This window comes from Solea senegalensis, linkage group LG12 (genome assembly GCF_019176455.1).
Source record: "Solea senegalensis isolate Sse05_10M linkage group LG12, IFAPA_SoseM_1, whole genome shotgun sequence".
Classification (NCBI taxonomy): domain Eukaryota; kingdom Metazoa; phylum Chordata; class Actinopteri; order Pleuronectiformes; family Soleidae; genus Solea; species Solea senegalensis.
The window spans coordinates 20,780,315-21,021,193 of NC_058032.1; the positions used below are offsets into that span (position 1 = coordinate 20,780,315).

The 240,879-nt window shown below is 40.0% G+C and overlaps 14 protein-coding genes and 2 non-coding genes across 26 annotated transcripts; 8 read left to right on the forward strand and 8 right to left on the reverse strand.

Annotated features, from left to right (window-relative positions):
- Window positions 1-28,820: 28,820 nt before the first annotated feature.
- On the reverse strand, window positions 28,821-45,661 carry LOC122778856 (centrosome and spindle pole associated protein 1-like). 3 transcript variants are annotated; one of them, XM_044040964.1, is made up of 28 exons: window positions 45,565-45,661; window positions 44,421-44,547; window positions 42,863-42,935; window positions 42,523-42,626; window positions 40,990-41,261; window positions 40,804-40,904; window positions 40,558-40,654; window positions 39,977-40,034; window positions 38,843-39,111; window positions 38,344-38,462; window positions 38,099-38,240; window positions 37,611-37,722; window positions 36,041-36,079; window positions 35,003-35,150; window positions 34,215-34,343; window positions 33,689-33,801; window positions 33,319-33,468; window positions 33,075-33,218; window positions 32,364-32,477; window positions 32,166-32,232; window positions 31,825-31,951; window positions 31,396-31,535; window positions 31,177-31,305; window positions 30,962-31,002; window positions 30,809-30,869; window positions 29,988-30,097; window positions 29,825-29,873; window positions 28,821-29,189 (listed from the first exon to the last, which is right to left on the reverse strand). In XM_044040964.1, exons 2-28 carry the CDS (start codon window positions 44,523-44,525, stop codon window positions 29,017-29,019), a joined length of 3,186 nt encoding a protein of 1,061 aa, XP_043896899.1. In that variant the 5' UTR covers window positions 44,526-44,547; window positions 45,565-45,661; the 3' UTR covers window positions 28,821-29,016. The 3 variants fall into 3 exon arrangements, with proteins under 3 accessions (XP_043896899.1, XP_043896895.1, XP_043896896.1); XM_044040960.1 differs by having other exon boundaries at window positions 40,990-41,303; XM_044040961.1 differs by lacking the exon at window positions 36,041-36,079 and having other exon boundaries at window positions 40,990-41,303.
- A 2,306-nt stretch (window positions 45,662-47,967) lies between these two features.
- On the reverse strand, window positions 47,968-69,854 carry snx25 (sorting nexin 25). The gene is made up of 22 exons (XM_044040965.1): window positions 69,646-69,854; window positions 68,656-69,379; window positions 67,144-67,228; window positions 63,667-63,883; window positions 61,748-61,920; window positions 60,477-60,663; window positions 59,612-59,682; window positions 58,961-59,151; window positions 58,089-58,220; window positions 57,778-57,927; window positions 57,553-57,678; window positions 57,292-57,456; window positions 56,797-56,928; window positions 54,725-54,865; window positions 54,249-54,362; window positions 53,253-53,330; window positions 52,247-52,330; window positions 52,034-52,151; window positions 51,801-51,867; window positions 50,203-50,384; window positions 49,976-50,076; window positions 47,968-48,844 (listed from the first exon to the last, which is right to left on the reverse strand). The coding sequence occupies exons 2-22, from the start codon at window positions 69,007-69,009 to the stop codon at window positions 48,779-48,781; spliced, it is 2,934 nt and encodes a 977-aa protein (XP_043896900.1). The 5' UTR covers window positions 69,010-69,379; window positions 69,646-69,854; the 3' UTR covers window positions 47,968-48,778.
- A 1,525-nt stretch (window positions 69,855-71,379) lies between these two features.
- On the reverse strand, window positions 71,380-76,119 carry fgl1 (fibrinogen-like 1). The gene is made up of 7 exons (XM_044040981.1): window positions 75,950-76,119; window positions 75,468-75,636; window positions 75,032-75,173; window positions 74,693-74,790; window positions 74,093-74,181; window positions 73,582-73,769; window positions 71,380-72,406 (listed from the first exon to the last, which is right to left on the reverse strand). The coding sequence occupies exons 1-7, from the start codon at window positions 76,013-76,015 to the stop codon at window positions 72,208-72,210; spliced, it is 951 nt and encodes a 316-aa protein (XP_043896916.1). The 5' UTR covers window positions 76,016-76,119; the 3' UTR covers window positions 71,380-72,207.
- Window positions 76,120-79,103: 2,984 nt separating this feature from the next.
- On the reverse strand, window positions 79,104-81,322 carry LOC122778868 (calnexin-like). Of its 2 annotated transcripts, none has more exons than XM_044040984.1 (5): window positions 81,240-81,322; window positions 80,905-80,990; window positions 79,690-79,809; window positions 79,330-79,432; window positions 79,104-79,217 (listed from the first exon to the last, which is right to left on the reverse strand). In XM_044040984.1, exons 2-5 carry the CDS (start codon window positions 80,974-80,976, stop codon window positions 79,138-79,140), a joined length of 375 nt encoding a protein of 124 aa, XP_043896919.1. In that variant the 5' UTR covers window positions 80,977-80,990; window positions 81,240-81,322; the 3' UTR covers window positions 79,104-79,137. The 2 variants fall into 2 exon arrangements, with proteins under 2 accessions (XP_043896919.1, XP_043896920.1); XM_044040985.1 differs by having other exon boundaries at window positions 80,905-80,978; window positions 81,240-81,313.
- Window positions 81,323-82,012: 690 nt separating this feature from the next.
- LOC122778859 (cyclic nucleotide-gated cation channel-like) lies at window positions 82,013-89,919 on the reverse strand. The gene is made up of 11 exons (XM_044040969.1): window positions 89,884-89,919; window positions 89,620-89,709; window positions 88,497-88,607; window positions 88,207-88,398; window positions 87,987-88,097; window positions 86,681-86,787; window positions 86,090-86,577; window positions 85,682-85,960; window positions 84,803-84,901; window positions 82,948-83,325; window positions 82,013-82,817 (listed from the first exon to the last, which is right to left on the reverse strand). Exons 1-11 carry the CDS (start codon window positions 89,892-89,894, stop codon window positions 82,632-82,634), a joined length of 2,052 nt encoding a protein of 683 aa, XP_043896904.1. The 5' UTR covers window positions 89,895-89,919; the 3' UTR covers window positions 82,013-82,631.
- A 2,116-nt stretch (window positions 89,920-92,035) lies between these two features.
- Window positions 92,036-106,148, reverse strand: LOC122778861 (plastin-2-like). The gene is made up of 16 exons (XM_044040971.1): window positions 106,072-106,148; window positions 102,464-102,532; window positions 100,395-100,546; window positions 100,100-100,229; window positions 99,873-100,005; window positions 99,223-99,304; window positions 98,949-99,114; window positions 97,017-97,156; window positions 96,754-96,849; window positions 95,422-95,608; window positions 95,232-95,310; window positions 94,756-94,870; window positions 94,508-94,641; window positions 93,434-93,557; window positions 93,214-93,338; window positions 92,036-92,988 (listed from the first exon to the last, which is right to left on the reverse strand). The coding sequence occupies exons 2-16, from the start codon at window positions 102,522-102,524 to the stop codon at window positions 92,856-92,858; spliced, it is 1,857 nt and encodes a 618-aa protein (XP_043896906.1). The 5' UTR covers window positions 102,525-102,532; window positions 106,072-106,148; the 3' UTR covers window positions 92,036-92,855.
- An 11,605-nt stretch (window positions 106,149-117,753) lies between these two features.
- Window positions 117,754-135,733, reverse strand: ptcd3 (pentatricopeptide repeat domain 3). The gene is made up of 23 exons (XM_044040970.1): window positions 135,624-135,733; window positions 131,798-131,850; window positions 131,427-131,466; window positions 131,230-131,275; window positions 131,068-131,136; window positions 130,615-130,719; window positions 128,985-129,108; window positions 128,025-128,128; window positions 126,812-126,973; window positions 126,639-126,699; window positions 125,124-125,206; window positions 123,494-123,638; window positions 123,110-123,160; window positions 122,929-123,018; window positions 122,066-122,094; window positions 121,828-121,934; window positions 120,199-120,277; window positions 119,972-120,062; window positions 119,748-119,833; window positions 119,487-119,632; window positions 119,335-119,376; window positions 118,124-118,282; window positions 117,754-117,931 (listed from the first exon to the last, which is right to left on the reverse strand). The coding sequence occupies exons 1-23, from the start codon at window positions 135,710-135,712 to the stop codon at window positions 117,886-117,888; spliced, it is 2,007 nt and encodes a 668-aa protein (XP_043896905.1). The 5' UTR covers window positions 135,713-135,733; the 3' UTR covers window positions 117,754-117,885.
- Window positions 135,734-135,851: 118 nt separating this feature from the next.
- polr1a (RNA polymerase I subunit A) lies at window positions 135,852-160,829 on the forward strand. The gene is made up of 37 exons (XM_044040959.1): window positions 135,852-136,140; window positions 136,516-136,624; window positions 137,093-137,188; window positions 137,501-137,650; window positions 137,960-138,070; window positions 138,410-138,495; window positions 138,819-138,907; window positions 139,803-139,880; window positions 140,012-140,147; window positions 140,257-140,398; window positions 140,741-140,902; window positions 141,120-141,242; window positions 141,869-142,096; window positions 142,216-142,323; window positions 142,455-142,601; window positions 143,583-143,774; window positions 143,927-144,076; window positions 144,905-145,088; window positions 145,639-145,721; window positions 146,217-146,375; window positions 146,498-146,596; window positions 146,703-146,855; window positions 146,971-147,053; window positions 147,156-147,321; window positions 150,548-150,671; window positions 152,165-152,265; window positions 152,353-152,552; window positions 153,048-153,215; window positions 154,768-154,903; window positions 155,055-155,209; window positions 155,551-155,674; window positions 155,809-155,916; window positions 156,664-156,936; window positions 157,877-158,077; window positions 158,622-158,739; window positions 158,843-159,007; window positions 160,237-160,829. Exons 1-37 carry the CDS (start codon window positions 136,064-136,066, stop codon window positions 160,344-160,346), a joined length of 5,094 nt encoding a protein of 1,697 aa, XP_043896894.1. The 5' UTR covers window positions 135,852-136,063; the 3' UTR covers window positions 160,347-160,829.
- On the forward strand, window positions 145,846-145,982 carry LOC122779014. The gene has a single exon (XR_006361507.1). It is a non-coding gene; the product is annotated as a small nucleolar RNA SNORA5 (small nucleolar RNA).
- Window positions 149,941-150,077, forward strand: LOC122779013. The gene has a single exon (XR_006361506.1). It is a non-coding gene; the product is annotated as a small nucleolar RNA SNORA5 (small nucleolar RNA).
- Window positions 160,830-161,219: 390 nt separating the features above from the next.
- Window positions 161,220-179,248, forward strand: st3gal5 (ST3 beta-galactoside alpha-2,3-sialyltransferase 5). 3 transcript variants are annotated; one of them, XM_044040974.1, is made up of 8 exons: window positions 161,220-161,330; window positions 161,813-161,932; window positions 168,735-168,852; window positions 171,356-171,565; window positions 172,610-172,740; window positions 172,984-173,170; window positions 177,273-177,431; window positions 178,112-179,248. In XM_044040974.1, the coding sequence occupies exons 2-8, from the start codon at window positions 161,898-161,900 to the stop codon at window positions 178,367-178,369; spliced, it is 1,098 nt and encodes a 365-aa protein (XP_043896909.1). In that variant the 5' UTR covers window positions 161,220-161,330; window positions 161,813-161,897; the 3' UTR covers window positions 178,370-179,248. The 3 variants fall into 3 exon arrangements, with proteins under 3 accessions (XP_043896909.1, XP_043896910.1, XP_043896908.1); XM_044040975.1 differs by lacking the exon at window positions 161,813-161,932; XM_044040973.1 differs by lacking the exons at window positions 161,220-161,330; window positions 161,813-161,932 and adding an exon at window positions 166,213-167,106.
- Window positions 179,249-179,739: 491 nt separating this feature from the next.
- Window positions 179,740-196,617, forward strand: LOC122778858 (long-chain-fatty-acid--CoA ligase 1-like). Of its 3 annotated transcripts, none has more exons than XM_044040968.1 (21): window positions 179,740-180,171; window positions 184,977-185,394; window positions 185,716-185,830; window positions 186,345-186,409; window positions 187,055-187,156; window positions 187,361-187,460; window positions 188,124-188,320; window positions 188,618-188,650; window positions 188,746-188,797; window positions 188,912-188,985; window positions 189,245-189,322; window positions 189,424-189,558; window positions 189,721-189,855; window positions 190,442-190,537; window positions 191,952-192,024; window positions 192,123-192,211; window positions 192,358-192,474; window positions 192,648-192,791; window positions 193,272-193,376; window positions 194,761-194,832; window positions 194,957-196,617. In XM_044040968.1, exons 2-21 carry the CDS (start codon window positions 185,200-185,202, stop codon window positions 195,095-195,097), a joined length of 2,118 nt encoding a protein of 705 aa, XP_043896903.1. In that variant the 5' UTR covers window positions 179,740-180,171; window positions 184,977-185,199; the 3' UTR covers window positions 195,098-196,617. The 3 variants fall into 3 exon arrangements, with proteins under 3 accessions (XP_043896903.1, XP_043896901.1, XP_043896902.1); XM_044040966.1 differs by having other exon boundaries at window positions 179,740-180,167; XM_044040967.1 differs by lacking the exon at window positions 179,740-180,171 and adding an exon at window positions 182,833-182,945.
- Window positions 196,618-197,105: 488 nt separating this feature from the next.
- Window positions 197,106-202,573, forward strand: cenpu (centromere protein U). Its single transcript, XM_044040972.1, has 14 exons — window positions 197,106-197,201; window positions 197,520-197,574; window positions 198,730-198,814; window positions 199,051-199,255; window positions 199,364-199,534; window positions 199,645-199,726; window positions 199,816-199,896; window positions 199,977-200,067; window positions 200,178-200,283; window positions 200,391-200,469; window positions 200,838-200,885; window positions 201,348-201,409; window positions 202,083-202,239; window positions 202,415-202,573. The coding sequence occupies exons 1-14, from the start codon at window positions 197,197-197,199 to the stop codon at window positions 202,541-202,543; spliced, it is 1,356 nt and encodes a 451-aa protein (XP_043896907.1). The 5' UTR covers window positions 197,106-197,196; the 3' UTR covers window positions 202,544-202,573.
- A 2,119-nt stretch (window positions 202,574-204,692) lies between these two features.
- Window positions 204,693-210,048, forward strand: casp3b (caspase 3, apoptosis-related cysteine peptidase b). The gene is made up of 7 exons (XM_044040982.1): window positions 204,693-204,776; window positions 206,576-206,650; window positions 206,935-207,080; window positions 207,412-207,540; window positions 207,661-207,836; window positions 208,022-208,142; window positions 209,345-210,048. The coding sequence occupies exons 2-7, from the start codon at window positions 206,592-206,594 to the stop codon at window positions 209,572-209,574; spliced, it is 861 nt and encodes a 286-aa protein (XP_043896917.1). The 5' UTR covers window positions 204,693-204,776; window positions 206,576-206,591; the 3' UTR covers window positions 209,575-210,048.
- Window positions 210,049-212,402: 2,354 nt separating this feature from the next.
- irf2 (interferon regulatory factor 2) lies at window positions 212,403-224,229 on the forward strand. Of its 4 annotated transcripts, none has more exons than XM_044040977.1 (9): window positions 212,403-212,511; window positions 215,406-215,498; window positions 215,574-215,673; window positions 216,569-216,745; window positions 216,849-216,895; window positions 217,522-217,642; window positions 219,322-219,474; window positions 220,374-220,411; window positions 221,107-224,229. In XM_044040977.1, exons 1-9 carry the CDS (start codon window positions 212,455-212,457, stop codon window positions 221,368-221,370), a joined length of 1,050 nt encoding a protein of 349 aa, XP_043896912.1. In that variant the 5' UTR covers window positions 212,403-212,454; the 3' UTR covers window positions 221,371-224,229. The 4 variants fall into 4 exon arrangements, with proteins under 4 accessions (XP_043896912.1, XP_043896915.1, XP_043896914.1 ...); XM_044040980.1 differs by having other exon boundaries at window positions 221,120-224,229; XM_044040979.1 differs by having other exon boundaries at window positions 217,591-217,642.
- A 5,113-nt stretch (window positions 224,230-229,342) lies between these two features.
- enpp6 (ectonucleotide pyrophosphatase/phosphodiesterase 6) lies at window positions 229,343-239,913 on the reverse strand. The gene is made up of 8 exons (XM_044039486.1): window positions 239,587-239,913; window positions 235,208-235,387; window positions 233,982-234,093; window positions 233,010-233,151; window positions 232,747-232,923; window positions 232,013-232,150; window positions 231,459-231,582; window positions 229,343-229,960 (listed from the first exon to the last, which is right to left on the reverse strand). The coding sequence occupies exons 1-8, from the start codon at window positions 239,834-239,836 to the stop codon at window positions 229,752-229,754; spliced, it is 1,332 nt and encodes a 443-aa protein (XP_043895421.1). The 5' UTR covers window positions 239,837-239,913; the 3' UTR covers window positions 229,343-229,751.
- Window positions 239,914-240,879: the final 966 nt, after the last annotated feature.

Here is a 240,879-nt window from a genome sequence, read left to right on the forward strand (position 1 = left end):
TAGATTACTGTAACTCCTTATTATCAGGATGTTCTAACAAGTCTGTTAGAACCCTTCAGTTCATTCAAAATGCTGCAGCACGAGTTCTGACAGGAACTAGAAAGAGAGACCATATAACTCCAGTGTTAGCTTCTCTACACTGGCTCCCCGTACAGTTTAGAATTAAATTTAAAATCCTCCTCCTCACGTACAAAGCACTTAATGGTCAGGCCCCTTCATACCTGAAAGACCTAGTCTTACCCGATCACCCTAATAGACCACTTAGGTCACAAAATACAGGTTTACTTGTGGTTCCCAGAGTCTGTAAGAGTAGAATGGTAGGCAGAGCCTTTAGTTACCAGGCTCCTCTCCTGTGGAACCAGCTCCCAATGATAGTTCAGAAGGCGGAGCCTCTCTCTGTATTTAAAGTTAGACTTAAAACTTTCCTTTTTGATAAAGCTTATAGTTAGAGCTGGTTCAGGGAAACCTGGACCATCTCTTAGTTATGCTGCTATAGAACTAAACTGCTGGGGGATTTTCCGGTGGTACACGCACATTCACTCTCTCACACTCAGCATTTGATTATGACTTTTTATATGTCATTAACCTTGTCTCTTTCTCTCCCTAGTTTGTGTCTTTCCTTCCTTCCCTCTCTTTCTCTCTGTATTCTCATCATGCAGGTTGCAGGATCAAGATCCAGTTTTCGAGGCTACGCTTATCATCACCATTATTATTATGTTATAATTAAAAAGTTGATATCATTAACTGTATAAACTTGTAACCTGATACAGTTGTTGTGTATTTGCTGCTGGTCTCTCTCTCTCTTCTGTCTCTACCTCATCTCCCTCTTGTCCTTCCTCTCCCCCCTTTCTGTCCCCCACCTCTCCGCTGTCCCCCATTTTCCTTTCACCCCAACCGGTAGAGGCAGATGACCGCACATCTCTGAGCCTGGTTCTGTCAGAGATTTCTTCCTGTTAAGAGGGAGTTTTTTCTCTCCACTGATGCCTAGTGTTTGCTCATTGTGTGAACTGTTGGGGTTCTCTGCTCTCTTTGATGTTATCTATGTACAGTGCCTTGAGATAATGTATGTTATGATTTGGCGCTATACAAATAAAATTGAATTGAAGTGAATTGAATTGAATTGTATGACTCGGGAGTAATGAGTCGTCTCAGTGAGTGATTTGTTCATTTTCATGCAGTACCTTCCTTCGCCACATGGCAGGCAGTTGCATAAGTTCAGTAAGCAGGACAGGAAACAGAAATGATTAGTTCAGGATTCACTCAACTGAGCGTCCGTCCTCAGGTCACGTGACAGCTACCTAGTCACCGTCGTGCTGTTAAACAACAATGGCAGGGAGGATACAGGACACAAGTCACTTTATTGAGGTGTGTATTTGCTTTCTTAGGTTTTCATATGGTTTGAATAGCTTGTGGCATTTTGTTTATTATACTTTGTCAGCTGGGGCCACACGGTGGTGTAGTGGTTAGCTCTCTCGCCTTGATCGTATTTTGTATTGTTCAGCAAGAAGGTCACAGGTTTGTATTCCAGTTCAACCTTTTTGTGCGTAGTTTGTATGTTTCTCCCTGTGGGTTCTCTCCAGGTACTCTGGCTTCCTCCCACAGTCCAAAAACATGCACAAATTGGATTAGGTTAATTGGACACATTAAACTGACTGTGTTTCTTCATGTTTGCCCTGCGCTTTCATGCTGAAGCGCAATTTTGTCCATGCCATTTATTCTCAAAACAAAATATGAATAACACCTCTGAAAGATTTTTTCAGTGGGTTACTCTTATATTTGATGTTATAATGGTGGAGGTTTCATATTTTACATGCATCCATGCACACACCCACAAACATTGTCACACACAGAGCACAGTGGGACAGGGAGACAAATCACCTCTCTGGCTCTTCACAGCAGGAGACAGTTCTTTGACAGAAGAACAGAAATTGTCACACACCAACTCTATGACACACACCCCAGCAAGACTCCTGGGTAGGAAGACAACCGACAAGCTGTCAGTGTGAGTGGAGCTGTTCTTAATTAGCAAGCTATCCTGATGACAACAGACGAGGGTCAAACTGTGCAGGGCGGCACAGCTGAGTGTGTGTGGGCGATGAGGAGCATCGTTTGACTTCTTTCCTTCATGACACGGGTGAGAGCTGAAAACACACCCTAATCACTTCTGAGGCACACAGACTCCACCATCACCAGGAAACCTACACACACTCACACACACATACACACAGTTCACAGTGCGTGCTGATAGATTGCACCCAGGCCAGACAGAGTGTCGCCACTATTCCCTTTGTTTCTTGTTTGTTGAACAGATGCTTCATAACGACACACGTAGACAAAACCTGGAGCTGCTCCATTTAATATCAACAGGAACCAGACTTTCATTAGATGTTTTCTTCAGTGATGACTTGTGTTTTAATTGCAGGGAAGTTAAGGTTTCTCGGAAACCAACCACAAGAATGATGAAAGAGTTTTTTGCATCAGAAAAAAACGTGTTAACCTTGAACACACCAGCTCTGTCTGCTCAGCTGTCCGGCTACCTTCTCTCTTTCAGATGATGGACCATAAAAACCTGGAGCCAGCCCCACAGCAGATCTGTTAATTAATAACAATAAGGTTGTGGGTTGCAATTTCCCAGCTGTGAATTGTGTTCAAATGTGGTTTAAGTGCACATGAGTGACTGATACTGATACTACAGTCACATCACCTTCAGTGCTGAAGGTCAGTTCTGTGGTTCATCTTAATAAAGAGCCACTGTAGCTGGGCTTCACTCCAAAGACTTTAAGATAGGCTTGATGTAATGGTAATTTTAACGAGATTTCTTTCAAGAGTAACCAGAATAGGAAAAAAAATGTGTCCAAAGAGAACTTTTTCTTGGGCAAAAGTGAGATGACAGCTGCAGAGCTATACAAAGTGAGACAGACAAACGGTTTGACTTTTTATATTCCAATATATTGGGATTGACTGGGTCGATGAACAATAACGATACCAATTTATGTATGATTTTCCCATTCGCACAGCTACATTAAGTCTCTTCTGTTGTCAAATTAATTATTTTGCATACTCATATCACAGTATCCCTACACACACACACACACACAACCTTTCTGCTCTGCCTCCCTCACTCTGTGACCACAAGCCCTCCCCCTCCACTCTCACCTACAGTCAGTGATAGGGTGGCCAACTTTGTCACTATGAAATAAGGGACAAATGGTGAGTATGGTTTTGTGTGAATATACAGTGTGTAACGTATTTTTTTTATTATGGCAGCTCTTACTAGAGTTTGTCAGGTATTGTTTTTTATACCTGATGTGTAGTTTTATTGTGAAGGGTAGAATGGAAGTGGTGGGGTTGTTGTTGCCGGGAAGAAGGGTTGTTTTACATGTAAAAAAAAAGGAAGTGGAATTAAAGGTAGACGCTATTGGCGTCAACACCGGCCATTCGAGTCCTTCGATTGTTTATTTACGTACCCAGTATAGATGCCCTTATCTCGGTTACACAGTGTATTGTTTTAAGGCATTTGTCATAATGATAGCAGTTCTGCAGAGGAATAAAATAGCAGTGACTGAAAATTCCCTCAGACATAAAGTGCAGAAGGCTTTCGTTGAATCACCACTGACGGGACTCATAGCCCCACCTCGTCTCCCGGCACGAGGTGGGACGACACCTGTCATCATCACACTGTGATTGGATGATGACAGGTGTCGTCGATGATTCTCAAGTGTCGTGATCTGCTGCTTCGTTGTTGTATCATTCAGTGGTTAGATCAGTGTAGCAGTCAATAAACGGGACGAGAGGGTACGTACGGGACAAATAAACTAGGCCCAATATACGGGACGTCCCGGCTGATACAGGACAGTTGGCAACCCTAGTCAGCGACAACATGGAGCTGGAGTGCGCCACAGAAGAGGAGTTGGTCAGTAAACGAAAGAACAATGGCTCAATAATTTGGAGATGGTTTGGTTTTAAAGTGTCAGATGACCAGCAGCAAAATGTTTTCTGTAAAGAATGTCAAAAACCTGTTGCAACTAAAAGCTCGAGCATGACAAATCTCTTTCACCACTTACAACAGCACCGTAAGGGTGTGTGAAACAAACCCTACTGCAAGTTGCATGACCCATGGTGTGCCTTACGAAAGAACAAGTGACAAGTGGCGTGGTATTATCAAAGACATGGCTTTCCATATCAACATTGGAGTAGACTGGCTTTGTGCAGCTGATAAAAACACTGAATCCCAGATACCAATTGTCCAGTCGCAATTACTTTGCAAGAGAGGCACTACCCAAAATGTAAAATTCCATATCACCCAGCCCTACTGCGGGGTTCCACAAGGTTCCATTCTTGGCCCTATTCTCATTTCTTTCTATTTATTGCAACTTGCTTCAATTATGTCACTCCGGCAGCTTGCCCCGCCCCCTCCTCTGCCGGCCTGCCGGCCTGATTACACACACCTGCAGACAATCAAGCCATGTGCACCTTAAAAACTCTCTGCTTCTTTGTTTCAGTGCCAGTGTGTCATCGCCAATGCCTGATCACCCGAGCTCCTCGTCACAGCCACAGAATTCTCAAAGTTTCTGATCCTCTTTGTGAGCGACGTTTTATTTGTAAGTTTTCTTATCATAGCCTGTTAGCTGACTCCTTAGTTCAGGTTTATAGCCCTTTTATTTTTCCTCCTTGGGAGAGATTTTTTGTTGGTTAATTTTCACAGCCTCTTTAGGAATTCCAATCATTAGGATTGTGACTTACCTTTAACTTTTTAGATCCAATCATTTAGATTGCGTTTTGATTTCATTCTTAGTTAGTTAAGGATCGCCAATCATTAGGATTGTGCTTAGAGATTGTTTTCTTTTTGAAGTGCTTAGAGCCTTGTTTTTCCTCCGTTTGGAGAGTTTTCTGTTTAAGTTATTTAGGATAACCATAGTCTAAGTTTGTTTCCTCTTCGGACTGATTTTTGGTTCCACGTTTATAGTTCCGCAACGTCTCTCTTGTAGAGCGTTGCGCTCGCAAATTGCTTTAGGTTTTCATAGCCACGCTGTTGTTTTTTCCTCAGCAAAGAGGACCTGCCTTGAGAATTGTTAAGAGTGTCAATAAAGACTATTAAAAGACCTCTGCGTCTGAGTCCTCGCTGTTCCGTCCTGTCAAATTATATCCAGACATAACTTGTTGTTTCATTGTTATGCTGATGATGTTCGCATTTATTTACATTTGCAGTCCGACCATAGTGTCTCACAAAGCATTTTTACTGAACTGCATTTCTTTCTTTCTTTTTCTCAAATATGTTTATTGAGTTTTTTACAAATTAACATAACCACAAAACATAAAACCGTAAAACAACAACAGTGCTCAGTACAACATTGGTTTAGACAATCTACACACATTCACATCTCACATGCACTTAACCAGTATGATGAATAGGACATAAATAAGTAAATAAATAATAATAATAATACACCCCAGTCTACAATCCTGAAAGGTTCAGATGGACAGGTCATAAGTACAGTGTTATGAGCAAGGCACAGGGAAAAAAAAAAAAAAAAGCCAAAGGCTAGCCAAGAACAACACTCGAAAGCACTGAAGCCAATGTAGAGTTGGAAAAGTGAAGATATTGAGTCCAAATGTTCATAAACTGTTCCTCTGAAGAGTGAAGCAGACAGGTCAGGTACTCAAGGGGAAAACCTTCCATAATTATCTTATACTTATCTGATATAGCTGTAGTGGGGGGTTTGTTATTCTTCAGGGGGCGGTTGTATGAGAGGAGATGAAGTGGAGATGAAGTGGTTTTAACAGAAATCAAATCCGATCTCGCAAACCATCTGGATGACCAAATGTGGCTTGTGTCTCTGTTGTATTTGGTCAACATATTTGACCGCTTGAACTGCAATGAACCAGCTTTGAGGGGGGGGCCAGCTTGCCAAAGGTTGAGAACCCCTGAACTAGACCACCCTTCAAACTAGGGAGTTCTAGTTTTGCTAATTTTAGTCTGGGCTTCCTCTTGTTCCAATGAAGTCACTCAGCCAGCCATTAAGCAGCTTCAGTACCTTGCCTGATAAAAGTAGAGGGATCAAAATATTAATTTTAATGATAGAAACTCTACCAAGCAATGACAAGGGGAGTGGAGCACATCTTTCCTGGTCCTTCCTTATGGAGTCTAAGAGGGGGGTAAAATTAACCTTAAAGGGGACATATTATACCCTATTTCCCCCATTAAAATAGTTCCCTGGTGTCCTAATGAACATGTCAGTGATATGCTTTGGTCAAAATACCATAAGGATGAAGCGGCGATCTGAATAAACAGCATGTTGCTGTATCAGACCGGAGACTGTGCTCCGGAGACCTCACCACCGCTGATCGCCACTGTGCTCTTTTCTTAACAATTTGTGTGTTTGTACGTCGGTGAAATACGTCCCCTGACTAAATACGGCGACTGCTGGCTGCAGTCTGATGCGAACACACAAGCACACGTTTGCTAACTTAATCTGGCACATTAGCTTCATTTATAAAATCCTCTGTAAAACACTGTGCTCCACTGTGCAGCCACCAACACCACACTTGTCCCTCCGCGTTGACATAATACCGCTCTTCCTCCCTCGCCTGCACTCTCGCAGGGACAAGGTGGAGCTAAGGTGGAGCTCTCCAAGTAATGGTGGGGCCGTAACATTTGCGGTGAAATGCGCATGCTGACGTCATAAGCGCAGGGAATTCAACATCGAGTGTTTTATCGCCTATACTTACACTAAGGGGGACCACGAAAACATGACTGAGTATTCTTTTTCCACATTTTGGCGACTGGTAGGGCCTCCAGAGTCCCAAATATAAGTATTAAAATGGTTAAAAAGTTGATTTTGCATAATATGTTCCCTTTAAACATTTCATGAAACAAAGGAGTGATGTGAATGCCTAGGTAGACAAAACCTGTAATGGACCACTTGAATGGGATTGAGGGTAGTGTGTTAGTTCTATCTTTAAGTCTTCCCATTGGCATAGCCAAAGATTTTGAGAAATGTATTTTGTAACCCTAAAAACATCCAAACAGAGTGATTATATGAACTGAAGAAATGCAAAAATAGAGCTCTAGAATTTACATGAAATTGTCCCTTCTTTAAAGTTGAAAGAGTTCAGTTTATCTGTCTACCTGGGTAGATGTTGTGTGTTTTGTTCTCTTTGTAATCTAAATTTTAACAAGCAAATAGACAATGTTGTGAAGACAGGTTTTTATTATTTGCGTGTACTGGCGAAGGCAAAGCCATTTTTAACTCACCACAACTTTGAGGTTGCCATACACACATTTGTTCGTTCTAGACTGGACTACTGTTATGCCCTTTATGTTTTTATGTTGATGTCACTTAGTCTTCTCTGAGCAGCCTCCAGTTATTGCAAAATGCGGCTGCTCACCTTTTTAACAGAGTCAACGAGAGGGGACCACATCATCCCAATACTTTATTCTCTCCACTTTCTACCTGTATGTTTTAGAATTGATTTTAAACTTTTAATGTTTCTTTTTAAAGCCCTTAATGGTCTCGTCCTGGCCTACTTAAAAGAAATGTTAACTCTTTGCAAGCATGGCAGAGATTTACGTTCATCCAACCAGCTTATGCTTGACGTGCCCAGGTCAAGATATAAACAGTGGGGTGACTGAGCCTTTTCAGTTGATGCCCCCAGACCCTGGAAAAAGCTCCCCCCTGAGATTTGTGTTATCACTGACCTGGGCCTTTTTTATATCCAAACTTGAAACATCTTTATTCAGAATTGCTTTAATACCCAGTAGTGTGGTGAAAGTTTTTATCCTTTTTATTCTTTAGTTCACTTTTTATTCTCATGTGCTTTTATTTGGTATTTTCATGCTTTGATTTATGTTTAATTAATTTGTTGTTACCATCTGTTTGTAATGCTGTGTGTCTGTAATGCTTTTTTTTACTTTGGTCAACTGTGGGTTGTTGTAAAGAGCTATAGAAATCAAGTACATTACATTACACTTTAACAAAAAACTAAAAACACAAAACACTGTAAAACAAAACAAACAAAAACAGTAAATTGACGGTTATTGAAAGGTAATAAGCGACTGGAAATATGTAAATAATACACACTCAGGTCCAGTTTGAGAGTAAAATGTGAACGGTTTGTTCATGTTTGGTCATGTTGTACAACAGCTGTAGTGATTTTTTTCAACAAAAATAAACACACTATTCTATATTGCACTACTACCTTGCTGCAATGTCCATGGATTCACGCACTGTTTACACTGACTGTTGAATAAACACAAAATGACATAATGCTGCAATAGGTCACAGAATATCAGTAAAAAAAACTAGTGTTCAATTCAATTCAGTTTTATTTGTATAGCGCCAAATCATAACATGCATTATCTCATGGCACTGTACATAGACAACATCAAGGAGAGCAGAGAACCCCAACAATACACAAAATGAGCAAACACTAGGCATCAGTGGAGAGAAAAAACTCCCTTTTAACAGGAAGAAATCTCTGACAGAACCAGACTCAGAGATGTGCGGTCATCTGCCTCGACCGGTTGGGGTGAAAGGAAAAATGGGGGACAGAGGAGAGGTGGGGGACAGAAAGGGGGGAGAGAAAGGACAAGAGGGAGATGAGGTAGAGACAGAAGAGAGAGAGAGACCAGGAGCAGATACACAACAACTGTATCAGGTTACAAGTTTATACAGTTGATGATATTGACTTTTTAATTATGGCACAATAATAAAGTTGTTGTGTTGTTGTCAGTTAATCGCATTGTTATGACTGTTGTCATTATTTTTTTCAGTCAAACTGCTGTGTGTGCTTTGTGTACCCTGTTTTTTTCCTCCTTCAATCTCCTCGGCAAATAGGTGTGTGCCATAGCCGCGCCGGGATTGGTGGAGTGGTTCTGGGCCCTGGCTTTCGATTGGCTGTACACCACCACCACCTGATACATAAGGAGCCAATATGGTGGACTGCAGATGGCAGGATGGCAGCAGACACTTTTCCTCATCCTCTCCCAACCGGCCACACTTCAGCTTTGTAGACCTTTTGTGTAGTTTAATTCTTGTTAAAATAGTAGGGGTGGATTGTAGTGATGGGAAGTTTGACTCTTTTTACTGACTCGGATCTTTTACTCTTGGACAGTAAATTGAACTAATCTTTTTTGAGTAATTTCGTTTTTTACAGCGGTGGCATTGTGGCCCTCTTGTAGGCGTTGTAAAAAAGACTGCGGTTCCCAAACACTTAAAGGGGACATATTGTGCAAAATCAACTTTTTAACCATTTTACTACTGATATTTGGGACTCTACCAGTCGCCAAAGTGTGGAAAAAGAATACTCAGTCATGTTTTCGTGGTCCCCCTTAGTGTAAGTATAGGCGATAAAACACTCCATGTTGAATTTCCTGCGCTTATGACGGCAGCATGCGCATTTCACCGCGAATGTTACCGCCCCACCATTAAGTTTACTTCGTGAGCTCCACCTTAGCTCCACCTTGTCCCTGTGAGAGTGCAGGCGAGGGAGGAAGAGCGGTATTATGTCAACGCGGAGGGACAAGTGTGCTGTTGGTGGCTGCACAGTGGAGCACAGTGTTTTACAGAGGATTTTATATATGAAGCTAATGTGCCGGATAAAGTCAGCAAACGTGTGTTCGTGTGTTCGCACCACTTCACATCAGACTGCGCCCAGCGGTCACCGTATTTAGTCAGCGAACGTATTTCACCAATGAACAAACACACACATTGTTAAGAAAAGGTCACATAGAGCTCATAATTGACCATTCTGACACGTCCTAATATAAATATAAAATAAAAAATATTTGTTCAGTACATCCTCCATGACCGGAGCACAGAATCAGTCTGATACAGTCACATACAGCAGCTGTTTGATCAGTGGTGCTGTCCCTAAGTGTTTTTAACTGATTTACAGTTCGGCTTGCAAGAACAGTGCCACTCTCGCTGTTTTCTGAGCATGCTGCCATGTTGATATTGTCAGAGAACTAGTGGAGGGAGGGGGAGAGGAATGGAGCTGAGGGAACAGGAGCTGAGCGAGTGAGCGCAGTAAAAAAGGACAAATCAGAAACCCCCTGGAAGAAGTGGGTGTGTGTTTTTTGAACTGCTATGGTGCTTCATCCTTATGGTATTTTGACCAAAGCGTGTCACTGACATGTTCATTAGGACACCAGGGAAATATTTTAATTGGGGAAATAGGGTATAACGTGTCCCCTTTAACACTGAAGGCAACATGGTTTGCAACATGGTTTTGCTTTGCAAATACACACCACAATAAAGTGACTTGTGTCCTGTATCCTCCCTGCCATTTTTGTTTAACAGCACGACAGTGACTAGGTAGCTGTCACGTGACCTGAGGATGGGCCCTCAGCATTACCCTCTTTACAGACATTCAATTGCTTGCTCACACAAATATCATATCAGCCAATCACATGGTAGCAAGTCCATGCATTTAGTCATGTTGATATGACCAAGATAACCTGCTAAAGTTTAAACTGAGCACCAGAATGGGTAAGAGAGGTGGTTGAAGTGGATTCTCACACGCAACCACAACCGTATTAAAAGAGAATGGTCCAAAAATAATGAAATATCCAGTTGTCTGGGTGAAAATACCTTGCTGTTGACCATATTGGTTCCAAAAGATAGAAAAGCAACAGCTACAATCAAGGTATGCAGAAGACAATCCCTGAGTGAACAATACATTGAATGTTAAAGCAGATGTGGAACAGCAGCAGACAGCAGCTGCGTCTGTGTTCCTGTTCTTTCTCAGCAGAGTTTCCTCCCACATTTCTTCCTACACCTGTTGCTAATTGTTTTAACCTGTGTCTTGTTATCTCATCTTACCTGATTATCTGTGTTTCCCTTTATTCCCTTTATACGAGCTATGTTTACATGAGCAAAATGTCTTCATTCTGAAAAGATTCTTTCTGACTCAAATTTACAATTCCATCGTTTGCATTGACATGAAATTAACTGATCCGATGTGGTGTGTGTACACATGCATGAAGCATTCAGTAAGAATATACTATTTTCGCATGAACAGTGTTTAATTCTGTGGGCTTCTGTAGAAAACAAATGCTGCACTCGTCTGCTCGTCTCATTTTCCTCCTCTTCCATGTCTGTGACTTTCACGTCTGTTCATAATTGTTCTTTGGAATGGAAATACAGCAGAAACAAAACGGAAATATGTCACATTTCCATGGATCAGACATGTGTTTATATGAACTGTTTATATGAACACCGATCGGCACGTTTACATGACATATTTTCCTTCTGATCAGACTTTTATTCAGATTATTTTAGTGTCATTTGTTTGATTTTTCATATTTTGACAACACAAAGTATGTCTGACTCCACTACTGATGTCACTAAAGTTTAAAGAATTTACCTAGTTATATTTGGAAGGGTTCAGTTTATCTGACTACCCGGGTAGATGTTGTGTGTTTTGTTCTTATCTATGTCAGAGAGTGAAGTGAGATGGTGGTCTGTTGTTCTCCGGAGTTCCCACGGCTGGCCACTGTGTTTCTTCTCAGTCCACAGTCGATGGATCTTCCTAGCTCGCCGCTGAACCTCCCAGGGTTCAGAATCAGAATAATCTATTCCTTAATCCGGCAAAAAAAAACAATCTACACACATAGTGCAGATAACATATCATTACTACCATATCTCTGTTCATCACATGACCTCATACTACTTACTACACAGAAATATTTTACCATTACACAATTATCCATCATGAAATTACATTTTAATTAAGACTTATTTACCTTTGTAGAGCAAAATTTATATTTTTAAACGGCTCTCGTTTATCTTTTAAATTTTTTTAAGTGTATTTGAACTGTATTCAATTATTGTTTTACCAACATAATGTTTAAATAACCACAGTAAAACAAATTACAATATAACAATCATCAGTGAGAAATTATTCCCATAACTTGGCATCATGTCAACAGAATTTTGCATCATGTGCTATTTCTATCGCCCTCATTGACTAAAGTGGAGGCATGTTAGCTTAGCCACCTATCTTTCAGCATCCACGTTGAATACTACAGATAATACCTAGCATAACTGCTGGCACTACACATGACTAGCGTTAGCATCTCGCTAACTGAGGTAACGATTTTCTTAATTTTATTTTACACAATCATAAACACAATACCTGTCATGATTCCCCCTCTCAGTTCTTCTCTCCCTCCTTCTCATCACCTACCAGCCACTCCCTCCTCATCAGCCACTCCCTCCTCATCAGCCACTGCACCTGATCACTAATCAGCCCACTATATATACTCCTCTCCACCATGCAGTCACTTCCAGATTGTTCTATGTCATTTGTACTAGTCTCTCCAGTGTTTTCTGGACTGATTCCCCGGTATCGACCCTACCTGTCGCGACCTGTCTGCTCTGTTCCTGTCCCGGTGATCGACCCAGCCTTCCGTCCCTGACTATGGATTCTGCATGCTCCCCGCCTGTCTTCTGTCTGCTTGTTGTGACGGGACAGCTCAGCCTCAGTCCCATTTCCTGCTATGTCCGCAGTGTATGTTCGCTGCTTCAGCCACAGGGATCACCAGCTGCACCCCACGAAGCAACTTTACACGATTGTGCTGTCTTTGATCTATCCTTTGAAAAGGTGAAAAATAAAAGTCCTTACCGACTGTCTGTCTGCCTACGTGCGCTGCATTTGGGTCCTCTCCCAACCCGTTACAGTACAAACTGGCCAGACATGGACCCAGCACACACCGTCGAGCTGCTGGCACGCTTGGGCCTAGTTGAGGTTCAGCTCCAAGCCATGAGGCAATCTTATCCTCCGCAGCTGATGTTCGACAAGCAGCGGCAAACCAAGAGCAAGGCTTCGTCACCCTACCCACCCAGGTCCAGCAGCTCACCACCACCCTAGCTCAGACCATCGCCCTGTCAGTCTCCCTGGATCCACCCCCACCAGCTCCAACTCAGCATGGTCATGTCTCTGAGCCTCGGGTCGGGGTCTCTGAGCCTCGGGTCGGGGTCTCAGAGCGCTACGCCAGCGATGCGGAGGGCTGTAATCTGTTCCTCACAAACTGTTCCATTCTATTCACTCTCCAGCCCAACACCTTCACCTCCGAAGAAGCCGGGGTGGCGTTCACCATAAACACCACCATATTGACGGTGGTAGACCGCTTCAGCAAGATGGCCCACTTCGTGCCATTACCCAAGCTCTCATCAGCCAAAGAGACTGCCCAGTTGCTGCTAAACCACGACGGCATCCCGGTTGACACGGTCTCTGACCAGGGCCCCCAGTTCGCCTCAGTCTTCTGGCAGGAGTTCTGCTCACTCCTGGGGGCCACCGTCAGCCTGTCCTCAGGATACCACCCTCAGTGCAACGGCCAAACGGAGCGAAATAACCAGGAGATGGAGACGGCTCTTCACTGCACTAGTTCTGCCACAGGCCTGTGGCAGAACTTCCAGTGCTCCTACGGCTTCCAGCCACCTCTGTTCCCTGCTCTGGGAACAGCTCAACTGCATTTATCAGGTCATTACATCCTTTCATCAGGGGTGCTCTCCTATCAGTGTCTTGTATCACCCCAATTCTTTGGATCAATTCACTACGGCTCGAGTGGTGAGACTTACGCTATGAAGAACAGTTGAACAAGAAGCTTTATTCTATCTATCACAGGTAATGGTATTCAGCGCTGGTCTGCTCTGACACACTCTGCGACCATGGGTATGGAGATCATGCGCCACCTTGTGTAAATTACATAGATGGGTGTAATATTTTTTAGTCACATATAGCATAGCAACTGTTCATGTGAAAGGTCCTTTAGTGCACTGCGTCGGCTGCACTCCGGGCTGCGTCAAACAATAGGTCAGAAAAGACTTCACAGTCATGTTAATCGAAAAAGACACGCTTCAGCATCTGAGTCACAACAGAATGATAGACCGATTTGCCACCCTTAAAAATAGACGGCATTCTTTGATGCTTCCACCCACCAAGTAACTCGCAATTGTAGCCATGCTATTCCAAAATGGTGTTATTGGCTAACTTTTGTTGTTAATGCTGTAACATACTGTCACTGTGCAAACCTGTGTTTGTTCTTGTCCTGTGTTTAAAAAAAAAAAACAGACTGAAATAATATTAATAAGTAATTTCTCAGTCTTCTTGTGCTCGTGCGCCACACATCCTGTGCATCTCTTGGGGGCTAAGCTTCCCCTGTCCTTAAAACCTAGTGACGCCCTTGCTAGAAATCATGTGAGTTACACTTCCTTCTGGATGTAATTATGCATTACAGTCGTCTGAGTGACCTCCAATATTCAAAACATTTGAGATTCATCAGCACCAAGCAAGTGGGTGGTAATAAACCTAATTTAGACTCTCCAGGGCTGGAAACAGCTGGGTGGTAAGTCAAATCAAGTGGTGTTTACTAACCTCCTGCAAAACCTGAGTGTGCAGCAGTGGCCTTGTTAGTACTGATGCCCCTTCTGTTATCATTATTAAGCTACTTAAAGTCATAAAGAGATGGGGAATAAAAAGAACAGAATGGGACCATGAGGCTGCAGTAATGGGCTTGTAATGGACAATAAAACAGCAGTAAAATCCACACTCTTACCCTCTGAGGCCAAATGACACAAATACACACACGTACACGAACACACACACACTCTCCCCATATCTCTTATGGGCCACCTGCAATAGACTGTCATAGATCAACTGATGATGATAAACTGTTACTAACATGCAGCTGGACAATGAATTGCAAAATCATGAACATTTATGTTACTATAAAATATCCATAATAACTGAAAGTAGAATGGAAGAATACAAACTGGTACATGGGCGCGCACACACACACACACACACACAGCTCTGATAAAAGAGTCTTTGAGACTACAGCCTAGGGATTGGTTCTGAAGATTACCCTGGGTCATTTCTCCCTCCTTCCTCTGCACTACCCTGAATTACTCTCTCCACCACACTTGTACAGCAGAGTACAAGTGTTGTTGCTGTTTGTCATTGTATTACATTTTCAAACTGTGCTAAGGTACCAGGCCATTTAACATCACACTTTGTATAGATCCAAGTGTTAACATGCTTTAAAGAAATGACTGTAACAAGATCAAATGGGATCTTTGCTTTGGTTTGGATGAAAAAATAGATTGTCTATTGTCTATATTAGAGTGACTGAGTAAAATGATATTGGTGCATACTCAATAGTAACACGTTTTATGATATTAAATCAGTTCTGATTTAAAATCAAGTCACCACATGTAGAATATGAATGAACAGGCTCAAACCTTATTGCGGAGTTACCACCTCTTACAGTCAAAAATCAAAGTAGATTGTGCCTTTTTTCATGTAATAAGATGTGGTTGGTCCCCTATTTAAACAAGTAATCAGCCATTAACTCGCTGGGCTTAAATATGCAGTGTGTCAAAGCGACAACAAGCAGTGTCATAGCGGCAATAATGACTTTACTCAGTCAGATAGTGAATTTGACTTCTGCATGTAACCCTTCTTTTTCTCACACACAGACCAAGCGCAGGAGCAGTGGACAGCACTTATCTGGGCTAAGGGGCAAATGGTTGGTTGGATATCTCATAATGTCCTGGGATTTGAACAGGCAACCCTCCTATTACAGGCCCAATTCTCTTCCTCTTGGCCATTTTATGTCATAACACATTTTACAAAGAAAAGAAATGATGAATGGTGGTAAAACAGCATAGTGAACATCTTAAAAAACAAAAATAATTGACACAAGTTTGGTCTCACAGACAGAAAAGTGTTGGGGGCTTTTCTCAGGAGTCATATGATTCCATCGTCTAGGAACATTAAGGTTTAACCCAGTGTGCCAATCAGCAAAGTAGATATTGTCATATATCAATAAAAAAAAATATTTGTGATTGACAAGTTACTTGCACTGCTTTCATGGGAAGAACCATGTTTTTCTCTCACCAATCAAATCTGAATCACTTAGAGGTCCGGTGTGTAAGAAATAATGACATCTAATGAGACTGCAGACTGTAACACATGGAGGACTCCTGTCCAAGTGTGTCAGGGAACTACGGTGGCCTTCAAATACCAGAAAGGATGTCTTTCATTTGCGTATTGAGTTTAATCATCACAACACGAAACGTGCACTCTGGCTGGTTGGTCAGTTTGGTCTGATGTAGAATCATGGTGGAGCAAAATGGTGGCTGCGCAAAGAAAGATCCTGAAATAAAAGTGCATATAAAAGGCTTATTATTCTAAGACTATGGAAACAAAACTAGTTTTATTTTAAAGCGATTACACAATCATACAAACATACCTATGCTTTGCTCAATTTCATCCAATAAACCCTGCTAAATATTACACAGTGGAACTTTTTCTTATTAAAAAACAATAATTATCATCCTAAACTGAGCTACTTCAGATAGAAGTGACATAAAAGTGGACTTAAAGTAAAAAGAAAATTGAATATCAACACTGACCAGTCTTCTCTTCCCCCGCAGGACAAAAGAAGCAAATTATCCTGAACAAAAGAGAAAAAGCAACCACCAAACAGGAGAGGCAATGGAACGTGACCTAGCAAAAACACTGACATCCAAATTCCTGTCACCTTGCCACCTGTCTCTGGGCTACAGGCTTAGCAGACTTAAATGCGTCGCATATCATCCTGTCTCATAACTGTCTCTTCCATCTCTTTGTTTTTCTCCACCTGAACAATTTTCAAACAACCCCAGAAGTGGAGAAGAGAGGGAAACAATTCTCTGAGGTGATTCAGGCCTCAGGTAAAACATTAGAAATGAGACAGTGGAATTTAGTTTCCCAGTAATCTCTGTGTGCTCCTACCTGTAACCTGTACATTGAGACTTCAAAACTAAATCTCCCCGTTGTTCCGGAGGGCAAACGTCAATGTGTGTTTTGTTTTTTTAAACAACAGACGGATGGGCTCTGTGTGTGTGTGAGTGGCTGATGGCACCTTGAGCTACAGGTTTGATTAAAGTTGTCTTGTGTGTCTTAGCTCCCTCATTTTCATTCTGCATTCCCGCTCTCATTTCCTCTGTCTCTATCTTACAAACACTCAGGAGGAAAGGATCACAGAGGAGAGAAGGGGCAGGGGCAGGGTGGCACGGAGAAGAAGGGGGGTGGTTATTAACCTTTATAGAGATGCCACTTTGTTGATTTTCTTCTGCGTTTCATCTAACAACTAATTAAAGCCATCAAACACACACACACACACACACAGTCTTTACTCAGTCTGCTAATTAAAGAATCTGATTTCACCTGATTTTATTGGCCTCTCCTCTTAAACGTCACCTCTCCATCACCACAGCTTTCATTTTACATAAATCTCAGTCTTTGCCATTTTCCATAAGGCTGCAAACTGGTTGTGTTAAGATAAGGAGTTTATATTAGAAGCAGAATCAGACTTACACTAAAGCGGTAACTAGCGTTATAGTCATGTTTGTAACATGTAGATTTAAGCATTTGTTGGTTATTGTTTCATAAATTATTTATATTTAACAATAAAGTCTTAGTGTCTTAATGACTCAAGACTCACAAGTCTAAAAATGGCAGTCCCAAAAGAGCGAAAAATAAAAGATTGAGAATTAAGCCCAATTATGACCTTAAAATCAAATCAAGGATTAAAAGCATTGTGACAAGTATAATCTTTTAAGGACTCTTTATGTTTTAAGATCTGACTAGGTTAGCATTAGGTTGAGATTAGGGAGAGGATTAGGCATTGATGTGATGGTTAATGTCTGTATCTTTAGGACATCTTCTAGCAGAAACACTGAACTTGTCAGGACCTTTAGTCCTCAAAACCTTGAGGGAGAACCTCATTTCTGAGGAACTGGTTAAGTGTAGGGCTAACATTTGAATAGTGGTTAGGTTCCAAACAAAGTGAAGTCCGTACAGTGTCATAAAAAACTACAAATGTCTTCTTCTGAGCTCAATGAGAGCAAAACAAGAGTAAGGTGGATCCTTGTGTAGCATTCAGTCCTTTCAGAAAGTCTTCTTTTAATTATTATTTTTTCTTTGAAGCAGCAGCTGAGAGTGTATAACATCAGCTGCTCATGGTGTGAGGCAGAGTTCAGAAAGTATGTTAAAATCCCTGTCATCTGAAAACTGAGGCTGGAATTAGGCTCCTGGGAAAATGCATGCAAACGTCTGCAAGGACCAAGAAGGAAGAGGTGTTATGAGTAGTGATAGAGGACTACACACACACACACACACACACACACCTCCCAAACCTCTGCCATAGTATCTCTTTAACAAAAGCATGTGTTTTTGGCGACACATTTAGGGCATGGTCTGTAAAAGGGTCAAACATGTTGCCAGTCAGATTTCAGACAAATGCAGAGGCACTGGCCAAGCTGGTGTCAGAGCGTGGACATGTGGGAAGTCATCTCTGTCACGGTATTTCTCACTGGTGAGGGTGAGACAGAACAGCAACGTCGCCAGTCAGATACGTGCAGCATCAGTAATATGGAAGTTGCACCAGGCTGTCAATGTGACGAGATGAACCTGAAGGCGAAGCTTGTTATTTTTCTTGTGCCTCTAAATTCAAACATTCACTTATTGGTCATAAATAACAAGATCAAGACCATTTTCACAAGGTGCTTAGGCTCAACTTGTATCACCTGACATAGGTGGCTTTAAGAAATGAACTTCCAAGCAAAAGTAGCTTTTTAGCAATAGTAGTAGTGAAAGTAAGACAAAAATGCTGTGAAAAAAACAGCCTTGAGTTTAAACACTTAAATGTGAGTTCATTGGCTCCCACTTGTGCTGGAGTATTTTCCTAACATGATTTTAACTGACTGAAAACATTTTAATTTCTCAACTTCTGCCACATGCAGCTCAAGCAGAGCTAAGCAGTGGATCTGTACTGCTGTGCCATTTAGGCCCTATCCACACGGAAACACAAGGAAACCAACTATTTTATAGGAACCTTTCTGTCTTCATCCACATGAAATGTCCACAAAGACTCTAATCGCTGTAGTACATATGCCAGGACTCTATGTGGTGCTGTAACAATAAAACCAATAAGAAAAGGACATTGAACATGTTTTGTTTTGTTTTTTAAATTTTCTTTATTTGAACGAGTTGGTTGTTTCAACGAAAACGCAAAGGTTGTGTTTTGAGATCTTCACATTCTGGGACGCGTTGCCAAATAACACCATCTCAGTGCTCCCGTGTGTGGATGAATCACCGATACCATAAAAAACAGTTGGAAAAAGACGGATTCACCTCGACTCATGTTCGTGGGGACAGAGTAGAATGATTTTCAGTTGAAGTCTCCACGGCATGTGAGTAAGTACAGCGCAAGAATCTCATCTCAGAAAATAAACAAGTAGCTTGGTGTTAAACTGCAACTCCGTCTCCCAAAGGATCCACTCTGATTGGTCTGGACATGTTATCAGGATGGAGGAGATGGGTTTATGTAAACCCATATAGGGGCTTTGGATTCTTTAGGAAGGTCATGGAAGGTCATGGAAGCTCCTCAGATGACCTCGCTCAACCTGTTACTACAACCAGACCTGGGTTAGTGTTGAGAAATCTTTCATCAATGAATGCAACATCTCACATTCCATGCCCACTCAAGGCCAGAGATTCTCCTCTTCACACATTGTATGTGTTAGAAAATAGTGACTGAGAACATGTGAAAAGAATTACAAGTAAACGATGATGGAGTTTCTCTCAGTCTATTGTTCAGGATCTTTTAGACGTGTTTTCATTATGATTCAATGACACACTGGAGCCATAGTTAGAATAACTCCTCCTCAAACACTGCCACTCAAGTATCTGTAGACCAGCTCCATGTTTGTGTACAGTATGTTGTTACACTGACACCACAATGGTGAAAAGTGTCACTTCTCTACATGTTTGTGGATCAAACACAAAGTTTGATCCAGGTGTGTTTACGTTAATACTACTAACAGAGCTCCTCCAGTGGGCCACACAGTGGCATACACGGCTAGAACTGTTGCCCCACAGCAAGAAGGTTGCTGGTTTGAATCCTTGTCCTTTCTGTGTGGAGTTTGCATGTTCTCCCTGTGTGTGAAACAACATGCAGAGGTTAATTGGACACGAGCGTGTGAGTGAATGGATGTTGTCCCCGTGATGAACTGGTGACCTGTCGGCCGAGATTGGCACCAGCAGCGCAGGCAAAACGGATAAAGCGGCCAACGATGAATGAAGTGCTCCAGTGAACATCGAATCCTTCGTGCAAAGAAGGTTAACATATAGTTTCTGTACATGTTGGTTTAAAATCAGTGTGTTTACATTTATATTCTGTACAAAAACTGATGAACGGTGACATTCACAGATTCACAGACTTAGTCAGAAGTCAGAAGATATATTTCACTTATATCACTTTGCTGGAACTTTTATCATTTTAAAAAGTCGTATACACTTGGCTTATCAGTGCAAATGTTTGTGTGTCTGACACAAGCCTTTTAGTCTGAAAAGACTGACATTTAATGTTTAGCCTTTTGCAGTTTATTCTTGTTTTGCCTCCTCCTCCTCCTCCTCCTCTCTTATGTGCTGTTGTTTTCATCTTTGATTGTACCCCACCAAGAAAAATCCATACATGGCCAAATAGAGTTTAACAGCACAAATATTTGGTTTGAACTCGTACGGAAAGAAAATAACCTGCTTTCATAGTCTGCTGAGCAACATGGGAGAAGCAAACTGTCTTTTCCGTCAAAAATCCATAACTCTGCAGGATGTTTGCGTCAACCAATCAGAAATCATGGATCTTGCCAATGCTCCCCTCCATGTCCCTGCGTCCCTCAATGATTTCTTTTTTCTCTAAGCTGCATATATACACACACACACACACACGCACGCACACACACACACACACACACACACACACACGCACACACACACACACACACACACACACACACATACACGTACACACACACCCTGCTGAGCCAGAGACACAGGGTTGGCAGACAAATAGCGCTGTCATTTGTCAGCTACATCCCAGAGGTAAGATAAGGGATAGGCCTCACAAGTGTGCAACGCATCAGTGTGTGTTTGAGTGTGTCAGCTAAATTAAGCGTGGCAGTGATGTTGTATGGAAAGACCGTACAATTGATCCAACATTCAGCTTGACGCTTCCTGGCATGAATTTGAGGCGAGAGTGAGGAATATGAGACAGACAGGGAGAGGAAGCGAGAGTGATGGGGAGACGAAGAAGAAAAGAGTTCAAATTCTGATGGAGACTCCAAGTGTGATACACTGTGAGCAGAATTTACAATCTAAGTTAGAGACATTTAAACACACACTTTCTCTCCTTTTTAATCATCCTCACGATGACTATTGAAACAAGCTCAGTCTGGCTCATGTGCTTGAATATGTTATCTCACAGTTTGGTGTATGGTTACTGAGAGACTCTGGAAATGAGAAATAATCTCCAATCCTGTGTAATACACTACTGCCACCCTGTGGGGAACCAATGCTGTTACACATTACCAATGACCTTATGTACATATACATATATTCAAAGATACACTCAACAGCCACTTTAATACGTGCAGCTGTTCAACTGCTTGTTAATGTAATATCTAAATCAGCCAATCACATGACAGCAACTCAGTGCATTTTGACCTGTAGACATGGTCAAGATGAGCTGTTGGAAGTTCAGACTGAGCACCAGAATGTGGAAGAAAGATTATTTAAGTGATTTTGATCATGGCAACGTTGTTGGTGCCAGACAGGCCGATCTGAGTATTTCAGAAACTGATGATCTACTGGGTTTTTCACACAAAACCATCTCTACTGGAATGATCTTTGGGCAGCAGTTTCTGGGTGAATAAGAAGTCAAAGGAGAAAGGCCAGACTAGTCGAGATTATACCAAAGGCAAAAAAAATAAATAAATAAATAAATAATAAAATCCACTTGTTTCAACCAATGTATGCAGAAGATAATCTCTGAAAGCACAGAATGATCACACCTGGTGCCATCCATCCATCAGTTATTGTCCATCCATCCATTGTCTACCACTTTATCAGCTGGTATCAAACCCAGCTGATATAGGGCAAAAGGTCGTCACCGGGCCAACATAGTGACAGCCATTCAGATACATACACAATTAATACATACATGTTAGGATGAAACCACAGAACCTGGAGAAACAACCATGTACACACAGGGAGAACATGCAAACTCCATCAAGAAACCAGGCTCAGACCAGGACGCGAACCAGCAAAGGTTCTAGCCATGTGCGCCACCATGTGTGGCCCTGGATTTGTTGTCATCTGTACCCAATTCATCACTTCCAGAATCAACCACTGCAACTACAGTTCACCAGCAAAGTTACTCAGCATATAAACTTCAGCATATCCAGAACTCGGCTGCACGCTGACTCACCCACTCCTGTTCCAAAGATCACATCACCCCTGTCCTCCAAAACCTGCACTGACTTCCCGTCTCACAACACGAATCCAGTTCAAAGTCCTCCTCCTCACCTTCAAAGCCCTCCAAAACCAGGCCCCCTCCTACCTCACAGAACTGCAGCTTCCCATCCTCAGACTCTAACCTGCTACAGTCACCACCCAGGACCAGAGGGAGACAGAGCTTTCCTCCAGAACTCACTTCCCCAAACATTCCGTGACTGTTCTGACCTCTCCGTATTCAAATCACTCGTCATAAACTCACCTTTTCAAAAGTGCTTTTTAATGTTTAATGATTTGAACTTATTTGTATGACCTCTGTCTTTTCTCATTCATGATTCCAGTTACTGTAAAGTTTGTGAAAAGCACCACATAAATAAAATGTATGTTGCACTCAGAAACCCAAACTCTATCATATAAAATATACACATACATATCGAGAGAGAGAGAGATCATAGTGGGTAGTGCAGACCTGATATCATCCATTACACTGTGATCTCCATTAATAGGCCACTCCGGCTAATTCAAGGGACTGATTAGCATAAGTGAGCTATGGCATTCATTAGCCCGTATCATGGATTCATAACACTGATGAAAATGAATGGGATCCTCATGCTGTCCAAGACTAGTTCTCCTGAAGTCCTTCTCATAGGCTGCCTTTACTCTCCACTCATGCTGATGCACACTCACACAGACACGGCACAGTGGTTAGATAGATTCTGTGCTAATTTGAGGCAATGGAGGGCATTGTTGCCTTCAGTAGGTAAATGGAGATCAAATGTGGGGAGTGTTAATGTAACGGACCTAAAAACAATCCTCTGTGGAGACTTAAAGTTTAAACACAGGAGAAAGGTGAGCTGTAAAGTAAGTGTCTTTGTGTCACCGTGATGGTTTAATGGGAGGAGAAAGACACAAATCAGCCATAACAGGCTAAAAGAAGCTATATTAGAAGTTTTACACATGCAGTAGTGTTAAGCGTGTTAAAAACTGAGATTCAGACCACCTACAGGACTATGCATGATTTTTGTTACGACAGTGAGGATAAAGCAGCAGACAGTGGATGGATGGATCTTTACAGTGGTGTCGTAAAAATATGTAAACTGTGGGGTGGGCGACCAAACTTGGCTTTAAGCAGCTGTTACAGTGTCCCTTCTTTTGACTCCGAGGTCTAAAACCTGTTGTGATTACTATGTCATCCATCCATACACACATCTTCTATTCCCTGTGACATCGCGTGAGAGGCAGTGTTCAGCCTGGTCAGGTTATCAGCGGATCACAGGCCAATAAACAGAGACAAACAACAATTTACACAGTTCAATTGGAGCCTTTAATTAAATTTACCCCAATTTAAGGCCTTATCCACACAGAAAACAGAACTTTACCTTCCTTTTCCTTCTTTAAAGGTTCTCCATAAACATGGCATCGTATCAAGTCATTTCTTCATCCAACCCCCTACAAACAGAATTAAGGGACTATGACATTATATAGCGCCATTATATTTGCTCCATAAGACAAAGAAATCATTCAAACTGAATCATTTTGGTTTGTGGACGAAACAAGACGTTTGCGAACATCATCATTTCCAGCTTTAAGACACAATGATCAATATTTTTCAACATTTACGGCTGATAAGGTTTGCAATATTTTATTGGAAAACTAAGGTTCAGAACCTAGTGTTTAGGAATCAGTGACATCTACAGGTGAGTCACAGATTGCAACAAAGGACTGGACTCTCCATTTTTTAATGTGCATGGAGAAAACCCCCCAGACAAACTCCACATGTTGATTTAAACTGGGAAACTTCTTGCTGTGAGACAACAATGCTAACCACTGCACCACCATGCCACTCATCAACACAAAGCTGCGACATCTTTACCTGCCCTCCAGCTGATTCAGTGTCTGGAGTGTGTGAGAGTGGGACTTTTTAAATATAAACAAATGTCTGTTCAATTAAAACCATTTTCAATGATTAAGCCTAACCCCACATGACACCACATTTCTCAGAATAGCAGTCTTAAGATGTTGTGACATTCCCGTGTTGCACACAGGAAGTGATTTGTCAAGACAGAAAAGAGGCAACAGCAACATTGTACCAGTAAAGAATAACGGCTAGAAACAGGTTACAGTAAGATTCCGAAATTAACTCTACTGCTCAAAAAACCCAATCTTTAAGCAGATGGACACAATAGTGCTTGTTGCCCCCGCCCACCTTTGCACTCCCAGTAAATACACACAAGCACTCCTACATTCAGGTCTGATAGTTTTGCTTGACAGAGAAATTTTACAGATGAAAAATCCAACAGGCAAATAATATGACTTTTTTTCACTCTCAAAGACCACACAGACGCAGAATAAAGACAAACACTTCAACAATAAACATCACTAAAGGTTACACACTGCAGCTTTAAATGTGCTGATTCTGTTCACTTGCTGCTCAGCACCAAACACCAAACAGCAGACAGCAGCTAGTGAGGGAACACAGTGAAGCATCGGTGCTGGAAAGAACAGATATTTTGACAGAAGTCAAGGAAGACTGAACAGTGGATTTACCAGTGTGGGCCAAAAACCCACAAATAAATGAATATTTACCTCAGTTTGTGCTGGAATTGTTGTTCTGCTCCACATTGTTCTGCTGACCAAAAGTTAAAGGTAAAGTTAAACGGGTCACGATATGTAAAAATATATAGTGCTAAATGGTTAAAAATGAAGTGAGATATGCAATATGTGATTATGTTGTTTGTTGGAGCACGTCTTGGTTGAGCTTTCTGTTGGATCTGACACGCTCCTCTGGCATGACATAAGACATCATACATCTGCTTTCACACACTGATTATTACTCATCGTGATTACTTCACTGATCTAATTGTGGAAAAGGGCCTCCATTTTCAACACTGGCCGGAATCTGACATTTTTCATCATTTCTCCACATCACAAAAACTACAAGCAGGAAAAGTTGGCGCTGGACGTGGCCAGGATTCAGGCTGGACTGGAAAGTACAACCTGGCCTTCTCTTGTGTTTTGGGCTTGTGCTGCTAGAAAGTTAAAGACCATAAAATTAGTTTGAAGCAATAAATTGTTTCAACCAGCTGAGGGGGGGTTTTTGCCTGGACAATCAATTTTTGGATGAAGTTGCTAGGCACGCTGTGCTGCTGTGGCCTTCCTGAGTCAGTGTAATGCTGAGTGGGGTGCTCTGTGTGTGTGCATGTGTGTGTGTGTGTGTGTGTGTGTGTGTATTGACACTGGGATGTCTGGTTGAGTAATGGGGGCGTAGCGGAGTTTAGATGGCTTCTATCCTCCTTCCTATCCAGTGTCGAAGAAGGTCATCACTCATACAGACAGAGAGGGAGAGAGGGAAGTGAAGGAGTGACGGTGCACGTCCGGGCAGGAGAGACAGAGTGTGAGCATGAATGAGACAGAGAACAGAGCTGTCGTACCAAGAAGGACAAAGACTGATAATGACATAGAAAGAGGTAGACGATGAATAATGTTTTGTGTGTGTGTGTGTGTGTGTGTGTGTGTGCAATGTTGTCGGCCCATATCTAACCAAACCCAGAGCTGTAAAACTTTACCTCCTCACAGCAAACACACCAGTGTGAGCCATCACTGCGTCAAATCCAGACCTGGACGGTGCAGTCACTATAGAGCTGGACAATATAATAGAGATTTTTGTATCATTCAACATTGAAACATATCACAATATAAATCAAATCAATATTCTGTCGAGCTGAAAGCTGAGGCTGGGCGATATGAATTATAAATAATATCTCAATACATCGGCATATAAAGCTGCACACAGGAACAGGACAATAATCTGTGAATACAATGATGATCTTTGTGTGTTTGTCATGTATGTATAATTACTCAAAATATTTATTTTTATATTAATTTTATCTTCTTCTTTATCTTCATACCTGATTTAATGTGTGTGTATTGCATGTTGCCCCTCCCATTTATTTCTTCTTCATGGGTTTTTGTTATAAATATTGTCTTGACCTCTCCCCTTTCATTTTATGATGTGTCATCCTGTTGTTGTCTTTATTTTAGTTGAATCCTGTTTTATAATCATCACCATTATTGTTTTAGCCGTGTATTGTTTAATTATTCAGTTTTACTCACCTTTATTGTCGTCGTCAAGTTTAGTTAACGTCCATCGTGTTCTTTCTATTTTATTCTTTAAGGTGCCGGAGTGGGCCGCGTTACTGATTTGTGTCTTTTGACTATATTTTTTGGAAATCAGTGATTAAAGACATCGCTGCAAACTGGTTCTTGGCCGAAAACACAAACAACGCAGAGCCACACCGGTCACGTGTTCACACCCAGAACTCTACGACACTAGAAGTTTTATCAACAGAGACAAAAACGATCTTGTGGCTCAAATGGTGTGCGATGCAAATTTGAAGACTGACCCAGAGACTGATGGTGACCCTGTGTGGAGACGACCTAGAACAGTCTGTAAATGTACTTCATTGGCTTAGACAGAACTCTGAGATAAAACCAATATAAGAGCTCTAATAGACCTGAAAATGTAAAATATGTTAATATAAATCAGAGGATGTGCAGACAAGATAGAAAATCCCCAAATCCAGTTATGCAGAGCTTATCCCCTCATGCTCAAAAAGAGGCTGTTATCATTGCCAATGGTGTATCAGCTAAGTACTGAGTGATGCATTTGAATATAGGTTTTGGTTGAATTTGGATGGAAGATTCTCTTTTAGGTAGTAATGGTAGTTGAACTAGAAAAAGAGTTTCTCAATCTCAGTTTGGTTAAATCAAATAAAAATGAAAATGTACATCTTGGCTTTGTTTACCTGTTGTGTACTTTGCTGTATAACTGTGTTGTGGTGAAAAATGTCCGTGTTAAACAACTGGAATCTTTTTAACAGAATCTCAAACCGGGAAGACAAGTGATAAACAAAGAGCTACAGGCCTGGCAGCTTTTCATTTCCTTGTTTTCCATTGTTCGGCTTTGGTGGATGATGCATCGGTTCCTAGGGGCCTTTTTAAACTGAGGATCCTGGAGCTGCTCCACACACAGAGTGTAGTGTAATGACTGCTTAGAGACCAACTACACACATTGTCAGTGTGCTGTGTCAGAACATATGCTGCTTAAACAGAACACTGTTTGGCTGGAAGTAAAACTCAATTGAATGTAATATCTTACGCAACAAAACCAAGAGACTACAGCTCTGCTGGCAGGGAAGACAAACAATTACCATATTCACCATATGTAATAGAGATCATTTTCATTTGTACACTCCAATTAAAATCTAGGGATGCACCAAAATGAAAATTGTTGGCCGAAACTGAAAATCAGGAAACACTTGGCTTAAAAACCTAAACCGAAAGAATCTATTATGTATCATTGTTTTTTAAAACAAATGTTGTTGTTATGGCTGGGACTGTGTGTACTTACCTAACTAAAGCAAAGGCATTGCAATTATATAGATATAGATATATAGATTAACATACATTCAAAAAATAAATCAATTAAGAATCTATGAAAATATTTAGGAGGATCTTATCGAACTTATCAGACAACATCTGAGGGGCCTTTGCTTCTTCATCTCCAAGCGGGCTCTCCTTTTTTTCCTCTACTTGCTGCTTTATCCCCACATCTAAGTAATGATCTTTATGATTTATGATAAATGATGAAGTGTAGGAGATCTGAGTAGATCTTAGTAAAATGTGTTGACATGTTGTTATAACGTAATACTGAGCCCCCCACTTTTTGTCCGTAAGAAGACGCTTTAGTGCTGCCACAGAAGCATCAGGTGAGCTGATCTCTGCTCAAAGGGGGCAGAGAGAGAGAGAATGTCACTGGTGTGAAGTGAATGTCGCGGGGAGTTCATAATCTGTGCTGTATGCAGCCAAGTTTCGTTTTTGGGCAAAGAGGCTTTCCAGCATTTAATAGATACTGGAACCATTTTATTGGTGTTCCTAACTGATCTTGGACAGATTCTAAGCAGGAATAGACAGATGCGTGCTGGCCACAGTTTTTGCAAATGTCATTACAACATCCTGTTTCAAAAATGAAAATGTCTCAGTGCATCTCCAATAAAAATCCTAACATTTCAGTTTCACATAATTCTCGTGTTTCTTTGTTGTAGTTGTTCGCTTACAGAACTTAATATAACTGGGCCAGAAATGAGCTGCCACTGACTGACTTGTGCAACTTCCACTGTATTTGTATTGTTGTGCTGTGTTTTTACTTTACTGTAAAGCACTTTGCAAAAGTTCAGTTGGCTTTGACCTTTCACCTTTAAAACTGCATTATGTCATGTTTCCTTATCAGAGTAAAAAGACTTTGAGGACCAACTCTTTAGAGATTTCACTGTATAAATTGTGACAAATTTAAATTTATTGATACTGTAATGTTTGACTATTTTTGTCAACTTCATTTCACTGTATGTGTGTCATTTAAAACAAACTTGAATCTTAAACAAGCTAAAATTTTGTGAAAATAAAATAAAAATACAATAAATATTTAAAATAATTTATTTAAAAATAATGAGGTCATTAGTCAAGTGATTGCAAGTTCTTACTGATGTAAACAAAGACTTTTCTTGAAAAGAACATACAAATGTTTATCAGTTTTCAGAAATTCATAACCACACATCCATCACAGTCGGTCTGTTTTACATCAGAATCATTTTGTTCATTTTGGCATATTCGTTCCTACGTCGCTGACCGTTCCCTCCTCGATGGACGGTCCAAACACTTCTGCGTGTCCGACGTTCCCGGCCGCGTCCAGGAATCCGTGACCGCGCTTTCCCTGGAGCTTCGATGGTTCATGTTGTGAAGAGAAAAGCGAGGAGGGGAGTCGTCGTCGTCAGACTGATCCACTGGTCCTGAAGAACAGAGCAGAGATTCACAGTCAAACTGCTGATGTTCATCCTGAGAATTTTTACTTTTCAGAGGAGAAATACAATGAACTTTTGAATACCAACTTCTACATGAAGTCAAAACTCAAAACAATGTTACAGAAATTGAAATTAACCCTGTAACGCCTGACACGTGAAAAAAACAACCAGAAAATTATTTTTTTTTGTATAGAGAGGTTTATTAACCCTTATAACAAATTCTAAAAAATATGCCATATAATTCTGTTTATGAGATTAGATTTTAAATTACAAAATATATATTTTCAATTTTATTTCATTTTTTTATAAATCATTTTTAAAACCTCTGTAGACCTCAGAGCTCACTGAATTTGACACAAACATAATTTTGTTCTGGCATTAAATGGTGAGGTTTTTCTTTATTCAACTAGAATATAATCTGAATACTGGCTGAATTACAGCCAAGTATACACTTCTTTACTCGAGCCGGTGCTTTTCTGACAACAATGTTAAAAATAAATGCACAACATGAAACAGAAAATTCATCTTTCACACGGCACTGGCCACGTTACCATGACGACTGAGAGCCGTCAGATGACGTGTACTGTTCCAGCTCCATCCCTCACTGCTTCGCAGCCTCTTACCTGTGTTCGAGTCGTGTTGACCTCTGCACTGACGGGAAGCAGCTCCTTCCTGGACCAAAATAATCCATCACAATTTCAAAACAACATTCATTTAAATTTAAATATAGCTTTAAAGGCTAACAGACTACACTATAACATCATGCAAAGAGTGAGAGTAGTGAACCTGAGGATGCTGCGACTGTTTGGCCAGCCTCCTCCTCTCTCTGGCTGACAGCTGCGGGGTCTTCTCACACTCTGGCGTGCGAGGCACAGGGAAGGCATTGCCTAGAGGATCTAACACACACACACACACGACAAATTAGTACTAGACATTATTATTCATAAATTAATTGGAAACGCTTCATTATAATTTGTGGTTGGAACATGTTTTTACTTGGTTCATTTCCTTTATTCTATTATGCAGGTCATATTAGACACTAAAGTGAACAGATCCAGTGTTTCACATGAATCATATAGACTGCGGAAAAACCATCATAGTCTCATTTGTTCTGTCACTGTTTCGTAATGAACCACTAACTCATAATGACATAAGGACTTAGTGTTTGGTGGTGTTACTTCATTGTCTCACTCTCTCAAAGAACGGCTCAATAATAACTGTTCATAAACAAGACGTCAGCCTGACATCGTTCACTCAGTCACAATCATGTGTGAAGACGATCACAAATCATCATAATCTTGTGTCAGTAACTTTCAGTGCGTCAGAGTGTCTGTTTTGTATGTGTACACAGGGTCAAAGTTTAATTTACAACATTAACTTTGGAACCATTTATGAAAATCACTTAACATGAACCTACGTCTACATTTTATAACTGTAGTATCATGTGTATTTGTACATGCTGAAGATAAACTAGTAAAAAGATCAATCTATAGATGTTAAGAGTCAAAACAGGGTCATTAAAAGGATCATTATTTTTAAATCCAGTCCTAATCTGAACCTCTGTGATGCTAATGTGTTGCTTATCTCGATTTCATGTTTGGTCTTACCAATGAACGCACTCTCTGACTCCAGCAGGGAACCTCTGGCAGATCGTCCCATCACACTCCTCTGCAACAAACACACAATTCTAATTCATCTCTAATATTGGTTATTACAGTTATTATATATAATATGTATCATGTCAATCATTTAGAACTCACCAGATAATCATTTTGATGTGTTGGGGACAAGTCAAAATAATCTGCAACACAAGGAAGACCGCATTTACTTTGATTTTGTTTCCTTAAAGGCCACATAAATATTCAATATCAACATTAGAAAATCAATCATTCAATCAAAATATGACTTTAAAAGGAAATTCCTGATATAAAAGAATAAAAAGTAAACATAAATAAATAATACAAAGAGTTCTAACCGTCCTGAGCTGTCGATCTGTGGCTGCTGAGCTGGTGATATGTTTCCCTGTAGTTGTGTCTTTTCATGCTGGTCACGCCCACTTCCTCCAGTTTAGGAACCTCAGTGGAGTCCAGCCTGGACTTAGCATCTGATTCACCGATACACATTCACAGCTGATTGAATTGCCGTGCAGTGGAGTGCAGCGAAGAAGCAGAAAACTGGTGTAATACTACACTACCTGTGTATTTGAGCTGAAGGGAGTCGTGGATTTGCAGCAGGTTTCTGGGCTCCATGTTTCTGGAGTTGGGTCTTCGGACCGGAGCTTGGAGCCGCAGCCTGGCCATATCAAACACATCCACCGGGGGGCGCTCCCCAAGTCTGAAGAATTTGACATGAACACAAAACAGAGTCAGTTCTTGGCAAGAGACTTCATAAGTATATGAATAATAATGATAATATTAAAAGGAGAACACATGACCATTAACAGCATCTGACTAAACACCATTACATATGTCAGAGATCTCATGTGGAACCTCTATCACCAGTGTGGATTTCTAAATATAATCAAAACAGTGAAATCTCTATCACCTGGTTTTAGGTTTATTAGTAAAATACAGAACCTGTTAAATATTATAATATTTGAGACGGAGTGATGAACAACTCTGACCTGTCACTCAGAGGAGAGTCTAATTCCTCCCAGTCGTCCTGCTGCAGATGATTCTCCAGCCGTTTCTGTTCACTGCGAAGCTGCCGACGCAAAGCTGACAGTTCACTAAACACGTCCCTCTGATCGCCTGAAAACACAAACAGTCTACATCAGTCGAATACTCCACTCTCAGTACTAAGCTCCAACAACTAGATACAACTGCAGTTGTGAACCACAGAGTCAACAGTCAAATAGTTAAGACACTACAGAATCAGGTTGTTTGCTAAAAACTAAAATATGACTCAGTATAAATTGTAGGCGTGTCGTGTGTGTGTGTGTGTGTGTGTGTGTGTGTGTAGTACATGCAGCTCGGAGCTGGGTTCTACGAGCAGGAACAGGAGGAGACTGGAGACCAGACAAAGAACGTTCCTGAAACACAAAGAAAGAAGAGTGAGAATATCTATAAAACACAGACATCTGGAGGAAAAAAAGCTTTAATAAACTTTATTCATCCTTCAAACAAATGTCTGAGAAAACATCTTGTATACAGAGACACTCACAGACAGAGGGACAGTCGAGTGCTGGCTGTCAACTGTAGGAGGTCTGGGGGTGAACTGGTGTGGTACATGTTTCTTCTGCAGAGTGGGAATAGGAGGTGAAGGCTCCCTGCAGACCTGAACAAACCATAGCCACCAATACATTACATCAGAAGTAACACCATGCACACCTTTAAGAATCTGGATCACTATCAAACACTAATCAACTCTTTCTTGAGAACCTACATTCCATCTAAAAAATCATCTTTAGTTTTTCCACTTATGCTTCCCACACTTACAACAGCCAGAGACAAAAAGCCTTAGGCACAGCATGAAATGCGGGATGATATGACTTACATCAGCTCTGTAAACAACAACAATAATTGACCACTAACACAATCATAACAGTTAGGCCTTCATCACGGTAAACGCACTAATTGGCCAACCTTGGGCAGTCATGTGATCATTGCAGACAGTCAAAATCACAGGACAGATATTTTACTCATCGTTTTACTTCAGTGCCAGAGTCACATACATCGCTTGATTGTTTTCTGATTCCCAACAGGTGCATAACATAATTAAAATGACATTACCATTTAAAATTCACTAGCAAGATTACTGCAGGACAGCAACATATTTTGGTTTTTATACATTTATAATAATTACATTAAAATTCACAATCTTTTTCTCTACTACTGCTTGTTTTAATGTGGCAGTGAAGATGTCAGAACTCACCTCCTCCACACGAGCCTGTCTCTCCCTCTCATACTGCCTCCTCAGCACTCCATTCTCCTTCTCCTCCACGTCCTTCTTCTTCCTCTCAGCTTCCTTCTTCCTCTCCTCAGCCTGCTGAATTAGCTCTTCATTCTTCATCTTTTGCTGAAGTACAGATAAAAAGACAGTGAAGATTTAGACCATTTTTTGTATATTCTAAAGTTTTTCATGTAAAATTAAACATGAATACGTTTCATTATTTCACCTCCTTTTCTTTTTGTTTTTTCCTCTCTTGTTCTTCCTCAAACTCTCTCTGGATGCGAGCTCTCTGTTCCGCCAGCCTCTTCTCTTCTTTCTCCTCCTCCAGTCTGGCCAGCTCCCTCTCCTCTGCCTTCTTACGCATTTTCTCCTCAATCTATTAAAAACAGATTAACAAAACCTCCAATATCAGTCTATAGAAAATTTCTCTCGACACAGGAAACAAAACTCCTAGTTTGTCCTGGTGAACTCTAAATTTACTTGCACTATTGCACAAGCAGCAAGCTCAGTGTGCAGAGAAGAGAGAAGGCGGTGAGCTGGCAGCGCACCATAAAACCACAGCCAACAGAAGCACCATGGGCTGTTTAAAGCAGTACCTGCTGTTTGAGGAAAGCTTTGTACTTGTCCTGGTCCTGGAGCTGCTGCTGGGTGGGCTGGTTGGAAAACACTTTGCCTCTGGCAAACTGTGGAGTTTGGACGTGTGTGAAACCTGCACAAAGAAGAGAATAAAATTCAACGTTCGCTTGGACCAAAGAACCTTCTTTCCTAAAAAATACTCTAAGTTTATTTAAGTCCAGGATAAATCTCAATGAGAAGGATATGTAGCGCAGACCTATTTTAATCTGAATGAGCAATAGGTATTCAGGGAGACAGTGTCAGTCTGTCTCTATGTCCTTTACAGTGCTTGGTAGCTGAGGAAAACATAATTGAATTATATGTACATATTGGTGTCCTGGCAGCCCATTTCTCAATAAAACATTCATCAGCCCTTCCATCCACATGAGCTTTAATTTCCCCTGATGCTACAAATGATCTTATTGCCAACAGTGCTACATAAATGTGGAATAAATATGTTCGTGGAAGCAGAGACAGTCACTGGTGTCATGGAGACTGACACAGTACCAGAGACCCTCTCGTTGGGGTCAGGTTGCTCTGGCTGACGTGCTGTCATGGCAGCCGTGGTTTTCCTCTGCCACTGCTCCGGGTTGATGTAGGCCTCTTCATTTAGCTTGTGCATCTGGTTGAGATCAGCTGAGAAACAGAAATGGTAAGAATTACATTGTGTATTACAACAAATAGACACTACATTGTAGGGCTGCTGTTAAGTTATATTTGGTAAAATTCCACAAAACAAAACACCCAAACTATTTAATCAATTTGTCAAAATAGTTGTTAATTCCAAGGATAGTTGAGGTTGTGATTGTACGAGTAATGGACAAGTAATCAATTCCGAGGTTGCAGAGTGCACGTCCTTTCGGTTTCCATGTGCCACCTTGATGGAGTAACACTTAGTGAAAACATGGCTTCCAGCGAAGACAGATATCAGCCACTTTAAACAAAAGTCTCAGCTAATAAAATAACTTGATGTACAAACCTCTTCAGATACACATGCTTAAGTCTACAAATTCCACTGAGAAAACCAGTGATTTTAGCTCACAGTAAACAGGAGCTGCTGGTCAACTGCGGCCTTGCTCTACCAAGTTTTCCACTTTAGTAATTCCAAAGTCTCAAGATGTCTCATCTAAACTTACTGATGGAGGCAGCAGTGGAACTCCTGTGTGGGCAGCAGTCAGTGTTGATCATATGTCATTACCTCATGCAACCACAACCAAAAAACTATTCCTTTAAGTATTCTATTAATAATGGACAGGTTGTTTAATTGTGGCAGCCCTAATACGTTGAGGACATACCTATGAGATTTCCAGTGCTGTCTTTGAGAGGCGCTCCTCCTCCACCTCGGCCCCAGGGCTGGTGATTCTTCATGTCGGCCTCAAGCCGAGCCTCGTAACGTTCCCTCTCCTCCTTCTCCAGGCGCCTCCTTTCCTGCTGCTCCTGGATCTGCAGCAGCACATTCTCAAAGTTACTTCAAATGCATGTACTGACCGAAAAGAAAAATCTTCAAACATTCTTTGGGACTTATCAGTAAATAATTTATATCTGCATTTCTAGCTTCTTTTTAATATCGCTTTAGACTTATCGCATTGCTGAACCACAATTAACACATACTGTGAACATATATTAATCAGCGGCAGTTGCTGGACTTTGAAACAGGGGAAGCTCCTTTCAGGCCCAATTATTTATACAGAAATTCTTATATAAATACAGCAAACGAACAACTAGTTACAGGAATACGAGAATCACGTAAGACGTTCTGTCATCTGTGATAAAACAGCCGATTGTGAAGAAACTAGTGACACGTTCTAATCGTGTACTAGCGCACTTTTAGTATTGAGATGTAAATACAACACAGTACATATTTGATGACATTTTAGAAGAAGCTGAGCTTCCCTTGCCGTCTTAGAGCAATCACTTATATTTATACTACATGGTTGAAACAAAAAAATACCACAATTACCGTCTATAGAAGAATTTCAAATGCAGTAAAAATGGAAAAGTCAGACATTACATTTGTGTTGCTACACCAAACGACAAGCCACCAAAGAACAGTAAGGAGCTGGAAAAGGTCGGTGTGAGCCTGCAGTGGTTGTGTGTGCTGCAGAAATCCCTGGCAAAAGCCAGCAATCAAAGGAGAAAAGCTAGAGAGGATTTATGTTGCTTTATTTAGAGGAAACACTGGAGGGGCTGGGGTGGGACTGAGGAGGCACTGCAACTGGAACACTTGTATACGGGAAGAGCTCACAAACGCTTCCATTGCCAATAGAATACTAAGGATCTAACAGCATAACTTCACTTACAACTACTACATTATACAACTACTTCCATTTTACCTTGTTGTAAAGCTCGATGCGCCCTCTTCTGGAAGCTTCCTGCCAACATACCACAGACTACAATACAGTAAAAATAAAAATAAACCCTTCTGTTTTCTGACATTTTCTTGCTTTGAGTTCTCTGCTACACCTGATTCCATTATAGGACCAGTGCCAATACTACACAGGTCATGCACAACCTCCATTACAATAATGGCTGACAACTCGAGAAATAAGTCCATCCTCATTATGATCCATCAGGGATTACACCAAAAGGCCAATCTTTTAGTGTCTGTATTACCAACTTACCAACCTTGCTCACTCTTGCACCTTTTCATATTACACTATGGCTGTAACACACAGACTTTTTTTTTTTCATATCCCATTTAAACCTCACATGGAGGTCAGTGGTTTTAAATCAGATTTGTACCAGTGTGTCTCAGTCTGAACATGACAAGCACACAACCCTCAAGACCCTCGATTAAAATCATCTCCAGCTTCTTCCATGTTTTTAAGCCAGTTTCACACTGGGTGCGTGTTTCCTGCTCACCTGCAAGAGAGCTGCTGTGCAGCTTCTGCCATGTTTTACAAAGAGATTGCCTTTGAAAATCCTAAAAAAGCACTTTAAAATACTTTTAAAAAAATGCCTCTGTACTCAACTAGATACGAGAAATGGTAGCATAAAGCCACACATCATTAAGTGCTGCACATATTTTAAAATAAAACTTGTGTATGCAATCAGGGAACTGAAATGCTACAGTGCTTTTACGTGTCGTTCTTGTCACGTGTGACAAAGATGCTGAAACTGGATGCTGTGAGACACTTGCAAAAAAGAAAGGTCAGTATCATAATGCATTCATTAGATGTTCATATTTGGAAGAACAAAAACATATACTATAATTCTGACAGCTGAAGACAGTGGCAGATATTAAAGGTGACACAGAATGCTTGTATCACACATATATATTAGTTATGGAGGTCTACTTACATATATGAACTTGTTTTCATGATTAAAAACCTCCTAATTGCTGCAAACGAGCCGATCAAAATATCTCCTCACTGACGCTGTTTCAGACCAAAACCACACCCCCATAACATGGACTGTGTTGTGATTGGTCAGCCAACGAGAGCTTTCCTACTGTCCTGTGATTGGCCAGGTACCTGGAAGTGACGTAATAGATAGGCCAGCTCTCAGATACACAGCTCCCCCTCTGGCACGGTGGATGCTCTGCATCTCAGCAGCTACAACGAGAGTAGTTCTTCTTCTTCTGCGGTTGAATGTACGCAACCGGATGTGCCCGGACTAGTGCCTGCACCAGGAGGTGCTACAGTGGTGAGAGGAGTGGTGAGGATTTCTGATGACGACATCAAATTAAGGAAGTGCCGATCCGCTTCGCAGAGCCCAGGAAAACAATACAACACTATCTACTCAGCAGTGGCTGAACTGTTCTGAAACTTTAGGGTTTCATAAACGAGGTAATGACGCAGATACACACACACAAACGCAGCGTTAATTGGAGCTTCCGGTCTATGTGGGCTTTAATCCAATCTAAGGCATTACATGTATTTTACCAAAAGGGAGTGGACCTACCTGTTCTTTGAGAGCATCTCTGTAGCTCAGGATTCTTTCTCGGGTTGAACTTGATCTCTCTGCAGGGAAAACCCTGACGGGTGAGTTGATAGCAGGAGCTTCATTTCGGGAACTGCCAGGAGAGTTAAATCACATTGCTCACATCTGAACATGTTTCACTTCTTTTTAATAACATCTCGAGTTTCAGTTTCAGTGCTTTTACATCACTCGCTCTCACAAAAGGAACATTTAGCAGGTTAGTTACAGCCACTCGTCAATTCTCAAACTACAACATAGCTAATGCCATGTTCACACTGCTGGGTGGGAAAATACAAGACATATTTTGCTCACAGGCATATGCTGCACTTCTTCTCCATCACTATCATTTACTTATCACGAGTGGACAGGAGCACTACATCATTTGTGGTGCTGCTGATGTGGCAGATGAATAGACTTCGACAAGCAGGGACAGTTTCTGACTATACTAAAATTGAAGGAGAAATATTTACCGAGTTGGGGGATCAGGGAAGCTGCTTCCACTGTACTGGCTGTGAGGGCTGTGGTTACCAAACCGGCTGGGCACAGTTCCACCTTGTGGTACGTTCCAGCAGGACACGGGAAGACCAGCACCAGGGACAGACAAATGACCACCTGGACAGAAAAACTTCAATTAAAACTGTGATGATGGAACTGAATGATGATTTAGTAGTATAAGTAATAATTAATGCATTCTTAAAGCAAAATCAGTTCTTACAGTAGGCCATATTTGGGTCGAGCAGGTTTCTGGAGCCATAGCAGAAATGGGGCTCAGTGTACAGGTTCCTGTAGGCGTCACTGAGACCCGAGGGAGGATGTGGAGGGAACATCGGAATTCTGGAGAGACAAAGTAAATAAGATATTAAAATAAGATTTAAATTAAAACATGTGTAGAGCTACCACATCACTATTAAATCGCTTTAAATTAATAATTTTCAGCTACTTAAATGTGAAAATGTTCTGCTTTCTTTGCTCCATATAACAAAGAAATAATTAAAGCTTTTGGTTCGGCAACAAAAGACAATTTGAGGTTTCGAAACAATCAATATTTTTCAACATTTCTGACATGTTGTGGACCAAACAAGTACTTTATTTACCCAGACACATCAACAGATTGATCAATGATGAAAATATTCATTAGTTTCTGCCCTAAACATGGATAATGATGCCTCATGGTTTCCACACAGCTAAAGACAGGCAAGATGAAAATATACTACCTGGGAGTGTCTCTATGGAAGGACGGTGCAGTAGGTTGACCGTTGGGAGACAGACCACCTCCCAGACCCAGAGCAGAGCTGTAGTCCAGTAGAGGGGACTGGAAGGCCACATGAGGCTGCTCAGGAGGAGGCAATTCTCTTTCTCGAAGAGCAATCCTCTCCCTGTTGGACAGACCTCTGGGTGATGATTCACCATCTCCTGTTGCCGATGGCTGTAAAACCTGAAGATTTCTTCTCCTGCTTAGTCCAAACTGTCTGATTCGGTCCGGCTGGATGGTGAATCGGCCAAATTGAGAGATAATAAATGTTCTTAATGATACTCACAGACTGTAAAAAGCAGCATAAGCAACATAAGTGTATCATAAAATTGAACTCCAATTATATCTCGATTACCCACTGAATTTGTTTGCTTGATTTTACCCTGTCATAGTGACCAGGTGCCTTCTTTTGCCGACAAAGTAATTGTATTTTTCTACACTACTCAGTGACTTTAACTTATGTAAAAGTCATCATGGACACCAGCTAAGATACAACTGTAGCATACTTTGTGAGATTATTATGACAATTAATGCTGAACTCACAACCTTCTATTAACTTGTAAGTACATAGATGGGTAACACTTTACATTACAGTATTGTAACATGGTAATCATTTTTCATACAAAAGGTATTGTTCTTCATACTATCTCAATTCTAATGCAATTTACAGCATGGTAATAACAATGGTTATAGAGTGGTAATATTTACAGCAATACCATGTCATTTCCAAAGTAATATCCAGGTTATAGCTTGGATGAGAATGACTGGAGGCTTCCATCAGTATAATACCCTCACATTAATATGTTTGGGGAACTGGTTTTTACCATTGAATGTAAATTCAATGGTTTTTACCATTGAATGTTTGAATTCATCCATTTTATGTCCAACACACTACTTCCATTGTTATTACTAAGTTATTTCTTGGTGGTTACTGTAGAAAAACTGTTTTACCATTATTTTACTTACCTAATATAACATTTCCACACTGTTACCATATTTTTATTGTACTATGTTCAATGTTACCAACATCTGTTTAGTGATAGGAAAATCTTGAAGACAGACTGAGAATTTTGGAGTTGTTTGGTTGTCACCTGACCTGTTTCTCAGGATCATTGGCTCCTGTGGCAGCAACTTTCAGCTCCAAATCCTTCTCCCTGTAACAAAGACACACAAACCTATTACAGACTTCCAGCTAGGGGTGCGAGATACAGTATATATTGTCTACAATAGTATCTTAATTGTTGTTTTAACGATGTGTGAAACCACAATATCGAGTATGCAAGAACCAATCAAAACACGCCTTTTTGAGAGGCCACACATTGACTGCATGATCAAGCCTAGTAGGACAGACTGGCGCATGCTTGACAACAACAAACCAAGCTAACGTAGCTGCATGTATGGCTGAAGGTAAACATGAGTGAACAAACAGCGCCAGGAGACAAAACACAAACTCTACCAGCCTCGGAATCGACGTTGTTAGATTTAATAGCTAAACCTTTACAAACACCAATATCCCTAAAAATATCGGGATATTGGTTTTCATCAATATCCCACATTTCCTGGATGACAGGTTCCCACCATATCCTATGTATAGGACATTCAGCTGGTAAGAGGTTTGTCCATCAAGTTAATATTCAGGTGTTTGACAGCATTGACAGAATATCATTGACAAAGCACCTCTTTTTGTTCCTGTGTTGTTCAGCGATCTGTTCCTGCAGCTCCTGTCTGTAGCGCTCCTTTCTTCTCCGTAGAGTCTCATCTGTGTCATCTGCTCCTGAAAAGATGATTGAAAGGGACTTTAATGGCAACACTTTGAGTTAAATCTTGGCAAAGTCACAAATAAATGTTCATCAGATGCTGATTTTTTTCTTTTTTTTGAACCCTTTTACAAAGAAGAGTTAATTTGCAAAATATAAAAACAACCTATTATAAGGCCAGTAGCAAACTCAGTGTCATCGCTTTTGGTCAGTGCTTTAAATCTCCTGCCGTCTCTGGCAAGGCCAGCTGGATTCTCCCTCTTCTCCCTGGGCACACATAAGACAAATGGATTTTGAAACATGCACACACAGACAAACAAACAACAAACAGCAGATCATTTCCTTCACGTACCTGCCATCAGTTTTATTGTTTCGTCTCCTCTCATACCCAGGATCAGTGCCCATCCTTCTGTCCTCCATCAGCTCCAGCTCCTCTGAGTATTCATCTTCCTCCGACTCCTGGTCCACGGGTCTCCGTGGCCTGTTACGATACCTTCGAGCCAGTGGTGGCTGCTCGTCTTCCTCCTCAGGACAGAGGGCCTTCCCCTTGACGAGGCGCAGCGCCCTCTGCAGGCCTTTGTTCTCCTCTGTTAGAGTGGCTGCATTCCTGCGTGAGGAGACTCTCTGTTTGGGGAGAAAGCCAGTCTGGTCTTCAAGTAAGTGTTGCTAAAAGAAAGAAAAAAAGGTTTGTCATCATGTTCACATTAAATATAGACACATTAACTTTGTTTGATCTAAATGTATCCACCATCTATCAGTACTCCACATCCATGTATCTCCAAGCAACTGCAAAAGAACTGTATTGCCTGGAGTGAAAGTGTCCTCAGTTGTCCTTAATAAATTGTCATTACAGCGGGGTATTTACCTTGACAGACCTCCTGTTATACAGGTTAATAAATGGTCCAGAGTCAAAGTGTTTTTTCACACAACTGTAAAACATTTTGAATTTTACTCTTCCAACATCAGATTCAACCACAAAATTGGGGTAGACCCACAATCAACATACAAAAGGGTACCCACACCTTGGTTGAGATCGAACTCAAGACTTTCCAGGACCAACTTCCTCAAGTTCAAGGACCGAACATGCAGACACAGCTTAAGGTGTGCTTTTTTATTGATTCGCAACACACTCTGTCGTTGGGATCTTGAGCCAGAGATCCTAAAATGTGCATTTCCCAGGAATCACATAATTGCTCTCTTTTGCTTAATGTTACCCGCTCACTGTTCTGCATTGAATCTCGCATCAATGGCAGAGAGAGACAGTGGCCAGTGTCCACAACACCGGTAATAATTAAGACTCAACATTTGTTCTGCGTAGGCCTAGTCTACATACATCAAGCAATGCAGGGCACATGAATCATTAGTATTAATTTAGGTGGCTTTGTAATAAACAAGAGCACATCAGCAGTGGGAGACATTTACCTAAAAGTCCAGTCAACTTAATTCTTGCACAATATTCAAGCACTTTCAATGACCCATGTCTATTGAAAGACTTACAAGGACCAATGGGAACAGTGCATACAAGGATCATGTTGTACAGTATATGCTGCAGAACAGGGAGGAGTTTGTACCGTGTTTCCATATTAATTACATCCTGTTGGACACACACTTGAATCAGTAAACACAACTTCGTGATGTGATACTTAGACAGCATGAGGATACCTGAACCCTACATGGATTATCATGAGATACCGAGAGCTGCCAACGAAGCTACATTTCATGACTTCATTTGGAGAAATCTTAAAAATAATGTTTTGCAACATATTCCCATTATATGTTTTACATTTAAATATCAATAAGGAATCTCAGCTCAAAGTAAGATGGCAACAGATGTCTAACAACAAATGGAAACACCTGAGTAAATAGGGAAGTGTATGACAGTCACCTGAGCCATGTAGCGTCTGTAGTCCATCCGGAGCTCATGCTGCAGCCTCTGTTTCTTCCTCTCGTACTCCACACCGAGAGGCAGACCCATACTGCAACTCTCCTCTGACAAAACACACCCATTAATATTTAACAGAGGAACAAGGTGAAGAGTTTCACGTCAAAACAAGGCGACTGCTGTCTGCTACCTTCAAAGGCACATCTACTCTGACAAACATTGTTCACAAGAAACTTCACGGGTTATTGGTGAGACTTACAAAAGGTATTAGCTCAGAGTTTTAGGGAAAGCATCCTATAAAGACAACTAAGAAAAAGGAGGAAAACATGGTCAGGCTCCATACCTTTTCCCTGAGCAAAAGAATTGGGAGGAATGTTCTCCTTGACTGTCGATTCATAACTTCTGTGGGGTTTGGCCTATCAGTCCAAAAGAGAAAAGGACAATGCAATTAAACACATGCAATAGAGCTCCATCACTTCGTCGACTCAATTTCAGCCGTTTTCATAATAAGGGAAGATGGGGATATTGTTGTGCCATAGGACATTAAAACAGTCTGTTTTTACCACAGAGGTGGACATCTTACATAAAGCATGCTCAAGGTGAGTACGTAAGACAGATCAGTAGGAAACCAAAGGCTACAGAGTAGTGATCACTTCATTATCAGGTACAGGATCCAACTCTTACTAGCTTTGATATACAGTTTATTTTACATGCTTTTAATGCAGTGTGTTAGCAATCTACGTGGCAGAATGAAAGGAGAGTGTCTCGTAAATTTGAAGATGTCAGAATACTGTTAAGTTCTGAGATATATTGCTCGATCTCTATGGATTTAAAGTCAACTCTTAAAGCTTGAAACCAGCACAGAAGTTTTTATTACATTACATTACATGTCATTTAGCAGACGCTTTTATCCAAAGCGACTTACAATGGAATCAAGTACAATTAGCCAAGGGTGGAATCGAACTGGCGACCATGATGTCTTTGGTACACAAGGTAGGGTCTTAACCACTGAGCCACTCCACCCCAAAAATCAGTTTTATAAACAACCGGCACGTGGTTTCTCTGTAGGGTCACTGCTAGAGCTGAAATAATTACTCAATTACTAAATTGATCATCAAGTATTTTGATAATTGATTGATCAGTTTGAAACTTTTTTCATGATTAAAACAATTGTTGTTACAATCTTCTTAAATGTGAATATTTACTTAATTTCTTTGCTCCATATAACAAAAATCATGAGATGAGAATCATTTTGGTTTGTGGACAAATCAAGACATCAAGGACATCATCATTTCCAGGTTTGACAAACACAGATTCACATTTTTAACGTTTTCTGACATTTTATGGACCAAACGATTAATCAAGAAAATAAATCGATTATGAAAATAACCGTTAGTTGCAGCTCAAGTCACTGCAGAATAGCCACTCACATTCTTCCGACATCACATTTCCAAGCAATTAATCAATTCATGAGTTAGAAATCATAAAGTCCGCAGGAAATGACCAGAAGGCTCAATTTGAGTGCACAGTTGTCATGGATACAAGGTGAATTATGACAGTAATTGCTACTTTCTTCTATTAAGTTTGGTTCTATGTTGCGTTACTTCAATCTTCTGGAAATAGAAACTGTCTGTCATATCTCTCTCACCTCTCCTACATTGCTAGATTCTGTATTTAATGGTGACACATTTGTACATTAACACATCGTAATATCACAATACCCCACTACCACTCTCTCACCCCGAAGACCAGGCTAGTGATGCTGCTACCAGCTACTCCTGACACACCTGGAACACCAGGTTGCTATGGTTAGTAAAAGTGGCTACAAATAATAGAGTAAATATTGATAAGAAGTGAAGCATTTAATAAGCAATAACTTAAAAATGATCACGGGAACACACCTTCATTTCCATGTAAGGAGGGTCTTGTTCCAGCCTGGCTTTATCCTCAGCCACTCTTGCTTTCCGCTCCCTGATGAAGTTCTCCAGCTCGTCATCCATCTCCATCAGACTTTGTTACACAACCCAGCTGTGGACACAGAATGCCATGCTTGCTTACATTCATCAAGCAGAGCACCATTCAAAACTGTGCAAATGTCTATAGAGATTCCAGGTAGCAAACCTCTTGCTTCCATTATCTAATAAACAGGGTCAGGAAGCCTCGTTTTCAGCTGTGTGATGCAGGAGCAAATGTGTTACAGGGATCATTTCAACCACAGTAGCTCAGCTCAATAGTTAGTGACTCCTCTGTGGCTGTGGGAAAGCCAATCAAGTCAATCAACTTCAGGTGAAAAAAAAAGCACATCAACAGTGTTATACTAGTGTAAAGTGGTGAATTATCAGGTGTAAAATAAGATGTATTAATCCCCATAGGGAAATTCAGTGTAAGTCATTAATGGCTTTGATTTTATGTTTTTAAAGCATTGGGCAGATGTGGTGATGGGACACTATAGGTATCACATTAAGTTGATCCTGGTGAAATTTCAGGATAACACTGGGAGTAGGCTTATATTGCATTCGTTTATTAGTTGTACCTGTAAGCTTGAAGTTGTAGTACACTTTCCTTGCATTTACTGAACGCTTACACATCTTATATTTTCCATTAGTTCCACCAGCTCCAACCACATTTATATCTTAAAGCTTATGATATGAACTACATGAAGGGCAGAGGGCTACGTTCATTTCCATTTACAATCAGGGAAGCTTATTTTTACATCTGAAATATGACGGACAACAACGTATTCGCTTCAATATTCCGTAGTCAGGCAACCACAATGACCCTGATAGCGTCACCTACGATACTGGTGCGCTCAATTAAAGCTTGATGATGAACATTACACATGTTTTTTTAGTCACTAAAGACTCACCTACAGGTAATGTGAGCGCGCCTGTTAGCTTTAATAGAGGAAGGGTAACCCCAAACTATAGCCAAATAACAAAAACTATTAACGCTTAAGTGAGCTAATAACTAGACCTTTGCCCAACTAGCGTTAGCTACAGGACATAACTGCGTGTTTTAGAGTCGCTGACATTAGATAAAACCTACCATTGACCGGCGTCCTGTCCAGATTGACGCAGCCGAAGGTAATGTTTGCTAGCTTCGACGTGTTGGCGGTGGTTTAGTCTCTTTTGGAGCCGAAAATAACACAGCAAGCGCTATATAGCAGTAATGCACTACTTCCGGTTCGGAATGTCAAAGTAAAACACACTATAGGCTACGATATGAATGTCATTTTAATAGTTTTGTTCAGTCTTTCTTTACAATTCAAAAAATTTATTCCATTTCGCGGTAGGTAGGCTTAAACACTTGCATTTACATTAGTTTTTCAACAGTGATGTTGTAAAGCAACTATCACTGTATTTATGGTCATTTATCTAATCCTATATTATTATTATCCTATATTATTCTTATTATATGTATATACATCAGTCCATTCACTCACCATGTGTGGAAGCTACAATACAATAATAAAGGTCAGTGATGTAGACCGGTCTCGAGACCGATTTCTGCTTTCTCTGACTCGTTCCTTCAAAGACTCGGTCTTGACTCGGACTCGGACCACAGTGGGAGAAGGACTTATGTTCATGTTATGTCCTAACTATGATTAAAAAAGTCAGGGTGGGCTTAACATGTTGATGACAGAGCAGCACTGTTGAAGCAGTTTATAAAAATAGGCAGAGGACGATGCATGTGGTAGGGATTTTTTAATGATAGTAAAAGCATAGTCCATATTAAGGCGTTAAGACTGCTCCTCTAAACAATTCCCAATCTAGCTTCGTCTATCGGCCTAACTTTTGATTATTAACTGGGGTGATACTAAATCATGAATATGAAAACTGACTCGACTCGGTCTCAACTCCTAAAGGACTCGGTCTCGACTCAGACTTGCTTCCTCAAAGACTTGGTCTTGACTCGGATTCGATTGTATTTGAATACCAACGGACTCGGTCTCAACTCGGTCTCGACTCTTCAAAGACTCAGTCTTGACTCGGACTCGGCATAGGCGGTCTCGTCCCCATCACTGATAAAGGTGTTAACGTTACAAATTCAACACAATCTCAAAAACACACACAGCGTCATCAGGCTCAAGCTATACTGCCTAACCCACATGTAAATGTACATTTCTCCACTGCGGGACTAATAAAGGGCTATCTTATCTTTAATTTACTAAATAAAATACATTTTATTAAACATATCAAACAATGTTTAGAAGAAAGAAAATTGCTCTTTACAGATTAGTTTCACCTGCAAATGATAATGTTGTGCTCTTATTTTGACGACTTCCCTTTTATTACAGTGTATTCTCTGTGACTTGACAGTTTGCGACTTTGCTGATATGAAGTATTGCTCTCGCCCCGCCCCCTGCTCACACTTAACCCGGCCTTTGGGTCCCAGCAGCATCACACACATATACAGACTCATCAACGCGTTAACGATGTGCATAACCTTACCTGAAGAACCAAGCAACACTTTTAAATGCTATTTAAATTATTGTTCATGATTTAGTTTTTTGTAATGCTGGTAAAAATAAATAAATACATTTAGTATTAAATTAAATTAAATTAAATTAAATTAAATTAAATTAAATTAAATTAAATTAAATTAAATTAAAAGCCCAAGAAAGTGTGTAAGGACTGGAGGTCAATCAGCAGAAATTAAACATTTTATTCATGTTCTAGCTTTTCAATTATCTTTACTACACTATAATATTGTCTTCATTAATGGAGGACATTGTGTCCGCCAGATCCATCGTTCTCAAACTGTGGAGTTTCCTCTGGTGGTACTTTGAGAAAAATCAGAAAGACTGTTCTACTGTATGTCGGAGTGGAGCTGAGGAATTTTGACCGGAGTGTGTAGAAAATGAAACAAGTAACAAAATAATAATACATTAAATAATAACAATTTGAGTCACCTTATCTCTCACTTCATCTTAATCTAGTTTCACTATACCAGTGTGCGAAGTATATGTGAGAAAGAGGAGGATGATGAGAGAGCAAATTATCTTTTTGGGAATAAATCTGCCTTGTGTGAAAAGTCTGTAGTTGACTTTCCTCTGCCTGTTTACACCACTGTATTTTCTCCAGCGGTTCTTGAAATGGAACAGTTTATGCTCCCATAAACCAGATGTGAGAGGAAGGAGGAGAAAAAAGCAGAGTGGAAAATAGGGGAGAGCTGTGAAAGAGTGTTAACACCCTTTCTGGTATGGAAAAAAAAGACACCACAGACACACACCAGAAACCTTAGTTGCAATCTGCAGTCTCACCATTAGATACTGTATATTATATCATATTTACCCAGTGTCTTTACATTTAAATGCACCCTGATGAACAGACGGTTAGTGTTATTGTTCGACAGAATTACACTTATAATATAATATATATATAATTATAATATTTATAATGTTATACTTCAACAATTTTAAGAAAATAAACCCACCAAAAAACAATCAACTTTTTGTTTGCGATTTATTGCTTATATAAACGCTCTCTAAACAATTTTTGGTAAAAATAAAATCTATCCATAATAATCATAAATAAAATCATCACAAGTACTTTTACATGACATTGTATTGCACAATTATAAGCCTTAACAAGAATCACAAAACACAAGTGTTGTTGCTCAGGTTGTGTGTAAGAGGAATGTTCAGAGGTCTGTGGTCAACGACGCACACTGGTCGCCTTCAGAAGGCCAAAGAAAATCTGAACCATCTTTGTTTTTCTGCAATTCATCAAGGTCTGTAGGTTATCAGCTGGATAGACTAACAACCAAACAATCAAAAAGTTGTTTACTTTCACAAATTGTAAATTTCAGACCATCACAATTTATACAAGAAAAAAAAATTGTTGTGGTACAGATCTGGTGACTCAGTGCTATTATATTAAAGAAAACTGCAGACGTGTGTCACTTCATGTAAAAAAAACACTTGTTCTCGTGTGACTATGGGTTTAAGTTAGACTGCTATCTAAATAGGAAGAAGTCAAACTAAATGTGGTTCCTCGGCTTTCAGACGGACAAATTGAGATCTGCACCACAACAAAGTCAAACAGCAGCCAGTTTCAGGCTGCTGTCAGCCTGCACAGAATCAGCATGTGTCTCAGCTCTGACCGACACTGCTGCTATCTGTCTGAGGTTTAACTCAAAGGCCGTCTCCCTGTAGAGCTTGGCAGTTTATGATTGGTTAGCTACAGAAAGGTGAGATGAACCAGCAGAGCCCCAGTCTCATCTTAACCCTGTTAAATGTGTGTGTGTGTGTGTATGTTCAGATGTTTTCCACCTCCGTGCTGAGTTCAGGACACAGTTCCTTGAGTGCCATTTCCATCAGCACCTAACAGAGAGAGAGTATATAAAAACATTTTCAGATGCAGTTGGATGCTGTGTTGTTTCCATCAGCTGCAACAGTATGGTTTGGTACAGTACAGTAAGTATTATTTGGGGGTATCCATTAGGAATAAAACCAAAATACCCTTCCCTTGGGGTACCAGAGTAAAATGGTGGAGCTAGACTGGCTCCACCCACAACAGTCAGCTGACTTAATCCCTCCCAAAGGGATTAATAAAGTCGTCCGTCTGTCTGGGTGACAGAAATCACTCCTGTCTATTCCCATACAAAGCTTGACGGGAAAAAAATTGGATGCTGGATGTCCTCCATTGTTGTAGCCATCAGGCACAGCCCATTCCAAGTAAAGGTACTGTTCTCAATCGAAAAGCAAGTCTGACCCAGGACTTTCCAAACTGTACCTTACTGTACCAAACCAAAACATACCATGATGGAAAGTAGGGATGTCCCGATCCGATATTGATATTGGTCCAATATCAGCCAAAAAATGAGTATCGGATTATATCGGACTGCCTCTAAAATCTCCGATATAAGCAGTCCATTCTGCTCCAGCACTTCTATCCAGCAGCGCCCGTTGTGATCACGTGGGCTCTGCGTGTTGGATGCACGTAGAGCCCACGTGATCACAGCAACAGCGTGTGTGTGTGTGTGTGCTACTGCCATTTCAGAGGTTAAACATTTTTCTTTAACCTCTGAAATCAGAGGCTACGAAGCCGCACAGCGAGCACGAGCTAGCCGTTAACACCACACTAGGGTTAATCCAAAATAGTGAAAACAAAGGGGGGTTTTTCTGAAGACACGCTGTTACCTTTGAAACACGGGTGCTCTGAAAACAGCACTTGAAGAAATTAACCATTGACTGTATGAAATTAACATGGCAAAAAATGGAATATAATTATATTGAAGGTTAAAATGTATGTAACCAATTGGTTAATAATAAATGGGTCAGTTTTTCTCATTTGTTCTCTGTTTAAGTAAGCAAAATAAGTAATTAAAGTATGTATGATTCGCGCTGATATCGTATAGGCGGCAATACCGGTATCGTATGGGAAGTGAAAAAGTTGTATCGGGACATCCCTAATGGAAAGACAGAAATTGAGCTGTTCTCTCTTGTTCTTACATAGAGAAGGTGTTTGTTGGCACTGGCCTCCTGCAGAGCATTGAAGATCTTGATGATTCCATAGCGGGCATTCTGCTGGCCAACTAAGTTTGCTAGTGCATCTGATTGAAAGAACCATACAAAATAAAGATGTCACAACGGCAGACAGCAGTCGTGTATTAAATGGATTGTGTTAATCATACAACTGTGTTCTGCAATTTCAAAACCACATTTGCACATGTTCATACCTGGGATATTGTCAAGTAGTTTCTGCTGAGCCCGCTCCTTGGTTTCACGGCGTTCAGAGTCGGTTCGGACCCTGACGTGTGGTGCCAACATCCCGTCGGGCCAGAAGGTGTCCCTGAATACACTGATGTAACACACCAACATCTGTTCACAGAAGATCCAGTTTACCGTGTCCCGGATCTGTCTGCATCAAAGCAGAGATGATGTTAGCCTTGTGCTGATCTCAGGAAACAGAGGTGAATTACAATATACATAAATATTTACATAATTGTAACCTGTAGCATGACAGAACAGGGTCATTAAAGTCATTAAAAAACAAGGAGGTCTGTCTTGTCCTATGGCTGATAGGCCATGTGTTACCTTTTAAAATCGCAAAAGGCATCTTTGAGTGAGTTTACCTCACTTAAAGCAAAACTATGCAGGATTTTACCCTAATTTAACAATTTAGAAGTTGCAGGAGATTAGAGAAAGCGAGGAGGAGGAAACGACTGTCTGTCTGATACACACACCAGGCACGTGTTTATGTACGTTGCTCGAAAATGTTGACCCTGACATGGATTTCAACACACGACCTTCTGATGTGGAGTCAGTTATACATATACAGTAGGTCGACCAAGGCTTGTTGTGTGAGTGGGGTGAGGTCTGCCATCTCTGATTGCCTTGTTACGCATTGTTAAGCGTTGTAAGTTATACTCTCAGGCGGGCTGACCTGCTCTGGCCACCCGAAGGATCAGTCAAAGGTATACTAAAAGGCAATACTCAATCTATTGCCAACCTACTTAATTTCACTGTGGTGCTGATCTGTACCCTTTCACAAGATCATTTGTTGCTTTCTGTTCCATATGCCCGTACTGAAATAGGTAAAAGGGCTTTTGTTCATTCTGCAATGTTTGCATGGAATATGTTGCAGAAAGACCAGAAACTAACGGAGTAAATTTCATTGAACACTTTCAAATCCGAACTGTGAGTTCTTGAGGCTGACTCCACAGGTGCACTTGTTTTTCATAATGTGCTTCTAAATTTAATCTGGATTATTTGTTATTTGTTTTCCGCTTGTGTTTTAACTGTGTAAAGTTTAACTGTTTTTGCTGCTGCCTATCTTGACCAGGACTCACTTGAAAAAGAGGTTCTTAATCTCAATGGGATTTTCCTGGTTAAATAAAGGTTAAATAAAAAAGTAAAATAAAAAAACATCAAACCAGCTTCTTTTGAATGGTGAGAATTGAAATACACAGAAGCATGCCAAACAGATGCTGACCGTCATGGACATGTTTCATTGAAAACAAATGCACATGGTCAGGAGAGGGGAAGAGAAGGGGGGAGCATCAGCTGTGTGTTTTACAACAGTGAGGATAAAGCGGTAGACAATGGACAGATTATTTTCACAGTTGTGTCGTAAAAATATGTACTGCAAAACTGTAGGGGGAGCTCTGTAGAGAAAAAGGTAAAAATGTAACAAGACTTGCAAAGTTCCACTTTTAGTGGAGTTTTCCTGCTGTTCATCCTTACATACAGTTTAATACATATCATCTCATGTCAATACAATTGACATGATGATAGTTTCACCTTAATAGTTAAAGTTGGAACTGATACTACTTACTTGTTGATGGTTCGTCCAAATGTCACCTGGACTAGTGCAATTAGAGTCTTCCTCACCCACTTAAACACTGAGCAGACAGACAGACAGAAGGAAATTCATTCAGTAAGAATGCACAATATGGCATCAGGGGCAGGGTGAAGCTAAATGCACGATAAGGCATCGCTCTCTGTCATGTTCCGTTTTGTGTAAAACTGTAAAATGCAAATGATGAAATGACAACAGTACACACTCACTTCCTCTGAGTTCAAATATCTCTCCTATTAACATGAAGCAGGGTTCAGCCAAAGCGTCCTTTCTCCCATCTGTCTCGTCGCCATAGTCTGAGAGATCACTGTCATCATCAGCCTCCTCCTGATCACAACAATTACACACAACACAAATGAGGACACAGGATGACGTGTGTCATGTCCACACTGTGGTGTTGCTTCAGCAGTGTGAGAGTGTACCTCAGTGTGGGAGAAGAAGTCTCCAGGTAGCCTCTCCAGGAAGGAGGCCAGAGAGAAAGACGATTTCTTCTGGATTGACATCACCTATGATCATTCAACGACATTATCATAATTATCATGATGCTATAAACAGTATGGAATCACTCTAATGACCAACTATGGACAAATACATCCTGCAGAAAGGTCTGAAACATGTATTATTACCATTAATCTACAATACAACAATATATCAACTCAATAAAATGCAACGTAGTGTTGTGATCTGAGGTTGCTACCAGAGGGCAACTCCGCTGGTCGCAAAAAGAAGTCATGTGCAGTCACTGGTTTCAATCTCTAGTTTCAGGTCTTCTTTAATGGCACATGATGTTGATTTTGTTAAATGTCTTCAAATCAGGAGTTCAGTTTGAACCAGAAATCTACGTCCATTTCTGTATACAGTCTATGGTCTAGGTTCAGGAATGTTATTTGCCCAGACAATTAGATCACCTGAATATACCATTAACCAGGTTTTTCATCCAAGATGATAATGCCAGCACTCATCAGACTCAAACTGTAAAAGAATAGTTGTACACAGTAGTCCAACTAAAGCAACTGTGGACTGAAACAAATGTTATGACATTAGCTTATAAAATAGCTGCCATGGCAAATGCATGTTGCAACCAAAGTGTGTGAATGTATATTTTTTGGCAGGGCAGTGTATATGAAGCTGCTGTCAATCTCTGTTAAATAGCTGTGTATTTTGAGTGTTTGCTGAGTGAAACATGGGTTTCTCACTCCTAAATCTAGGAGAAACTTATCAGTATCACATAACACATATGAAATACAGAAAGAAAAGCCAGAAACACACCAAAAGCGTTCCCTGCTACACTCTCTGCTTGACCGATAACTGATATAACCACTATAACTGTGAGAGATTAGAAAACTATTATATATGTGTATTCAAAATTTGACATAATGCTGTAATATTCTTAGGAGCTTTATCTTATCTGATACACATAGAAATTACCTTGAGATGCTCCGGAGACGGGCTGAGGAACGCATAGAGAGCCTCTGACTGGCACAGTCGCTCATCCGTCAGCAGACGCTATGAACACACACACACACACAAATGAAGTGATCATGGGGATTGTTCATCTGTGTTTATGAACCAGAAGGAGGCAGTGTGGGACAGATAAATCTCAAATATACAGGTCAAGTAACAATCACTGAAATTTAAAGAAAAGAAAACATTGTGTCACCTCTCACAACTTGAGGTAGTACAATGAATTTTATATATAAGCATGTAAGTTAATTTAATAGGAAAGGGTTATGATAATTAATACTACCTTGTACCTCCCTCCTACTTCCTACATCTTCACCCACCCAATTTGCCCAACATATCGATATTGAGAGGTAATGTTTACAGTTGGTGTTATGCTTCATAAATATAGTGTTTATGTGTCATCTAAATATCATTTATATACTTAATTCATGATCAAGAGCTCATGTTATGGCATTTCAGATGCTCTCACATTAGCATATGGTGAAATAATACATCTCTGTTGGTTTAATAGATTTAAAGAAAAAACATTATTTAGCAATACAATATTTGGGAGACTCAAAAAAAGTTTTACTGAAGTTCATTCAAAAAACATGAACATAGGTCCAGACAGTGTTGTGGACTTTTATCCTAAAATTGTAGTTGTTTGTTAGAGAGGTAGTGAGCTAGTTCATCTTGTTATTTATATAGAAAAAAAACTATATTATTTTAGAATGGGGTAATGTAAGGCAGTTGCAACATCTGAACACAAAAAAACAAGAAGCCAAAAAGCGCAGTCTCATGGCTCGTAATCTGGCTGACAGGTCAAAAGCTTGGACAGTCTGTGTTCTGTGTATTTAAATGAAGTATGTGTTTTATGTCCAATCTGTAAATTTTAGAGAGAAGCATTTAAAACAACAGAATCAAAAAGGCAGTCAGAACAATGCCACAGCCAAACAGTGTTCACTTGTTTGTGATGCTTACCTGGAGAAAGGCATTGAGCTGAGTTTTGCTTTTGTCTAGAAACTTCTGGTCAATGGATTTGAAGGGTAGTTTACTTAGTGATGGTAACTGAAGTTTCTTCAGTGAAGGGAAACACTGACAAAGAAAGAGATAGTTGGAAAATATGAATTAACCATCAGGAGAGGCAACGGCATCACTACCATTTAATGTAGGTCTTTGCAGGAAAAAATATTGAAATACTTCACACAGACCCGTGTATGTTATATGTGTGATAAATATCAAGGTGCTTGGACTAATAAATTATACCAAATATAAAACATTCTCCTGATTGTGTAACAAAACATAAAAAAGTAATAGTTGGCGCCAACATAGAAGATGAGCGTACTGTTTTAGTCAAATGTTAAATTTTGGCATATCCAATAATATATTTCAAAGCCAAAATCTGCTGATACTGAAATCGTGTTCAAAAAGAAAACATTTATTTTGGTTTGTGTTACCTCAGTGAGTTTGCGGTGTAGCATCTGGAATTCAGTGAGTTTCCTCTGGACACTCCAGCGACTGTTTGCTGTCTCCTCTCCTTCTTCCAGGCTAACGCACACACTGTAACAGGCTACAGTCTCACTACCTTCCTCTGCAGCCTGACACACACACACACACACACACACACACACACACACACACACACACACACACACACACACACACACACACACGGTTTTAGTGAATGTACATTAGAGTTACTTTAGAGCCTCACATTACAAACAGAGAGGACCACATCTTAGAAGAGTTATGGTCTCTGGTAGGATACACAATAGGTTAGATTTGTTGTCAGACTGAGGCAAAGGCCTCAGAAACTTACTATGAAAATGGAGAAAAGACCAACAAAGAAGAATGAGGAAATGGAGGAGAGAGTGAAAGAATGAGACCATGAGAGAGTGAAGGAGTGGAAAGAGCGTACATTCTTTCTGGTATGCAGAGGATACTTCATGCACTCAGGAAGCGGAGGGAGCATAGCAGAGAAGTCTGTTGCACTCTGCAGTCTCAACATTACATTATCACTAATTCTTACACATCGTAACACATGTAACAGTTGCTCCAAGTTAAGCTGTATTATATTAGAATTGTGTCCATTCCTATTTATGAGATTTACTGTGATATGTGGTATTACAAGCTGACTAGAATTCACAGTGCAGGGCTATTCACATGTACATTTTTCTGCCACAAGAGGGTGGTCATGTACTTTAACTGATTTTCTCTTTTTGTTACATTGATTTTAACATCTTGTTTAATATTAAATAATATTACATTTTAATATCTTCATTTTGGATATTATTATGTGAAGCACTAAGCATTCTGAGCTGAGGTGTACAAATAAAGTTTATCAGCTTATTGTCACATAACGGAAATATGATACAGTATCAGAATATTTACATTTATTAACAAATAAACAATTATAAAGTACAAATAACGTGACTGATCTAAGCATTTGTGGATTTTTCACAACAGCCACTTGACATGACGTAACTAACACATGAAGTAACTAACACAGGTGTTAATAATCACAAGGACGACCACTCTGTTCTGTTTACAGTAGGTACAGCGGTACACCTGTGTATATCCATTGCTTCTTATCAAAACAGTTCCTGTGATACAGGTTGATTCCAGTTTCTGAGGAGAAGCTGCCATGTGACACCTGTGATCGCCTCTTCAGTCTGTGTTGACAGGCTATTTGTGTGACGATTAACATCTTCAGATAAATAACCTGTCATCACTTCCATAACATCTTTAATCACACTGACAGTGGTGCTGTCACATTTTTACATGACCATAATGACATGGATGCCATTGCTACTTTAAAACCACAGGATGATGTATTAACTTATTAGAGCACAACCCTTAAGGCCCTTACACAGCAGCCATTTTGACATGTTTAAGCAGAAAAGGCACACATTAATGAAAGCTCTGTTCAAATATGTCAGGACAGTGTGACTTGTGAATCAGCACACACCCTGAAACTGAAGATGCTAAATAGAACTTAAACCTGTGATTTTCCTACTGTGATCTGTGAAAACGGCTGCTGTGCATTCAGAACTCATACTTCTTTGCTGCAGCCATCATATCATCTTCTGTCAACAAGAGATAATACGATTGGAAACTGAATTACCTTACCAATAAATGACCAACGTGTGTCAAACTAATTTTACAGTCTACGATGCAGCATGGCTGCCTAGTATGATAGAACAACCTGATGTTAGCATTTTCAAAAAATACATGTTGACGGTAAATTACTTTGTGGACAGCAGGTGGCAACCTCAAATCTTGAATCTCGTTTCTGTGATGAAGGTCAAATGCATCACCATATAGTGTTGCATCTTCAACGTTTTGATGTATTCTGTGCTCTGTCTGATAGCAGCATCAAAAAGCATGTCGAGGTAGGAAGAACTCAGACAGACTCCTGTACTTTAGGCTCTGCACAAGAAATCGGTTCTTTAATGTGTTATGGCCATTTTCTTTAGCATTACGTTTAGGCAACCCTCTGTTTTCAAATGATGAATGAAGTTCTATTTACCTCAGCAGCAGTAATAGTGGCCCTCCAGTGCCCCAGATTTTCACACCACCAGTCTGTCCTTGTGATATGTTGCTGGAGTTCACTGTGTTCTTTCTCCATGGCTCCAATCTCCTCCTTTAGTTTGCTTACTATCTACACATACAGATATACACAGAAATTATCCTTTAACAAGTATCCAAATTATATTTATGTGAAGACACAACATGAAGATGATTTTTAAGTGTTTTTTGTTTCAAATGACACCAAAAAACCTATTTTTTCTGTGGTCTGATTTTGTCCTGTTACACAGGCTTTCAAAATATATTAAAAATGAACAAGTGCAGGTAAGAAGTTGTGAAGCAAATCAGAGTTTGTAATATTTTGCAATACAAGAGTTTGCCAGATTTAATTCCATCCCTTGAGTTTCACCTCAAACAAGTTGAGGGCATCATGCAAAGACGTGAAGATGTGAGAATTCATAAACTCTGATATTGTATTTGTGTATTTCAGGTCTACCTTTTTGTCTGGCTTTGGTGCATTCTGGATAGAGCCCAGCGCCTGCCGCTTGTACTCGAGTTTGTCGTACAGTTGGCGGAGTTTAGTAGCAGCATAGCTAGCCTGCTCATTTATTCCTTTACTGCCTTCATCGCACACGTCCTCTCCTCCATCAAGACCCTGGCCCTACACACATAGGGATGCAATTAAGGAAATACAAAATGCAATAAAGACATAATTGCAGACATGTACAGTACAGCTGTACAGTTATGCATTTCTGACCACTTCATCCTTTTCTTCTGTGCTACACTGTGATGGGCTGTGCTGCTCCTCTCGTCTGATCAGCCTTTCGTAGAGGTCAGAAACCAGGAAGGAGGGGTAATAACGCTCTCTCATCGTCTCAGTAACCTAGAGATAATATGAAAGTTATTGTTGGATGAAGAAATTAGCTGTCCTCCACTATAACTAGAGAAGGTTACAGTAAATTAGTAGCAACAGCAGCCTTACCTGTTCCTGTAGTCGAACAAACACTTGTGTTCCTCTGTTCCCCACTAAGCTCTGTTGAATCTCCTTGAGAAGAAGCTTTTCCACTGGAATCTCTTTGCTCTCCACAAAGAACTTCTGATAGATTTCCCCAACAATTTGGGGCACCTCGTTCTGTGGATGACAAAGAAAAACTGCCACTTACTCTCATTTACTTCTCATTAACAGACAAAAACTGCACTGCTATAACACACCACCACCTCTGAAGCAGGAAAACACATCTCGTATTACTATTTCTGTTAAACTCAACTCTCTGAGATGTGTGTATGTATTACCTTGTTTGCAGTTTTCAGTGTTTCCACCAATTCCCAGAAGCTAATTAGAGCTCTTTTGTCAACTCTCTCCATGTAAACTCTGAAATGTTCCCTGTAACCTGGATTAGACAAGATGTCATCAAACTGAAGGATCTGGATACGGAAGGAGAGAGAAAATATAAAACATGAAAGGTCACAAAGGTCACATTTGCTGTGGTTCCATCACAGTATGGTTTGATTTGGTACAGTATGGTACAAATCAGAAAGGTAAAACCCTGGGTCAGACTTGTGCTTTGACTGAGAACAACACCTTTAATTGATAAGCCGGGTCTGGGCTGTGCCCAATGGTCGCATGAAAAGACACTTTAATAGCATTCAATAAATTCTACAAACTTTTCGATGCGGTGTGCCCAGAAAAACTGGTGTGTTGCAAGATAAGTAGAGTGACCTTGTGTCAGTGCATCGACATCGAATGCAACACAAAAGAAAACAATGGAGGAATCCAGCAGCTCTGTTTTTTCATGCTCAGTTTGTGTCCGTTTATCTCAACAAGACAAGTTATTTTGGTCAGTCAGTCATCATCTAACCGCTTTTATCCTCCACCAGAGGGTCGCGGGGGGTGCTATGCCAATCTCAGCTACATCGGGCGATAGGCGGGGTACACCCTGGACAGTTCGCCAGTCCATCAAGTTATTTTGGTATTATTGCAAATAATACCAAATACCAAATGCAAATAAAATACTATACTGTACCAAACCAAACCATTCCACTCAATGGAAACACAGCTATAATTGGTTCGCTACTCAAATGAGAATGTTATTCACAACAAAAAATAAAAAGCATGGTTTGCCAAATGTTTAATAGTGTGGCAATCCAGATTATGAGAGACTCACCTTCTGACTTTGAGGCCCATCGCTGTCATCACCCCCTCCCTCCTCACTGTTTTCATAGTTTGGTCCACCGAGGAGGCGGATTCGCTTCTCACATTGTTTCTTGGCTACAGTTAGCTGGTTGATATATCTTTTCATATCTCTGGCCCTCAGCAGGTCTGCCTTCATGGCTGCCAGCTCTTTACCTTTTCGATCTGTGAGAGACAGAATTGGTGGGTTGTCAATCCTCTGATCATTCCTGTAGTGTCAACATAAATCTGTAAAATGACCGTGTTTTTCCGCAAACACCATCATGAGGTCAGGTTTTCATTTACTTTTACATGACTATATGAACGAAATACCTACAACTGTCTTTTTCATAAGCTTCAGCTATACAGTTAACATGCTGAAACTTAAATGTTAGATTGTGAATATGTTCAGTGATGCCCGCATGCTCACGTGATCATCAAGGCTGCTAGTAGTTACAGCCTGAATCTTGACCCTTTAACTTAATTTGATGTAAAGGCTGCAAGTGACTGACACAGCAAACAACAAGGGTTTCTGCAGTGGACAATCATAGTCTGATTTTTAATTTACACATTTTCTCAAATTGAAATAATATTTGATAAATGTAGACTCATACAGGTCATACAGTGAAATGCAGTGTTTCTATACCTTTCTGCTTTTTGAGTTGAGGCAAGCTGCTGATGGTGGTGGCATGAATAATCTCTACCACTATCTGATACCTACAAAAGAGACAAGAGAAAAACATCAGTGACTGCGATTGAGCAATTGATGACTTTTTTTGGATTAAAAACTGAGCACTGCAATGTAGAAGTACTGTGATAGAAATCACATGGGTAAAACAGTTCTATGTTTTTAGCCTATGTTTTCAGAAATGTATCAGTGAATGAGCAGATGTTTCTTGACAAATATAGCTGTATCATGTCTAACTTGCATTTAGATCTAGTATTGTGGTGCAGAGACACTGTCTGTTCCCATGGTAACCCCACAGCAGCAAATAGATTAGTGTTAGAACTGTCTAGTTATCAACTTTTTATATATACTATATATTTGTGTGGATGTTTTCACAGATATACATTTTAATTGACTTTATCAATTTACAAAAATGCAAAGGGAGCTAACAGAGGATACGTCTGAATAAAACCAATATTTGTTGTGACCACTCTTTACCTATCTGGGATGGGATTACATGAAGAAAAATAAACATTTAAGCAGATCTGTGGTGAGTTTTCCAAGACGTTTGGAATGCACTTCGCTACACTGTCGAATGTATGCTGTTTTGAAAGTAAAGGGTGGTAACATCAAATATTGATTTGAATTTTCTTCTGATTAATACAAACAAGTACAATTTATATTGTGAAATCGTTCTTACGTTACAGCATTTCTTCACACCTGCCATAAACATTTGCACAGTACTGCACACACACATTCACACACCAGAAGTGTACATTTAAGTCTGTATGCACAGGCCAGTCTCAGTGTATTGGGGCAGTGCAATGATTGTGTAGTGTCATACCTGAGTTGTTTGAGAAAATTGACATCAGCAGAAGTTGATATCAGTTTGATGAAATCTTCATAGGAGGCAGCGTAGGTGTAAGCTTTCTTCTGCTGCTCAGCCTGCTGCTCCCTCTGCTCCAGCTGAGACAACAGCATCCTGTTTATGGAGTCTGGATCACTGAGGATGTCTACCAAAGGCTTCAACACTGGAGAACAGACACAAGACACAAGGATCTACTGTAGATGTGTGACTACTTTATGTGCATCTCACTGAGCACTTCTCTGAAAAGCATTTAAGTAAAAAAGAAATATTCTTAGAAATACAGAATAGACAGATATTAAAGGAGGCATCACAGGGTCTGGGTTACACACAAATATTTGTTTATCAGATTGTAATAATCACTCAACCTCTACATTATTCACTATTGTCTTTCAAGATAAACAGTTCAGTTTATCTTGAAAGTCAGTTATCAACAAAAAATAACAAACATTTTATAATCTAATATTAAGTTTAAAAAAATATCTACAGGCTTCTGGAGCAAAATATGCAAACAGAATGAATAACAATAAAATAATACAAACAAACAATCATAAATAAATACATTCACAAAATAAGCTAACTATACGGTTGGTTGTTAAAAAGGCCTGGAGACTGGAGGCCCTGTTGTGGGGTTTTTCACTTTTTTAACTCATTTCAGCGAATACATGGTGATAAATGAGAAAAGCAAACAAAAAGCCTTTCCTGTAAAAAAAATCTGTTATTCCTTTTCATTACTGACTTTTGTCAGAAAAACAAAAGCGCTGTGTGGTTTAAAGCACATTTCCACCGTCACTTGCAGCTGTGAGGGCCAGAGAGAGAACAAATAGATCACATGATAATGTCTATGCTGTAGAATTGTTTTGAATAATTCATAGGATTGAGCAGAGCTAAAATAAGACTCGAGGACACTCAGGGACATCCAGACTTGCAATGCACACAATTCACTGGACACTACATGAGAAAGGTAGTGTCCAGGTACTGGTAACTTTGATGAACAATGACACTACAGGTCTATAATCTGACCTCAGTACTAGGTAACCAATTAGCAATCATTTACTAAATTCATAGTCAAGTATTTTAGTTTAGTTTGATTTGAGTCTTTTTTTAATAAAAATATAATATGAAAAAGTTCCCTGATTTCAGCCTCTTAACTGTGATTTACTTTGGCTTCTTTGCTCGTCCATTTTCTGACATTTTATGGACCAAACAACAATTACTAAATAATGAAATTAACTTGTAGTTGTAAGTACCTTTTGTAGTGATGACTTCTGTGAGGCAGCAGCGTAGTGTATGTGACTTGGCATCCTTTTGTGGCAGGAGACAGAGCAGCATTATTCTGGCTACACAGCGGAGGAAGGCCAGCTCCGAGTCAGGACTGACCAAACATGGATGGAGAGGAAATGGCCGAGCACATTCCTCTGGTCTGAACACACACAAAAGTGGGAGGCGGTGGTTAAAACAGATACATGAGCCATTCACATGCAGCTAAAAGGGGATGAAAAGTATGAAAAGTGTGTTGAAGAAGCCAGAGGTGTTTTTAACTGAGGGTTGTGCTCTTGACGCGTACATTGTTGCTAAGCAACCAAACCCTGAGAGCTGCTGGGATGTCTGCAGTTGCTGCAGTTGCTGCAGCCTAACTAAACTAGCATTTTAAAGTAAGAAAAATATTTTAAACAGTGGATTCCCTAAAAATTGCTTTTCTGCTCAATGTGTGTGTCTTGCCATGTCTGTGTGCATCCTCCCCTTAACCAACTAAATCATGGGCTTTCTAGATGATAGATGTTAAATCTTATGTCCATGTGGGCCCAGTAAGGGTTATATTCAGGCTGATAAGAATAAGAAAGTAGGTCTTTCCACAGTGGCCCAACCTGTATTGCCCCCAGTGGACAAATTGTGCAGGTCCCATATGGTTTCAGTAACTTGTTCCCATGTGGGCAAACACAGGTGAGACTCCCATGGACCACCAAGTACATGCTGGTTGGAGAGTCGACAAAGACCAGTTTCACCTACTTATGAAGACACTTTGAAAGCAATCAATGAATTCTACAAACTTTTCATTTTGATGCGACGCTAATGTGCCCAGACAAGAGCATCACTCTCGTTTGTGTGCGTGTCTGACGTTGAAAATAATGTACCTGTGCAAGCAGAAGACTCTGCATATGAAGAGCCTTAATAGACTGGGAAAGTGCATTCTAGAAATATTGGTACAAAGTCAGAGCACATTATGAGATGAAACTGAGTGTGTCAAACACTGGCTTTGTGTACAATAGTTCAGTTACATTAAATCTTAGGGTTTGGCTCTGAAACTTGATGGAACAAGACACATTGCTGCTGTTGCTGCAAATCCTACACTACTTAAGACAAGGGAGGCCAGACATCTCTGTAGTTTGATAAAAGCAACAATGTCACCCGAGTTGCCAAGATAATGAAACCAGATAATGTGTGAATCATCACTCTGTCTGCATGCTTTGGATCTGGCAGATGCTGCCAGGAGACAAAGGAAGTCAGTCTGGAGGATTCTCATGTTGTTACACTTTACTGAACTGCTACAATTACACCCCCCATCACTTTACATTAAATTGATAGTTATGGACACTGGTGGGAGGGAAAATCTTGTCAGTGACAAATGAGGGCTAATAGTTTCTGTTAAATTACAGCCAGTCATATTCTATATGACAAATTAAGAGGGACTAAAAAAGGGACAGGAAATTTATGAGCATCATTACAACAACAAGAACACATAACGTCTCTTGAGTGATGAGCACCACAGACAACAAAGGTATTGTAGCTTTAACTGTTTAAAATGAAATGAAAATAATAATAACAATAATAACAATAATCCTTTATTGTCAACTAATGTGTGTTTCACATTGTAGTTTAAGAAAACATCAGGAGATAAAACAACAGACACAGAACAGATAATGGGACAATTTTGGCACAAATAGTGCTCTATTACATTTGGTAAAAAAAACTCTTCTTCGTTTGTTGTTGCTGTATAAACTCTACAGTGCTTTCCTCAGGGCAGTTTGAAAAATTCTTTATGAAGAGGGAGTGGCTATATTTATATATTTCGTATTTCCTATTTATTTATATTAATTCTAGACCTTCTGTTTTTGTTCTTAGCACCCAGATTACCATACCATATGTGTTGATATTTGTTGTTTATTACCTTGCAGATGCAGCCTTAAGGTCAGTGAAGTGTGTATGCAGGATGCGGATGCTGTCATAACACACCACATTGACAAGGTCTATGTCAGCAAGCCTTGATCTCAACTGGCTGATCATCTGCCACCAGTCCTCTGACAGCATGGAGTACAACTGGCCCTCATCATGACTCAAAGGGCTGTACCATGACAGGATGTAGTCTCTGTAGGCGTAGTCAAACACTGAAGAGAAGGGAAGGTAAAAAGGAGAGGGGGAGACAAAGACAATTGGAATATGCATTTTGTGAAAGGCTGCATATATAAACATTATATCTACACAGACAACAGAAAACATGTGCTCCAATTACATCAATCCTGCTGTCTACACAAGTTTTTTTACACACAAATAAATAAGACTCATATTTTTACACACAAATATTTTCCAGAGTTTTCCATCTATGTGTAACCATGGCGATATCATCCAAGTGCTTCCAAAACATGAAACACCTAGGCTGCTCATCTCCTGTGTAGGTGCACACAAAGCAACAAAGCAACTGCAACAGGGACACAACTGATTAGATTTTAGAAACCAAATTAAGTTTCAAAGTGTTTATAAGATACAATCAGGAATATTTTGCAACCTCAATTTTGTGCAACCATGAGGGATGCTGATCAATATCAGTCATCCTTTGACCAACTTTCCTCACAGAAGCAGCAGGCCAAACTCTGCTTTATTATGAATGGTCATTTCTCACAGGCTCACGGAGCTACCAACAAAGGTCTAATTTCTACTGAAACCCAGGTGATCACTGGTGCAACAAGAGAAATGTGGAGGAAGCATCATCCATCCACTGAGTGGGAAAGAGATGAGGTTTATCTTGACCCATCCATCACAGGACCGACACAAACAACCAAATTTAGACCTATAGGCAATTTACCACCAGTATTACCAGTTCAGCTGACCTTAATTTTATCACAGACAGTGTGGGAGGAAATGAGAACAGAAATGAAAACACTACTCATGCTAATGCAACACAGAGAGGCCACAGCTGGATAGTAGATTCATACTAACCACTCTCTGGTGGTGATTTACTACTGCCATTTCTTTGTTTATACACAACTGGACACATGTGTGTGTGTGCGCCAAGTATTCCTTACGTTGTGGGGACCTAAATCTGTTTACACAGTCACATTATGGGGACACAAATCAAGAATCATGAGGACATGTTTTAAAGTTAGGCTGAGGTCAGGGTTAGGTCAGTAGTAATTATGGTTAAGGTTAGAGTGAAGTCCTGGAAACCAGTGTGTGTGTGTTTCATTTATATTTGTTACAACCCGAGGGTCATTCTGACTTGTGTCTATCCCCTTCTCTCTGTTTCTGTGAATGTGTGTATTTTGAACCAACTATCAAATATGCAGAAGTGCACAGTTGATTGAATGGTGTTTTTTGTTTTTTTTCTTAGCATCTTTACAAAGATATCCAAGGAGGAAAAACTATTTTAGTAAACCTGATGTCAAACATGAACATTTTATGTGATTACTGTATTGGTACCATTAGAGGAGATATCGTCTTTTGGGTATCGCGATATAGTATCTGTGAGCACTGATTGATTTAACTTGTGAAATACACTAAATATAATAAATGAAGTATATGTTGATTAAAGAATACTTCTTTAACTAGAATTTGGCCATATTTATGGGCAATTTAATTGATCTCACCAATGCTCCAGTTAATGTACCTTCTTCTTTGTATACAATTTTAACAAGCTTTAGCTTTGGCAGGAATGTGCCCTTCTCATTTTTACCACATATCAGTATTCTCTTTAGCTCAGTCCTTTCAGATTTATCTTCTTGAGGTTTATCCCTCCTTCCACTGTCCAAAGACATGCAGGCTAATGGAAATGGTGACTCAGCCATCTGTAGGTGTGAATTATGAGTGAGTTCTGTGATAAAGTGGTGACCAAAGTCTCCCCTGCAGTCAGTATGACCCTGAAAAGGATCAATGGTTTGAAAATATGATGCTATGATGCTCTTCGCCAGTAGTCAATGTAGATCATTTTCCAAATTGGTTTTAGTAGATATTATATATATATATATATATAATATATATAAATATTCATTAAATATGTATTACCACACAATACTCATTATCACACCTTATGTCAAACATATCTGTCGCATTTCAGTGTTTTACTTTGGAAAAAGTTTTTAATTCGAGTGATTTTATGCATTTTTGTGGTAGTGAAAAATATAAATTAAAAACAAAACCCAACTCTCAACTTCAATATTTTTTATCTGAAATTCTTTATATAAGCCCAAACTCAAACACTCCTCATCTAAATTAACAGCAGAGCTCAAATGTGAACTGAGCAATGTCAACAAAAATGTTATTATAAATGTCACAGTATGACCAAAGGACCTTTTCAGAGCACACACAAGAGCATGTGCAAATACACACCCTTGGTGTAAATCTGGAGCCATCTGTTACTTGGCAGCCCAGCATTCTACTGACTATCTGTGTGTGTGTGTGCGCGCGTTTGTGACACCAGGGTGTTCCAACTGCTGTCATCCACTATGAGTGACGGATGAATGACGGGTCATAGTGAAAGACAACACTCCATTAGTCAGCAGTTTTCTGAAAAACAGAAGTTAAACATTTTTCCAGTAGTGTCAGAGACATTTGTGGAAGTTTGAAAATGAAGGAACAGCTAAGACATTCACTGACAGTGAAATGGACACTGGAATAAAAACTGTATTTTAAGTTTTTAAAGATGAAAAAATTATTCTCTAGATTGGATACCAAGAGCGCAGCACTTAGGGCAGAGAGGACAGAGAAATGAGGCAGCAGAAAATGCGGCATTGAATCAAAAAATGACCAATTATATCAAACACAGGTAATATGAAATACATGCCACTGGTATAAAGATCAGGGTGATGAGATCAGTGTGGCTGCCGATCTTCATTCAGTCAAAAAAAAGATGCCCATATCTGCTCTGCAAGGGATCAGCATACCCAAAATATGCATTTAAGACATGGCAGAGTGTTCCACAAGTGTAAGCGGCAAGCGGAACCACTCACTACTCAACTGATTATTATTATTATTTGTATTATTATCATTATTATTTTATTATCATTCATTATTATGAATAATAACGATAATAATAATAACAATAACAAAAATGATAATAATAAACAAGGCCAACACCAAAATATTAAATAATGCCAATACTAAAACAAGTACACAACACTATGCTAACCTTGTAGTTGTGTTACAAGCCAGGCAGCACACTACAGAGGGTTACAAAGAAAGCCAAGCACACATACTACTGGTTAAGCCACACCAATGTAAGTTGAATATTTAAAACAAATAATAGTAGTAATGCCACCATCTTATTCTGACCCCCCTAGCAGGAGTGCTTTAATGGTTCTGTCTATTTTAGAAACATCTCTGCCTACTTCATATTTTAGGGAACACACTGATAAGGACAAAAGGTTGTCATTACCTTCCTTCAGAGTTTTGTCCACATTGTGTGACACCACCACCCTCCTGCTCTGGCCTGACTCCTGAACTCGAACAGAGAAACGAGCCTGAAAAATAAAACAGCATCAGATTACTTTGCTGCACTTCATAACAAAATTTGAACACCGTGACAATCAGGATATATTGAGCAACAAAAGGAGACTCAGGGCTGTGTCTCAAGCCCTGACAGACAAAGACAGGCCAAATGTTCTGATGACTTAAGCATGTTGACCAGATGAATGCTTGAGAAAATACTTGTTCGCTGTCAACATCAATAGGTCATCAGACAGTAGTCACTGAAAAATAGATGCTGCGATGTTTAGGTGAGGCATTGGCTGATTGTGAGTGAGTGAGTGTGTGCACACGTGTGTGTCTAAATCCAGCAGCACGACTCTACCTCATCTATTACAGCACAATAACACAATGAGGATCGGAGGACACAGAGAGAAAATGACAGAGAGGAGAAAGAAGGACAGAGGAGGGGAAATTACTGAAGGTGAATGGATGAAGCAACTGAGGGGATTAGATGACAACAGCCAAGGAAACTTGAATGTGTACTGTGAGATCAACACTGTTCAACCTTCCCATGCTAACTGATGACATGATTAATTCCCATTGTGTTTAAGTGGCGAGCTAGTGAATGATAGCATCCAGACATTTTAAACCATTCTCTAACACGCTAGGGTCATGTGGACAACAAATGTATCTTCAACAGAATGTATGCATTTTTAAACAAAAATGGAATAGTGTGGATGTTATGGCAGTGTATCACTGCCACTCCAGCAAAAGTAAAAACAGATCAGTATCACTTGTCAATGCGATATAATATAGTGTTATAATGTGATTATGCGCTATAACGTAATACATTTCATGTAAAAGTTTATTAAACCACGGGGTCAAGGACCTCACTGTTCTTTGAGCTCCAACATACACGCTTCAGATGCAGTTGTGAGGGTGAAACTTTTCTTTATTCATGGTGCCTAACATAGTGCTCCAACTGATCAATAACAAAGAATGCTACCTCCAGCAGGTCAGTATGATTTTTCTTTCTGTGCAGCCCCATGCACATCATAGTGGCTGCATACTTCTCACCGTTTCATCCTGCCCTACACAGAATGGCTGATCGAAGCACTTTTAGCTGCTTTCCCTTATGCTTAAGTATGCTATGCATAACATCCGGGCATAAATGTTGTTACTCAGTCATTCAAAAGGATTAGAAAAAAAGGATAAAAAATACTATTGTTGTCATTCTTTTTCCACCAACGCAATAACAAAAGAATCTCAATGTTTAAGCACAAGCATGAAGTAAAACTGAATCAAATTCTGTAAATTTGTCACATACCTGATGTCTAGCCATCCTTCCAGACATCCAGGTTTGTATCATGAAACCTAAGTAAGCTATGCGAGTGTCCTGATTCTGGTTATTCAATATGAGAGCTATTAATCAAGATGCACCGTAATAATATTAAATATTGTTCCATTCCTAGTAACTTACCATTAGCTTGTCGAAGAACTCCAGCCATGCAGATGACTGCTTGGTGTTTCTGTCGAAGCGGCAAACTTTGAGAGGACTCTTCCTGACAAGCAGAACAAAGCTTCCAGCCAGGAAACACAACAGGGCGAATGACACATAGATGAAGAGCTTCAAGAAGAAAGAGGTGAGTGTCAGGCCTCCCCAGGCCAGCTGGAACACCACTGCCGCCACCACGCCCAGGAAGATTGCCGGGATGAACCGGAAAGTGGAGCCGCCAGGAGAGGTAGAGGTGACGGGCATGAGCTCCGCTTCTCCTCCGGTGTTACCGCTACTCCCTCCAGCCAGTGATGTGGTGGTAGTTGAGGGGGTTGGCATACTGCGACCCCACCATCCATATATGTGTCAATACGAGTCTATATGCAGAGTCACAGCGGTAGGTATACTGTGCACACGCGTGTATACCCTCCACTACAACACTCTCTCCAAGAAGAGGCATCCCCGCTTTGACATCTCCTCACCGACCCACACCGCTACGTTCTCACCGCTCCTAGCATCGGCCCACCCTGCGGACACAGGCACGCAGCCCCGTCAGCTCAGACATCCACGACACGGCGCTCCCTCCACGCAGCAGTGCTGAGCAATAGGCTGCTCTCTCGGAATTGGCGATGGGAAGAAACAGGAAGCAGCCAGAGAAAGCGAGGGAGAGCCGGGCTGATGGGAAGGATGGAGCAACAACCACCGTCACCTTGGAGACAAATAGGTGGAAGAGTAGCTTAGCGACTGTTGCTAACCTACTGGACTAGCAGGAGCCTAAACCAGGACGCTAAGTTAATAATAAACTGTCTGCTTTAACACAACAAAAACATACGATAAATATACGAGCGACAAAATAAAATTGAACTGTTTATGCTTTAATTAAGAGTTTAGTTACGTGCATTAGCGACATTTAGCTAAGTAGCTTTCTTGCTCGCTAAGTAACCAGTTCAACACGGCTAATGTTAGCTTCCTTACCTATCGTTTATAAAAAGGTGCGCGGTGGCAACATTGCATTGTCGCTTTCCCTTTTTGTACAATAAAAAGTACCGGAAGCTTTACTGTGACGACGTGAAAGTGTCACAAACGCAGCAACAGAATAATTACGTCCGCTCCAAACTCCTCGACAGATAAAAACAAGCGAGTGAATCCTCGAGCTCCAGCTGACTGCCGATCTCTATGAACGTGGAGCAGTTCCAACCAATCCAACGCCGTGTTCACCGCCGTTGGAGCGCTTGTTTAAACCACTGGCACGGTCCGAGTGAGCACGGGTGGGGTGGGGATTGTTTAACGTTACTGTGAACGCCAGCAAAAAAGCGCCGCACAAGAGGGCTGCCATAGTGTGTAATCGAGCACACAAGCAGATAAAGGATCATACTTTGATTTTCCTCCAGTTTTTGGCTTTAATTACTGTCTAAGACGGTGGTTCTCAAACCTTTTATACCAAGAAGCACCTGGGAACATATTGAGCTCTTGAAGTAACACCATTATCACCAACGGTAAGATGCAGTGGTGTAAATAGGCTGAACAAAGTCAGCTAGGTAGATTTATTCCCAATAAGATCATTTGCTCTCTCATGGTCCTCCTCTTCCTCACATATACATCACTCACTGGTATAGAATGAAATTAGATTCAAATGTAGCTACAGATAAGGTGACTCTAATTATTATTATTTAATCTATTATAATTAATTTTGTTATTTGTTTAATTTTCTACCACCAGAGGAATCACATGTATCACTGGTGGTACATGTACCACAGTTTGAGAACCATGGGTTTAATGTGAATACAGGAGCTTTAATGTTTTTGAATGATAATGATTAAACCATATCCACATCCTCAGGGAAGTTCAAAAACATCTGGATACCAACTTGGTAATATTATTTTTATTTTTTTAATGGCTATTTTGCAGAGATAATGTAACTTAAGAATATAACCAGACAGGGCATATCTTCCTCAAATATGTTTAAGATTCAATAATCTGTAAAGCACCAAGAGCATAAACCTCAACCACGATAGACCTGTAAAAAATCCTGAATCCTTATCTGAAATCAGATATTTCCTTCCTTTACCTACCATACCATCCTCCCACCATTACCCACATCCCTATAAATGTTCATCTGACTGTCTCAAACGCAGACATGGTTAAAAACACCTTTGCAATCACTTAAACGTGACTAATAAATCCTGCAGATTGTCACAAAACTACTGTCTGTGTGTGTGTATTTGTCACCATGACATGCCAATGTTTTGGGCTACATCAATGAACTGATAATTGATGAATCGGTTTGAGTGTTTTTTAATCATTAAATCAAGCTTTCAGATTTCGTTTAGGCTTAGTAAATATTTTCTGGATTCTGTGCTACATTTAACAAATAAATCACTACAGCTGAATAACTTTTTGGTTGGGGACAAAACAAGTCAATTGGGAACATCATCATTTTGAGGTTTGGGAAACACAGATTGTCTGACATTTTAAGGACCAAACAACTCATCGATCACTTGGGAAAACAATTGACAGATTAATCGATTAGCTATAGATAAACTATGATAAGACCCCCTCACATAAATCCCAGTATACTTCTTCTGATTTCAGTTGAGACGCTTATTTGTATACACATTATACACGACTGGTCAGTGTTCTGTGTCACATTGTGCATTGTGACAGTGCTTTGGCATCTGGGCTGGTAATTAACAATGAATGACAGTGACAGATTATTTAAATATTTATTTAGAATGTCTCTGACATCAATGTGAGAGGGAGAATGATTCATCATAGTGCAAAATGCAGAGGAACAATGTTGACAGGATGACAGTTCAGCCTGCATGCACACAGTATATTAGTATTGTTTGTTTTTAAATGTGACAATAACTGTTACAGTTTATGTGACAGCTGGGCAAATAGTCAGTGCTGACCTTAGCCCAGTCCATGCTGTTAGCCCAACAATAGAATGTTAAGCTGCTTTTATTGATTTAGAATTGTTTTTAAGTCCTTCCCGCTCTTAGTACATGGAGCCAGTGATAGTGTGTCTCTCCCTCTTCAGTCTGATGTTCCTGTCTGTCTCATAAGATTTCCCTTTTCTACTCGAAACACAGACAGCTGTGTGAGCAGGCGACTTCCCCCTTGCAACATTCTCATCTGTGAAACAAACAATTTCACAAGTCCTGACAATGGAAACTCATTCTTACACCTACATTTTCACTATATTGTGTAAAATGCCTAGTTGCTTTTACCACTTTATGAGATTAAATGGTTAATATTTACACTGTTTAGTTACGTCCATGTACAGTATGATGGTTTTATGTTGTAAGAGAAAGAAAGTTACATTTCCAAACAAACTGTGCATGAACAACAACCTTTTGTAATTCCAATACGACATGAGACTGTGGAATAGTCTAAACAGGGAAATAACTGCAAGAATTAGGCTAAACGATAAATTGAATTGAGATATACAGTATGTTTTTACTTGTGTTTTTTCTATGTTGTTATTGTAATGTAATATTATTTTACCCCCAAAACAAAGATCTGATCATATCTGAACTAGGAAGGTGAACCTTGGTTAACAGAATTGGGGTCATCAGCGGGGTCCATTTTGAAATTGGAGGGTCGCAACTTCATGACGCTGGTCTTCAGGGAATACCACCACCCTCTCCAAGGGTACCAAACTACACCATCATCTGTCCGTGCACTGTAGTGACCACTGTGGTAATAGGCACCATTAAGATGAGCTGAGTGACACCTGAGGACAGAGAAAGAAGTTTACTTTATTTCTGCACTTTTCATACATATTATAGAAATAGAATAGAAATGTAATAGAAATACACAAACACACCCTCATATAGATGAGACAAAACTGTCAGGAAACACTGTAATCAATGAGGACACACTGAGGTTGCATAACAATAACTAAAACAAGGCACTCAGAGATGACAGACTTCACCCCATTCACGTAGCAAGCCTCTGTCGGCTTATATGTGTAACGCAGCGGTACAGCCTCTGACTCGAGATCAGAAGGTTGCATGTTCAAATCCACAGCAGTGGCAAAATTCTTAGGCCTCTGTTGCTCATAGTGCAAGCAAGTGTGCAAACACACAGCCACCAAAAACAATACTTTGCTCCCACTCTGTGGGGTGAAGTAATTAAGGAAAAATAAAAGCTTAAAAGGCAGGAGCCACTAAAAGACAGCATCTAGAAAATCATACATAATTATTAAAATTAAATTAAACATTGTGATTGATGTAAGAAAATGCCAGACTAAAAAAATAAAGGTAGAGTTTGCTTTTTAAAATATGAAAATTCTGTGCTATTCTAGAAGGTAAAAGCAAATCAGACAAATATGAAGGACAAAGGCCATTAAGAGCTTTAAAAAACAGTAAAAGCACCTTAAAATCCAGAGCTGTCTCAAGCCTTTATGATGCCCTTAGTGGGCAGTAAAATCACAAAAGTAGCCTAGAATTCATTTTCATTTTCATATTCAAAGTGAAGCACTAATTGTGGTGATACTGAACTTGAAATGAAGTAAACCAGTTTCATGACTTCACATGACAAATGTGCACTAAATGTGCAAATCTCCAAAATAGAACAAAATAACCTAAGCTCAATACTATTTAGATATATTTCGATTTCTTCAATATGTAAAAATCTCTCCACACTATTGGGCTGGCTCTGTTCAAATGCAGATCGGTGTGATGTGTGTTTGCTTCCTGGTCTTAGTCAACAGACGAGCTGCTGAGTTCAGCAGTAACTGTAAATAAGAAGACCAGAGAGTGGAACATTATGCCATGGGCGAGAAACAGCCAGACTAGAGATATTATCTTTGATAGGTTTATTAAATAAAAGTTAAGTGCATCTTGCTGTGTGTGTGTGTGTGTGCATTTGTATGAAAGGGCTTTCTGTTCAATTGTGAAACCATACTTGTTGAACCACCAGCCTCCTTTGTCTTCCCGGGCACAGTTTCCTCTATAGTTGTCATTATCTTGATCGTAGGTGCTGAAATTCATGTCCTGGTGACTGGCCCACTCTGACATGCCAACCTGAAAACCTCCTGACAGAGCGTCTCCAGCTGTTCCCACATAGGCTCCAAAGTTAAGACGGTAAAGATCCTGCGTACAGAGAGACACAAGAACAGCTGGTCAACAGAATATTTTCTTTGAAGATTTAACATGATTAACCTCTGGTGTCTGTATTGTAAATATGACGAGGAACGTTCAGGAAGCAAATCACTGTAAAAGCAGGACTTTGCATATTTCCACTATTAAGATGAACTTTATGGGTGTTGGCAAGCAGATTATTTCTATCTTTATATTAATGTTAAATGCCAATTTCCCAACCTTCAAGTTATTAGCAATTTTTTTAAGCTAAAAGATATAAAATGTACAGTAAATTTGAACACATTTGTATTTTCCTGGTCAGTCAGCATAAGCACCTTTTCATCTGCCACTCTGAAGTTCCGGTACTCAGCGTAGCGCTGGTTACCATCAAAGTCTTCCAGGTTAATCCTCAGAGAATAATTCCCTGGAATAGACAGATTTATTCAATACAATTCACCCACTACTGTAGACTGTATTTAAAGATTAGTGACAGGGCAGCTTTCAAGCCAAACCATTTGTATGTTCACACAATAAAAACCTTTCTCCTCTGGGACACAGACTAAACTACAGGTCCAATTAAAGATGACTTCTGTCAATTTTGTTGGTTCTTATCACACAGATGTATGTATGTTCATTTTCTCAACAGTAGAATAGAAAATCCCTGAACATTTACTACAAAAAGAGGAGAAAGATTGTGACTTACAGCTGAAAATGTATGTATGTGTTTGTATACTGAGCAGGTGGCATACAGCATGTTTATCAGAGATTAGTAAGTAATCTGCAAAGCACCTGGAAACCAAAACAAGGAACAAAGGTGCTAAAAAAAGGGGGGGCCTGGTGATTGTCCTCTGAGGATTCACCTCTATGAGATCCACCTTTCATATCACACACAATCTTTTGATTCAATGTTAGTATAAAGGAAAAGTGTTGATGACCTTGTGTAGTGATGTCATGCAGGTTGTCATTTCCGAGCCAAAACTCCCCCAGTTCTGTCTCCAGGTCTCCAAAACCGTCTCTATAGTCTGCCCAGGACCTGAGAGAGTAGACAGGCAGACAGACAGACACATAGATAATCTATACCATGTTTGTGTAAATCACCCCAAATACATTTCTAAAACCTTTGGAAACAAATACAATAAAAACAAATTTAGAAACTGTTGTCTGCAACACACTCACAACAAGAGACGTGCTAATTGTGGACCTGTGTCCCAATTTCACGTTCAATACTAGCAAATTACATTAGTTTGTATTGTACAGCAGTAGTTCAGACACACCTGTTAAACGTCTCTCTTCCATTGATCCGTCTCTGGATCACAGTCCAACCACCTCCTTCACTCATATCACAGTACACTCTGCTGGTTTTGATTCTGTAGACACCGCTGGATTTGAAGCCAGATGTGAAGAGCTGGGAACAGTCTGACACACACACACACACACACACACACAATCTCTTGTTTTTACATCTTAGTGAGGACACATCGTAGACATAATACATTCCCTAGCCCCTTACCCTAACCTTAACCATCCCTTTACCTAAGCCTAACCTAAACCCAATTCTAACCCTAACCCTAAAACAAGGTTTTAACCATGAAAAGGTTTGGAACCTCAACATGAATACAAACAGACCTGTGTACTGACCTGTGTACTGACCTGTGTACTGACCTGTGTACTGACCTGTGTACTGACCTGTGTACAGACCTGTGTACTGACCTGTGTACTGGCCGTCTTGGGTCTGGTTCACTCCAGATTTGTTCTGGTCATCACGTTGGTTCAGTGTCTGTAGTCTGTGTAGGAGGAGTTCTTGTGTCTGAAGCTGACCTTTCAGGAGCTTCTCCTGCTCCCGCAGTCGAGCCACTTCCTCATGACAAATGTCTAAAACCTACACACACACACACACACACACACAAAGTGGAAATGTCAATATACAGCAGGTGGTATGCTTTGATCTGTTGTTAAACTTACTTATGAGCAGGCTGCTAAAAAAACAAAAAACAAGCTCAGACATTTGGTTGTTTAAAAAGTTTTCTGATGTTCCCTGATCCTCAACCTACAGTAAATACAGCATACTATATACTTAAGTTCATTCATGTACACATAACTGATACATGTTCAAAAATGACATCAGTACTGATTTGTGGATTAGGATTTACGTAATTCTGAATTAAATAGAGAATAGTAAAGAGTGAACTCACACAGAGAGATGGAGAGAACGCAGTAATGACGATCAGTCCTGCGAGCAGCTGCAGTGGACTTCTCATTGTCCACTTGTTTCAACAGCACAAGATTAAAAGACTACGAGTCAAAAAAGAAAGTGTTCACTCCTCAAAGTTCAGCTCCATATATGTGACATTAGATATTCCCCACACCTGCAGCAAACAAAGCCAAAAAGGCTTAAAGAGAAACAGAAACAGCAAAATACCTGATTCTCTGCAGTCATAAATCATACAAAATATGCAGGGTGGGTCTAGAACAGAGACACGCTTGGCAAAACTGACTTCACTTGTGGTCTATTGTGTAATAGAATTGAGTAGAGAGTAAAAGTACTACAGTCTATTCTTCTTTTTTTGATGTAACTTGATGTAACTTGACAACATCAGGAAGGTCATGAAGTGGCCATTTAACTTTGAGCAGCTATACAGGATAAGACTCTATTTTCTCTCTGTTAACAGCAAACACCTGTTTGCCTCACCACCATGTAACAGATACCACACATCACTCCCTCTGCCTGGTTCTGCCCTTCACTCCTCAGATTCTGGTCCAAAACATTTTATTGGTACACAAAAGCCTCGGGACAGACTGTTCTCACTGAACCTGAACTTGTTATTTTTCTCTAAACTCCACAACTCTCAAGCCATATCAAGGGAGTGGCAGTCACCACACCCCACTGTCTTGTTTTCCTAAAAAAGGACTAAAAATGTAGCATGTGTATCTCAACATCACCTCCTCTTATCTTCTCCACTTCAGCGTTCTTTCCTCTGCAGTTCATTTTCTCAGTGAGTGTCATTAAACGACAAGTTATTCTGTTGATGAGCAGCTCTGTGTCATTTATAGTAAATGCCACTGAAGGTCGACTCGTAGCAGCTTGAGAAAAGGCAGAGCACAGGGAGGGAGACATTTCATATCTCAGTGAGTGATAATGAGGCTGATACTGATTATATGACTGAGTGAAGTGTTGTTTTTAGTTGTTTTCCACTCTTGACCAACAGAGGCCGACAGAGGCTTGTTGCGTGAATGAGTTGAAGTCTGCGATCTCTGATTGCCTTGTTTGAATTGAGATGACTGACGTTGCATCGATAGGAGAGAAACACACATTTCAGTTGCAGCATAAAAACGGTTTTAAAGATCCAGTGTGTAAGAATTAGTGTTTAGTCACCACGTGAACACAGCAACTCAAAACTGATCACACTTGTGGCTAATGATGTGAGGAAACACATAAGCCAGTTCAGAGAGCACTACGATGGATAGAAATCTGAGAGGAAGAGTTTGTGTGAGAGGAGGTCGAGGTGGTCAGTGAAGATATCTGATGAAATCAGAGCTACTGTGATTGACCATGTTCTTGTCCATGGTGTGAGCATGAGGGAGGCCGGACAAAGGGTACAACCAAACATCAGTAGATTCACTGTGTCCACCATAATCTGAAGATTTAGAGAAGAGAACAGATAATTACCTTTTTTGACATTATAGTACAGTATGTAAATGTTGACAGCAATTACTGTATGACGTACTATATACTTTAAGTAAATATATGTTTCAGTACAACACTGTACCAGTGTACTGTAGTATTGTAATGGAGGGTTGGTGTAACTGTTTGCAGGCCTAGTATTCCATGTATATTCTTTGTAACTGCATGTTCTCTTTTTGTTGAATTGAAAGACATACCTGTCCTCCCACATGGGGGTGGGAGGACAGGTATGTTCTCCCCACACCAAGAGACCCTAATTGTTAATATGGTCCGTGAGAGCAACGCCATTAAACTGAGTGAAATTCAGCAAAAGATCATTGAGGACCATGTCAATTTTGAGGGTATCAACAGCGAGTGCCCTTTGATCGCAACTCAGACAGAGTCAAAGAGCAAAGGTTGGTATATATCCAGACACATTTAATGTTGTTTACTCTAAGTAGTGATTTCACTGTGGTGGCCTAAATCACATTTTCTCTATCACTTACAAAACTATATCTATTTCTACAGAGGGTTTTTCAACTGGATGCAATGGAAAGACCCCATGAATACATCTACATGGATGAAGCTGGCTGTAATCTCACCAAAAGGAGAAGGAGAGGCCGTAATGTGATTGACCATCGGGCCATTGTTGGTGTCCCTGGGCAACGTGGTGGCAATGTCACATTATGTGCTGCCATCAGCAATCGTGCCAACCTGGGGCCCTACAACACTCACCAGCTCCTCATTTTCCTCAATCACATGTGAGATGCTCTGTTAGGGCTGCAGGATGAGCATCACATCTATGTTGTTGTTGTTTGGGAGCCCTCCAGGTTAGAGAGTGGTTCAATATGAACCAAGGTTTTATCAATCTTTGCCTTCCACCATACTCCCCTTTCCTAATCCCCATTGAGGAATTCTCCTCCTCATGGCGGTGGAAGGTATATGAACGCCAACCTTACACCAGGGTAAATCTCCTGCAAGCCATGAAACCTGCCTGTGGTGACATAGGTGTGGAGGCATGCCAAGCCTGGATACGACATGTCAGAGGTTTTTTCCCCCGGTACCTGACTAGACAAAATGTGGCCTGTGATGTGGATGAAGTCCTGTGGCCTGACCCAGTACGGAGACATGATGATGTGGCTGAGTAATGCACTTATTTGTATATTTTTGTACTTTATTTAGTGGCAAATGCACAAGATTTCTGTTTTTTGTCTTTTTGTACAAGTGCTAAATGCACAGGTTTTTTTGTTTTGCAACATGCATTTAGCCTACTGTGAACAATAAACATTTATTTCTCCAGCTTCATGTCCTGAGCATTGTGTTTTCTATTTTTCTACGTAGTGTTTAGTGACTGTTCAGTAGTGTTTTTAATTTTGATTGACTCGGGCACGATTTGACAACATAGGTCAGTTTTGAGCACAGATTGAACAGTTTTGAGGTGAAAGTTTGGTTTTGCAACAAGAGTCTGAGGTTTTGTGAATGTAGCTTGAAAATTGGGTTTTGTGTTCACAGTTTAGAGAAAAGGAGCGCAGCTTTCATGAAATGTGTCTTAGCAATCGAGAAAAACTGTAAAATATTCAGGTATTTTACAAGATTTGCTCTTCCTGTTTACCAGGCATTTCACTTGGACCAGTGCTGCACCTGCATCTGGACATGTTTTTGTTTAAAAGCACAGACCCAGGATATTTCTTACAATGTGGTTATTTATTAAAATGAGACTCATGTTCGAGAGTCTAAGTCTGACTTCCTCTGGTCACTATGAGCATCCCTCCTCCTTGTCACTCTTTGTTTGGCTTTTCCTGAGAGAAGAAGAGAAGAGAAGAGAATATAGCATTAATCTTTAAACTTGTCTTTATCTTCTCATATAATAGTATCTCTTTATCCAAAAGGAGGATAAATATGAATCTTTACCTTTGGTTAACAACGCTTCTGTCCACTGTGACGTCTCAGGATCGTCTGGTTGAGCATCATCCGACTTCTTATAAAAATACTGTTGATCAGGAGGTCCAAACCGCTGTACACAACACAAACAAACACACTGTCACCACACACACACTTCTACTACTATTAAGACATTTTGTTCACATACTGCATTGGCTTTCGTTCTTTTGGACAACCTAACCAAGTCCTTGTCCTTAACCATGAGTCACATGTTTATTGAAGTGTGTAATGTTTGTTACCAAACTGCCCCGCCCTGAGCTTCTGGTCTTTAAGAGTCAACAAAAAACAAGTACCAAAACAAACACACACACACACATAAGGCAACTGTACCTTGTCAGGCCACATGAAGCTGATAAAGAGAATGATGGGAAGTCCAACAGTGAAGACATAGACACCCCAGAGCCAGGGACGCTGGATGGTGGCTATCAGGAGGCTTTCTATAATACCTGGCTGTGGTCGACACATACAACAAGTTATGACATCACACAAAGTCTGTTAAAATATGTATGCTTTATCATAACCTATAACAGCCAACAATAATTATTACACCAATGAGTAGCAACAGATGGCATAAGTGATATCAAAGAAGAACTCTCAGGGGAAAGAACGGAAGCAACAAAGAAAACACTGATTGTCGTTTATTTCTATACATCCAGACACTAAGTGGTGTGTGAGCACTTTGGAAAACATGTGTAGGTTTTGATGTGGCTCTTGTTCTCTGTGTAATATCTGGCTACATAATCATAATATTTTCAATTAAAGCTTACGGCCGTGATTTGTTTCTGAAACTCTTTTGTGTGTTATTGGTTCAAATCTTCCTCTCATTAGGTTACATCTTCACCTGCAGAGGAGAGAGTGGAGGAGAGAGCACCCTGAACAGTATTGTGTGGGCTACAAATACTGCATTCTATTCTATTAGTGTTTTTTTGTTATTTATTGGTGGTAAACGTGAAAATTGAAAAGGTGTTTTAAAAGCTATTATAAACTGTTGTTGTTTATGTTGTACGATGGTAGGTCTTGTGCTGCTAAAGAAATGTGTTTTGTTTCATCAAATTTTGGATCCTGAATATGGATTACAGTGGAATATTTGCGGTTTTACCTGTAATGAAAATGACTTTCTTAAATTCATCCTGTTCATTAATTTTATGTAAATTCAATCATTAATTTGTTCAATGAACTGGAACTATTTTTATTCTGGTTTCTCTCTCTCACAGCGAATGATTTTTACACCATATGTGACCCACCCATTTATCCAGGCTTGGGTTTGGCACGAGGAATACACAGGATGTAGTAATGTTGTGATTTAGAGTGTCCAATTAACAAAGAACAATGGGGACTGGGTACCTTGCTTAGGAGTACGCCAGCCCTTGACCTGGCGGGGACTCAAATCCTTCCTACTTGGCTTGAACATGTCTGGGATTATTATGGACTTCCTTTTTGTGGTTTTCAAATGTATACTTTACATGTTAAAAGTGTTATTATAACGTTATTAAAGATTTTACAATGGAAAAAAGGAGCATTGCCATGAAAGCTGCAAGCTCTCACCTGTGCTGCAGCAGACACTGGTGTTATACTTGCTGCCAGAGTCACACACAGCAACACAAAGCTGGTCCTCATCTCTGAAACAGACACTAACATGCACATGCATAGATTACACAACTGTGCACACAGACATACACAAAAACTGTCCTCAAACTCAGGAAACACAGGCGATAATAGAGTGGACATAAGTAACCAGATAGGGACAAAGACATAAAAAACAAAAGGACAAAGAGAGAGAGAGAGGAGTACATGGAGACAAAGAGGGAAAAGAAACATATAGAGAACACAGAGAAGAAGAAGAGTGGAACACAAGCTTCAGAGAAAAAGAATGTTTGTACCTTTTTATGCTCACTCTCCACGAGATCCTTCAAATTCACTTCCTGAAATCAAAGGCATGCACTGCTGGACTTTGCTCTCAAGCCTCTTGCTGCAGAGAAAGCAGTGAGCACAGCACATTATAGCTGTGTAGCTGCATCATTGCCAGTTCATTGTCACTTCAAACACTTGTTACACTCAAGTGTTTGTCTTAGAACAGTAGCTATTTAATAGAACTGTTCATATACACTAAAGTTATGTAGGAGAGACAAAGCTGGACAGAAAACCTGCTACAGTGAAGGCTGTAATCATCCGTCCTCTTGCTCACACCAGAAATGAACAAATATCCTTTCCTACTCTATTTTTCTCGTTAAAAAAATAGAGAGAAACAACATGAAAACAGTGCAAACAACATTCTTATTACTCAACGTGTGGCAGAAATATAGTCTGATACAGTATGTCCCCCTGAAACTTCAGACTGTTCATTTAAGTTCAATTTAAAAAAGATCTCTTAAGATGAGAGGGACAAATTTAAATGTTCTCAAATATGTACAGTGTCTGCCCTCTAGTGGAAAAGGGAATAACTGTTGACACTTTTCTCAACATAACAGTGTGCCATACTAGGACGTGTGTCAGTATATACAGTATATGCATTACAGAATTAATCTTAATCTCTAAAAAGCATTTTATTTGTAGCCATAGTTTTGATTTGGCAGTTTATAAGACATCCTGAAAATAATAGAGCATAAAATAATTCAAACAAAATTAAAGGAATAAATAAACGAGATGAAAGAGCTAATCAGTGCCTAAAATACATAATAAATAATGGAGGGAGATCCATTTTCTTTTAGTAGCATAGTCACAAGAAAGTCAACATAAAAACATAAACACACACTGGCCACTTTATTAGGTACACCTGTTCAACGCATGAGTAAGAAATATGATGTAGTTGACAGTGAGTTTACAGAGAATGATGTGAACATGCATTGTTGATGCCAGAGCTCAGAAGAGAGTGATTAGACTGGTTAAAGAATGTTAGAAAGGCATCAGTAAGTTAAATAACCACTGATTACAACCATGGTATCCAGAAAACCGACTCTGAATACACAGCAGGTCAAAGCTTGAAGCAGGTGAGCAACAGCAGCACAAAGTGGGCACAACTGCAACTTTGATAGATAGAGGTCATGTGTACCTAATAAAGTGGTAGCACCAGTACTTCAGTCATGAAAATTCAGTGTGTCAGACTTAAAATAAAATGCATTTCTTCTCCGTCAGTCAGTCAGGACACAGGTATGTGGTGTTTTCTTTTGTTTTTAAAATTCTAAGGATAAGACACATTAGCTCTGACAGGGTTTTTTACATGATTTGATGTTTCCATATCACACAGTGTATAATCATGGCTGGGACTGCTTCCCTCAGAGCCGGATGTTGATTTCACTGCGTACACCGTCACCGCCAGAGATGCTGTCGTTGCCATCAGCGTCTGACAGGAAGCCGCTGCCTGTGGCGACTGTGCTGATGTTGTGTTCGAGGGCAGTCACTCGCTGTTTCATTCGCAGCTGGGAAGAGTTGAATTCACTCTGGAGACGGGCCAGGCACGTCTGAAAAGAAGATGATTGTTGATGATGATGATTGACGACTATCATCAGTATAGCAACAAGTGTGTGCAGCACGGTAACAGCAGCAACTCACAGCCCACAGAAGCATGGGCCGTGAACTGCTTGGACTGACCTGTAAACGATCCAGACTGGTTTCCATTCTCTCCACTTTCTCCTCCAGGTCCTCCCCAGCAGACACATTCACTTCCTCCAGAAGCCCCTCCTTCTGCAGGATGTCCCGCCCCCTCTGTTCCAGCTGGGCCCTGGCATGAGGGAACTCTTGCAGCGCCTCCATTAGATCTTGTTTGGAAAGGCAGAACAAGTCGGAGTATCCCAGACTCCGAATATTAGCTGTTCGCCTGTTGCCCATCTTGCTGCCGCTGATGTTCAGGATGCTGATTTCACCGAAGCAGCTCCCTGAGGTCAGGACGGCAAACTGTGTGACTCCATCCTCTCCCACCACTGCTAGGCGGCCATCTTTAATAATATACATCTCTTTACCCACATCTCCCTGAAGAAAAAAGAGAGAAGTGATTTTAACTTTAAAGTGATAGTTCAGGGTTTTTCAAATGTGGTGCCTGAGACACTCGACTCGCTCTGAAAATATGGCTACCAGCAGAGATACAATAGCATAGAATATATATATATATATATATATATATATATATATATATATATATATATATATATATATATATATATATATATATATATATATATATATATATATATATATATATACATATGCTTAAGTCCACAGTAGCTTAAAAAGATCTACTTTTTCTCACCGTTAAAATCCTTTCCTGGCTGAAAACGGAACAATAAAAACAAAAGCCCATCGAGAAAATCAGCAATTTTACAATTTTGGTACCCAGAAGTTGTTAATCCACTGCTGCCAGCATCAGTCATTTCAAATGTGTTATTTTGTGACTCTGTAGTGTTTGAAATTCTCAGTATGGATTTACTTAGTGACAAAAACTGATCAAACAGGGCAGCAGCAGAATAGCGGCTCCTGTGTCCCCGTAAGCTAAAAATGCTGATTTTCTATATGGGCTTTGGTGCGGGAGAGTGAGTACTTCATGAAAAGTGTCCAGCGGGAAAAGGCTGAGCAAGGATGAGATAAAGCTTGGCAAAGATATTCTTAACATACTGTATGGTAGACTGAAATGGGTGTAGATTTTATAGGGTGGGCATTTTGTTAAGTGGCTAAAATTCGTTTATTTTCCTGTGTCCCTGCAGGTGAGAACGAGTCCCGAGCTGGTTCACGGAAAGCATGCCATATGTGTCCAACTGATCCTGGAGAAACATTGCTATGTCTAACTGAATGAGTGTTCCTCCTTTCCTGAACAGCCTCAGGTGCCTGCGCAGTCGATGTGACTTAAGGACAGGACTATCTCCCAGTCCTGAAACCTAGATCAAAGTAAAACTTGATTAAACTAAACAAGCCGTCCATGTTGTTATAAATCGAACTCTCAATAAAGGAATGAATGTGTTTATTGTTTCAAATGCTCTATAAGTCTTCTCTGAGTCTTTTGCACATTAGATTATATTCATACATCATTACATGTACAGTAATGTGCAATATACAAATACTTTATAAACTATAAGAATGACAGCAAGCATTTCATCAGTGGATGAAACACTTTAAGAGATAAATTATACAGTAGATTGTGTCACACATGAATATAAAAATGTGTCTTAATGGCCTCGGACAAGCTAACCATACACTTCCTGCCATTGCCTTTCTGTCTACTAACAATAAAAGTCACAAAAAATAAAATAAGATGTAATTGTAGCATTGCTGGTTCAAGCAGTTTTCCTGTAAAAGAATAAAAGAAATAAAAAGAATAAAGCACATTATGTAACCTTGGAAGCAGGGGAGCATTTTTTCAGTGTACTATATGCTGTTTAATTACTTGTCTGCATGTCCCAAGACAAATGTATCACACGTGTGACAGTTAGTTTACTACACCAGAAGTAATACTGACCTTTCTACAAATGTAGTCGCCAGGACTAAACACCTGAGGTCGCAGTTTCAACACCAACTCTACCAGGAGGCTGGCCTCACAGTCCTGGAAAATACGCACCTACACACACACACACACACACACACACATAAGACATATGATTATGAGCAAAGTTTCTGGTAAGTTTCTGGTTTGAGCTTGGCTCCATTTATTTTGTCTCCTTGTGTTGAACCTTAATGATGGACAAAATAGAATCTCAAGAATCCGATGCTGACCTTTAATCACTCCAACTCACAATTTTGATGAATAATTCCACAACCTTTCAGCGTAATGTAAATTTTAAAAACACTTCATCTCCTATAAAGGCAGTTCAGAGAGAATGTGTTCCTACGTGCTGTAGGAGTGACGGTCTACTGTACCTCCACCCTGATCGTACTGTGCCATTTTACACTTACTCCAAGGGAAGGGTACCGAAGAATAGAATGATAGAGGCAAGATATTTTTGTACAATTCCTAAAAAAATACGTACTGTATCAAACCGCACTGTTCAACTCAGTGGAAACACAGCTCTACTGTACTCCTGCACCTACTCTGCACACAGGTTCCTTACAGTGCAATGATTGCATCTCTAAAACTGGCAACTTCCTACTCTGCAAAGAAACCTAAAACCAGGACTGAGTGTAATGGCACTTTTCCATTTAACAGTTGTAACAGTTAACAGTTTATTAACCGTAAAGTTATTTAAAAATGTAATGTCATAATAAGCCTTGTCATATGTTGGTGATCAGTTCAGGGTGACCCTGCCTCTCGCCTAATGTTGGCTGGGATTGGCTCCAACTCCCTCTGGATGGATGGATAGATGGAGACCAGGGTTTCATCCCACTGAACAAGTGTCTTTACCTTCTTCAGTGTGTCCAGATGAACATTAATGGCAATCTCTGCCCGCAGCTTAGTTGGCAGGCTCCTCAGCACTTCCTGTTCATCTATTGTCTTCTGATTGGTCCAGAGGTAGTCAAACCAGTGAATGACACGTTGCTCTAGCACCTTGCTGACGTGCCTGAAGTGCATGTAGTGTTTCAGTGCATCAACACGACTCTGAAAGGCTGTTCTCGTGGCGTTCATGTTGGAGATCATGGATCCAACGTTACCCACAATGGAGGCAAAAATCAGCACACCAACCTGGAACAGGAATGAGTGGAAACAGTATCAGCTGCTGTGATGCAGCCTGAAACAACCACAATCTAAGTTTCATGAACATTCTAGACAGGAAACTACCAACAAATTGTTACACAATTGTTATGGACGTACCAAAAAATCAAATATCAAGAACATATATTCCTCATCTCGAACAGGAGGTGGTGTCTCTCCAATAGTGGTCAGTGTGAGGGTCGACCAGTACAAACAGTATACATAACTCCTGGTCAGGGAGCCAAACTCTGGGTCAGAGGCATTAGGGTAAACCCAGGAATCAGAGCCCAGACCCAGGACTTTAGAGAAGCTGTAGTATCCACAGGCATTCCAGTGGATTATCACCAGGATGTACAGCACCAGTTTACAGATACGGAAAGCATTAGGGTAGCCTGTTCGCGTTTCTGTACGCTCAAATAACTCAAAGAGCCGCGGCAGACGCAGGAGACGGTTGAACCGAAGAAGAGGAGTGTAGCTGATTCCAAGAGTCAGGTACAGCAGGTCGGTGGGAAGGATGGAGCACAGATCGAATTTACACTGTGTGGTTCGAACGTAGTTTTCTCTCAGGCGCCGCACATCTTTCACCATCAAGCCTTGGTCCAAGAAACCTGCACATGCAACGAAATAGATAAAGACATCTGTCACAAACGTCCTAAATGTCCTGGAACGACATTTAGGACATTTAAAGTGCAGTCTTGTTATTTTCTGTACCTGTGTGGAGGCGAACAGCAATGTCCAGGATATAGACTCCATCACAGACATAGTCCAGCACCAGCCACACTAACACGGTCCTCATCTGAAGCTCATCAAAACAGGCTCTACAAACACAGATGAAGAGTGTAGCTCTAATGTGACATTCTAGATCAGAGGAGAAATGATATTGTTATAAGCAAATATTAGATAAAGGCAGATGTTCTGTCTCCTGTCCTGTGTTTTCCCCTCTCTTTTCCTTTTTTTGCCTGGGTTCCCTCGTTCTCCAGGTTCCTCCCTCAGTACAAAGACGTGCAGATTGAGAATTAGGTTGATTTTATCGGAGTGAATGATGATATGTTAACAGTCCTGTGACAGACTGGTGACCTGTCCAGGGTGTTCCTTTCATCCTCTGTCAGCTGGGATTGACTCAAGATGAATGAATGGATGAATGGATGAATGAAGTAAAACCTTTTATGAACTACGAGTGAGTCATGTCTTGGCTTCTAACAGTTCCTTCAGTAAATGGCTTACTTCGATGTGCATATATTGTACTTACACGACAAACGGTAAATCCACATCTTTGAACATTAGTTGAGAGTAATATTGAATATGTGACAGTTTTTCTCTCCACAGTGATGGTAGTAATATGGCGTGTTTCTCGCCTCACCTCGCCTTGGCACGGAACAGTTAAGTTGTGTTTCCACTAGCACAGTATCTGGTACTAGGTACTTTTAGTGTTTTTTAAGAAGACGTCCGACACAAGAATCAAGCGGAACAATGCTGAACTGTAGATCAGTTAAACATATTTAACAATCCTTAAAACGTGGGTTAATCTCCAACAAAGACCAGAGAAATGTCTAAAATGTCAACATTTTGTGAGCAACAAGCTGCACCACAAACCCTGACGCTGTCACTAGTCATTTTTGTTTTGTTTGTGTGTCCTGTGTAAAGGGTTAGGGTTAGTCCCAGCAGTTTCATGCAGCCGTGCAGTGATGACTCCGCCCACATTGAGGTACTATTTTTATAGTGGAAAACCAACCTAAACTGTGCCATGCCGTGGCGAGGCGAGGCGAGCTGGGACCATAGTGGAAAAGGGCCATTAAGTGTAGAAACCATACCTTTGCAAGACATAGTGCAAGAACTGCCTATAGTATTAATAGTTACAGAGAGGCCAAATTCATACTTTCCACATTTACAAGATAATATGTCACCATCCACTGTTTTCCAAAAACACATTTTTATAAAATGCCACTTCTGTTCTGGGTAAAAAGAGAATACGATCCAAAACCTTGACATGGAACACAGAAAGTATGGAGTTACTGACCTGACAACTAACAAGGTCCAGTTATAAAAAACTGCAGCACCAATCACCATCAGCCAGTAGTAGTATGCATCATCAGACGGAGATAAGACCACAGTACTGCACTTGTTTCTCCTGACGGACAGGGACAGACAGTCAGACAGACAGACAGACAGACAGAAGGGCAGTTAGAGGACATTTCAACGTGTTTCAAAGCATTTTGTCTGCATGTTTGGTCTCTTACGGGCGTGTGGTACGTCTGACTTCATTATCTGTATCAGAGCCGGGGCGACTGTGGCTAAATCTGCTGGGTGGAGCCTGTAATTCCATGTGGGCGGGGCCTCTGAAACGCTCCAAGAAAGAATCAGGTCGCTCCGTCTCTTCAGCCAAACTCTTCTGTGCCCATTCTCTCAGAGTCATCACCATACTAACTATCCTGAGGGTGTGTGGATGGAGAAACATGAGTGGGCACATATTACACTCATACGTCTGGATATAATTAGGTTTGAATACTTTAATGGGCAGCAGTCATACCTGGAGAGAGCACCTCGCCCACGAAAAGAATTCTGGGAATTGATGTCTCTCCTGTCGATGGCTGCCATTCTCTGTAGTTCTGAGGAAGTGTCATCGCACATCGACTGTACTCTACAGACAAATACAGAGAATAATTCACTCATTACCATCTACAAGGAAAACCATAATCATTTACAGATTCTTAATCAGAAGCAGACAATGACAAAAAATAAATACTTACAGTCATTATTAAATAATATAGAGGCTTAATAGGCTTCATATAGAATAAATAGTCAATTATTTTACTTGCTCTGCTTGTTCTGAAATATTTGACTCTTTGGGTTTGTTATCAGCTCGATGCTAACTTTGTGTATCTGGTGCTAGATCAGTAGTATATGTTGATTTCTTCATGCATTTTCCCTAAAAGAAAAGCTGCATGTGGCTACTAGATTAGATGGATTAGATTTCTGCATAGAGTTTGCATGTTCTCCCCGTGTGTGCATGGATTTTCTCTGGGTTCTCTGGTTTCCTTCCACAGTCCAAAGACATGCAGATTTGGGGATTAGGTAAATTGGACACTCTAAAGTCTGCGTGAGAGTGAATGTTTGTTTGTCTCTATGTGGCCCTGGGATGGACTGGTGACCTGTCCTGGGTCATAGGCCTATCACCCTCATGTCAGAGACTGGCATAGTGACCCCTGTGACCCTCACATGGAGGATGAAGCGGTAGAAGATGGATGGACTTTGAGATACTTATTTTTAATTTATGTGTTTTATCATAAAAGCAATGAATGTATCAATAAAACCCAGGTATTACTAATGTTGTGGGGACCTAAACCTGTTTACAGTCACATTATGGGGACTTGTGGGGACAAAAAGCAAGTCCCCATAACGTAAATTACTACATTTTAATGTGAAGGTATGTTTTAAGGTTAGGCTGAGATCGAGATTAGGGTTAGGGTTAGGGTTAGGATTAGGATTAGGCCAGTAGTAATTGTGGTTATGGTTAGGGGAAGTCTCCAGGAAATGAATGTAAGTCAATGCAATGTCCCCTCATGTCATGAATGTCGAACGGTGTGTGTGTGCATGCGGGTGCGTGGGTGGTGTGTGTGTGAGTGGGTGCGGGCATGCGTGTGTGTGTGTACCTGCTGAGTGTGCTGTCAGCTCGCTCACTCTCCTCCTCTGTCCATGTTTTCACAGAGAGCCTGTGTGAATCCTGCACTGGTCCTGTCATACTACACACATACACATAAACACACACAGTCACTGACTGCAGAGAGAACCAAACACATTATCACCACAAAGACAAAGACAAAGACACAAACCAAAGCCTCCAATTCAACACAAACACACACACACTCGTTCATACACGCCAAAAAGCCTCAACCACATTCTACTAACTCACTGACCAGACACACATGTGATGACAGACCCACAGTGACAGAAGGAAGCTCATCCATTACGAGGTCATCCTGTATCGAGTATCACCACGGAAACCAGATGTCATGGCAACGTGATGTGTAGTGGTTAATGACAACAGATCATATGAGGGAGACACAGAATGATAGACATGAGAGACAACAGACCTGATCAGTGTCCTGATGCTGCACCTCACATCATTCATCCATCAGCTCACTTCATACTGTATCTTTGGTTCAGTTGCATCCCAACGATTTTCTCTCCGTTTCTACCTCGTGTCCATCACCATATTGAAATCCACAAGACTTTAATGGCTCATATGAAGGGGACTGAGAGATGAAAGGAATGATCACATGGTTCTGGACAAAACATGGTTTAAATTGCAAATGATGTGTGCGTGTTCCTTTTCACCAACGAGCTCATCTGAATTCAAGAACCTTGTTTGAAGTGGGCTGTGAACTCCAAGTGTGTCTTTGTGTGCGTATGGTCTCCTGATTACACACCTGCACATTTACGCAGCCTTTTGTCAGACTTTTACTTTAATATATAGTATATAAGTATATGTATACATGTATATAAGTATATCAGAGATGGGATAAGCCTGTAGTACACACCTGTAGTGCACAGACTGGAGAAATTCATCTTGGGCATGCAAGAGTTTGGAAGCATGTGTGCACTTAAAACCTAACTCATATTTTCACAACACAAACAAACACACACCTACACATAAACATGCATACACACTACTACTAAGTAATTCACGATGAGGACAGGTGAATTGAGGCTATTTGACCCTTAGAACACAGAGCATTCTGGCTGCTTTGTTTCATTACTATGTTTAAATGTACAGTATATACAGAGGCTATAAGAATGTGTAATATAGAGTGTCTTATATCCTTTTTTTCAGTACAACCCATGGGCAGTCTGATGAATTTTTTCTTTGTTTTCACCAACTATATAAACACACTGGATTTGTGAAATTTGGAAATACGTCACAGTTTTTATGAACAAAAAGAAAAGAAAAACGGTCTATTTTGTGACTTGTGGCACAATTATTGCTACTTTACATCACTACTAAAAATGCGATATAAAATGAATCATAACTTTGGCTCTCTGCACTTCCTCCTCACCTCTTTTCAATCTAATCATGTGCCTGTTTTGTTGAAATGATATTGAACGTAGTATTAGTCTGAGTGAGTTATAGGTAAGTTCCATTTGTAAAGGTAAGATAATGTAAGTAAGTAAGTTGCTTTTTGTGAATGGTGTTTAAGTTAAGTGAAATCTATGGGGTTTTTTTTGTTTATTTAAGATTAATAATACTTGACAAAATTGAGTCCCTTAAATCAAGCAAGTTACAAGTCAAGCCGAATAATAATAGAAGATGAAGATGATTTCCAACATATTCCATGTTTAAAAGATATTTTGAACTTCTAGATTAACAGAAACACTGTATTGCTCATACAATTTAAGGATTGTTTAATGGTCCCATACAACTGAATTGTTTATCAAAAATGATATAATTAACATCAATATAATGAAAAGAAATAAAAATACAGAGCCTATAATGTAAATAATATTGACATTAGGCCAACATTAAACCATGGAAATGCATTTCAAATACTAGGTTAAGCTTTTGACCCAACAAGCATGTCAAAAAGAATTTATAGCCTCTGGCTTCTCTGCCTCTAGGGGGAGCCAAAGCGGATAATCTGCATATTTGCAACCCTCCCATTTAACCAGGCTTGAGACCAGTAAAAAGAGACCCTGTTGCCCTTTGGACCCCAGCCCTTGACCATGCGGGGACTTGAACTGGCAACCCTTTGGTCACAAGCCAAAGGTCTCTTTCCACTTGGTAAGAGAATTTCCAAGCTGTCCCTTATCTGCACTTGTAATATTTCTCTTAGTTTTACTTTGTAAGGCATAACTAAAGTGAAATAATTGCTAATATTTAAATGCTTTGTCTTATAAGTGACTATGACAACATAGCTCTATGAACTAATGACTCATAATGTCTTTTTGTAAACTCCTGATGAAGATACATTGTTTTTGCTCAATATTCAATTGCTTAGAAAAAATTGACCTCAGGTCAAACTAACTTGCTGACCTCTTCCATAGAGGATAGAACAAAAGAACAAAGAAAAATGTATGGAAAATGCTTTTATTAAACATCAGTAGATTGATTGTACACATGTTGTATTGCTTGCATGTTAAGGAATTGTATTTATTTATTTTGCCGTCAGCAGTAAAAAGGTATCTTTAAGAAACTGTAACATTTAAACAAATAGTGATATTTTGTCGTTTGTTTAAATCATGAATGTTGCATTACTAACAGCTGTGACACTGTGTGATTCATCTCTTATTTTGATGAAAAGAGAGGAAGGAAGTGCAGTGAGGTAACATCGCTGTCTGTGTTGCTGATCTTATTACACATACACACACACACATACACATGTATATATACATATATATATATATATATATGTATACACACATGCATATAAATGTATATGTATATATGCACACACACACACATTTGTAGAAAATAACCTCTTGCATAGTCCAACAAAACAAAATGTATTTTAGGTCATACATACCAATAAATGCTCACACTATGAACAAGCTGGCATATTATGAGATTAGGACGTTTGATGAGATGCAGCAGCTCCAGCACATGTTTAATGTGTTGGATGGTAAAAAAAACCATGAATGTAAGAGGTAAAACTTAACTACAGTAAATCTTTCACTTAATCATTTGTTTTAAACAAAGCAGAGATGTTACGTGATCATAGCCTTTAAATGTGCTGTATTATCCAGTTTGATTCTCTTATATTCAACTATTGTGTGAGGACACACAATATCCATGTTGTGACAGTTGAAGGCAGGATAGATTAATACAGTGGCACTTTAAAAGACAACATGATGACGTTCCCTTCCCCCGTGTCTCGTCCATTCAAACTGCCCTTTAAACCTTCTTCATGCCTCTTCCCATCAGGCAGGCGAAGATGGTCATCACCATTTTAGGGTTGACCTCCACCAAGTCGTCCGGCAGGGCGTAGACCTTCGCGCCGATCTTCCTCGCATTGGAAATGGCATACCTGTGGCAGGAAAGGCTCAGTTAGCATGACTGTGATAACATTAGGTCGTTATTGTCTGTGATGACTGAAATATTTAAGCACACTTCAAATCTACTGCTGTTTTGGCTCTAACTTGTAAATATTTCATTACTGATTGGAGCAGTAGTCTTAAGTTTGGCTGCTTAAAGTCAACATAGTAACACGGCAACAACCAGCACTATCATAACCTCAGAGGTAGGTCATTACTTGGCATTGTCTAGTTTGTCTTCATCTGTCAGGACTCCAGTTTTGACCAGGTCATAGTTCACACTGCCTGGCTGGATGGCATCAATCAGGTCCAGAACTGGCAGACTGGTACCAACTGCTGGGTCCTAAACCGAGGGATACACACACAGACAACTTCAGTGATTTTGTCTTAACCTGTGGTGATACAAAAATAAATAAAATAAGCAGAACTGAAACTGACCTTAAAACTTTTAATAGCTGATTTCTTGTCCCCCTCCTGCAACGTCTTATTGACCCAGGAAACTATCAATTCATCTCCTGCGACTTCTCCATGTCCAAGGTCTTCAAGGACATTTAAAGTGTACCTGCAAATAAATATAGAGTAAGAAGACACAGTATAATAATGTTGTATATAGGCATTTACACTCAACAGACACTTCAACAGGTCAGCTGTGTGTTTACAGAAATACCACAATGCATTTAAGCATGTACACATGGTTATTATGACATCTTAATAAGGAAAAAATAAAGTGATTTTACTGACACACACACACAGCCATAACTAAAGTTTAAAGAGAACAACCTAATAAAGAGAAACTATCTAGTGAGCAGCAGTGCTGTGTGAACATGCCTAGCTGATGTCAACGGTCAGTGGGGAATGACCAGACTGGTTCAAAATGACGCATCCATTGCAACGTGTCACAACAAGATGGTACATCTCTCTTATTAACTATAATTTACCTTTATCTTTTTTTTAAATCATCTTGCTTTGTATTGTATTATTTCATCACCTCATTGTTTGGGTGTGTGTATGTGGATGATTGTGGAAGGGGGGTGTGGTCTATTTTTGTCATTGCTTTTATTCTTTTAAACACTGTGATAAATTGTTTGTATGAAAAGTGCTACACAAATAAATGAGTCTGACTTTAGTTAATTGATAGTTTATGTTGAATATTCATCCACACGAGGGTCGCGGAGCTGCTGGAGCCAATCCCAAATACCACAGGGTGAAAGGCGGGGTACACCCTGGACAGGGTGCCAGTCGATCACAGGTCTACTCTTCAGACAAACAACTATTCACTCACACCGATGTCCAATTAACCTCTGATGTTTATTGGATTGTGGGAGGAAACCAGAGAACCCAAGCACAAACATGGGAGAACATGCAAACTCCACACAGAAAAGCCCTCATTCGGACCAAGTGGTGAACTTGGGTCTTTTTGCCGCAAGGCAACAGTGCTGGCCACTACTCCGCTGTGTGGCCTATGTTAATTATCCTTGAAATAAATCCAAGTTTGACAACAGAGTAAATTACCTCCTCATCAGCTGCCAGACCAGAGCCAGAACCAGAGTGGAAACTCCGTTGAAGAGGTCGACTCCTCCAATTCCCACCAGGGAAAAACCTGCCTTCTCCTTCCCCAGCTCCACAGCATAGTTACAGTTTTCTATCTGTTGAACATACACACAAATCTTTGAGAGTAGAACATTTTTAATTACACTGAATTTCTTATTTGTTGAAAACCTGTTGTTGAAAGGAGTTTGGACGGTAATGTTTGTTTTTACCTTCTTCATACTCCCTCCACCAAATTTGAACGGGGGTCGGTTGACTCTGTCCCAGTTCACTGGCACCTTACTCTTCTCATATAGCTGGAGGATCACTAGAGCATCCTGCAGATCACTGTGTGAACATGCACACCAACAGAGGTGTCAACATACCATACCAACATAACATAAGTAGGCGGAGTCATCACTGCACGGCTGCATGAAACTGCCGTGACTCACAAACTAGTGACTAGTGACTTGTAAAGCAGTTGTTTTCAGTGTAACTAAATCATTAGGATCAGTTCATTAAAAGTATTTGTTCAGGACTTCCTCCATGACCGGAGCACAGACTCTGTCTGACATCGCAGTGGAAACACAAAATAACCGTGCTGTGCCGTGCTAGTGGAAAAGGGGCTATACTCATGTCTGTGAAATCTATGCTTTAATTGCAATAGACTGTAAAAAGAAAAAGTCACTATAGACATAATGATACTGACCTGTAGAACCGGTGAACATGTGGACTGACTCCAAGAGAGTTCATCCAGTTCTTAAATGTTTTCTCCTCCCTGGTCTCACCTTTAGGGAGACAAAATCAAACACAGGCCAAGGAGGTTTTCACAGAGCTACAGTAAGTTCTCTGGACATGGATGAAGGTCTATGGGACAAAGATTATTCATCCATACTTACTCTCCACAATCAACTCCTGGTCGTCTGGTTTGGTGAGAGCTGGATGTTTGTTGAAGAGTGTGGCGACAAAGGCCAGGTTGAGCTTTGAATTACCGGACACGACATCTCTAGCCGTGACAAACTGTCGGCACCCGAGGTTATCGGCCTGCTTGAGCATACACTCTGCTCTCGCCACGAGATCCTGCTCCTGGAAACACAGGTTTGGATTTTGTCAAGGTAAACACATGATCATAATCACACAATGTGTTAACTGTGCCTCAAATAAATGTGTGGAAATAACAGGAATTTGCTTTAGCGTGTTCTTTTCAACAGGCCCACATCTCATATAACAGGACTGAGTTTTATCATGGCTGTAGTCCACACACACACTATACAAGTACTAATGAGGCCATGTTTTGGCACCACACCCTTGAACTATTACATTTCTTCACCCAAAACTAAGCAGTCAATTTATTTTTTGTTTGAAGTCCAAGTCATTGTTCCATATTTGAAAGGATTGAAACATGTGATTTCTGAGATCTTTTGACCAAACAAATAGAATCAGTTTTTGAATGTTGTGTATTTCACAGTGTACAGCTCATGTAAATGAACTATTATAGAAAATACTACTGGGAGAAAGAGGAATGTGACAAAACCTTGTCTACAATCAGTACAATACAATCTACAGGATGATATCACCATCCTAATATAGTCCAACAGGAAGAATAGGAAGCAGGAAGAAGGTCAACAGGAAGTCAGCCTATTCAATCAGCCTCTGATAGCCATATGCATTGTATAGTATGTATATGCATGATGTGTAGATTAAAAACAGTGACAACATCATCTGCACCTTTGGACATGCGCTTTTTTGGGTTTAGAATTGTGGGATTAGTTAATATTGTTTAATTCACTGACTAACCCACACAGCAAACAGGAAACTAACTAGAGTTTCCTGTTTTAAGCTGAGGGTTATTTTATCCGATCTAGATTTACTTCCCGTCGTTTCTGGTTTCCCTCCTCATGATTGTCAGACTGCAGGCAGCACTTGCTGCCAGACTTTTAAAACTGTCCAGACCTTTAAAACCAATCTGGATAGACAAAAATTATCAGATTGGTTTTCTTGCAGTCTGTATAAGGCCTTAAACGCCATACTTGCAGTGTTCCTAGTCAGATTATGTGTTTTTATGGCATGGTCTTCATCAAGGTATTTCTTTTGTGTTGTCTTTTCATTAAAATACCTCTATATTTGGGTCCTTTTTCAGTTTGTACATGCCAGTTAATCAGGTTATGCTATTATGCATATGTAATGCATAGTCTAGCCTTTTTTTTTTATAAATTGCTCCTTGAACTTACATATAGACCGGACATATCGATATCAACCCGAGGAACATCCTCTTTAGAACCGTCTGGAGCAATCTGCTGCAGCAGGTGGAAATATGCAGTAGAGTCCTGCACAGAAAGACACACAAACAAACACCAGTGAATTTACAGCAAACAGCACATTGTTTGACTTTTTATGGGAGTCAAACACCTTTACATGATACATCAAATATTAATAATACAACAGTGCACACAGCAGTAAGAGGTCTGAATGTTACGGGGACATAGTTTCTTACTTTAATATCTCCAGAAAAGTTTGATATGCTCATGTTAACTTTGGCTAGATGAAAATTGGCCCAGCGCAGCAACAGCTCCTCAGGACTGAGCTTCATCAGGTCCTCCAGAGTCTCCCCTTCCTGTAGCAATGCTGCAATAGCTGTGCACACAAAGACAAGCATGACTTACTGGCAAAAATCAATAAATAACCTGGAGGAAATGTTACAATAAACTAAATTTGTTTTTTTCCCGATCAATCATCTTGGCTGTGGCCTCCCATTATATTCCAGTTTATATTCCAGTTTGTCCAACCACACATTTCTCATTGTAACATCACTTTCTTTTAAAGCTGTGTTCTGCATTATGGCCTCACAGTCACCGTCTATAGCCGTGTTTCCATTAAGTTTTCATGTCTCCTGCTCCCTCTCCCTCTGCCTGTCTGTCTGTCTGTCTGTCTGTGTGCTTGATTACAGTAGAATCAGGCATGAAGGTGTCAGTTGCAAAGCTGCTAGCCATCGCCAATCAACTCTGCTATTTAAACCAGGCCACAACTCCACCAAGCTGCCATATTGTGGGCTCAGCTACCTAATTAGCGTGCATTCACACCAGCCCATCTAACCCAGACGTGCTTGGAAAGTCCGGTTGGTTTGGTTAGGTGTTTGATGCGCACCAAAGAAGCAAACTCTGGTCTGCCTAAAATCATAGGTCTCCATTAGCTTCAAGTGAACCAAATGCAGGGAGCGGACTACAACACAAGGCATTGCGGTTACAATGCAGGGCATTATGGGTAAACGCAACCGAAACGTGTGCATGTGAAGAATGATAGCTGGGAGAAATGTCTGAGGCCATTGATGCAGCATATGTGTCGTAAGTTCACATAAAACAAAATTAAAAAAACCCAAGACCAATAGGATTTGATGCAGCTCCAGAAGTTGCCCTGCATTCACTAACAGATGAGTGAGTTTTCTCATGTTATGTAATGTTATTCAAAAAGGTTCAGTTCATTTCACTACAGTGCAGTGTAAAAGCAAACTCAGACCGACTGAATGTCGCAACTGCCAATTGAACCGAGACTCACCTTCCCCCTGCTTAATGGTCTGGCTCATGGCTCTGTCCCTGCACTTTCCACTTGCAAATTTGAGTATAATTTAACTAATTAATTTTTTTACATATTTCTCAATATGAGTGGAACAGTTCAGTTTGGCATAGCACGGTCAGTATTTTTTTGCGTTTCCATTAATAATAGTACCATTATAAGTGGCCCCTACCGTTCCATTTTATTGCCACCCTTTCCTTGGTGTACCAAGAGTAAAATGGTAAGCTCAGGGTGGAGCTAGACCAGATCCACCCATGACAACAGATACACAGACACATTAATCCTTCTCTTCCACGCTCACAGTCGATTCTGACACAAAGTTTGACGTCTTGTTGAGACAAACAGCTGGAGAAGAAGCTGCTGAATGTCCTCCATTGTCATCACACTGGTACAGCGCCATGCTAAATGTCTCTCTGTCACGGCCGTTGGGCACAGCCCACACACCGCCTACCAAGTAAATGTACTGTTCTCAATAGAAAGGCCAGCCTGACCCAGGGCTTGACCATTCCAAACCGTACTGTACTGTACTGTACTGTACCAAACCGACCCGTACCATGGTGGAAACACAGCATATGTGGAGTGTCAGTTTCAGCTGCTGAACTGCATATACCCATTATATAAATATATATATACATATACATATATACAGTATATACATATACATATATATATATATATATATATATATATATATATATATATATATATATATATATATATATATATATATACATATATACATATATACATGTTAGGTTCTGACTCCATTATCTGATATCATACAGTATATTAGGGAGAAGTTGGCCAGGCCACTATCCACTTACACAACTGGATATCCGTATGTATTTGTACATACCTTCATTGCGGCTCAGCTCTATATCAGCAAACAATCCGATCTTGATAATTTGCCACAGCAGACCAAGGACCAGGTGAGGTTTTCCCTCCTTGAGATCTTGAGCTCCGATGTTGACAACCTGGCAGCCAATGGCCGAGGCTGAATTCAAAGCCAAGTTCAGATTCTCCTGTGAAGGAGAAGAGTTTCAGGAGGAATCAGACCACTTACTATATTTCATAATATATCTTTTAAGTTCCTGATATTTATTATTTATGCACAGAAACAGTTAACTGACCTGTGTGGTGAATTGATTTAATCTCTTTTTAGTGATGGTTCTCTCATCAATGGTGTCAGGAACAGAGAGGTTGATGAGTTTACTGCAACAACAGATGGAGAAAATAAGATGAGAGAACTGGGAACATTTAAGATGTAAAGGTCCAGTGTGTAATAATTAGTGACATTTAATGGTGAGACAACAGATTTTAACAAGCAGACTCCTACTCTCATATCTCCCTTTCCATAGAGTGTTAGGGAGTGATGGTGGCTTTCACACACTAGAAAAGATCTAAATATTCTCCACACTCCCACGCACTCGGCTGTTTCCTCTTTAGTTGGTGCATGCATCAGATTTATGTAGGCAAAACTGTTCTTCCTTGTTTGCACAGTAAGCCTTTGTTTTAACATGCAAAATGCACATGCATTCAGGCTGTTGTAGAGACACACAAAGCAGCCTCCATAAATGAAGCACCTTTAATATCAAAGGCTTATAAATGTACTTCATTTTAAACTAATTTATACTAACTATTTCTCTCAGTAAACCTTCCTAAATGTTATCACACTGGATGTAGTTTTCTATGGATATACTAGTTCATAATAATCACATGGTTAATGATCAGTATACTACTAGTCGTGTGTTATACGATACATAATATGTTCAGGGTTTACCAGAGCACGATGCCGTCTGCCACTGCTTTGAACAGAGCTGCAGTGTTTGGGTCGATGGGCAAAACATGTGCACAGTCTGGGTCCGTCTCCAAAGAAGAGTTGATATAGTTGGCAAAGGCAAAGCGCTCCTGCTCTGAAATACAGTCAAGTGTCACTTCCCTTGAGACAGTGAACCCTGATACAGCACTATGTCTCACTGATGAGACAAATTATTCAGCTTGACTCACCAGAGATTGAGTGTTGTGTTCCTTCACTGGAGATTGTGCTGGTGCCTCCAATGGCGACAATTCCCTCTTTCTTGTTGAGAATGTTCTTGAAAGTCTGGGCCAAACTATCCTCTGACACTTTCATAAAAATCTGTATGTGTGCACACAAAACACACACAAACACAAACTGAGTCGACCCAAGACTTTCCTGTCCTTTTTCATTCACTCATTCATTTCACCTTACAAAGCTAAAGCTATCAGTGACATTAGTAATTCAATGATTTTTCAGTCAGTTGGACAGTTGATGTTTTCCTACCTCTAAAAACTCAGAAAATGTGATGTCTCCACTGTGGTCCCGGTCCATGGTCTGAATCATGTCTCTGATCTTGTATCCAGGCACTGAACAGCCCAGCGCGCTGAAGACGGCACTGATTTCAGAGCTGGTGATGTGTCCATTTCCATCCAAATCTACACGGGTGAGACAGGGACAAGAGAGGAACAAGAGCACAGTTACTGTATGTATGTAAAGGTCTGCTTCTCATGTTTACATTTGTCCAGAACTGTTCACAAGGGAAGAATCACTTGATCTGCTTACTCGCTCATCATCAGGAGCACCTTTAAGTATATTGTATATTGTATTGTATATATTAAGTATAAATATTGTCGTACACTGGCTACACAATGACAAAAAAAGTCCTTTTCTATTCTATTTTCATCATGTTTTTTTCCTCTATCACTCCTCTATTCCACTATCTGCCACATAAGTGTTGTGGGGAGCTGGAGCCAATCCCAGGTGACATAGGGAGATCGGTGGGATACACGAGACGAACAATCATTCACTCTCACATTCAGACCTGTGGGCAATTTACAGTATCCAATTAACCGCTTCATGTTTTTGGTCCAGAGTGTACCCTGCCTTTCACTCCATATCAGCTGGGATTGGTACCAGCAGCCCTGCAACTCTCACGTGGAGGATAAAGCGACAGACGAACAAATGAAATGAATTAAGGTTTTGGACTGTGGGAGGAAACCCACGCACACACGGATAGAACTCAATGAAGAAAGGCTCTCATTCGGACCACGTCGCAAACCCGGGTCTTTTTAGTGCAAGGTAACAGTAACACATCTCTGAGCCACTACAGCACTACACCACTCACATGGCATTTTCAAATTTGACTGATTTTTCTTTGACAAATGTAAATTTCAAATGACAAAGGCATCATCCTGACTTCGATAAAGTCAAACATATGGCTGATATAAGACAAAATCATGTATGTTTCCATATGATTATGTGTTTCATGTGTGAGATGAGGAGTCAGTCAGTGACATATGAAGCTACACTGGGGGTGATGGTTAGCTCAGCTTAGCACAGTGATCAGGAAGTGGCGGCCTGTGGGCCAAAACCGGCCTGCCAGCATTAATATCAAGCTCGGCAGATAAATTCAACACTCAGATTATTTTAATTTTCTTCCAGAATTCAGAGCTTTTGTTCTGAAAAAAGATGAAATGAGTCAAAGGGTTTTAAGACACTCTGTTTTCTTTCCTTCCTGTTTTGTGTGTGTGCATGTCTCGTTTCACTTCATTGCATTCAACCAGTTGTTTTTGGTCTGTTTATTACCAACACCTGTGTTCAGAAAGCGTCATTTCTACTTTCACCACAGTGATTAACTGTCACTCCATAATTAGTCCCACCTGGTCCTGAGCGTCCCCTCAGCTCACGGTAATTAGTCTCCACTCTGCCTTCACTCTCTGCCAGATCATGTTGTCACTAACCTGCAAGCCTTACAACCATTTCCTGTATGTTCTCCAGTGTTCATGACCTTTGATTGAAGTTTTTTGACTGTGTTTTTAGATACTTTTACTTCGTGTGAGTGCCTTTTTCTGTACTGAAACCTACATGAAGACAGGGTACACTCCGAACAGGTCGCCAGTCCATCACAGGGCCAATAAACAGAGAAAAATAACCACTCACATGCAAACTCCACACAGAAAGGCCCAGACTGGGATGTGAACCAGCAACCTTCTTGCTGTGAGGCAACAGCGCTAGTCACATGTGCCCCTAAACATGACACATGAAGAGGGACAGACCAGGTTTATCTTTATCCAGCAACAGCAACTTGAATAGTCACTTCTGAACATATACAGTATATACTTGCATGCAGGTACATAGTTATATTTACACTGTACAGAAAAGACATAATAGATGTGTAGACGATATAAGTTGTCCATTTGTCTTCATTATAAGCACAAGTTTTCATCTCTTACACAATCTGTGTCAGACACACACACACACACGTGCACAGTATAGAAGAACATGTGTTGATCAGCTGCTGTCTCAACCGCTCTTCAAATGTGATCAATAAAGCAACACACATTGTAACTCACCATAAGAGTTGAACTTTTCTTTGACCTCCTCCATCTCCTCATCGCTGAGCGTTTTTGACATGATGACACCTGTTCAATAGCACATCAGCAGAGAGAAAGATGCTGCATTAGTAACTGAAATAACTGTTGTACATACAGTACAGGATTTCATCTGAGCTGGGACATAGAAATCATGTGTTTGCATAAAGCATATATCAGTATATAATTAACCTTTTTAATATTGACTTAGATATTACACTACTTATTGTTATTGATTTATTGACCAGCCCTAAACAGGAGTTGATGTGATTACAAAATGGATTAACATCAGATTAGCTGCCATACTTAAATTTAATTTAGACTGATATGACTGTTAGTCAGTGTTACTCATGTAAAAAAGCCACTTTTAATACATTTGTTAAAAGGTGTATTTGTGTAGATTCACCCTGGTCATCGGGACAAAGTAATTGGAGACAAGTCTTAAAGAAGATGTTTTTGTTTTTATTTAAACAATAGGGCTGATGTGACTGTTCTAATGTTTACACATGGCACACAGGATTCTATTAGCTTGGTCCTGTGAGTTATGTTTGAGGGATTCTCTGTTTCCCTCTGTTTGCCTGAGTCTGTCTACTGCAGCGCTCAAACAGTTAACTCATCCAACAAATGAGACAGCAGCTTGATCTATTGTACAAGGAGCCACTTAACTTTACACTGCATCGACCTACAAATGCCTTTGCATGCATGTAATCGAGCAGTGGAGAACTGTATATTTCCCTTTTTACACAGAATGCATCTGTATGTAAAACAGACACATGATCTACTTAAGCTTGTTTTAATATATATAATTGTGCACCTGTAGGTTAATATCTGCAGTAACTAAAACATGTATATTATTTCTTAATCTAAGTGCTTTTATCCATTACCAATATATGTAACTAACTATACTGGCATGTTTACTGAGGAGACAGTAAGTCTACCCGTTTGTCCCATAGACTGTTCAAAGGGGACGTAGTCTTCTTTTCTGCCCTGTGAGGTCAACCTGGAACTAACAATATCCTGAATAGCCACCAGAGGGCAGTTTCAATACATGTCAATGGTAAAGTTAAAATAAAAACAGACAATAAATGAGTTGACCCCAGTGTGACTGACCGTTGGTATCATGCAATAGGAGCCTGCAGGTGACACGAGTGAAAGTCCAGGTGCAAAATGCCAACATACAGGTAATAGTGATCAAATCACAAATCTAGGAGGAGTGACATGGCTACATGTTGCCACTTAGTTTGTCCAACAGCTGGTGAGAAAACATAGCTCAAATAGTAAAGGACAGATTTTGATTAGTGAGGATGTACTGGAGGTCATGGCCCAATGAACAATTACATGAACAAATACATGTTGATGGTTATTAAGAAACCAGATTCAAAAAAAGAATAAAAAAGTGATAACAGTGTGAGACAGAGGTGTGTATTGACACTGACCAAGGTTTAGGTTCTCTGATGACATTTCATGTCATCCATCCATCGTCACCCACTTAATCCTCCACATGAGGGTCGTGTGGTCAACTGGGATTAGCTGCTGGTGCTAACCCCAACTAACATGGAGTGAAAGGTGGGACACAGCTTTGACAGGTCACCAGTCCATCACAGGGCCAACACAGAGATTCAAAAACTAGTCAATCTCACGTTCACAACATGTCGGCATTGTGAATGTGAGATTCACAATGCCACACACACACACACACACACTGTGCTCACCACATGCACTACTGTGTCCTTTCCTGACAAATCATAAACACCAGCTTTCCATTTCTGTCTGTTTAAGTATTTTGCACTGAGCTGGTGGAAGAAGCTGCACATTCCAAAATATCTAATATCAACCCAAAGGTGGTATCCAGATTAGTGGAGCCTTTACCATGGTCAAACTGTCTAGTCAAATAAGGAAGGTGAATATACCAGCAATGAATCTGATTCGATCTTAGGCTGCGACAGCATTTTCAGCAGCAAGACACAGGGCAACACTTCCTCTGTCAATGTTAGAGCAAACATTAGACCAGACATACAGGTCCACTAATGATAATGATGGATATGATGAGACACAAAGCTTTCTGCTGCAGCTCGTACTAGACCATCTTAATGAACTACAGTCACACACAATCAGTGCAGGCCTCAGATGTCGGTGGCAACTAATATATAGAAATGTATAGAAAAATAAATCATGTCAGAACTGAGAAAAAATATACATTTTTGTATTTAACCATGAATTTGAGATATGATTTGATAGCATCTGTCTTCTATTCTTCAGTCTTCCAGACATAAAGTTTTATCAGGGAAAAAAACAATTTAAAAACTGCTGCTCTCATGCTGCTGATCATGTGATCATGTTACAGTGCTGCCAAATAAACAAATAAGCTTTCAGCCCAAACATGCACACGAAGTGGCTGCAGTCAAACGGACACACTTACTAACAAACAACACTCTGAGTCAACAATGTCTCCAGAAGGTTAGTCTCAGGACCTGCTAAGAACACAACACATGATGTTGATTATGTGTTTGTTAAAAGTCTTATTGTTTTTATACCAACACTAATTACAGCACCAAACTGCAGAGAAAAGAACAAACTCATAAAATATCAATCAAAGGAATACACTGATTTAATGGAACAGTATCACTGCCCAGGTGGCAGTGTGTGTGTGTGTGTACATATATGTATATTTGTGAGGTCCAAAAACACACACAAACCTATCTTTATGAGGACATTAACCTGGCTTTTTCCAGGGTTAAGGTCTGGTTTTAGGGTTGGGGTTAGAATTAGGTTTATATTGGGGTTAGGTTAATGGTTTGGTACTTAAGGTTAAGGTAAGGGGCTAGGGAATGCATTATGTCTATGATGTGTGCACACTAAGATAAAAGAAACAAGTCTGAGTGTGATTCTGAAGCTCACATGAGGAGTGTGTTAATAACCTACAAGTATCTACAGTGTGAGTTACTCGCTCAGAATGACAATGCGTTTTACATCAGCATTCATCCTGAGACAAAGCAGCTGAGGCTTTCAAAATCTGAGAAGGTGGATCTTACCTAAAGATAGAGTGTAAACATTTTTTTATGCGAAAATAATAATGAAATGTGCCGTTTAAGAGAAATGACAGTGTACAAATGTATGTAAACATTATAGTTTTGCCAAGTCCACGCCTCTGTTGGTAAATAGATCTTATGAACTAGAAAATCCCCCTTTATCATGATATCAACGTGCTCAGTATATGGATAAAGAAGCAGAGATGCAATCAATTCAGTTTGTTTAGAGAAGCAGAATTTTACTTTTTTTAAACTACCTTCCACTTTTTCCCCACTAAAGCAGTTTCGTTGGACTATAAATGAATGTATTTTGCATCTCAAGTCTCTATATCCTTCATTTTTCGTATCGTCATCAACAATGTTACCGTATATCGCACGTTTTTAAATACAGAACATTTTTAAATGCCAGCATGATAGGCTACATATAAACATGTTTAACTTCTACATTTGACTAATACTAAAAATGAATCACTACACTATTGTGTCTATGAAGAAAACTAGGCCACAAGCAACACAAATAAAGAGGAAAACGCCCTGTAATCCCACACAGCTCCCGCTTACCTGAACACCGCCGGTAAAGTTCACAACAGTCACCCGGAGACAAGTAACCTCACTCCGCCTCTCTTTGCTCCTCCGTCCCGTTTTCTTCAGATGACACCGCCCGACAGACAAGAACTGCTCCGCCCCTCCGCGCCACCTCTTCCGTGACCAAGCCTCTCCCGACTTGCCTCCATCTGCAGTCAGGAAAATAAATAAATAAATAAATAAATAAATAAAAATAAAACATGAAAATAATAATCTACAGGTTCATTGTTATTGTTTGAAATGTGCACTTCTGGAAAACTTCGGACAATTTTACATGTGGCGTCCAACTTTTTCAAAGTCAATATTATTTATCCAAAGTTTCTGTACTTTCTGCAAAAATGAAGGGGAAAATTGTATTTGTTTTGTAAAAGAGGAGTTGAAACCAGATACAGAAAATTACTATTATTTTTTTCATTTTTTTGTCACAGACACCATTACTGAACATAAGTGTGTTTGTTTTGTTTTGCAATAAAGAACAAAATATCACATGACGTTGACTTTTTCTCACATTTTCTCATGTGGAGCCACTCCCAGCTGACAACAGGTGAATGTTGGACAGGTCACCAGTCACAGACATACAAACATTAGCATGTCTTTAGCTGTAACATGAACATTCATTCTGCAAACAAGTTCTGCCACATGAACTGGTCTCTACATGCAGAATTCCTCTTCTCCTCCCTGTTCCTCCTCTAATACCTCTTCATCTCATACCTTTCTCTACCACCCCCTCCTGAACCTCCCTCTCTCTTTCTCTCACTGGAGGTAGGAGCTCAGTCTTGTGAGGGCATGGCATTGATTTTACGTGTCACCTCTCATCCAAGAGGCTTCTTCAGGTATACACCTGAGTCAAGGTGTGAAAGAGGGTTGTTAGGGTCACCTGGGAGTCTGCTGCTGTGAGTGTTGGACTTGACTTGTTCTGGGTGTGATCCAGCCCTGGCCACACTGCAAACAAAAGAGCTCCCTTGTCCTTCAGATGTAGGTGGACAGCAGAGTCCTGTCCAGATGAGCTGTCCCTTCTGTGCTGTGCTTGTGGTTGTTTGTTTTCCCCGACGTAGAGGTCGGGACACTCCGCATTACATTGCACAGCATAAACCACATTGCTTTTTTTTTTGTGTAGAGATTTTGTTCTTAGGATGAACCAGTTTCTGCCTCGACCACATGTTTTGAGTGCTCCCCTGATGTGTTTCCGTTCCTTCTTCTTTCCCTCTTTTATTGTGGGTATGTTAGATACGCGGTGGTACAAGGTTGTGATGATTGTGTGCTCCAGCAGAGGTTAAATACCTGTTTTCTTTACAGTTTGTCAGAACTGAAGACACCTCTTGGATGAGGGCTTCAGCTTAGGTAAAGCCAGTCCAGTCACGTACAGCTAACTATAGCGGAACACTATAGTTATTAGCACTACAGTTACTGATTAATATCATTTTTTTAACTTCCTCCTTGATCATCATCCTCTGCTTGTTTTAATTTTTCACACCTTTTTCCTCTTTTATCAGACAATAACAGGCTGATTTTCCCTTAAACCTGCAAAGATGTTAAACATCATGACGTGTTTATAATGGCACCTACAGACTTTACTATTGTCATTCATTGTGATTAGAACATTTGCATTATGACATGTACACATGCATCAAGTGCTTAATCAGAATAAGTGAAGCATCGTGAGATTGAAATGACGTCTGTACTGTGAACAAACACTGTTCTCACAGCTCGTCCTCAGACGTCTCTCCTCTGCTTGTCTCCCTTGCACCGTTAATGTCTTGTCCCTCCTCCATCACGTCAGTGACTTTCATTTCTGGTGGTTCGTCTTTCTGTGTTGTTCAAAGCAGGGTTTCTAACTCCTGGTTCTGTGTACCCACTGTTCTATGTGTTTGAGATGTTTCCATACTTCAACACCTGATTCAAATGTTCAGCTCAAGCCATTTATTTGAATCAGGTGTGTTGGAGCAAGGAAACTAAAACAGCCCTCCCAATCGATTTAATTTACAGATTAATTTTACATTGGAAATGTTTTTATCCTGTTTTATCGGTCCATTTCAAAACAGAGAATCTTATCTTGAAAGTGTTATTGTGATATCATGATGGACATTGTGCCATAATGAGCAGGCTTTTTTTCACTTGATTGGACCCAATTGAGCAGACTAGAAACTCAGGGTTGAGTTTGGACCCCTGTTCTACAACATTCTGCAACTGAGAAAGTCTGCTTCAAACAATACATTTGTTTCCTCTCTTCTTGAATGAAATTGAATTAAATTTCTTTCCGAATGGGCCGAATCGGATTAGAATATTTGATTTGGCACATTAACATTTAGCATTTTAGGCTTTTATTCAGATATGAAACACTTAAAATCAGTTTTATTCATTATAGTGCAAATCTAGAAACCGGTTTGAGCTAAGCTTCACAAACTTGGCGACATCCTCTGTCCTTAAATGTTGCAGAACATTTTCCAGAAGCCAAATCAGTGGATGTCACTCAAGTTAGCAAACGAAAAAAACACACATTTATCAATATGTCTCGACAACAAAAATGGCCACAACATACAAACACAAAAAGACACTATTCAAATGTCAACGTTGCTGTTGTGGTCCTCAACCAAAAACACACACGTTACTGAAATGTAATACAGTGATAGAGATGTACTGTATATTCTGTCTCTACCTCACCTCCCTCTTGTCTTTTCTGTCCCCCACCGCTCCTCTGTCCCCCATTTTGTCCTTTAATCCCAATCGGTTTAGGCAGATGGCGGCACAACTTTGAGTCTGGTTCTGTCAGAGATTTCTTCTGTTAAAAGGGAGTTTTTGACTCTCCACTGATGCCTATAGTGCTTGTTCATTCATTCGCTCTATAATAATGTCAAGTTTGTTGACTTACTATGTACACTGCCTTGAGATAATGTATGTATGACAATGTGCTATACAAATAAAAGTGAATTTAATTTAATTGAAGCATTTGTGTTCAGGTAATAAAGAGCATAGGGTTCACTACGCACACACACACACACACACACACACACAGAGAGGTGCTTATTATACCATAAAACAAAGGGACCTTATTACTCCTTACTCCTTACTCCTGCATCTTCAGGTCAGTCATCAAACCTCAAAAGGACACAAAAGTGGAGGAGTGAGTTCCTGGGTGCCACAGGAAATTAAAATAAACAAACATGACATGACACAACTGACCCTACAGTTAAAAACAACCTGTCCGACAAGCCACAGTAGGACAATAAAAACAATAAACTTGTGTCTGTGACAGAGAGACTGCCTCGGGTCATCAGCTCAGGACAGAGAGCCGAAATGTTGGTGTTTCATTAAACTGTAGATGAAACTCAGCTGCCACAACTACTTTGCTATTGATCCTGCATCCTGCCTACAGCAGCTTTAATAGCCTGTGGAGTGTTGGGGTAATAAAAGCCCATTCACCATGGGCAGCCCGTGGCCAAGTGGAAAGGGAACTTGGCTCAGGGGTACCCCTGAGCAAGGTACCCAACCTCCATTGCTCCCCGGGTAGGGTAGGATGGGTCAAATGCAGAGAAATCATTTCCTTAAGGGGGATTAATAAAGTACATTAGTTCAGAGACACTTGTTCCTGTTGTATGTATGTGGGTGGGTGATAAAAAACGACATCAGTGGTTGCATGCCTGGTGTATTTCATTATATCTATCTATACAATTATGATAATATCTAATTGTCTAATTGTAAAATATAATACTAATGTCATTATTATTGTTATAAGATCATTAAATGACTAGTGGAATGTGAGAATGTGAGACACACAGCTGATCATTTGTGTTGACACGTGTTGACACAGTGACACAGGGACCTTGGATTTCCTCCGTTGTCCAAATGGAGCTGCAGGCTGACAACTGGATCCTGTGTTAACACTGAAAGCATGAATGTCCACAAGTCAAACTATTTAAATTGGTAAATACACTACTGTTGTTTGCCCCTCTGTGTTGCACTAAAGTTTGTGTGAGAGCAACGTTGATAGGAAGAGGTGGACACACAAAGATAAAGTTCCACAGACAGCTTTTAAATGAGTGGAAGGGACAGAGACAGACAGAAGTGGACGGACTGGAGGACAGAGCATTGTGCTGCTCTGGCAGGATGCACACAGAATGTTTTCAACACATGATGTTTCTGTGACTCACACAACAGCAGCTGCATCACTTTGAATGTTTAATAGAAGAGTATGTTTCCGCATGTTTGTTAGCGGTATGTGTGTTTGTCCAAGTTAATGTTTGTTAAGGTTAAAGCATCAAACTGCTTTAACCTCCACATGAAGGTCGCAGGGCTGCACGGTGCCAATCCCAGCTGACATAGGGCTGGACAGGTCATCTGGACAGGTCATCTGGACTGGTCGCCTGGACAGGTCACCTGGACAGGTCACCTGGACAGGTCACCAGGCCATCGCAGCGCTTACACATAGAAACAAACAGCAATTCACACCGATGGTCAATTTAGACTATCCCATTAATTAACCTCTGCATGTTTTTGGACATGTGGGGAGGAAACTGGAGAACATGGAGAAATGATGACAAGTACGACGCGGCCCAAATAGTGAGGATGCAGACGGCAACAAAGTGAGGACTCCTCCACTCATCCCTCCCTCTGTAAACACTCTTTCACAACTACAACACAATGTAAGCTTCAACCTTACATCATGTCAGAAACATGGATTCCTCCATAAAACAACCTTGCTTAAAATACATATATAGGCTTTATTTTACATTTACGAAAACAAAGGAATTTTCACTTCAAAGCAATAATGCCAAATGCAGGTCCCATATGGTTTCAGCAACATGGGCCCCACATGGAAAGCCCATGTGGGCAAACATGGGGGTGGGCACCATGGAAACAATGGACAAACCCACTTGGGACCCTTATTGTCAGTCTGAATATAAACCTCATGGGACCCAAATGGACATGCTGGCTGGGTAGGAGTTTGTAATTTTTCTGGATTTCATAATGAAGCACTGTTCTTGAAACTGAGGATGAGGATGAGTTAGGGACCATTAACTCATCCGGGGAGTTTATGTGAGATGTTATAAAGGTAAAAAACAATCAGGCATATGTAAAGCATCCATATCTATGGTGCAGATCCAGTTATTGATACAAATTGTAGTTTAGTTTTTTTCTGTTATCACACATCACATAACAGTAATGACTCTGTTCCAGTTATGTTCCAAGACAGAGCAGTATATGTCTTGTACTAGAGGTGTCAAACATGCGGTCCCCAAGTCAATTACATGCCGTTCACCATTTTACACTTAGAACAGCATTTCAGCTGCTTTTTTCCATTACTATGTTTAAACAGAGTATGTGCAATATAGAGTTTCCTATGTCCTTTCTTTTCTCAGCACAGCCTTAACAATCTGATGGGAAAAAAAATGTACATAAATGCACCTAAGCAAAAAGAGAACAAAAACATTTTATGAACAAAAAAGTTTTTATAAAGTGAATCCTGACTTTGACTCAAAAAAACACATTTACTAAAGCCTGAATATATGTGACCTATAAACACACCCCCTGGATGTCCATATAAGGAGACAATTTACCGAGCAGAGGTGTGCCGCGTGAGCACTGAGGGTTAATATCATGTTGTGTGTGTGACCTCAGTGAGGTCATAGAATATAATACAAAATATAATTACTAGCAATGTTTTTATAATGCTAATAATAAGACATCACATCATTAAATTACATATAAGCTTGTTTGGTGTTTCAATTACAGTTATTATACTGTATTATTATATTATTAATTTATTATTGACTTAAAGCGGACATAGACCGTAAGCTCCAATTAACGCTGCGTTTGTGTGTGTATCTCCGTCATTACCTCGTTTATGAAACCCTAAAGTTTCAGAACAAACAGTTCAGCCACTGCTGAGAAAATAGTGTTGTATGGTTTTCCTGGGCTCTGCAAAGCGGATCGGCACTTCCTTAACTTGATGTCGTCATCAAAAATCCTCACCACTCCTCTCACCACCGTAGCGCCTCCTGGTGCGGGCACTAGTCCGGGCACATCCGGTTGCGTACATTCAAACGCAGAAGAAGAAGAACTACTCTCGTTGTAGCTTCTGAGATGCAGAGCATCCACCGTGCCAGAGGGGGAGCTGTGTATCTGAGAGCTGGCCTATCTATTACGTCACTTCCAGGTATCTGGCCAATCACAGGACAGTGGGAAAGCTCTCGTTGGCTGGCCAATCACAACACAGTCCACGTTCTGGGGGTGTGGTTTTGGTCTGACAAGAGCGTCAGTGAGGAGATATTTTGATCAGCGATTAGGAGGTTTTTAACCATGAAAACAAGTTAATATATGCAAGTAGACCTCCATAACTAACATATTTGTGCGAAATGAGCATTCCATGCCACATTTTATATTTATTATGTTTACATCTTCCCATATCAAGAACAAGCACTTTTACTCTTAAAGTATGTGAAATATCCAATGAATATCTTAATTAGGATTATTGTGTTATTTTAAGATCAAATTTCACACCCGGTATTTCCCGTGACCAGACTAGTTGCTCATTGGCCCCCAGGTCATTTGAGTTTTACACCCCTGCTCTATTGCCCACTATTTCAGCCTATATTTCTCATTTGTGTAACATTAGATGTGTTTTACTGCCTCAGCCACAGAGTGAGATTCAAGAAGCTGATGTGAGTGAATTCCTAAACCAAACCTCAACCCAGGTTTACTGACTGAGCAAACGGGAATCATTCTTCATTGACTAAACTCCTTAATAAACAGCATGATGAGCTGGTGGTTAGTGAGGCCACAGATGTTTCTGCTTCCTGGGGTTCAGTCCTCATCCTCTGTGTTTCCTCCTGAGTTGTACATGTCAGCTGTGTGTAACAATAGAATGTTTGCAGGGACTGTGGTTTTTAAGGCTAATTACAGACAGAAAGTTTCAGTTTGGAATGAAATAATTGTGTATTTCCAGACCCAGGGCCACTGTGACTGCAGGTCTTTGTTCTAACATAAGTGCTGGATATGATTGTGTGTAATGTAACAGGATTAATCGTGTGTCCTCTCTACAGTAGTTTCATTAAAGCCTCTCTGCTCCTTCCTCCCACACAATAATCTTCTTCCCTCACCCTCCACATCTTCCTCTCCTCACAGGAAGCAAGAAAAAAGCACTGTTTTTGAGTTTAAAACCACAGCAAAATCCAGTTCATTTAAAACATGCAACGGTTTTATATGTTCCATGACATTGTGTGTTAGTGTTAATCCGTGACCTCCTCTCCTCTACAGTGGATGTTGCAGAAAGGAGTGGAAGAAAGGAATGCTGGTGACCAGCCTCATCCACCGCTGTTTTCACTGCTATCTTGCTGAACCCAAACTATTTTGTGATTTTTGTGTGTTGGCCTTTCATGCACAAGCAGAAGAAACTCCCCCATTGTGGTCCGTAACTTTACACTTGTGGCCTAATTCCACGGTCACTCGGGCTGACATTTTTGCTACTTAACTCTTTTTAACTCATTACACATTAAGGACAAAACACACGTTTGAATATTAGGACCAAATAAAGCTGAATGGATGCATGTGTGTGCATGTTGTGGTAGAAAGGTGACACTGGTGTGTGTTATTCAGTGTGTTTGAGTGGACATAGAGTACAGCTGTGTATGAAAGTGAGTCAACTGAAGAACAACACACTCTCTTCCTCAAACCACACCCATCTAAATCTCCCCTCCGCCCCTCCACACTCACTTTGGCACACTTGTCCTTATTTGGTTGTGCTGCCAGCTCACAAGATGATTGGTTGAGAAGGAGAAAAAAAAGTGCGTTTAGCAATAGATACTACACACCTGTGCAGGCTTGCACACACACTCACACCCACGATTGTTCCAAGCATCTCAGATGTCTGCACAGAGGCGCGCGGACAGGCATACCAGGCAAGTGCTTGGGGCCCTGAACAAAAGCCCCCCATCGAGGATTGATAAGAAAAGGTCTCACCTCTCAGAACACACTGACCAACATGAGCCACATCCTACACTGACCTGCAAGTGGCAGTAATGAGCTCCTCACTAGCAGCACTTCTAGTTCCACTGTTTCTGGTCAGACCCACCAAACAACCGTTTTTTATTTCTGTGTGTGTGTGTGGTACTGGAACAACCTTTTGTGTTGGCCTTGATGGTTTTGTGTCCTCCTCGGCACCTCTCTCTGCCGCAGGGCTCAATTCTCGGGCCCCTACTGTTTTCTTTGTACATGCTTCCACTTGGTTCTGTATTTTGGCCATTGCTATACTGATGATAGCTAAATGTACGTCCCTCTGAAGTGAATAAATGTTTCTGTTCCTGAGCTTTAATGAGGAAAACACAGAGGTTATGTTGTTTGGAGGCAACAATGATGCCCTTATAGCCCTGTAAATGTCAGTCAGTCAGTCATCATCTACCGCTTTATCCTCCACCAGAGGGTCGCGGGGGGTGCTGTGCCAATCTCAGCTACATCGGGCGATAGGCGGGGTACACCCTGGACAGTTCGCCAGTCCATCGCAGGGCCACACACAACTAGAGACAAACAACCATTCACTCTCACCTACGGTCAATTTAGAGTGTCCAATTCACCTAATCCCCACATTGCATGTTTTTGGACTGTGGGAGGAAGCTGGAGAACCCGGAGAGAACCCATGCACACACGGAGAGAACATGCAAACTCCATGCAGAAAGGCCCTTGTTCCAACCGGGGCTCGAACCCGGGTCTTCTCGCTGCAAGGCGACCCCTGTAAATGTGACATGTTTTATTTTTAAAAATATATTTTTTACTTACTTATTTATTTATTTTTACCTGTGTTTTATGTCATTTGCATATTATTTTACAGCGCTTTGGGCAACTGTGTTGTTTTTTAAATGTGCTCTGCTGTATACATAAAGTGGATTGCAATGGTACAGGGAATATATGATTATTTGATGTTTGTGAGTGTTTTAGATGATTCATGTTTAAACAATTAATCTTCATGACATTTGATAAGCACTGGTAGCTTTTTTATGAGGGCTTAGGGTGTACAGGAGTTGAGCGTGGGGAGGGATATGAAGGGCCCCAATTAGCTTGTTTGCCTGGGGCCCCCAAGTGTCTAGGATCACCTATGTTGTCTGCACACATTCATAAAACATACAGTAACTGTTGGACTGAAAAGTTTGGTTTAGCTTAGTTAAATATTAAGTATTTTAAATATTTTCAACATTCATTTTAACACACATTTAAAACCTTGGAGGTTTTTGTTTGTTTCCTTTTGAATTAAAACATTTTAAACTTAAAATAAAGTTTCAATTCAATTTAATTTTCAAGATCAAAGCACTAATTGCAGAACAAGAATGCTGTGTTAATATGTTACCTTTTCAACATGACATTTTAAAACTTTAATATTGTTTCCAACAGCAAGTCCAACTTTTGGCACTTGCTTGTAGATTTCAGCACATAGAGAACAGATTTCTGCAGTCATTAATGGTTTCAGTTTAAATAACAAAGGTAGTTTCAAAATTGATGCTAATTTGTGTCAGGGATAATAAAAGTGAAGAGTGTTCATCAATACTGATGGTCACATGTCATTTCCACCACGCCATCATGTCATCTCCATCACAACACATATTTCTGCATAAAATTCATAAAAAAAATTACAGTTACACTAATAATATTTTATATTTTTAAAGGTTGTACAGTTACGGTTATGATTCATTACTGGGATTGGAAAACTCATGATTGTGTGTCAGATGTTAGAAATTGGACTTTGGTTAAACAGTTAAAAGGTATTTGCCATCAAAACAATGAAATATATTGTCATTCAAATCCTTAATGTTTTTAAAATGTTTTGAAATGTTTTAAAAACAAAGGTTTTGTTTTTTGTGGTGTGATGGAAATGCTGCTTTTCTTTGAATGTTAGAATGAAATTAAATAAAAATCATATATTATTTAAATAATTTCATCACTAACAGAACACATGAACTACACATGAAGGAGAAGTAAAACATATCAAAATATGGGTTAGATTTTCTGAAGAATTTCAGACCAAACTCAGAATCAGAATACTTAAAATAATCAACGGAGGGAAATTGTTTTTGTTCCAAATGCTCCGTGTAAAGTGGACTAGAAATACAGCATGAGTGGAAACTGGTTTAGTATATTCTTTATTTTGGTGAGGAAACGCACGCAATCAGACACCTGAGGCACTGTCTTGTCTGAACATGTGGCCTATAAAACTGTGCAAAAACACACTCTCAGTGCATACCTGCATCTGCTCACACAACACTATCTTTATATCTGAAGATGGTGAAACGTCCACAGCAGCATTCCAGAGCCTCAACTGTGTCTCCCATGCTGTCATCTTGATTTTGATGGAGAAGCTTCAGAGACATTTGAGGAAGTTGGTCAGTTATCACAGAGAGAAATGTCACATCTGCATGTTTTCCTCTTGGCCACTCATAGTTCATGGTCATAGATTCAGCAGAGAACGCTAATTACTCTCCCACTTCATGTTTTCACAACTAATAGCCTCCAGAAGATGCTCTGCTTACAAATGTTCTTTATTTTGCTGTGATATAGTCAGGTTTCTGATTAACCTGATGTGAAAAAAGTCATCTGATGCATGTATTTCTTCACCCTACATGGTGCAAGTGAACCAATTCTGATCTTTTCCTCCCATGTGGCACAAATCACATATATAATCCATGACAGTTCAAGCAGCAAAAACTGGAGTCAAATATGTCAGATCAGATTATGTGCGTTTGCATTTACAGTCAAGCTGACAGACCCGATATTCCACTATCAATGTGACTTGTGCGTCCTTGACCTTGAGAACACAGAGCATTTTGGCTGAGTATCTTATATGTGCCCTTTTCTCAGCACAGTCTAGACAATCTGAAAAAAAAAACTTTTCACACACTATATAAACACACCTGAGTGAAAAAGTAAAAGTACTCAAAATGTTTAAAATCAGATTGAATTTGTGGTTTATTTTAAGAACAAAAAGAAGAGAAAAGGATGTCTATTTTGTGACTTCTGCACAAATATTGTTACTTTATATCACTACTAAAATATGATATAAAATGAATCATAACTTTGACTCAAAAAATACATAATTTATAGCCTAAATATATGACCTATAAACACACACCCCCAGGATGTCCATATAAGGAACAAGGGTGAACCTGTGCCGCGTGAGCTCTCAGGGCTCAAAGTAAGACGGTGGTGAATGACCTGCATAACACTATCTATGATCACATGACTCTCCCTCATCTGTTGCCATGTCCACTCTGTGGATTATGTCCCCAAGTGTTAACCAGTGGATATGGATCACTTTTGAAAGACTTTTTTGAAATCTCTAGATCTCAAAATTCTTGAAGTTTTTGTTTTAACGTCATAATAACTTATTATTGTGGCTACAATTCTTAAACTAGATGATAAAAGAAGATTTGTGGCTTTATTTCTGGGCCAGCTTATATAATTATTACTTCAATAAAGTATTTGTAGCATAAAGCTATTGAAAAGCATTTCATATACAAATTTATTTTTAATTGCTCTGGTATGTGATCAGTACTTGTACTTGCAGATAGCACAGTACATTTATTAAGTTTCATGAATGATATCAGAATATATGTCATAATGACCGAAAGGAGAGGAGCAGTGACCCCTAGCTGACTCACACAAAAAAGACATACGGTATAAATGTCACATTCTGTTTATTACACAGATATAGAAAGAAGTACAGTTTATGGATTCATCAGATTATCAGTGAATTATAGGTTTGGTTACGAGTGATACTGTGTCACAGTTGGTCACCCAGTGTTGTCTCCTTCACTCCAAAGATTCTCCTGTCGACTCCAGTTCAGATACAACGGCTCTGGATGAGAAACAAGACACAACACGGGACACAATTCAGAAGAAGAAGAAATACCTTCCTGGAGCGCTTAAGTAAAGATGGTGATTTTGAGTTGGTAAAACAGTGTGAAAACCTGGCTCACATGTCTCAGTGACTCTCCTAAACACACAGGCTTCCTGTTGCAATAATGAAATAAAATAACGTGCATCTCACCTTTGCTCCTCGGTCAGTTTGAAGTCTGCCAGTGTTTGTTTTGCCAGCTCTGCAGTTGCAGGCAGACAGAAGGCTGCAGACAGCTGAACCAGGTCCACTGCTGTCTGAACAGAACCACTGCTGTGACACACTGACAGGAAGTTCTTCAACAGCTCGTCACTGCAGAATAACACAGCAGGAAACACACGCTTACTTACTCCTCACTTACCAACAAGTGAGAAACATGTTTGTGTTAAGAGCTGCAGTATGTATGTTTTGTTTTTGTGATAGTGACACCTCTGTGTGATCGTTGTGAACAACGATGGTTATAACATTGTTTGTATGCTGTGTCCTTCATCTGTCAGGCAACACTGTCAGACCCGCCTGAGGGAGTGTTTGTTTGTATACAGCAGCAGCACAGGGACGAGTGAAGAAGCATTTACTGCATCAAACTGCTGAACAACTGAGCCTTTAGAGCAGCAGGTTCAGGAAATGTCTTCATCCACAATGACTGTAAATGCTGTAGCCAGGCCTGTACACTCTAACACTGCTACACCAAACACAGAAAAGATGTTGAGCATGCACGCCGTGTGCTAACTTTAAAAACCAAGCTAGATGAAAAACACAGTTTCCGTGGAGATAAAACGCCGACACAATAAAAAACTTTGGCTGATTCACCAAGACTGGTTTTGGTGTGGACAGCCCCTGATAATAAACAAATCACTTCCTGCGTGCAGCACGGGAATGCTGCCAGGCGACAATAGACAAATCACCACTATTCTGAGAATCATTCGTGCGGAGGTGATAGATTTAATCAGCAGAGCGTGAACTCGTATGACAATTATTTGAATTTGACACGGATATTTGGTCATATTTAAAAGATACACACGGCAGCTTTATCTTATTACATTGTGCTGCTGCAGGTGTTAGAGATATTGTAGTCATGACAACCAGTGAGAAGAACTTTTTTAACTCATGTATCTGCTCTGTTATATCATTTTACACTCTGCAGTCACAACAACTTGTCTATCTAAAACCTTGATAATGAATAGCGTTCATAATGTACATTTATTTAATGCCTGACATCATCAGTCTGACTCTAAAGGCAGTGAGTCACTGTGACATACCACTGCAGAAATGGCGGCTTTGCTCGAGTCACTGGATTCATCTGTTTGACTAAATGTAGAGTTTCTCTTGCTTTGTGTGTGGTTGGAATTTGAGTGGAGACTCACGGTGGAACTCTGTTGTTGGACGTAAAGAGCTGCAGCATCTCCCTGCAAAGAGAACGACAGAGGGAAGATGTTTGACTCTACAAATAATAGTTTTTACAGAGAAAAACACGGTTATACAGTTTAACAGACATCTCTCTCTCTCTCGCACTCACCAGGCCTGTTGGGTCTTGTTGGCTCTCAGCAGCAGGGAGGTGATGTGTGTGAGGGACGTAGCGTTCCACTGCAGACTGGCCCTCCCTCTTTCATCGTCATACACACCCTTTATATCGAGAGCACACTCTGCAAACCTCTCCTGAACCTGCAGGAACAGAAGATCAAAATAAAAATCACACTGACAGTTGTCTGCTTCACAGCAGGGGACCATGTTCACACCAAGTGCTCCCCCCCTCCTCTCCCCTCCTCTCCTCACTGACCTCAGGGCTGTGCTTCTCTCTGGCCATGAGTGTGAGCAACTCCTCCACCAGCTGTGGCCTCTTATCATGACCAAGAGATCTGAAGTCTGTAAACAAATGGAATAATATCATGATGATCAGACTTCATGAGTCGTCATGATTCACACAGTTTAAACCAGATCAGGGGATGTCTTTAATGTTTACTTCACATTCATATATGACATTACATTCAACTTTAAACTCACCTTTCCATATTTGGGGCAGCAAATCAAGGCGGTTGTCTGCATCCAGAGCCTGTAGCAATCCTTTACACGCTTGAAAGCTTGGGTAGTATAACTACAAGATGGTAATTAGAGGCAATATTAATTTCAAACAACATGGTGGAGATCAAAAATTGGCCTCAAAAGGTTTTTAACAACACCGTGGTGTACACTCATACACCTGAAGATGAGAGACACTGTTATTTACTGACCGAGGGAACAAGCTGTTTGTACCACTTCAAGATGACATCAATGTGCTCCATCAAACACAACAGACTGAAGAAGCGACCGCTGAGGAGGAGAGAGGAGGAAAGATCAGTTAGTGAGGAGTGTGGTTTCATTCATAATGTATTTGTGACCAAGATCATGCCTTAGAACAGTGCTTCTCAAACTTCTTATACCACCTGAGGAAATAGTGAGCTTTCAAATTAACTTTAACTTTATCACCAACGTTAAAATACAGTGGTGCAAATAGGCCGAGTAAAGCTACGCAGGCAGATTTATTCCAAATAAGATAATTTGCTCTCTCATCATCCTACTTTTCCAAATGTACTTCAGACATACTTCAGTATAGTGAAATAAAATTGACTCTAATTTTCATCATTTAATTAATTAATTTATTTGTTATTGGTTTCATTTTTTATGCACTCTGGTCAAAATTCCTCAGCTCCACTCTGATCATATACCCGTGTATACAGTAGCACAGTAGCTCTGATCTTACCACCAGTACCACCGGAGGCCACTGAAAAGACTTTTAACACGGAATCAACTCGACTGAAACAGGATCTCGTACTGACGCATGCAAAACTGCGGCCAGCACGCGCCTGCCTGTCTATTCCCTCTAAGTTCGGCTTGGAACACCAATAACAGGGCAACGGTAGCTCAGTGGTAGAGCGAGTCATCTTTCAACTCGAAGGTTGTGGGTTCAATTCCCGGCTCTGCTAGTCTAAATGCTGATGCATCCTTGGGCAAGACACTTAACCCCCACCTTGATCCATGCTGTGCTGGCAGCATGTGAGTGGGTATGACGAGTATGCATGAAATGTGAATCACCCATGTGCAAAACTGTAGTGTACAGCAGCTTTGAGTGGTCATCAAGACTAGAACAGACTAGATCAGCTCATCTGATGCAGCTGTGGCAGACGTTATTCCTTTAAGCACTAAAGCGTCTTCTATACAAAGAGGTTCATACGGAGTGAAAACAAGAAGTGCGCTCTTAAGAATCTGTCAACAGGATTTACTAAGATCTACTCGGATCCCCTGCACTTCATCAGGACTGTATTCGATCCTCGTCATATAGATCTTTACTTGGATGTGGGGATAAAGCAGCGCGTAGAGAAATGATCCAGGTTGCTTTGGATACGGAGAGGCCGCTAGGAGACGGAGAAGCGCACAGCGCAGGAGCAGTGTGCTGGGAAAAAAGGCCCGTCTGTCTGCACCAGATGAAAATATTAATATTTTCATAGATTATTAATTGATTTATTCTATGCAGCAAGATATAATTGCATACATACAATTGCAATGCATTGACTTTAGTGAGGTAAATACACCCAGTCCCAGCCATAACAACAAAATGAGATTAAAAAAACAATGCTACAAGTGTTTCCTGTTTCCTGTTCCGGCCAAAAATGTTCATTGCGGTGCATCCCTAACCACAGGGACACATACAGAGACAAACAATCATCCACTCTCACACCAAGGTCAATTCAGAGTGTTCATACAGTACATGTGACTGATTAACAGACTAAAATCTGCCAGAATCTCTCAGCTCTTTGCTGCCACCAAGAGGTATGTAGACGTACAGCGTACATCTTTGATGTTGGTGGACGGTTTTCACTCACTAATAAATACCCCGTAGGTAGGGATCTCCCAGCAACCTCCAGTTATTACCCACGTCTGCGAGACTCTGTACTTTATAACCCAGCTCCATGTCTTTAGCGTCCAGACACTGTTGTGACAAAGATGGGAAATAGAGAAGAACAGGACAAGATTATTATTGAGCGCTCTTCATTGTCAGAACTTAACTCTGCAGAAACATACAGGACATAATTACAACACAAATATCATAAACATACTTACTATTTTCATTGCAAAAGAGAAGAATCGATCTAGGAAAAAATGAAAAGAGATCAAATCAGTCATGAAAACCACCATAGTAATGGGCACTGATGTGAGAAGACTTTATTGATCCCACACTGGGGAAATTCACATGTTGCAGCAGATAAAGGACAGAGAATAAAACAGAACAAAATAGAATAGAAATAGATCACAATAGAATAAATTAGAACAAAATTGGAGTGGAGGAAAATTTAAGGAAAAGGTTTTTATAAAATAATCTTTTATTAGTTCCACCATGGGTGAATACCATATCTAATACCCTGCACTGCTGGTATATATATATATACACACATAGGCTCCCTCAAACAGAAAGTAAGAACATCCACAAGAACAAATAGAAAGTTTGTGTTAAGTTATGCACTGCAGTCACACATTAAAATCACAGAATCACGGAAGCAGGAAAATGAAACATCCGCTATACTTTTCAGAATATAAAACATCCCTTGTTGGCACCACGTCGTATTTCACACATCACAGAAAGAATCCTGTGATTCTAGCCTTGTGTGCTTCTGTTTATTCGTTGGGTAGAAATACTGCTCAGTTTGCTGTGTTTACATTTACAGTTTTTTTCCGTGCGAGAAGTACCCAACAAAAAACCTAGTCTCACAACTCCAACTGTTCAGCCGCACGGAAGTGTGTGGACATGAGACACAAGCAGTGTAAATTGGCGGAGCTGTGCGATCATCTCGCTCCCTGCGGTGCTCAGTCACCCCTCCTTCCCCTCCCCACTCACTTATAACTCCATGCCCACATGAGTTAGCTTCAGATCAGGGAATTTAGTTACTCTTTAAAAAAAAAAAAAGGAAGAAAAAAAAAAACTTTACCATCTTCAGGGTCCTGACATGTGAAACTTGTTCCTTTAATTTCTGACAAGATATCCTGTAAGAGGTCAGTAGGAGGCTGACCAGAGGAGCCTGGAAGACAGAAAACGTCAATTTCAACATGCAAACAACAGCACCAGAGACTGTATTGTAATGTCTGTGTGCACTGTCACATCAATCTCACCTGATCTGTGAAAGAGTACCAGGATGTGCTCAAAGGAGGCCAGACTGGGAGCTGAAGGAAAAAACATTAACATTTGTGTTTTTTTACATTTCAGTACTGTCTTAAATTTTAAGAAAATATCAAAATAGAGTGTGAGTTACTGACACATCATTAGCTCTGACTTCACCATAAAAAGTCAAAGTAACCAGCCTGTCTGTCTGTCTGCCTGATAGACAGCTGTTTCCTGTGTAGTGTAGTGTGATATAAAAGTGCACATTTTCTCTATGGACTTTGGTGAGAGGAGAGAGCAATTTACAATGCAAAGGAATCTTCAGTTTGTGATTAGAGCAGGCTGTTTAATGACAAGATAAAGCAGGAAACACAAGCCCTCTGTTTGATTGTTACCTATTCCCACAGCCATCATCTCATTCAGGGTATGCAGAGCTTTTGCTTTGCCCAAAGAGCCACACAGTCTCAGAGACTTCAGGACACAGTTGAAGGTCAGCAGGTTGGGCTGAACTTTCTGTTGATTCATCTGCTTCAGTAAATCCTGCACGCACACGCACACACACACACACACACACACACACATTAATAAAGCCATTAGTTACTTCGCCTCACAGAGAGCTTTTTAACCATTTCAATACTTATATTTGGGACTCTGGAGGCCCTACCAGTCGCCAAAGTGTGGAAAAAGAATACTCAGTCATGTTTTCGTGGTCCCCCTTAGTGTAAGTATAGGCGATAAAACACTCAATGTTGAATTCCCTGCGCTTATGACGGCAGCATGCGCATTTCACCGCGAATGTTACCGCCCCACCAGTAAGTTTACTTGGAGAGCTCCACCTTAGCTCCACCTTGTCCCTGCGAGAGTGCAGGCGAGGGAGGAAGAGCGGTATTATGTCAACGCGGAGGGACAAGTGTGCTGTTGGTGGCTGCACAGTGGAGCACAGTGTTTTACAGAGGATTTTATATATGAAGCTAATGTGCCGGATAAAGTCAGCAAACGTGTGTTCGTGTGTTCGTGTGTTTGTGTGTTCGCACCACTTCACATCAGACTGCGGCCAGCGGTCGCCGTATTTAGTCAGCAAACGTATTTCACCGACATACAAACACACACATTGTTAAGAAAAGGTCAGATAGAGTTCATAACTGACCATTCTGACACATCCTAATTAAAAATATTTGTTCAGTACGTCCTCCATGACCGGAGCACAGAATCAGTCTGATACAATCACATACAGCAGCAGTTTATGCAGTGGTGCTGTCCCTATGTCTTTTTAACTGATTTTCAGAGAGAGTGCAGCACCACTGATTGCCAGCGGCGCGTGGCGAGCTGCCTAAACTGCCGCTGGACCCACAAAAAAATCGGGCTTCCTTTTTTCCGCTCATAAAACACATTTCTTGTAGGTTGTAAATTATATGTTGTTTGTTGTGAATCATTGCTGTTCACGTGTGGTGGAGAGTAAATCTGGCTGCCTGCGTGATGCAGAGGGGCAGACCTGACGCCACTGAGTGCGTAACCCCCAACACTTTGGGCATGTTAGTGCAATTTCTGGATCCCTTTTATGATGCTCAGCGTGAACTGGAGGGGAACAAATATCCCACTCTGCACCTTGTGCTGCTATGGACAGAACGACTCAGACATCACTCAGCAAAATGCCAACAATACTGCACAGCTGGCAGCCGTGCACCGCTATGGGGAAAAATGGTCTTCTCTTGACTTTGACCTACATCCACAAAGCTGCAACATTCCTGTGGCCGAAATGCAACCAGCTGCGGATGCTGCTGCTGACCAAAGGGCAAAGTCCCGCCTGTTAGCTGGGCCGGGTCAGGTTCCTGCGGACAATTCATGCTGGCTGTTTCGGGTTTGTGCTTAAAGACCCGCGGGTTGGGTCGGGTTGTAATTTTCAGGCCTGTCGAGAACTCTACTGATTGCCTTGTTAGGTTTTATTTTATGAAAATAATTGTTGGTTGCATAAATTATGAAAGAAATGATAATGCAACCTCTACAGAATACGTTGAAGGGTGTTACCTCAATCAGGTTCCATCGCTCGCTGTATTTGTCTCGGACATGAGGAGCTGCTAAAATCAGTGCGTTGAAGACGTGGACATCAGCTGGAGACAGAGTGTTGGGATTAATTTTCAGAAGCTTTCAATGAACACATTTTTAGCAACAACAATCCTGAAAATAAAATAAAAAGTTTTTCTTTTGTGATGGCAATAAGTCATAACTTAATAAATATAAAGCCCCTTTTCCACCAATTTATTTACCCGGTGATAAGAATTCCCGCTAATCTGTGCAGATTGGGTTTCCACCGCAACTCAATAAATTCTTGTCACAATTAGAGTGTTCTTGATGATTGTTTCCCAAAACCCGTTTGATTTTAATAAACAAGAAAAAAACTATAAAACAATTACAAGACGTTTGGAATCTCAGTGAAAGGGTGTGTGTGCAAATCAAGCTTCAAAAAAGTTTTCACTGACATTGCTCTGCTGCTCATGATTTATTACTTTACATCACCCTTGATGTGGAGGGTGCTTCAAAATTTGCATCTCAATTATTCGCACTTTCGTCCCGTCCAATTTAAGTATACCTTTAGAACGATACATGCTTTCAAGTCATTGTCTCCAAAAGTCTCTAATACAACCAGAAAGGTTAGAGCTAGATTTGTCTCTAGTTGCTCAAAAAAGAACTCACTAGAGGAGTCTGCATACTCGAGACAAACAGCTGTAAAATGTGTTCCACAAATCAGCATTCTTCAACATGTAGCCCCGCCCCTCTATAGTTCTAGGTAATCTAAAAAAGTCTGACTTTATCCAGGTAATATTGGTGTAAAACGTGCCAAGGTTTTTGAAAATCGGAGGTAAATGAGAAAAGTTCCTGTGGTGGAAAAGGGCCTATAGTCAATTTTCTATAGTTTTCCAGAAACAAGAAACAGTGAAGACACAGTGGACACATGAAGCTGAGACACTTCCCTGTCTGAAACATTGTTTAAAACATATCAGCTAATCACAAATGTTTACATTTGCTGTTAAAGCTGCAATGTGTAACTTAAAGTGAAATTATAAAATAATCAGGTGTTAATATTCTGTCTCTGTTTGTTCTTTGTGAACAGAAATAGAACATTGTATGTTATAATGTATGTGTACAGATAATGTATTATTACATGCTGTGCCTAAAAAAGACTCATACAATATCAGACCTGACTGAGGGAGTGTTGATGTGCATATAGCACAACTTTTCTTTTCTTTTTAATTCACCTTTTTGCTGTCTTGCTTTACACGCACAATGTTGCCTTTGTCTACTGACACAAAATCAATCACTTCCTGTGTGCAGTGTGGAAATATTGCCAGGCGACACAACATTTAAACACAGCTGGTCATGGTTGAGAAACACAGAGCTACACACTACATTTCTTAATTGAAATGCTGAAGAATTAAAACAAATCAGTCTTTTTTTGGTTCATGACATTTCATATTTATCACTTTTAAAGTGTTAGATTCAGATGACCTGCGTGTGAAATGTGGTCACATATTTAAAACTCACCAGTCAACCTTTCGTTAAGTAAGTCAGTGTACATGCTGAAGGCCTTGGCGTGGGCTCCATGCTGGAGAAACACACATGCAAATATGTAATTCATTTAAGAAAGACCAAATTATTATCATTTGCTTACTTATAACTACAGTAATTGAAATCGAGTGTACAGAATGTGCCCATACCTTCACCATGCCTCTGATTAGAGCAGCGTAACAGTGTGCGTCTCTCTCTGGCAGCACATTAAAGATTCTCTCTGCACTGTTGTTTTCTTCCCAGGTGCACTCCTGAGAGTCTAAATACTCACGGAGCTTAACTTTCCTCTTGTTTCTGCCTTCTACTGCCTCCTGAAAAACACACCGAGATACAGATAAACACGCATTATGAACCAATAACAGCCTGATGGCGTGTGTGAGATTGTAGCCGTCTTAGTGAAGACCGGAAAAATGATATGCCTACAGAAAGCAAGGACATTTTTGGAAAAGTGAGGACACTGCTGTTTCTCACGATTAAAGAAAGTACTTTTTCAGGGTCGCAGGGGGACAGTGGGGGGACAGTTCGCCAGTCCATCGCAGGGCTACACACAGATAGAGACAACAACCATTCACTCTCACACTCACTCCTATGGTCAATTTAAAGTGTCCAATTTCCGCGACCCTCTGGTGGAGGATAAAGCAGTAGATGATGACTGACTGACTTTTTCAGGGTTAATATGTGGTTTTAGGATTAGAGTTGTAATTGGGTTTAGGTTATTGTTAGGGAAAGGGTTAGGATTAGGAATTTAGTTGTGGAGGCGAAAAGTATGGTAAGGGACAAGGGACAAGGGAAAATGTGATGTCAATGAGTGTCCTCACTAAGACTGCTTTAAATAATTTAAGTGTATGTTACCTCTTCAGGGAGATTTTCTGACCTTGTCAGGACCAGGTTTCAGGACTACTGAGGCAGAACTTCAATGTGGTTAGGTTATGGTTGTGTTAGGGTTAGGCATTAGCTGGCTATGGGTGAAGTTGAAAATGACACTTTGGTTTGGCTGAATAACTGCACAAACCTGTGTGAGTGTTGCACACTAAGGCCTGAGTGTATTAGGGCATTACTGAAAGTGTTACCGCTGGCTGTGATGGAAGCTGACAGAACACTGCAAATATGTGATATTTAGGGTTTAAGGATTGTATCAGATTTTTTATTTTTCCCAATCCAGTTATTTTGACCAGCATTTGAGTGTCGGCTCATCCCTAACTCTGACATGCACTATCAAGGCTACCTAAGCATGTTTTGCAGGGACCAGGGTGTGTTACATATATCCTTTAACTTGCTGCAGCAAAAACCTACATTGAAGCATACTGCATGTTGACACACTCTTCATCAAGGAACATTACCCTGAGATCAGAAATGACTCACCACATCCTCTGCCTCTGTGTCCCCCTCCTGGACAGGGTTTTTGTCACAGTAAAGACAGATTAGATCTAACAGGTCATGGGTTGTTCTCATGGAAACTGTTGTGCCTGGAAGAAATGCAATAAGGACACTTAGCTGATCCAGTAGAATATTATAGTAACATTAAAGAGAGACAACATACAGTGTGTGTGTGTAAAGCCTGCCACACACTCGAGGATAATAGGACAGATTTAGGTCCTAACCTTGCCCTTCCAATAATTCTCCTACCTTCTGCTTTAAGTCTGATTTGAACAGATTATCCTGTAGTGTGATTGATTTTAATGTCATCGGACACATCAGAGTCTTCCTGATTTCAAATTGTAAGTATTAAACATTTTCGATATTTACGACTGAGAAGTGATTGGAGCATGAGCAGAACGCTGCAATAACCAAAGCAATAAGTTGATTCTTCTCAGCCATGACTTCATCCACAGTTTTTGTTTCTCAGCACAAGACAGCACACACGCAACAGCTATTAACTGACGATGCTGACAGTCCACCTCCATGTCTGTTCATATTTCTGTGAGATCCCAAATCCAGAGGGTCTCACCCACAGACTGTATATAAAAGTGGACGAAGTCTTACGGTTTGAAAAGTGAAATGCAGGACAGAAGCGGCAGTTCATTGTGTCTGTGGTCTCCAATCTTTTAGAGAGTGTGTGTCTGAGAGAGAGAGAGAGGGAGAGAGAAGGAGAGAGAGAGGGAGAGAGAAGGAGAGAGAGGGGAAAGAATGACTCCCAAGCCCCCTTCCCCCTCTCTGATTCCCCTGTCTTTAAGTGTCCAAAACCAGTGAAAAACGGAGAAAAATATTTTAAATGTGTCATATTTCAAGAACCGTTGATGATAGAGATTAAATCAGGAGGCTTTCAGGACCCACATTTAAATTTGTGAAAAATGGGTGCAGATAGAGTTTGTGTGTTCTCACCAGCTTGCAGTAGCTGGTCATACATATCAACAGCAGCTTTGACTCTCCTCAGGTTGATTCGTTCCTTCAGAGCCTCCTCGCTCACCTCCTCAATAAGCGGTGACACCGTCTCTGGCATCAGACACTACACACATGTACACAAGCATGAGAGAAAGAGTTAATGATGTCATTATAAAAACTTTTATTATGAAGCATTCTCCTAGGCCATCACTGCAACCCAGAGGGTCTCATCAACACACTCTATATAAAAGTGGACAAAGACCTCTGGTTTGAAAAGTGAAGCGATGGTAGGAGCACAAAAGTAGCAGTTAGCCATCGGGGGCGACTCAACTGGTTGCAAAAACAAGTCCATTTGAAAATTAGCTTCTCAATTGATTTATAACATCAGTTAATATTTTAAAAGTTTTCCCTTGTAGGAAAATAGGTCAGAAAATATGGCATATATGAGTGGACATCAGTGTGATTGATGGCTGGTATCATCCAATAGGTGCCTGGTTGCAGACGCCTGTGAACGTCTGGTTACAAAAACTGTTAAGGCACTGGTCAATTTGCAAATCTCAAAGTCTATTTCTATATTAAGTCTGTGGTCTCACCTAATAAAGTCTGCTTAGATGGGCTTGGTTTAAATAGAAAAATAAAAATGCACCGTTTCTATGTTTGTACAACTGCAATATAGCTAATGTTAGCACAAAGAGTCATTTACCTATTGAAACACAAATCCATCATCAAACATCATTTCTGTGCAGCGTGCACCGCAGATGTGTCTCTAATGAAGACTTTGCTTGCTTCAATCGCAATCACTTAATTCTTCCACTAAGGTCAGAGTGCTTATAAGTGACATCACTTTTTGAAAGCTAGGCATTGAAGCATCGAGTCTACATTGGAAAACTGGTGCCAATCCGAAATGTAGAATATATTCTATAATACAAGTGCTTGGCAAGTAACGATCACCAACACCTCCCATGGCTTCTTCTTCTGGCTTCTCCGTTTAGGGGTCGCCACAGTGCCTCCATCTTGTCCTCTCGCTTGTGTCCTCTGTCCTCATGCACAACATCCATGAACCTTTTCTGCAGTCTTCCCCTGATCCTTCAGCCTGGCAGCTCCAACTTCAACATCCTTTGTCCAATATAATCACTGTCCCTGCTCTGCACGTGACCAAACTACATCAACCTTGACTCTCTTTATCTCCAAACCTGAGTTGTCCCTTAAATAAGTTCATTTTTTAATCCTATCCACCCTGGTCACTCCAAGTGAAAATCTAAGCATCTTCAGCTCTGCCAGCTCCGCCTCCTGTCCTTTAGACAGCACTACTGTCTCACTTCTGTCTTGTAGACCTTCTTTTTCGCTATCCTTCTGTCACACATCACCACCCACTCCACCCTGCCTGCATTCTCCTCTTCACCTCCCTTGTCCACTGTCCATTGCTTTGGATGGTTGACCACATCCAAAGCACAAGTGCACAAACACCTCCTCCTAGCAAATATTCAGTGGCCATACTCGGTGGCAGAGAAAACTTGCAAAAACCACCTTATCATGGCTAAATGTATGTGTACCAATGTTGGCGTCTAATATTTAATCTTGTCACTATAGACACCTGTATTCACTAACGGTAGAGCACAGGCTTTCTTACTGGTATATGCGGCTCAGCAAAGTCTTCAGTGAAGAACTTGGGATTGCTGTTGATAAAGAACTTGGCTGCTGTTCTGCCAGACTCCTGTGAGAGACTGTACAATTTCTGCAGAGAGAAGAGAGAGAGAGACAATGATATGTCAGTCAGAAAATAGTCACACTGACTGATAGTAACTCACTTTTATTACAGGAGCTACAGTATATGCCCCAAAAAACAGTACATCATTTAGTTGTGATGACAAACATGATCTGAACTCCACAGATTTATTGTCACACATGAGGCCAGACTTGAGACTGTTTTTCCTTACTACCACCAGATTTTCCAAAAATTACTAAAAAACTAACTAAATACAAATTAGAATGATCAAATAACCCATTGTTAACTAATTAAGTCAATAATTAGTTAACAAACACAGAGTAAAGTCAGTGTAAAGTGTAGTGCGTGCTGACATACAAACTCAGTCAAGGTCCCAGGAGAGAGGTAAGAATCATCCTGGAACTTATAGTTGTATGCTGTAGGATCCTGGTGATGAAAAGCAAAGACAGTGAGCAAACAAAAAAATGGAAATGCAGCTTCATAGTCACAGTGATCTGTAGGAGGCATGAGTGCCCTCACCCTGCCAACAGTCGAAGCCAGAGCCTCCAGCACAGCCACTTTGCTCCTGTTTATCAAAAATTATTAAACATCAATTCACTGAAACAATTTAAGCAAATATACTGTAAATGATACATAACTTGGTTTGAGCTCATTGCTAACTGGCTATTATGCAACACATAAAACCTCAAAAAGAAAAATACTGATATAGCACATACCATGTTTTCTTTCTGGGGATAACAATATTCTCTGTAGATTCTGGAAAAAAACAGAGGAAGAGGTATGACTTTGATGCAAATGACATTTTAATCATTATTAACTACACTCTGACTGTCCACAGTCATATCTGGATCACCACACACCAATGATTTCTTCCTGTGTTCAAGTGTAAGGCAAACCGCTCAGTGTTGTTTTTGTTTCTGGAGAACAGAATTATTCCATCACTGTAACACCTTTGGCTATTTATGATGACTATATGTGAGGATGAAATTCTCAGGTTTTGGTCATCCATGTGCTGTCCAACAAAAAGCATGATTTTCTCACATTGGTAAACATTTTAATCATGATCACAACCCCATCTTTAATTTACCTTTATTAGCCTCCACGGCTGTTTGTCGCAGAGATGGAGTCCAACCAAAACTCCTGGAAGAAAAAAGAAACATGAATGAGCTGAAGAGGACTGTGAATGTAAGGCTGGATGATAGGCTGTAAACACAGAGTTTTGCTCCTACGTGAAAGTTAAAGAACATTAATACCACAGTTGAGTTTGTTTAAGTTTGACAGAAGACAATAAACACTTATGAAACAGAGAAACACACCTGAGGTAAACATTCATAGCAATTGTGTTCTGTCAAAAAGCATGTTTGCACGGTCTATACCATTATATCAATATATTTATATGTATATAAATATATTAAAATATTAAATATATTAAAAGTAAAGTCTGATTGAGATTTTACTTTAAGCTGCATCATAAAACCAGACAATACAGAAAACAACAACCACAAACTAACAGGTCACTAATTGAAACTCAATTAGAGCAGCTACATCCATCAAGAGAACACCTTTCTCTGTCCCTTAAAACTCATTTAAATTCACCTAAGGTGATCAATTCAGACATGTTCAAGTCCCTTTGAAGTCATGCCAGGATGAGAAGGCAGTGAAATGAAAAGCTTTTTTCCCAAGCTCTGTCCTCCTCACTCTCGGGCTCAGAATCAGAAGAGTAGTTTGAGAAAGAAGAGCATAGTGACTTTGATTATGAACCAAGAGTTTACAGAGATACGAGGGGAGCAGTCCATGAATACATTTGGACATGAAAGTTAATCAGTGTGACAACCTTCTGATGTACAAAGACGGGCAATTAGCTTTGGCATACAGAATCCAGTCAGTGATGAATGTGATTTAACTGGTGATAAAACAGAGGGCACTGTGAGGTACAGTTTCCAACTTTTTGAGGTATAGATCAGTTGAGTTTATGAAAAGTAAATCATGACAGTCCATTAGAGGCAGCAAAGTTGCAGTGATCAAAAATTTCTGCACCTGACAGGAAAAGCAGGATTCATTTATTTAATTATTTATTATATAAAAAGAAGCCTAGCTTTAGTTTTGATATAAGGTTAGTAACATGTAGTTCTCTGTATTTCAGTTACTTGAGCAGTAGTTATCTTTACATCCGATGTTACTTCTTTGATATTTAAGAACATCATGAATTTTGGTTTGTCTGTTTAATAAAATAGTTGGGATAAATATATATATACATATATACACATATATACAGATATATATATATATATATACATACATATATACAGATATATATATATATCTATATGTATATGTATATATATATATATATATATATATATATATATATATATATATATATATATATATATATATATATATATATATATATGTATATATATACATATACATGATACATAAAATGTGTATCTTCTTCTTTTCTTTTTGGCTGCTCCCTTCAGGGGTCGCCACAGTGAATCAACCTCCTCCATCTCACCCTGTTCTCTGTATCCCCCTCTCTCACACCAACTAACTTCATGTCCTCTTTCACTACATCCATAAACCTTCTCTTTGGTCTTCCTCCAGACTTCCTGCCTGGCAGTTCCAACCCCAGCATCTTTCTACCAATATACTCACTATCCCTCCTCTGTACATGACCAAACCATCTCATTCTGGCCTCTCTGACCTTATCTCCAAAACATCTAACATGTGCTGTTCCTCTGATTGTGACTCATTCCTGATCCTATCCATCTTCGTCACTCCCAAAGAGAACCTCAACATCTTCATCTCTGCTACCTCCAGCTCTGCTTCCTGTCTTTTCCTCAGTGCCACTGTCTCTACCATACATCATCACTGGTCTCACCACTGTCTTGTATATCTTTCCTTTCATTCTGGCTGATACTCTTTTATCACACATTACCCCTGACACTTTTCTCCACCCATTCCAACCAGCTTGAACACGTTTCTTCACCTCTTTTCCACAATCTCCACTGCTCTGGACTGTTGACCCTAAATACTTAAAATCCTGTAGCCTCATGGTTCCACTTGGGTTCCTCTCATTCACACACATACTATATTCTGTCTTGCTGCGACTAACCTTCATTCCTCTCCTTTCTAGAACATATCTCCACCTCTCGAGCTTTTCCTCCACCTGGTCTCTGCTCTCACCACAGATCACAATGTCATCTGCAAACATCATGGTCCATGGAGATTCCTGTCTAAACTGAACCGAACCCTGATGTAGTCCCACCTCCACTTCTCTGTCAGACCTACAGCACACCTCACCACTGTCTCACAGTTGGCATACATGTCCTGCACCAGTCTAACATACTTCTCTGCCACTCCAGACTTCCTCATACAGTACCAGTTGTAGTAGTTCCTCTTTTGGCACCCTGTCATAGGCTTTTCCCAGATCTACAAATACACAATGCAGCTCCCTCTGACATTCTCTGTATTTCTCTACCAGCATTCTTAAAGCAAATACTGCATCTGTAGTACTCTTTCTAGGCATTAAACCATACTGTTGCTCACAAATGCTGACTTCTGCTCTCAGTCTAGTTTCCACTACTCTTGCCCATAACTTCATTGTATGGCTCATCAACTTTATTCCTCCATAGTTATTGCAATCCTGAACATCTCCCTTATTCTTAAAAATGGGCACCATCACACTTCTTCTCCATTCCTCAGGCATCCCCTCATTCTCTAAGATCCTGTTGAATAGTCTAACCAGAAACTCTACTGCCTCCTCTCCTAGACACTTCCATACCTCCACAGGTATATCATCGGGACCAACTGCCTTTCCATTCTTCATCCTCTTCAGTGCCCCCCTCACTTCATCTTTACTAATCTCTGCTACTTCATGGTTCACAGTAGTCACCTCTTCTACCATTTGCTCTCTTTCATTTTCCTCATTCATTAGCTCTTCAAAGTACACTTTCCATCTTCCCATTACTTCTGTGGCACCTGTCAACACATGTCCCTCTCTATCCTTAATCACCCAAACCTGCTGGACATCTTTCCCATCTCTATCTCTCTGTTTTGCCAACCTGTATAAATCATTCTTTCCGTCCTTACTTTCCAACCTAGCATACAAGTCATCATATGCCCTTTGTTGCCACCTCTACCTTTACCTTGTGCTGCATCTCCCTGTACTCCTGTCTGCTCTCTTCAGTCTCCTCAGTGTCCCACTTTTTCTTTGCTAACCTCTTTCTCTTTATATACTCCTGCACTTTCCACCACCAAATGTCCTTATCTACTTTCCTTCCAGACGACACACCAAGTACTCTCCTACCTGTCTCCCTGATTACATTAGCTGTAGTTGTAGTTGTAGTTGAGCTCTCCCTGACAACCCATATTCTTTCTCAACTCCTCCCTGAAAGCCACAGAACAGTCCTCTCTTTTCGGCTTCCACCACTTTGTCCTTTGTTCTGCCTTTGTCCTCTTCGTCTTCCTTGTCACCAGATTCATCCTACAAACCACCATCCTATGCTGACTTGCTACGCTCTCACCCACCACTACTTTGCAGTCACTGACCTCCTTCAGATTACATCGTCTATACTAGATGTAGTCTACCTGTGTGCTCCAACCTCCACTCTTATAAGTTACCATATGCTCATGCCTCTTCTGGAAAAAAGTATTCACTACAGCCATTTCCATCCTTTTTGCAAAGTCTACCACCATATATACATATATATACATATATATATATATATATATATACTGAGGAAAATGATATTGCTATATTGTGTGGACATCCTTCATGGAGACATGACCTCCTGCCTGATGATGCTAGCTGTAGCTGTCAGTCAGATTCGTGCAGTGAACGAATAAACTGGCGTAAAGCGGACTGAGTAACACTATGATTGAGAACATAGGTGCCGACGTTTTCTCACCTGTGACTCCACAACTGCTCCAAGTTATTTGTCAAAAACCGTCCATTTCTCTGCATATAGTGCCCTACGTGCCTCCCGGACGCCGCCATGTTGACACAAACTGGGGGCTTCTGGGAAGGGAGAAACCATGTGGCCAAAGGGCAGTGGTGGTAAAATTATGACGCGTTATCGTTTGAAGAAAAACTACTGAGGTTTTTTGGACATCATTTTAGATACAACGATTAATCTCATCATTTATGCAATTCAAAAACTGAATATCCAATAGGTTTGGTGAGAAGCTTAGTCGGCTGTGTTTTACACCCCCCATGTAATTCCATGTTTGGTCTGTCCTCAGACTGCCACACGTGTGTGGAAGTGGAGCAGCTCCTCGTCGCATATTTTTCAACTATACGCAATGAATTTACACCAGTAAACTACAGAAGTCTCCATAATTGTCCAAAATGTTGTTTGAAAAAGATGTGCCATGGCGGCGCCTGGAGGGCATGTCGTTCGGCATGTACTCCGCCGAAGAGATAAGGTGAGAGTTAACTTATTAGCTTTTGGCTCAATGCTAAACACGAGTTCAAAACAATCATGGTAGCATGTTATCGTGTTATAGTGTCACTGCTTATAATACCTATTTAATATGTCGTAATATGTGTTAATATTGCTCTAAATCCATCCACTTCAGGGTGTTTGGAAGTAGGGAATGTTATTAAGGTTATGTATTCTATTCATATCAGCTCTGACACTGGGGTTCACTTGTCTTCAGATCTTCAGGATCGTAAACACTATAAAAGCGGTATTGAATCACACCATGCAGTGGTATACAGATGAGGGCCCTGCAGAGAATTCAGTATCAACTGGGAAAGCAGCTTCTAAGAGTCATGTTTCTGTCCCACCTGTTGTCCAGAAAGCTGAGTGTGAAAACGATCACCAACTTCAGGTTCCTCGATGGAGTTGGGAATGTGGCCCCAAACAGTCTGTACGATCTGGCTCTAGGACCAGCAGACAACAAAGAGGTCTGTCTCCATCTGTACCAAAATCACAACATAGATTCTGGTTGTTGTTTTTTTTACAATACAGATGTGGCACATCTGTGACGTCTTGTACATCAGCCTCTGACCTGTGGTTTTACCTTTTGTTGTTTACTTTAATGAGTTGGTGTTTTGTAGGAACACAAAGCCAAAGATTTTTATTTTTTTGAGGTTTCTTTGGTATAGTGGAGCAAAGTAAAACAGAAAATAACATTTAAGAAGCTGAAAAATTGAAGACCAAATTTTTAAGCCCTCAAATGTTTAAATGAGTTACTTAATTAATTAAATAAAGAGTTGGCCATTAATTGAGTAGTTGATCAATTATAGATTAATAATCGATTCATTGTTGCAACTTTAGTGTTGGAGCAGAATGTTTTGAGTCAGAAAGTTTCAGCATTTTGCCTAAATCGATTTTTATGTGTGTTTTGTGTGTCATTTAATTGTTTTCTCCAGGTGTGTTCAACCTGCTGTCAGGGTTTCAACGCATGTCCAGGTCATCTGGGGCATGTGGAGCTACCTTTACCTGTGTACAACCCACTGTTCTTTGATGTAAGCATGTCCACAAAGACACTATACATGTGTTTATGCTTGTCTATTACTTGACCAAACTCTGGGGTCAATATAGATTTTTTTTTTACAGCGCTATAACAATGATGAGTTTATCATAATAATTTGGATCATTAATGAGATCATAATCATTTATTGGTAACTGGGCCAAACATTTTGTTTACCTCATATTGTGCTACGTCCTAGCTAATGTTCAAATGTTCAAACCTCTGAATTTTTGGAAACCATTATTTGTTAATCTTGTTCTGATGAACTTAAGAACATTTCCCCTTTTCTGGAACACTCCTTTATCAGAAACTCTACCTGTTGATTCGGGGTTCCTGTCTGTCGTGTCACACATTAACATGCCCCAGAGCTGCCATCCACCTGCTGCTGAACCAGCTGAAGTTGTTGGATCATGGAGCCATGCAGGAGGTCTATCAGATAGAACAAGTTCTCAACCAGGTGTGTTTCACTTTCTCTTCTCTTTCTATGGAAACTCACTTTAGCAGCACTATATAGTAACACATTCAGTAAAAAGTAACACATTCAGTAAAAAAACAAAACAAAAAAGTAACTAATATGTATTAAAATTTAAAGAATCCATCTACAAGAGCAAACTGGGTGTTGTGAGGAATTGTAAAATAGGTTCACACATTCATTTGTGGTGAATATGTAAGTAATTGTCATTTGTCTGTTTGGTTTAAACAATGCTTCTCTGTTGACTAATGTTATTCAATTTGGTTTATGCATTTGTGTAAATTGTTGTTTCAGTACCTGGAGGTGACTCCCAAAGCCTCTGGAGATGAGATTGAGCAGGTTCTAAAGGAGTTTACAGACTCAGTACTTGGAGTGAATGCTGAAAGTTCAAACGTCACAAATCCAGTGAGTAGCCACTCACTCTCTAACACATGTTGGCACACTCGCATTCAAATCGGAACACATACAAAATAACTTTTTCACATACATTTGTTTCCTTTTAATATGTGAAATTATCATTTAAAAACTGCATTATGTATTTATCTGTGTATCTTTTTCTAATATTACATTTTGTTTGAGGATTTGAAACCTTTAAGTGTGAGTATTATGCAAAAAAGGAGGAAATCTGAAAGGGGGCAAATACTTTTTGACGGCACTATATATACACCTAAAACACGTTTTAATAATATTCAAAATATGCAAACAATTGTATAACACCATACCATGTGTAAATTTGTGTTTCAGATTAAACACCTTGTTGAAAAGAAGAGCAGTCTGATAAATGACTTTTGGAGGATCCAAATGACATCTAGGAAATGTCCATTATGCAGGTAACTTGATATTGCTTGATTACTGGAGAAATCATTCAAAGCACAGTTTCCAACAGTGTCACTACATTACCCTTCCTCGCAAGGTCATCAGTCACTATTCATCTTCACCTCATTGGCTGCCAGCCATTTTCAGAGCAGTGGCCGAATTGACATCTATAGCAGTCAATGGCAGCCATTGAGTTAAAGTCATACCATGAGGCTAAATCTTTAGGGAGGACAGTAGTAATGTAGTAATGTGTACTTTCTGTCTGCTAAAACAAATTCTTAAGTATTTACTTCCCGCTGTAATTGTGTTTTCTCTGTGTGTTTGTTTGTGTGTGCAGGAGTGGCAGAATTACAGTGCGTCGTGAGCACAACAGTAAGCTGATAGTCACAATGCCATCAGGCGCACAGACCACTGAGGACACAGAGGGTGAGTAATAGCTTTTGTATTATTTACTTCTTTGGTCATATGATTAACTGCTGAGTGATGGACACATCTATGGGAACGGGCCTGTGCGTGGTGCCCATTTTACATCCGGTGCACCATCTGCCCATACCTGTGTGTGTGTGTGTGTGTGTGTGTGTGTGTGTGTGTGTGTGTGTGTGTGTGTGTGTGTGTGTGTGTGTGTGTGTGTGTGTGTGTGTGTGTGTGTGTGTACACAACAAATAGGTCTTAATAGTTTTTCCAATTTACTTTATTAATTAATTTTTTCCACTCATGTTCATTTACAAATTTCACAAAAACTACATACCATTAATTAACAAAAGAATGGAGCAGGAAGAAGACAGCTTTTCTACCTGCTCCTTTCTTAATAATAAGATAAATGCATAAATGTAAATCATATAAACATTTGTCACATCAAAGTCAACATTCCATATTTAACTCAATAAATCATAAACATAAACATCATAAACAATATTTATTATGTTATTATTGTATATCCAGGACATTCATACAATTTTTTCTGTTCACTATTTTTAAAGTAATATTTGAGCAGCAATTGAAGTCAGGGCTGCAACTATTTTCATAATCAATTAATTAGTCAATTATTTTCTTGATTATTAATAATAGTAATATGATCATTGATTAATAATCGTTACAGACCTATATTAAACTGATTATCAAACAGTTGATGGTTCATTTAGAAATGGAAATTTGCTTTAAATGGTACACGCAAATGGACGTTTGAAATGAAGGTTTCTCCTGTGAGCTTCTTCGTTTGGCCTGTTGTCTGCAGACTGACAGGTAAAAGTTTATTTTTAGCTTAAAACATGATTTTATTTTTGGCCTAATCTTTATCATGGTTCATGTCTTTGTGCATCAGATCTTCTGGCTGGAAAGAGAGTGTATCTGACTGCTAGTACTGCTCGAGAACACATCAATAAACTGTGGGAAACAGAAGGTAGGTCATCAGAATGACTGTTCTCGATACATCCCACTACTTTGTAACAGTGCCGGATTACATCACATCATCAGAGCGTCCTCATCTAATGAGAAGCAAACTCAACTCTCTTCCTCCTCTTTTATTTCCAGGTTTCTTCTTGAAGTGTCTGTTCTCAGGGGTGGAAGAGGCCACTCCATCAGAGGCGGCAACGGCATCAAAGGAGGTAGAGAAGGGTTTCTGCCCTGACCTTTTCTTCCTGGAGTTGCTTGTGGTCCCACCATGCAGGTACAGTGTTAGATTTAAAATCAAATTCAGGTCAGATCGAGTCAGAGCTGGTCTTACTAAGGTTGTGTGATTACACTGCCTTATTTTATCCTTGTCCGCTACCTGTCAGATATCGTCCAATCAATCGAATTGGTGACCAGATGTTTACCAACGGTCAGACCGTCAACATGCAGGCGGTCATGAAGGACTGTGGGATCATCAGGAAACTTCTGGCTCTTATAGCTGGGGAGAAAAATCCTCAAGAAGAAGTGGTAAGACAGTCAATATCATCTTACTCTTTACTCATAGACGCCATGTTGAATCTCTGGCAAAAACATGTTCCGTCTGCCTGTGTGATGATGAGTCACGTTCTTGAAGTTGCTTCCCATTTCATAGGGATGGATTTTAATCACTACCTCTTGTAACGCAGTTGCAAGGGTAAAGGGCGTAAGGCTAGAGGAAGGTTTAGGGGTAAAATGAGACTGGAGCAAAGTGTTCACACGATGACCTGGAATTTACATTAGGGTTTTATAAAGATCCTTGTTAAGTGTTGGTTTTTTCTGTGGTGCAGTGCAGGAGATGGTGATCTGATCTTGTGTCCTCATGGTTTTCAGGCTCCTGAACAGAATGATCAGTCATTTCTGTTGGTGATCCCCGGGCAGACACTGACAGATAAACTCTACAACATCTGGATCCGACTACAGACCCATGTCAACATTGTTTTCGACAGTGACATGGACAAAATGATGACTGAGAAATACCCTGGAATCAGACAGGTATCACACCAGACACAGAAGTTAGACTTTGGTGCTGTACACATTTAACCAGTGCAGCACCCAAGTCAGCACCATTACAGTATACTTCCCATATAGCCTGCATCATGGATTAACAACTACACAGCATAGATTTTGTTTTTCAGCATTTAATCTAAATAAAGTCCAATTGTTGATGGATTAACAAATCAAAGCTGCATCATTGTTTGCTCTTTCTCAGATCTTGGAAAAGAAGGAGGGATTGTTTAGGAAACACATGATGGGCAAACGAGTGGACTACGCTGCACGATCTGTCATCTGTCCGGACATGTACATAGGAACCAACGAGATCGGAATACCCATGGTACATCTCACTCCCATCTCTAAGTTGTCTTGTTGAAGGGGAAACAAGGAATATGTTCATTTTTCCAGTCCCATACTGGTCAAAATGTCTGAACAGAATATCAGAAGAAGAGGAACGTAATATCCTGTATGATCCATAAACCATTAAGCTGAACTTTTCTTGTCCGGTCACTTTTTTGCCTATTCCTCTACAGTTTCAGAGTACATATTTTTTATGACAAGTAAACATCCATCCATCTACATTCTACCTGCTTTCTCCTCGCTGTTGTAAAAAAAAAAAAAACGCATTTGTTTTCAACAGAGATGGCAAACACGAGCCGTAGAGCCATGCCCATGCCGGTCAGCATCTGTTTTGCATGCTTCTTAGTTTTTCAATTCTCACCATTTGAATAAAGTCGGTTTGATGTTGTGACCCCTCGTTCGGTCAGTCGCTTCCTCCAACAACAGTTTTTTCGCCGACTCAGCCATGAGACGCTATAGAGTTTTTGAAAGCACTGGTTATGGCTATGTTGGCAGCAGGTTTGTTGTTTAACAAAAAGATGAGAAGACTGAGTGGTATTCAGCCATGCCTGGGGGGGGGCAGCGTTGTTCTGGAGTCAAACTGAACATGTTTATGTGTTTGTGCAGGTGTTTGCCACCAAGCTAACGTACCCTCAGCCCGTCACTCCATGGAACGTGAAGGAGCTTCGTCAGGCTGTCCTCAATGGGCCCAACGTCCACCCCGGTGCTTCCTTGGTGATCAATGAGGATGGCAAGAAAACCATCTTATCAGCCTCTAATCTTGCTCAGAGAGAAGCAGTTGCCAAGCAACTGTTGACGCCCTGTCCTGGTCCACACAAGATACCAGTGAAGATAGTGAGTTTGCTCTCAAACATAAACCCTGGTGCACTGTTACATGTCATTTTTTTAGTTTACCCTTTTAGGCTTACACTGTGTAGCATGCGACTCACTCACACTTTTTTGTGTGTTTCCAGGTGAATCGTCATATAAAGAATGGAGATGTTTTGTTACTAAACAGACAACCAACTCTGCACAGACCTTCCATACAAGCCCACAGTGCCCGCATCCTGCCAGGAGAGAAGGTAACATCCAAACATCCAATCGGTCCATGCTCATTTGTTTTTACTGCAATTTATTACAAAGGCAGAGTGAAATAAAATCTTTTTAATTTTTTCTTTAACAAATTTGATTTTATCTCCACTTGACGTTGCAGGTTTTAAGGCTTCACTATGCCAACTGCAAGGCTTACAATGCTGACTTTGATGGAGACGAGATGAACGCTCACTTCCCTCAGAATGAGCTGGGCAGAGCAGAAGCTTACACTCTAGTCAGCACTGATCAACAGTACCTCGTCCCCAAGGTGGGTGTTTACACAATGCAGACGCCCGGCTGTCACATGACTCCCGCCATTCGAGAAGTCTGTCTTTGGTCACCTGACACAAAACAAACAGAACTTTAAATAACAGTGTCCTGGCCTCTGAGAACCAGTCGCAGTGGACAACTCATTTCACTGAGCTGCAGAACTGGTCAGCTGTGAAGATCTTTCTTCCCTCTGCCATTAGGCTTCACAATAAATGGTAAATGGTCTGTATGTAGGTAGCACGTTTCTAGTCTTGATGACCACTCAAAGCTGCCATTCACCCATTTACTCACACCTTCATACATCGCATCTATGGGCAGCGTGTTTCCTATCGCACGCCTTTATACCCATTCACATACTCCCGGTATAGCAGTCGGGAACAATGTGGGCTTAATTATTATGCAATCGAACCCACAACAAGTTGAAAGATGACTCCCTCAACCACTGAATTCTAACTTGTGCAGTTATAATGGACTGAACTTCTTTTAATGCTTTATTGTGTATTTTTCTTTCATTTTAATAACATCTATTTCTGCATGTGTGTGTGTGTGTTGTTTTTTTTTTTTAGCAAGCTGTGTTTCCATGTGCTATTTTTATAGACCATGTTCACATTTCCAGGGTTAAGGCTACTTACAGATTATTAGGTTAGATTATTAAGTGATTTATGTTAGATTTTTCCACAGATGTGACTGTGATGTTTATCAGGACTGTGTGGACACAGAAATATCATCGTAAATTTCGATTTTCAAATCACTTCAATATGTAGTCCTTGATTTGAAATACATAACAGTTGACCATGTGACAGTCATATGATATCATAATCTACTTACATGTAACATTAGTGATGATAATAGCATTTTGTTATTATGCTGCATTGCTGCTATTTGTACTGTTGCGCATTGTTGTTCTTTCACATACACTGATGAGAAAGCTCTCTCTGTCTTTCTCTCTCTCTGTGTGTCTCTCTCTCTCTGTCTCTAGGATGGTAAACCTTTAGCAGGTCTGATCCAGGACCATATGGTGTCAGGAACAAGAATGACAATACGAGGCTGTTTCTTCACTCGGGACCAATACACTGAGTTGGTATACCGAGGACTGACTGACAAGCCAGGCAGAGTGAAACTGCTGCCCCCGGCCATACTCAGACCTCAGCAGCTGTGGACGGGCAAGCAGGTGAACAAAGACATGACTCTTTCCGATTTGTTTTATAACTGTGAAACCTTAAAGCAGTGGATCTCTAGGATTTTCTGCATGGTCCCTTGATTTAAAAAAACAAGTTTGGGTGCATTAATATACTTATTCATTTTCTTGTATGAACTCTGTAGGTGGTGTCGACTCTCCTGCTGAATGTCATCCCAGCGAAAGCTGTTCCTCTCAACCTGGTCGGTAAATCAAAAATCCCCAGCAAGGCGTGGATCCAAGTCCCACCTCGCTCCGCTCCAGGATACAAACCTGACACCATGTGTGACTCACAGGTACATAAAGATTTCACCTTCTAAACTTGCTTTCAAACTCAGAATCAATGCACATTTACTTGGCTTTTGTAAGTAATACTGAAACGTGAAGAATTAAAGTAAAATGTATCAAGTTAATCGATTTATTAATGAGCTAAAAAGGGGAAAAAAAACACTTTCTCTAAAAACAGCGTCACGTTATACAACGTTATTTAGCTAATTAACGTCAAATGTATCTACCCTTTTCTGCAAATGTATGTCCGATTTCAGGCCGATTTAAAAACAAACTTAATGGACAGAAATGCCCTGTTTTCTTTAGTTTTGTTGCCGTGCCATGTGAGATCAGCTGTGCACATTTTGCACCTAATGCTGTTCTTAATTTAAAGTACTCCCATACGTTTGACGACATTTTTCTCTCTGCTAATGTTATTCTCTGCTGTGTCCGCCTTTTTCAAACGCTTCTTCCAGAATCGCGTCACGTGAGCTACACAAGGTTCACGCATTGGTTCTCTTCTCTTCTTTTACTGCGGTCGGCATCCAGCTTAATGGCGCTTACTGCCACAGCTTTGGTTGGCTTTCTGCCCCACATTAGGGGGTAGGAACTGAACATGTAATAATGTAGACCCAATTAATAGATTATTAAATTAGTTCTCAACTATTTTTATAATAGATTGTAATCGGTTTTAATCGATTGTTGCATGATTGTTTAATCTTTGTTGCAGCCCTAGTGTCAAATATGCATCAATCAGGGTAAGCAAGATGTGTAAGTAGTTGGGAACAAAGTCCAAAGTGAGACATTAAATGAAGTGGTTTTAATTTTTGAAGCTTTCATTTGTCGTTCTCTTCCAGGTGGTGATTCGTCATGGGGAGCTGCTGGTTGGGGTTCTGGACAAAGCTCACTATGGCTCCTCAGCCTATGGTCTGGTCCACTGCTGCTATGAGCTGTACGGAGGAGAGACCAGCGGCAAGCTGCTCAGCTGCCTGGCTCGACTCTTCACTGCATACCTGCAGCTGTACAGAGGTTTTACTTTGGGTAAGATGAATAAAAACACACATAAATCCTCACAAACCACTTTCACACCAGTACAGCTCCAGCATAACAACATAACAAAATTATGAACTGGCCAGCACTTCCACAGTTTCCACTGTCAGGTTTACTTATGCTTATCTCGTGCATTGAGTGGTGCAGTGTTTCCTCTAGGACTTTTTTCAGCAGCGGTAGCAGGCTCTCTGCACGCGCCTCATTAACTGCAGGCGCGCGCGCACACACACACACACACACACCCCATAATCAACATCATCCCCGTATTGTTTCTATAGTATTATTTCTGTGCCACATGCACTTGTGTGAAACAGCTTCTGACATGTTCCTATAAAACAATCCTAGGCTACACAACTCTTAACGATCAGAGACTCAGCCGATAAGCTGCGGGCGTCTCCGGCGCTCACTACTTTGTAGCCTCACTGTAAATGTCCTCACATCAAGCCATTGGTGATGTAGGGCGGTGATGTGCTATGTGCAGTTTATTGAGGATAAAGCATGAGAATCGTGTTGATGTTTTTTTTGTCTTTTTTGTCTCCAGGTGTGGAGGACATTCTGGTCAAACCAGGAGCTAATAAGCAGAGGAAAAAGATCATTAAAGGGTCACTTAATATTGGCGCCAAAGTGAGTTTTATCACCAACATGTTGAGTATTGAGTATTGAGTATTTTATAGAGAGTAAATCTAATACGTTCATCATCACATTGTGTCAGACTCAAGAGGAAAGAGGAAAATTAGCTTTTAAAGATGGCAGCCTTGTCAAATTCAGTGCTTCCCCCTCAGTGGACGCCACTGGCCAAAATGGCTGCCACAGTGAAGGTGTAGTTCATGGGCTCCACAGTGCTTCAACATGGCTGCTGGGGATAAATATGTACTACACACAAACATTAGCTGACACAGCATTGTACTAGAATGGATTGTTGTTATAAGCTAGAGACTGACCTGTGAAAAATGGGCATGACACGAATATTATAGTCTACAGGGCAATGTTGCACTGTTAAATATGTTGTGCCTAAATGTGCTATTTGAAATCATCAAATCTCTATATTACCACTGTGATTTATTTGAGGTTTGCTTTATTTTAGTTGAAAACAGTGAATTCTCTTTGTGTCTTTTTCAGGCCCTCCAGGCAGCTTTCAACCTGCCCTCCAATGTGGATCAAACTGAGGCTCAGAGTCGCTGGCAGGACGCTCACCTCGACCCAGACCAGAGAGATTTCATCATGGCCGACCACAAATTCAAAGAAGTGGCCAACCAAGTGAACAACGACATCAACAAGGTAACCTAGCAACAGAAGTAGCAAAGAGTATCATGGTGTTGCTGACCACATACTCTGCCAGGGGATTTTTGTCACGTGTGATTTCCTCTCACTTCCGGTCAACAAGTACTGTGTGTTTGTAGGTGTGTATGCCAATTGGACTCCACACGTCTTTCCCAGACAACAACCTTCAGCTGATGGTCCAATCAGGAGCCAAAGGATCTACTGTTAACACCATGCAGGTACAAAACCCCACCTCCTCCACCACCACTGTCATGTTTATGACATCTGAATTTCTGTATTTTTCATAACTTCAGGCCCTTCATTTGTTGTCTCTTTGTCTGTCAGATATCGTGTCTGCTTGGTCAGATTGAGTTGGAAGGCCGCAGGCCTCCATTGATGCCATCTGGCAAATTCTTGCCATGTTTCCAACCGTATGACCCTGCTCCGGGTGCTGGAGGCTTTGTCTCTGGAAGATTCCTCACAGGCATCAAACCACAGGTACATGCAGGGGGTTCTGAGTGTGTTTGTGCAGAGTACAGGACTTACAGCTCTTCCTACACATTATGATACATTGCTTTACTTCTGTGTGTGTGTGTGACTTGCTTGTGTTCAGGAGTTTTTCTTCCACTGCATGGCTGGCAGAGAAGGACTGGTCGACACAGCCGTGAAAACCTCCAGATCTGGATACCTGCAGAGGTAACTACACTGCTTCATTGACAATAGGCTGCAAACTAGAATGTGGTCATGTGAGTGTCCCCCTTTTCCTCTGTTCCCCCGTCAACTCCTTCTCCTCTGCAGATGTGTTATAAAGCATCTGGAGGGTTTGGTAGTGCAATACGATCTGACGGTGAGGGACAGTGATGGGTCTGTGGTCCAGTTCCTCTACGGTGAAGATGGGCTAGAAATCCCCAAGACTCCGTTCCTGCAGCAGCAACAGTTCCCCTTCATAGAAGACAACTACGAGGTAAAACACAAACACAGTGTTGTTGTGAAGATGCTATAACTCATGAAGTTTAGATTAGTAATAGGGATGCACCGAAATGAAAATTTGTGGCCGAAGCCGAATAAAATTTAAATGTGTGGCCGAATACCGAATACCAAATACCGAATATTGAATGCGGTTGTTAATTTTTTCATTATTTTTTTTATATTGCATTAATAGCCTAGAATACATTTTTAGACATGTTATTCCAAGAAAGTAAATGTTTATTGATAATGACATTTTTAAACATTCCAGTAGGCTTTTCTTTTCAAAAAAAAAGCACAAAGATTTTTCATTTATATTAGGCCTTCAAACAAAACATGTATTCCAAAAAACTAAAGTGCAGTGGATAAACTCACAACAAATGAATTATTGTCTTTTTGGCAAGTCTGCTTAGCCACAGCAGGCTAATAATGTAAACAGAAGGCTCAAGTAAATCGCAATAAGTGTGTGCTTGTAACCTCATACACTTATACAGGTACACAGCATCAACATATCATTGTCTTTAACCAAGAGCTCGTGGACGCGAGTTGGAACACTGTCATACATCTCTGGTAAGCACAAATCCGAGAAATACCGTCTGCTCGGTATCGTGTAACAGGGCTCAATGTACTGCACAAGCCTCCGAAAGCCAATGTCCTCCACAACACTAAACGGTTGATCATCCAAAGCCATGAACTCCATTACCTTCTTTGTGATTCCGTTTGCTTTGGCACTGTCATTCGCAAACTTTTTCGTCTTTTCAAAGACGTCTTGCACGGACGGAGTGGGCGTGCTGTGACAAGATTTCCTTTTAGCTGCTGCAGCCGTCTCTCTCTCGTACTCAGCATGCTGTTCAGGGTGTTTGGCTTTTAAATGAAAAATTAAAGCAGTAGTGCTAAAGGTCTTTGCAGAGACACCCCCTCGAGATAGTTTGGTTGAACACTCGTTGCAAACTGCAATTCTTTTCTCGCTCTCCAACACTTAAAATATCTCCACACTGCCGACATTTTACCGAAGGCGCCGGGTCACCGCGTCACTGGTCGTTGTTTGATTGCGTCACACGCCACTATTCGGCCTTGCTTTTAACTCACTCCACCGAAGGCCGAATGTGGCTTTTTTTGCAATATTCGGCCGAATATATTCGGTGCATCCCTAATTAGTAATGCTGATGGGATTTTGACCTGTATGATAATGACTTAATATCTTACATTGTACACAGTTTACTCTTCAATGTCACATACAGATATTCTTTTTTTATACATCATTTAGTATCGATATTTGTCACGATATAAATCAAATCAATATTTCTGAAAGGCTGGGTGATATATAGCGAGGCTATAGCCCGATATATGAGATACTGTATATCAGGATATAATGCTGCACACAGGTTGTTTTTCTCAGCTCATGAAAACCTTTTTTTAAATGTTTACAGACAAAACAGACATCAAAATAAATCAATTACACATTACACATTCTATCACCATTCCTCTGTAATGTCTCATGAAAGCTATGACTGTAATGAGTTAAATTCCCCAGCAGATGTCGATATTAAGCTATAGCTCCATAATAAATACAGTATAAGACCACCAGCTGGACAATTTACCGCTCCTGTTCAACAGAATTGAATGCATAGTGCAGACAAAGACATGACACTCAATAAACTAATGGAAAATAATTTTATCTCCAGTTTAAGTCCAGATGGAGTCAGCTATGTTGTTATGACTAGCAGATAAGGTGTTTATTTCAACAACATACTGTCCTTCAACTGAAGTGCGAGGTTCTTCTTGTGTTCTTGTTTTTCCCTCTTTGATGCTCCACACTCATGGTGTCTCTTGCACATCATCTCTTCACCTGCAGCCCGTGACTGGTGATTGGTCAGATGTTGACTGTTGTGTGGTGTCAGATTACAGCTCTTGTTGCTCTCTTGCTTTGACTGACTTTGTGCCTTCCTCGCGTCTCATATTGCACAAACGGTATAATTATTCAAATGATCAATTGATAATTAAAGTAATTATAAACGGCTCCAGACAAACAAATATCAAAACAAACATTCAGTATCTGACCAACCACATGCACAGTGGGCTTTCCACATGTTGCTATCCTACTCCTCTCTATGGTTAGACATTACATTAGCATCCAGCGCCTCTCTCTCGGTTCCCTGGTTTCCTCCCACAGTCCAAAAACATGCCACAGTTAATTGAACACTCACAGTGAATGTGAGAAGTGAATGTTTGCTTGTCTATGTATGTTTGCCCTGCGATGGACTGGTGACCAGTCAAGGCAGGTGTTCCCCCTGTGTCAGCTGGGATTGGCTCCAGTTCCCTTTGACATTCATGTGGAGGATAAAGTGTGAAACAACAAATGATCTCAAAGCAGTTATGAGAAAAGGTCTTTTTAATGATAATGTTACCTTCATGTCAATCAAAGCAGGTGTGAAACCTTGTCATTATAATTCCACTTACACTGGTCTGACTCAGTGTTCATCAGTTGCATGTTAACATGTGAGTTTTTTCACCAGTTTGTTGAGTCTCATATTGTTTATTTTATAGAGAGTAACTCTAATACGTTCATCATCACGTTGTGTTGGACTCCTCCACAGGAAGATTAGCTTTTAAAGATGGCAGCCTTGTCAAATTCAGTGCTTCCTCCTCAGTGGACGCCACTGGCCAAAATGGCTGCCACAGTGAAGGTGTAGTTCATGGGCCCCACAGTGCTTCAACATGGCTGCTGGGGATAAATATGTACTACACACAAACAAAGCCCTGTAATATTTTATTTATTGATATCAAATATTAATTGTATTTACTTCCTATTCCTCCCAAATAACAAGAGGGTCCATTGCAGATTAAAATAAGTCAATGATACAATACACATGCATGTTATCTCGCCAGTGTTTTTGTAACCTGGATAAGTAATGCATGCTGTTCTTCCTCTGGGCTGGTTAAAGCCTTTATGATGCTGTTTTCATACTCATCCAGGTGACACGTGAATATCTCAATAGGATGTCTGTTTGTGCATTTCACTGTTGCATTTATTCGTCCACACTCATGTCTCTCCTGACCAGGACAGTTTTTTTTAATGCTGATTTAAAAAACAAAACAAAAAAAACGGTTTAATCATAGTTAACGCTCAGTCTTCTTTTAGCAGTGTTGCTCTCTTAAGTGTTTGGATTCCTACACAGCAGGGGGACGATAACGTGAAATCATTGATTTCCTCTTTTTGTCAGGTCATCCAGAGGTCCCAGGACCTGGACAATGTTTTGTCACGTTTGGATCCACTGGCTGCGAGTCAACACTTTGCAGCCATCCAACGCTGGAAAGCAAAGAGAGAGATGGCCTGTCCACGCAGAGGTACATAAAAAAAGAATCATTACAGTGATGTTGCTCGGTTTTCAATGTAATATGCATTAATATAAGGTCAAATTTGTTTTTGGTTTTTTTTGGCTGATTATTTTTTTATTATTATTTATTATCTTACTTTTGACATCAGCATGTGTAGTACATGTATAATCAAAACATGTATATTGGCGATATAAAGAGAGGCAGTTATGGGCATGCGCCAACTGCCTTCATCAGTCAGTGTGTGTGGCACAGCTCATCGCTGCCTCACTTCACCGTTCTCCTGTGTATTTCAACAGGAAATGTGTAAATTCAGTGCTTTGACCATAGAAATGTTGAAATCTTACAGAAAAATTATTTATAGAACAGTCAAGTGGACAAATTGAGTGTCTTTTATCATTGTTAGTATTTTACTTGTCATGATGAGGCTGTGCCTCCCCTGACTGCACGTCATTGGTTATGAGCTGGTTATACAACTGTAGAAAATGCATCTGAAAGACATAAACACAAGTCCAAATCTGACAACTTTAATATTTGCAAAATAAAATATGCAAACATAAAACATTATACATCATGAGGTAAATGGCACCAAAATAAATACATTCAAATAAATTGAATAGCAAATTAAGTACTTTGTGGCACAACATTGTAACAGAAATAGCACTAAAATAAATGAGATAAACCATATGTTTTGCATTATGAGCAAAATAAGTTTATACATATTGTTATAACATTGGTTATGATGTAGGCTCTGTTGCAATGGGGCAGCACAATTACTTTATGTGCACTGTAGCAGAGACTGGGAGGGGGGACAACAAACAGGCTGGATAATGGTTAGTGTGCGTCCGATCGACGCAACGAAGGTGAGGTTAATGCGTCTTTTCTGAATTATTGGGCTGATATCGCTGCATTAGATGTAGCTTTGGTAAATAAAATCTATTTTTTACTATTGTCTCACCTAAATTGCTGCTGGGGGTGTGGGTGGGTAGGTGGGTGGCTGGTAAGTAAAAGTAGGTACTTTTTTGTAGTGGAGATGCAACCTAACCGTGCCGAGGCGAGTAGAGCCGGTGGAAATGCGCCATAAGTCTCAGGTTTTTCAGCACACTGCAAATCAATAGGAGCAACGCAGGAAAAGGAGCTCTCCAAAATGAAATGATATCCACTCCGGGGTAGTTTTGAAAAACAGCAATGCCTCAATCTATATTGGTACCATCAAAATCTAGAATAGTTGCATCCCTGCAAAATAATTTAAATTGCAATACGACCAAGTGCAATGTCCAAATTGAAAGAGGCTGTAATTATTTGATAAAGATCAAATGTATGTACAGTATGTAGTGCTATAAGAATTCAATCTCAATCCAAAATCGTTGGGGCCAAATCTTTACGATTTTGATACATTTTTTCATGAAAAATATAGATAAGATTATACCATGTCATTCAACCCTTCTCATACATGAACTTTGTTTTTATTAGCTTCTGCCATGTAATGTTTTTATCTTTGTCAGGAGCGTTCCTGTTGTATTCTCAGAAGAAGTTGGCCAAACTAAAAGAGGCCGAACAAGCGGCAGGGCCAGATGTCTGCGGCAGAGCTGCTGCTGTCCTGCAGGTATTTATACACAGCAAAGAGAAACAGATTTGAAGGTACAGCATGACCTGGAGTGAAACTGGACTCTGTACTCTACTCTCTCTACAGCTGGCTCAGCAGTGGTATTCCCTGGATGATTATAGCAGATCAAAATACAGCAGAAAGACCTTGCGCTGTCCCGAGCCCTCGCTGGGCTTGCTCAGACCAGACGTCTGCTTTGGGTCAGTGTCTGAGAACTTCCACAGAATCACAGAGAAATATCTGCAGAGCAGAAGCACGACGAGTCAAGATAAAGTCGACATCCACAGGTACTGAATGTGAGAGTTGTTAGACTAAACACTCACTCATTCATTGTCTACCGCTTCATCGTCCATGCGAGGGTCACGGGGCCCGCTGGAGCCGATCCCAGCTGACACAGGGTGAAAGACGGGGTACAGTCTGGACTGGTCGTCAGTCAATCGCAGGGAAAACACACAGATGAATGAATGGATTAATGAATGAGATGAACAACCATTCATTCTCATATTGACACCCAGTGTCCAGTTAACCTTTGCATGTTTTTGGACTGTGGGATTCTTCTGAAATTCTCCTGCTGTTGGACAATCTCATTCTGTACTCGTCATATCCAGATAATGTCCGTACTCAATTCCCTTCATGTTCATGTCTGAAAACGACTATATAATATGTCACATTACAGTTAATGTGTATACTGTAGTTTGTTTCTTGTCCTGAGAGATGACATTGTCTCGTCCTGTTTTCTCACTTGTCTTGCATCGTCCACCTGTCTCTCTCCGCGTCGTCAGCCTGCGCCGGCTGTTGCACTATAAATGGCAGCGTTCACTGTGTGACCCGGGGGAAGCGGTGGGTCTGCTGGCTGCTCAGTCCATAGGTGAGCCCTCCACCCAGATGACCCTCAACACCTTCCACTTTGCTGGCAGAGGAGAGATGAACGTGACTTTGGGAATACCTCGGTAATATACCTCCTCTCCTGCTCTCTATTTATTCACTGTTTTATGTGTAAACTGTGTTTGCACAATTTAGGACAACATGGTTTTTTTCTTATACAGATGGTAAAATGATTCATCCATTCATCTGTCCATTACTTTGTTTGAAACTCATTAATTGTTAGAAGACTGTAACCTTGAAAGAACAGATTTTTTTAGATTCCTCCAGGTACGTAACCGCTTTGAACATATCAGAAAGGACACTGATCTTAATGACCCAATATTGATAATTTTTATTGATGCTTACCAAAGTAAATCGAATAAGGGTGTCATCTCTAGAATTTATAAGGGTCTACTGTCTAAAAAAACACACAGTACAGGATATGTTAGGGAAAAATGGGAGAGAGAGGGTAATCTAACAATATCTGAGGAGGATTGGCTCAGTGTTTGCCAATCCCAGTGGAAATGTACCAGCTCTCATGTATGGCGGGAGTTTGGATGGAAGTGTTTGATACGCTTTTTCATTACACCAAAACAAAAGGCACATTTTGCTGGAGGTGAAGCTGTGTGCTGGAGACTGTGCGGACACCGGGAAGCCAATCATTGGCATATCTTTTGGGAATGCCCAGTGGTTACATCCTTTTGGACAGAGCTTCACAAAGTATTAGGCAGCATGTTTAATACTAATCTACCTATGCAGTTTTCTACATTATTTTTAGGAAATTCGGATTCACAGGTCAGGCAAGCTGATGAATATTTATTTCGTATTATGATAACTGCTGGTAAAAAGGCACTGACACGGCGTTGGCTTCTCCCTGATCCGCCTACAATACAGGAGTGGATAAGTATAGTAAGTGACATTTACCTCATGGAACAGATTACCTTCTCCATTCGCCTACAGAAAAACATATTTATCGAATTGTGGTCCAAATGGGTAAGATATGTTAGTTTAGAACAGGCAGAAGTATTGAATGGATGATCCTGTATGCTATTTTTTTTTATGCTTTATTCTTGAATGTTTTATTTGGCCTGACGACTAGTGTGAATTGTTTTATTTTATTTATTTAAAAAAAAAACAAAAAAACTCCCTGGTGGACATTTCTTTATTTGCTATCTTTCCCAACTTGTTTGAGTTCTCACGTATGCTTTTATTTGACTTTTTGTATTTTGTTTCCTGTTTTGTATACTGAAATCTCAATTGTGAGTCGCAGAAATACCATTGTTTGTTATCTGAAATGAAAGTAATTGCTGTATTGTAATGCTCTCACAAAACAAAAATAAAAAATATAAAAAAAGAAACTCATTAATTGTTGCTTTCAGATTAAAACAATGGACACAATATTTAAGGAAAACCTTTCTTTAAACTTTAGCATTCAAGTAAAAATTCAAAGACTTATAATTACAGTGTTGAAACATTGAACTGTGGGATTAAAATCCAGATGCTCTGCTGTAACGGTAAATTGTGCAGCAAACAAGCAAGAGCAAATAATAAAACAATTCAAAGACTTGGGAGTTTCCTGACACAGTTCAATGATGTGGAATCTGGAATACTGTTCCTCACTCTGTCTTTACATTGCAGGCTGAGAGAAATCCTGATGGTGGCCGGCTCCAACATCAAAACTCCCATGATGAGCGTTCCAGTCCTGAACAACAAGAAAGCCTTAAAGAGAGCAAAGACTCTGCGTAAGAAGCTCACCAGGGTGTGTCTGGCTGAGGTAAAAAAAAGAAGCTTCTCATCTCCTGTGTCTCTTTAAATGTAAACATGAAGTGTGTTTGGAGATTTAGTAACTTCCTCTGTCTGATTTTGAAGATGTCCTCCCCTGTGTTTTTGGAGGTGTGAGAGATAACAACTCTATGTGTGAGCAGGTCCTGCAGAAAGTGGATGTGCTGGAGTCACTGAGGGTAGAAGGACACCAAAGGCAGCGGTCATTCAAGGTCACGTTCCACTTCCTGCCTCCTGATCGCTACTGTGACGATAAATTGCTTTCGCCCCATCAGATCCTGCACTACATGGAAATAAGGTGTGTGTTTGTGCGTGTGTGCCCATTTGTGTTGCTTCTTTACCTCTTGTGGTATAAACCATGACCATATTAAGATTTTTTGTCCTAGTGGAGACCAAAACCAGGTCTTAATGAGGCAGAAAATCATTTCTGGGGCTATGTTTAAGATTAAAAGTGGTTGGTTATGGTTTTGTTGAGATTAAGTTCAGGCATGAGCTGGTCAATGCAGAGTCCTTGGAATAGACTTGGCTTGTCTGTCTGTCTGTCTGTCTGTCTGTCTGTCTGTCTGTCTGTCTGTCTGTGTGTGTGTCGTTCCTCTCCCACCCTGATAATAACTTCATCTTCTCTTCTGTCCTCTCCAGATTTTTCCGTCTCCTTCTTGAGGCAATCAAGAAGCGCAGTGCAAAGCTTGCCTCCATCGCCGTGGAGACAAGAAAGGCGACGCCTGGAGACAATGATAATGATGGAATGGCAAACACAGCAGGGGTCTGTTTTTTTTATTGTTTTTTTTTCACTACTCCCTAGAGCTATTTGTAGGATTCACTTTTATAATCCTGAGCTTTTCCGTTACTCCTCAAACCAAACAAATCTCATGTAACCTCCATGTTGTCATCCATCAGTTAGATGACGGGGAAGAAGAAGAGGAGAGGGAGATTGTTGATGACCAGGGGGACGAAGGAGATGCTGACGCTTCAGACGCCAAGAGAAAAGGCAAACAGGAAGAGGAGGTATGAAGAGAGACACATGTGGCGGAATGACTTTGGCTGTTCCGGAGTTTTATTTTAGTCATCAAAGTATGACTTTATTCTGTTTGATCTACAGTATATCATTTTTTGTGAATGAAAATAAGGATTTATATTTGCAAATTGTCTAAGACAAAAAGGAAGAAACACTGAACACAACAGTGAATGAATTTGCTCACATACAATGGAAAGAGGTCAGTTTGGAAATGGTTTTCCTTTTTTAAATTAAAGACAATCTAAAGACAAAATAAGATATAGTACAGGTGGGTGCTGCTAAATAGTATGGTGTAATGGAGATTTCCCTACTATGTCACTTGTGGTCTGTTGCCAATATCTACTTTCAAAACATTTGTCTCCAGTGTGAAATAGTCCTGGCATAGGTTGGGCAGGGAGGGTTTATTTTTTGATTGTAAGGAGAACTTCGGAACAGGACAACCTTCTCAAAGAGGCAGGTCCTTGAATTGACACAGAGCTACTGTCTCATAGCTCATCTACACAGGAAGTTTATTTGAATAAATAGAGAATAATAAGTGCGTAATATCAGTGGTACTTGCATCACTGCCTGGCCTCAGACTGCACGTTATGATATAGTACAGCACAATATAAGAATACAATAAGCAGCCCTGTGATTATGACTCTTATTAGATTGTGATCACGAGGGATGTGATACAGTCAGTATCTGTGCGGTTTCCACCATTATATTAGAATGACTGTCTTTTTTTTTCTCCCCAGGTGGACTATGAGAGTGAGGAGGAGGACGATGGAGAAGAAGAGGACGTGGAAGATAAAAACAAACCGATGGAGGATGAATGTGAGGAGGAAACACGAGACAGGTCGATGCTGCCAGAGTCTGAGGAAAAGAAGAAGAAGAAGAAGAAGAGGAAAGAGACAAAGAAAGGTGGAGGAGAAGAGGCCATGAGTCAGATGAGAGTCAACACTGTTCTGCAGACGCACACAGCGATAGAAAGATACTGCTACGATCACGAGCATGAACTCTGGTGTGAGGTGCGTTCACATCTGTTACCTCAGTTTTTTACATGACTTAACTAAAATCAACAATGCTTTATCTTAAAAATAAATATTGTCAGTGTAGTTGGTGTTTTAAAATTGATTTGGTTATTAATAGCCACATGTCAGCCATTGAAAAGACAAAACTATTTGTACAAAGCAGTGGTGGTTGCTGGGCTTTGATACAGGGGAAGCACATTTCAAGTGCTATTTATTTAAGCCCCCTCATTTTAGAGGAAGCAGCGCTTCCCTTGCTGTCTTAGAGCAATCGCCTCCGGTACAAAGGCAGAATAGACGGCTAAATAATCTCTTATTATTGGCTTTAAGCTGCTGTCAGTGATTCCCCTCCTTCCTCCCCATGTCCTATCAGGAACCTCTGGTTAGTGTTTGGGGTTTCCAAGTTTCCTCGATACACTCGCCCCTCCAATGTTACAGTGAGTCGCACCACAGCACGGTGTTAGGCTGATGCTTCCAGTGGTGTGAACACTGGTGTGTTCTGATGTTAAATGGATGGCAGTGAATATATTCTTAAGATTCTGTAGACTTGAAGATTTTATTCAGTGAGCCTTTTGTTAAGTTATGAAAATCTGGTTTTCCTTGTGTCCCTGCTGGCAGCCATGTTGTTAGTGTTCTGTGTCTTGGGCTATTTATAAGTGTCATGCTCATGAGTCAGTGTGGTTGTGCCAGTATCAACCACACTTCAGAAACCCTACTTCTAACTGTGTATGTTTTCTATTGGATCTCCAACAAAAGCTGACAATGTAATGACTTTATGTTTGGATATATGGACACTGGACAATATGCTGTGTGTGTATTTTACACAATGTTGCCTAAAAGACAGTTTTGTAAGGCTTTAACTGGTTTAACTGTCTGTCAATCTTAGGTTTATTTCCCTTCACTCTTTCACCCATTCTTTCATCTTCCTCTTTGTTTGCAGGTGGACCTGGTCTTACCGGTCAGCAAGGTGCACTTTGACCTGACCTCAGTACTTACAACAGTGGCCCAGAACGCTGTCATCATGGAGACCAAGGGCCTGACTCGCTGTCTGCTGAGTGAGGCCACGACAAAGACGGGAGAAAAAGAGACTGTTCTCAACACAGAGGGCATCAACATGCACGAGATGTTCAAGTACAGTGACGTACGTAAGCAGTGGTAATAAAAGAAGAAAGTGGCATATAACAGACATTACACTCCCTCTGATTGCTTTTTGATTTGTCAAAATGTTCATTTGAGAGGTTGCTTGTTTAAGAGGAGGTCACATTGTTTTGTTCTTTAATGAGTCCTTTTTTTGAATTTGAATTTGAATTTTTCACGGCAATTTTTGTTTCAAATGTATTTAAATGTGTCCACAATATTTTAAATGTAATAATAATTAAAAATGAATTCAACTCAATGTGCCATTGGCAAATATATGCCATATATGTTATGTTTATAAGTCACATCAACACTGTAATTGAGTGTTTAAGGCTTTATTGTCAGATATCTGACAGATTTATTGATCTACTCATCTGTAGAGTGGATTTTTAGAATTGCAAAGCAGAGATTACTGATGGTTTTGGTAACATAAACATTGAAATACCTGCTTACAGTGACTGGTTATATTTGAATATTACAATAATGTACATTGTATACGTATGTGATTGCACATCAATTTTTTCGTGATGATCTCTTTCTTTCTTCAGATTTTGGACATTAACAGACTGTACTCTAATGAGGTCCATGCCATGGCTAACACCTATGGCATTGAGGTTGGTCTGAAGGTCATAGAGAAGGAGATCAAAGATGTCTTTGCTGTCTATGGTATGTCAACACGATATATTTATATCTGTATTAAAGCTCAGTCAACGTGGTTTTGAGAGCCTCTCCTCATTTGATTGGTATCTTTTGTGTCTCTAATCCGCAGGTATCGAGGTGGACCCCAGACATCTGTCTCTGGTGGCGGACTACATGTGTTTTGAAGGTGTATATAAACCGTTAAACCGACACGCCATCAGGTCCAACTCCTCTCCTCTCCAGCAGATGACCTTTGAGACCAGTTACAAGTTCCTCAAACAGGCCACCATGCTGGGTGAGATAACGTTGACAATATTATGAAATAGAAGAGAATCAGAGATGGACAGAGAGAGTGACCTAGTAGGCAGTTGAGGATCTTAAACTGTAAGAGTAAGCGAGCACACAGCAAATATTATTCCATGGCGGACCAGTCTAGATAATTGATGTGGATAATTAATGGGAAGCACTAAGTGATGACACTACAGTTAAAGGGCAAACTTCAGTACAGTGCATTTGGATTACAGCAGAGCTTCAGAGTTTGGAGCCTTTTGAATTCATGCCACATGTAGATGTGCTGCTTCCACACCCTTAATTCAAATACACACTGGCATTTTCGATAACAGCCTGATTGTACCGTGTATTCTAGATATGTCTCAGTCACATTGTGGGGTCTTCTCTTCTTTATGGAGATAAAAATCAAGTTCCCATAATGTAAATTATTACATCTTAAGGTGAAGACATGTTAGGATAAAGTGAGGGTTAGGCTTAGGCCAGTAGTAGTTAGGGTAAGAGTAAGTCTCCAGGAAGTCAATGTCCTCTGAATTCATGGAAACCAGACTAAATGAAGACATTTTGACCTTGTGGGGACCCCACAACTTCAAAGGGCTATTTGGGGGTTAAGACCTGATTTTAGGGTTTGGATTACAGTCACAGTTGGGAGGCTTGTCATGAAAAATATGAAATCTAATAATGATAACATAACATACATTAGTCCACCTCTCTGTACAATAAATTAGTTTTAGTTAAATTAGTTTTAGCTGCTGTTCTTGTTGCTGCTGCGGGTGCCGAGCAAGTGCGCTCTCTCACTCTCTCTTTCGCCGCTGCTAATGTAACATGCTTTCTAACCCAAATATGTACCTTACCTATGTGTGTGTAAAGAATGCTGATAAGTTATGAAACATAACAAGTAGTCAATGTGCATGCTGCCAATTGAATAGAATAGTGTACAAGCTACCTTTTTGGGTTCATATATTTCTGAATCTGACTCACTTCCTCACCAGAATCTGAGTCACTTCCTCACCAGCCATGAACCTGCTCCAAATGTCACTGAAATTGTTGGTTTATAACTGTAAATTAGATGCAGATCTAAGCATATTATAGTTTTAGTATGATAATCAAAAAATGTGTCTCAGGAATGTGGTCACATGCTGCCTCCACCTATATTTGTTTTAAGAAAATTCTGCAGATACTGTCTTTGTAAGATAGTCTCAAGTCGTGATTCCTATTTCCCCCTCCCTTTCTCAGGGTCTCATGATCAGCTGGTGTCACCGTCGGCTTGCCTGGTGGTGGGGAAGGTCGTCCGAGGAGGAACTGGACTGTTTGAACTGAAACAACCGCTGCAGTCGGAGAACTGAGAACTGTTTACTTCAACTCTCTGACAAAGAAACTTTTTTTTTTTTGTAACCAAAAATAATCCTATTGACCATTGTGAATTACAGATTTCTCATCATACCCTTTGTTCTGTAATGTTTGTGGGGTGACGGAAAGTTCCAAATTAGTTGCTTTGATGATTAATGGAAGCCACCCACAGTCAAACCAGTTGACTTTTTTTCTAGAAATAAATGAAATTGCTGTATGGATCTGTAAAAAGATGCTTCGAGGGACTTTCCAGCACAAAAACTCAACCCAGCGTACATTGGTGTCATTCCTTCAAATTATAAAATGTTTTTTTCTTTACTGTATTTAATAATAAAATTTTAAATGTGTATACAATTATATTTTAATGTTTGGCGCTGTGGTGGTGTTCCCTGTTCCCCCCTTTCCCTGTATAGTCTGTCAATAGTTAAGTTTGAAAAATGTTAACAGTGCAGTTATTTATATTTTGACTGATACAAGATCCAAACATCTATAACAATAACAAAACATATGGAACAAGACAATGAACAACACAACATTTAAGGTATAAATGATTGTTATTAAAAACCTATATTACAAAATTCCATCATGACCTCGCATTAAATATAATTATATTTCACAGAATTTCAAAGTGAAAGTGCTTGTCTTGGTATGGAACGATCACAATAAAAGCATATGAAGCGGATGAAGGGTAAAGTTTATCAAAGTCACTGCTTATTTGGATTACAGTAGTAAAAATATTTATTATTGAGATTTGAAGATACAGTTACGGCAAAGAACAATGTTAGTACATTGACTGTAATGTAATCACTGGTGTTGTGACTTGCGCGTGGATGAAGCTGTTTGTCTTGTGACGTAAGAGCGGAAATGACGGCACGAGCTGCGGCTAAGATGCCTCAAATGAAGCTGAGGTGTCCGCGATACTTCATCAGTTCGTCGGTCAAAAGATCCTGAAATGTTGCGACGCTCAGGTCCATGGACAGGTGAGGAGACGAGTCAATAAATACGGTAAAAGGAAGGATCATTTAAAGAACAGAATTTCGCAAAAACGCAGTAAAACGGTGAACGGTGCTACTGCAGACGAGCAGCTAACGGTCACCCCTCATTTAACGTCAGTGTGAACGGTTGTTACGTAGTGGCGACCGAACGTGAGGACCAGACAAAATGTCCTCGCTTCATGTGGTTAAAGGTTTTTTTTTGGCCTCCACACAATTTGAAGTTCTCATAAGAACACACACAAACATTCTGGCGCTCTGGAGTTAAAACCTTAGCTACTTAAACTAAACCAGGGTCATTTTGATGAGATGCAGGTGCTGTGGTGCGGTGCGGTGCTGATTGGGGAAACCCATGAGATTAACATTAGTAAAATATAGCCAGCAGTGAAACCTCTACAAAACAACTACTTATACGGAGTTATTAATTGAAGTGCTTCCACTGTTTTCGCGTACCATCACTGTGTGTCCAGGTCAAGAACGCTGAGAGCCAGAAGGCTTTGTGCTTCAGCGGAGAAACCACGATAGTTACATGGATCCAGCGCGGATGAGAACAACATGAGGGGGCCTCTTTCACGCTTGGCAAAACACAGGTGAAGTTCACACAACACAAAGGGCCCTACTATTCTCTGTGAACTGTAGTGCTTACATGCATACGGTTTACCTTTTGGGCTGTCACTTGGTGAGCCGGTGGTATTTCCTCCGTCTGACACAGCCGCTGGACGGAAATACAGCGGCAGGGTCCGCAGATGGTTTATGAGACTGCAGCTTGCAATCGAAACAATATTTGAGAAAATTCTGCCCTCCAATTGAAGTTATACATGTAGTATACAAGTAGTAGTTCAACTCCCAATCACATTATCTGGCTGTGTTATTCTGACCACAATTATATGGCGCTACCAAAGTCTGGTTTTAGTAGAAGTAACACAATAATTTGTACATATGTAAATGTACTGAATGTAAATTGAGGCTTATATGCAAAGTATTCTTTTGCATGGCAGGAAGTCTAAGCATTTCAATTTTCCTGATCAAAGCTTAGGCCTCTCAACTGCAGATGGGAATCCAAGAAAATATGACCTCATCACATCTAAAGTCACAAGAAGGAGAAGAAATATTATTGGAGGTTATTCAACACGAAGCATGCATTGTATAAATCACAAATTGTTTAAATTGTATCAGATACAACCCAAAAGGAGTTGATTTAGTACTTGACAATTTAGACAATTTGTCCAATCCAATCCAAACTTTATTTGTTAAGCACGTTGAACAAACTACAGTGGACCAAAATGCTTTACAGAATAAATAAAAGATGTAAGTAAAAGGTTAAAAATGAGTTAAAACAGCTTAAAATAAATTAAAAATCCTAAAAAAACACAGAAAGAAATAACAGCCATACAATAAAATCAGTTCAAATTCAAATTAAAAAAATAATAAAAATCAACGTCTCACAAAGTGTCAAAGGCCAAAGACAAAAGTTGAGTTTTAAAGGGGACATATTATGCAAAATCAACTTTTTAACCATTTTAATACTTATATTTGGGACTCTGGAGGCCCTACCAGTCGCCAAAGTGTGGAAAAAGAATACTCAGCCATGTTTTCGTGGTCCCCCTTAGCGTAAGTATAGGCGATAAAACACTCGATGTTGAATTCCCTGCGCTTATGACGGCAGCATGCGCATTTCACCGCAAATGTTACCGCCCCAACAGTAAGTTTACTTGGAGAGCTCCACCTTAGCTCCACCTTATCCCTGCGAGAGTGCAGACGAGGGAGGAAGAGCGGTATTATGTCAACGCGGAGGGACAAGTGTGCTGTTGGTGGCTGCACGGTGGAGCACAGTGTTTTACAGAGGATTTTATATATGAAGCTAATGTGCCGGATAAAGTCAGCAAACGTGTGTTCGCACCACTTCACATCAGACAGCGGTCGCCGTATTTAATCAGCGAACGTATTTACAAACACACACATTCTTAAGAAAAGGTCACATAGAGCTCATAACTGACCATTCTGACACGTCCTAATTGAGGCAGCTGGCCAATATTGTTTATATTGTAAAAACCACTCAGTGACGTTTTTCCACATTAGCCCTAGAAGATTAGCCCTAATGCCTAAGTTGAAGTATTCCAAGGTCAGTTTACAGGACATGATACTCAATCTTTTCTATTCAACTCAGAGGTGGAGGTATGAGTGTAAAGTTCTCACAAACAGTGGTGGAGGCCTCCACACAGACAGTCTGTGGGGCATTAAGAACCAAGTTAATGGTGTCAAACAAAAACTCGAGTCTTGTGACTGTTTGACAGGATAATGTCAGAGAAATGGTTTCTTTTGCGTCTTTCACATTTGTCTGATAGTGACGCCAGCAGTCCCTTAATGTTTGGAAACACACCTGCAGTTGGTCCTTCTTCCACTTGTGCTCTGCTCTACAGCACTTGCGTCTGACAGCATGAGTCCTTTCATTCTGCCAGGGCTCAGACTTAGTTTTAGGCTGCCTGGTTTTTAGTGGAGCTACGGCGTCCAAAACAGTTTGGCAGGTGGAGTGAAACCATGAGCTCAGCTCCTCTGTATCACACACAGACTCAGGAAAAACACTCCTGGTGGCAGAGGTAAGCTGGGATCTCCGATAGGAGCGGAGGCAAGGTTTTATGCCCATCATGTGCCCACAAATTTACTAAATCTTTCATTTGTAGTCGAAGATTCAGCAGTGTTTGGCGATCGTACACCAGTAGAGTTGACATTCAGAGCTAAAAGTGACACAAACAGCATTGGGAGCAAAAGAGAGATATAGGATGATTCACTGTAGCTGCAATCATCAAAAATGTTGAACATTTTAAAATGGAGATGATATATATGGCCATTCATCATTTTATTTGTGATGAATTAAATGTATACATATAAAGGGGGGCTATGCTCAGACTGAGTTAAATTATTTAATCACATAACTTCTGAATAATTGTTATACTTGAAACATTTCTGACAGCATTCATGAACTGACTAATGGTTATCTTATTTTTGCATAATTTACTCAACGTGAATTCCTGCCAGGATAACATCTGAGGTGGAGGGGGACATGTGAGCTGGGCTGTTGAACACCATGCATTTTTCTGTCAGAATACAATGACCTTAAGCTAAATGTTTGATAAGATTGCTCGTATTACCACCTTTACAAGCAAAAGTCTTATTGCACTTGTTGCAATGACTATTATCGGCGTAAATTCTGGACAAACTTTTGAATGTTTTGAAGTGTGGAATGAAATCAAGGGATTTTTAGGCAAAATAAAAACTTAACGTTTCAAGGTAGAAGCTGCAATCACTTTATGACAAGTGCAAATTAGCATTTTATGGGTTGTACTGACCTATTTAAAGTTATTCAAGCAAGTAAAAAGGATTGGGTGAGGTATAATCTTCCAAATGTTAGACTCATCAAATCAAATCAAATCACTTTTATTGTCATTAAGCTGTACATACAACAAGTAGTGCAACAAAAAGAGAGAGCGTTTCCCAGGGATCCATCCCCCCCCCTCCATTGTATTTTGGCCATCCCCATTCCGTCCCAAAATAAAGTTCTTCACATTTGATCTGACATTATTAGAAGTAAATGCAATTAAAATACCAGTGTAACGGACTGATACGCTACCATGCGCTAGCTACAATGCTGTAGTTCTTACTGCATTATTTAAAAAAATTCGCCCCAGGGGCCAGGGCCCATTTAATACTGGAATCAGTACTCATCCCGAGAGAAAACCTCCACCAAGGCTGTTAGTTTGCCACACTGTCAATAAACTCCTTAATCAATTTCTGGATCACCACCAAAAGTATAATTTCCACATTCCTCTTCCTGTTCATATATCAAGCTTGTACTTGTAAGGTGTGAATTTTTGCAATCCCATTTTGAGAGAAAAGACTGATCGGCCTCTCTGTTCATTACTTATAAATGTAAGCCAACCAGTGAAACCAGAAACCACTGCTTGTGATCAGACTGGTTATTCAACTTTTTGGATGTCAACACGGCATATTTTTTCATCTGTGCTCTTCCTGCTGTCATTTACTGAGCAGATTCTCTTTTTAAGGCTGCATTTACATTGCATGGTGCAAGTGACCCACTTTGGATCAATTAGATATGAATAAGACATGACTGTGTAAACAAAATAAAGCACATTATAGATATTGTCAGATTAGTTTCAGGCCTCATTTTTATGTGGAAATAAATCTGATATGTGCATTTGCATGTACAATCTAAGCTGAAAGATCAGATATTGCCCTGACAATGCGACTTGTACTTCCTTATGTTGGTGAATGACATAAATACATGTGTACGCTACCTATTGCTGTGTTTCCATCATGTATGGTTTTAGTACCTATTTCTTTGTGCTTTCATTAGGAATAGTACCATTTTTGGTACCTTCCCTTGGGGTTCCAGGGTAAAATGGTAAGGTCAGAGACAAATATCCATTCACTCTCACATTCACATGTCTTTGGAAGGAAACTGGAGAACAAGCAAACTCCATGACTAGGTCTTTTTGCTGCAAGACAACAATGCTAACTACTCCACCATGTGGCTTGTCCATGGTGGCCATGTTTAAACTAGTGCAACTGGAGATTTCAAATATGGGTCACTTTTGAAAAACATTGTGAGCAGGTCAAAACAATCTGATTACTAGGCAACATATCAGAATTGGGCATCAAGACCTGCAGTTCAATGTAGCCTAAAAAAGGCAAACCTGACTTGTCACTAAACGAGTTACATCATCAAAAAGGCAAATCTGACTTTTTCGCTGCGTTTACACTGCATAGTGTGCACGCAGTGCACTGCAAGTGACCAAATTCTGAAGCCCACACTGTGGCTCGTCTCCCCAATAGAAATGTAACAATGTAAACTGACCATCAAAAACAATGATATAGGCTATATCAGAATCAAGATCTACAGTGTAAATGCAGCCTCTTAATTCATCAAGTAGTAGAGTAAAATGTATAAGTAGATGTTGAAACACTGGAAAGAATGATACAGAGTTTGAGGAAGATGAGACGTTTATCTGCCCTTCATGTGCACTATTTAAAAATGCACTGCACTAAAAAAACAAAAGGGGAAAGGTTTAAGAAACTGATATAACACGTGTTAATTTAGAATACCTAGCCTACCCCAGGGCCATAGTCTCATGTTTTTGCAGCATCTCATGTTTCTACATTAACATTTATTACATCTGCTAACACACCACTCTACCACTCTATTTTACTTGATGAATGCTGCTGCCACATGAACAAAACTTAGTTGTAGGGCCACGGTAGATATGTGGGAGAGAGACATCTCCACTTTTGTCAGTACAAATATTTAACATTCAGAGTTTTGTCTTGGTGCAGACAGCAGGTGTGTGTGCACGCGTGTGTGTGTGCAAAGTGTCTCTATGACTGATTGCTCTCTATCTAGAGAGCATTGTAATTTACTTGGTTCATACACAGCAGTTTTAGAAAAGCCCTTCTTTACAATGCATGTCTGTGGTCTGATTCCGTGTGTTTATTGGTCGAGTACAGTGACCTCCCTCAGGGGTGTGTTTAGTGTGAAACCATTTTGCTGTGGTTTTTAATACTGCACTAGCTGCTTGACTGACAATTCACCTCCTAAACATGCAGTATGATTGCTCCGGGCTGTTCAGCTCAAAATTCTGTGCACAGAGGACCAAGGAACTTCAGCTATGTGCAGACTCACCGACATACACTTACCTCTGCTTTTGTTTTGCCAGAATAGACGTATTAACTATTGGATCTTGAGTGCACGGTAAGGAAACAACAAGACTTGTTTCCTCTTTAAAACATGAATTGTCTAGATTGAGCTGTCTTATTTATTGCAGTGGCACAAAGAGTGGCTGAGGCAATATATACTGTAATTGCAGTTGTTCTGAGATACTGTGGGGGGGTTGGCAATGAAGTATGAAAAGTATGAAATGAAATACCATTAAGATAATATCTATATGCAAAGATATAAGTACCCAGTTACATACTTTGGATCAGATACACTGCATAAAATGTAACCCAAATTACATCCTTTGCTATTTGCCTGTTTCAATTTCCAAATTGTCCAAAAACTGTAAAAGCATAGACACTGTCATAGAGTTTCTCCTAATGTGATAGTGATATGACAGTGACACTGGAAGTGTATAAACTATTTTCCCATAGGGCTGGATTGAGAGATGCGAAGTATTATCCCTTGTCTTTTAATGGTGGGACATTATTGTGATCTATCACCTGCTGGAAAACAAACCCTGTCCATATAACTTAAAACTAAAAAGGATAATTGGGAATTATGTGGTACCTTAATTTTCCAACTCTAATAAACCAATCTCTTCAATTCAGTAATAGCATTTGCCTAACCAAGGTTGCCCCCAACAGGTTTATAGATGTCATCATTAAACTTCCACACAGCTGAAACAAGCTTGGCGTTCAGTCATGTATCTGTAAACAAATGTGGAGCAGTTAACTGCTATTACTCACCTTGTCATCTGCATGTGATGTACTGTGCGACATGTCATGCTCACCAATTTACCTGGACTCACAGGTTTGCACTATTCTAGGTATATAAGCCTAGTACACAAAAGCAGTCAGGTGTGGCTGCATGTACCTGCAGTTTTTATTTTTACCATTGAAGAGATGGTTACACTTTCAGAATTTGCTGCAGATGACTTCAGAGTTTTAAAACATTGTATGTGAACAATAAGCAGATTCTGGTGTGAATCGACTGTCATTAGAGTGAATCAATCATCAGTTCAGCATTGTAGCACAGCTGCTAGACCATGTTCCCACATGACAAAAAAAGGAGGCACTTTATCTATGCAGGCTTAACACAAAAGCTGGTTTGTGGCTCCTCCACTGTTGGGTCACATTGCAGCCGACAATCGCATGCCCTCTGTCCTATTTAGTTATTCATGCACAGGTCTGTTAACATTTCTGTTTAGATAACATATGGCTTTACGTATGGCTTCCTGAATTGTGTCCATAGCATGCAACACTGACATGGTATTGTAGCTTTTGTATTGTTTTGTATAGTATCAAATGTGTTATATACTCTTACCCTAGTGGTGGTGGTGGTGTGTTATGGCAGTTGGCATCTTAAATGTTGCATCACTGCTTTTGTCTGATCTAATCATACATGCGTTCTTGCCAGCTTGTCTCTTCTTGTACAAATATGTGATATGAATTTTTGCTGTTATTTTAACCTCCTTGTCCCCTGTGTGTGTGTGTGTGTGTGTGTGTGTGTGTGTGTGTGTGTGTGTGTGTGTGTGTGTGTGTGTGTGTGTGTGTGTGTGTGTGTGTGTGTGTGTGTGTGTGTGTGTGTGTGTGTGTGTGTGTGTGTGTGTGTGTGTGTGTGTGTGTGTGTGTGTGTGTGTGTGCGTGCATGCATGTCCCCAGATGTGTGTTTGTTGTATGTGTAGTTTTAGGTTTGCTGGGCTTGGTGATTGTCTCTCTACCACTAAAACCACAGACAAACAAACCTCTGGAGTGGCACATCAGCCCTGAGCATAAAAAGGTGAGAATAACACAGATCTTTTTCAGGGTGATAGTAAAGTTGACAGTGTTACAGAGTATCTGTGAGTTGTGATGATCTGAGTTAAAACATCATTAGTAACCAGATACTTAAAATACAACACAGAAAATAAGAAACACTTAAGAACAGAGCTGGAGAATAACCTGAAACACCTTGTTTTATATCTCCCATCAGTGTCCTCTTTGAGGCTGTTTACATGCAGCGTCTAAAAATACATGGGATATGGTGAACGTGTTTTGGACTTGGATGAATCATTCTATCATATTGATTATAGTCTTTTAGTTTGAAGAAATTAATTGGTGATAATGTGTGTGCTGGATGCTAACAACCACCATTGTGTAATGTACAGTACTGTAATGAATGGAGATTGGTGAGACATTAACACTGTTATACTGTGTTTCCACCGGCTCTACTCATCTCGCCATGGCACAGTTTAAGTAGCGTTTCCATTAGCATATGGCATATTTCCACCGGTGCTACTCGCCTCGCCACGCCTCGCCACAGTTTAAGTAGCGTTTCCACTAGCATAGTACCTGGTAGCAGGTACTATTTTTAGTACCTGCTCCGACAAGGTTCCAAAAGTGTGCTGAGTAGGTACTATGCAATGATTGGTCAGACTGCCGGCCAATGACTGGCCAGAGCGCCGTCACAGGAAGAGACGTCCCACACACAAATCAAGCCGAACGGCACCAAACTGTAGATCACTTAAAACTACTTAACAATCCTAAAAATGTGGGTTAATCTCCAACAACTACAGGAGTCTGGTGTAAAGTCACTAGTCACTCGTTTGTGTATGTGTTTTGCGTGTGTGTGTTGCGTGTAAAATAAAGTCCCCGCAGTTTCACGCAGCCATACAGTGAAGACTCAGCCCATGTCGAGTAGGTACTTTCTTTGTACCTAAGCCGTGTCATGCGTGCCGAGGCGAGGCGATTACAGTTGGTGGAAATATTAGTCATTAGTCTGTTCACTGCAAAACAATAAATTATAGTACCTGTGTCTTTTTTGACCTTGTATGTTTGATGTTCTTTTTAATTACTTTTTTATTATAAAATTGTTGTAAAAGAAAAGAGGGACGGCAAAAAAATATTGGCATCATATTCCAGCGCTCAGCTGCCTTGATTTCTAGAAACCATCTGGTATATAAAACCTTCAGTCGACCTCTAATTGTACATATATAGTTCAGGTTAGCAGTGGTTACTTCGTGATGGGAAGTAGGGTGGTGTGGTGTGTCGGGCAGCTGTAGAGTGAAGACAGGATGATCTGACACTTTGCTGAAACATCTCTGTGCACCTGCTTGTTGTCGTCTTTGTCGTTGCTGGTGCTCATTCTCTTGCTGATGTTGAAGCAGAGTGTAAGCCAGTTTGCAGGTATTGTAGCTGGTCATGACATGCCTTTGTTCCAAGTTACTGATATGCTTTGTCCACACACGAATTATTTTTGGAACAAAATTTACAATATTCAGTTTTTAATAATGACTGGATCAACTGTTTATATGAACGCCAATCTGAATGACAACTGGATTTGACATATATCCGCCCTGTCGTTCAGAATGGGTTGTATTGGATCAGACTTTTTGGATTGGCATGTTTACATGACATATTTTTATTCCGATTACTTGTTTTCATGTAAACATAGCTAGTGATGAGTACTGGAACAGTGAGAATGATTTAAAATGCTTGGGGCAGTACAGACGGAAAAATTAATCTGACTCTGAAAGTAGCATCATTTTTTATTAATGAGCTGGCTGTAGCATCACTTGAAGGCTTGATGATGCTCCAAAATGGTTGTGACCAAAGGTACAATGATCAAGTTCCTTGACCAATGTGGTTTTTGCATGTTAAAATGTGTTGTAATATGATGACTAATCTGCTGGAGTAGCAGTAATGCGCTGCCGTCGATATTTTTGAACACATGGATTTAGACCACCAACAGTGGTTGTCAACAGATGTGACTCTTTATGGTGGTTCAAGGCTTTTATCAAAAATGTCTAAATTAAAGAGACTCACAAACCTTTGCTAGGCAGGTGAAAGGTTTCACTCATCAGGAACATGTGTCAGGTTGACCATTTGTGATTCATAATTTACTGTACAAATGGGGTAAGGGGGTTTATTGTTGTGTATTATACTATATTTTAAAAGCCAGGAACTACAAAAACATGTTTTAGAAAGCCTCCGTGTTTTCACACACATTGGAATGGTGTGTTTATCTGTATAAGAATGAAGAGTAATGAACTGGTGACACTCCTCTTTGTTGTTGCAGTGTTACAGTAACAACAGATTCGATGCTACAGAAAATCCGGAATGCTCTGTTACTCAGTGAAAAGGTCACTCAACTATACATTTGATTTATCCAAGTGTGGACAGGGAGAGCTTGTTTTTTGTTTTGGACTGGTGTAACTCCTCTTTTTTGTTGCAGTGGAACAGTAATAACAGCTTTGATGCTGCAGAAAATCAATTTTGAATGTGCTCTCTGGTTTTGCTTGCAGCTGGTGCATGAGCATGCACTCAGGGTCTTGGAGGGGCGGTGTAATTTTGACAGCACCAGGCAGAGCCTGTTAACTCGACTTCCTGCCTCCAGCCATCTGACCCAGCCGTTCTTGTGGAAGGATGTGCCACTCCCTGATCACCTTTTCCTGTATCCACCACCGTTCGGGTTCAAAGGCATCCAGGCCAAAATAGAGGACCTGCTAAAGCTGGTAAATACAGCATCTTTGTCTCTGCCATTACATTTCTACTGTCTGATATGTTATTATATGGAGGAGGTATAATAATTTAATGATACATCAAATTTTCTTGTCAATGTGGCAAATGAAAATGCTGTAACACACCAAACCCTTAAACCTCTTCCACAACCTCACCTTGGTAGCTTGTAGTCTGGCTGTTCCTCACCCAGTTTTAAGCCTCCTACACAGTTTTTTCTGCTTCAGTTAATTATACTATAACCCTACAAAATCCCTGACATTGTGTAAGTGTACCTAGAAGAATTGATGCTGGTTTGAAGAGACTTGCTCTGCATTTTGTAAACAGACAAAAATAAACAAATTATATTTGTGAAATCATTCTTACTTTATACCATTTTCTCTGCCTGAAATGTTTGCACAGAACTGTAACTGCTCAAAATATACTGGAATTGAATCAATCAGGTTATGCAAAAATATAATCATGGTCAAGTCCAGTGGTAGCTTGTCAATAGGGGGCGCTAAGGCACTGCCCCATCAACAGGGCAGACAGAAGAAGGCAACTTCTGTTCAAACATAAATAATTCAAAATATTAGCTAGCTCTTTTGTGCAGCTGCAAATCTGAGACGATTTTTACAGTACATTTGTGCCAGCAGATACTCGGCACAACTCCTAATTTATGAAGAACTTAGCAGCAGCAGATCAAAGTCTATAGGATCGCAATAAGGCTTCATTACACCACATTACATATCGGAAAGACCTTTGTGACCTACTGACGTTTTCTTTCCATTCATCATCATCATCAAATTTGTATTCAAGTAGTGTTTTTTTGTGTTTTGCGTGTTTTATTTTTTATTTTATTTTTTATTTTTTAAATAAAATATGCCCCCAACATTTTTTATCACCAGCTGCCACTGGTCAAGCCTAAAGTCTACATTGTGCAGCCCACTAATAATAATATAAACAAATCTGTTTTGTTTAAAAAATAACACATCATTATGCTCCTGTCTCTTGAACATATTTCAATGCCTAATAATTTTATGTGTTTTTTTTTCTGAAAGCTGAAACATCCCAGACTTCTGCCAGAAAAGACATCGCATAAATGTCGGCGCTGTGTGGTCATGGGAAATGGAGGCATTCTCAGAGGACTGGGCTTAGGCCACCTGATAGACCAATTTGACACCATTATCAGGTCAGAGACAAATAGAATGATACGAATGTATGTACCTGATGGTTGTTGAGGGGGAGCAAGGACCAGAGGAGTGTAGATATAGTAACATGTTACATTCACAAAAACCTAGTTGTCTGCTTTTGCTTGAATGCCTTTTGTTCTGGTCATCTTTGTTAATGTTAACTTGTCACTGTGTAGAACTGACAAACCCATGAGTTAATGTGTTACATTAATCAATGACTCTATGACGTGTATGCCACATAGGTTAAACAGTGGTCCTGTTGGAGAGTTCAGTGTTGATGTTGGAAATCGAACCAGCATCAGAATGAGTTACCCAGAAGGCACACCGCTCCACTGGGTGGACACAGATCCGCATACTCTTTTTGTCGCTGTGGTGTATAAAAGTGTGGACATCAGCTGGATTGCTGCTATGATCAAAAAGCTTACTGTGGTGAGTAGTGGTAATGTATGCCTCCTTCAGTCCTGGTATTAACATCCATCCTGAGTGATCCATCACATGTGGACAAAGGTGGCCACCTTTTTTTGTATGTTTAAAGTGTAACTAAACCCCCACTTCTGCAGCTACAGTCGGGCAAAAAAGTATTTAGTCAGCCACCGATTGTGCAAGTTCTCCCACTTAAAATGATGACAGAGGTCTGTCATTTTCATCATAGGTACACTTCAACTGTGAGAGACAGAATGTGAAAAAAAAACCTGGAAATCACATTGTAGGATTTTTAAAGAATCTATTTGTAAACAAGCAAGATCTCTGGCTCTTCTTCTTTAAGAAGCTCTTCTGTCCTCCACTCGTTCCCTGTATTAATGGCACCTGTTTGAACTCGTTATCTGTATAAAAGACACCTATCCACAGCCTCAAACAGTCAGACACCAGGAACAAAATTGTAGACCTGCACCAGTCTTGGAAGAGTGAATCTACAATAGGCAAGCAGCTTGGTGTGAATAAATCAACTGTGGGAGCAATTATTAGAAAATGGAAGACATACAAGACCATTGATAATCTCCCTCGATCTGGGGCTCCACGCAAGAGCTTATCCCGTGGGGTCAAAATGATCATGAGAACGGTGAGCAAAAATCCCAGAACTGCAGTGCCAGACGTGTCCCCCTGTTTAAGCCAGTACATGTCCAGGCCCGTCTGAAGTTTGCCAGAGAACAAATGGATGATCCGGAAGAGGATTTGGAGAATGTCATGTGGTCGGATGAAACCAAAATAGAACTTTTTGGTACAAACTCAACTCATCGTGTTTGGAGGAAGAAGAATGCTGAGTTGCATCCCAAGAACGCCATACCTACTGTGAAGCATGGGGGTGGAAACCTCATGCTTTGGGGCTCTTTTTCTGCAAAGGGGACGGGACGACTGATCCGTATTAAGGAAAGAATGAATGGGACCATGTATCGTGAGATTTTGAGCCAAAACCTCCTTCCATCAGTGAGAGCATTGAAGATGAAACGTGGCTGGGTCTTCCAGCATGACAGTGACCCCAAACACACTGCCACAGCATGGAGGAATGGGGCAAAATGCAGCTCTGGCTCTGGCGCTTTTTCACTATATAGTTCCAGCACGACTCACCTCGGCTCAGCACAGCACGGCTTGACTACATGGTTTGGTATGGTTTTCCATTACTATAGTAACTCCACAACGTGGGCCGAGTCATCATAGCACAGCTGCATGATGTCTTTTTTGACGTCATTTTATACGCAACACAAACTGGTGACTTGTAAAGCAGTTATTTTCAGTATTGAATCATTAGACTCTGTTATTTAAAAAGATTTGTTCACAGAATCGTTCAGTACTTCCTGCATGACCGGAGCACAGACTTGACAAAGTCACTTAAAAGAAATACGGCCGAAGGGGTTGTGGTTGGACTCGTCGCTTTCGGCAGTGCTCTCACTAAATACACCAGACTCCACCGTTAAATCTTAAGATTTTTGACATTTGACTGATCTACAGTTCGGCATTGTTCGGTTTGATTCTTGACATAACGCTCATGACTCAGCTTGCATGAAACCTTGCCAGAGCAGGTACTAACAAGGTACCAGGTACTATCACTAATGGAAATGCGGAGTCATGCCGTGCCAAGTCAAGCCGTGCCGGGACTGTGTAGTGACAAAAGCACCATAATAAGGTGCTTCATGCTCTACATGGTGGAGACAGAAAGGTGACAGAGTGTTTAAAAATGAGGGAGGAGTCTGGTTACTAGATTCCCATGCACACTTTGAAAAAAAAATAGTTACGCATTTAGTTCATAAACATAATGTGTTACCAGGACGCATTAGAGGCAGCAACCTCTGCTGACTCTCTGTAGTTTGAATAGACTGTATTTTTACACTTACATTAATAGGACTGGGTATTGACTAAAAGCTTTTGGATACAGCACCAATATCGAAATTCAGAATCAGTACAGATTCTTAAATAGAATTTTTTTTGATTGTAATTTCATGCAATCCATTTTTTATTTGAATTATACATTATGATAAAACTTTCTGCTCTGATATTTATTACAATTCTTCCTCTTCTCTTTAAAGGAATGAGCTCCGTCTCTGATCATAATGTCCTGCAAAACTTCAGACAATCATAAGCACTGTTAGATCTCAGTCAAACTGCATGCTGCATGGTTAATGGCTCACTGATACTAATAAAATTAACTCCTCAGGTACTGCACAAGCAGACAACTTCACCATGAGCCTCTCTCTCTTTCCACTCCTTTTTTAAGGGGGGACTTAACTAGTTGGACTAGTTCACTATAGGTTGAGGTGAGGTTCACGGCCTGTAAAAAAAAGACCATGCCAATGAAAGATGAAGAAACAATAACAACAATAAAAGTTTTCAGTTCTCTGCTGAAATCAAATTTGAACATTTGACGCTTTTCATAATAACATAAACCACGTTTGTTTTGTACCGTTGCCATCAAAAAAGAACATTTGTTAATGCTGCTTTTGTTGTCATGGCATACAGTTCCCAGCAGGCAGACATGCCCTCACTGTGTATTAGAACAGCTACAACCTCCAGGCAAATTGTCAGCTGAATACCCTTCAATACCCTTCAAATTCAAGGTGTTTGTAAGTGTAAATGTACACAATGAAATGTTGAAAAGACAAATGAGGGCATGGATGGATACTAAAGAAAAGCTGCAGGTGGATGTGGTTCAGTCAGTGATGGAGGATTTGCTTAGATCATGGGTGTCAAACTCTGGCCCGTGGGCCAAATTTGGCCCGCCATGTAATTTCATTTGGTCCTTGAGGCAATATCAAATTAACATTAGAGCTGGCCCGCCGGTATTATACAGCGTATTATACAGCATTCACCACTAATACTACAAATCCCATAATGCTCTGCTGTTGTTTTGGCGTGCCAGCCATGCTCTCTCCTCTGTGTCAGTAGACTTTGATGGTCAGAAATGTAGATTTGAACTGCTTAGTAATCCCTTCGCAGTTGATGTGGAAAAAGCACCAACAAACCTCCAAATGGAGCTGATTAAACTCCAGTGTGATGACACGCCGAAGTCAAAGTATGATGCTGTTGGCGCCGCACAGTTTCCACAATTCATCCCTGACACAATGCCTCAGCGGCAGCACTTATCTATGTGAGCAACTTTTCTCCTCAATGAAGATGACGAAAACGTCTCACAGGATACGTCTGACTGATGAACACCTTCGTTCCATAATGAAGGTTGCCTCAGCTCAAAGCCTGAACCCCGACATTAATGAACTAGCATCCAAGAAAAGATGCCAGGTATCTGGCTTGGGCACATCAGATTAGATCAGTGTGTTGCAAACTGAGCAGTAAAAAGACCTGAATGGTTGATTTATTCATTGTTATTTTATTTTCAAATTTATTAGCATGTGGAAAAAGTTAATGTTGATATTTACCTCAGAAGGCTGCAAATAGAAAAGAGGCATTCAATTTTTTATCTAGATTTTATTTAATATGCCATTGATGTTTTTTCGTTTGTTTTTTGAAAGTTGATTTGCACTATTAAGTTATATAAGCGTTGCTTGTTCCATATTCAGTGTTAAAACAAATCAGTGTAGCAAACTGAGCAATAATTAACGTTTTATTCATGCACTTTCTCTTGCTACTTCAAGGCTTGAATGTTTGATTCATTCATTGTTATTTTATTTTCAAATTTATTATTAGCCTGTGGAAAAAGTTTATTTTGATATTTACCTCAGAAGGCTGCAAATAGAAAAGAGGCATTAAAGTTTTATCCATCCATTATCTACCGCCTATCCTGTATTTAGGGTGCATTCAATTTTTATTTAAATTTTATTTGATATGCCATTGATATTTTTTAATTATTATTATTTGAAACTCGATTTTGCATGTCACTATAACGTTATATAAGCCTTGCTTGTTCAATATTCAATGCAAAACTTGTTTGGGTCCCTATTAAAAGGTTAATTTGTTCAACCTTGGCCCGCGGCTTTGTTCAGTTTTAAATTTTGGCCCACTCTGTATTTGAGTTTGACACCCCTGGCTTAGATGAACAATGGTTACACTGTCTCAGAGACACATTTTGTGCTTTGTGTTGCAGTCTCTGTGGGACAGGCTCTTCTTCTGGCAGAAGGTTCCACATCAAATCCCTCTGGAGCACCAAAGGTTCAGACTTCTAAACCCTCATGTCATCAGAGAGACTGCTTTAGAACTACTGAAGTACCCTCCACCCAGACAACGCCTGTGGGGCTGGGACAAGGTAACATTTCTAAAACCAGGGATTAAAACTTATCCATCTGTCTTGAAAGCATGAGTTATATAAAATGTGTTTGAGTAGTTGTCCCAAAGACTTCATGGTGTCTCCTAAGTACTCCTAAACCAAGTTATTTATAGTTAACCATTGCATGTACTGGAGCTGTGCCCACTGTTTGTTGTTTAGGGGAGACTCCCAGTGTAAAACCACAGCAAAAACGCTAGTCGACAGTCACTGTTGGAGCCCAAATAGCTGTTATTCTCTTTGAATTTACAGAGAGGACAGTTTGCAAACTCAATTTTTCAGTCAAAAAAGGCTGTAACGGGAGGTTAAGTGGCAGATATTTTAATGTACTTTCAAGCTGATGTAGATTTTATTTGTTATTACATATTTATTTGCTTTTTGTTAAGGGATTTAAATCAGGTTTGGCTCGACCTGGAACCTCCTGTGCAGCAGCACACATTGAACATTGTCATTGTAAATGACGGAATACAAAAAACATTTACTTAGAGGCAGGGGAAATGTAATAAATGACAAAAAACATAATAAATAAATAAATAGCAAATGAGATTTTTCAACCAGGTATAGTGACACTGATAAAGGCTTCTGGAATGAAAAACAGCCAATAAAAACTATGGCAGTAATGTTTTCCTCTTAATAACAGTTATGGTTGCTTTTGTCTGCAGAATGTGCCCACCCTGGGTGTCTCTGCACTGAACTTAGCCAGTCTGCTGTGTGATGAGGTCAGCCTGGCAGGCTTTGGCTACAACCTCTCCCAGCAGGGGGCGCCACTGCATTACTATGACCAACTGCCCATGAGTGCCATGCTGCAGCAGAATATGCACAATGTGGACAGAGAGACTGAACTCCTGCAAAGCCTTGTGAGAGAGGGAGCCATCACTGACCTGACAGGAGGGATTGACTGCTCCTTCTGCTCCAGCTGACTTTCAGACACTTGGCTTTTCTGTTGTCAAGTGCTTTTGTGTTTTGTTTTTTTCTACTAAGCTCTTCCTGTTTAACAGCAACTGCAAGACCAAAGAATATAGGCACACAAAGAATGAAGTCAAGGAGATGGAGAAGAGGAACACATTGCATCGAGACTGAAATCTGGTCTGATAGTTACAGTATTTGTCACAAAGAGCTAATTGAATAACGAAGGACAGACAATGACTTGGACATTATTTGGCAATTTGATTTACAAGGTGGGAGAAAACGTTCTGGAGAATCTGTAACAACTTCTGGGGATACTTGCCTTTGCACATATTGTCCCTCTGGACAATCACGAAGGGTGTTTGTTACTGAGTCTTATTTTTCTCTGTCTTCCATAATAGCTGGTCTGTGAAAGAAAAATGTTACCTTTATTTTTAAACAAAGTATTTCTTGTCATTTTCAGCTGCACTAAAGCCTTTGTCATTAAATGGGTTAGGGTTTCAAAGTGTTTTAATATATCATTTTTTTTTCTGAGCTGGATCTTTACATTTCATCCATTTCAGTTGTCACAAATGTTAATTGCGGGTTTTGTTAATTTGAAAAACAAATCAGATGCAAAAACTGAATTGTTAATTTTGTCTATCACTGTTCAACCACAAATTTAAATGAAATGTAGACTTGGATTTAATGGACACTGGATTGTCTGTCTGTGGCCAACAGTCTGTTGTTAGATTTTAAACTTTGAGTTAACATAAACTAAGAGAAAGATAAGTTACATGATGCGCTGTTTGCTTTATATGTTTGAAGATTGTTATCAGTTTTAAGGTATTGTTCCTTTGTTATGATACTGACATGTTCTAAGAGCACACACTGAATACACCATTACACAATGAGTCACTGGTTTGGTTGTCTCATGCCTTCATTACTCATTTCATATGTAGTTTTGCTTAATATTATAGCTTGCCTTCTGATAGAAAGCTCTCACAATAATTATCTTGGTGAATTTCCATTATTGGGATAATTGTGAATGGGGAAAGTTGTTAATAGTCCACCTCTGACCATGAGTATACTGTACAGTGTCACAATGGGGAGCTTGCATCTTTCCCATCTAGTCAGTCCAGGACCTCACAATTTATAATGGGTTCCCACTTCCTGTATTGCGGACAGGTATGGGTCCTTGGGCTGGACCAAACTGGGCTGTAAAAACCCTACTACAATGTATTAACAGTGTCAAACTTTTCATGATATGAGGATTTATAAAACCAAAACAAGGCTTCATGCCTGATCAGAATCAACTTGTTTGGCCAAGTTTGTGCACAGAAACAAGGAATTTGACTTGGTTCTGCTTCTGTCTAATACAAACAAACAAACAAATACATTTATATAAACAGATGTTTTTTGAGCAGAAGATATAAATATTTATAAGTTATTGAAAATATGTAGTTCATGAAAACCTCAAATGAAGGAGCCATGATTTATGACTGTATGAAAACTTAAACACAATCATACACTCCTAAATGTCACAGTTAAAATTGTTCAATTCTTCAAAACTGTGTAAACATTAAGAACAATCGTTACAGCATCATAACAAAATCTGTAAACAAAGGTTTTAAGTTTTGTTCTACTTTACCATGGATTCTCTCGAAACAAACCTTTAACGCTATTATCTTGAAACGACTGTCGAGTTGTGTGTTCCAAAGGTGTGTAAATATTGCTTTTATTTTGAAACTTCTTATCCGGAAGTTGTAATTCCTTTCAAACGCTGCGCGTGGTCAGCAACAAAAAGCCGGGGACGAGAACAGCGTTTAACAGGTGGGTGAGTTACATGTTAATAACGTGTGTTTTAAAGATATTTAAACAAAAATGTCCACGTATAAACGCTGGCATGATACAGCGGAGTTATGGTGGTCTAGTCTGGCAGTTTATCCTTGTCTTCTTCATTCATAAACAGGCGCACGCGGGCAAGCAAACATCTTAATGTTGTTATCAAGCGTACTTTTTAAAAGATAAACAAACACACATTAATTGAGAAGTAAAATGGCGTGTTCATGATGCATTTGCTTTCTTGTATTTGGTCCCACAGCGCACTGAACACGGTTCACTGTTGTGAGTTGGTAAAGTGTTACCCGGGGTCATGTTGATGGTGATTGGAAAATGGCCCCCGGCTCATTCAAGTCTCCTTTACTGTGTTTTGTCCTAGTTTGGCCTGTATGTGTGTGTGTGTGTGTGTTGAAGATAAAACATTAACTCTCTGCAGTCAGCAGTCTTCAGGCAGGTTAACACACACTTGTGGCATTGGTTAAAGAGTCTTTAATGTTTCTGGACATGGGTGTTATGGAGCACACTGCAGGTTTTTTAGGTGAAAGGTTACTTGTCTATGAATGAATGAATGAACACCCATTAAACCATCCCTCTGTGTTTGAAATCATCCCCTCTCTCCTTTTTATCTTTCTTTCTGGTTTGTCATGCTGGGGCCTCAGCCTTGATAAACACATCAGGTTGCACAATTCATTTTTAAAACAAAACAATTCATAATGAGACCAAGTAACACTGCAATTAAAATAGTTTTATAATGATGAAAGTCTGCTGTACTTGAGGGATTCAGCAGTTGCTCTTCAAATGAGAAAATATGTTTTGTTTGTTGACAGACTTCAGATCTTTATCATTTTGATGAGATTTGTCATGGAAATAACCTTAAATCTGCAAAAATGATAAGTCATACCAGTTAGGAAACATATTGCAATCACAATATCTGTCAAAATACAGTTTCTTTAGACCACATCAAGCAGCTCTAATCCTTATACATCTGTTCAGTGCTCCTGGAATAACTACAATGCTAAATGCTTACTTGACATTATTTGACCTTTGGAGCAGGTCAAACAGTACAAAGTGTAGTTTGTGATGCAAGGGGCATAATATTAAGTTCACATTATACAAAAGCATTATTTAGATATTTACTGAAGCATTGTTGAACATGTTTACACTTCTCGGTGGTTGACAGTTAATTATTAATCCATTTAGTCATCAGTCATAGTTACTACTGTAGTAATTTATCTACTGAGTGATCTTGTCACAATTAGAATGCACTAAGCACAGGTCTAAACCATATTCTTAGGTCTTGTGGGTTGAGAGGGGAATTAAATGCATTCAATTATATGTTTCCCAAAGATGATTAAGATGATTTAACTCATCTCCATCTCTAGTTTCAGGTCTTCTTCGGTAGAACATCATGTCAATGTCACTGCACAAAGACCGTCTCCTCAGCAGCTGACTTCCTCTGACCTGCTGCAGTTTCTCAGTTAGCTTCAAATATTTTTACACCAGTCAGTGCAGTGGTTCATTTGTAGCCACTAGCAGAATATTAAAGCTCAAGGTTATAACTGCTGTCTCTACACACCCAGACTTGCATGTACTCCTCAACTCAGGTCAGACTGCAGAGCTTACAACACACATTTGTTTCCTAATAGTTAAACTCTTATTTCAAGTTACAGCAGTGTGTGTAGCGCTATAATTAACGCAGCCCATGCCCCTTTTCTTCTACAGTATATCTCTGATACACAGACACATCATCTGTAGAGTGAGACACGTCTTGTTCTCACAGACATGAAGATGTGTCCTTGCGTATTAGCATACAGCATGGTAAAGTGAAATCCCATTACAAATGGCCACAGAAATATCCAGCATCCATTTTCAATGAATGAGCTCAAACTGAAACAAACAGAAACTTAGGATGTTGATTTTCCCAAACCATGGAATGATGAAACTACTCAAACTACTTGTTTTGTCCACAAACCGAAGCAAAGACACCAGAAAATATTCACATTTAAGAAGGTAAAAAATCAGAGCACTTGTTTTTCTTATTAAACCCAATTATTTTCATTATCAATACAGTTGAACATTAATGTAGTAATCAATTAATAATCAATTCGTTTCAGTCACAGTTTCAACACAAGATAAAACAGGACATGGCACAGTCTAGTGACTCCACAGGACAGTGTCCTGTGATCTTTGCAGTTCACCCACTGATCAGCTTCTATCTCACTCTGCCTAATCATCTCAGCTGACCACATACAAGCGTCAGGAGGGTCACAGGTCAGTGGGTGAAAGGTGAGGGGGCAGAGACACATACTGCTCTAAGGTGCTGAGTGGTTTGGTTCTTGGTTAGAGAAGTTTTCTCTAACAATACTAATGTGTGATGATTCAAACAGGATGTGTTAACATACACTGGTTGTAGTTGTATCAAAAGTCTCATAACTCTTCTTACCTTCTCCCTTCTCATTGATCTAGTCTATGGATGTTCATTGATTGTTTACACCAGGGCTTTTAGGCAGTCAGACTGCCTGTCTTGCCACAACACGCCAATCAGAATCCTCCCAAGATCCAGTGTGACCTTTGATTGGTAGATTAGCTGAAATCACCTTGTAACACAGTCAGTGGGAGTGTTGTGTTGCCAGTAGTATATCAGTCCATCCCCCTTAAGACAGAGTGTCTGTGTGTGGCAGTTGCTGTAGCTGCAGTAAACATAGTATTCCCTGGGTTGTCTTATTGGATGATAAGCTGCTAAAGGAGAGCCACTGTCCTCTGTCACAGGTGAGTGGTGAAGACATTCAGCAGGACATATGTAGAAACATCAGATTTTTGCTTATAAGAAGTGAAATAGGTAGTAGTTTTCCTCTCATCCCTCTGTGTAGTTTGCAAGTTTCAGATGCTTTTATTGCTTGTTTATTTTTTGAGCTCAGAGGTTGGTACCACTGCTTGTCAGGTTACCTGTTGTAAGTATCTCTGTGACTGTGGAATTAGGTCATTGTTAGATGGTTGGAAGTGGTTACAATCAAATAAATACACACGTAACTGTATTTATACAAAATGTTAACTTCAAAATTAACCATGAAACATTTTATTCATATAGCACATTTCTTAATAATGTTACAAAGTGCTGAACAATCAAAATCAAGTGAGGTAACTACAAAGTGCTTAACAAGCAGTAATAAAAGAAAACCTAATAAAAGTATATTGGCTACACCTAAAATTAATTAAGGCCAATTAATATACATACAGTAAGACCAAATGAAAGTGACACTTGAAGTGAATTTCCCAAGTATGGGATCAATCAAATCTAAACGTGTGCAAATCAAATATTACTAAATGATTTGATTCAAACAACAAAGCTAGTGATATGTAGACAGAGTGTCTGGTTCTCTCATGGCAAAGGCTTGATCTCTTCAAATTGAGATTTTGGGATAACCCGCTTCAAAGCACAAGAAGCCTTATCCACTGTTTAAACAATTAACTGCCAGTTTAGAGCCACAGTCGTCCTCCATTCGATTACTGATCACCAAATTAACATTACACAGCCGATGTAATCATGCAATCTAATCAACCCCACCAAACCCACCTGAGTGCCCCCTCCCCTCAGTCATAAGATGTTTTCTTTTGTTTTTGTTTCATCAGCGTTGTCTCTCAGTTATCTCGCCCTGAGTTATTGACCTGAGGTCCCTGTTTCTAAACTCTCAGTCTCATCAGTCTCCTTGTTCCCTTCCATTTGAAAACTCACTCACACACCATGTTGGGAACCTTTCACACAAACCTGCTAAACTTGTCAAGAGAGCGTATGTTTAAATATATGTTATAGTGTGTGACATAATTGTACTGGAATATGAGCCACAGGTGGACAAAGTCCCTCTGTTATTACTGTGACATAGCAGTGAGACAAAGTGCCTGAGGTCTTTGTATTCATCATCACTCATATGTTGAAAGTTTAAACATTTACGTTTTTTTTTGTTTTTTTTTTCTTTTGGCTGATGCTAAAAAAAATTTAAATCCAGGCCGGTCTGGTATTTTTTTGAAAAAGAAATAGGCTTCATACAGACCATTTACCATCATAACAACATGAAATGCATTGTAATAATAAAGCCATGATAGCCATTTTTGGCAAATTTTTTTCTCACCAATTCCATGTCAGCATGTTGACAGTGACCTTACTGGTCCACTTTGGTCCAGACTCATATCTCAACAACTGACATCTGAATAAGGCGTCAGAAGGCTGACATTTCCAGCTAATGGTAAAATATCTCCACTCACTGTCTATGTATCTTGTTACACAGATCAACCACAACATGAATACCAGTAACTGTTGTTCATGTTGTGGCTCCTCAGTGAAGCTCTGTGTCTCATGTGTCAGTGGCTCATTCTGGGCCATTACTAATATGATTTTATCCTTCATATACAGTTTATATACATATATACACAGTATGTATGTGTATAGCTGTGGCTTGAGTTGACTGGATGTGATACAACATTAAAACCAGTTTTGTGGCTGATCGGTGTAGTTTACTGTAAAACTGGTTACAAGGATTTATGGTCAATACTGGGTCAATTTGAATAACATTTTTGTTTATTCATATATAACAATATAATTAATCAATAATAACGATTCATCGAGAAAATAATCCACAGATTTATCGATTATGAAAATAACTGTTAGTTGCAGCTCTAAACCTGGTAAATATCACCTGTAAACATCAGCATGTTGGCTTTTGCTAGAGGTATGTAGCCTTGTAGAGCACTGTTAGAGCCGTTTGTTGAATTGATGGTTGACTTGTCTTCTCTTCCTCACTCCAGGCCCTCAGACCCTCGTCTGGCTTGCTTTCCTCCATACACTCCTTCACCTGAGGGCATCCACTGTAGCTCCACCTCACCTCAGGGCTCTACTCATTTGTTTAAAACACACCCTGCAGCCCCGTCTTCACCTAACACACTCACAAAGTCACCACTCCACCCAAGCAAACAGGCGGACCCTATTCTTTGAAAATACATACTGGGTTTCTGCCTCTGGATTAGCACAATGCTGAGTCAGGAGTTCTTTCACAGACTGAGGTTGCCAGATCTGGAGGATGTTACTCAGTACATGAGGACTGTATCTATACCTGTTGTTGTTAGCATGGGGGCAGCTGCTGCAGCCACAGCCTATTGCCTGGCAACACGACCCAAGGCCCTCCCTTCAGTCTTTGACCTTCACATGCAGTCAGTTGAGCTTCCGGTGAGTTAAAGGTGCCTCTGCCTTCTTAATTTGTCATGTGATTAAATTGTATGTAAAATATGTAGAAACTGATTGGGCTACAGTATTTCTACAGGGTGGTAATGTTGATACTTTATGTACTTCAAATGACTGTTATGAATGTTAGTAACTAACTCAGGTAATGAATCAATCTGTGTTTTACAAATCTCTGGAATTAAAATCAAGTATTAGCTGCAAATAAGGTTAAATTTAGGTCTTAGTTATATCCCAGCAAGTGTTAAGAGACATAATGTGATGTTGGAATCTGTGAGATTAACACTTTGATAACCTGCATTTGTTAAGGGTGGAGAGTTTGTACACAGATCACTTCTTCAGAACGGAAACGGTCACTTGACACATGTATTCGAGGACGGCAGGACAGTGTACGAGTCCTTTCTCCGAGGGGCCAGAGTCTCCAGTGAGTCACGAATAACATGTTCTTTGTCAGTGCAGTCAATTTTTTTATTTGTATTCGCTTGATCACCTGCCAATATGATAACCCTTCATCCAACTGTTTGTTTGCCAATACTATATCACGTAACATTTACTTAGATGGAAGCTGATTCTTTTTTGCTGAAAGCTGATAACTATGCATTACTATTTTCTGACCAGTGGACTTCTAAGTCATCAGTCATCGCTGCATACATAGCAGCATCATACCGATATGATAAAGATTGTACTTCAACTGCTGCCATATATGTCTGTTTCTTTGTCCGCTGTCTTGTTTGGCTTTCTTTAATGTGGTCTGTGAAAGCACTTTGTTTTTAAAAGCTGCTAGATAATTAAAGTTATTATTGTTATTATATAATTTGCCATATATGTATTTTTGTCAAACCCTTGGAAGGGAGGTAAAAAGTGTGTATTATATGATAAGAGGTTGTGTTTAAAACACATATATATTATTTCCCTCTGTGTTTCCTTTTACCCTCCAGATAATGGTCCTTGTCTGGGTTCCAGGAAACCAAAACAGCCGTATGAATGGCTGTCGTATGGAGAGGTAAGACTTTGTAAAATCATAATAGCCTCCAGCTGGAGAACAGTAGAGCTGCAAGTTACACTACAACCAGCTGTTGACACATAATCTGTGACTGGTAAATCACCTCTGTTGGATGGATTTATATTAGATAAGGTTAATTTCCTCATGTTTGTAAAAAATGATTAAAGAGGTATTGCTGCAGATTTACACATCCACTGCCGTTATGTTGACTGCTGCTCAGCTTGTTTTCCTCACTAGGGGATCAGTCGACACAAGTGAAAACTACAAATGTACACCAGGCTGAATGCTTTGATATACACACATTTTTACGAGGCAGAGAAAAATGTAGTGGTCCATCTTAATGTAGGAGCAACTTGCATATCTCTCAATTACTCGTTTATGTATGAAATACATTACATCATAACTGTTATTTCTGTTGTGTGAGTCCTGAGGACTCTTTCTGTCATGGTCATATTTCATTTTACTGCCAAGAACATGAGTTCTCCATTATAGTGATTAAAGAGGCTTTACTGTAACAAAATGATGACCACGCTTTGAAAAGTGTTGAGTCAACAAAGGTGGTGATGTATGCTATTGTCATATGTTGACTGAGAGCTTGGTGAAATATTAATTGTGTGTGTGGGTCTGTGTGCATGTGTGTGTTAGGTAATGGAGCGAACAGAGAATCTGGGTTCAGCATTTCTTCACAAAGGACACTCCAAGACCACAGACCCCCATGTTGGCATCTTCTCTCGGAACAGACCTGAGGTACACACACACACTTACATTTATAGATAAACAAACAAAATGATATTTAAGTCATTATATTGAACCAGTAGCTATAATCTGAAAGGATATTCCATGACTGAAATGTATCTTGGTGCATGTTGAGTCTGTTTGTCATCATATCACATATCACTTATGTGTCATCCTGTGATTGTTATTTGTTTGTGTGTGCATGTGTTGTTATAGTGGACCATCGCTGAGTTGGCATGTTACACCTATTCTCTGGTGTCGGTCCCTCTATATGACACACTGGGAACAGAAGCCATCTCCTACATTATAGACAAAGGTAAACCTAAACACATGCATTTACCTAATTTTACTTTGATTAAAATGCACAGTATGTATTTCGGCTACCAGTTTCCTAGGGAACTGATGTTTTTTTTTTTGTTTAGTTTCCCTGTGCATTTGTGGGGAGAACATGCAGCAAACAACAATGAGTAGCCGTGATTCATTAGTGAAAAATGTACACCATAAAAGACAACACACTGACTTACTAGCAGTGCTGAATATTTCCCTCCTTTTGCCCTCAAAAATATAGCAGAGGCAGTAAAGATAACGTCATTAAAAGGCATAATGAAACAATCTGTTACCTTAAATAGAAATACAGATTTATATGGATTTATTGGGCAGGTTTTACAACAGATTACTACGGTTACCTTTCTTATAGAATAGGCCTTGTCCTTTTATTAAACAAAGTAAATAGCCTTATGTAATTTTCCTGTTCCGTGTCCAAGTCCAGAAAAGACTTGTTCTTCCAGAAGGCCAGAAAGATACACTACAGTGACAAAAGCTGTACACTCTGTGAAGCTATGATTCATGAACCATGATTCCTTTAAGTGTTTGTGTTGGTGTCCATGCACCCTGTAAGACAGCTGTACATCTAGGGGAAACACTGTGGAGAGCTCATGATGTGATTGTTCTGCATGGGTTTGTTTGTCTGTTCCTGCAGCTGCCATCTCCACTATCGTATGTGACGTGGTAGATAAAGTCAATCTGGTGCTGGACTGTACAGAGGACAGGAAACACACTGTGAAAACTATCGTCCTGATGGATACACCGAGTTCTGACCTGAGCCAAACCTTCCAAACCCTGGTCAGCAGGGGGCGACAGGCTGGAATCCACATCCTCAGTTTGCAGGAGATGGAGGTCAGCAGGCAACTTATGTCCCTAACAAATGTCTTTTTTATTCCTTATTTGAATCCATCCATTCTGACGATGATGTTTTTCAGTTGAAAATATGTATTGTTATTTCTTTAACAATTTTTGTTTCCTTCCTCTTCTTATTTTGATTCAGTTTTTTTAAATTTACATATTTTTGCTTTTGTCATTTTTGTTCCTTTATATTTGTTTGTTATTGTTATTGTTATTCATTTGCCTTGCTTTTTATTGCTGTGTTTGTCTTTGCCCTTTATTCCATCTAAACTAATGTCTCTTGTTACACAGGCCATTGGGAAGGCCAACCATCAACAGCCAGTGGTAAGTACTGTAAACAATGGCCTCTTACTGCTCTCTGACAGTCCATCTTTTTGTTGAATGACACTGTTTGACCACTGACATCATCATCTCTCCAGCCTCCACAATCTGAGGACATGGCAGTCATCTGCTTCACCAGCGGAACAACAGGTGTGATACTCACAGAATGACACCCAGAATCATTGCTATTTAATGTAAATATATGGAATATACAGTATAATATTATGTTTATCTAAAGGTGTATGTGTGTGTTTGCACTTTCAGGAAATCCAAAGGGAGCCATGTTGACACATGGGAATATTGTGTCCAACACCTCAGCATTTATCAAAATGACAGAGGTGAGAGAGGCTGTGAAACACCAGTTAAGATGGAGTGTAACACTTCCACTTCTCCTGTTTCTCACCTGCCATATGTTTAGCTCTTTCCTCTTCTGTCCAGTATTGCACTGAAAAACCACCTCAGGAGATAACATACTGTCTTTTCTACCTCTTGCCCATTTGAGAGAGTGGTGCAGATACACACATCAATACTGATGACTTTCTCTCTCTGTCTGTTTGTTTACATGTGCACGTCTGTCTGTGTTTGAATGTGTTTTAGACTCACTATTCATTTAGTACCAGTGATGTCCATATGTCCTTCCTGCCCTTGGCTCATATGTTTGAGAGAGTCGCACAGGTATGTGTTTTCTTAAAGGTGAATCCATATTGCTGTGATTTCTCTGTAATCATAAGCTCTGAACTCTTCCCCTGTCTGTTTCTCTGCGGCGTTGATGACAGGGAGTGATGCTCATTCACGGTGCCAAGATTGGCTTTTTCCAGGGAGATATTCGTCGTCTGTCAGATGACCTGAACACACTGAAACCCACTGTGATTCCTGTGGTGCCTCGAATCCTTAACAGAATGTATGATAAGGTAGGTGGACTGTGAGCACGACCACAGTATGAGAGGCAGTGTTGGGTCAGAGTTACTCATATTAACATTTTAAACCAGACATGCTGGCGTCATCTGACATCCTCTGTGCAGGAACACAGCGATGTGATGATGGTGCTGATACTGTCAGATCTGTTTTTGTAGATCCATGGGCAGGCCAGCACCCCACTGAAGCGCTGGCTGCTGGGCTTTGCCTACAGGAGGAAAGAGGCAGAGCTAAAGAAAGGCATCGTAAGGAGGGACAGTATCTGGGATCAACTAATCTTCAGGAAGGTCCAGGTAAACAGAACCAGCTCAGTTAGAACTCCTGCCATTTCTATGAATTTATTTATTTTTTTTATTCAAGGGGTGATAATACATTGAACTTAGCAATTCATATGAATTTTATGTACAATGAATGTTTAATTGCATCTCGAATGCATTTCGCCGGAACATAGGACCAGAGAATGCAGTTTTAAGATCATTTGAGGCGAGCAATTAGCCATTTAGAATTCAAACATGTGGTTTGTGTATTAAGATATGACGTATTTATAGTTTGGCAGCAACCTTGTCGGAGGTGATCAGCGCCACCTCTGCCCGTCCTGATGAAATGGGGGTGGAGTGGCTCAGTGGTTAAGACCGGTACCCTATGTGCGAAAAACATCATGGTCGCAATGGTCGCAAGTTCGATTCCACCCCTCGCTGACTGTATTCAATTCCATTGTAAGTCGCTTTGGATAAAAGCGTCTGCTAAATGTAATGTAATGTAATGTAATTAAGTAGTCTGGACTTTTTTTGAGTGGTTTTAGAGTCCTGTTCTGTGTTTTATATGTAAAATTAGTTCACTGTTTTCTTGAGTATTAATGCAGTGTGCTGCCCTCTACAGGCCAGCCTTGGTGGTCGTATTCGTGTCATGATCACTGGAGCTGCTCCCATCTCTCCAACTGTTCTAACTTTCCTCAGAGCAGCAATAGGTTGTCAGGTAAGTCGCGTGCACACACACACACACACACTCACACATCTACCTGACCATCATACATGTTTTGATGGTGGGAAGAAACCAGAGAGCCCAGAGGAAACCCAGACGGGGAGAACATGCAAAATCCACACAGAAAGGTCTCAGACCAGGAATCAAACCCAGCACCTTCTTGCCATGAGGCAACAGTGCTAAACGCTACCAATGCTAACCACTAGTCAACCATGCAGAACTCGATTAAAGGAGACATATTATACCCTAAATAGTTCCCTGGTGTCCTAATGAACATGTCAGTGACATGCTTTGGTCAAAATACGTTAAGGATGAAGCATCATAGCAGTTCAATAACCCTGCTAAACCCGCCCCTTTCAGAACGCTCGGTTTTGTGCGTGGTCCCTTTAAATGCAAATGAGACACAGGCAAACACACACCCACTTCTTCCAGGGGGTTTCTGATTTTTTCCTTTCTACTGCACTCACTCAGCTCCTGTTCCCTCTTCCCCCCCTCCCTCCACTAGTTCTCTGACAATATCAACATGGCAGCGTGCGCAGAAAACAGCGAGAGTGTCGTCACAGGAAGAGACGTCCTACATAAGGATCGAGCCGAACACTGCCGAACTGTAAATCAGTTAAAAACACTTAGGGACAGCACCGCTGATCGCCAGTGGCGAGCTGCATAAACTGCTGCTGTATGTGACTGTATCAGACTGTATCAGAGTCTGTGCTCCAGTCATGGAGGACGTACTGAACAAATATGTTTAATTAGGACGTGTCAGAATGGTCAGTTATGAGCTCTATGTGACCTTTTCTTAACAATGTGTGTGTTTGTACGTCGGTGAAATACGTTCGCTGACTAAATACGGCGACCGCTGGCCGCAGTCTGATGTGAAGTGGTGCGAACACACGAACACACGTTTGCTGACTTTATCCGGCACATTAGCTTCATATATAAAATCCTCTGTAAAACACTGTGCTCCACTGTGCAGCCACCAACAGCACACTTGTCCCTCCGCGTTGACATAATACCGCTCTTCCTCCCTCGCCTGCACTCTCGCAGGGACAAGGTGGAGCTAAGGTGGAGCTCTCCAAGTAAACTTACTGGTGGGGCGGTAACATTTTCGGTGAAATGCGCATGCTACCGTCATAAGCGCAGGGAATTCAACATCAAGTGTTTTATCGCCTATACTTACACTAAGGGGGACCACGAAAACATGACTGAGTATTCTTTTTCCACACTTTGGCGACTGTCGCGGGTCACATCACACTCACTATAGCTAATATGTAAAGTCTGCCATCAGGTCTGTAATCTTGTAACCTACACATTTTGTCATCTTCATAATGTTCACCATACATAATCGTCTGTTGGATTTTTTTTAGCAGCAGTAATAATCATTTTGATCCTAGATTCTTCTGTCTTTCAGTTCTATGAAGGTTATGGACAAACAGAGTGTACTTCTGGGTGCACGATGACCACGCCTGGGGACTGGAGTGCAGGTTATTGCGTTTTTTTTGCAAACCTTGACATATGATGTAACCTTTCAAAATTGAGGAACTGCACTGTACAAGAACTAAACTTGACCTCATGTGACCAGGTCACGTTGGAGCTCCTCTGCCTTGTAACTCAATTAAACTGGTGGATGTGCCTGAGATGAACTATTTGGCCATAAACGGAGAGGGAGAGGTGAAACACAACGACTAAAACACCATCACAGAGCCATTGTCTTTATTTATATATAGATATATACATATATACTGTATGTGTGTGTGTTTTCTGTAAATGATAACAAATAACACCTGTAACGTTGTCTATTTGCTGATGTTTTGTAGGTGTGTGTGAAGGGTACTAACGTGTTCCAGGGTTACCTGAAGGACCCAGAGAAGACAGCAGAGACCATTGATGCAGATGGGTGGCTTCATACTGGAGACATTGGAAAATGGCTTCCTGTAGGTTCATGTAGTTCAGCTTCATTCTTGCATGTATATTTTTTTAAATCCATGTCACTTGTTAAATTCAAACTTTTACAAATCAAGCAGAATTCTGGACATTTAAACAGATTCATAAAATGTTTTTTTTTTATGTAGAGGCATTAATTGTATAGACATGAATGTTTTACCAGAATGGGACACTGAAGATTGTGGACAGGAAGAAGCACATCTTTAAGCTGGCACAGGGGGAGTACATTGCTCCAGAAAAGATAGAGACCATCTATGTGAGGAGTGATGCAGTGGCACAGGTCTTTGTACATGGAGACAGCCTGCAGGTGGGTCAAGGATATTGTGTGTGTGTGTATATATGTATGTGTTTGTGTTTCCTGTTGGTGACGGAGTTGCTCTGTCACAATAGCAAACTGCAAAAATAGCGAAAAGCATCCAGGAGGAAGCAGCTACTAGCCCAATGAGCACACAAGTCACACACATTATGACTTGTTACCAGCACTTACTAGTACAATAAAATGTTTAGATTCACTGTTAATGGCACACTGCGTTTCTTAATTAACTCTTGTTGAAATCGAAACATCTTGGTTTATTTTGAGTCGTTCTGGAGGGAACCATGGATGGCTTCAATAGCCTGTGTGTTGCGTTCAACACTCACTTTGTTTACTTTACCACGTCAATTAAAGTGACCAGGCTCAGCCTGTGCTCTTGTGAATATTTCTGTTCCCTATGGTGTAACTTTGTAAGGATCTGTTGGCGTGAAAAAACCTCTGTATTTAGCTTGAATGTTTTGTGTTTATGTCCAGTCATGTCTGGTAGCTGTGGTGATCCCTGACCCTGACTTCCTCTCTGACTGGATCAAGAAGACCCTTGGATTGGAGGGCAGCTACCAGGAGCTATGTGGCAGACTGGTAATATATGAATTCCATTCTACGTACACTGTAAACCAGACCCAATCTATTCACATACAACAGAGGTTCCCAATTGTTGTCCCAAGGGACAACAATGTCTAAAAAAGAGTTGACCTTGGTTCAGCTTTTGCTGCAGTGCTCTCTACTGTTATTTAGTAAAATTTACTATTGAACGATTTAGCTAATGCATAGTCCACCTGAATTCCCCATATCTCATATTTAACTGTATATTTACTAATTAAATAAAACAGCCCAGGAAGAGTAGCAGTGCTTTAGGGCACTGCCAATGGGGATCCTAACAAATAAACAAATCCTAGGTTGACTCTGTCTTGAAGGAAGCATATTATTGTTATTGTAAAAATATACAACTAATAATACACTTTTATACAACTGGTCTTGGCTCGCTCTGCATCAGACTTTTTCTTGACAGTAACTTTCCCAAAAAACATCTTTTGTTTGGTCCAACACCTGTTGTTGGCAGCTTTTCTGCCATAACTTTGCTGCAAGTCTGTCGTTGGATTTAGCAAGCTAGCATAAGCTCTGGCACTGTTTTCTGCACATTCGCAATTAGTGCATGAAGAGGGCTACATACATGGGGCAGGGGGGGCAAATGGCAGTTTGATTGATGCATCACAATCCAATTAATTCATTTGGGCCGCTCATTATGGTTGGATGGTGTTTTTAAAGGCCTGTCCGTACCACAGGTGATTCATTTTTTTTTTCTTTCTGTGACAATGCATTAATTAATTGATTAAGTGGTGAAGGGGATTTGAACCATTACAGTAAAAAATGCTTCAGAAAAATAATCTCCCACACTACCTTTAAAAGAATAATGGCAGAGTTCTATTCAGTTTCAGGGTGTTTCAGGGTCTCACTGTCTCACTGTCCTGCCATAACATTAATGTGACGTGTAACACCTGTGTTTTTCCTGCTAACAATGTCAAAATGGCTGCTGTGAAAAAGACCTATGGTGACATGATTTAGACAGGTCTTGTTGATGAAGGGGAGCTTCAGCTCTTCTGTAAGGGCTGAGTGAAATTTTCAAAAGCCAACTCGAAACTAAATATATGCACATGAAATACACTCTGCCACAACTACTGTTAAGTAAAATGCAGTTTTTAAATTGAGACAATAATGAACACATTACTCTGTCTGCAGTTTATTATGTTACATGTCGTAGTGTTGTATGTTACTGTACTGTACTGTACATACTGTATATGAGTTATAAAATGACTACATACAAGCATGGACTGCTCTATCAGTTCTATTGTTAATGAGTTGATGAAATGAGTGATATAAGCATAGAATAAAATAAAATATATATTTATAAAATAAAGTGTTGAGTGTTGATTGAAAGAGGTATCTCTTGTCTTTGTGTGCACAGGACGTCAAAGCAGCCATCTTGGAGAGCATGCTGCAGTTGGGAAAGGAAGTAGGCCTCATGTCCTTTGAGCAGGTACAACATGATATGAAGTTTCTAGCTTTTTTACACAATTCATTCAACTATGGATGTATTTTTATCTGGACATTAAAGACTATTATTCTCTAACACTACCTTGCAACCTGTGTGTGACGTTCAGGTGAAAGCCATCTACATCCACACTGAGATGTTCTCAATTGAGAACGGCCTTCTCACCCCGACATTGAAGGCCAAGAGGAACGAACTGCGACAACACTTCAGATCCCAGATAGAGGAGCTGTATGCTGGGATCAATATGTAGAAGGACAGGGGTGAGCAGGACATGAGGACAGGAGCTCCACCTAATACTATGTTTTTTTGATGACAACAAGAGGACAAGCTGAAGCACACAGTAAATGATATGAAGAGAGGTCCTCTCAGACATCATCCACCTGTTTGGATCTCTGACAGAGGAACATTAGGAAACAATGTCGTTTTTAAATAGAACAAAATCAGATACGAAAAGGAATACAAAACCTCTGAGGATTTTATGTTATAAAATAAATGAAGCTATTTTACTGAAGGTATTTACATAGCAAATTCTGTCAGAAAGCAGTTATTCTTATCATCTGCTATCAGGGCACTTTACATTTATAGGACATTAAAGGTAGGGTTGGAGATCCTGGAAAACCGTTTTATCAGACTACATTTTAATTCAAATGTCCAAGATCCTTTCATCCTCTTTTTACTGGTCTGTCCATTCCACAGGTGACTGACATTTTTCATTTTCGTGACAATGCATTAATTAATTGGTTACAATCGGGGTGTGAAGAGGATATCCCAGCCTACCTTTAAGTCATTTGGTCATTTAAGACACTTTTACTTCAAGTGATTTACAAATGATCGACATGTTAAAGTTGGAATCTAATAGGAATTATTTTAAAGGGAAACCGTTCTTCTAAGTATTACATACATTACATTACATTACACACTTTTACAGGATAAAGAGGGAACACTTGACCCACATACTGTAACTGGTTCACTGTGAGTCAAAGTGATGAGTGATGACTTAACAACTCATTGTCATTCTTTTGTTGCGTTGAGTTGAAATTAAAATCCACAGTGGATTTTTTTTTTTCTTTTGGGTCATTAAATATGTTCATTAATAAACTTTGTGAACCAGCACAATGAGCCATATCCAAGGCTGGTCAAACAAATGTATTCAGGTGCTACAGATCACTTAGGAAACAAGAGCAATGTGCTATTCATTTACCAATGCTCTAATTATTTATGATGGTTGAAGGAACAGAAGACATGTACGCATTCAGAGGAGTGCTATTATTACAAGAAATCTTTGAAAGGAAGTAAGAAAATAAATGTACAAATAAAATAAAAACACCAAGGGTTGAACCTATTAACAGTGAACATTGTAATTTATTTTTTACAATATTTTATTTATTTCTGTATATATTTTATGTTCTGTTGCCTCACAACAATAAGGTTTTTGAGTTGAAGCCCTGTTTATTCTCCTTGTACACACATGTGTATTGCTCATATTTAATTTCCTATTTCACAGATTTTTTTCTGATGTCTTTTTTGTGGCACCACTCTGAGTGAAGTTATTTTGTTAATTGATAGAGTTTTATAAAATGATTACATAAATGTTATGTAACATGTGCATGGGTTTTCTTGAGGCTCTCCTGTTTCCTCCCACAGTCCAAAAACATGCAATATGAGGATTAGATAAATTGGACACTCTAAATTGTAGAAAATGTTATGTTACAGTGAAAAGATGCATGTTTTAATTTTGTTTGCAACCTCAATTAAATGATCTTGAATGTTTATGGTTTTGATTCCATGAAAAAAAAACGCTTAATTGTGGTCTTGTAACTGTTTTAAAGTCGTCTTACAATTGTTTTGGAAATGTTTTACTAAAGATCTTTACAAAAAAAAACTGTGGTCTTGTGATTTTTACTTTATTGGGACTAAATGTGAAGTAGTTTCGTTGTATTCAGTATAATTCACTTGTAATTGTATCATTTCTATTTTCACAGCAGCTCCTTTCGTTCAATTTTTTTGGGGGACGTTTGAACCTTTCCGCTTTCCGTAGGACAGATTGCATGTTAATCTGATTGTGGATGAAAGCAGTTTGTTTTTTTTACCGGTCTAAATATCCATTAAGTAAATATTATCCCTGGCATTTCCCAACAATGGCGCAATGTTTTACCCAACTTGTTTTAACCTAATTTTAAGCTCTAATTTTAGGTATTCGTTTGTTTGTTAAATGTATGCCAGCCACCTAACCCCCTCGACGTGTAACGTGGTACAGTCCGGAAGTTAAAACATTTTGCGGGAAGTTACAAAAGTCCAAGCTTCGGAGTGTTTACTAAACAAACGTCACAGAAGCTGCTGTTGGTCACAATGAGGTGAGAAATATGAGTTGTGTATCTGTAAAATAACCAACAGCCGGCACTGTCTTGTTTGAATGGAGACTAATACATTTAATGAGACAATCTGTTTTTTAACGTCTCTGTTGGTTTCGTGTCAACTGTGTCGTTTTGTCGTCATGACACAACACAATACTTACAGAGTTACATAACAATATCTCAATAATAATAACTCTCGGACACGTCTGTAAAGTCATTAGCATGTTCCACGGAGTGTAATGAATGGCTCAAACCCAGCGCCGCCACCGCCGTTGTTATCGAAGATGACGAAGGTTCCCATTTTCTTCCTCATTACAGGAACAAAAAGGGCGGAGGAGCCAAGGTGTCGACAAAACCACCAGCTGAGACTCATGTAAGTCAGTCAGTGGTACAAAAGACTCGAAACCATGATTCATTTTGTCAATATCAGTTGTTTTTATATTTTCAAACGACCTCGAAAGCACAATACTTCAACTGTGTTCACTGTGTCACGACCGTTAGACCGTTTTATAAACTATAAAGCAGTTAACAACACATTTGTGCTGAGTCGTTTAAATAAACAGCCCACACCTCACTCAGTTAAAATGCCGTAGCTGATTTTATCTACATTTTTATAGTCTGTGCATAGTGAAGCATGGCACATGTATGATTTTTGGATTGTATCGGATTCTACATCTTTTTATCTGCCCGATATCCAATCCAGTGATCGGACCGATACGGATACTGACCGTTAGTGATTCCCATCCATAAAATGTCATTTCCACCAGCTCGCCTCGCCAGGCACGGTTTAAGTATTGTTTCCACTAGCATAGTACTTGGCTCCAGGTACTATTTTTAGGCTGCAGGGAAAGAGGAAAGATAAAAAATAAAATAAAATAAAACAATCAAATAACAGGTACACAGTGAAATGAGTCAGAAGGCAGTCAGTGCAGGAGATTAGAATTAGTTATGAAAGTTTGCCTTATTTGGGAAAATATCTCCCAAGAGCCTATTTAATGTATATTTTATTTTCTCCATCTTGAGAAAAAACACAAATTCTATAAGCCATTAGGATAGAGAGGGGCTCTGTTTTGACTACAGACATCACAACATCATGAAACTATGAGTGTGGTACCCACAATATGTCTCTAATGATTATCACACATACCTTGCAAGAATGAGCACCACAAGCTGTAAATGAAGTTACTCCAAAATGACAATGAATCATCTAAAATGATTATTGGGCTTTGGCTTTGATTTGAATAGATATGGGGCATCCACATGGACACTACCACAACAGCACCAGTATTGATAGATAATTCCAGGGGAAACACTGGTCATAATTAAGTTGCAGTTACCTGTGACGCTGATATATTGTGTGGACTGGACAGGTCTGTTGTTGTTTTTAATTTGCATAGCTATGCATTGTTAAGCAGGAAATGAAAACCTGTTACTTGCGTTCATATGTTAACAGTGTTTTAGTATCAAAACAATGGAAATTGTGCTTTTTACTTTAATTGTCATTTTGTTCTTGTGTGTTCAAATGCAGAAAGCTTCGTCTTTCGATTATGACTCTCCCAACCTGTCTGGTATAGGCAAAGTGAGCTTCCTGGAGGGACTGCAGGGAAATCATGGTGACTCTCTACACTGCATGACTCTCCTGTCCTTATCCATTTATCACACTAGTATTATCACACTATAGGCCAGTATTCTATTAAACCTTGTTCCATTTCTGTGAAGTTTGAGTCTTGTTCAAACAGAATTTCAGAGCAGCAAACAGTTTAGATTCAATATTAACATGTTTTCTTATTTATTGTATGTACACTTTTACTGATTTGTTTTTATCTTACGCCCATCATCTGTTGCCTAGGTAACGTCCTGCACAGTACAGCGATAGAGGAAGCGTTAAATGCCTTCGAGGAGGGACAGACAGACAAAGAACAAGCAGGAAGGAAGGATGATCCTCCGGTGAAGGCGAAACAGCGTAGAGCTGTAACAAAGAAGAAGAACACAGAAACTACTAATGAGGAGGAGAAGAAGGGTAGCGGAGGTACTGGACAAAAGGCAGAGGCCAGGTGAGGTCAAGGGATTTAGTGTTTTGTTGCAGTTACTTTTGACAGTGTCATTACTACTGTATTATGGTGTGAGTGCAACCTTTTATCCCTTATGTCTGCAATGAAAAGACCTGACAGGGGACGGGGAAAAGGTCAGAAGAAGGGAGAACCTGAAGCAGAAAGAAACGAGGCAGATACCAATGCCGTCCCTCAAACAAGCAAACAACATAAAGATGGCGGACATTTGGTTGGGAAGAAGCCAACTAAGAGGACGAGCCCTGGAAAGACAAAAGCAGCGAGGTGAGGTCACGGATCACAGGCTGATTTCCACTCTAGTCCAACATTAAAAACATCCATGTGTTTGTCTGTCCTGTATTATGATTCATTGTTTGTCTCACTGCCACAACAAGGCCACTGAAGAATCAGCAGATGAAGGGCACGAAGAGGAAAAGTCAGTCAGACAATGAGAAATCCTGTGACCCTGAATCACAGGTAAGTCCGCAATACTGCATGTGCAAAAGGTCTCATGACAAATATGAATATGAATATTGTCCCTTTTTTTTCCCCTCCCTCCCCTCTAGGAGTCAGACACTGGTGTTGATCGGCAGAGACGTAAGCGAGTCCTGTCCTCTGATGAGGAGGTGGTCGATGATACCAGCTGGGTATGGAGCAACTTTAGTAACCAGGAACAAAGCAATTTGCAGTTTGGTTGTAATTATCATTTTTTGTCTCTTTCATTCAGAAACCAACTCCAAAGAAGGCCAAAGTGAAAAGTTTTAGCAGTAGAAGACAGTCTTCGTCTGATGAGTCCAAATCCAGGAAGTCTTCATCAGGTAAAGGGGGAAAAAAATGACAAAGTCTGTGTGTCATTTGTGACAAATAACTTCAAAATCTGTCTTTAAAGAGCTGTTTCAACTTTGTGTGTGTATGCGCCCCTGTGAAGGCAGTGCGTCTGCAGGAGCAGAGAGACCCAAGAAACGTGGTGGTCAGCCAGGAACAGAGTTTGAGGTGGTGCTGGAAGCATTCCTTGATTTCTGTGAACAATACAAGTAAATTTCCACTTTTCACAGACATTTTAAATCCTTTTTGCTTTGTTAACGCTGCAGTTGAGGATGGTTCTGTTTGTTTTAAATGTTCATGTGTTTGTTGTTTACAGGGAGTCAGTGGAGTCTAAAGCAGTCAAAGAGTCAATTCATCTCTTTTCATATAATGTCAAAGAGCAACTCCTGGAAAAGGTCAGACATTCCACTTTCTGGTTCATTTGTTAGACTAAGGAGTCAAAGGAAACAAAACATTTTTAAAAAACAAAGTTTTATTTTGACATACAGAGGTTTGTTGGTTTTTAATCAGAAAACACTACAATAATGAAGTTTAAACTTGGTTCTCTAGCCTCATAAAACCTTTAGGAGAATCTGCACTGTTTCATTCATGCTTCATACCAAAACATATAACAAATAAACAAAAGTTTATGTTTTCCTTCAAATGAAGGTCATATTATGCCAATTTATAAATGGCATATATGGCGTACATATATATATTATATACTGTGTTACATCAACCAAATCTGGAAATGATTGTAATTGTATGTTCTCTGCTTTTTCAGATCTCTTTGTATAAGGAGCTCAGGGTTTTAAAGCGGGAAAACGCAAAGGTAACTTCCTGTAACAATACTACAGGAGAATATTTAATGCAGATATTTGTGTTTTCAGAACATACTTCAGTTACTTACCCTAACTTCTCTTTAAGTGATTAATCATCTACCTTCCTCAAAATGGGAGCATAACTTACAGAAGTGGCATCATGGTCGATTGGAGGGGACCTGAAAGCTTGTGATTGAGACATTAACTCAAGAAAATGTTGATGACTGACGTTGTACATCAAATGAGAAGTAGAAGCTCATTTTCCCATAGACTTCCATTTAAACAGGCTTTTAGCAACCAGCCGAGTCGCCCCAAGTGCATGTTCTGTTATACATGCTGGTCTTATTCAGCAAACAGGGAGTTTTTTTATATACAGTCTATGGTTCCCCTCAAATGAACTGACATTTGCTCATGTCATTCTGTCTAAGCTCTGTGTGTCTGTGTGTGTGTGTGTGTGTGTGTGTGTGTCTCAGGTTGCTTCTTTGATTCGCACAAAGACAAGCCGGCTGTTTGATGCCAAACATGAGTTTATGAGGTGAGAGAGAGTCCAGGCTCACAAGCAAGTTACCATTTTCAGAGAGTCAGTGTATTACACTCATTTTTATCAATGTTGTCTATCAACTGAAAAATCCCCTTTAAAGGTCCAGTGTGTGGCATTTAGCTAATTCTGTATTTATCTGGTACTTTTTCTAGTCTTGATGACCACTCCAGACTGCTTTACACTACAGTTTTGCCATTCACCCATTCACACCCATTCACTCAGTGCCATCATCACTCATTATTCACACCCATTCACACGCTGCCATCAGGAGCAAGGTGGGGTCAAGTGTCTCGCCCAAGGTCACATCAGCATGTAGACTAGCGGAGCCGGGAATTGGACCCACAACAAGTTGAAAGATGACTGGCTCTGCTACTGAGCTACTGTCGCCGGCCCACATAGACCTGGTGCATAAACAGATGAAGACAGAGGAAAAGTGAAGAGATAGAACTACAGTTATAGAACAAGTGTTAACATCCTTTCTGCCATGCAGAGGCCACCATCATTCTCTGATGCACTTGAGTGCACAGTCTCATCATAGATGAGTCACTAAGTCTCCCACACTGGAGCTTTTAAATAATTGATAAAACATCTATGCTATTGTCAGGTAAATGTGCACTGATGCATCTATTATGTCTTTTCACTGTTGAAACTGACATTTATGCCACAGAGCAGAGAGACAATTGCTGCTGCTCCAGAAGGAGAGATCTGAGCTGAAACGGAGGTTAACTGATCTGAGACGGAGCAATGCCTTCCTCCACGACCTCAGGGAGCTCAACCAGCGCTACCTAGACTACCGACACCAACACCCAGAAGAAAAGGAGAAGGTACAAACGTTACATCATTGAAATTATCACCTGATGACATGTCTTCTTCACAGATGTAGCTTTAGAAATACAAATGATCCTGATCCTGGGGGTGTTTGTAGCAGCAGCTAATGCTTTACTGTAAGGCTCTATAATGACATACCCTCTGCTCCTCTGTCCTTCTCCTGCTGTGCAGTACGGGGCATCCAGTTTACCTGCTCTGCTGCTGGAGGCCAAACACATTCAGAAGACTGAGCACGAGCTGAGAAGTATCAATGACCGAATGGAAAAGAGACTGTTTAAGAATAATGGGACTTGTAAATAATGTGTTGTGGAATAAATATACATATATACAGTGGTGTGCAAAAGTGTCTTATTGTTTTACATATTTGTCACACTTAAATGTTTCAGATTATCAAATAAATTTAAATATTAGACAAAGATAACCCAAGTTAACACAAAATGCAGTTTTTAAGTGATGATTTTATTTATTATGGCCCCATGTGAAAAAGTAATTGCCCCCCAGGCCTGATTACTGCCACACCTATTGAATCAGGAGACGACTTAAATAGAACCTGTGAGACAAAGTGAAGTCGACCAAAAGATCCCAAAAAAGATAGACATCATGCCGTGATCTAAAGCTCTTCAGGAACAAATGAGAAACAAAGTCATTGACATCTATCTGTCTGGAAAATGTTATAAAGACCTTTCTAAAGCTTTGGGACTCTAGTGAACCACGGTGAGGGCCATTATTCACAAATGGAGAAAACATGGAACAGTGGACAACCTTCCCATGAGTGGCCAGCCAACAAGAATTACCCCAATAGTGCAATGACGACTCTAAGAGGTTACAAAAGAACCCAGAACAACATCTAAACAACTGCAGGCCTCACTTGCCTCAGTTAAGGTCAGTGTTCATGACTCCACCATAAGAAAGAGACTGGGCAAAGATAGCCTGCATGGCAGAGGTCCAAGACGAAAACCACTGTTTCACCACATTATGGCTTTGTCTCAATTTTGCCAAAAAACATCTTTAAGATCCCCAAGATTTTTGGAAAAATACTCTGTGGACTGATGAGACAAAAATTGAACTTTTTGGAAGGTGTGTGTCCCATTACGTCTGGTGTAAAAGTAACAGCACATTTCAGAAAAAGAACATCATACCAACAGTCAAATGTGGTGGTGTGATGGTGTGGGGCTGTTTTGACTTGCTGTGATAAATGGAACCATGAATTCTGCTGTCTACCAAAAAATCTTGAAGGAGAATGTGCAGCCATCTGTTTGTGACCTCAGGCTGAAGTGATCTTGGGGTGTGCAGCAGGACAACGATCTGAAGCACACCAGCAAGTCCACTTGTGAATGGCTAAAGAAAAACAAAATGAAGACTCACCTGAATCCTACTGTGATGCTGTGGCATGACCTTAAAAAGGCGGTTCATGCCCGAAAACCCTCTAATGTGGCTGAATTACAACAACTCTGCAAAGATGAGAGGGCCAAAATTCCTTCACAGCGTTGTAAAAGACTCATTGCAAGTTATTGCAAACGCTTGATTGCAGTTGTTGCTGCAAAGGGCGGCCCAACCAGTTATTAGGTTTAGGGGGCAAACACTCTTTCACTCAGGTTTAGATTTTTTTTTTCCCTCCCTTAACAAAAACATTCATTTAAAAACCGGATTGTGTTTACTTGTGTTGTCTTTGACTAATATTTACATTTGTTTGATGATCTGAAACATTTAAGTGTGACAAACGTGCTAAAAACTGCAACTGTACATATATATAAATATATATATATATTGTTACACGGCATAGGATGTTATGAGTAGTATTAAAGTTTTTATGATATATTGACGGGTTGTTAACACATGTTCTCTCTCTCTTTCACGTGGCAAGAACATCTCACCTCGTAGAGTCATTGATAGTTTCAGTGCATACTGTTTTTGACATTTTTTATTTAGTTTATAAATCAACAGAACTTCAGTATCCAGACACACACAGGTGTAGATTCTATTAAGTAAGCTTTTAGTAAGTGGCTAAAATCAGTCTCATGTGCCTGTGCCGACAGCTATGTTTGCAGTGTCTGTAACAATCCGTGTTTTTGTATCAGTGTCCAGATGTATTTTGGATTTCACTCACTGTTTGTGCTCTCTTAAGTGGAAGTGTGCATCATCACTGACTTAAAATGTTGTAGGTTTAATAAAAGTACGTTGAATATTGTGGGAGGGTTTTACATGAGGGAGCAACATAAAAGTGAAAAGTCAGAAATCTTAACTCATAACCAAAGACTTTATACCAGTAGTTTTCTGTTCATGTTCCCTTTTAAAGTAAACCGTTATTGACTAATGGTTGCTTCCTTCACTTGCCCTGACATGCTTTTTTATTGATATATTTATTTAAACCTATCAGCTGTCGTCTTTGACGTTTGTCCCGCCCACACGTGAGTCAGCGCTCATGATTGGACGGAAGTTTTAGTGTAGCACTTTGAACGCCACATTTCCCTGTAGTTTTGGTCAGGGAGGTTCCCTCAAGGACGTGTTTTCTTCGGCGTTTCCACGAATAAAGGTAAGTGTTGTGGTGAAAGTTACGATAGTATACATTTGTAGGACTCATACGTGACGACGCTTCAGTAGAACCAAAGGAAGCACCTGATGTGTGTACGTTCTCAGGTGTACATAGGAGGTGTTTGTGTCTAGAGTCATGTCTCGTGTATGTTATTACAGATAACATTGTGTATTTAATGTTGTACTGTCACTTTACTGCAGTACAGTTGGCTTTCCTTTAACAGCTTCATATGTGATATATGTGGTGTGACAGTATGAACTTCACACAGGTGTGATGATAACGAGCTACACGTCACTTTCTCTTTAGTAAATGGACTTTCGCAGTGATTCACTGTCCATGACTCCTGACTCTAAACCATTGGTGTTTTGAGCTTTATGATGGCACAATGTAATGTATTAGAATGGAATGGTAATACCATTTGTTTTGTGACATGCTCATTATGACCTCTCTCTCCCTATATATAGTAGCAGTAACAATGAAAAAATGATCATGTGGACAGCTTCCAACAATCAGTCTGGTTTTTCTGGTTAACTTAAACCACACATCAATGTTTTGTTTTTTCTACGCTGGAGAATTGTTTATCCCAATTATACAGTTTTACTAAACCAGATCTGCAGCAGGCTGTGATTTCTAAACCACTCCCATAAACCTGTTGTTTAGCGAGGATTCAAAATCAACAGATTATCTTGTCTCAGTCAGGGATGGCGTTGGTGAAGAAATATAAACCGTCACAGGAACTACGTAATGACACTGATTGCAGCTGTGTTCTGTGGCAGACGTGTGTCACCTCACCTGAACAAAGACAGTTGTGAAAAACACAACATAACAGGCAGGAATGAATGAATCCATTAGCTGATTTACCAGTGCTGTAATGACCATACAGTACAATGATTTCTCATCACTTTATTCAAACACATCCCAAACATATGGGAAACATGGCAAGCACTTTTAAAATAACATGTTTTCTGTGATGGAAAATGGCTTTTACAAGTAGTTGGTGAGACTTGAACAGTAGTATGACTCTGGCACTCTTCAACCTGGAATGGACTCTTATTAATGTTATTGGTGAAACCTGTGTTTGTCCTACTATTTCATGTCAACAAACATCTGCTGTGAAAAAGGTCTATTACAGGTTTATCATCACATACACATGTTGTATGAGTGAATAGATATATACATATATACATATACATTATTAATAAGCCAAATGGTTTTATTGGCTCTCCAAATGTCTACAACATACAGTGTATGTATCCACCCACTCTAAACCCCAGGACACTGGCCATCACACACAAAATAGTACATTATAACACTGATCTCTATTGCTCAGTTGAGGAAGCTAGTCTCAAATACTTTACCCCAAAACTCATCTGTTGTTTTTGTTCACTTCCTTCTGTGCTAAGTGATAGCGTAGTCTTTCTGCTGTTTGTCGCTCTTATCAATACATTGTCACACGGCGTTTGTCCATTTAAAAAAATAATAATATTTCGTACATCAGTGCCATGGAAAAGTTATATTAAAAGAGTTAATTGTGACAGGTCACAGTGGGAAAATCCCAGGTTTAGATAAGTCATCAATTGAATGATGACTGTGTTTCATTTAGCTCCCTCGGTTTCAGGGTGTGTGCGGGGTCAAAGTCACACTGTTCCAACTCACATAAACTGAATAGAAATGTTCACTAACAATATTTATAAAGTACAGTATTACACAATCGATTCAGAATAAGACATAATTGGCACTTTCATCTGAATCCATGTTTATATTTTTCCAATGTGCATTAAACTTTGTCTCTGTTGTAGTCACGAGTGTAGGAACATGGCTGATCTGAATGATGATGGTGACACTGTGGATGCCGTCAAACTCTCTGAGAAGGGGTAATTACACTAACCCAGTCTTAACTAACCATATGCTCTAAGACTAAAACAATGCAGCTCTACTCCCTTCAAGACCTGACCGGAGCTCTAATTCACATGCTCATATTCTTTGTAATAAGTTACTACATTTTATAAACGTTAAAAATGAGCCACAGAGTGTGTTAGACATATAGGCAGACGAAGGCTTCTTGTGTGAATGGGCTGAAGTCTGCCATCTCTGATTGCCTTGTTGTGGTTTGTGTGTGTGTGTGTGTGCGCGTGTGTGTGTGTTTGTAATCTTTCAGGACAGATGCAGCAGCCACAGGCAGTAACAAGACTGCTAATCAAGTGGAAAGTGAAAGCATCTCTGACCCTTACCGATACAAGATGGACTATCCCAGCATTGGAACCTGTGTGATTATCAACAATAAGAACTTTGACAGAACCACAGGTACATGCAAGTCTGACCCAGGGATTTACTGTGATGGAAGTTCAGCTCTAAGTTAAGATGTTAACTCAGGACGTAACCAAATACATCTGGAGTGCAACCACACCTGCACATATGGCCACTGTCCTCAGCTGACCCTCTACAGTTTCATAATGAGGCCAAAGCATTTATGCAGGTCAGAGGTCAGAGATGGAAAAGTCCAGTGATAGCTGTCCAAAGTGTCAAAGAGATGTGTGTTAATGTGTTGTATGAGCTCACAGTGTTGTGATCTTCACTGTAGATGCTGTCACTGGAGGTCTACTGAGCTTCTTTACATGTGTTTTTGTGTCTGTAGGGATGAAGGACCGTAATGGGACAGATGTTGATGCAGCCATTGTTATGAAGACCTTCACTGGTCTGGGATACAACATCAGAGTGGCCAATGACCAGACAGTGAGGCAGATGAAACAACTGCTGTGCAGTGGTAAAAGAAACCACACCATTTACAGTATTGTATATTGTTTTTTTTAACATATTCAGTTATCAGGAGATAATTTCCCTCTCCTCTCCTCTCGTCTCGTCTCGTCTCGTCTCGTGTGTTCAGTTTCCCAGGAGGACCACAGTAACAGTGCGTCTTTTGTGTGTGTGTTGCTCAGTCATGGAGATGAGGGGGTGATTTATGGCACAGACGGCTGTGAAAGGATAGACATCCTGACAAATTACTTTAAAGGGAAACGCTGTATAAGTCTGGTGGGGAAACCAAAGCTTTTCTTCATACAGGTCAGTCAAATATGTGCTGAGTCATGACCACACAAATTAGTAATGTCTGAAAAAAGTTTGTTGTGTTGTTATGTGTTCTTAGTTCTTATGACTTTTGGTAGATAACATTTAGACTCCTGTCAAATAGAATGATGAGGTTACCACTGTAATCACAGCTAATGACATTTACTTGGATGTATTTTTAGGCATGCCGTGGTTCAGCCCTGGATGAAGGAGCCTTAGTTGAGACCGACAGTGTAGATGACCAAACGTCAGAGAGGATTCCTGTGGAGGCAGATTTCCTTTATGCTTATTCCACTGCTCCAGGTAAATGGTTGCATTATTAGCTATGTCTTCATGCTAAATGTACAGTTCCACCGTTTACAGGAACACAAATTGAAATGAAAAACTGATTGTGGTGCACGTACACATGCATCATGTGTTTACATGACATATTTTGATTCCAATCAGGGTTTTATTCTGATTACTTTTGTCCATGCAAACATAGCTACTGAAGACTTTTTTGTTTCAGGAAAAAAAGCCTTAAGTTTTTCAACCACTGAGGATTCTTTTGTGCCGTGTACTTTCTCAAAGCAGGCCAATATTATTTTGGGGAGAAAATCAACCGATCATGACGTAGACACAGGAAAGAGTCACTGTAAACTGCAGACTACACAACAACGTGCCTCAGAAATAGTGCATCTGATCCTGGTGTCATCAGCAGTACTTGGTGTAAAACCATGATGAATGTCTCCTGAACAGAGTTAGTGTTGAACTTCTCTGTATGATGAGTAAGGATGAAGACAAGACACCACACATCCACTAGATTATCTGTCAATAACTAACGTGTGCCTCTGGTCATTCTGCTCACTAATCAACTCACTGGCTTTAAAGAGAGACAGAATATTTCTAAGGTCTGAAAGACACACTATCTCAAATTTGTTCATCAATTGAAACTCAGATGAGCAATTTGCTTTCTGACAGAATGAGCTGGGAAATATATCAATATTTTATCTATATATGACATGACACAAGATATATGATGACTTTTCCTGGTCACATTTATTATGTTGAATACATTTGTGAAATACACAAAATATTATGAATTACATTTTTGTTTTGAGTAGTAAATACATGGAATCGACAGTATTAAGCCAAATTATTTGTTTTATGGCAGAAGTTGACCATATTACACTCAATGTCATTATTTTGATTTAACACACATATATATCCTTAATATCTGAAATGAAAGGTTATTAGTGTATTTTGAGCATATAATACAGATCATAAACAGTACATGTTTTATTGTATTTACAGTGCATTGTGACTCTCCTTTGAGAAGCACAAACATCGATAAAAAGAGTCCAGGGAAACAACCCGTGTGCAGCTTTATATCCTCACATTTATCTTTTTGCTCTTCTGTGTCATTTATTTATGTCATTTTTTTGATATCTGTAATAACCTCATACCTTGTTTAAGGTCAGTTAAAGATAAACTCCTCCTCCTCCTCCTCCTCCTCCTCCTCTCAGGCTACTACTCGTGGAGAAACACAAGCAACGGCTCCTGGTTCATACAGTCCCTGTGCGACATGATGCTGCAATACTGTGGAAAGCTGGAGCTGATGCAGATCATGACCCGAGTCAACAGCAAGGTGGCGCTACACTTTGAGTCTTCCTGCAACCTACCTGGATTTAGTGGCAAGAAGCAGATTCCTTGCATTGTCTCAATGTTGACCAAAGACTTTTACTTTCCCTCATAGATTTTTTTATCCTTTTTTTAACCAGCCTGTAAGAGATAACACATTAACGTAAATATTGTTTATTTAAGTTAATGTTTTATTGAAGCAGAATACCATTCATTTGACTTTGTCCTATCATGTCGCTACATTTAGAATCCAAATGCACCACCAACATAAGGATAAAAGGGAACATTTTAATTTGATTTCAATATATAAATACTGTATGTGCTTTACTGTATATTTATCATATTGGTAAATACCTAGTTTAACTCATACAGGCTCACTTTGAATTATCAACACTGTAATTCCTTGTGGCTGTCACTCACAGTTCTGTGTTTCTCAACAGGCCAACATGAGAAAATATGTCTTTGATTTTCTTTTTGGCGTTTGAACCTTGTCTTACATGAAATTTTAGGGTTAAAGCCTACAGAGAATGCTGTTGCTATGTCCATTAAATTGCTGAAACAAAAAAAGGAATAAAAAGTGTTGTAGAAATGGATGGTTCTGTATTTTTCAGGTTTAAAAAGTTTAAAAGCTTCTACTTAAGCTTATATTAATGAGTTGTAGTGGACTGCTATACCCGTAGATGGCAGCGAAATAAAGTGGATTTGAACTGGTTTCTGAGCAACAGGTTTTTAAATCCTCTGTCCTGCTGAGCTGCTTCCACAGGCCTAGAATTCAGAGGATTTACATCATGTAATACCTTTAAAACATATGTTGTTTTAATTGAGGTTAAACATGAATGAATGAAGGCTCTATTGTCGAACATGTGAACACCTAACAAACACAAAACACTCAAAATTCTGAAAAACTAACAAGTTAGGTAAAAAGATATAAATCATTAAATGTATGTAAATATATATCATTAAATGACAAATGTTGTTTGTCACTGTGAACATAATACAGTATGTGCAACTTGAAAATGAACCAGATCAGTGATATTGAAATATGGCGAATAAATGTGTGTTATTGTTATTCATATTTGTGTTATTTAAACACTATGCAGTACACAGCTATGGCCAAAACTGTCATCATGAATATGAAGCTTATTAAATAAAATAATAATCATTTGGAATTTGAGTCTGAATCTTAGTTTAAGCGCTGGACTAGAGAGCAGCAGAGAGTAGTTGATAAAGATTATGAGCCTGTTTTTGAACCTGCTGCAACTACTGTAACTGAGTGTAGCCACTAGATGGAGCTAGAGAAACACTGTGGACAACATAATATGTGGGACAGCTGTCCCACAGAGTTGACAGGGTTCCAGGAACTGAAATTATGGCCTGTAACATTTGAAGTTTGGAGTTTGAAAAAGGCGTGGAGACTCTCCGGGGGGGCGTGAGTTCTGTTTTTAACTGCAGTTTAGCAGGTGGAACTTTTGGTCTCGCTGTAAGCTGGACTCATTTAAGTGACGTTCCACAACAAAACACTGGTGACAAGGTTTGGATAATAGACAAGTTTCTGAGGGGCAAAAAGAAAATGCCAGCCGAACGGAACAATGATTCACGACGACCAAAACCTAACACCAGAAAATGCCACCAAAGACCTCTCTGTGTGATAAAACATTGGCAGGGGACAGCATTTGTATTGTTAATATATTTTTATTTGAAAATTGCTTTCTCACAAAGCAATATTGAGGTTATTTCTATCGCTAAAGCAAAAATGTCGCGGGGGCCCCGGGAAATTTCTTCCTTCAAAGGGGGGCCCAACAGAAAAAGTCTGGGAACCACTGGTTTAGGGTAAGGTTAGGGTCAGGGTTAGGACTAGGCCAGTAGTAATTGTGGTTAAGGTTAGAGTAAGTCTCCAGGAAATGAATGTAAGTCAATGCAATGTCCCCTCAAGTCATGAATGTCCAACGGGACATTTTGGCTGGTCGACACCCCAAAAAATGTCTTTTTCAGACCTGGTTTTAGGGTTAGGCACTTAACTTGCTTAGGTGTGATGGTTAAGGTTAGGGTAAGGGGCTAGGGAATGTATTATGTCAATGAATGTCCTCACTATGACACACACACACACACACACACACACACACACACACACACACACACACACACACGCTAGGTGTCATAAAGTGTGCATTTTATACTCGGCACAAAAACATGCACTGTTTCATTCTGTCAGTAAAATGAGTCAAATTAATCTAAGTTGCAAATAAATTATAATTGTGACAACAAATAGCCAGCAATGCTATTTCTATATGTGTGATGTGTTGTTTTTGTTTTTTTGAGAATAATATATGCTTTTAATTTAACAACAATTTAAAATGTTCTACAGACTCAGTGAGCGGCATCACTGCACTATCATTCCCTTTGAGTTAAAATGTTGTGATTTATCATTTTGCTGTTGTCAAAATTATATTAGACATAATTAAAGTCTTTCAAAATTGTATAAATAAAGGCGATTGATACTTTGATTAATTTGAACAACATATATATCCAATATAAAGCGAACAGAGTATATTTATAATACAGAAGTGACACTGAAAACTGCTTTTGAAAGATGACAAAAAAGAAAGTGATGACACACCCACACACAGGTTTGTACAGCTGTCCTCTACACACAGCCAAATCAAAGTCTCATCACTAACCATAACCACTTAATGTCTAACCCAAAATCTACCGGTCCTGACAAAGTGTTTATGACAGAAAAGGTCATAAAGTGGTAAAGAGAACAACACACACACACACACACACACACACACAGAAACACACACACACACACACTCGCGCGTTGCTTTAAGTTACTGGTTTCGTTTCCAGCGTCAGCTGCGCAGAAAGGGTGAGGGCGGGGTGAGGGAGGGGTGGCGGTGTAGAGGAAGTGAAAATGAAATCCAGTTCAAAGATCGTCTGTGTTTTTTGGTATAACAACAACAACAACAACTGTGATGGAGTGGCTACTCTGGGAATGTGCTGGCACTTTGAGGACAGGGGCTCCGATCAGAGAGCAGGACACAAACAAGAGGTTCCTTAATGTTCTTTAATGATTCATTATTGGAGTTACAGGTGGGTCAGTGGACATACATGAGTGTATGTGTGGTTCTAAAGTAAAGGAAAAAGAAAAGAATTATCTATTGTAGTATCCAGTCATCATAATCTACTAATAACATTAACGGCATATAATTATTCATCTTAAATAATCACCAAACACTCCTCACATGGCTGGATATTTCACTTACTAAACTAAAAGCACCATGTAATGTTGTGGATGAAAAAACATACACGTGATTTAGTTGTAATGTCTTGTTTCACTCAGAGTAGCCTGTAGCCTATTATTGATACAAACACTTAATTGTATTAATTACAGTTGTAGTTATTATGTTATTTACACCAAACCGGTGTAACAGATGTGCAAATGTGCACTAAATGAGATCTTCAGCTCCAAAATAAAACGAAATAACTTACGCTCAACACTATTTATGTATAACTCTGTCCTGGGACTTTAAATAAAGACCAGATTACATGTTCATGATGTCACTTAAATATTTATGTTCAACATAAAACAATACTTTTACTACTAGTAGTAATAGTGATAGGCTACTTTATTTTAAATTGCTGTGATCATTTTATTTTTTGCTTACCGTTTACTAATGACTTTTGAATCCATAAGCACAGACTCCACTGACAGGATAAAGGCAATGGGTCTTTGTACCAGGAAACAGGAGCGGAGTGAGACCTCTTCGTGTTTCTGTTCATCTGGGGAGCGCGCACGCTGCCAAAGACACTTCCGCAACGGCGCTGGCTCGAGAGCGACCCGAAGCGAGTGAGCGCGAGAGCAGGAGGGGGATTTCCAGCGCGAGCCTCTACTTCCCCTCCTTCCAGTCGTTGTTTTGCTTTCGGTCTTGACATAGAAACAGAAAAAACGCGACGTACTCACTTTTGGTTTTCCACATTTAAAAAAAAACAAAAACCCACACGCACACAAGAAAGAAGTTGTCAAGTGTTCGTCATTCCATTCAGTGAGACGCAGCGAAGCTACAGGCCGTTTGTGAACAGGTAAACGCTTCATTTCCGCATATTAACGCCGTTTACTTACTCCGAGCACGCAGGCTCCCACAGGGCGACATGACGGCTCACTCGCTCACTGTGTAAGTGAAAGTGGGACTGCAGTGTTTCTCTGCTCGGGACAACATTTGTTTTCACTTTTGGCTCGGTTGTGTTTGGCTGGAACAGCACGCGGACAGACACAGTGAGACACAGACGGACAGACAGAGTAAACAAACAGACCGCCATTAACTTGTGACTTCACATCAAACTAAAATCCCATACAAACGGCTAGAACCTGGCTTTTATTACTGTGTTATTGTACTGGTTATTAAAAGTACTGAACGTGAATGATGTTTTAATAAAAGTATGTGCTTTTGTTTGTAGTGAAGATAATCGAAACTATAGAATGTTAAAGGTTATGGTCTTATCGGTTGTTCAGCAGCTTACACATGTGTCACGACAAACTGTCGCCGCTCTTTTATCACGTTTATGATTTGTTTTACCTCTAGCACCTAATAATATTGTGAACAGGCAAACTTGATATTTCCAAGACAGGCATGTTTTTTCATGTTTTTGTGCGTGTATTGTATTGTAATTATTACGTACAATACGCTGGAAAGACATGTAGGAAGTAACACGAGTATCCTTGTGTAGCTGAGGAGTAGTTATGGAACCATGTGAACATTTCCGTTCATTGTTATCCTCACGATAATGTTGCTATAATATTTTCGGAAGGCTTACGAATATAGAGGGAATCTACCAATACATTTGACAAAATATGCTTTCAATGATGTATATTATTTAGTGAACATTTTGAAGTGAAAAACAAAACTTTTCACTAAGAATATTATAAATCATGAGGTCCTGGAATGAGTGGAAAGATGCAGGCTCTACATAAAATACTCTATATTTCCCTGATTGACTCACTCACTTAAGATATGAATTAAGTAATAACATTCACCACAATCAACTCATTGTGATAATAATATCACGATTGTTCCTTTCCTAGCTGAAAGTAAGGTTTAAACCTGAGAGAGAAACTTGATTAATGTACATTTATTATATTAGGTGTAACACGTAATTGATTAGTATCTACCTGCTAAATTAATCACCAACGATCTTAATAATTAAATCAATTAATTCTAAATGTTTGAGTGTTGTTGTTTTTTAGCCTCTGAAATGTGAATATGCTCTGGTTTCTTTTCTCCTCATAGTTTCATAAAAAGTATAACTTTCTCCTTTTCTAACACACCATACAAAGAAGCTCCTTTAAAACTTATGTTAGTCATAAAGATGAAGATTCTCAACCCTGCAGCTTTTAAAAAAATGATAATATTTATCCTGTATTGCTTGCCGTCATGTTTCCTTGTTTGACCTGTTTGAGCTCACTCCTCATGTCAGGACTGGAGGCTATGTTGTTGGCACACTTCAGCTATTGAACTCTACCCCACCCACAGTGTAGTGTGTAGAGTTTGATCTTGCTGTTTGAAAAAAAGACAAGCGCGTTGTTGTCATTTTATTTTTCTCCACAGAACTTCCTCTTGTTATTTATTTTCATTTTATATTGTATTTGAAGTATACCTTTATCAAACAATGATGCCAATATAGAGATGTAAATGGGATTTTATTTGAGTATTTTATGAGACAGAGACTTTACAACAGATATTTAACAGTGGACCAAGGTATGATTTCTAACTTTACAACCACAGATACTTTCCCTTGTCGTGCTCATAAAGCTTGGTTGTAATGTAACCTGCAGTGGTTGCCACTAATCACAGTGTAGACAACGTATTTTGTATCTGTGTTGCTGTATACAGTGTATACATGTGTAGTTATCTTTCACAGTTATTACATATTGCTGTGTATTTACAGGTCACAATGCCAGTAGAAAGGATGAGGATGCGACCATGGTTGGAGGATCAAATAAATTCATGTCAGATACCAGGACTTAAATGGGTTAATAAAGTAAGTACACACACATGCTCATATACACACACCAATACTTTAATGCAATGGCTGAGAAAATGTGAATATCTGTAGGAAAAGAGAATCTTCCAGATCCCATGGATGCATGCTGCACGTCATGGCTGGGACCTGGAGAAAGATGCTCCACTCTTCATGAGATGGGCCATACACACTGGTAATATACAGACTTAACTTACTTACCACTTACTTACCACTCACTGCTTCTCCTTTTCAGTGGCTTTTATTTTTTATGTGTACTCAACACCACACCAGTTCTGTTTCAAACCAAATGGTTTCCTTCAAGTTTTAGGTGAGGAATTCATTTGTAAAATATGTGCCCCATTTATTTGTCTTTTCTACCCCCACACACACGCACACACTTCACATTCATACACACTTGTAGGGAGACACTGGGTGAATGCTGATAACAACAGTAACAACTGAAAAAACACGTGTCAGTGTGTTCACAGAATCTAAACGTAAATGTTGTTGTATCAAACCACCTGTTCAACAAACATTTAGAGAAGCAATATTTTCACAATTTTTTACACTATTGGTGCTTTTCTGCCACTCGGCACGTTTTTTTTTTTGTTTTTTTGTTTTTTTTACTATTGCAACAACACATCATCAGTAGGGTAAAACTAACCTGTCTCATGACCTGGTACCGCTCTGGAGCGGTACCAGGTGATAAAGGAGTCTGGTGTATTTAGTGACAGCACTTTTTCACTTACATTTCTGGGACATCCTGAGTACTGTGTCTTTGTCAAAAAGCACACAATGATTTTGTAAGAATTGAAAGGTTCTGCTCAGTCTGTATGACTGTATGTCCCCAGGTTCACATAAAGATTCAAAAGATGAGCATGTTACCTGTACATCTGTAATTAGCAGACAATAGCCTCATGAGCAGGGAAATGTGTTTGAGAAAATAAACAATCCTAACCTTGTCTTTTAAAAAAAGAATATAGCTATTGTAGTAATTCATAATGAATACAGTGTATTATATTGTGGTACTATGTCAATCTATAGATTATCTCCGGGTCAGTTGTCTGTGTGGTTTTGTGTTTTTGCAGGTAAATTCCAGCCAGGCATTGACCGTCCAGACCCAAAGACATGGAAGGCTAATTTCCGCTGTGCTATGAACAGCCTGCCAGACATTGAGGAAGTGAAGGACAAAAGCATCAAAAAGGGAACCAATGCCTTCAGAGTTTATAAGATGCTCTCCAGTACAGAGAGAAGTATGAGGAAAGGTAAGTGTTCCTACTGCTGTTCCATTCCAAATTCAGTCCAGACTTTTTCAATTAGTTGTGTACATATTATAGACATTTCTCTCTTGTGTGTATGTCCATTTAGGAAAGAAGAAGATGGACAAAGAGGGGAGGCCAAAGGAAAATAAAGAGGTAGATAAACCTATAGAAACCATTTTCACATTACTTAAATTTCTGTTTGAGTCCACATCAAACACATATTTGAATTGTGCTCATCAAAAGCATGCATGTTCGGAAAGAACATCAGTCACCAGGAGTGACTCTGATGTTACACACTGGCTGCATATTTTGATTTAACTAATATCTGCCAGCTCCATTTGTATATGAATAATGAAATGATTGCATTCTAAATTGAACAGAAAGTGTACTTAGTGTATGTAGTGTAGTGTATTAGGCTTGTGTGTTTTGGTTAGTTAAATTAATGTTTATATAACGGAAATGCCCCAGATATCAGTTTGTATCCTGGAAAAAGATATATGAATACCTAAGCCAAAGCTGTACATCACCCAGTTGTCTCACTATCACAGTTAGTATGTAATGAATATGTGATACAGTAGTATACACCGCAGAGGGAACAGGCTATTAATAATGATGTAGATACAAGTGTTTAATTCATTTTTGTGTTTTAGAAATTTGAATGTGCTGTACAGTTGTTACTATGTGATGAACACACAAAGTCACTCATTACACACACACACACACACACACAGTAACAGCACGTTAAGGTGGCTGAGGCTCGCTCACCTTCTCATCATCAGGAAGCTTCTTCGTTTCCAGATAGGATTCTTCTCCAAGCTAATGCAGGACCTATTGACTATTCTAAACAGGAGGTGGTCAAGCAGGAAGGCATTGAGCTAACAGTGATGGACAGTGCTTCAGGTACAACTCCCTTCTGTGTCTTCTTTCTCTTTACTTTTATGTGGTTGGTTGGTCTGTGACCTGGTTCCTGGGTTTGGCCTGTGTTGAATCTCACAGGCCAATGTTGTTCTCTAATAACGTCACAGTGCCTGTAACATCATGTTAACAAAGGCATCAAAACAAAATATTGAATATGACAAGTCAAATATCTTAAAACACAGTAATAACAACAACAATAATAATAATAATAACAATGAAAATGGGGCCACACGGTGGTGTAGTGGTTAGCACTCTCGCCCTGCAGCGAGAAGACCCGGGTTCAAGCCCCGGTTGGAACAAGGGCCTTTCTGCATGGAGTTTGCATGTTCTCCCCGTGTGTGCGTGGGTTCTCTCCGGGTTCTCCGGCTTCCTCCCACAGTCCAAAAACATGCAATGTGGGGATTAGGTAAATTGGACACTCTAAATTGACCGTAGGAGTGAGTGTGAGAGTGAATGGTTGTTTGTCTCTAGTTGTGTGTGACCCTGCGATGGACTGGCGAACTGTCCAGTGTGTACCCCGCCTATCGCCCGATGTAGCTGAGATTGGCACAGCACTCCCCGCGACCCTCTGGTGGAGGATAAAGCGGTTAGATGATGACTGACTGACTGACTGACAATGAAAATGAATCCAAAATCACCAGAGGCCTGGATTACAGTTTAAGGATAACATGATGCAAATGACATAAATGTGTAATGAAAGTTAGTTAAAATGTAATGGTGAACAAAAACAGCCATCATAATCAGGAATTAGGATTCATAACAAAAGTGTGAACTGAACAACAGCATGGCTGTGATTTTTCTTTTTTTTTGATGTGTTCTAATAAAATGATTGAGAAATAATCATACTGTATGGTTACAGTAGCATTGCTAAAACAAACATCTGATTGTGGCCTCAGACTTTTGCACAGTACTTCAATTATTACGGCTGCTAAAATAGTTTCTGTAATATTCTTGCTAGAATGTCAATATCATTATCAACAGATCTTTTCTCTGTCTATTTTCACTTGGAACCACACGCACCACATGCGACAAATAGGCGAGATGCCGAAACTCAAAAATGGACGCATTCCTGCAGTGAGAAAACTCTAAATTCTTAACATGGGCACTGAAATCAAGAATATGATGCAATGCAGTAGTGGCACACGTGTAAACTAGGTGTAACATTGTAACCTGATAGCACCCAGCAGTCGGTGTAATTAATGATTATTATGAACACCTGTGAAGCACAGTGACACCACTGCTAAATGACATGTAATGTAATACAGTCAAAAGTCACAGTGCTGAGCAATCATGGAATGCCCCTCGTTATTAATTTACTTCACTGGTCGGAACTAACTGTTGTATTAATGTTCACACAGTATCTTCTTGAATGTTAACTGTATGTTTGATGTGCTCAGTGTGCTTTGATTATTTAATTTTCCTGTCCGACATTAAGCCATTATAGGCCAAAGGTCACTTTCTCTGCCAGTATTGAAGATTTAAACGATTTAAAAGTCTTGGAACAGCTGATGGAAAAAAAAGTATCTCTAACTCTTATTTTGGCAACAGGGAATAGACACTGTTTGCTTTTGTCATTTAAATCAGTAAATCATTGACAGAGTCAGATCAGAGTGTCTGCATGGGTGTGGTCATTATAACATGTCCTGTCTCTCCATTAACAGCCATTCACAGTCCAGTCTATGAAAACGTGATCACAAGTGAGCAGCTGCCATTCGTCTGTCAGACAATTGAAGTAACCACTGAGAATGAAGAGCATACTGTTAGCTCCTCCCACTCGTACCCGCTCCAAATCTCCCCTGTGTCTTCATGCTACGGTGAGACGTCACACACACACACACACACACACACACACACACACACACACACACACACACACACACACAAGTTACTTGGAACCAAACGTGTACCTGCAGAAACCACTGATTCTTTAGAACCACAGTTTTAACCACAGCTGCAGTAAGAGCACATTTCCTTTGTTTATGTGTAGCCCAAGTCATTTGTTTCCCTTTTCACGTTTTAATAACCTATATAAAATGTGGTTCAGATGGTAACCTGATTAACTGATGTTATCACTCATTACATCACGTGTAATTACACAATCTAGCTAAAAGAAATCATCGCCGGTTTCTGTCACCAAACATTTAGTTGGAACAGCAGGATGAATGTTGCTCTTTGAATAAAACAAAGCTAAAGGTACCAATTGAAATATTTTAATTGTTCTTTGAAATAAAGTAAAAATCTAATGTTTACCACTTAGAAAAAAGCTGTACAACCACTCAAATATAAAGATGAGTTCTTTTTGTAGCCTCATTTCCACCATATTTCTACAACAACCCAAACACATGTTGCATTTAGAAGCAGGTGCTTAGTATGCAAACAAAGAATAACACCTCCATGAACATACACTTAATCTGATGCATAAACCAGCAAAGAAGGAGAAGGAAAAGGCAGAGAGTGGAAGTGTAGAGTAAGTTGTGAAAGAGTGTTTACATCCTCTGTGGTATGCAATGGCTACTGTAGTTCCCTGACAGGCTCTGGAGAGGGAGGAGTAAGTGTTTGTTGTGTTCTGCTGAACCCTTGAATAGGAATTCAGGACACACATTTGAATCATTTAAATAGAAGTCAATCTTATTTCCTGTTTAATTGAAGTCTGCATGATGTTTGTGTTTTCTCTCTGGTGTGTTTCCTTCATGGTGCTTCTATATTTCAACAGGCAGTGACACAGACAGTGACAATGAGGACAGTAAAGAGGTGAGTCTCACATAGACAGAGGAGAGTGTCATATAAACATGATTAACCAGACTGATCTTCAGAAGAACAGGTTTACACCTGCTTCAACCTCACTGCTGAAAATCTGTAATCTGTGTGTGTGTGTGTGTGTGTGTGTGCGTTCCTTCCTGTAATGTTGCTTGACTGTGAAAAGGGAGGGCTTTGTCAGGAAATGTCAAACATTAACAGTTTTAACCGAGTATCACATTGTACCCTCAGTGAACACACACACATGCTGCCATTTGTTGGTAATGATAGTACATAAGAGTTTGAGTTTAATCTGTTGATTATATTCTTGATTTATTGGTTCATAAAATGTCAAAATGATGTGAAATGATAATGAGTGTATACCAAACCTCAAATATATAAGATATGCAGTTTACTGTCACAGAGGAGCAAAACAAAAAACAGATCATTCACACTTGAGAAGTCACAAAAAACCACAGAAAAAACACCCAGAGTGATTAACCTATTACTAAAATAGTTCTAGATGTTTTAATCAATGAAGTGCTGTAGCCTTAATCTTTCATGTGTTACAGAGGTGCTGATTTGACCTTCAATAGTGTTTGTTGTTTTTATTTACAGTGGAACATAATTAACATTAGCCTTGTTCTTGTCCCGTGTATTTTCCTTTCCTCTTCTTGATCTCTCCTCTGTCCATGGTTTTGGCCGGGCAGCGTGTTGGTGCAGGCTGGAGGCGGAACTACAGCGCATCAGTCCTCAAAGTCCCCACATGTTCTCTGCCAGGCATGGACACCTTTGTCAGCTCAAACAAGCCTAACTTTAGGGTCACCAGCACACGAGACCCAGACCCTCTCATCAGCTACCACACCGAGGGCTGGACGCCGACCCACAACCAGGACTCTCTCGCATCCTCAGTGAGCAGCCATGAGATGCGTGCAAGTGTCATCATGAAAACCTCAGATGTTGCATCGTCCTGACCCCAGATAAGGAAGCATGATAGCCGCCCACAGGTCGTAGGAATGACAGAGTATGTTGGTCACATGGTGCCTAAAAGACACCAAACCATCAAATCTGTGATTTTTTTTTAATTCTCGCATCTGTTTGTCCCCTCACTTTTCCTCTTTAATTGGAAAATGGCAGACTTGTCCATTAATTGATGAACACTGACACCGTTAATATTTTGTTTGTTTGTTTGTTTGGCTGTGAAGGACTGTGTGATGTAAAGTTCATCATCTTGCCACGTCTGTGAGGGTTTGCAGCTGATTCAGTTCCAGCTTAAAATGTTTGAACATGTGGAACACACACACTGACAAGCATGCATGAATACTGCATGTGTTATTGTCCGTGTTCACTTTGTTTTGTAAGATAATTAGTCCTTTAGACACTGAAATCATCCATGTGTCCCTATTGGATCATTTCCCCCAGAATATTCTATGATGAATAATGACATTCTGCACTTTAATCATGTGATGAGATAGATTTTATCTTTTTCTTTAATTGCACAGCCAGTCTGTAGCCAGATTTTAAAGTAGATCCAGTGGATCGTGATTTTTAATTAGGTAAATTAGTATTAGTGCTGCATCTTTTACAGACGAGTGTCAAAGTCCTTTTCAGACATAAAAAGTTAAAAAGTGTTTTGCAACATATAAAAAGGTAAACACGCAGAACAGAAGCCGTAGAGTTAATACAGGAACATAGGAACTTTAAAAGCTGTGTGCAGCCTCGACAGCAGCTAAGACATGCATTTCCTGTTCAAAGAGGCTCTAACAATTTGTCATGAAGACGTTAGAACCAATAACAAAAGCAGATTAGAAATATATAAGTTATAAATAAGTCGTATGCCCATGTCAATGTCCTGACACGAGTGTCTGATGTCTTAACCTTATTTTACTTGGTCACCAGTCACAGGAGAACCCACTGGTCATTGGTCGCACACTGGTGTAACTCAACTGTTAACAGGAAATGTTGTCTTAAGTGCTTTACTGGGACACATGGATGAACAGAGATTATAAAATCCTGTAAGCAACGTGTGCCTTCATCATCATGCAACAACCGAGAGTAATTGTAATGCGGATGTTATTTTTCTGTTGGCAAACCAGCTCGACTAGCAGCAATTTACAATCATTATGAAGGCCCAGAGTGTGTGTGTGTGTGTGTGTGTGCGTGTGTGAGAGAGTACATGTCTGTCAGGAAACCTCAGGTAAAAAGTGCCCATCAACACACAGACAGATGAGTGAACAACAGACTGTGAACAGTGGAGACATGTTAATAATGTACATAGCTCATACGTATGTAATGTATGCCTTCAAGCCGCTTCTGCACCTTATGGATAGCACTGCTGTGTGTGTGTGTGTGTGTGTGTGAGTGTGGGAGGGAGGGAGGCGTGTTATTGAACACATGTGCCTTTTCATTGTGTGTGTGTGTGCTTCTCAGTCTGTCAGTGACACATGTGAGTAGCTGTGGTCAGCTGTGAGTGTGTGGAGACAGACTGATCATAGAGGAATGAAGAGTTGACGGCCGCATTAAACATTGTTGCCTTCTGTTAAAATGCTTCACTTTAAAGTAACGATGCAACAGGGAGGAGGAAAGTGGCTGTGATCACGAGGAATACAGAGTGATACGTACATCACAGCAGAAGTCGCTCGCCTGTTTCTCTCCATTTCTCCTGGAAACATCCAGCTTCATAATAACCACTGATTTTTACAGTCTGTAAATCTCTACACGCACAGAGAGAATCTCTCTTTTTTATCCCAAAAGTTGCAAATGTTTGAGTTGTATGTGCACAGAGTGATCTGTTAATGCAGCAAAGACTTGAGTTTACAGAAGCCAATGTTGTTTAATCATTGATGTAAAATGGAAATGATCTCCTTTATCTTAGCTTGCTTAAAGGTGACTGAATGAGTTCGCAGCTAGCAGGCTAAAGCTTTCAGCAGCGCTCCAGTGGGAACAGCTCTAAACGTTAGTGTGGGCAAACGGAAATCTAAAATATATTTGAATCAAATTCTTGTAGATTTTGACACTGGATGCCGATTCATATCATGGTGAAATGATTTAAGGTTGTCATTGAATCAAAGGGGTTTGGGCTTATTTGACTACAGATTTGGAATTTGAGACACTTCACCAAATGTCTCTGTAATTACTTTTTTGTCACTCACTGATGAAGAGAAAAATCTCCTCTGTGGTTACACTTCACAATACTAGGAAAGTTGAAGCCATGACCGACAGCTGCCTTCTTTAAACGCACGTCTTCACTGAGCCTCTCCCAACACTATATTGAATACTAAGAGTCAGGATTTCTGCAGCCGTGTTGTTGTAGTAACTCAGTCAGAAGTTAAATTTGCCAATTTTCTTTATGTGCCAACAACAATTGAATTTCTAGTGTTACTGGCACTGGAGCTTGTAATGACTTGAAATGTACAAGTTCCACAGGATCTGCTCTGATGATCAAATGTTGAGAGTCTCCTGCCTCAACAAGCCTGACCATGGAAATCTAAAGGAACGTCATGGAATAAACTCCACTGCACTTATGTTTGTGTTTTCATTGTGGCTGTTAATCAGCAGGGGAAGTGCTTCGTCATTTTTATTTATCTCGTGTTTTTGTCTAATTTTCCTAACCTGATTTTGCCTTATGTGATTGAAAGCCACTGAGTTACAGTGGTGTTAAAATTAAGGTGTGTCTTAATCTTGGCTCAAGGACATCCTGACTCAACGGGGAAGAAAAGGTAACAGATAATACAGTGCAGTAAAGGAGTTGTAACCACATTCTGTTCATTCAGCATTCATTCTGACAACTGTGTGAATCAACATGTACAAATGAATAAAGACTTTTGTATTTATGCACGTGTGTGTGTTTGTGTGTGTGTAGGATGTTTGATGACATGTAAAAGACACAGTGAACATGGCTGCGTGGTTTTTATCTTGTGCATCATAAAGTTCAGAGTCCAGTGTTGTGGGATTTAAGACTCAGAGACCTTGTGTATCTGTTAGTGTCCAGATAAAAATGTCCTCTAAACAAAGTCCATGTCCAGGACATGTCTGTTCTTTACTGTAATGTGTGCGTCCGGTACAGGATGGTGTGAGTGTGGGGTATTAGATAGTTTCCACACATGTACATCTCATTCAACCAGCTCTGACCAACTGCTGTTTCAGTTTCAGTTACTGTTCTCAGTTCCCACTCTACTTCCTGTTTGTCGTTAAGACCTCAGTGAAAGGTTGGCCCGTTGCCTTGACAACTGCTAACCACATGCCATTAGTCATATAAACGATGTGTCCTTAGTCTGGTTTATCCTCTGTTTTTCTCTCTTCTTCAAGACCATTTGTTTCCACGCCTTTTCCCCTCATGTTTGCCTGAAGCATCTGGACCACAAACAAACAGTCACCTCAGAAAGTCCCAGCTTCACCTTCTCTGCCCTCTATCTGGTCTTCACCTTAACATAACATTCCCTCTTACTTTAGTTCACCTTTACAAAGGTCAATCATTACAGCTAAAATAAACCATAGAAAACATTTTCACAAGTGTAGATAGTGAGATGTCGTCATTCACTTTATTCCAAATCACACTGACATTTTTAAATGATCTAGGCTCAAAATAAGTCAAACTGTTGCAGTCAGTTCTGCACTGATTACTCACTCCCACCATCTAGTGGTCAAAAGCTGAATCTTTAGTGTACTGCAGGAAACCAGTTACTGTAACGTTTCCCCCAGAAGATTCATTAATTTATTCATTCATTGTTTACCACTTTATCCTCTACATGAGGGTCGCCAACACACAGACAACACTCTCACCTACAGTTCATTTAAAGTGTCCAGTGAAGCTCAGCATGTGTGGACTGTGGGAGGAAACACACACACACACATGTTGGACTTGAGGGGACATTGCATTGACTTACATTCATTTCCTGGAGACTTACTCTAACATTAACCACAATTACTACTGGCCTAATCCTAACCCTGACCCTAACCTTAACCTAACCTTAAAACATATCTTCACCTTAAAATGTAATCATTTACGTTGTGGGGACTTGATTTTTGTCCCCACAAGGAAGACAAGTCCCCATAATGTGACTGTGTAAACAGTTTTAGGTCCCCACAACATTAGTAATAGAAACTAACCCTAACCCTCAGAAACAGCACTAGTTAAAGTTAGTAATGATCTTCTCTTGGCTTCAGATAATGGTCTAGTTTCTTTACTTGTCCTGTTAGATCTTAGTGCTGCATTTGACACCATTGATCATAATATTCTACTGCAGAGATTGGAACAGACTCTTGGTATCACAGGTGCTGCCCTCTGCTGGTTTAAATCATACTTATCTGATAGATTCCAGTTTGTTCATATCAATGATTAAGCCTCATTACAAACACAAGTTAATTGTGGAGTTCCACAAGGCTCAATGCTTGGGCTTATACGTTTTACCTTATATATGCTTCCTCTAGGGAACATTATTAGAAAGCATAACATACACTTTCATTGTTATGCAGATGACACACAGCAATATTTATCAATGAGGCCGAATGAAATAAATCAGGTTGTTCAACTCCAGGAATGTCTCAGAGACATTAAGTCCTGGATGAACTTTCTACTTTTAAACTCAGAAAAAACTGAGGTCATTATACTCGGCCCTAAACACCTCAGAGAAAAACTTTCTGATCACAGTGTCACTTTAGATGACATCACCCTGGCTTCCAGTTCCACTGTGAGGAACCTTGGAGTTACTTTTGACCAGGAAATGTCATTTGATTCACACATAAAACTAATTTCCAGAACAGCCTTCTTCCACCTGCGGAACATTATGAAAATTAGAAACATTCTGTCTTTACAGGGTGCTGAAAAACTAGTTCATGCTTTTGTTACATCTAGATTAGATTACTGTAACTCCTTATTATCAGGATGTTCCAACAAGTCTGTTAGAACCCTTCAGTTCATTCAAAATGCTGCAGCACGAGTTCTGACAGGAACTAGAAAGAGAGACCATATAACTCCAGTGTTAGCTTCTCTACACTGGCTCCCCGTACAGTTTAGAATTCAATTTAAAATCCTCCTCCTCACGTACAAAGCACTTAATGGTCAGGCCCCTTCATACCTGAAAGACCTAGTCTTACCCGATCACCCTAATAGACCACTTAGGTCACAAAATACAGGTTTACTTGTGGTTCCCAGAGTCTGTAAGAGTAGAATGGGAGGCAGAGCCTTTAGTTACCAGGCTCCTCTCCTGTGGAACCAGCTCCCAATGACAGTTCGGGAGGCGGAGCCTCTCTCTGTATTTAAAGTTAAACTTAAAAGTAAAGTAAAACTTTCCTTTTTGATAAAGCTTATAGTTAAAGCTGGTTCAGGGAAACCTGGACCATCTCTTAGTTATGCTGCTATAGAACTAAACTGCTGGGGGATTTTCCTGTGGTGCAAGCACATTCACTCTCTCACACTCAGGATTTGATTATGACTTTTTATGTCATTAACCTTCTCTCTTTCTCTCCCTAGTTTGTGTCTTTCCTTCCTTCCCTCTCTTTCTCTCTGTATTCTCATCATGCAGGTTGCAGGATCAAGATCCAGTTTTCGAGGCTATCCATATCATACATATCATCACCATTATTATTATTATTACCTCCTTTCTCTCCCCCCTTTCTGTCCCCCACCTCTCCGCTGTCCCCCATTTTCCTTTCACCCCAACCGGTCGAGGCAGATGACCACACATCTCTGAGCCTGGTTCTGTCAGAGATTTCTTCCTGTTAAGAGGGAGTTTTTTCTCTCCACTGATGCCTAGTGTTTGCTCATTGTGTGAACTGTTGGGGTTCTCTGCTCTCTTTGATGTTGTCTATGTACAGTGCCTTGAGATAATGTATGTTATGATTTGGCGCTATACAAATAAAATTGAATTGAATTGAATTGAATTGAATTGAATTGAATTGAATTGAATTGAATTGAATTGAATTTGAATTGAATTGACTTGAATTGAACTGAATTGAATTGAATTGAACTCAAATGAATTGAATTGAATTGAATTGAATTGAATTGAATTGAATTGAATTGAATTGAATCGAATTGAGTAATACCCGCACACACACACACACACACACAGTGTCCAATTGCTTTCATGTTTACAGAGTGACCATGTATTTATACAGTATGTCAGAAGCGTGGGTTGCTGCCCTCTGGTGGAACAAGAAGGCACGTCCAAGTTCATTTGTAAAGCACATTAAAACAACCACTGTGAACCAGTGTTGTACAGAAGAATAAATAAAGTGTAAGCACCAGTTAAAAGTATTAGTTCAGTATTTCCTCCATGACCGGAGCACAGACTCCGCCTGACACAGCAGTGCTGTTGCTAAATAAACCAGACTCTGTTAAATTGGTTAATAAAATAGAGATTTTAGAAAATTCCCTGGTAGTTGTTGGAGATTAACCCACGTTTGATTCTTGTGTCTGGCGACGTCACATGTAGAACCTCGCCAGGTACTAGGCTCTAACTGTACCGTGCTGAGGCGAGGCGAGCCGGTGGAAACACGCCATCAGTAGCTCAGCTAGTGGTCACTCCAGAAACACTGAGGAGGAAACGACACAAACACTTTGCACTGGTCCTCAAATATTCCTTCATAAATTCCTACAGTAGCACTGACCATGTGTGGATCATATATGACAAATATTTATCTTAATTCAGCACCTTTTAGATTGTATGCACTTTGAGTTGCACCTGGGTTAAATACGACAAAGAGTAACAACTGTGACTAAAGCACAAAAAACATTATTCTTTTAAAGTGAAAAACATTATTGCTACCACCTCAGATGTACAGTGGTTTTATTATTTGTATGCAATGTTTACATCAATCATAGGCCTTTCATACATTTGCACTGGTTTTGAATTTGAAATTGGGTTTGAAAATGTGGCCGAGCTGAGTTTGAACGTTAGCTCTGCTGTATATGCTGTATAGACCATCCAAGAGTCTCTATTGTACCTTCATAGATGTTGTTATTTATTACCTTTACTGTGTTTGCTGTTCCCCCATTCCCACACTAATAAAGGTGATCTTATCTTATCGCATAAACTTTACACACTGTACCTTTAAACACTCACACACACACACACACACACACACACACACACACACACACACACACACAATCATTAAATCAACCATACACACACACACACATCAGTGATTGCTGAGACACATGTGTTTCTGGAACAAATGTTCTCAGTTGATGATTTTCATGTGTCTTAAACATTGGTCCACACTGTAGTTGAGAATAATGTAAAGATTATTAAATTAAATTGAATTTTTACACTAATCAAAATGAGAGAACAAACATTTCCTCGTTGCATAGTAATATTTGAAATGATCAGTATGTTAAACAAATATTATAAAAGAATTTGATGAGATATTTGAAAAAGAACACTAATGAGAGAACACTTTCAAACTGACACTGGCGTTCATCTCGTTCATTATCTGATAAACCTAAACATTTCACTGGCAGTCTAACTTTCCAGGTTTCACTGACTTTGAACCAGTGTCACCTTTGTTTTTTCTAAACTTACCTTTGTGTTTAAAGTGAAGCAGGAAGTGTGGGGAAACTGGCCTGGAATTAAACGAGCAAACCAGATGTGCAAATCTTCTTTAACATATTAACATGTTTTTTTGTCAGTTCTGAGCTCAAATCAATTTTCATTTGATATTAATTAAGGGGACACAAGTTCTATTCATAATATGGCACAATAGTATATTATAATAATAAAAGTGTGTGAAAATACTACATTTGTGGCATTTTTTCTTGGCTAAAATGTATTTTTTTTTTCCAACTTTTTATTTGTTTTCTTTTAGTTACATACACTTATGTGCCAACTGGGCACCAAACCAACAACGTGACAAAAAAGACAAAGGCAAAGACAAGGGGAGGCTAAAATGTAATTTTGTCACACAAAACTTCCTTTAAAATGAAAAGTCAAACAGTCAAAGAACTCCTTTACAGTTTTCCAATGAAAACAGGTTTATTTTAAGATCATTATCCACAAACAATGTGTTATTATTCATGGTCTCACAGATCAGAACATGACATTCAATCATTCTCTACACAGACTGAATTCACAAAGCAGAAAAGATTAGATTTCTCACAGTCAGAACATGGTAGGAAAAGAGGCAAGAACATCACATTTAAGAGTCATTTTCTACAGATTCTACAGAAATTAATGTAAAAATGAACCATTTATTTGATATTTTTGTATTAAATTGAACAAACATCAAGAGTCAAGAGAGAAAAAGAAAACGAGAGGAGATTTCCAGCCTTTCATTAAGCTTGGCTTTGCTTCTCTCGGTGTGAACTCGTGTAATCTTCTAAACTGAGTCAAATCCCTGATGCTGTCGCTGTGTTTTAATCCCACAAAGCAAACACGATTCCAAACAAACACATACAGCAGGTCCAGAGCGTTGGAGGCTGAGATGGAGCCGAGGCGTTCAGCAGGAACTCCACCCGAGACCACGAGCCATTGTTGGGCAGAGGTTCCACTCCGAGTGTCCAGCACATGACGTTATAGACGTCCACTGTTCGGATGGGAGCGGCCCGAAGATTACGCTTGAAATCTGAAATGATCATAAAACATATCAGGATCCATGTTATTTCAATCATATACACATAGATCTCAACTGAAAGGTAAACTCACTTTTCTTTAGGATCAAAGAAACAACATTTCCACATGCAGCTGGTGAAAGGCACTTTTTTATCAAAAGAATCAGTGAAGCAACTTACCATTCTACTTTATAATGTTAATCAATGATTTCAAAATGGTGTTCTAAAAGTCTTATTTTGTCCACAAAACAAAACAGTTCAGCTTCAGTTCAATTTTTCAGTAAACATTTGTTTGAAATATGGAGCAGAGAAACAAGAAACATTCCCATTTAAGAACTATTACATTTATTATACAAATTATACAAAAAAACTCAAATCAGTTAATTGATGATCAAAATAGTTGATGATTAATTTAGTAATCGATTAATAAACAATTAATCTGGAGCTGTAACTAACAATTTTTTTCTCAATTGATTAATTTGTGGATGATTTTCTTAAAGGGGACATATTATGCAAAATCAACTTTTTAACCATTTTAATACTTATATTTGGGACTCTGGAGTCCCTACCAGTCGCCAAAGTGTGGAAAAAGAATACTCAGTCATGTTTTCGTGGTCCCCCTTAGTGTAAGTATAGGTGATAAAACACTCAATGTTGAATTCCCTGCGCTTATGACGGCAGCATGCGCATTTCACCGCGAATGTTACCGCCCCACCAGTACGTTTACTTCGCAAGCTCCACCTTAGCTCCACCTTGTCCCTGCGAGAGTGCAGGCGAGGGAGGAAGAGCGGTATTATGTCAACGCGGAGGGACAAGTGTGCTGTTGGTGGCTGCACAGTGGAGCACAGTGTTTTACAGAGGATTTTATATATGAAGCTAATGTGCCGGATAAAGTCAGCAAACGTGTGAGACTGTGGCCAGCGCTCACCGTATTTAGTCAGGGGACGTATTTCACCGACGTACAAACACACACATTGTAAAGAAAAGGTCACATAGAGCTCATAACTGACCATTCTGACACGTCCTAATTAACAATATTTGTTCAGTACGTCCTCCATGACCGGAGCACAGACTCAGTCTGATACAGTCACAACAGCAGCTGTTTATGCAGCTCGCCGCTGGCGATCAGCGGTGCTGTCCGTAAGTGTTTTTAACTGATTTACAGTTCGGCACTGTTCGGCTCGATCCTTATGTAGGACGTCTCTTCCTGTGACGGCACTCTCGCTGTTTTCCGCGCACGCTGCCATGTTGATATTCTCAGAGAACTAGTGGACTTTGTTATATGAAAGAAATGAAGAAAATATTCTGTTGACATTTTAGTATGGGCTCAGCTCGTATGGAACCTCGTCAGAGCAGATACTAACGCTGCAGAGCCGAGTTGTTCTACAACTGTATAATGGATCAGTGCCATTACTTGTCAGTGGCACTGGTCCAGTGGTTGCTACGTTACACTGCTAAACTGAGTCTTTTAAGTGTAAGATTGTTCTGTTCAATATGATAATAGTGTGTTACCAGGTCCTGTTGCCAAGAAAAAGGCTCTCATGTCCAGGAACTCGTTGTCATAACCATGCCAGCCATTTTGCCACGCTGAGGGTTCACCGGAGCTGTTTTTCCAATATGGAAGGGATTTCTGGTTCTGGAGTGAGTGAAAACACACACACACACACACACATGAGATACAATATGAGTACAGCTAAATTGGTGCAACCAACATGTGTCACAGATTCAACTGAGACATATTTCACACCCACTCGTCGTCTCCCTCACTGTGTCTGTGGAGGTCAGTGGGATGTTTTCATTTTTAACACAGGAGGAATCCAAGCATCAATTCTGCTGCTGTCCACACTAAAACACACCAGGCTGAAACTGAGTTTGAAAGTGCTGTTTTAATGTGGAAGAGCAGAAAACAACACTGACTGTTACTATCAGCTGTCAACTAGAAATCAGAGAATCAACGTCCTGTTTACACTCACATAGCCAGGACACCAGTGGTCATGGACACATTTTTGTTTGAAAATGAAAACAGTAGTGTACGTGAAACTTAGTGTGGGTCCATGTCTCATTACCTCAGTGATAAACCAGCCAGGCTCAGCCACAAGTGTTAGCGGTGAAACAAACTTCCCTCCTTTGTAATGGTAACGTTGGAGGATGTCCTTTCTTGCATAGACATGCATGTTAGGGACCTGAGACAGCGCAGCATACACCTGCCATCAAACACACAAACAAACACAGCAGCACTTTTAATGAGACATTCCCATTCAAGGTTCAAAAGATGATCAGTCTTCTATTTTAAAAGAACAAGCACATGTTTGAGGTCGTCAGACTCTGTTCAACCCGAGAAACAGCTTTTCATATCCATCACCATGAACATGTGCTTGTTACATACAAAGGAAAAGAGATATACACTACAGTGCACTCCTATAGTGTTGGAGCAGTGAGGCCAATTCCTCTATATATATATATATATATATATATATATATATATATATATATATATTTATATATATACATATATATATGTATATGTATATATATATATATAAAAATATATATATGTGTATATACAAATGATATATATGTATATTTATATATATATATGTATATATATATACATATATATATAATTTGTCTTACTGAACGCCTCACACAGCTGCACACAGCTGCAACTGACTACCAGACCACGCCCCCTCCCACCTCCTCTCTCAGCCCACTTCTTGGCCTTTAGTGATCCTTTAATTATGATAGAAACAGAGACTGCATCAGAAGTGAAACATGCATAAACGTGGACCTGAGGTCTCACCTGTTGGTATTTGTTATCTCTGGGCCACAGACTGACCACTGGTCCTCTGTCCATCATCTTGACATCTGACATGTTGATGAACTTCTCCAGCTCTATGATCTTCTCCATCCACTGGATGTTTGTCATACCGTGGTCAGAAAAGAGTACAACGTTCAGCTGATCCTCCATGTGGTTCTCCTACAGGAATATGAAAAGCAGCAGAACCAGATGAAAACAGACCTGTGACAAATCTGTAATTATAACAGACAATAATATAAACGCACTTTGATTTTGCTGTTGAGAAACTGCATGGCAGCATCCAGCTGTCTCACAGCTGATTTAATCTGAGGAGAGTCTGGACCGAAGTGATGGCCCTCCACATCGATTTTCTCATAATATATCGCTGCCATGTCTGCTTTGCCTGAGCTGCAAGCACATAAAAAACACTTTAGTGAATACTAACATCATCCAAAACACTTTAGTGAATACTGACATCATCCAAAACACTTTAGTGAATACTAACATCATCCAAAACACTTTAGTGAATACTGTGAATACTGACATCATCCAAAACACTTTAGTGAATACTGACATCATCCAAAACACTTAAGTGAACACTGACAATATCATCCAAAACACTTTAGTGAATACTGACATCATCCAAAACACTTGAATATGAACACTGACAATGTCATCCAAAACTGAATACTGACACACGGCATCAAAACACACATCATCCAAAAAGTGAACACTGCATCATCCAAAACACGGTGAATACTGCATCATCAAAACACTTTGGTGAATACTGACATCATCAAAACACTTAGTAAGATACGCGGCCATCAAAACACTTAAGTGAACACTGACAATGTCATCAAAACACATCATCAAACGAAGTGAATACTGACATGATCAAAACACTTTAGTGAATACATCATCCAAAACACTTGGTGAATGCTGACATCATCCAAAACACTTTAGTGAATGCTGACATCATCCAAAACACTTTAGTGAATACTGACATCATCCAAAACACTTTAGTGAATACTGACATCATCCAAAACACTTTTGTCCAGCATCTTTTTTCCCCCAAGCTTGTCTTGGGATCATTTTCATGTTTTTCAGGAACACATTGACTAAGATTTAGTTCCACTCAGTTGGTTTTAGGTTCACTAACATACACTACATTGGTTATTTATTCATCAGAGAGTTCAATCTCTAATAGATGTGGTGACTGAAAGTGATAATGTCGTTACCTCAGCACACTGAGAGCGTTCACTATTGAGTCAGTGAGGTTTTTCTCTGATGGGTTGTAGACATATTCTTCACAGAAAGACGGACGGACACCCAGAATCTCCACCTCACAGCCTGCAGACACAAGTTATCACAAGAGTTATCTTTTCCATGGAATTATCTTCCTTAAATGTACAGTGTATAAAATGTGGGTGAAAATTTTTTCATTTAGCAGAATGAAAAGAGATAAATAATTAGACTTCATTCTTTTTGTCAGTGTACCATCACCTGATTTTATAAAGTGTTGTTTTCTGTTAGAATAAGCCTTTTATATTTAAATCAGAAGCTGGATCATCTCTATGGAGGCCCTCAATGGACTGATCATCTGATATCTTTTGAGTTTTGATAGTTTTGATGAAGGATACACAAGCCCCTTTTCCACTAGCACGGCACGCCTCACACTGTTCGGTTATTGTGCTTTTCCATTAGCAATAGTACCTCAGGATGAGGCTCCAAGTGAGCTGAGACAATACTATGCATGACGTTGTTAGACTGCCGGCCACTGATTGGTCAGAGTGCCGTCACAGGAAGAGGCGTGAGCAAGAATCCAGCTGAACAATGCTGAACTGTAGATCAGTAAAAAGACTTAACAACCCTTAAAATGTGGGTTAATCTCCAACATCTACCACGGGAATGTGTAAAATCTCAATATATTAAACAGAGGAGTCTGGTGTATTTAGTGACAGCACTGCATCACAAACCCTGCTGCTGTATTCAGTGAGTGTGTCAGACGTCAGAGTCTGTGCTCCGGTCATGGAGGAATAACTAAACTAATAGTATTAATGAACCGATTCTAATGATTCATTTACACTGAAAACAACTGCTTTACAAGTCACAAGTCACTCGTTTGTGTGTGTGTGTGTGGTTTGTAAAACAACAAATCATGCCAATTTCATGCAGCCGTGCTATGATGACTCCGCCCACGTTGAGGAGGCACTATGTTTGTAGTGGAAAACCAACCTAAACCGTGCCGAGACCCAGTCTCCACTGTGATCACTATAATATTCAATTCTTTCATCCACTGTCACAATTCCATGCTCCACCTGTTGTTGCTGTTTGCTGTGCTAACGTATATATATCATTTGTGTGACTTTCTCTTTGCTGCTGTAATACTGGGGATTTCCCCATTGTGGGACAATAAAGGTATATCATATCACATCGATGTATGTGTGTGTGTGTGTGTGCTCACCAGGCCAGTAATACATGTAAACCTTCTTCCCAAGCTTCTGCATGGTGACCCATAACGGCTCTGATCCGTCCCACCACAGAGGCAGCCGGCTGTCAGCATTGGTCCCGATCAGAAACTCCTTCTTGGAGGCTTCATCCCACATGTTGTTGCCAGTCATCTGATGAACATCACAGTGACGGCCTGACAGAAACACACACACACACGCACACACACGCACACAAAGAAAAGAATAGTCTGAGAATCCAGAGACTGATTCAGAGATTTCAGAGATCATGATTTGAGAGGTGAACGTTAATTAAATGGTTCAGCCTTTCTCAAAGTGTGGTCCGTGAGTGACCAATGCAAATTCAATGCAAAACTATACTAAACTAAAAATATATTAATATAGGAAAACTTTTACCAAACAAGTTTCAAGTGCAGGGTAACTGCAGGGCATATGTTACTTTACCGTTGTTTTCATCTGAAAAGTGCATCCAAATTCTACTGCGCTTCCTTTGGCTCATAGCTGCAGTCTGCACCCCATGCTCCTCCTCTTGTTGTGCATGCTCTCCGTCTCAGTGGAGGAGCAGGAGGAGCTTGTGTGTGCATGCTGTGTGTGTGAGAGCGATTAAAAAAAAGAAAAAGAACGGCTCTCAACTGCGACTCGGTTCCCATCGTTCTTGTCAAAGAGCCGTTCAGTAGAATCCGTTTGTTTGTGAACGTCACAACTCTATCAGTATTTGCTTTCTACCATACACAAATAAAATGTCACTGAACTTTGCTGTGTAAGAGTAACAATGAGCACACACACACACACACACACACACACACACACACACACACACCAAAGCAACAATTACTAAACACACAAAAACAGAATTTAAAATGTCAATGTTTTAATTTCAGTGTTCGTCAAACTGCCTGCAACATAAATATGTGTTATTTTCAATATCAAATCAACTAGTTCATTTTAGCAGGTTGTAGTTTGTGAACTGTTGAAGTTGCCATATTGTTTTGGGCTATTTTGAGTTAGGTGTTTTTTTATGGGTCTGGTTCTTGGTCTGAAAAAGTCTGAGAAACACTGAAATAGATGCATGTGTGTGTGTGTGTGTGTGTGTGTGTGTAATGTGTGTTTGTGTGTGTGTGTGTGTGTGTGTGTGTGTGTGTGTTTGTGTGGTGTGTGTGTGTGAGGGTGTGAATTTAAAGGGTGACTGTGCTCTATGAAAACACACACATCAGCACATCATCAGGAGGGAGACAGACACCAAAGTCACATCCTGTGGGTCGGGATGAGGCTGTTGTTCTTAGGGCTTAGTAAAATATAGAGCTGGGAGCTGCAACACTACACACACACACACACACACACACACACACACACACACCCTGACCAGCAGAAGAACAGATGACCCAGACTCTGTTGTGTTGTTCTCTTTGTTGTTTTTCTCTCCACTGTTGTCGTCACTGTGAAAGCTGATGTGTTTTTTTACGGCTGACGTTGATAATCGATTAATCACTTAAGTGTTTTTTTTTCAGGAAACAAATTCTCTAATTTTTCAGCTTCTTAAATGTGAATATTTCTGGTTTCTTTGCTTCATCATTAAAAGTGAGTAACTTTACTTTGTTTCTTTGTAACATTGTCCAGTCTGGACTCTCCACCTTTAGATCATGTATGTTGTGAGAAGTTAGAAGTTAATCCAGCAAAGTTTATGACAGTTACTGTCGTCTAAAGCACAAAAACAAGCTGCTGGAAGATCGACTGAAGACTATTCATGTTACTCTGCACACCCTGTGACACCCTGTGATCATTTTTTAACTATATATATATATATACATATATATATACAGAAATTAGTTAAAATAGTACTTTTGATTTGGTTTGAAATCAGAAAACATAACTCCATTTTGACCAATAAACTCTGTTTTTAAAGACCACATCTTTCATTCCAGTTACTACAGTTTCATTTTGACTAATCATCAGTCAAGTTACGCATAGTTCAAACTTAATGTAGGTGCATCTTGAATTAAGGTAAATGAAACTTATTAGAACAATTCCAGCTACTGTGTGTGAAACTGGAAGTAAAATCATGATGAAGTTTTTGAACCTGAAGAATCTGTCAACACAATCAGAGAAGAGACAGAGAACACAACAGACACAATGTTTAGACAACAAACACGTGTCAGGATGTTTGATTTTCCTTGTTTGTTGAGTCAGCGTTTATCCTCGTATGTTGTGGCCCTGGGTTTAGCGTGCTTGATGTCATTGAATACAATCATTGTGGACCACTGTTCAAGGACATAAATGTCCATTGATTTACTTCTCTGACAGTAAATGTGATGTTAACCAGTGCTGCAGGAAGATGTTCTTTACTAAATTAAGAATATTAAACCCTAAAAATCATTGACAGTCAATTGTGAGGCGGTCCATAAGGAAACAGGTTTAGGTGAATACTTTTATCAACATATCAACATATCAACATATCAGCATCAACATCAGCATCAACATCAACATCAGCATCAGCATCAGCATCAACATCAGCATCAACATCAGCATCAACATCAGCATCAGCATCAACATCAGCATCAACATCAGCATCAACATCAGCATCAGCATCAGCATCAACATCAGCATCAGCATCAGCATCAACATCAACATCAGCATCAACATCACATCAGCATCAGCATCAGCATCAGCATCAACATCAGCATCAGCATCAACATCAACATCAGCATCAGCATCAGCATCAACATCAGCAGCATCAGCATCAACATCAGCATCAGCATCAACATCAACATCAGCATCAACATCAGCATCAACATCAACATCAACATCAGCATCAGCATCAGCATCACATCAGCATCAGCATCAGCATCAACATCAGCATCAGCATCAACATCAACATCAGCATCAGCATCAACATCAGCATCAGCATCAGCATCAACATCAACATCAGCATCAGCATCAACATCAGCATCAGCATCAGCATCAGCATCAACTGATTCACTCATTTTATGGAAGAACATCACCTGCTCCTACTTTCTCTCTTCTTCACATGGGAATTACAGAAATAAACTGAAATTGTCCAATTTGGAATATTTCCAAAATTCCCAAACTTAAGTTCCAATGGGAATTTGCTGGAATTTTCCTCAAAAGCCTTGATAATATCAAACAGCTGATATGATGTGTGCTGAGGACTGAAGTCAATCTGACTTTTTAATGAGAGTCAGCAATCTGAGGACATGTGGGACATGAGGTGAAGGACACGTGAAGGACATGTGGGACATGAGGTGAAGGACACGTGAAGGACATGTGGGACATGAGGTGAAAGACATGTGGTGGACCTTTTTGTCTTACCTGCCTATAGTGGAGCATTTCTCCAGGTCCAGGTATGTTAGTGTTACACTCTTATCTCACACCAGATGCACTGACACTCTGTGACGTGTTAGACTTTTGGAAGGACAGGGGCAAAAATGCAAAGGACACCAACTGGGGACAGAATTTTATGTGAACCTGCACTTGTTTAATTAGGCAAGTTCTGTTTTGTGGAAATGTTTGTCTCTGTGTATTTCTGTATACTGTGTGTGTATTACAGGCCTGTAAACAAATACTGTAAACACTACAGCGTTGACAGTTGTTTTGAGTGTATAAAGACATTTCTTGAATCAATGTTGTATATTTCTGTGTAGAAACCTATAGTAGAGAGAAAGTTCTGTTTCTGTGTGGTCCTGGAATTAAGTTGCAGGCTCCCCCTTAAAAATGACTAAGACTGTATTTTGAATATTCAGGGCCGGCCCTAGCATTTATGGGGCCCTAAGCTGAATTTGATTTAGAAGCCCTTGTAGAGGCAGTAGCATCACAAACGTGGCCAATTATTCATTTTCATATTCAAAGTGAAGCACTAACTAAGCACTTTTGTGCCATTTTCAACAAAAATAAAACTATATTGTTTAAGATAAATATCTAAATATATGTACATTTCTCAAATAAGATTAAATTATAATTGTTTTCCTCCACACTATTGGATCAGCTTAGTCGTCCGTGTGTATATTGTATACTGTTCCATCCCCAGATTGACCTACAAGCATATATGTCTAACAACAGGTGGAGCATGTTCCCTGTCAGTCAGTGCTCATTACGACACAGAGAACCATTCACAAAGCTGAGCTACAACATTTAAATCAACATTCAACATTATATTGACACGTTCTGACGCTTGTTACACACGATCTACTGAAACCTGTTATGTTAATATTGAGGAAGATGATTGTAATCATTTACATCATATTTACCTGCTCTTCCAGTGCTTTACTTTAATTAGTGAAGTCATTCATGTAGTTTTATTTGAGTTGTTATACTTGATGTATAAATGCTGCAGGTTAGTGACTAAACACAGATGGATTACCTGTCATCAGTGAGTAGTAGTTCGGGTATGATAAACTGGGGAAGTCCGGTGTCATGTAGTCCACCTTCACACCGTTGGTCACGAGCTCGCGAAATCCGGGCAGCGCGTGCAGGTCATCCATGTAATCATAACGGAAACCATCGATCAGGAACACGAGCAGTGGACGGACCGCGAGACACGTGTGTCCCGCTGCCAACAGCAGCAGCAGCGGCGGGACCAGGCTCCGCGTGGACGTTTGTCCCGGTGACATGGTGGCGTCGTCTCGTGCAGAGCTGCGGGCTTAGCGTGAATGTGTGTGTGGTGATGGTCGCCCTGGGACAGGGGTGGGGTTTAAAGACGGGTGCGTGCAGGGCACGAGAGAGTGTCGTCCTCTGTGACCTCACTCACAGAAGGCGTGTCCGTGGGCCCCCACACTGAGTGATGTGATACTGAAGAAGAAGTTCCTCCACAGAGTCCGCAGTGTTGACCAAACCTCACGTCACAACAATAACAATTATTATAACAACTTATTTTAATTAACAAGAAGGAAAATCATTATTTAAAAATAATCACGACTTCATTTAAAGCTGTAGTGTGTAAGCTTTAAATACAAATACATATGTAAATATCTGATAAGTTTCCACAGCACTCAGTGTATTTGTCATGAGGATAAAGAAGAAACAGGAAGTCTTCACTGTCATGGTTGTGTCAGTGGTTGATATATCAGTGTACAAGTGAACCAGATAATAAAAGTCACAAAGTCTTTTTATTCTTAACCCTGACAGACACAGAGCGAGTCATTTCCATGGTTTCTGACAGCAGAAATCTTATTACGGTCATTTCACTCGTGCTGTTGCAGGACGCCGGCAAGTCAGTGTCTTTGTCACCAGAGAGGAGAGAGTTTTTTTTTTTTGGCCTGTTTTTGGACACTAAGACAAAGACTCAAATAAATGATATTTAAATATGTTTCATACTGTAAAATCAAACATGCAACATCTAGTGTTCATGTACAACTACCGTGTTTTTTCCTAAATGAAATTCATTTTAAATTGTTAATACACTATTTTACCATGCAGTGAATTGTGAATAAATGCCAGATATTGAAAGTTATTCTGGAAAAAATGGCCAAAGCACTTAGTCACAGGACATTTAATGGTTAAAATAATAATACATTTTGAGGCTTTGCACATGACATGAACACATATTTGTTGTACTGCATGGAACTCTCACATGTGTAAGTGAACAGGACCTGTTGATGACATCATGACACTTGTTTCCTCTGTATTCGTGCACACAGTGATGCATTTGAGCAGG

Coding starts and splice junctions, on each gene's coding strand:
- LOC122778861 (XM_044040971.1), bottom strand. CDS start 102,524: ATGTCAAAAACGCTCAGCGATGAGGAGATGGAGGAGGTCAAAGAAAAG. Junction 93,558..94,507: donor GTCTGGCAGCTGATGAGGAG/GTAATTTACTCT, acceptor ATTTATTTGCAG/GTACACTTTAAATGTCCTTG. Junction 92,989..93,213: donor GACAAACTAGACAATGCCAA/GTAATGACCTAC, acceptor TTCCTGCCACAG/GTATGCCATTTCCAATGCGA.
- snx25 (XM_044040965.1), bottom strand. CDS start 69,009: ATGCCAACCCCCTCAACTACCACCACATCACTGGCTGGAGGGAGTAGC. Junction 61,921..63,666: donor CTTAAGGCTGCATCTGCAAG/GTAATAAACAAC, acceptor GTGTGTGTTCAG/ACCAGAGGAATGTGCTCGGC. Junction 57,457..57,552: donor CAGAAGAAAAGGATGAAGTG/GTCAGAAATGCA, acceptor CTATGTGTGTAG/GGCCAGGGTCTTGATGGAGG.
- cenpu (XM_044040972.1), top strand. Junction 199,897..199,976: donor TGGTCGATGATACCAGCTGG/GTATGGAGCAAC, acceptor TCTTTCATTCAG/AAACCAACTCCAAAGAAGGC. Junction 200,470..200,837: donor AAGAGCAACTCCTGGAAAAG/GTCAGACATTCC, acceptor CTGCTTTTTCAG/ATCTCTTTGTATAAGGAGCT.
- LOC122778856 (XM_044040960.1), bottom strand. CDS start 44,525: ATGGAGATGGATGACGAGCTGGAGAACTTCATCAGGGAGCGGAAAGCA. Junction 41,304..42,522: donor ACAGACGCTACATGGCTCAG/GTGACTGTCATA, acceptor TCTTTCTTTTAG/CAACACTTACTTGAAGACCA. Junction 38,241..38,343: donor CGACCCAAATATGGCCTACT/GTAAGAACTGAT, acceptor TTTTCTGTCCAG/GTGGTCATTTGTCTGTCCCT.
- LOC122778859 (XM_044040969.1), bottom strand. Junction 88,608..89,619: donor GCTGACAGCACACTCAGCAG/GTACACACACAC, acceptor ATTTGTCTGTAG/AGTACAGTCGATGTGCGATG. Junction 88,098..88,206: donor GTCAGACGTACCACACGCCC/GTAAGAGACCAA, acceptor CCTGTCCGTCAG/GAGAAACAAGTGCAGTACTG.
- irf2 (XM_044040977.1), top strand. CDS start 212,455: ATGTGCTGGCACTTTGAGGACAGGGGCTCCGATCAGAGAGCAGGACAC. Junction 216,746..216,848: donor AGAGAGAAGTATGAGGAAAG/GTAAGTGTTCCT, acceptor ATGTCCATTTAG/GAAAGAAGAAGATGGACAAA. Junction 219,475..220,373: donor CCCTGTGTCTTCATGCTACG/GTGAGACGTCAC, acceptor ATATTTCAACAG/GCAGTGACACAGACAGTGAC.
- st3gal5 (XM_044040973.1), top strand. CDS start 167,024: ATGTGCAGACTCACCGACATACACTTACCTCTGCTTTTGTTTTGCCAG. Junction 168,853..171,355: donor TCAGCCCTGAGCATAAAAAG/GTGAGAATAACA, acceptor TTTTGCTTGCAG/CTGGTGCATGAGCATGCACT. Junction 172,741..172,983: donor CAATTTGACACCATTATCAG/GTCAGAGACAAA, acceptor TATGCCACATAG/GTTAAACAGTGGTCCTGTTG.
- casp3b (XM_044040982.1), top strand. CDS start 206,592: ATGGCTGATCTGAATGATGATGGTGACACTGTGGATGCCGTCAAACTC. Junction 207,541..207,660: donor GAAACAACTGCTGTGCAGTG/GTAAAAGAAACC, acceptor TCGTGTGTTCAG/TTTCCCAGGAGGACCACAGT. Junction 208,143..209,344: donor TGCTTATTCCACTGCTCCAG/GTAAATGGTTGC, acceptor TCCTCCTCTCAG/GCTACTACTCGTGGAGAAAC.
- ptcd3 (XM_044040970.1), bottom strand. CDS start 135,712: ATGGCGGCGTCCGGGAGGCACGTAGGGCACTATATGCAGAGAAATGGA. Junction 126,974..128,024: donor ACACAGAGGCAGAGGATGTG/GTGAGTCATTTC, acceptor TGTGTTTTTCAG/GAGGCAGTAGAAGGCAGAAA. Junction 120,278..121,827: donor TACCTACGGGGTATTTATTA/GTGAGTGAAAAC, acceptor TCTCCTCCTCAG/CGGTCGCTTCTTCAGTCTGT.
- fgl1 (XM_044040981.1), bottom strand. CDS start 76,015: ATGAGAAGTCCACTGCAGCTGCTCGCAGGACTGATCGTCATTACTGCG. Junction 75,174..75,467: donor CCAAGACGGCCAGTACACAG/GTCAGTACACAG, acceptor TGTGTGTGTCAG/ACTGTTCCCAGCTCTTCACA. Junction 73,770..74,092: donor TCAGAGTGGCAGATGAAAAG/GTGCTTATGCTG, acceptor CTCTGTACGCAG/GATCTTTACCGTCTTAACTT.
- enpp6 (XM_044039486.1), bottom strand. CDS start 239,836: ATGTCACCGGGACAAACGTCCACGCGGAGCCTGGTCCCGCCGCTGCTG. Junction 234,094..235,207: donor TTACATGTATTACTGGCCTG/GTGAGCACACAC, acceptor TTGTGTCTGCAG/GCTGTGAGGTGGAGATTCTG. Junction 231,583..232,012: donor CTGGCTGGTTTATCACTGAG/GTAATGAGACAT, acceptor CACTCACTCCAG/AACCAGAAATCCCTTCCATA.
- LOC122778868 (XM_044040984.1), bottom strand. CDS start 80,976: ATGAGGACCAGCTTTGTGTTGCTGTGTGTGACTCTGGCAGCAAGTATA. Junction 79,433..79,689: donor GCTTCATGTGGCCTGACAAG/GTACAGTTGCCT, acceptor TGTTGTGTACAG/CGGTTTGGACCTCCTGATCA. Junction 79,218..79,329: donor AGAAGCGTTGTTAACCAAAG/GTAAAGATTCAT, acceptor TTCTTCTCTCAG/GAAAAGCCAAACAAAGAGTG.
- polr1a (XM_044040959.1), top strand. CDS start 136,064: ATGTTGTTTGAAAAAGATGTGCCATGGCGGCGCCTGGAGGGCATGTCG. Junction 146,376..146,497: donor TGAACAACGACATCAACAAG/GTAACCTAGCAA, acceptor GTGTGTTTGTAG/GTGTGTATGCCAATTGGACT. Junction 147,054..147,155: donor AGATCTGGATACCTGCAGAG/GTAACTACACTG, acceptor TCTCCTCTGCAG/ATGTGTTATAAAGCATCTGG.
- LOC122778858 (XM_044040968.1), top strand. CDS start 185,200: ATGCTGAGTCAGGAGTTCTTTCACAGACTGAGGTTGCCAGATCTGGAG. Junction 189,559..189,720: donor TTAACAGAATGTATGATAAG/GTAGGTGGACTG, acceptor CTGTTTTTGTAG/ATCCATGGGCAGGCCAGCAC. Junction 193,377..194,760: donor AGGAGCTATGTGGCAGACTG/GTAATATATGAA, acceptor TTGTGTGCACAG/GACGTCAAAGCAGCCATCTT.